Below are 288,358 nucleotides of genomic sequence, written 5' to 3' on the forward strand. Positions count from 1 at the left end.
CAATTCAAGTCCCATCCACACATCCAGGTTGGTGCTTTAACTCTCTCTCTCACACACACACACACACACACACAAATTGTATCTTGTAAAAGAAGTTCTCTAGTTTTTAGAACATTGAAGATATTTTCCAAACTCTCTGTCTCCTTCAAGGTTCTCCTCAGGCTAGTCCTAAGCTATCCTATTATTTCCATGTAAGATAACTTTTTATACTATTTCTGATTCACTTTGTTTCTCCAGTGGAAATCTTTTGATCTGCAGCCTGTGTCTCTGCTTTTATTTTTAACTTCCTCTAGCAAGCTAGGATTTATGATCAGCATAAACTTGCATAGCCTATCAAAGATGTAGGTGTGTTTGTGTATTTATCACTCTCTCTCCCAGTGCTTCTGCCCACCTTTTATTTCTCAGGCCTCAGTGGGGGGACTTCCACCACTGGTTAAGAACTTCAGGAAGGTCTCCATTGAAGGGGCTCCTGGAACACTTCAGCAAACACAAATCAGATTTTCAACAACAGCTAAATTATGCCTTTCCGATGTTCAGTCACTGACATATACCAGAGGCAAGTTTATAATGGCTTTTTGGTCCCATACCTCATAGAGGAAAGATTCATTTCAGTACACTATGTCTGTTTTTTTTTTTTTAATCCATAGTAAAAAACCTACTGTTTTTAAATCCTGTCTTAAGAAAACTGCCCATTTGTACTTCAGTTTATGAAAGAGATCATTAATAAATGTTGACTCATAATAAAATACATACTGGCAATAAATTTTATGCACAGGAGAAAAACAAAATAAATGAATTAGCTACCACAAAATAATTTTTGTGAATATTTTTCAAGACAGAAGAGAACAAACAGTAAGATATTTATAGCTTCACAGAAATATAAGTTTCAGACCTCGAAACTCTGCATTTCATCAAGACGCTTCATTTTACAAGTGAGCAAATGAGGTCCTGAGAAGGTAACAGATATGACCAAGGCCACCAAGCCACTGAGTGACACTTCTTATTCAAGTGGACAAGCCCACCCTGGGATGAAAAATAACCACTGCACTTTATTCTTTGGCTACTATTTTCAAAATGTTTGCTCTGGAAATATAGCCTTTGCTCATATTGTTGCAAATTCCCTTACACCTAACCAATGCTGGGTACTAAAGTGGTCATTTTAATGTTATTTACCCAAAGTTCATTGAGTCACTACTCATCTCATGGATGCAAATATTACACTATTATAGTTTGAGATCTCCAGGTGTGGCCTTTAAGTTCATCTGCCTGTACCATTTTCCTTTTGGTAACTACTGATCTGACCCTCAAAGTCGGTTCCAAGTGTCTTTGCCCTGCCATTGCTTGCTGTTGCCTCCATTAGAACACTGGTGTCTGCACCAAGGACGGTTCCACTTTAAGTATGTAAATGACTTTCTCCTCTCAGAGTTGCCCTTTGTCATTGAGAACCACTGGAGCACAACTTGTTACCTCCAGTTTCTGGTATATCTTCTTCACTCTTCAGTTTCTCTGCTTTCTTTTCACAAGGTAAACGATCCTGTGATTATAGTGGTTTTATATGATTGAGTCCTGTGGACAGACTTCCTGGTCATCCTGGAATTTCAATTCCAGATTCTCAAGAAAGGAAATCAGAATGAGCAATCTTGAGTAGAATGTCCACTCCAGGTCTAATCAGCCATGGCTGGGATTATACAATACAAGTACAGCTGCAGGGCACCAGTCTCTAGGGAATGGGAGTAAATCTGAAAGAAGGGGAAATGCAAGTGGAGTGAACAGATAGCCAATGGGTCCATTATGGGACCCCCCTATCCGAGTCATATACCATGATGCCCATCCCTATTGTTCTCCTCTTTTTCTACACAAATAATTTCCCCCATCTGAGTCAAAGAATGTGAGTGAGTATATGTGTGCTGCCTATTATTCCAAGTTAGCTGACATTCGTCAACATTTCTGAATCCCAGGAGTGAGACAAACCTGGGCTCAATATTACATAAATTAGCATCCTAATATTTAAAATAATAGCTGAATAATTCACCCAGGAATTCTCATCCAGTATAGTAACTTAGGTATAGGACTAACTTGAACTGTTTAACTTTCTTGCTTATCAGAAAATACCCAAAGCCACTACAGATTGTATGTCAGGTAATAAAAATTATCCTCTAGCTGTAGCTTCCACACTCTACAAAATCTACCCTTAGTCTTTGAACCATCCATCTGAGTCACAGCCTCTCCTCATATCCAAATACTTCAAAAATTCAAGCATAATTTTAAACACTGGAGTGTGATTATCTCCAAATTAATTATCCTGTTTATTGGGAGAACATAATAACTTGTTTTCATAGTGCCAGAGAAGAGGAAATCTTTTATCTCAAAATTGAGACATCCATAATTACTGCATATTTCACTTTTTTTTATTTGAGGCAGACCTTTTCCAGTCTACCCAACCCAGAGAATGTGTGGGGGGCTCTGTAACTCTGGAACAACAGTGTTTTTGCTAGGCGTACTGAATTCTGGCTTTCAGCGTGGACTATGCAGGCCAAGTCGCCTCTCCAAGAGAAGAACAATTTGGAGAGAAATTCATCTCATTTATTGTAAAACATGAAAATGCAATTATGTAATTTGCAATTAAAATGAGGCTTTCAGTCTTTAAATTTAAATTGCTGAATCACTTAGCTTGGTGCTTACATATTGCCTTATATATTTTGTATTTCCTGTGATTATGTCTTCTCTTCCCAGAGATGGCAGAAACCCCGCATTAAACTTTTCAAATCTTCCACAGCTATTTCTGTGGTACCTTATGCAGAGTAACGGCTATTGCCTATTGACTTAAACTGGGCACAGAGCACTTAGATTTTAATTGCATTTTTTAGATTAAATTGAATCTTCCAACCGAACACTGAAGACATAAACACAATGCTATTTACCATTTTTTATTTTGCAGGAGTCTATTTTGAATGATCTTTATAAAATGCTAAACTTCCAGCTTCCTACTACATTTAAAATATTTTAAGTAAAAAGGAAGACAAAATTATACCATGCCTCCAAGTAAAAGTTGCAGTCAGCAATCTCAGGTTCTGTTGCCAGCTTCATCTGAACTTATCCTCTCTTCTGAAACCATTTTTCCTAATCGGAACAATCTTCTAAGAGGATAAGTGGAATCTCCTGCTGAGAGATACTGATCAGAATTCTGGTAAATGTTATTAAGGCAAACACTTGGTAGAGACTATGTCACTGAAACTCTCATTATCTGCTCAGGGACATTCTCGTCTTGGGTCTTTAATCATCACAGAGCAAACTGGACCAGGCCACAGTCCAAGGTAAGAGGCAGCAGGAAGAATGAGTTTTCCCTCTACAGCATCGTTTACATTCTTGGAAAATATTCAGCATGCACCAATCTACTCAACTTCTTCCCATTTTTCCCTGAGCAGTAGAATGAGAATGAAAGAGCCCAGTGTTCTTCTGCTAAGCAGAGGTGGAAAAGATGAGAGGGCCGTGGCTACAGGGTTTAGTTTGCACTGAATGTACCTCTGATTCTTGAGTGAATGTCATCACAAGTAACTGCTCATTATTAGGTCATCCTCCAGTCTAGGTCACTTGACAGAGACCTCTGAAAGTTGCTGCCTCTCTTAAATCTATTACTAAATTTTTCCCCATGATAGCTATTTTTTTGTCCATTCCTTCCTTATGGAATACTTTTAAAAATATGCTCATAAAGATATCTCCCCTTCATGTACCAGTAAGCATCCATCTTTTCCACGGCATTTTTGTTAGCTACAGGATTTGAAAGAAATATGGAAATAAACTAAATGTCAATTGACAGATAGATGAATGGATTTTCTTAAATATGATGCTTGTGTACAATGGAGTATTATTTAGAAAAGAAAGAAAAGAAGGAAATCCTCCATTTGCAACCACCTGAATGAACCTGGAGGAAATTATGCCACACGAAATAAGCCAGACACAGAAAGACGAAGGCTACATGCTCTCACTTACACATAGAATCTAAAAAAGATGAACTCAAAGGAACAGAGAGTAGAATGGTGATTTCCAGAGGTTGGTGAGGGTGGGAGTGAGGGCAATGGGAAGATATTGGTCAAATGGTACAAACTTTCAGATGTTATGTGAATAAGTTTCAGGGATCTAGTGTACAGTAGGTGACTATAGTTAGTAATCCTTGCAATTTGCTAAGAGAGTAGATCCTAAGTGTTCTCATCTCACACACACACACACACACACTCACACACACATGTGAGGGGGTGAGTGTGTTAGCTTGATCGTGTTAATCACTTCACAATGTATATTCATATCAAAACATCATTTTGTACACCTTAAATATACACATTTTATTTGTCAATTAGGGTTTACTCTAGAACTTTCCTGGTAGTTCAAACAGCAAAGAATCCACCCATAGTGCAGGAAACCAGGGTTTGATTCCTGGGTCAGGAAGATCCTCTGGAGAAGGAAATGGCAACCCAATCCAGTATTCTTGCCTGGAGAATCCCATAGTCAGAGAAGCCTGGGGGGCTACAGTCCATGGGGTCGCAAAGAGTTGGATACAACTTAGCAACTAATGCTAGCTAATTAACTAAAGCATTCCCCCTATAATTAGGGAATAAATATTTACATACTCATAAAATTTTGAGCTAATAAACATACACACACATGGGCTTTATTAAGACTAAAAAATGAAATTAATAAAGCACATTAATACATAAAATGCAAATGCATGTTCTCTCAAAATCCCTTTTTTATGAAAACATTACACCTTTGCACATATTTCCATCATTTTTAGGAAACAAATACAATTTTTTTTCCCCTAGGATTTCAGAACATTTTAAGTAGAGTAGAAAGTCAGAGATAAGATTTATTTTCAGAAAGCAGAAATATTGCTTTGCAACAAGCAGACATCCCAAGAAATCTTTCTCCTGTGTTGTTCATATGAGCATCATTACTGTGCCTTCTATAAAAAGAAAAGCCAGTATAGAACTTTGAGCACAAAAAAATAGTTGCTCAAGAAATCTCTTACATATGGTAATTACTCAAATATTTTCAGAAGTATTAAAATAGCCATGTTCTTAGCAGGAAAAAGAGTGATTCAGAAAAAACAATCTGAAATCTTTATTTGTACTTGCTAAGTCAGGAAATTTAGACTCATTCATGTGAAAGGGGATGACTCTGCTTCCTTCTTTGTGTCTGTAGATTTGTCTTCAGCTTGCATACTGTTGAATCACTGTAAATTCCATCTACAGATGAGGCAAGGGCCAAGGGCAAGGAAACTAGCCTTGATGAAATGGCCAGCGTACTAGGACAGATCAAGCAGACCACTTTCATATCCCAACCCACACATCTGGTAGCGTGGAGGACAGACATCCTGCCATTCCTTCATGCAGTCACTCATTCTTTGATTCCCAATTATGACTGAAGACCCAACCAGAGACACTGCTAGGTACTAGGTTTACACTGTAACTACAAACACCACCTACTACCCTAGTAGAGCTTCTAGTTTAGGGAGGCCAGTCAGGCAAAAAAAAAATCAATGGACAGCTGCACATAATAACCATAATCAGTTCAGGCTATGTGAAGGATACTACTTACAAGAATATGGAGAGGGGTTTAACCTAGGATAGAGTGGTCAGAGAACATTTTGTTGAGAAAGTCACAGTTATTACTGAAAACAAAAGGAGTTAGTCATATTGATGGTGATGGTTGGGAGTGTTCCAAGCAGAGAGAGGCATGAAAGCCGTGGAGAAGAGGTTAGCGTCCAGGAAACTGAAATAAGTCAATGTTCTAGGGCCTGAGGTCTGAGGCCCGGATGCAGGGATGAGGGCAGAGAGGCAGAGGAGAGATAAATGATGCACGGTGTACTTAAGTCATATAAGGAGCTTTGAGAGATTTTTTTTCACAAAGTGAAATGAGAAGTTACTAAAGGTGTTAAGTAAAGGAGATTCATGATCCCATTTTTATTTTCAAAAGAATATTGAGGCTGTTTTGCTGAGAACTGAGAGAAGAGTGGATGCAGGAAGGCTTGTTGAGAGCTGTTGCCATAATCGAGGTCTATAGGAGGACGTGGGGAGGTCTAGCCAGAGGAGCGGCGGTGAGGCCAGAGAGAGATGGATGCACAGGAGCTGTATATCTAAGGTAGAAACAAGACTCACAGTGATTGAGCCACTGTGAAGGGTAATAGAGAGGAAAGAATAAAGGATGCTACTTAAGTTTCTGATTTGATGGTGACACCATTTTTGCCAAGGTGGGGACAACTAGGTGAGGAATGGGCTGGAGATTTTGAGGTGAGACTAAACATCACTATGCTTTTTAAAAACTTTATTTTATATTGAAGAATACTTGATTTACCTTGCTGTGTTAGTTTTAGGTGGACAGCAACATGATTCAGTTATACATGGACACATATTTATTCTTCGTCAGATTCTTTTCCCATGTAGGTTATTGGAGAATATTGAGCAGAGTGCCCAGTGCTATATAGTATGTCTTTGTTGATTATCTATTTTATACATAGTCTTTTTAAAAACAGAAAAGCCTAGTACAACCAAAATTCACGTAAAAGCCTCTCTCTCCCACGCACTTTCTTTCTTTCACACACAATCACCTGTGAAAAACTGTAGATTGAGAACATTTTGAAATCCATGCTTCAGTTGGTGGCAGTACCAAATGCAGCCATAATTCCCAGCACAAAGGCTTGTAAACTTTCTCAGTTTGTGGGGCCCTTGGTGTAATTTTTTTTCATGGCAGTTGCAAGACCAAAAGAATCCCCTAATAGTTTTTAAAGTAGCTTAGTCCAAACAAATTAATTGATAAGTATTTTTGTTCCAGCAACTTAGTAGCCATTTAAATATACATACACATATTTACATACAAACATATACACATAAACTGGAAGAAAGATTGTATTTCATCCTTAAATGATCACAGTTGTACACTAATGTGTTGGGTGTATGAACCCGTTGGGCACTATACTGATTCTCAAACCTTAGAATCAGATCGGACAGTGGCACCTTTATTTTCTCTTTTATATTGATTTCTGCACGCTATTTGCTTTTTATCACAGCACCTTCAGAAAACTCAGCTTCTAGGATATGACATCATTAAAAGGAATGTAGTATGATTTAATGTGGAAACTGTGAATGTCCTTAAGTTAATAATTTGCCTGTGTCTGACAGATATTAAGCATTGCTGTGTTTTCCTTGAAAATTTAAAATATCCTGCTGTGACCCTGTGAGTTCCCTGAGGTACCCCAGGGCTCTCTAGCAAATAGTGTGGAAAATGTGGCTTTCACAGGTTGCAAGAAATTTTATGTAAACCTTGACCCATGTTCTCAGATCAGGGCAGGCATTAGCACAGTCCAGATCTTTCCACAGATAAAAATCATATAAATAAATGCATTATTTATTTACTAATCAATTTGATTATTTACATAATCAATATTCTCAGATTATGTAAATGAAGTTCTTTCAAAACTGACTTACCATATGTACACTGAAATTTATTAAATAAAAGAAAGTAAACCAATCTATTTGGAAGCTTTCTAAAATATTCCTCTGAAGTGTTTCTGAAATACTTTCTAAATATTTCTCTAAAACACTCCTCTGCTCTCTTAAAGAGAGGCTACCAAATATGAATGAAATTAGTTTAACTCAGCATTAGCAACAGACACCCTTTCCACCTCTCTCTTGTCTGTCATGGTGTCTGCCTTGATCTCTCTCCCCTTAAGTCACAGGGATAATACTTATAAACTGCCTGTTATATGACTTCTCCTTGCAAGTAAGAGTCTATCTATAAACATTATATATGATGGCCTGAGAAGGCACATAGATGGCCTTAATGAAGAGCAGAATAATAAGTTAACACGAAGGAGGCCACATACAATGGCTGAAATAATAAAGCACTAGTTATAGGTCTGGGGATTTGATTTGGAATAGCTGTCTCAAGTTATCAGAGAGAATCTTAGCTTTTCTCATACTTTGGAGTGTAATCTGAAGATAGATTACCCACGTGTAAACTACGGAGAAACAGGCTTTTCCTTACATTTACAACAGAATGTTAAATTGGCATAGGTGGGAGCCAGTTGTGAAGAACCCACTTGTACCCACATACTGTTGTTGCTCCATTTCATTGTTTATTTGTTTATGCTTCCAAATTTCATCTGAAGCAAGGGGTTCAAGAAGCTCCCACCTCCAAAATGTGAATCACTTCCATAAAATGGCATTGGGATGGAATCTTGTCTTCAGTGATATATAATGGATTCAAAAAGCCAAACTAGTGTCAAGAGGCCATGTGGTATGGCTCTGTGCCTGCAAGAAGGTGACTATTCACAATACATAGCCCATCTCTGGGTGACCTTTTTTCATGTGTTATGTAGCTGGCACACATGGAAGAGGTCATTGTAACACTGACCATTCCCACATTAACAGGGCCATCTGGCAGGCTAGCTGACATCATACCTTCATTGGATGCCTAAGAGTGGTTAACTTATAGCAAGAGCATAAGCCATACTCTTGGAAATAGTGTCACAATGAGTTGGCAACATTGTGTTGTAAAATTCACCTGTGATGGTTAACTTTATAGGTCACCTTGGTTAGGTTATGGTACACAGTTATTTGGTCAAACACCAGCTTAGGTGTGGCTGCAAAGGTATTTTTGATGAGATTAACATTTAAATCAGTAGGCATTGAGTAAGGCAGATTACCCTCCATAACATGGATGGTGGTGGTGGTTTGGTCTCTAAGTCGTGACTGACTCTTGTGACCCATGGACTATAGCCTGCCAGGCTTCTCTGTCCATGGACTTTCCCAGGCAAGAATACTGGAGTGGGTTGTCATTTCCTTCTCCAGGGGATCTTCCCCACCCAGGATTCAAACCTGAGTCTCCTACTTTGCAGGCAGATTTTTTTTACCACTGAACCACCAGGGATTCCTGTAACATGGCCACTGTTGTTGTTCAATCTTGTCCAACTCTTTGAAGCCCCATGGACTGCAGCATGACGGGATTCCTTGTTCTTCACTGTCTCCCAGAGTTTGCTCAGACTCATGTCCACTGAATGAGCTACCCAACCATCTCATCCCCTGTCATCCCCTTCTCCTCCTGCCCTCAACCTTTCCCAACATCAAGGTCTTTTCCAAAGAGTCAGCTCTTTGCATCAAGTGACCAAAATATTGGAGCTTCAGCTTTAGCATCAGTCCTTCTGATGAATATTTAGGGTTGATTTTCTTTAGGACTTGATATCCTTGCTGTCCAAGGGACTCTCAAGGGTCTTCAGTACCACAATTCGAAAGCATTAATTCTTTGGCACTCAGCTTTCTTTATAGTCCAACATCCATATATGATTACTGGAAAAACTATAGCTTTGACTAGATGGACATTTATCAGCAAAGTGATGTCTCTGCTTTTTAATAAGCTATCTAGGTTTTCCACAGCTTTTCCTCCAAGGAGCAAGCATCTTTTAATTTCATGACTGCTGTCACCATCTGCAGTGATTTTGGAGCCCAAGAAAATAAAGTCTGTCACTGTTTCCATTGTTTCCCCATCCATTTGCCATGAAGTGATGGGACTGGATGCCATGATCTTCACTTTTGAATGTTGAGTTTTAAGCCAGCTTTTTCACTCTCCTCTTTCACCTTCAAGGGGCTCTTTAGTTCCCCTTTGCTTTCTGCCATTAGAGTGGTATCAATCTGAGGTTGTTAATATTTCTCCCAGAATCTTGATTCCAGCCTGTGATTCAGCCAGCCTGGTATTTTGCATGATATACTCACATAGAATTTAAATAAGCAGACCGACAAGCAAACCTTGGTGTACTACTTCCCCAATTTTGAATTGTCCATTATTTCATGTCTGGTTCTAACTGTAAAACGGATGGGCCTCATCCAATAAGTTGATGGTCTTAAGTACAAACACTGAAGTCCTTGGAAGAGAAAGTAATTCTGTCTCAGACTGCCTTGGAATGTAATATTGCAATACCACCTCTTTTCTGGGTCACCAGCTGCCAGTCTACCATGAAGACTTTGGACTTGCTAACCTTCCCACACCCTAATCACATATGCTAATTCTTTAAAATGGATAGACAATAGATAGATGGCAGGCAGATAGACAGATAGAGAGAGAAGTACAATTCCTCTTGGTTCTATCTCTCTGGAGGGCCCTAACTAATATACCACCCACCTATTGATAGCTATTTCTAATCTAGAGATCCTCTGGTTAAGTGTGGGTCTCACTTTTCAGATATAGAACAACCACTAGTTTTCTTATATAGATAGACAATAAGTCTTTAAAAAGTGACCTTTAAAAGTCCTCCCTCCTGGGTTAATGCCCTTCCAAAATAACATAGAATTTATTTAAACAAACAAAGAAAAAAAATCAGAAGAGTAACACTGCAACTGCAGTACCCAGAGGTGCTTATGGTAAAATATTCACCTGCCAAAGCAGAAGACATAGAGACGCAGGTTCGATCCCTGGGTAGGGAAATAGCAACCCACTCCAGTATTCTTGCCTGAAGAATCCCATGGACAGAGAAGCCTGGTGGGCTATAGTCCATGGGGTTGCAATAAGTTGGACATGCATGAAGCAATTTAGCATGCAAACAGGATACATAAAGATATTAAACCATCCTAAGACAAAAAGAAAAGTTTTTCCAATTTCCAATAATAATGCCTCTCATCACATCTCAGATACAATGAGAAGGCTAAAGGGCATTTTCATGTTTATACTAACAGAAAACCAGACTATGCTAGAACAGATCTATTCTGTTCTGTGTCTACCTGAGGAGGGTTCTATCAGAAAACAGGTGTTGGGGACAGAACTGTGTTCCCTGAAAATTTATGTATTGAAGTCATAATCCTCATTATTTATGAGTGTGACTGCATTTGGAGATAGGGCCTTTAAAGAAATGATTAACTTAAAAGAAGGCCATTAGAATGGTCGCTAATCCCAAATGACCGGTATCCTCATAAGAAGAGGAAATTCGGATACTCAGAGAAGCATTAGGGGTGCACAAACCCAGAGGTGAGCGTATGCATGAACACCATGATAAGGAGCCGTATGCAAACCAAGGAGACAGGCCTCAAAACAAAAAACCTGCCAACACCTTGAGCTCAGACTTCTAGTCTCTAGAGCAGTAAGAAAACAAATGTCTGTTTTTAGGCTACCTGGTCTGTGGTGTTTTGTTATACAGCCCAAGCAAACTAATACAACAGAAAACCAGAAGTCCCATTCAAAACTCTACTTCTATAGAGCAAGAACTTTTTCTCTTGCTTTTTCATTTTTCCACAGTTATGATGCTTTTCTGACAGAGTCCTGACAGTCTTTCCAGATGGTAGGCTATGGAGTCAGGTAAGCCTGGCCTTTTCATTCTTTGATTACCTTTCTTCAGAATAATGAGAAAGAAGAGCAACATTGAAAGAAGGCAATAATGCCCAGCTCCACAAACTTTTGAGGTCACCACAGAAATTTAGTACATGACATGTAGCAGCAGATTGACCAAAGGGAGATGAGGATTATGTGTGAGGAGGATTATGTGAGTGAAAAGAGAAAATAAAAGTAAGAAATTAAGATAAGCATGGAAAAACTCATCACTATTCTAAATCTAGATGTCTAAAAGCATTTGAAAACCTTGAAGTAATTTTGTTTAGCTTTGTGTCAGACCAGCAGTTGAGGCCATATTTTTTTCTTCCCAAAATATAACCATCAGTTTTGTTATGATCTTCAAACGATGAGAGTAAATGGTTGGGTGAATTTCACTTAATCATGTAAGAATTTGTGCTGAAATTGACTTCAGGCAGAAAAGTTAGAAGCACAAGGAATATGTCAAATTCTCCAGTGACTTATGATAAATTCTTAGAGTGTGAAACAACTCCTCTCTGTTGTTTGTAGATAAGGGCTGTTCAAAGGCATCTGTGCATTTGAGAAATAAAGTGAATGGAAAATTTCTCTAAGTAGGACATATTTCTGATGACTAAGATTAGTACATTATGTCTACTCCAAACTAATTCAATAATGGATTGCCCAGATAAGCACACAAAAATGGGTCATACGTAACTTAGAGCTGAAACAGCAGGCATAAATTTACTAATTTAGCTCCCTATAGAACTGGTCCAAAGGAACCAAAAAAACTCCCCAAAGACCCCCCAAATAACTGACTAGGATAGCAGGACTTTCATTACACGATCACATTAAGGTCATTAATAATTGCAGGAAATGACTAACCCATTCATACTTTTTGTGAAACAGCAAACACTGTAGTATATAAATTGCAGCATGTCAGTCAAACTTTTTTTTCACGATCCAAGTGAAAAGTTGAGTACTCTTTACATGAAAAGAAAATCAAGTTAGAGAATGCTGTAAATTTATAGAGAGCTTTATTGGAAAACTCATCTTGAAAGTGACATAGCTATGATTGATGAGAAAAATCTCTTATGTTTATAGCAGTTTTTCATTGAAGATTTTAAACCTTGTGATTTTGTTTAAACAAAAGTGCTACTGTTTTTTAAAAGGTGTTAGAGAAGTTTGAACAGCAATTTCCAAATTCCAGAGAAACTGAATTCAAGCATTAGTTTATCTGGAATTGAAATGAGCACATTTTGTCTCCTTCCAAGGAAGACCTAAGGCAGTAAGGACATACATTTCTGTATGTTTTGGTGGCTCAGACGGTAAAGCGTCTGCCGGAAATGCGAGAGACCTGGGATCGATCCCTGGGTTGGGAAGATCCCCTGGAGAAGGAAATGGCAACCCACTCCAATACTCTTGCCTAGAAAATTCCATGGATGGAGGAGCCTGGTAGGCTACAGTCCATGGGGTCGCAAAGAGTCAGACACGACTGAGCAACTTCACTTTCACTTTAAACTATAAATATTTGAAAATACTAGAGCTTTACAAAATATAGGGAAAACTGTAAGACAGAAGTTAAAAAATCACAGCCTCTCTCATGTGAAAATGATAATTATAGTTTACGTGAAACTCTTTCCCTCAGAATGTATAAGATCCTTATACAACAAAAGGGTGGGGTGAGCTAGATTCTTTGAGTGGAAAATAGACTAGAAAAGAGAAGTACTCTCTCCTTCCAAGACAATTGTTCCTTCGGGGAAGATTTTGTGCTGTAAATATTCCTAAGGCACTTCCTAGTATTGTTATAGTTAGTAATGAAAAAGAAGCCCATTTTCTGGAATGTGAAACCAAGAATTCAGGTGATGAATCAAAATCCTTGTCTTGAAGCTTAGTCTCTTTTATACTTTTTTGTTAGTAAACTCACACAGGTTGTTTCACACATCTATACTTCAATATTTCCCTTGTCAATGTAGAAAGTCTCTTGCCTAAATATTTATTAAGCTGAGGAAAAGAGAATAGGACATATAAGACAGATCTCTCTTTGTAAAACAAACAAACAAACTGCTACTTCGTTGAAATAGTTTGTTGCTCTGCTTCAGCTATAAAATGTCCTCCACTTATAACTTTGTTTGGATCTCTCAGTTCTTCTTCTTCCCCCCACCCCTCCAATCTTAATAACAAGGCAAATGTTCCATAAATTCCAATGGAGTAAGGAAACTTCTCTGACAGGTTCCTGGATTTTTCTACTCAATCATGTTATATCAGATCAAAGTAAAACAGCTTCTGTGAAGCTAGCGGTCTCATGAAAGACTGTATAACCAAGTGCTGGTTGAAGGGTTGTGTTCATAAGTCAAAGCCACAGGGACCACCAGGAGAACACAGAAAAATTCTCTCCACAACCTCTTCACTTGGGATCTGTGCAGAGTTTCCATCTCAAATTCATTTGAGATAATCTCCTCAACTCATAAAGTTTAGAATAAAAATCAAAATTACATTTTTTTAGTCGAAGTAGACATATTTTCTGATCTGGATCGCCTGCTCGTCTGTAAAGTTAGGGCTGGAAAGGGCTTCACAAATTATCTAGTCCAGTGGTTTCCAGACTTCTTCATGCAAAAGCTCTTTTATCAAATGAAGTCTTATCCCAAGCTCTGATCTCTAAGATGATTTGGAAGTGACTCTGTCTTGGTTGAGAGAGGGAACGAGGAAGTTTCCCCATCCTGTCTCTCATTCCCACCTGGAACCATCATCCCATCTTCAGAACTATAAAGTTGTGTAGAATGTATTTTGAAAACAACTGATCTCCTGTTTTGTTTTACAGACAAGGAACATTAATTTGCTGCCCTGGTGAGAAAGAACCCTCATCTATTGAACACATCTATTAAACACCTGTGCTGTTTTTATTACACGATCCCTTATAATTTTCTCCCCATTTTATTCTGGTTTCTTATTTCCAACAGTGTAATTGAGTTGGTTGCCTCTGTGGGTCTGGGGACCACAGAGGTCCCTACACCAGGGGAACCTAGGCAAGGGGAAGAGCTACAGTTTATGGACAAAGTAGTAGAGAGAAATGTAAAGTGTAGCTCATATATATGATTTAGCCACCCAAAGGTAAATTATAGACAGAGGAGACTATAGACAGAGGGTAAAAGAAACTCAGAACAGCAATTCTCAAACTTCTGGTTTCACTTCAATGTGTTTAAAGTCATTAAGGACTTCAAAAACCTTTAGTTCATGTGATTAAACATCAAAGAGATGTTTATAATAAATAAAACTGGGAAATGAGAGAAATATCATTTCAAGTAAATAAACACAAACTAGACAAAGAGATAGGACTTACTGCCACCACTCTACCTGCAAAATACAAAAGAAGGTCATTATTACATGAAAGAAAACCAGCAGAAAGATTTCACAGTCTTTGCACAGCTTATTTCCCTAGAACAAGTGAAGTCTCCATGATTCCAATGTATAACTGCCATGAATAAATACAACATAGTAAGAAATTTATTTTACTTAGGGAAAAACTAAGCTCTTTAAAGGCTTTTGCATTTTGTTGTAGACTGTTATTATTCGGAGGTTTGAGGTAGTTTCACCATAAATATCTGCCATAGATGTCTTTGCTGGGATTATTTTCGCTGCATAACTGCTTGCCATAAGGTAATTTTACTGTAAAAGATGAAATAACTCTTCCATAGTTTGGTTTCCTTTCGCCATTGACACAATACTCCCATTCTTTTATTTCATATATCTGAGTCCTCATAATGATCTCTACGTGTGTGCATACTCAATTGCTCAGTCACGTCTGACTCTGCGACCCTGTGGACTTCAGCCTACCAGGCTCCTTTGTCCATGGGATTCTCCAGGCAAGAATTCTAGAATGGGTTGACATTTCTTCCTCCAGGGGATCTTCCGGACCCAGGGATCAACCGGTGTCTCCTGCCTCTCCAGCATTGCAGTCAGATTCTTTATGTTTGAGCCATCAAGGAAGCCCTTAATGATCTCTTTGATGACAAGTAAACATCTCAGTCTTAAAATAGTAGATAACAGCCACATATATCAACTTGATAGGAAACAAGGTGATAAAACTTACTGGAAGTGTGAAATAAGAGAGTGTAAAGCTAATTTAGGGCTTCCCTGGTAGCTCAGCCTCCTGATGCAAATGTGGTACTTTGGTCACCTGTGGTGAAGAGCTGACTCATTGGAAAAGACCCTGATGCTGGGAAAGATTGAACGCAGGAGGAGAAGGGGACGACAGAAGAGGAGATGGTTGGATGGCATCACCGACTCAATGGACATGAATTTGAGCAAACTCTGGGAGATGGTGAAGGACAGGAAAGCCTGGTGTGCTGCAGTCCATGGGATTGCAAAGAGTTGGACATGACCAAGCTACTGAACAACAACAACAAAGCCAGATTGCATACCTTACAAGAAAATGATAACATATCAGTTTGCAAATACTCCAGTTGGATTAAAGATTCAGAGCTGAACTCACATTTCCTGTATGACTTTGGAACATCCATCAGTGGACACATGACAACATATCAAGAACAAACAGTAGTGTAGAGGAGAGGCTGTCAAAATACAACCTAAAACTCAGTTACAAATATGCATCCTGGTTTTTGGAAACTGATACCTCTCTTAATGAAGGAAGAACTTTTAGCAACAACAACAAAAAACTGTGATGCTGAACAAGGAGATGAATTAAAAAGCATAGAAAATGTATAAAATACTATGAATGAACAAAAAGACTTGGAAGACAAGTGCTCAGGAACCAAAAACAAAATAAAATCTATTATTTGCATAGTATTGTCATGAATCTACATACATTTTAAATGTATTCAAATATTTTGTATTTCACAGTAAAGTGTTTTTAACTTTGTAATTCATTTTTCATGTTGCAGTATGTCTTTTTTAATGATACTCTTTTATTTTTTTTTTGTTTTATCTTTTACAGCAAAAATGTCCACATTTTTGCTTATGTCAAAAATATCAGATTGAATCATTCTTACATGCTCCATGCTAGGCATGTTCAATTCCATAGTCATCTTCAGAGTGACTTAAAAATCTATCCAGTGTAGCCTCTCAATGCCAAAACTTCTACCATTCTCTTTCCTTTCAAAAATAAGTTGCATGCTGAGCTGATTCACTTGTCACCATTCTCCTAATGCTTTCTTTGTGTGGTCTCCACAGCCTTCTCTCAAAGCTGTACAAAGACGTGCCTATACAACAACTCAGGGTCTCTACTGGGGCACAGGGATGAACAACTCAGCCCAGGAATGCTGGACCCATTCTTACACACCTTCCTACCTCCACACCTCCCTCCCCACACACACACTCACACACATAATAGGCTTCACCTCAGGACGTTTTTGTTCATGAAAAAGATGCTTTGCAAAGTCTCTGTTCAGGAGAACAACTGTAATGCATTTTAAAATATGAAATGTAGCCATATTTTTTTCTGAACTAATGGCTAAGAAAATGATGAATATAACGAATGACACTGTATTAGAAATTCAACTCATGCAACCGTAGGTAAGAAAAAAATCAATCTCCTGAAACCATACACATTTTTCAACTTTTCCTTTTCAATGCACTGCAAATAATACATTTTCAATATACTACAGATAATACCTTGTTAGAGGAAATAAAAAAAAGAGAGAAGAAAGAAATAAAAGTAGAAGTGGGAGAAACTGCATAGATAAAAGCTAAAAAAAAATATACAATCATTTCTCTTGTGTCTACCCTCTCTGCAAAACTCAATCAGCCAATAAAAAAGTGAATGCTTTTAAGGTTGAAAGGTTATAAGAGAAATATCTCTATGATTATAATACTTTTGAAGTTTCCAACCACCAATACTTACTTCTGCGATTTGAATGTTACTGTGAAAGAGACAACATTAACATTTGCAGAATCTGACAGAGATACCAACAGGGAAATAACACAAGTACATGCGAATAGAATGTCCCCACCAAAGGAAAGCGTCAGGTGAATAGTGACATATACCAGAATACTGCTGGCATTTAGGCTTAGTGTAATATGGAAAAATAGTGAGGCAAAGAGGGAAAAAAAAATAAGTAAATGTGTCCTAGAGAAACGCTAGTCTGGAAAATTTACATTCTCCTTTTCATTTTTCTCAACTAAAAATACATGGTGGGGTTTGACTGGAAAAATGTGCGTATTTTTAATAGGAGGCTCTGTAAAAGACCCACCAGGGAATAGGGAAGAAAAGACAAGTGATGGCATTAAAAGAACCTCAGTGGAGGCTGACACAACAAAGAGGTGAGAATTTGCTGTGTTCAGGCATTGGTGCCCACTGAGCTCTCTCAGAGCCCACTCCCCTAGCCGGTTCATGCCTGCAGCAATGGCCCTGAATGGTCTTCCTGGGGAGGTATTTAAGCAACTGAGAAAACATAAGTATAAATACAATTAAACCTGACTGGAGGGCAAAGAATTTGTGTGCTAATTCCAGGCTGAGTGGTTTTAGCCCTGTGGCTTTGGGCAAGTCTGTAAACCTCCTTATTTTATCTGAGATTATAGTCATATATCCAGGAACTCTGAGATCAGGCACAGGAAGTAAGGTCTTTCTTTCTGAGATGCCAATCTCCTAATTTCCTTTTCTTCTCTAAGGGCTATCTGGTGTTCTCAAGGCATTAATTCAGTGAAGTGTTTGCTTGTACACAAGTATTCACACAGTTCTGTAGAATTTTATTAGGATCTTTATCCAAAACTTAAGGATACTTGGAAGAAAAACTGTGACAAACCTACACAGTGTATTAAAAAACAGAGACATCACTTTGCTGACCAAGGTCTGCATAGTCAAAGCTATGGTTTTTCAGCAGCCATGTACAGATGAGAAATTTGGACCTTAAAGAAGGCTGAGCACCAAAGAATTGATGCTTTAGAACTGTGCTGAAGAAGACTTGAGAGCCCCTTTGTCTGCAAGGAGATCAAACCAGTCAGTCCCAAAGGAAATCAGTCTTGTATATTCACTGGAAAGACTGATGTTGAAGCTGAAGCTCCAATCCTTTCCCCACCTGATGAAAAGAGCTGACTCATTGGAAAAGACCTTGATGTTAAGAAAGATTGGCAAGAGGAGAAGGGGGAGACAGATGATGAAATAGATAGATGGCATCACTGACTCAGTGGATGTGAGTTTGAGTAAATTCTGGGGGATAGTGGAGGATAAGGAAGGCTGACATGCTGCAGTTCACGGGGTCACAAAGAGTCAGACACAACTGAACAACAACAACAATCATGACATAACAAATAAAAAAGATCTGCTTGATAAATATAACACCAATATAGAGCCCTCATATTTAAGATTCTTGCCCACATTTTCAAGGGCTACTAGAAAAGTTTGAGTAGTCTAGTTGTTTTTCAGAGAAGACTGATCAATATTCTCTTTGCAGAGTCATAGTGGCATGACTGGGACCTACCATGGACCTAATTTCTTTTTACTTCCCATTAGGTTTTCTTTTTAGATAGCTTTCCCTTCTTTTGCTCCAGAGGACTTTTCTCTTCTTTACCAAATACTTTTAACAGCATTTAGCCTGTGGGGGCTGTGTTTGTGTGTGTTTGGCCCAGCTTCTCTATTTTTAAAAAAATTTTTTGCAGTACTGCTTGTGAAATTTCCATTTATTATCTTGTAACTATGTTCGTGAGTTTCTGTTCTCAGCTTGCAAATAATTCTTGGATTTGGTTTGCCTTTTCTAACGTGAGGCATGAAACTCACTTGCCCTGGAGTTGTACACACAGTCATAGATCTGCCTTAATCTGCACTAAAACCTGCCCTCTAGAGAATGGAATGCTTCTGGGGTTTTCTTCCCATGTAATTCTTGGCAGGGCTGAAGGTTCTAGTAGCTCCTAAAGAAATTTTGTTGTCTGGGTTTCCTGACAAAGGGCCTCCATGAAACCACAACCTTAAGGAAACAGACCTGCTCTGCTGGAACTTTCTGGTTTCATGGGTTTCAAACATCCCTCTCACAGCTCAGAGACAGGAGCAACAGGGCTACTTGGGAAGGAGCAGCTGCTCTTTATATCGCATACTCTCATCTATCTGGACATCATTTATAAAACAATGCTGACATTTATAAAATGATGTAACCTTTGAGTTCTTTTTAATCTACCATTGGGTTATGTAACAATAAAAATACAGGCAGTCATGAAGCAACATTCAATAAAACAGCATTTTATTGCTATAGAACTAGCTTGTGGGAGCCTTGCTCTAGGAAAGTCTGGTAACTCTAGGTAACCAACAACAAATTACAACAAGGAAGCTCCTGTTTTTACATAATTTCTCTTCCTTAATTAAGTAAAATTATATTTTTAAAGCTAGCTCATAAATATGCAAATTACCTAAGATTGAGGGGTGGGGAGAACTCTTGGAAGCTACTACTACCATAATCTGTGAAAAGTGCAGATCACTCAGTTGTGTTGAACCCTTTGTGACCCCATGGATTGTAGTGCACCAGGCTCCCCTGTCCATGGGATTCTCCAGGCAGGAATACTGGAGTGGGTAGCCATTCCCTTCTCCAGGGGGTCTTCCTGACCCAGGGATCGAACCTGGAGAAATAGTGTACTATTTCTCATCTTACTTTTCTTTTCGCTTAATTTACTCCCAAAATATAATCCATGTTTCCATGAAGTCTTTATAATTGCCATTTTTAATAGTAACACAACGGTTTTTTCTCATTTCTGCTTTGTGATTTTGAGTTACCCCAGTTAACATAGAATTATGAGTTCTCTCTGATGTATTAAGCAGAGAAGAATTATTCAATCTATGGCGTTGCTAATGACTTAGAAGCACAGACCAAAAACCAAACAAATAACTATGGAACAATGCAGAGAGCTCTAAAGGATTTATCTTGGTAGTATGCCAATCACCACAGAATCCCTTCCTGATATTCAAAGATGGCAACATCATCATTTGAGAGATGATTGCAGAGTCCCCTGGCCTCCAAAACAGTAGCAAAAAAATGACCTCAGTAGAGCCCTAGAGTGCCTAACAAAGACTAACACTTGTGAGGGAAACTAGGAGTCACAGTGTACACAGGTTTGTTTTTTAAAACTTAACCTAAATTTGAATCAAGTTGCTTGAAGTATTAACTTCAATAATATTTTGGTAAAGTTAATTTCTGTTGCTAAGCTTATACTGTTGTATTAAATGATAGCAAACCTGGTAAGATGGTTAAACCAATATCCTCTGACAGCCCAGTCAAGGAATTCTTCATGCCCCACACAGGCTTTTCAGCATGGCCATTTTCCTGGGCATGACAGTGCAGGTAAAATGTCACCTTCCCACCCCTCAAAATGAGCTAAAGTAAAGGCAGACAACTTGTGAGGAAGGCTTGGTACCACTAATCCGTGGGGTAAGTAAATGATACAGCCATTTTTTGAAGTAAGACTTTGTACTAGAATTGAGAATATCTGAAAGCATTTGCAAGTTTTCAACACCATCAAGAATTCCTTTTATAAAAACACAGTTCAAAGAATTTCTCCTCTAAATCTATAGAAAAAATATTAAATCTAAATATTAATATCTAAAATATGACACCAACAAACTAATCAATGAAATAGAAGCAGACTCAGAAACATAGAGAACAGACTTGTGGTTGCCACTGAAGAGGGGTGAGGATAAAGGATAGAGTGAATGGAGTTTGAGGTTAGCAGACACAAACTAGTACATATAGAATGAATAAACAAGGTCCTACTGTATAGCTTCCCTGGTAGCTCAGAGGGTAAAGAGTCTGCCTGCAATGTGGGAGGCCCAGGTTCGATCCCCGGGTTGGGAAGATCCCCTGGAGAAGGAAATGGCAACCCACTCCAGTATTCTTGGCTGGAAAATCCCATGGACAGAGGAGCCTGGTGGGCTACAGTCTATAGGGTCACAAAGAGTCCAACATGACTGAGTGACTTCACTTTCACTGTATAGCACAGGTAACTAGATTCAATGTCCTTGATAAAATAGTATGGAAAAGAATATCAAAAACAATATATGTACAACTGAATCAACTTTGCTGTACAGCAGGAATTAACACAACATTGTAAATCAACTATATGTCAGTTAAATATTAATTGGGGTGGATAAAAGAGTCAAAAATAAAATTATAGTCATTTTAAAAACCTAAAAGGAATTATGTACAAATGTTTACTTGATATTTTAATAGAGATTGTTGATGTTTTATGTGAGGGAAAAATCATATGGAAGATGATCAATGTGTTTAATTCTATAAATATTAAACTTTTCTACCTCAAGATTATCAGTTCAGTTCAGTTCAGTTCAGTCGCTCAGTCGTGTCCAACTTTTTGTGACCCCATGAATCTCAGCACTCCAGGCCTCCCTGTCCATCACCAACTCCCGGAGTTTACCCAAACTCATGTCCATCGAGTTGGTGATGACATCCAGCCATCTCATCCTCTGTCGTCCCCTTCTCCTCCTGCCCCCAATCCCTCCCAGCATCAGGGTCATTTCCGATGAGTCAACTCTTTGCATGAGGTGGCCAAAGTACTGGAGTTTCAGCTTCAGCATCAGTCCTTCCAATGAACACCCAGGACTGATCTCCTTTAGGATGAACTGGTTGGACAACATTAAAAGTCCATCCAAAAACTGGTAAAATATTTGCAACTAAATAACACTGTTAATAATCTTAAACTATAAGTAGGTAATTAAATAAAGATAGTAAGGATAATTCAATAATTGAATATGTAAAAACCATAAACAGAAAATTTATGAAAAAATAGAACCAAAAATCTTACCCAAAAATGAGGATCAAATCAACTTTTATTTCCTAGAAGATGGAGTCAATATATTTTCCCCGTTCCTCAACCAAGAACAACTGAAAACCCTAAACATTTTATATAAAGCAAATATAAGACATCTATGAAAGGTGAATAGAAGAAAGCAGACTCAACAAAGACCTGAGGGATAAAAGGGACAAGACAGTGGTGAGTTCTCTGTGGTTCTCTGGGGTGTTCTGGGTTTTCTTCCTTGTATATTCCAGACTTAGAGCTGAAAAAGCTAGCAACTCAGAAATGTCAACAGATACAGACAATTGGAGCCCCCCCCAAAAGCTTTCTCTCTCTAGCCAAAGGATCAAAAAAGGGGCAACCTAGCAAAAAAGAGAAGTATTAGACAGTAAAGCTATGACAAACCCAGACAGTATAATAAAAAGCAGAGACATCACTTCTCCAACAGAGGTCTGTATAGTCAAAGCTATGGTTTTTCCAGTTGTCATATGCAGTTGTGAGAGTTGGACCATAAATAAGGCTGAGTGCCAAAGAATTCATGCCTTTGAATTGTGGTGCTGAAGACTATTGAGAGTCCCTTGGACAGCAAGGATATCAAACCAGTCAATCCTAAAGGAAGTCAACCCTGAATATTCATTGGAAGGACTGACACTGAGGCTGAAGCTCTAATACTTTGGCCACCTGATGCAGAGCCAACTCTCTCCCTGATGCTGGGAAAGATTGAAGGCAGGAGGAGAAAGGGACAGCAGAGGATGAGATGGCTGGATGGCATCTTCGACTCTATGGACATGAGTCTATGCAAGCTTGACAGAGGATGAGATAGTTGGATGGCATCACCAACTCAATGGACCTGAGTTTGAGCAAGCTCTGGGAGATGGTGAAAGACAGGGAAGCCTGGTGTGCTGCATTCCATGGGATTGCAAAGAGTCAGACACAGCTTAGCAACTGAACAACAACAATAAGACAATAATCATTCTATTCTAAGCATCAGAGAAAACACACACACAAACACACACAAACAGCCAAAAAAACAAAATCTGGCTCACCCCTGCCCACACCAGCAAAGGCCTAATCTAGACTTCCATTCCCACCTGGCAGTCATGAAGTGTCCCTTCCATTCCCCAGGCATAGGGTGATGTCAGAGGACAGCTAGTCGTGAGGACTTTGATCATTGCCAGAGAAGTGAGGACAACCTCTCTATGTTGTTTTGGTAGCAGCCTTGTAAGGTACAGATACAAGGTACTCTTGCTTTTTTCAGGCAGGGAGGCATCCATGGAGGCCCAGTGTGGAGCCAGAATGCTCAGTCCATCCAACTGCAAGAAGAGGTCCACTTACTCAGGTGTCTATGAATCTGAGTAGGGAATCTGGGCTTCCTACCCCCACCTGGCTGTAATGAAATGACACTCTAACATTTTCATCCCATTCTCAAGAACCGAGGACCTGAGGATGTTTAAGCCATAACAACATCCTGAGTGATAAAATTGTTTATATTAACCCCTTTTGCTGGCTTAACCTCTTCATGAAGTTTCTTCCTTGTTGGAGTTAAGATGAGACTTGTTGGATAAGCTAAAATAAAGAAGTAATCATTTCAAAAGATGAATAATTTGTCATTTAAATTCCTTCTTGGGTATCCTGGTGAGGGAACTGATATCTGGTGGCCAGGTAGCTAGCTAAGAGCCCGTGAGAAAACCCAATGACAGGCTGGAAGGATGGAAGAACTTGCTAATGTTGACATGGGGATCATTTGCGTTGCAATGTAGTACCTGTCTCAAGGCAAGTGGGGAAAATGAGAAAGCGGCTGAGTTTCATGTCTGAGTATAAACATGTAGGACACACAAACAGCACATGTTGGGATCCAGGAGGTGAAGGCGACCTGTTTACGTGAACAATCCGCAGATTATCTTGAGTCTGGCTTTGGATTTCCACAGGTTGTTTACCTAGGCATTTAAGCCAATCATATCTAAAGTTCAAAGAACGAGGGTGGGACCACAGAATTTTGTGCTTCACAGATCCAGTTGTTAGGGGAAGCACACGGACTGAAACCACCCACCCTGGCCAGGCACCATAGTAACCATTTGCATGAGTTGTTTTACGACAGGAGATCCTGGTAAGGAACACAGGAACTAAAAAGCCACCACCAACCGAGGGTTCGGGAAAGGTCAAAAGGAGACACCACCTGTCCGACCATCTCCCAGAATCCTTCTTGTTGGGATCCATCTTGGCTGAACATGGTGTGCACCACCAGAAAGAACTCTGAGTCAGAATGACTGGCTAAAGACAACCCGGAAACTAATTCCATCACCATAAAACCCGAGACTGGGATCCACATGGCAGAGCTGTTCTCCTGGGTTCCCTTATCCTACAGCTCTCCACCCGGGTGCCCTTTCCCAATAAAACCTCTTGCTTTGTCAGCACATGTGTCTCCTTGGACAATTCATTTCTGAGTGTTAGACAAAAGTCCAGTTTTGGGCCCTGGAAGGGGTCCCCCTTCCTGCACCATAATCATCATAATTTGTTTTTATTTTTTGAGATGCACAAGTGAAAAGGCTCAGATGTTTATTCCAGCAATTGGGGCTACAAGGATCAATATAGTTAAGCAAAGGTTCCAGATTAACACAGTGGTAAAACCACTGCTTCCTGATAGTCTGCAGTTTCTTTTCCAATCTCTACATAATTCTAGTCTGTACATGACATTTTGTGTGGTGGAGTTTTAGGCAATTGGCACATTGCAGCCATCTGGCAGGCAGTGGAGAAGCACACCTCTGACATTATAAGATGATGCATCAGTGGTTAAAAACAAAACAAAAGGTGGTGATGTTTATTGTGATGGGGCCGCACAGACCCTGAGGGGCTCAACTGATCAGTGTTCACAAAGGCGTTTTTAGACTGGAGCATTTACTGTCACTGAAAATCACTTTTAAACTAGATAAAATATTTTAGTAACAGTTGCTTTTTGCAACAAAAACAAACAACAGACAAAGAAGGTAGAAACTAAGCAATCATTAAATGCTCCTTTTGGTTTTAGAAAGGGTATATCACAGGTAATAAATTTGTGTGTCTGTTTCTGTAATTTTCCTTTTTTCAATTTTTCAGTGATTCTGCATGATAAAGGCAAATTCCTTAGTTTGCATGTGAGACTCTTTGTAATTTAGACCTGATCATCTTTTAATTAAATTTCCACAATTCTCAGACAGCAATTTTATGTCCAACCCTTGAAAAACATACAAAGTAGGTCCCCAAATACTCATATCTTTCTTTCTTGTCTTCTTGTCTTTACTCATGTGGTTTCTGATTCTTGGAAAGTACATTCCTTACTATTGAACTGAAAGTTTCTCCTTCAAAATTCAATTTACCTTAACTCTCAAATACACCAAGAACTTTTTTCTTTTGTATTCCTGAAGTGCATATCCATTTTTATCATCTTTAATGTATAGAATATATAATATAAGGTATATTATATATAATACAATGTGTATTCCCTATGGACTGTAGCCCGCCAGTCTCCTCTGTCTATGGGATTCTCCAGTCAAGAATATTGGAGTGGGTTGCCATGCCCTCCTCCAGGGGATCTTCCCAACCAGAGATAGACCTTGTGTCTCTTAAAGTCTCCTGCATTGGCAGGCAGGTTCTTTACCACTAGCATCACCTGAGAAGCCCATACATAATATATATAATATAATGTAACATAATATATAATATAATGTATCTATAATATAAATAATATAATGTATATAATGTATAATATATACATTATTAATGTATATATTATAATCATCCATAAATTTGTTTCTCTTCCCTTGTTGATTCATTTATTCTTTTAACAAATATTGAGCAATAAATATGTGTGAGGTTCATTCTACTCACAGTGAATACAGCATTTGTATTAGTCAGGGTCTGGAATAGAAAACGCTTTGAGTATTTACAACAGAGAGTATTTAATGCCTGGTATTATTTACTCAGGTGATGAAGGAGATTAGAATCCAAACAGGGCCTAAGGAAACAGGACAGAGGTTAATAATATCAGTTAGCCTGCGCTACAGAAGCCAGTTGGAGCCCTGAAGGAGAAAATTCTTCTGCTGGAGAGCCACCAGAGAACAAATGAAGGGAGAAAGACCCTGTCTTCTCCCTACTTCTATTCCCCAATCTCTTGATTTTCTTTGTCCAAGTCCATCTGGAAGGTGGCTGATGCAGGAGCACGAGAAATGCAGTCGGTTCAGCTCTTCTTGCAACACAGAGCAGTGGAAGAGTGCAGAGTGGATCTCAAGGCCAAGATGCCCAGGACTGGCCCAGAGGTTAAAAGAAAAAAAAACAAAAAAAAACCCCCACGACATTTCACTATCCTCATGAATATATGAGACTTTCATTGTATTAAATTTTTCAAAAAATTTGTTTGGGTTTTTCCATAGATGTTATAGAAAAACCCAAATGAACTTTTTGGCCAACCCAATGTTTCATCACTGTATTTGTAACTCCTTATGTAGTAACTGCACATATAGGTGGTCAGTTTACATCTTGAATGCCTTAATTGATGAATGAAAAAATAATTCAGAATAAATCATCTTTATGATCACATGGTTTCCTCCATAACTGACCAACAACTTCATGAGAAAATACTTTGGGTGGCAGCTTTATCTCTTGATACCAGATTTATTTCCCACATGGGAATCTATGATTCCTATTATAGACTGTGTTTTCTCTGGTATTTGCTTTGGACCTCATAAATCTGATAACATTTGAAGGCTTTAGAGTCCTAAGGATTATCAAGATCACTCTACTCCAGGAGATATGAATTGTTGTGAGAATTTCTGGGTTTTGTTCCATTTTTAAAAAATCTTTCTTGGCGTAAAGTTGATTAACAATGTTGTATCAGTTTCCGGTGTATAACAAAGTGATTCAGTTATACATATACATGTATCTATTCTTTTTCAAATTCTTTCCCCATTTCGATGATTACAGAATATTGAGCAGAGTTCCCGGGGCTACACCTTGTTCTATTGTATCTGCAGGACACAGCCTGTCCCGACAGCTCTTCTGGCAGATGCCACACTCAACGTTCTGTAAGCAGAGCAGTTAAATTTACTGTTGGCAGCCTGGGCAGGAGAGAGGCCATTGGAACTGACCTCAAGTGCTTCTGGAGCTGACATTGCCAGGATTCTGCTGAACTTGTTGGCAAAACTCTCAAAATGTTGTGCAAAGCATTTATATCAGCACCTGTTCTTCTCACTTCTATAAGGATCCACTCAATGGTGAAGGTCTTTTCCTGAGCCATTATAAATGCCAACAACATTCGTTCAAAGTACATACATTTCATAAATGCTGTATAGGAGTGATTTAGTTTAGCAAACATTTTGGCATATTGATCCTGTGCTTAGAATTGTGCCGATCAGTGGGTAAGAGAGACAAAATCACAGAGCAATTAAGCATCTGAGCTAGAGTCGGAAGGCCTTGGTTCCGTCAATTCACTGAAATGTGACCTTGGCCAAATTCCTGTGTCTTTCTGCTTCAGTGTTCCAATCGTAAAATGGGCATAGTAATGGGATCAACCTCAAATGTTATTGTGAGTACTAAGTTAAGTAAGTGAGAAAGAACAATGCCTTGTATGTAGTATAAGTAAGCATCATCATCATCATTACTCAATACATTCCTGCAGGGCAAGGATTGAGGCATCTTCCCCTTTTTATCCACCAAGTGCCCAGTGAAGAATGTGCAGCACAGTAGCTACTTAGGTTTTTTTAGAGATATGAAAATACAGTGGAATGCCTCAAGTTGCTTATACTATCTTCTTAGTAAATGCTCTAATTTCAGCCCAGATTCATTCAATCAGGGAAAATTTGTACTGTATATGGCAACTCAGACTCTAGGATGTCTCCTGTCTCTCTTACCACCTGTCCATCCTCAGTTTGCATTTTAGGAAAACTGGGAGTTCAAAAGGGAGAGTGGAGAAGATAAGAGAATACAGAGATGAGAAAGAGAAATTTAAAGTGGATGGAGAGTGGCCAAAGCAAGACACAAATGAAGACCTCCAAAGAATAAAACTAGCAGGAAACTATCCTCTTCTCATGCTTGCACACTATGTCCACTCTCGTGGGAGACCTCATGTGAGTTCCCTTGGTCAGTAGAACTCTGTCTCCTTCCTCCAGGCACTCAAATCTAACTATTCTTGTTGGTCCAGGGATGTGTTCCTCCTAAGGCCCACAGGATAATTTTTAACACAAAACATAATTCCCTGAGAAGCTTGAGTAGGTACTGCTTAGAAGCCCTTGATGTTTTCACTCATTAATTCATTCTGCACCAAGTAACTTGCTCATTAACTAAGGTATATTGAGCATCTACTCTGTAGCAGACACTAGACTCAGGTACACAAGACAGATGAGTAATTCAGAGACATCAGTGTAAATTAATAACTACATTAATGAGATAACTTTAAACAAAAGTATATATGGATTCCTTCCTCAAACCCTAACCTTTTCATTCTCTTCTCTTCATGATCAGTTAACTCGTCAATTCAGTTTGCCTATTCAATAATTTTTTAATTTAGCACTTTCTGTATGCTAAATGTTTTAGAAATTTGAAGAATAATATTTTTTTCCTCCCTGGATCTTTACAAAGTATTAGGGAGACAAAAAATAACTTAAGAAGCACCTCTTAACACACTCTGGAAAGAGTTCATGGAGAAGGTGGAGCTTAGCTTGGGGATGCAGAGAGTGGGTTAAAGTTGGTTGGTGCCTAGGAGTCAGAGGAAGAGAAACTTCTAAGCAAAGGGAGAAATTTGTGGTCCTCAGGAGAGTGGACAGGCTTGTGGTGGGCTGGAGGGACATGAGAACAAAAATAATGGCTAAATTTGGGGTGTTGGGAAGTAGGAATAAGGGAGATAAGGCTGAATTGGTAGGAGAAGTCAAATTATGCAGGACCTAGAAATTCCAGGAAAGAAACAATTTAATTCACAAGAGTATCCAGTGCATACTTTGCTCAGGACCCCATTTTGCACTTTCTGAGAAAACAGAGAGCTAATAAATGAATTACAGGTTTTCTTTGGCAAATTGAACACATGAGATAGTTCTGTTGTGAAGAGAAGTTGATATCTTATAGATTGGACTTAATATTTAACTTCTTGCCTTGGCCATCTTTATCAAATGTCAGTGCCTGCCACTGTCTTTAAACCTTTTCACTTTGATCTCTCTGTTGTGAGGTCTGTTTGTGGTTACATAGAACATCATGGTTACCCGGATTCCTACACTATGCTCACGTTGCTCCCTTTTGTCTGCAGATCCTAAGAGGATGACAGCTTGTCAACCATATCACAATCCCGTGGGCCAACCTTTCACCTCTCACCTTCCAGACTCAGGTTTTTGAAAATATGTCAATAGGTATGATTTGAAGTGTGGTTGTGGAGATAAAATGTGGGTAAAAGTGCAGTTTCAGTCACACTGAGGAAAATGTTTATTTTCGTGGATAAATAATATGAAAAACAGCAGATGAATAGAAACATGTATTGTTTGACTTGAGTAGCTAGACGACCTGAAAGAGATAATAGCAGCAGAGCTACAGAAAAAAACCAAGCAAGTTACCAAACATTTAAACCAAAGTTGAATCTTGTTTATAAAACGTAGCATAAGAAATGTGTGGGACAGAGCCAGGATTGATATGAGTCCTTTAGCTAGAGTGCTGAGAAACAGTTTTCTCTTCTTATTCTTCCTGGTCCATGGGGTCTACTGGGTCGCAAAGAGTCAGACACGACTATGTGACTGAACTGAACTGATTCTTCTTGGTTTCAGAACCAAGATTATGTCCAAGACCTCCTTGCTTTCTTACTTTCTCTGTCTTTTTTGACCTGGGCTCCTTTCCCCTGTTGGCTGTGAAACGAATGAAAGGTGTTACGCTCACCTCCGCACCACATTTCAATTGAAAACAAAACAGAACACACTTGGCTAATCTTCCAAGGCTTTCTGAGATCTTTCCCAATTGTGTAAAAAGACTTTAGCTTATTAAGAACCCCTTCTCAGCCCTTTTTTTTTCTTCCCCTACAGAAAAAAAAGTAGTTCCGTGAATAGAGTGAAGTAACTTCATCTAATGTGTCAAAGGCGACATCTTGTGTGCTTGGGAGTATCCTGGGAATTTCACACCGAGGTTAAAACAGGAAGTTTATGGCTGAGGAGGAGGGGCACCGGCATGCAAACTGGCGTCTCCATAGCTCTAAGGGAAAGAGTCTTCATGGTTGACTCTGCTTCTCATTTTCATACTCTGCATTTCTGTAGCCAGCAGCCACACTCATCCCGCCAAGCCTGGCCAGGCTGTGATGTGAGCCCAGGAAATGCCTTTGGTGCTTTGGGGACCTTCCCCTGGTGGCTTTCCCCACCCTCACTCTTTCCCTGGCCACCCCACTGGCTGCCAGTCCCTCAAGCCCCCTCATACCCTCTAGATGGTGCTGCTGAAATTCTCACTCTACTATTGTGTGTGTGCTTGGTCACTCAGTTGTGTCCGACACTTTGTGACCTCATGGACTGTAGCCCTCCAGGCTCCTCTGTCCATGGGGATTCTCCAGGCAAGAATACTGGAGTGGGTTGCCATGCCCTCCTCCAGGGGATCTTCCTAACTCAGGAACTGAACCCAGGTCTCCTGCATTGCAGGCAGATTCTTTACCATCTGAGCCACCAGGGAAGCCCCCCTATTAGTTGTGAGAACCAGATTGTAAGAAAAACATATCATGGCAACTGCATTTTCAAAACAAATTAGGAAACAGCAAACAATCAGGATCCCAAGTTGAGGTTCAATTATTTTCCTTTTTCCCAGAAGGAATTTCCACTTGCTATTTGCCAACTGTCACCATCTTATTATAGTGAATTTGCAAAATGAGGTTTAGATATATTATTTTCCCTTAGTTTATAGTTTGGTACCCATGGAGTGGGTTCTGAGTTGTTCAGTTGTGTCCAACTCTTTATGACTCTGTGGGCTGCAGCCCACCAGGCTACTCTCAGCCCATGGGATTTTCCAAGCAGGATTACTGGAGTGGGTTGTCATTTCCTCCTATGGGGGATCTTCCTGACGCAGGGATCAGACCTGTGTCTCAGTGTCCTGTGTTGGCAGGTAGATTCTTTACCACTGAACTACCTGGGAAGCCCCATGGGTAGAATGGCAGAAATCACTGAAGGAAGTGTCTGTTTTGTCTGCAATATTTGTGCATCATATTTCTTGTTTATTCAAAAATATTTGCTGCTCTCTTGCTCAGGGTGGTGGAGGATACCAAAAATAAATATAAACAGTTTTTTATTTGGAGGCAGTTCCATTCTAGTGGAAGAAATGAGGCAAGTCTGGTGCTGTTACTTGTAGCAGGGTGTGATGGAACCCACAAGAAATGTTCAAGTTAATGGCTATGAAATTGTACACAAGAAAGAGATTGCATCTGAAGAGATAGGATTTCCTCTGAGAATTTTAAGAAAGGAGAATTAAGACCAATTGATCTGACAGTAGGAATGGGTAGAATGATTTGGAACAAAGAGAAACAGTGTAATCAAAGATGCAAATTTTGTGGTATATAAATAAAGATGGGAACTGTTTGGTTTCTTCATAGAGGGCTGATGCTGTGTGAGGATGTGTGGCCTGCAAAATATTGAGAAACCACAGGATCGTTGAGCAGGGAAGTACCCTGACGAAGATGTCTTCAAGGCCCAGTGAGAAGTTTCCTTCCATGTAACCACATCATGCAGCATCCCAGATTGTAACTACCTCTATATGCGCTCTCTTAAAGACTGCATATTGTAGACAGAAACCACTTCTTGAAGATGAAAGATGAGCATCTAGAGACCTGTCACAGAGTCTGGTACATATCATGGACTTAAAAAAAAAAAGTGTTTTGAAGAGATAAATGAAAGCATTAGGGTTGACAAGTACTGTAGCAGTTCAGAGGAGTATTTTGGAAGGAAATTTGACAGTTTTTGAAGACTGATTTAATGTAATGGGGAAGAAAGATGGTTTTCAACTGAGTGAGTTTGAAACTGAAGGTAGTCTTGAACAGAAGCAAGATGGTCAGTGAGCCCTCAGAGCTGCTATTCTGATGGGAAATATGCTGGTGCCTGCTTCCAAACCCTCATCTGTAGAATTATCCAAGCTGAAATAGCATTCCCAATCCCTGTAAACAGATGTCAACCAGATAACATCATGAAACAAAAACAGTATGTTTAAGAAAATTCATGTTTGATTACACATACTTTTTAGAACTTTTGTATACTAAAAAGTGAATCATGCACTTGTGTGATGCTTTTTGAATGTCTCTATGCAGCTTAATATATTGCCTTATGTTTAATGCATGAACAATCCTTTTCACTTTCAATAAATTAAGGAAACTCCCATAAAAAGGATGGAAAGAAAGTGGTGGATCCCTTATTCATTAAATTGTTATATTATATATGACAATAATTATTACACTATTTATGGTAGTAAATGATGACTCTGCCCTGTTACTTCCCTCAAAACATCCTGGTTGGGTAGCAGAAGTGGATAAGGTATGAAAGAATGGAGAGACTGTGGTCACCCCTTCAGTCAAAATGGGTTGAACTCACTCTTTTTCACTTTTTTTCAATAATATTAATGAAAATTTAAATAGTAATTACAAGGTCTTAAAAAAATTAAACACTGAAAGCTTAAAAGGTAAAGTTTATGAAATTAAGCACATTAGCAAAACATTAGCAAAGAAAGATTATTGATGATAGTAGGTAGAGTATGTTTAGGAATGCAATTTTTATACAAAAACACCCAGAAACAGTGGTCACTATAAGTCAGTTCTCCAAAACTACAAAGTACTGCAGGTCTTTGGAGTAGGGAGACATGCTTTATGGCTGGGTGATCCAGAAAGTATTAATGTATTTCAGGGTATATGAGCTTAGCGTTGAATTATGGGTAGATTTTCAATAGGCAGAAATGCAAGGAAAAAGATTCCAAATAATAAATAGCAGAAAACTATACTGTTCTACGGCTGCTGCACATTAGAACTAGAATATTGACTATGCTGTAAGCCTACAACTATTAAGAATATGTATCCCAGACGTTAACCAGGAAACATAAAAGAATAGAAATGTTCCCAATTACACAGCTGCAAAAATTAAGTTAGATGTCACAGAGTAGTAATAAAATTCAAGTTTGTTGCAATTTATACCATGTAGGAAAAATGCAATTCTTCTGAAAAGAACTTTACTTTCTCACTGACTTATAATTATAGATGTACTTAATTCTATCAATAATTTATTTTTATTGGTAACGAATATTAGTACTTTAGCCTAAAGCATCTCTATTCCTTGTATGCCAAGTAGTTAATGACCTGTAAATGAACTCTTAAATATGCTAAGGAAGCTCATTATTTAAGGTAATTATTTAGCAAAGCAATGATCCTTTGGTTATGCAAATCACTGACATTAAATTATAACTTTGTAGGTATCCAGTTTTATGTTTCATTCTGGCCCTCAAAATGACCTTTCAATCCAAGTATTGCTTGCCCCAAAGTTAAGATGAATAATGGGTGGATGAAAATTCATAACTCAAGAGTGACAGAGAAAATGTTACCCACATCTCAAAAGTGTTAATCACTCAGTTGTGTCCAAGTCTTTGCGACCCCATGGACTGTAGCTCATTAGGCTCCTCTGTCCATGGAATTCTCCAGGCAGGAATGCTAGAGTGGGTATCCATTCCCTTCTCCAGCGGATCTTCCCAACCCAGGAATCAAACTCGGGTCTTCTGCATTGCAGGCAGATTGTTAACCATCTGAGCCAGCAGGGAAGCCCACATCTAGGGATTCCTCCATTTTCTGCAGGTGATGGAGCTGGAGCCTAGGGTGATGATGATGTTAGCTTTGGTTTGTTATAGTCCCTCTGCTGGGTAGTTGTATACATTTATGAATATTATGTGCCAATTATAAGACATTTTTGGCTTTAGTGTCACTTTATTGGAAGCCCACCTTCATCAGATGTGTGTGTGTGTGTCTGTGTGTATGCCAAGTTGCTTCAGCTGTGTCTGACTCTTTGCAACCCTATGGACTGTAGCCCGGCAGGTTCCTCTGTCCATGGCAGGAATACTGGAGTGGGTTGCCATGCCCTTCTCCAGGGCATCTTCCTGACCTAGGGATCGAACCCGAATCTCATGTCTCCTGTGTTGGCAGGCAGGCTCTTTACTGCTAGTACCAGCTGGGAAGCCCCACCTTCATCAGATAGACATTTATAATTTACTTTTTTTGTGTGCTTATTAAGTGACAAACACTTAACCCGGTACTGGAAACAATTTGTGTACATATTTTTTTTACTTTAACATCACGTTGTTTGAAGGCCATTTTCATCAGACATTTATGATTTACTTTTTTGTGTGCCTACTAAGTGCCAAAGACTTACTAGGTACTGAAAATAATCTGTGCCTGGTGGCATAGAGGAGGGGTGACCAGGAGAAAGAAGCAAACAAATATATATACCCTTTCACTGTATGCTGAGTGAGACAACTGACTGATGGTCAGACACTGAGAATATTTAGAAGAAACATCTGGTCCAGACTGGGAGTACAAGAGGAGGTTTTGAAAGAAGTGAAAACAGACTGAGGGCCAAGGAGTGAAAATTGGAGACAGGGGGTCCGGTTGTCTTAGGCAGGCAGAAAAAGCCTGTGACAGGAGGTGAGTTGCTTTGGGCTATCCTCTGGACTGCAAATCACTCAGGGTGGCCAAGTGTAAGTATCCCAGGGACAGTGGTGGATAATGAGGCTGGAGAGGGAAGAGGGAAACAGGGGCCAGAAGTTTTCATTTCTTTAAATGACAAGGGTTTTTAAACTCAGATTTGCATTTGAGGAAGATCACATTCGCTTTAGCATAATGTAAGGGTGTCAAGGCAGTTGTGATATTAACAGATAAGGTTCTACTGAATAGCACAGGCAACTATGGTACAGAATGTAGTAAGCATGTGTGTCTGTGTGCTCAGTCATGTCTCTTTGCAGCCTCATGGACTGTAGCCCACCAGGCTCCTCTGTCCATAGAATTATCCAGGCAAGAAAATTGGCATGGGTAGCCATTCCCTTCTCCAGAGGATCTTCTCTAACCGGAGATCAAACCCGCATATCCTGTGTCTCCTGCATTGGCAGGTGGGTTCTTTACCACTCTGCCACCTGGGAAGCCTACTACACTCAATATCCTGTAGTAAACTGTAGTGGAAAAAATATGAAAAAGAATATATATATATATGTGTGTGTGTGTGTGTAATTGGATAACTTTGATGTATAGCAGAAATTAACACATTGTAAATCAACTATACTTCAATAAAATTTAAACATATGTATCTAGTAGTCTATTTAGTAGGGACCAAATGTAGGAGAGTCTGTTGTGAACTGAGTTAACCCTTAGTTAATTCCTGCATCTGGGCATGTGAGACTTGAGACAGTGTCTCTTTACTAACATACATTCAGAATATTAACAGTCATAGGCTGTGCTCATATTTGCTAGCTCAATGTCTGTTCCAGGGAGAGGGTTTCAGATTCAATCAATGAGAATCACAGGAAGATATTGACATAACTCACATAAAAGTTAACAGGAGAAGCCACAGAAGAGACCAAGAAAATTGAACGCACTCAAGACAATCACAAAGGGGAATTAAAATGATCTGGCTGTTGATTGGTGGGGACTGATTGACAGGAGGGGATAGTGGGCAACTTGCCTCCTGGTTTGAGTCAACAGGTGGATGGTGTTGATTGGTTTTTGGAGAGGAGTACAAGAGGAGAGAATGGTGTGGGGTGGGGATACTGGTTAGAGTTTATCTGAGGTATCCTAGGAGCACCGAGGAAGAGGTGTTTGTCTGGCAGTATTTGATCATATGAATTTGAACTTAGGGAAGAGGCAGGAACAAGAGCTGTTTAGAAGTCATCAGACAACAAGTGGGAATTGGAGCCATTCATGGGGACAGTGTCTCCCAAGCAGAGCGTGAAGAGTAAGAGGCCACCATCCTGAGTGATGAGTCTTCAGTGTTGCCCCTGCTACAATGCATTGAACACACACACACACACACACACACACACACACACACACAACTTGACAATTTGATGGACTCGTGCTTAGTAGCTGAGTTGTGTACAACTCTTTGCGACCCCATGTACTGTAGCCTACCAGGCTCCTCTGTCCGTGAGGCAAGAATACTGAAGTGGGTTGCCATTTCCTGGGAAATGATAAGTCACATCATAACAGACAAAACTTAACCAAACTCCTGCCACCATTCTCTTACAGATCTCAGTGTTTAGCAAGCCTGCTTTGACAGGAGGAGGTGAAGTGTGTTTGTAAACATGTCCCTTTATGGCCCAGAACATCCTTCCCCTACACTTCCCCTTCACTTAGCTAAATGTGTGTTTTTAGGCTTCTTTGTGTAGAGAACATTGAGAGGCCATTGTCTTCAGGTGGTCCTCTCTTTCCTGAATACTAAAAAGACTAGGAGAATTTTAATTGATCTCCAATACAAAGTTGACGGGAAAATTGTCCTCAATTTATATTGTGATATCTAACATATACATTTAGCTGCTTGTCTCCTGATTTATTGCTTTTTCCTAAATCCTCTTCATTTCTTCTACCCATTCTTTTTCTCAGTTCCTTATCTACAAGCTTTTGTACCTGTCAGGATTACTAAAACCGACTTTCAATGTTTCTTGCTTTCCGCCTCCTCTGAAATCCTTCTGAATACAGCTGCCAGCATGCTTCCAAATCTCCGCTTTCATGAGGTCACCCATCCAAGGGCTGACAGTGATTTTTCCATGGCGGTCAAGTGCAGGTTTCTTTCCTTCCAGATTCTCCAGAATAAAACCACACCACCCAGCCTGTGCTATTGTATTGAACAACTCCTTGACAGAAGTCTTCAAAGCAACCAGACTTAACTCTTTTATTAACTCTTCCTGGGAGTCTGCTGTTATTCTTACACTTGATATCCATTTTGCCAAGTGAGGATCTCAACAGTAATAAACATGATTTATTAGAAGGAGGACAAAGATGAGGTTAAGAAACACTTACCCTAGGTTTGGAGCTTAGGGATCCCTTTGGCAAGGTGTTTAAGTTCTCATCTACACAAGATAAACATATCTGCTAACACATTCTACAGTTATGTTGATGAGAAAATGAGATAAGTGCTTTCTAAACTATCAAGATCTACATAAAGCAAATCTTATCTAACTAAAAATTACTCTTATCTGAAACTCCAGAATACATGATTTTAAAACTATGTATATATATTTGGCATCTTTGAAAATTTCAGGCTTTTTAGATACAAGTTACAAATGACTACTATTTGAAATAATTTTAAAAAGGGACCCGGAAGTTGGGAACAGAGATAGAGGCCAACTATTCAGCGAATTCTTAACACTGGCTTTCAAAAAAAAGTGGCCTGTATAACTTTTACTTAGCTAACTTGGAATGCAGAACAACACTCTTGCCAGCTACATTCCTACGAGGAGAAATGTCATTCTCTGTCAGAGGGAATGACAACTTCAGCAGTCAGTAAGACTGAGCCATGAAGTCAAAAAGATAATCATTAAAAATTTGGTTGAGCAATCCAAAACTAAACACGCAAAAGCAGTTAAGTGCTTTTTAATATATGTATTATCTACAACAAAGCAAAAGCAGATATACAAGCAAATCATTATAACTTTGTTGTGGAAAGATTATGAAAAAGTGGTGAATAAGTAAATGGAAATTAGTAGTACACTACTCATCAACACTAATTTAAGGATTAAGTGTCCTATTAACAAAGGATTAAAGGATAAAAATGCCATTTGGATTGCAGTTTTTATTTCAACAAATATAAAAGTATTCAGGAGCTTGTGTAGCTTCACTCAAGTCTTTCATCTGTAAGCCTTCGTTCTGTCTTATACCAGCTTTCCTTCTATCTTTGTTTTAAAGACTTTGTCCTCAGATAGGGGACAGACTATTAATTGTCCTAATGCACACAGATCTCCCAAGCCATCTCCTCCGTTGTTGCCTGTACTGTTGGTCTTTCCCATTCAGCATCATTGACTTTGGGCTATACATGAATTATTTCCAAAAGTATATGTTTTCATTTTCCAAATAGATTGAAAGTTCTATGAGGTCAACACAAAATCTAATACTCTCTATTCCTTATACTGACCATCAGGATAAATACTAAAACTCTTAACAAATATTTCTAGAGTTATTGAAATCAAACCTAAAAAACAGAAATCGGTTATCTGTGGTTTCACAGCTATAAAGGTAACATAAGTAAAATATTTATTATGAAAATATAAACTTAGCTCTTCACAAATATTTACTACTAAAGTGTTTAGAGAACAGTATTTATTTATGGGCTAATATCTTATTCAGTTAATGAAATGCATTTTATAAAAAGTGGTGCTTTAACAATCAATTTCCAATTACTAATCAAGTCAGAATGCTTAGAGAAGTTGGGACAGTTCATTTGAGATGCTCCAGTTGATACCATGCCAGTGGGTTTATAAACAGAGCATATATATATATATATATATATATATATAAAATGTACAAAAATATTTTGTTTGAATTCTGTATTTCTTGATGGAACTTGAAATTAAAATGGTATTCACATGACCAAATAAATCTACCGCAACTATTAATAGTTGGGGGAATATTGGCAAGAAGAGTGTTTCTTTTATGCGCTCTTATTTTTAAAGTATTTTTAAGTAAAAAGGGCAGCATCATTTTTAGAGTTTGTTGAGAACTTCAAATATCTAGTCCCCAGAAGCAAGATTCATCATGAAGAATATCTAAGGCCTAACCGAGTTTTCAAAATAGTGCCCACATATACCATACTTGTTGAACAAATTCAGATTTATTGAAAGTAAACATTTACATTGGCTACAATGTTAGAACTATTACAAAGCTGGATAAAAGAGGCTTAAGTAGCAATAGAAAGCAAGTGCAGTAAAAAGTGAATAGAGAAAATATTTGGCCTTAGTGATCTTTTGGCAGTATTTACATTATGTACATATTGTTAAATATTTATAGTAACTCTAAGGCACCAAAGGCTAAATAGCAGGTTGCAATACTATTTTGTGCACAAAAGTCAATAAATTTATTGTAAAGAAGGCTGTAGAGTTAAAGAAACATAGGCATGTCTTAATGTTTACATAAAGGAGTGGCTGTATTTTTTTAAAATCTCAAATGATACATTAAATATTGGGCAATTGAAGAAATTATTTTCAGGACATTAAATTATGTTGACTATGTAAATAAGCACTATTTTTTACTGACTTGCTGGTAAATGCGTAATGTAATCTATTCTTCAACACAGCTTTTTCACACTCATGGATATGTTTTGTCTAAAAACTATTTGAAATTCCTTTGAACTACAAAAACTTATCCTAATATATCAGAGTGTATACAAAATTCCCAAGAAAAATTTACTGGGTAATAATATACATCAAATTTATAATCTGACAAAAATTTAGCAGGCATTCAATGCTAGAATACTTGAATATTCAATCTGCCATTCTGGTATAGCAGTTGGGTATTTTAATCCTTTAACTGTTAAGAGTGGGCAATTTTTTGCAGCTTCAGGTGAATGGACATAAAATTGACCATGTAGAAATCCAGCCTTAAAGGGAACTAATTATCTTTAAATTTTGCAGATTGAAACCCCTTCACATAACTCTTTGGGTGATAACTATGTTATTCATCACTGGTGACTGAAATATCCATATTACCCTACTGTCAAGAGGTAATTGACAACAAAGATCCAGCATGGTCTTGACTGCTTAATTATTTGATCACTTCTATTTGTAAAATTCTATTTGATCCTCATACTGGAAACCCAATTTATTTTAGCAGACATTCTATCATTCGTCTTGAGGTAGTATTATAATGAAGAATTCAGCAGGACAATAGAATATCATAATATTTTTAAAATGTGCTTCAAGTGCCACCATGAAATCCATATATTTAGATGGCAGACAGTCCAAGGTGGAATGTCCCTTCATGACATACTAAATCACTATCTGATGAAGTCATTCAAACTTTAACAAGGATGATGAAGTCTTCCTTAGAATTTTCTAAAACCCATGCCCTAAGGCAAATTAAGGTATTACAGTATAAAGTACTGCTAAAATTCTTTCAGTGATAATAAAGATTCATAGACTTACATATTAAAAGTTTCCTTTCTTTTAGCTAAGGGGAGAAAAATTGAGAGATTTCTTTTCTAAACTCTTAAATTTTTCAATGAGAAATATTATAGCATTAAAATAGCTTGCCTAAGTTTCTTGTATCACATAGTATTTGAGAATGAATTTAAGGAGGTGACACTCTTACATTTAAATTTTAAATTGAAAAACCACCTTCAAATCCAATATTTGACTGAAATTTGTTGAGCAACAAAATAAAAATAATTGTAACAGAATACAATTTAAGGCATCAAAATACCTCACCATAATGTATTTTATAGCACTAGGCTATAAGTATATTATTACTGCTTTTCTCTTCTCGAATGTTTGATCATTTTCTTCTCTTTTCTTAAATACAGTGGACAATGACAGAGGACAAATTATTCATAGTGAAATGTTTACAAAATCAGTAATGCAGGAAAAAAAGTAGAACTAATAAATTAAGGCTCTTCTTCCCCTACTTTAAGAATGAAAATAAATGATTGCTTTTGCTCAGTGAGTTAATACTAAGCAGTAATGGCTATATCAATAATGTAACTATTACAAAGCATCAGTGAACAGACTTCAAATGATTATAGAAGAACAACACAATATCACATGTTTGGAATCATCAAATAAGTCAAAAGATAATATCTTAAAAGAAGTGACTGAATCAAGGCATGATAATAATGTTGAAACTTCTAAATTTAAAGGACCTGCTTCGATTTTGAAAGCACGATATTCATCTACTAATGGGTATTGAAATTGGATTCTGTAGAAATAAAGATAAGCATTAGTATACTATAGTATTCCCAACATCAAAAGTCCGATTAAAAGACTGGATTTTAGAATACTGGCTTAAAAAGGCTCTGGCAATTTTTCAAAAAAAAATTAAAATCTGTCAGTCTGCCTTGCAAAAGCATTCAATTGATTATCATTAGAAGACATTATCACAAAAGATGTCTATTATCTGTAATAATTTAGTGGGCATTAAAGCTATCAATTACTTCCCTTGCTCTGTTAGCTGAATCTACTTTCATGCTTAAGTTGGTAGCAGAAGTTTGTATTATGAAGTTTTATCTTCTTTAAATAGTCTCCCTTGAGTCCTCCAAGCTCCCTTTCCAGTTCAGCTTCTAACACTACACTCCTTACTGATCCCTCAACTGTTAAATAAACCCTACTGGATTGGTGGTTTTTAAATTATGCTTGGAGGTACGACAGAGAGTTTTTGGAGGTGCCTCAGTGGTCCTAGTGGCCAAACATAGGCGGTTTCAGGATTTCAATTTCCAAATCCTGCTATTACAGCCTTATATTTATGTCATATATATGAATGTCCCACAAAATTATTTTGAAAAAGTAATTTTGTTACTTCTGTTACTTTTTAAAACTCCATAAAGGGACTTGGGAGACTATGGGAGTCATGGCAGAAAGAAGCAAGTAGTCCTCTTGACCCATGTAAAGTCTTCAAATATCCGATCACAGAAGACTGAATAAGATACTGTATCTTTGCCCTGCCATACCAATATTATCCTTCAGTCTGGCCTTGAGTTCAGAGGCACAAGTCAAAACAGATCAATATTTTAAGTGGATCCTATCACAATGATGAATATCCCAACCACTTCAAGTCTATTTTTGCAGAAATAAGTGGCATATCAATTATTTACAATATAAGAAAACAAATGATTAAGAAATGCTTCCTAGATGGCAACCCTTAACAATGTGGATGACCTTTGTTCTCACCTTTTATACCAAAGGAAATAAGCACAGAATTTGTAATATTACACTTACAAATGAGTGTACATTTAAAATTTTTTTCTTTTTAAATAGATATGAGCCTTGATTCAGGATTTGAATAGAGTGGCAGACTTGCTAATTAAACTGCTCTCATGAATGGCCTTATTCCAGAAACATCATGCAGGAAAATACACACTGTCAATTAAAACTTGTAATGAATAAGAACTTAGAATCCAAAGAAACAGAAATGATTTTGATGAGCACATGACTCAAAAAGAGAATGCTGAGAGCTGGTGTTATTGTTCTCTGTAAACGTATTCATATTCTTTTAATATAAAAGAAATTTCAAAGTTTGTCTTCTTTCTCAATATGAAAAACAAACTAAGCACAGGTCTTAAATGAAAAAATACAAAAAGGCTGGTGTGGTATAAATAAATGTAAAAAAATTCCGTTGTAGGAAATAAAAATATATATATACTGTTTGTTTAAATTCAAGGTCTTTCTTTTAAACATATGATCATTCGAATAGATTTAGTCCACCAGGGGTGTCTACATACCCCATATTACAACATTATAACATTATAAAGAGTTTAACTGAAGGGAAAATTCTTTAAACAAATAGAAAATTTGTTTGCAAATATTTTCAGTGAATGAATGGTGATGAATTTGGCTCATATCTTGGTTTATGTCCAGAGAGAACATCATTTTCTTACTGAATATTATTTTCTTTCCATCGAATGAGAACAGAACTGTGGAGCTATGCCATCTTTGTTGTTAAAATACATATATGTGTACATATACACATATATGTACAATCAGACATTTGATGCATGAATCTATAGATATGTATATTACATACTTTTAGGCAAAGCGCTGCATCTAAAGACCTAATTGCTTTTATATAAGGAAAAATAACAGATTAGGAAACATCCCTCCCCAAAACATTCGAACTTTCATACTGCTAATTATATAGCACATCAGAATGTACAAACATTATACTTATTGCAAAGTCTCTTATAGATTTAGATGCCATTATAAAATGCTTTCAATTCTCTTTTGGTACCCTAAGATGTCGGTATATAATATTAAATTTCCAATTAGAGAGTTTAATATAAACATATCAGCACAAAACTGTTTTTTCAATCTGTTTATTGTGTGAGGAACCCAAACTTCAGTTTAAGTGCTGTTGTAATTTTATTACTAGATTCCATAACCCTACAATTGGTAAATTATATACCATTTTAGGTATTTAATGATATACTTAGAAATACTAAGAAAAAAATCAGTATTCAAAGGGTTAATTTTGTTTATAATAACAATAAATTATTTTATCATCTTCTTCAGTTCAAAATCCAGCTTTGAACCCGAGGAAGGCTTTCAAATCATGTTAATTAAATGGTGGTCCTTTAACCAGTAGCAGTTTGATTACCAATTACTCGTAGGATCTCTTTGTGAATGCCTCCTTCTTGGGTGTTAATATTTGCGTCTCCCACTTGGCCATCTTCATAGCTAAAACACAAAAACATAGAACATTCAAAAAGATGAAACATTCAAAAACATTTTCAGAGCATTTAAGACAGCTTAGAAATGCTATCTGATACCTAAAGTACAGTCCAAAGGAATCAAGAGAAAGACAATTCTCAGTTATATTTAATAACACGATCACATTATTAAATGCAGAAAAGGTCACATGACTAAACACAGGATTATTTCTCATCATGCCCTGATTTGCCCCTTCATTTAAAATTTTAACCCCCCATAAAGCATTGCTTGAATGCAGGGAGCACCCCAGTGTCTTTGGCCCTGCAAACACTCCCCACAGCAGTTGTTATATGAAGCCTGCTGAGAAAGAACAGACTGACTTCAGTTTTATGTTCCTTGGTTTCTTGACTTCTTTGCTCCACTCCTACGTCAATTATTTCTTTATTTTCTGATCAGTAACACTCAGAAAAATCACCTCACCTTCCACCATTGCTCCTGCAGGATTCTTGCCTTTTAATTACTATTCTGTTGTAATCGGTACTGTATTTTTTTTTTTTTTCTTATCACTGGTTACTGTATTTAGTCCAACTAAAACCCTATTCTTATTTATGCTGGTACTACACATAAGAAAGCAAGCCTGCTAAGTTTAGCTAAGCAACAGAAGTGAAAATACAACATTAAAAGACAGCGATTACTAAGTCTTTTAGAAAGAAATAATTACATTTTAGATGATAATTCATTTCTTCAAATAAACTTACTTGGGCAATAAGAATTTCCCAAGAATGAATTTTTAAACTTCCATGATAATATTCAGAGTAGAAAAAGTAATGAATTAATTTTACTTCATAAAAATGACTTCAAGACAGAAGCTTTAGAGAAGTGGTAATTACTTCAAAATAGATAACCAGGGGTGTAAGCACAGTGTCTCAGATATTAATGTGTGCCACTGTCTTTTTCTCACCATACTTAAAATTCTCCTGAAATGGTACAATACAGAAAAGCGAAATAAATAACATATTACAATGAGAAGTTAGGTCTTTAATAACCAACTGCTTAAAAAACTAGTGATAACTGCATTTGTATCAAGCTTAAACTCCTAAGGGGTCTTCCTTGGTAGCTTAGATGGTAAAGAATCTGCCTTTAATGCAGGAGACCCAGGTTTGACCTCTGGGTTCGGAAGATCCCCTGAAGGAAACGGCTATGCACTCCAGTATTCTTGCCTGGAGAATCCCATGGACAGAGGAGCCTGATGAGCTACAGTCCATGGTGTTGCAAAGAGTCAGACACGACTGAGTGATTAACACTTTCTTTTTTAAACTCCTAAGAAATGGCCCAAGGTTGCCTACTTGGTTAACTCTTACTGTGCAAATACATACATACACATATGTGTACATAAGGCATTCAGTGGTGAAACATTATTGTGAAAAAAGAATAGGATATATGGTACAAAGCCCAGTTGTAAATGTTTTCTCATGAGATCAAACAATTTTCAGTCATGTCCGACTCTTTATGACACCATGGATCATAGCCCACTGGGCTCCCCTGTCCATGGGATTCTCCAGGCAAGAATACTGGAGTGGGTTGCCATGCCTTCCTCCAGGGGATTTTCCTGACCCAGCGCTTGAACCTGCAACTCTTTATGTCTCCTGCATTGGCAGGTGGGTTCTTTACCAGTAGTGTAACCTGAGAAGCCCCTGTTACAAACTAGAGAATGTGTAAAGCAAAACACTTTAGAATTATCCAGATCCAATCCGGTGTTTTGTAGCAAAATGTGTAGAAATTATATATATATATATATATATATATTTTATTGGACAAGTCAAATATGTTAGCCTTGCTTTTGTATAAATTCTGGCTACTCACTGGATCAAAAGTAGGTTGAGCCATCCATAATTCTGAGCGAGGCTGGGGAAGCAACCTGGCTTGCAGGCTTGGCCCAAAGGAGATAATGATGTTTTTCCAAACCAACTGAGCTAGCTCCTCTAGGATATGGATTATGGAAAACTTTTAAAAGAGATTGACAAAAAGAGTATACAGCAGACACAAAGAAAACCATAGTGCTTTGAGAGAAGTGGGAAGAATGGCAGGTCCTAGAATTGTTTTGTTCTTGATGACTTTCCAATTTCAGGTACCAGCCCACCATGTAACTCCAGCCTAAATTTCCTCATAGGAGATTATGCCTGTCCTCTCTCTCTCTGGCACTTCGGGTATAGTCAGCACACCTACTGTGTCCTCTGTGCTTTGGACATGACGTTGAGTGAAATACTCTCAATAGATATCTCAGCCTACATCTCTCTTCTTTTCAACTTAAAGTGGATCTTGATGAAAATTTGTCTGTATTACATCATAATTTCCATTTTCTCCTTAACCCACTGCAATTATTCTTCAGGTCCTACTACTATCCTGAAAAATGCTGACAACGGTTGCCCACAGCAACCAGAAAACTATATCCACTATGTCTGCAGCATGGGATACAGTTGATGGCTCTTTTCACGAAGCTGTATCATCTCTTCCCTCCTTAGTTGGCCCTTTGAATATTAACTCTCAGTTTCCTTCACTGCATTTTTTCCCTCTAACCTCCCATTTCAATGCTGGTTTTATTCACAATTCACTCCTCAGTGTTCTTTCTTTTCATGATATGCAAATTCAGTCTCCCCCACTGTTGTTACTATCAGCCACTTGCTGATTCCTAAAACTGTATCTCCAATCCTTACATCTTGCCCTGACTATACATTTCCTACAGAAATCACAGAGGTGGTGTATTTAAAACTGAATTTAATTTCTTAATTTAAAACTGACTGCTCTTTTCTATTCTGTCAATCTTTAAACTTGAAGGTACTATCATCTATCAGAAATAGCGGGAAAACCAGTTATTCTTGGTTATTCCATGTGCCCAAACCCAGTAAATCATCCAGCTATCTCACTTCCAGTTTCCTACTTATTCTCACTTGCAACTTCTCTCAATCTGATGCCATCAACTTCGTTTGGGCCTTCATTGGTAAACAAATCTAGTGGTAAAGAATTCGATTGCCAATGCAGGAGATCCAAGAGACTTGTGTTTGATCCCTGGGTTGGGAAGATCCCCCGGGGTAGGAAATGGCAACCCACTCCAGTATTCTGGGCCTGGTAAGTTCCATGGACAGAGGAGCCTGGCGGGCTACAGTCCATGGGGCCAAGGAGTAGGACATGACTAAGTGCGCACACACACACACACATTATTCATCTAAATGAGTGATTTTCAAGTTGCAGGTTGTATATAGTTAGCAGGCTCTGAAATTAACTTAGGTTGTGCAGGCTAGCATTTTTCAATGAAATTAGAATAGAGATGGGCAGTAAGTACCAATCAAAGTCTTTCCCTGGTCACAATGTCAAATACATTTCTTTTTGTAGTAAGAAACACTGATCTAGACTATTGTACTAAACATTATAACTAGTCTTTCTAGCTCTACACTTATCCCCACCACCCCTCCTGCAAGACTATTCTCTGCCCTGCTAGAGTGATGCAAATGGCCTTCGCTTCACTTGTAAGACAAAAAGCCAACGTCACTGGCATTCACACTAGGGTCCTTCATAATCCAAACATAAACTTCCTCTCCAGTCATGCCCCATCACTCTCCCCTCACTCTATTTTCCATTCAGATGGAAGGGTTTTCTATACCCAAATACACATTCACTGACACTCAAAAAGCCTTTGACGTTATGGAGAGGAGGTGAGACTCACATTCTTTAAATAAACTATAATAATTTAGAGAAAGAGCATAGGGGAGAAAAGAACAGAGAGCAAGAATGAGAGACTGAGCTGAAAGTATCAAGAAAAATGCTTATTTTTCCGTTGTTTGTGAAGCCCTCAAGGAAGTACAACAGTTGAGGGCTGAAGGATAAAACTGATCAAAGGCATTTGGGTGTGAAACTATGAAGCGTATATAAAAATAAAGGAAAACCCAACTACCATTTGAGTTAGTCAACCAGCAGGGCTTAGACACATGTATTACTAGTGGCATTAGAGCATTTACTATAATATAGCATATAGACTATTCTGCAGTTATTAGTATTGTAGACAAACACTAAGTTGTTAACATAACACTGATGTTTACTTACGTCTAGAAAGCAACAGAATTTTAAAGAGAAATAGAGCAAGAATGATATTAACACGGAAGTGATACACTTGAGTGGGGGTTTCTGAAGAAGGAAATACGAAATTATCTGCAAGAGGACAAAAATTACTTATGCTATTAGTAGTATAAAAAGTGTGAAAGTGTTGGTCGCTCAAGTGTGGGCAACTCTTGGCGACTCCGTGGACTATAGCCAGCCAGGCTCCTCTGTCCATGGGATTTTCCAGGCAAGAATACCGGAATGGGTTGCCATTTCCTTCTCCAGGTGATCTTCCTGACCCAGAGATCAAATCTGGGTCTCTCGCTGCATTGGCAGGATTCTTTACCACTAGCGCCACCTGGGAAGCCCATAGTACCTTTGGGACAGTTTTAAGATTGGTACACATACATCTGTTTCCTGATTTCCTAAATCTGGAAGCCAGAAATGGTAGTACTGCTTTTCATTAGCTGCAGAGAGGAGAAATTCATTGTGAACTGAATGACATTCAGCCCGTCTCCAAAGTTCCTGTGAGAAATCTGATGCTCTAGGTGCACTGTCTACTTCACAGACCATGGAGAAATCTCTTGATTAAGTTAGAACATTCAGTCTTTTGTCATTGCTTTCATTCCATATGTATTAAGTGTTTCTGCACAAACATGAGATTCCCAAACACAGACAGAATTTGCATTTTACTAGGGGAGATAATAGAGTTATACGATTAACTTGAGGACAAGGCAGCCTGGGTGAACAAAGAAAGGTCAAGCAGAACTCACAGTAAAGACAGATATCCTGTCTGACTGGGACGCTGGAAAAGGCCCCATGGAAAAGACCATATAGTTAAACCTGGAAAGATTGACTAAAGGCTGAACTGGTGAGAAGGCCAAGCACTGGTACTGATTGAGCAAAGGCACAATAAATAGGAAAAACAATTCCAAGTGTTTTCAAGGAATGGCTTGGAAAATAATTTTATTCAATGAGTGGTTTATATGGATAATTGAAGTCAAGTCAGATGGGTACCATGTTGCAGAATGCCATTTTTTTTTTTTTAAATAACTATTAGCCTTCATGAGCAAGGAATAATCAAACTCTCCTTTTGGAAAAATAATGTGGTATAAATAGTATGATCTTATTAACCGTTGTTACCTCTAAGAGGGGAATATGATGGGTGACTGTCTCTCTTTCAACTTGCTTTTGATTTCACTTTCTGTACACTGAATAGGTACCACTAGTGTAATAATGGCAATGTTTTTTTAACATCTGGCAGTATAAAAAACAGGTTAGGAGCAATGAAGAAAGCAGAAGCATGGAAAATAACCAGCAATCTTCTGGTGTACTGCAAGGAATTTACGATACACATGGAAACAAATGTGTTTACAGAAGAAAATTGTGAAAAGATGTACTTGGGAACTGATGACTAGCAAGCAAGGAAAAACAACTGAAAGCTACAGCTCAGGTTCCAAGTCTCCTTGATGTATGAAGTGATTGCAGAGATGGAGGAAGCTGTGAAAGCAGCTAAGGGATTTAGCAATAATAGGCTCCACTTTGTACGTAATGATTTTAAGGCATTAGTCGACTTTGGAGGGGGAGGGAAATATTCAGCAAGCAATTATAAAATTGGCATTTCATTCATTCCTACTTATCTGCCAAGCACTATGCTAGTGAGCTATGTAGTCCCCAATCTCAAGAGGCATACAGGGGAGTAATGGAGGAGACAATACATAAAAAAGAACAATCCAATCACAGAAACACATCCAGGGTATTATACAGTAACATCAAGGAGCAGCACAAGGGCATGAAGAGAAGTTTCTGGGAGGAGAGGAGATATACGCTAAGATTTAAAAGAGGAGTGGGAATTAGACAGGCAATATTGAAGAGATAGGCAATAGGGAAAAGAATGAAAGACAGGATCCAAGCGTAATGAAGAAAGGAAAGAAGAGCATGGAGTGTGGAAATCCCAGCATACAGGTCAGGTTGCACAGCGTGACATCCCAGGTGTGAAACAGCGGCCAGTGGAAAATGATGGGCCAGGCAGCCGGGCATCTCTCCCTCCTTCAACACAGTGGTGTTGAAAAAAAGAACAAAGCATCAAGGAGTCAGGTGGTTCCCTTTGTAAAGGAGACTGGACTTCATCTTATAAGCAGTAAGCAGCTATCAAAGACTTTTAAGTAGGGGAGTGATGTGGCAGTTTCAATCTTGGAAAGAGATCTGGGTTAGAGACAGAGAAATTGGATTTATTACAGACTGGGGATGAAGCAAAGCTCTCAGATCGTATCAGTTTGATGTCACACAGCTTATGTCACTGAGCCATGACTGAATGTCCTGTCGTCTAACTTCATAAATAAGCTGTCTCCTTGCTACGTTCCCATTCAAACACTGTGTATTTTTTTGCAAAATCATGGTGCAATGCATCTCTTATTTCTCAAAATAGCCATTCTACAGTTATTTCATAATCTTCTCTTATAGCTATCTTTTTAAGATATATTTCAAACTCTGACCTAAAATAAAACCTATACATACTCCAAAACATTTTCCTTTTTGTGCACCCCCCCTCCCTTTTTGTTCATTAAAAATTTACTGAAAAGCAGCTGTGTATCATATACCATGCAAGCTGATTCAGGGCATGCAGGGCAGTTAAAAACAACAACAACAACAACAATAGGCATTCTGCCCTTTAAGGATTAACACATGGCCTCATGAGTCAGACACAATGAATAAACTGAATTTAAATGGAAGCTCGGCACTGAGCTGTAGGCATACCAGGAAGAGAGGCTAATTTTTATTAGGAGCTTCATGGAAGAGGTGGTATTTGAGCTAGACCTTAAAAAGTAGATTTAGATAGGAATTTCTGAAGTTTGGCACAGGTAGTGGCTTCACTCCAGAACCTGAAAATACCCCACATCTCTTTTCTGCAGATGGTCTATTTTATTTGGTCCCTCCTGCTCTTAAATTTCTGCACATCTTGAAATGTTTTGAAAATATATACCTTATATCAATATGACAAAGAAAACACAGTAACAGTTCATTTGCAAATCTTCCTGCTCTAAATCAAAGAACCATGGAACCATTAAACATGTAGGTTGTAACATCAGATAGAAAGATACAAAAACCCAGCAGTTCTTAAAGTGTCCTTGGTCCCCAGTAGCTGAGGGAGAAGATACACTCCCATCTCTACAAGTTTTCACTATGGCAGTGATGGGGGTAGTGTAGCATGGGGTGCCCATGGCTCTAGATGCACCCAATCAATTACCTTCTCTTGGATTTTATTATTTATTCCCATTTACGGAAAATATCAATAGTAAATTTTCCTCTCCAGCTTTAAAGTCCCCATTTACTGTGAAATAAACACTTTTGTTGTATCTGACTAGAGCATGATGTGGTTTTCACATCCCCTGTTTAAGCCCAGCTTCTGAACAGCTGCCTGATTTCTACACATTGACATTAATGTCTTTGTGCACATGAGTCTCAAGATCAGTAACGAAATCAAGCTTTAGCTTGATCAATTCCTAGACACTCAAAACTGGCTGGAATCTGTTCTTAAAATCTGAATTACTACATTTTGCCTGAAGCATATATATTTGGTTAAGTTTATTCATTTTTGGAATTTTCCAACAAATTTTTTTCAAACTTCTTATTCTTCTGTTTTCCCTATCTAATACTGTCCTTTAAATTGTACTTTAAATTTTTTCTGATGCCCTAATCCCTAAAATTTCCCCTGTTTTCCCTTCATTCTCTGCTATTGTTTACCTCTTGGGAAGAATGTGATTAGGATATCACACAGCTGCTTCATTCTCTCCTTCATTCTGGAAATCAGATTAGCATGGAATTTATTATAATTCACTACTTCATATCCTAGTCATCAGGAAAAGCTCCTAACTAGAAATAGCACAATGTGTAAAATAAATAAATAAATAAATAAATAAAATAAGAACAGAAATTGAGTTTCTGTTTGATTATGGAATATTTGTGAAAACTCATTTTTTCTCCTCAATTTATTTTTTTCTTAGATGCTACCACTCACTAGGGAGGCAGATCACTAGTAGAAGTCTGTGATTATATCTTTTATAAAGAAAGAAACTGATGGTTGTACATTCATTAGTGAATGGATTTTCCTTTTGATGTGTTTTGAATCTTATCAATTTTCCTTAATTAGTTTCTTCTCTCTTGAGGGATAAAGGATGAAATCTCATCTGTGTTTATAAAGAAATGAAAATCATTACCTTAATAGAATTTTCCCCCTCTGTATTATTTGGAAAATATCTGAGGATACTAAACGTATTTTCTTCTCTTGTCTTCAGATGGTCTTTCCTCATTTTTTTCTTATGAAATACAGAAATCCTTCTCTCCAGTCAATATCCACACATGTGCCCTACTGATTTAGTTTAGGTATAATTTGTGTAAAACTGCAAAGAAATAATACTACTTCTGAGCACTTCCGTATCTAAAGTTGTTTATTTAGCTCAACAAATTTGAATTTTAGCATAACACTAAATGGGGCTTCCCAGGTGGCGCTAGTAGTAAAAACCCTGTCTGACAATACAGGAGACACAGTTCAGTCTCTGGGGGGAGAAGATCTCCTGGACAAGGGAATGGCAACCCACTCCAGTAGTCTTGCCTGGAGAATCATGGACAGAGGAGCCTGGTGGGCTACAGTCAATGGGATGGCAAAGAGTTGGACACAAGTGAAGCAACTTAGCACATATAACCCGAAAAGGAATAGATTAACTAATTAGTGACAGGCTAAGAAAAAGACTCTGGAGTTACCATACCATCAAAATTTCCAGCTCACACTAACTGAAAAAGTTTGGGATTGGAGCCATCTTTTAGAAAGTCAATCTTCTAACAATGAATAAGAAACAAAATGAGCAAGAAAGAAGAAAGGAAAAAAAAAATATTCAGTGACTGTCTTTCCCAAGAGACCTGTGCTGTGCTACAACTTCATCTGAATTATAACCTTAAAAAGCAGATGCTTTCCTGGGAGCCTCCAGAGCCATGGAACACTCTTCTCTACCTTGCCTTTTGCCCGAGGAGGCTGACCTGTATGGACTCGATCAATAATTTCTCTTGGCCTCTAGTTTCAGGTAGAGTTTGGCCAATGGGGTGTCCCAGCAGGGCGCTGGTAGGAGGGCAGCCAACAAGGTTTTGGTTGGCTCCACCCCACAAGGGCCTCCCGCACTGCCTACGTCCCTGAACTGATGGCCATGACTCCTTTCATGGAGTCATGATGAACCAGAAATGACTCTCTTACCAGGTCCTCCTAACTGCTTTCTCTTCTTGTCTTTAGAGACTGGAGGATGTATGATAGCTCTGGTGCTATTAGATCCAGATTATTGTCCTAGACCTATGATTTCCCAATAACCACACTTTTGTAAGTAACCTAACGTGCATATCTACCTAGATACATATAAGATCTGTATGTATGTATATGTACACTTACATACACATGTATACAAACATATGGGCCTTCCCTGGAGGCTTAATGCTAAAGAACCCGCCTGCCAATGCAGGAGATGTGGGTTTGATCCCTGGGTTGGGAAGATCCCCTGGAGTAGGAGATGGCAACCCACTCCAGTATTCTTGTCTGGAAAATTCCATGGACAGAGAAGCCTGGCAGACGACAGTCCGTGGGGTCCCAAAAGAGTCAGACATGACTTAGTGACTAAACAACAACACAATACATACATACACAGTGGTTAAAGAGACCATGTTTTTCTTCAAATCTTCTAAGTTAATGGCTTTTAAATATCCCTGTTTTTCACAGCTTATTAAGATAAAACAAAAACATTAACTTGATGAGAAAATGCCGTGCTGTGCTGAGTCGCTCAGTCGTGTCTGGCTCTTTGCAGCCCCATCTACTGTAAGCTCTCCTGGCTCCTCTGTCTATGGGGATTCTCCAGGCAAGAATACTAGGGTGGGTTGCCATGACGTCCTCCAGGGGGTCTTCGCAACTCAGAGATCGAATCTAGGTCTCCTGCATTGCAGGTGGATTCCTTACTGTCTGAGCCTCTAGGGAAGCCCTGATGAGAAAGTGAAAGAACGTGATGTCGCTCAGTCGTGTCTGACTCTTTGCGACCCCATGGACTGTAGCCCACCAGGCTCCTCGGTCCATGGGATTTTCCAGGCAAGAGTACTGGAGTGGGTTGCCATTTCCTTCTCCAGTGGATCTTCCCGCCCCAGGGATTGAACCTGGGTCTTCCGCATTGTAGGCAGACGTTTTACTGTCTGAGCTAACCAGGGAAGTCCGTGAGACAATATCTATTATATTTTGGCAGCTTAAGTGACCAAACAATAACGTAGTCACTATTACCTCATTTATGGAGGAGACAGTAACGTAGGATTTTAAGCCTTCACACTTACACAAAAAAGAATCTTGTGCAGACATGATCAGTATTCGGGACGACCCATATCTCCCCATGTTTGTGCAGGTCAGGTGAGGTGATCACTGTAAAGGGAAGATAAAATGAAAGAATATTTTATTCTAAATTACCATCTCCCTTTTCTTAGAAGTCCAAAAGCAAAAATGCAGGTACAAATTAACATATGAAAAACATTTCTTCTTATTAAACTATCAAAAAATGTAAATAAGAACAGTGAAATGCCAAGTGGCAATTTTATGTTTGGAACACACTTAGCATAATAGGAAGGAAATGACTTTGTACTCATGATGGCAAACAGGTCCTGACTTGGGAACTAGGTAGAAGGCCACCTTAAATCCTCTACAACTAACAAATGTTGAAAAACCTAAAAGACAGTTAACAGTGGTTACCAAAACTCCCAACAGAAGAAGAAAAAATGAACTTTTAGCCAAAGTCAGATTTTAAAGCAAGAACAAAGGAAAGTATATAATATTGTAAATCACCTATCAATTTTTTATCCCAAGTTCAGAAAAGAAGAATAAGTTCAGTGTAGGAACAAGAAAGACCTCCTGGGTTATCTACTCAGTGCTCAGTTCATCTTTCAGAGTTTTCATGGTAATAATACATTCAGAAACCAACACAAAGAGGAAGGGGTATAGATGAACAATAGAGATGAACAATACTTGATCAAAAAGAGATAATTACTCTTCTGAGATAGCTGCCAAGAATAAAATATAGCACTGTTTGAAACCTTGCCAGTTCTGCTCTTTGTTTTAACCTTTATGATCTCTGCTGTATTTTCCATCTATGCTCTTTGTCATAAGAAACAAAGCTTTCACTAGTCCATTATGAGCATTTTGTAAACACACTTAAATTCTTAAATACTGTTAAGATAGAGAATAAACGCTATGAGGATCATAAAACTTTCAACTTACCTTCACATAAGGCTATGCATTTTAAGTTACGGCTTTGCAGGAACTGGGATTGTTGTCCTTTCTTCTGTGACTAAATTCCAAAAGAATTTAAAAATTAGAGTAAAAATGGAACAGTCACTCAAGTGAAAAGAATCATCATTAAAATGTAATCATCACTAAGATAGCTCCAGAGTTTTAAAAAATGGCCTTCTCAACTAGCAGTAATATCCTTGAGTTCTCTGTTAATGTCAATCTATATTTGTTACATCACTTAATTTCTGTACATAATCATAATTACATCACTTTCAAAATAAGTGACCTGAAAATACTTAAAGTTCAGTAGCCCCACAACACAGAATCAGAACTCAAATTTAGTTTTACTGGAAGTCTAGCATCTCTATTTATAGGGAAACAAAGCTGCATTATCTTTTCAAACATTACAATCAATTTTTCTAGATCACCTAACTATTTAAAATCAACCCATTTTTATAACACATTAAGCCACAGAGGTTTCAGAAACATCTTATGTAGAAACTCTGGGGGTTTGTTTTTGTTTTCAGATATTAGATTAGCTACACTCTTTTTTTTAAAAAAAAAAAAATCTAAAGTCACATTATTCATCAGATGGATTTTAGTTTTTCCAGAATGCTTGTTTTCTCTGAAACAACAAGGGATTTGTGCTTGCTCTTCTCTATGCCTGGAATGTTCTTTCTCCCAGAGAGCCACATGGCTCATGCACTCATCACTTACAGGTCTTCACTCAACTAGAACCTTCTCAGAGCATTCTTTCCCCATCATCCCATTTAACATTCGTTCTAGTTCCATCTTCAATCCATGGCATTCAGCATCCCCTTTCCCTGATTTTTATCCAGAAGATTTACCACCATCTAACATTCTACTAAAATAAATATTTAATTAATTATTAAAGTTTTCCTGGATGTGGACCATTTTAAAAATATTTATTGAATTTGTTACTATATTACTTCTGCTTTATGCTTTGGTTTTTTGGTCTGTAGGTATGTGGGATCTTAGTTCCCTGACCAGGGACTGAATCCTCAACCCCTGCATTGGAAGGTAAAGTCCTAACCACTGGACCACCAAGAAGCCCCAAATTTAATTTACTTATATCCACTCAGTAGAATGCAGGTTTCAAGAGGATTTGTCTATTGTACACTATCACTATAGCTCAATGACTAGGAGCTGTCCAGCATTTTAGTAGAAGCTCAATAAATATTTGCTGCATACTGATTGAATAAAGGCATCTGAGTGATTATATTTTAGGGTGAGTTTTGTTTCTGTATAAGTATTGCCTAAAATAATTCTGCAGATTTAAAAAGCCTGAGTATTTATCAAAATCTTGCTGGCTAAGGGTGCTAGAGTTCACCCATCAGAGACAGCCACCCAAGTTTCTACAATACCTGGGATGCATTGCTGTTTTTACTGCTTGAAGCCGGCTCATCCTTGGCTGACACCTTCTGCTTCTTGTTCATCCCTAAAAACATTAGCAAAGTAATAATTTAGGGACAAAGCTGTATGATGCAGCTCAAAATACAATCCATATACACTGCCAAGTTCCATTTTAGGCCAAGGCTTGACAGCATCAAGGCACAGACGGTCACAAAGGGCTCCTGAAGGAGCAGCCACTGTGCCCTGAGCAAGGAGGGTGGAAAGTCAGTGGGTTTGGAAGTTCTGGTCAAGTTACAAAGTGGAAAATACAGTTTGTTTTTCTTTGTGTTGAAAAGAAGGATAGGATCACCTCTTGCATAAAGTTGATATAATCAGAAAATTTTTTAAACTTGATTTTAAAAGGCTTTTAGGACCAAACTTTCATTCTTATCATCTGGTGATGAGAAAATAGATAAGGGATGGGAAATAGGAACAATTTTTAAAAAATATTAATATTGCCACTTCATGAGTTGCTGATATATGCTCAATACCTATAGAATTTACTATTCCTCTTAATAAAGGAAAACTAAGTCCTTTTGTCTATGATACAAATCTTACCAGACTCTGTGTAACTCCATGGCTTTTTTACTGTGAAATATTTCAGACAAAACAGAAATAAAATTCCTATCTGTTTAGAATAGGTAGATTTGTAGCTATACTTAATTAAAAAAAAAAAATGCTCATCTACTATCCTGAAGTTGAGATGCCTATTTGTTGCTGTTTCAATAAAAGGCTTAATGAAAATGGGTAAAGTCTATGGGCCAAATTGCAAGTGGTATGACGTAAGCATTTTCCAAAGCAGACATTCCCCCAGAGATGCAGAAGTAGGTGGAGTCAAGTTGAGAAACAGGCTGAAGGTTTCAGAGGCAGTTCTGAGGGAAGTGAAAGTGTGTTAGTCGCTCAGTCATGTTTGACTCTTTGCAACCCCATGGCCTGTAGCCCTCCAGGCTCCTCTGTCCATGGGAATCTCCAGGCAAGAATACGGGAGTGGGTATTACCCATTCCCTTCTCCAGGGGATCTTCCCAACCTAGGGATTGAACCCAGGTCTCCTGCATTGCAGGCAGATTCTTTACCGCCTGAGTCACCAGGGAAGCCCTATCTGAGGGAAAGGCAGAGGCTATTATATGTGGACACTGGTCTGCTCTCTACCTCCTATACCTACAGCCTTCAAAACCAAGCATGAAGGTACTTGAACTTATGGTAGAGGTTCTTACTTTTTCTTTTCAGATCAAGGACACTTAAAGAATTGGATGAAAGCTATGGAACCTCTTTCCAGATAGATGCACATTCACACAGACAAATTTCACATTCATTTGTATCCCCCACAAACCTTTCCATGAACCCATCTAAAGAGTCTGTACACCAGGATATGAAGCCGAAAATCGCAACACTTGGTGATTTGTTGTGTTTTTCTTATCTATGCCGAGGTTGCATTTATTTATTAAAACTGGTTTTATATTACTTTTTTATTGTGTTCTGGTTTAGTTAGATTTAGAATCTGACTTAAGCTGATTTGAATCATCTTCTCCACTGAACTACGTTATTTTCTTTCCTATACTATCTTATTCTTCTGATATTTATTTTCCTAGTGTTATTTGGGCATACTGTATTTTCAAAGATCACTGCAACAATATTTCTCAACAATATGCTTTTCAACTATGTGACTTCGCTGCTCTTTCATCAGGAAATGGAGTTTAAATCCCCCAGCCCTTGAATCTGGAGGGCCTTGTGACTGCTCTGACCAGTATCTGTATACGGGAAGTGACACCATGTGGCTTCTGACACTGAGTCATAGCAGGCATACATGTCCTCTTAGGACGTGTACTCTGGAAAGGTGAGGATAGAACTCTGAGAAATCAGATGCTGTGGCTGAAAGAGTATAAACGTGGAGAAAGGAATCAGAGAGGTGAGTCTAGTTAATGCTCCCCTAGTTATCAGACCTCTCTAAGTCTCGTTTCCTATAACATGACGATCATAAGACTTACCATACAGACACCACATGAACATCTCCTGAAGCTGTTTAATAGAATCATGTAACCCCCCCCACCCCACACACACACACACAAGCACATAAGCAAAACCAATTATATATGTGCAGCCATACAGAATGCCAAACATAAAAGCATTTAAAAGTCTAAAGGGAAATGCAGTAAACACTGACACTGTAGGAAAGGAGGAAAATTTTTCATCTGTTATTTTATACCATTCTGTGTAGTTTCAATTTCTTAACAAAGAGCATAATTCAGTTCAGTTCAGTTGCTCAGTCGTGTCCGACTCTTTGCAACCCCATGAACCGCAGCATGCCAGGCCTCCCTGTCCATCACCAACTCCCGGAGTCCACCCAAACCCATGTCCATTGAGTCGGTGACGCCATTCAACCATCTCATCCTCTGTCGTCCCCTTCTCCTCCTGCCCTCAATCTTTCCCAGCATCAGGGTCTTTTCAAATGGGTCAGCTCTTCGCATGAGGTGGACAAAGTATTAGAGTTTCAGGTTCAACAGCAGACCTTCTAATGTACACCCAGGACTGATGTCCTTTAGGATGGACTGGTTGGATCTCCTTGCAGTCCAAGGGACTCTCAAGAGTCTTCTCTAACACCACAGTTCAAAAGCATCAATTCTTCAGCGCTCAGTCTTCTTTATAATCCAACTCTCATATCCATACATGACCACTGGAAAAACCATAGCCTTGACTAGATGGACCTTTGTTGGCAAAGTAATGTCTCTGCTTTTTAATATGCTATCTAGGTTGGTCATAACTTTCCTTCCAAGGAGTAAGTGTCTTTTAATTTCATGGCTGCAGTCACCATCTGCAGTGATTTTGGAGCCCAGAAAAATAAAGTCTGACACTGTTTCCACAGTTTCCCCATCTATTTGCCATGAAGTGATGGTACCAGATGCCATGATCTTAGTTTTCAGAATGTTGAGCTCTAAGCCAACTTTTTCACTCTCCTCTTTCACTTTCATCAAGAGGCTCTTTGGTTCTTCTTCACTTTCTGCCATAAGGGTGGTATCATCTGCGTATCTGAGGTTATTGATATTTATCCTGGCAATCTTGATTCCAGCTTGTGCTTCCTCCAGCCCTGCGTTTCTCATGATGTACTCTGCATATAAGTTAAATAAGCAGAGTGACAATATACAGCATTGACGTACTCCTTTTCCTATTTGGAACCAGTCTGTTGTTCCATGTCCAGTTAACTGTTGCTTCCTGACCTGCATACAGGTTTCTCAAGAGGCAGGTCAGGTGGTCTGGTATTCCCGTTTCTTTATATTTAAACAATATATTTTTGTTCTAAAAAAAAAAACACCTGATCAAAGTAAAACATTCCAAAGAAATATTGCAAAGAAAAAACACCCCACATTTTTACTACCTAAAGATTACAGATGCTAACAATTTGGTAATCATTCTTGCCATATTTTGAATTCACGAGGCTCCTCCTTAGCACATGCTTTCAATCTATTCCAAAATTAAAACAATCTCACCAAAATATTAACAACAAATTGTCAACAAGTAGTATGGTTTTGAGGGTGTCTTTTTAAACCTAAGTTTTCCATACTATTTAAAACTTTTTTTATGGGATATTTAATAACACAATCCAATTCAATGGACATGAATTTGAGGAAACTCCAGGAAACAGTGAAAGACAGGGAAGCCTGGCGTGCTGCAGTCCACAGGGTCGCAAAGAGTTGGACATGACTGAGCGACTGAACAACATAATGATCCACAGGTAAGAAGTTGGCATGGTACAGAACTACATTCAATGATAGTGGGTTAACTTGTATATAAACTTTACAGTGCTCTCCATAATACTTTGTACATACTGTGTTATCAATGTTTCATGTAGATGGAATAAAAATAGAAATGACTGAAAATTAAAAGTAACATTAAAATTTGTCAGTTTTTGAAATTAACAAAACATATATTCCATATTATACACTAGGGGAAATATTATAAATCTTGGCATGTGAGCTTTGTTTTTATTTCTGACATTTATCAAATGAATTTAATACAAATACATCAAATAAGCTTGTTCACTTGATAAAAAGGTGGTATAGCTCAGTTGGTAAAGAGTCTGCCTGCAATGCAAGAGACCTGGGTTTGATTCCTGGGTTAAAGAGAAGGAAATGGAGATAAGAATACCCACTCCAGTATTCTTGTTTGGAGAATCTCACGGACAGAGGACCCTGGCAGGCTACAGTCCTTGGGGTTGCAAGAGTCAGAGGTGACTTAGTGACTAAACCACCACCACCAGCTGGAATATACAACAACAACAGCAAAACCCTAATAAATTGAGGTTAGAAATGGAATACAAGCTTACCTGAGTAACCAAATGATATGCTTGACATTGGACTAAGATAAATTCCACTTCCATACATTGCACCGTGGAGCTAAAATGGAAAGAGGTAGGAGAGGAAGCGGTCAGTTCATGGTTTTAAATGTTAATATTTCACAAGAGAGGACCATCATCTCATGCTGGAACACTTAGCTCCTAGAAAATGTTAAAGCCCTTATTCCAAGGTCTATTTGGAATTTAAAATGAGCACTAATATCTTTGTCCTTAAAATTAAGAATGCATTGATATATGAAAAATGACAGCCAAGGAAAAAAATCCTTAGAAAAGATTTTCCGTTCTATCGATGACAGAGAGTCACTTAGTATAATGTACTAGAGTAGTATGTTAATGGCTCTAAAACACTGAAAATAAAACAGGATGAAACATATGTGACAGAAGGTTGATTAGGACTCACCTATTTGTGTATCAGTAAAATATCCTACTCAGATTTTCATTATACAAGTGTCACCCCATTCTTCTCCTCCGAATTTTTCAAGTTACAGAGTGCTTTATTAGCTGAAACTCTGACTAGTGTACTACTCAGAACAATAAAAATTCTCTAACATTACTTCCATGTTCTAGGGCCCTCATACCCTTTTTGTTGTGCACCAAATATTAATTCAATCAATTTGTATTTATGGACATTTATATTTAATTGCATCATCCCAACTGTCATCAGAGTTTGTAATTTTGCATTGGTAACTGAGTTGAGGATCTCATTTCCTCACCTCCTTACATCATCAGATAAAAATGAGTGGGGTTGAATGCTGGAGATAAAGGGCATAAAGATGAGGACCACACCCAGTACATCCTGCGCACGTGCTGCCCTGGGGCTTGAAAGGCAGATAGCCGATGGCTCTTTGGCGTCCAGTCTCCACTCTGCTTATTCTTAGCCCTACCTTTTCTTCTGTTAAAGTACTGACAGTGAGATAGTGCTCAAGAAATGTGTGTTGGATTAGCAGAGAGAATTCTTGTAAGGTTTTACCTTTTTTCGGATCATCTTTTTCTTGTCATTGTTGTTCAGTGGCTAAGTTGTGTCTGACTCTTTGAGACCCAACGGCCTGCAGCACGCTAGGCTTCCCTGTCCTTAATTATCTCCCAGAGTTTGCTCAAACTCACGTCCATTGAGTTGGTGATGCTATCCAACCATCTTATCCACTGTCTCTCCCTTTTCCTCCTACCCTCAATCTTTCCCAGCATCGTTTTTCTTTTCTTTTTTCCTAATTAAGTTTAAAGTGATTTTACTATTTCTCATAGGGAAACTCAATTTTCTTTTCATCCCTATGTTGTATATATATCCTGCTTGACTTTGTGAAAATTACGTATGTCCATTAGAAAGTCAATGTGATTTTTTAAAGCACACGTGCTTCACTCTTTTGCGAGTAAAAACACCACCAGGACTGCTTACTGAACTCCCATTCTGAAGAATCATGAGATCGCGTCAAAGCATTCTCAAAATGTACCTGTAGTCGTGTATTAGAAGCAACAACCAGACCATTCCTCAGGATGGAGTGCCAGTTTTCAATGTGCGAGCCACTAAAACACAGGCAAAGAAAAGGAAAAGCAAAATCAGGAGTCAACGACATTTTAATGGGGCCATATAATACAAGCCATGGTGCCTTCTCATTGCTCTGAGTTTCCTAGTCAAGTATCATGCAGTGACTGTCCTATGTTAACAACCAACCACTGAAAGAGGATGCTTTCCTCCCCACACATTTATGGACGACTGGGCGGGAAACACACAGCCCTCAACAATAAGCCATACTCACTGAAATGCAAAGGTGCTTCCGAAGAGTTTTTTAGCAGCTCTAAAATTGGATTCTTTGGCTGGTGGACTGCTGAGAAGAAGGAACTGATGGGGTGTGTGCATGAACTTCAGTTGCTGCCATTTAAAATAAGGGCACAGGAAAACATATCAAATTTAATGTATAACAGGCTGATGACAAATTCAAACGTTACTGGTTTAAAAATTATCTATTTTCAAACTATAATAATTTATATTAACAGGATCATTCATTTAAGAAATCCCCTGCATAAGTGATAAATCACATGGAATTGCTGATATGAAGGATAATTCTTTAGGCTAATGGAAAAGGAATAGCAGACAGACAATCCAAAGTCATTTATATTTAGCTTTGGAATATGCTATGTAATCACATTCAAGCAGATCTGCCTTCCTAATTACATTTCTTTTTGAGACATTTATTATTGAATTCCCTAAGTATCCACAAGCTATTTGACTGGGGAAATATCTGAGTTTGCTAAGCAGAAAAGTTAGTTCAAGATTTTAAAATCACAAAAATGATCATCATTATGCCTTATTTGCATATATTTGTAAAAGCAGAAATTGCCAACACTCAAATTATAGTTTTCCCCTTTGTTCATATAAAAAAAGTAAAACAGACTCTCTTGAATTAGCTGCTTGATACACTGCTTGACACAAATTTCTAACTGCTGCTCTTCCACCTAAGATTATATGTACTTATATAGGAATCTAACATACAGGAATTTCATAGTTTAGAGATTCAGAGATGACAGACCTGAGATTTTAGATACTGCTCCTGGGTAATGACCAGAACTGAAATCAGACGGCATTAGCTTTTTTTTTTTTTTTTTTAAATTTTGTAAGCACATTAGGCCCATAAGTAAGATATCTGGAGTCAGCATCTCCTCTGATATAGAAAAGTGAAGCTCTGCCAACATTAAACTGACACTGATAAAAAGTACGCAATCTCTAGATGATGTTCTATCACATGTGGAATAACTAAATGATTTCATATTGACTCAGTTACTTAAAAGCTCAGGACAGCAGCCTGAAATTGAATTTGGTTTCTTGGAAAAACTTGGAATTGGGGCATATATGGTCATTTCAAAGAATTAGGCTTAGCCTGAGTTTCCTTCAATTTTCTGGTGAGTCTGCCTAAAAAAATCACAACCAGTAAGTAGCCCTCCCATTTCTGCATGTATATGTGAAGAAACAACTTACCCTGTTAACTGGCAGTTTCACAATATGTGACCTATTACTTGAAATAACCCTGAAATTAATTAAAATAATCCATCAGTCACAAATATATACTACATATATTTAAAGTTTTTTTCCTCAGTTGGTAAGTGATTAAAACTTATTTTTGTTGTGACATAAATTGGGTAATAATTTTATCTAATTACATCATTCTGCTTCACTTCCTGAAACAATTTAAAGAGCTGATATAATAAAAAAAGATAATATTTTAATCTACGAAAACACAGAAGCAGCTCTTTAAAATCTACGAGATATAACTTTTAACAACCACAATCTAAGATTAGAACTTGAATCACAATCTGCTTTCTCTGCTCTTCTCTACAATGTCTAACTAAGCATGAGTTTTCATGGAGATTTTTTTCCTTTCTATAAATATTTGAGCATCTTTGCACTGGTTTACAGTGGCTTACAATACAAAATGTTATTAACTGTATGTAAGACAATGAAGTTGAAAAAAATCAAAAGTTTAGGTATTTGAAAGAACTAATTGCTTTATACTTGTCAGCATAGAAAATCATAACTAAACAAATTGTAAAACATGTTAGTAAATTTCCCTCTGCTTGAAAGAAGAGTGACTAAGAAATTCAAGGAAATGATCACAAATAATTAAAAGTGAAAAATCAAGCTGACTTTAGGGAAAAAAAGAAAGATTGGATGTTTGAGATGTTTGTCTTCATTCTGAGTATGACTTAGCCAAGTGAGAATTTGAAAGGCTAAAAAATAAAAAACTATGTGTTATTTTACTCATCAGAATTTTAATAATAGATTATGAAAGGTACAAAGAAGACAGACTTGTAAAACCTAATTTTTGTCATGATATTACTAGAATAAATTTAATATGCTTTGTACGCTTCTGTGTAAGTGAAAGTTAACTAATTATGATCATGAGTAGCCAGAGTCTTTCTCCTTTCCTGATCTTTACATATTTTTAAAAAAACTTCCTGGTTTTAGCATAGAATAAATACTCATTCAGATCAATCTCGTATAGTCTTCACATTTGTCTTATTGCAAGATAATCATGATGAATCCCACAGCCTTTAGTTGTCAGTGATTTCAAAGAGACGTACCTAAAACCCTCAAAGATATGGTGAGTAGATACTATTGTTATCTTTTTGCAGATGAGAAATCAGAGGGCAAATTACTTTTTGAAGTAAGTGTTGTAGAGCAAGATGAGTGCTGAACCCACTTCTCAACTATTCTTAGTCTAACTCTTCTTCTAGTATCCATGCTGAGCTAATGCTGTGGCCCTCACCAGACTTTCTCTGAAACAGAACATCCTCTTGTAGTCATCAAAAGAAGACTTTATCAAATTTATACTCTCTTTTTTATGGGAGCAAATTATACAAAACATACATTTAAGAAAGATTTTCAGTAAGTGTTTGAAACAGTTTGATCACTTAGTTAACTAGAAAATTAAATGAGCCAAAATGGCTTCACCACGTAATACAAATTTTTAAAATCTATAGAGTCAACCACACAGTATATTCGTGTATTGCATATGACAGCATTTTCTTCCCCTTGTGATATACAAGTTTTAATTAAAGTGAAAGTCATTAAGGACTCTTGGACTGTAAAATCACCAGTCCTCATAGGACTGAGGAACTGTATGTAGCATTGCAGGTCTCCACCCCCCTGCCTTAAAGTAGGCAACAGAAAATGATGCTGTTTTCATTAAGAGGAAAACTAAATTTTATACCATTGCAGTAAGGGATGAGCAAGGGGATCTTGTTTATCCATCTGTTTCTTGATTTCCAGATACGGTGCCTGTAAAAAAAAGTCATTATGCTCCTTGATTTTTCTTAAATTATTTTACTTTTTTTTTTGCAAAAGGAAAATCACCTTGAACAGGTATGTCTAATCCAGTTTAACATGAAGACTTGTGGTTGTAACATGATAACAACGACCATTACGCTAGTTGCTTCTCCCCAGTATGGCATGAACTCTCACTTTCCATGCTGCACAAAGGACTTGCCAGAACATTTGGATAAGAGGCTTAAATCAAATTTTAACCTGGCTCCCATGCACTGGGCCAAGTCCCTGGACTCCTGCTGAATCTTTGCTCAAGAAAATCCAATGCTGCCAAAACACAAAAGGTACCAACTCACACTGCTAACCATTCAGTAATTCTCTACTTATCTCCTGTGAAATTTCCCAGTTCCCCAAAGTCTCTTATTTTCACTTCTCTGTAGCCCCTTTTTGCTCCCCCTTTGTTTTCACCTTCGTCACCTTGTTTTACTCAGAGGTGACCTCAGCTCACACTGCCAATCTCTCTCTACTGCAGTACTTGATTAAATCTGTCTTGCCACCTTTAGAAGTGTATGGTCTCTCTTTGACACTTTTAACTTTTAACTGACATTAAAGCAAAACTTGTAACAGCTATAATCGTGCTCATATCTGAGGGTACTGACGCTGGGTAGATCATTCCATGAAAAATCTGGACAAGATTTATGTAAGAAGACAAGCCCTTCTTTTAAAAGTATTGATGGAATTCACCCAGACAATTAACCTTTTCATAGAACGAAAGGCAATCTGTTTGTGGTAATTTAGGTCTCCTCTATAGGGCAGTACATTCTAGAAAATAGGACAGTATAATGCTATATTTATTTGGAGAGGTTTAAAGCATCTGATGCAATAAAACCTAACAGCATCCTTATGAGGTGTATGCTGAAGGAGGATGAGGTGTTACTCTTTACTATCTCAGCAGAGAAGAAACTGAGGCATCAAGCAATCAAGCAAATTGCCCAAGGTCACAAGCCACGCCACTGATGAGGAAATTATACCACGTGGGCCTCCAACCTCCCAAGCTGACACTCAATCATCTCCACTGCCTCCTATTAAAATAGCTTACACATGACCCAGAATAAAGGAGGCAATTCTTGGCACAGAGCTGATCCTAGAGACAGAGTTTGCAGCTATTCTTAAAACCAAGAATGGTCTTTGGTGACTAAAAGTGTATAATCATGGGTAAGGTAGGTTCTTTTGTCCCTGTCAGTGGAAATGCTTTGATTGCTTTCTTTTCCTTATACAAATGATACATAATGTTTTGAAAAGGAATTCAGATAATGTAGAAAGGGCACAGAACAATTGCTAGAAAAAATGATGGATTTTAAGCAAATAATGTAACCTGTGAATTAAAAGATCTCTTATTTACCATTGTCTGACACCTACTATTTGTTGAATGAATGAATATTTGACTTCATAAATAAGTATCACAAGAATCAAGAATCAAATTTGGGAATAAAAAAATGTACTTTATCAGGACATCTGCAAATGAAGTAGATGTGATGGTGGGGGGAGGCGGCATGGCACAGAAGCTTTGTGGGCCCCAAGACTGGAGAAATCACCCTTCCCTCCCCAGAGAAAGGCAATGACTGAGAGGAACACTTATTATAAACCTGGAAGGGCCTCTAGGGCAATGCAAGCCTTGAAAGCACCATATGCAAACTGAACCCACAATGCGTGTTGTTGTCAATTACAGGTTATTAATTTCTACTTATAATGATGAGCCCTAAACCTTTCTCCAAGTCTTTGGCAGCAGAAAGGCCTCAATAATTCAATAAGATGTGCTTTTCCAAGTGTTGGACTATAGCCCAGTGACATATTAGACTTTCATAATAAACCCAGATCCTTGCTCACCAAACTCTTCCACCAAAGCCTCCCTAATGGCCAAAAATATAAGCACTCAAGGAGTCTGGTATCTTCCAAAGTTGTTTTGAGATTCTGTATGAATATTCTAAAATATTTATGTGTGATTTATATTTGACAGAATATTTGTTTTTATTTTAACATTAAAATGATGTTTCGAAATTACTACCATTAATTAAAACTGACAGTCTAGGAAGATAGTACCAGATTTAACTTTTGCCTTAAGATATTCCGACAAATTCTCATCTGAGTTTGAGAACAGAGAGTTAGGATTATAATTATGCAATTACCCTCCAAAGTCACAGTGGTAGCATGCCAAAACACTGATGTGATTTCATTAAAACATCCTAGTACAAAACAATTTTAAATTTTTTATGATTTTAATTACACTCACATAATAGAAAAGTCTTCATGTTACTGCATAGTCAGTACTCTCAGATATTTTAAAAAATATCATTTCACTCAAGCAAAACTGAACTGTATAAGACCACAGATGATACACTTACTTGTGTCATCTCTCTAATAGAAGTTATGCTATCCAAGGCTTTCATTACTCGGTCATAGTTCTTCTTCTGTTTGAAGGGGGAAAAATAGTATTCACTACAGGCCTTTGCAAGTCTGCACATCACTAGACAAACATATTATTTCTGTACCTGAATTTTCCATCAGGGTCAATTTGAAAGCAATGACTGTGTTGTGTACATAAAAGGGAAGACTTTAATAAGATGGCTCAAGGACATAACATTTATAACTGAGTCAGAGGGAAGAAAAAAGAAAACAATGCCAGTTTTAGTGTAAGTATCAGTACATAAAACCATGTTCAGCTTACAGGGGAAAAAACTCTAAGTACAAAAAAGATATTAGGCTCCTGCTTTTTGTTTTCACTACTAAAAAGTTAAGCCATGATGAATAAAGTAAGCACAGAATCCTTCTGAAACACGAAAATCCACTTTAAATCTTGTAATTTCATCTTGCTTTTATTTTCTTTTGATTAGAAGGTTGTTACCAAAAGAGTGTGACTAGTAAGTGTGTAAATGACACCATACGCTCAACTGATAATTCATTTTTAAGCATATTGTAAGTATGTGTGCCATTTATGAAAGAAGGAAAGTTTTTCCTAGGAAGTTTTATACAGTCATTGTTTCCATAAAATGATTTTAAGATGAGTAATAATAGAAACTGAAGCAATTATGTCTCTCATGCAACTTGAAAATTGTGTGATTTCAGAAGAATTCTGCCTAACCTCCATGAATATTTACGAAATTGGTGTCTCAAGAAATGATAGTTGATCAACAATAGTAATTAAACTTTTAGTAACCTTCAGATAACTGGGGAGTTGGGCGGGGCGGGGGGGGGGAGGCAAGAGAGGGTGAAATGAAAATATGAAAGAAAAGGGAAAATTTGTCCCCTTACCCATGATCCTTAAAATGAGACTATATATGTTATAATCTCAAAAAAATATGTAATGAAATTCAAAGTCATATCGACCATTATAAACCAATTGATTATAGCTATTTACCTACCTTCTATGCAGTTGGAATGAGTAAAGATCAGCATGTGAGGGAATTAAATGGGTCTAGTTTCATGACAGTGAAGTTAGGAAAATGATTTAAAGGAGAAAAGGAGAGAAGTAACAGGGTACATGAAAGACAAGGTGGAAGTAAATCAAATTTGTGGAAAAGAATCATATTTGCTAAACAGATACAGAGTTCATGACAGGTCATGGATTTGATGAGACGGTAACATAGCTAAGAACGAAGAAAGCTAGTGAGACTGAAGTCTCAATTATTATTATAGGAAACGGGTGCTGTGCAGGGGTGATTACTTACCCTGGGGTTGAAGGCCAGCATCTGAGGATCGTTAGGATCTACCACAGAAGGATATGGCTCGAAAATGACAACTTTTCTAGGAGATTCCAATGCAGACCTACACATGGATACTAGTAGATCTACCACCTTGAAATACATACATAAGATAGTTACTACCCTTCAGGTTTTATCAAGAGTTTTGCCATTGTTTCTCCCTCTCATGGTAATTAATTGGAAAGACTCAAGATAGCTATTAATCTCTGAAATCTCTAATTTGTGGCTTCAGACTAAGTTTGACCAAGCTTGACTATTAATTTAAAGTAATTAATACGCGCTGCTTCCAACTACTCACATTTTAATATCTCTGTCTCTAACATGTCTTTGTCACGAACACATACAATGTGCTAACAGTGTTGGAGGCTCTCTGGCAGGTCAGTGCATGAGACAGGCCCTTGCTGTTGTGGAATTCACATTTCAATGGAGAAAGTGTGTTGAAAAACAGTTAAACAAATATATGCTTAAAGACAGTTCCTGGCAGTGTTAGATGCTATAAAAAATAAAGCAGGCTTTCGAGACCAAGGCAGTAGAGGGGACTATTTCAGAGTGGCTAGGGAATGTGGTGATGTTTCTACAGAGACATGAACGAAGTGGGAGAGGAAGACGTGTGACTATCTAGGAAGAAACCACGCTGGGTGAAGGAAACTGCAGAGAACGAGTCCGACCTACCCCAAGAAAAAGAATATCCTGACATCATCTCACTTCTTCCTACTCTCCTCTGACATAGGCCATTAAAGAGCTTTGGCTTATTAAGTAAGATGATTTTATTCCTATGTTCTTCCATGACTCTTCTGCAAAATTTTTAAGAGGCAGTACTATGGAGCAGTTAAGAGCATGGCTCCCTTCCCTAGTTTCCAAAACAATATGCTCTAGCAACCAAATCAAGAAAACCAATGCTAAGTAGAGAGAGCTCGTCAGAACACATGTAGCTATAGTGTGATGACAAGAGACCTCATAGGGAAGCAGCTGACTTAATCTTTTTAAGGAAGGATATCGCCAGAAAGTTCTGAAACAGGCATTTAAACAATGCACAATAAGAGCAGGACAATTTTTGCTTCTTAAAATGTGGCTAATGAGGAGGCATTGTGGCCTAATGACAGGACGGCTCACTCTGTTGTGTGTGTACTCACAAAACACATCCACCCAATCACAGCATCCAGGACTCCCAGCGGCTGAAAACAGTTAGCAACACTCAAGCCATAGGGCATGGGATCTATAAACAACACACCCCAAAGTACACAGACATAGATACCCCTAGGACTTGCTCAGAAAACGGTAAAACCAAAGCAGCTAATATGTCTCTACCACATTATTCCATTTATGTGTGTGTGAGCACACAAACTGGATTATAAGCAACAGGAGTAATAATAAAGATATAATACACCAGTCCAAGTTTGATGCATGAAACAGGGCACTCAAAGCCGGTGCGCCAGGACAACCCTGAGGGATGGGATGGGGAGGCAGGCGAGGGGGGTTTCAGGATGGGGGACACGTGTACACCCATGGCTCATTCATGTCAATGTATGGCAAAAACCACTACAATACTCTAAAGTAATTAGCCTCCAATTAAAATAAATTAATCAATTTTAAAAAATAATAAAGATGTAATAAAACCCTCCTTTTTGTTTTCCTCTCCCATACCCACACCCCTTCTACCCCAGAAAGATGCACCTTAACCCAGATACAAACTATTTTCAGCATTATCTGACCTGTTAGTAAAGTAAAACCCAAGCAAGAATTTCCAAGAAAGACTCATCAGTAAGATAAAAGAGCCTTTTTTAAAACTTTTGGAATCAAGAATTGGTACAGTTTTATAAATATCTTTAAAAATTATATGGCATAGTATGCATTTGAAGCTTTGTAAAAATATATGCCCTTTATGTATGTGGTCAAATAATCTTTGACAAGGGTGCCAAGCAAGACCACTTAATGGGAAGAGGAAAGTCTTTTCTACAAATGATGATGAAAAAACTGCATATACACAAGCAGGAGAATGAAGCTGGGCCCTTATTTTACACTGCACACAAAAATTAACTAAAGCAGAATAAAAATCTAAACATAAAGCCTTAAACTATAAAATTTCTATAAGAAAACTTTATGACAGGGGAAAAGCTTCACGACATTGAATTTGACAATGATTTTGTAGATATAAAACCAAAGACATGGGCAACAAAAACAAAAATTGACAGTACAACTATATCAAACTTAACTTTTATCATCAAAGGACAAAATCAGGAGAGTGAAAAAAGCAACATAGGATGGGAGAAAATATTTGCAAATAATTTATCTGATAAGTGGTTATATCCAAAGTACATAAAGGACTCCTATAACTCACCAACAGAAGATTATATACTTTGATTTTAAAATGGGCAAAAGAACTAAATAGACATTTATTTTAAGAAGATATACATGTGGCCAAAAATCATATGAAAAATACTCAACATCACCAGTCATCAGAGAAATGTAAATCAAAACCACAATGAGATATGACCTCACAACCATCAGGGTGACTATTATCAAGAAACCAGAAAATACAAAGTGTTGGTGAGCATATGGAGAAATTGGTACCTTTGTGCAGGGTTGATGGGATTGTAAAATGGTGCAACCACTGCAGAAAACAGTCTGGAGGTTCCTCTAAAGAGGTAAAAATTGAAATTTCATAAGGCTCCTGCTAAAAGTGACCATCCCACTTCTGGGTACATATCCAAAAGAATTAAAATGAAAACATCTTTAAGAGATGCTTGTACACCCATGTTTACAGCAGCATCATACACAACAGACAAGAGATGAAAGCAACCAAAATATCCATTGATGGATGGATGGATAAACAAAATGCTATAGACACATATAATGGAATATTATTTAGCCTAAAGAAGGAAAAGTCAGTCACCTCTTACAAAATGGATGAACCTTGAGGACATTATGCTAAGTGAATAAGCCAGTCACAAAAAGTCAGATACTACTGACTACTATCATGAAACATCTAAAGTAATCAGATTCACAGAAACAGAAAGAATGGGAAGGGGGTAGGGGAAAATGGGAGTGTCTGAACAGGTGTAGAGTTTCAACTCTGCAAGATGAAAATGTTACAGAAATCTATATTTTACAACAATGTGAATATATTTAACACTACTGAACTGTGCATTTAAAAGTGATTAGTATAGTAAATTTTATGTTGTCTTTTTTACAACAATAAAAAAGGCAAAAGTGGATACAATAATAACCTGGTAGATGTTCCTCTTTCAATCAAATATTTTAATTAAACACCTTGAGCCAAAAGTTTCAAATCAAAACTATCCAAATAACCGCATTGCTTTGCCAATAATTTCAAAGTAAATTATAATGAAAATAATAGATGTCAGGGTAGAGAATTTAACTAATAGAATATTTTTGTTAATATACATACTAAACTAACTTCAAAGTAACAGTGCAACTACTCTGGCAAAATTCCGTGCTGTCCACCAAAGTTTCATATGTCTTTGCTTTCAAGGTATAATAGGGCTACTGCTTGGAAGCAACTGCTCTGCAAGCAATATGTCTACCCTTTTTGTCTACATCAGACCACATGACTGATCTTAACCCATGGACAGTGAGCAGAACGGGGCTGAGCTGATGGACAGACAGTGCTCCTTTCCTCTCTTCCCCGCTACTATAAACCACGTGTTGAAAACACAGCAGACCCACATGGTGGACTGAATCCGTTTCCTTCAATGATCAGAGCTACCCAACAAACATTCTAACCAGACAGTTGTGTGAGTCAGAAATAAAAGTATACCATATTAATAGTTTATCTATTATAGAAGTCAGATTGGGAACCTTGGCACAAAGAAAGGTTTATACTACAGTTTTTGAATTTGTATTCTGTTTGCATATGAGAACTTTTCCATGGAATAAAATGTTTTTTTGGAGAAGAGGTGAATTTAAAATTGTAGACCACTGGCTTTCAAGCATTTCAACAGTAATTCCTTTTTAAGAAAATTGTATGTAAGAGCCCCAGTACATAAAAGAAATAAAATAAAATGGAGCTGCCTTCTGGTTAAAGCAGTATCTGGAGGCCTGGAATCCCAGCTGTTGATACACTCTCATCCCAGACCACTCTCCTGCAGATCCCTCTAAGGAATGTTCATGTAACCTCCAGAGCTCCTCAGAGCCCCATGAAAAATTCAAGAGTCAGCTGATGAAACAAGACTACAGAGATACAGTGCTATTTAGAAAAAGAATCCATTTACATGTAATCTCTAAGATTTCAACCAGAATACTGGGGTATATCTTTAAAAAGGTTAAAAGAATATTCTGTATTGGCATTCCAGTAGAATCACTAAATTCTCTAATTTTTTGGGGGGGCGGGGTATTGATCTTTAGAGCGGAATCATTAAATTGATCTAAGTGAAAACTTGTGCTTTGTTACTATCGTTACATAATCCAAACGTAAATTCACTTTAAGATCCACTATTTTTAGACATGTATCCATAATAGGGGAAAAAAGAACCTATTATTCTATCAACTTAGCCTACTGTTAAGAGGTTAAGTTTCCTTCTAATCAATTATGTCTTATTTCTAGGCTTTACGTTCTTCCCTGCTTAAGCTGTATGAGACACAATTTACATCCAGTAAAATGCTTAAATGTTAACCATACTACTCAAATAATTATACATATATACATATATATACACACATACATATATATCCACGTGAAAATACATTTATTTGTATGTGTATATTTACATACACATGTGTAAAGTTTATTTTTACACAGCTATAAATAGCATATATTAAAGTATCTTTTCTTTTTTTGAGCAGTATTAGTTTCCAAGGGATGAGAAAACCTTTTACATTAAAAAAAAAAAAGACTCACCACAGTCAGATACATTTGAGAAACCCTCAAAGTATAGGCCAGTCATTTTCTTCAGTTTTAGAGATTCTTAGAGCTTTTAGTATGCAGATTTGCACACACTGGATGCAAAGGTAATATTAAGCTGGATTTTTAAAGTTTATTTTAACCATGGAATCATTTTTTCCATATCACAACTGGTCAATGTTCTACTGTTTGCATCATTTTCATTTGTAATTCATTACATCACAATTACTGCCCTTAAAATTTCATCCAGTATTTGCATCTCAGTTTAGCTCATCAGTGAAATAATTAGGTTGAGGGAGTGTAAGTCCACAGGCCTGGGCTGTCTGTGTTAACGGCTTTATCTTGGTGCCACCTGTTACACCGCAGGCATCTGATATTTACTGCAATGATGACCATATGTCGCTTGTATGATCATTCTTCCCACCCATCTTTGTGAATTTTTTAAACTTTTCTTACATTTAGCTTCCTTTGATTTTTAGTGAAGGTAAATATTTTCTCATGTTTCTTTACTAACTACAGGTTCATATTTGTGAATTGTGCATTCATTTGCTGTATTAATTTGTAATGATATTCATGTTTTTCCTCTCAATTTTTATGAGCTTCCATGTAATTAAGTTAGTAGCAAAATACACTTTTTCAAAATTAGCTCCTAGTGCTCACTATTTTTTCAAATAAAAGATAAAAAATATGTATGGACTCAGATCTGTTATTTTTTTCTTTATGATTTCTTATACGTGCATAAATGCATGAACCCGATGCCCTACATAAGCTGTACATGCTTAATTTGACTCTTCTCCAGTTGAGATATAATACTTTTAAACACTTACAAAGTAATACTTAAACTTTTAAAGTATAAGTCTTTCAGAATTTGATTTTGCACACAAGTGTAAAGACCTAAAAGTGTTTTTTCCCTCCATGTTGCAAGTCAGTTGTTTCCATCACACTAAACCATTTTTATTTATGGCATGATGTGATACCTCCTTTAATATATTAAAAAACTATTTAAAACACGAGCAATTATGGGGATTATCGGACTTTCTAGTCAGTACTTTCCTTGACAGTACTTATTTTGATAAAATACTACAGGATTACATAATACGGTTTTGTATTTGGTTGGTCTGCTGCTGCTAAGTCGCTTCAGTTGTGTCTGACTCTGTGCGACCCCATAGACGGCAGCCCACCAGGCCCCCCCCCCACCCCCGTCCCTGGGATTCTCCAGGCAAGAACACTGGAGGGGGTTGCCATTTCCTTCTCCAATGCAGGAAAGTGAAAAGTGAAAGTGAAGTCGGACTCTTCGCAACCCCATGACTGCAGCCTACCAGGCTCCTCCGTCCATGGGATTTTCCAGGCAAGAGTACTGGAGTGGGTTGCCATTGCCTTCTCCATTGGTTGGTCTAGCCTCTCTTAATTAACATTCATTATTTTTTTTTTATTTTTGGAATTTTTCTCCTCTATTAGTATTTCAGTCATGTTCAATGAATGAACAAAAACTAGTTGAAATTTTAATGAAATTGCATGATGTAATACATTTTGGCATCTTAACAACTGATTTTGTTTTTTCCTTTCCAGAAACATGGGACTCTGCTCTACTTCCAAGTTTTTTCTTTGTTTTTATATTTTTTCTTCCTGTTATAAACACTACTATTGTAAAACTGAATGCTCTCTTTTTATTACCTGTTCTGCCCATTATCTTTTCACCTAAGTTTTAAAAATAAATTGGCTTCCATTTTATGGCACTGTAACTTTACAAATAAATTTTACATAATGCAAGTGCAAGGGTTTCAGCATCTCCGTTTCACCATATAAAAAAGAAATGCAATTATTTTTCAAACAATTAAAGTTGGTTTAACTTCTCCTCTTGCCAACTGTAAAATGAAAAAACACATTAGATAAAGTTGGCAAAGTGCAGTGTCTATCTAAAAATATCAAATGCCGGTTTGCTCTTTCAATGTATCAAGAAACTGTCAAAAATTTGCCCCCAAAGAAGGGCAGAATAAATAATGTTTTCACATCCAAATACAAAATAATTAGTATCATGTGTTAGTACCTGAGCTCCAGTTGCTATTTCATCAGCAGCTTCATTCATTACTCCCAGGGTTTGAAAAGCAAATACACACAGCTCTCGTTCACACACCGTAGGCTACAAAAGAAAGGGGAATCAATTCAACATTTTTTTTTTACCATCTTCCAATTCCTAAATTAAATGTATGATAGTCTTTATAATGAATATAAAATGCAAAGTTTTAGAATATTATTAATAAAGAGGAAGAGGGGCTTCCTGGTAGCTCAGTGGTGAAGAATTGGTCGGCCAATGCAGGAGACACGGCTTCTATTTGTGACCCAGGAGGATCCCACATGATGCAGCACAACTAAGTCTGAGGCGCCACAACTACTGAACCTCTGCTCTAGAGCTGGGGAGCCGCATCTGCTGAAGCCCACCCGCCCAGAGCCCATACTCCACAACAGGAGAAGCCACCGCAACCAGAAGCCCATACACCACAACTAGAGCCTCCACTTGCCACAACTAGAGAAAAGCCTGGGCAGCAACGAAGACCCGGCACAACCAAAAGTAAAGAAAGAAATACAAATTGTTAAAAAGGAAGAAATACTATATAAATATTATTTACAATAGTCCCGGTATGGAAGCAACCTAAGTGCCCGTTTATAGATGGATGAATGGATAAAGGAGATGTGGTATATATATATATATATATATAACTGGAATACCACTCAGTCATAAAAAAGAATAAAATATTGCCATTTGCAAGAACATTACGCTCACCTAAATAAATCAGAGAAAGACAAATACTGTATGGACTTCACTTATATGCACCTAAAAACACAAAACAAATGAGGAAGCATAACAAAATATAAGCAGAGTCATAGACACAGAGAACAAACAGGTGGTTGCCAGAAGAGAGGGGGTTGGTTAGATGAGAGAAAACAGATGAGGGAGATTAAGAGGTACAAACTTCATTTACCAAATACATGAGTCACAGGGATGAAATGAACAGTGCGGGGAAGATAGTCAATAATAATGTAGCATCTTTGTATGGTGTCAGATAGTAAGTAGAGTTATTGTGGTGATCATTTTATAATGTACAGAAATATCAAATCACTATGTTGTGTACCAGGAACTATCAAAGTGTTCTATGTAGGTCAATTATACTTCAAAAGCAAACAAATTCATAGAAAAAGAGAACAGATTTGTGGTTGCCAGAAGTGGAAGGGTGGAGGGAGAGGAAATTGGATGGAGGTGGTCTAAAGGTGCAAACTTCCAATTACAAGATAAATAAGTACTAGGGACATAATGTACAACATGATTAATATAATTAACACTGGTGTGTGTTACATTATCAGTTCAGTTCAGTTCAGTTGCTTGCTTGTGTCCGACTCTTTGCAACCCCATGGACTGCAGCACACCAGGCTTCCCTGTGCATCACTAACTCCCAGAGCTTTCTCAAAATCATGTCCATCGAGTCGGTGATGCCATCCAACCATCTTATCATTTGTCATCCCCTTCTTCTCCCGCCAGGATCAGGGTCTTTTCAAATGAGTAAGTTCTTCGCATCAGATGGCCAAAGTATTGGCATTTCAGCTTCAGAATCAGTCCTTCCAATGAATATTCAGCACTGATTTCCTTTAGGATGGACTGGTTGGATCTCATTGCAGTCCAAAGGACTCTCAAGAGTCTTCCTCAACACCACAGTTCAAAAGCATCAATTCTTTGGCGCTCAGCCTTCTTTATAGTCCAACTCTCACATCCATACATGACTACTGGAAAAACCATAGCTATGAGTAGACGGACCTTTGTTGGCAAAGTAATGTCTCTGCTTTTTAATATGCTATCTAGGTTGGTCATAGCTTTTCTTCCAAGGACCAAGTGTCTTTTAATTTCATGGCTGCAGTCACCATATGAAGTGATTTTGGAGCCCCCCAAAATAAAGTCTTTGACTGTTTCCATTGTTTCTATCTATTTGCCATGAAGTGATGGGACCAGATGCCATGATCTTAGTTTTCAGAATGTTGAGTTTTAAGCTACTGTTTTCACTCTCCTCTTTCACTTTCATCAAGAGGCTCTTTAGTTCTTCACTTTCTGCCACAAGGGTGGTGTCATCTGCATATCTGAGGTTATTGATATTTCTCCTGGCAATCTTGATTCCAGCTTGTGCTTCATCCAGCCCGACATTTCTCATGATGTACTCTGCATATAAATTAAATAAGCAGGGTGACAATATACAGCCTTGACATACTCCTTTCCCAATTTGGAACCAGTCCATTGTTCCATGTTCAGTTCTAACTGTTGCTTCTCGACCTGCATACAGATTTCTCAGAAGGCAGGTAAGGGGGTCTGGTATTTCCATCTCTTTAAGAATTTTCCAATTTGTTGTGAACCACAGTTAAAGACTTTGACGTAATCAATAAAGCAGATGTAGATATTTTTCCTGGAACTCTGTTGCTTTTTCGATGATCCAACAGATGTTGGCAAATTGATCGCTCTCCGGTTCCTCTGCCTTTTCTAAATCCAGCTTTTATGTTACATATAAAACAGACTAAAATCCTAAAAGTTCTCATCACAAGGAAAAAATGCTTTTCTCTTTTTTTTCTTTTATTTTGTATTAATATGAGCTGATGGATATTCTAAACTTAGTGGGATAATCATTTCATGAGGCATGTAAGACAAATCATTAAACTGTATATCTTAAAGTTATACAGTGCTGTATGTCACTTATATCTCAATCAAACTGGAGAGGGGACGGGAAGAACTATCGCTTTATTTTAAAAAATTAAATTTCTAAATATAGGTAACAATTAGTAAATAGCCATTTTACTGATATAGTCAAAAATATGATTAAAATTTCATGTCAGTTAGTTTTAGGCACTTGCACTCGGAATGATTTAGCAATATGTGAAAATATCCTTTGGATATTTGGATCCTTTGGATCTATCCCAGGTGGCTCAGTGGTAAAGAATTCACTTGCCAAAACAGAAGATGCAGATTCAAGTCCTGGGTCAGGAAGACCCCCTGGAGAAGGAAATGGCAACCCACTCCAGTAGTCTTGCCTGGAGAATTCCATGGACAGAGGAGCCTGGGAGGCTCCAGTCCATGCAGTCACAGAGCTGGACATGACTGAGCATGCATGCACAAAATACATCCTTTAAGTGGAAAATCCATCTTACTTGCGTAATACACATTTGCACGGAAGATGCATTTAAATTAATACACATTTGCACAGAAGATGCATTTGAAAGCAGATAACTAAGCTTAGTTAAAATGAGGTTCAATCCCAAGCTGTGTAAAACAAATCTACAAAGGAGAATTCCATTTCTTCCTAGGTAATTTTCTCTGGAAGAAATAAGCATGACTCTGCTTACTTGCTACCTAACTCTTGAAAGACTGGTTTTGTTGCAAAGATTTCTTGACTTCAATAACCTCCTGAAGTCAACAGCACTGAAATATACACTCTGCAATTGCCTTGGAAGAGCTCTCATCTTTCAAATCTAATACAGTGTCATCTGTTTGATTTATCTCATCTCCTGAGTTACATCACATTAGGTAGCTGATGAAGCCTAACACGATGCAGCCCGTGGTGCCTGGCACAGCAGAGAGACATATTTGTTAGTGCTACTGCTCCCATGCTCACTGACTTCAGAGGATGACTTCGTCCACTGCTTAACTAGTGGGGAAGGACAGCCCCATACTGAGCACCCTTTATGCTCAGAATGGGCCCACGTGGTGGCTTTGTAGACAAAAAGCCAATCACACAAAGATTTCTGATTGACATTCCCTAAAGAAAAATTCCCCCCAAATAAATTGATGTATTTTCTTTGTCAGTCTTAAAAAGATTCTATTTCAGAAACATCAGGAAAAACTACCTATGGCAGGAAATTAATTGGACAAAGTTCTTCATCCAGACTCAAGCTATACACACTGCTGTATGCACTTGGATAAACTTAGAGCAGACTGTTCAATTTCTACTACGTTTACTTTAGCATTTAACTTAATCTTCTCCTATTTTTTTGTGTGTATCTACGTGCATGTGCGGCTGCCCCTCAATTTCTCCCACTGACACTGGGTTGTTTCTTTTGCTCACTTTCTGGGCGCATGGTATGGTCTGAAATAAGAACAAACATTTTATTGCACACTTACTATAGTGTCAAACACTATATTGGTGTTTGAGTATAATGAAACTGTAAACAAAAAAGAATTCAGGGGATGGTAAGCTTTCGAAAGCATTAAGGGGCCACAGGAATTACTTCATATTCCAGATACCCAAAGTTCACTGAAGAAGTAAACAGAGACACAGAAAGTACTTTGTTTTTAATAATCCTATTGCCAAATAACCATACAGCTTTTTTTATGAATAAAATCCATCAATCCTAAAGATGAATATCATGATAAGGCTCAATTAGTATATACAAGCAATGATCATTTATAAAATTTTGTATTTGAACTCTGGAAATTTTTTTTTAGTTTCTTTTAAATTAAAAAGAATTTATTGGAATATGCTGCTGCTGCTGCTAAGTCGCTTCAGCCGTGTCCGACTCTTGAGCGACTCCATAGACGGCAGCCCACCAGGCTCCCCCGTCCCTGGGATTCTCCAGGCAAGAACACAGTTGTGGGTTGCCGTTTCCTTCTCCAATGCATGAAAGTGAAAAGTGAAAGTGAAGTCGTTCAGTTGTGTCCGACTCTTAGCGACCCCATGGACTGCGGCCCACCAGGCTCCTCCATCTATGTGATTTTCCAGGCAAGAGTACTGGAGTGGGGTGCCATTGCGTTCTCTGTTATTGGAGTATAGCTGATTTATAATGTAAGTTTCAGGTATACAACAAAATGAATCAGTTACACATTTACATATGTTTTAGATTCTTTGCCCACATAGGCCGTTACAGAGTACTGAGTAGCGCTCCCTGTGCTAGCCAGCAGGTTCTTACTAGTAGCTTTGTCTTCTACATCCACAACTCTACTTTTGTTTTATAAATAAGTACATTTATATACTTTTAAAAAAGATTCATATATAAGCGATATCATATGATATTTGTCTTCCTATGTCTGACTTCTTGAACCTTGGATAGTTAATTATATTTATTTTGTGATCATCCTAATATATATGTATGTATGTATATTCACACACATATTCAGGGAATAAAGTAGAAACTAATTTTTGGCATAAAATTGTTGCCTTATTAAACAGTATAAAGGAAAGTGAAATAAAATACTCTGCTAAACTAGACTGGAAGGTAATCATTTGAAATTTGAGTATTCTATCAGCATACTCGGTCCCCAATCCTAGGAATTAATGGGCCACCCTGACTTTGTCTCAAATGATTTTTTACCAATTTTGCCCAGACCTCCTAGTCTTTATCTTGAGTAACAAATGAGCAACAGTTCAGTCTTTTTTGAATGGTTTCTCCTGCATTGCTGTTTCATCTTCCTCCCAAACTTCTTTCCATTCCAACCTCTAAATCTCCAAATCACATTGGAGCTTGATTGATCCATTATTTTGTCAACTGACCCATTATCAATTGACCCATTATTTTAAATTATAAATTTACAATCCTAATGATAAAGCTATGGCTTAATTTCTTTATAAACACTCCTTTTCTTTCTTGAATTTTTTTCATTGAAAAATGGCCTTTCTTCCCATACCCAAATCTGCAAGGCTGATTTCTAAGAATAACCTATTACTGCAACTGTTTGAAGAAGGAAATCAGGTACAATAGAAAACTTGCTTTGTGGAGGTGGGCAAGAAATGATATTACCATTCTGAAAAATCCGGAGTAGAACTACACATTACATTCTTATAAAAATAATTTTATCTTTATTTTTAAAATAGTAATAATAGAGGTAATAATGTTGCAATTAATTTATGTACCATAGTATTATGGGTTCCCAGGTGACTCAGCAGTAAAGAATCCACCTGCCAATGCAGGAGACACAGATTCAATGCCTGGATCAGGAAGATTCCCTAGATAAAGAAATGTCAACCCGCTCCAGTACTTTTGCCTGGGAAATCCCACGGATAGAGGAGCCTCGTGGGCTACAGCTCATGGGGTCACAAAAAGAGTTAAACACAACTTAGAGACTAACCACCACCACCACCACTAAATAAATGCCAGTGGATTTTAAAATAACAATGCTACATCCATCAATCATTTTATTAGAGCATTCAATAGAATATTAAAGATATAAATAAGCTTAATTTTCAGATAATTATTTGCCAACCTAGTTTTTGTAGATAACTGTTTACTCACATTTTATATGAGAGGAGTTCAAAATGTCAACACAAGATGGCGTACTAAAAGAAAGTTCTCAAATCACAAGTAATCAAGACAAGATGTCTCAGAGAAAGGACATCCTATTCCAGGAAAGCAAGTGATTCATTCCTCCTTAATAAAATACACAGTTATATTGCAATTAGCATTCTCCCACCTTGAGCAGACTGCCAGCCAGTGCCCTGCTCCCAAGAAAATCCACTATCACTATATTGTTTGCACAGAAAACTCCAGCCTCAATTCTAAATAAAACACACTTATGGAATAGCTACTGCTGGATAAGCAAAGCTGTATGTTTTATTAGGCATGACTTAATAAAGTATACATGCCTAGATATCACCCAAAATGTACATTATTTACTAATTCAAGGTTACAAGAAATCTATTACCTTCAATTTACAAAATATTACCTATTCTTACTGTTATACTATTATATTGCCTTCAAATAATTAGTCCCTATAACTTAAACTGTAAAACCATGGCAAGTCCCTCCTGCCATTACACATAATATACATAATGTATCTGCAATATAACATTCATTATGCACTATTTAAAAACATGGGGAACTTTATATGTCCCTAAATTAAGATTCATTTTAGAAATTTCTAAGCTAAAATGAATACATTTTTAATTTTACTTGAATCAAAACAATTTAAATGTTAGCAGTAAAAACATGACTCAAAAAATGATTTTAAGCCCTAAAGAATATTTTAGAACCTAACTGCATTTTAGAAATTTTGTGTTTTCAATGAATTTAAATTACTTCCTACTGAAAACAGAAATAACACAACTCGAGAATCCAGCTATGTATTTATATATAGCACAGTGTAGGTGAGTGGTTTTCAAACCCTTTTTTGCTGTGATCGTGTTTTTCAAACAAAATATTTCATGTAAGCCCAATATATAAAACAGATGAAAATGGATGCTGTTCCAGCTGGAGCTTATGTGCACAGTTCAGTTTTCCCAGCTACAAAACAAGGCATAAAATCAGATGTAGTTCACCAGGTTGACAAAAGGACCGAGAGAGAAGAATCAAGTGAGATAAAGATTATAAAACCTCCTTGAGGTATAGACAGCTGTTGAAATATTAACACTATTAGGTAAGCTGGATAGTGTGTGAAAGTTGCTCAGTCATGTCCAACTCTTTGTGACCTGATGGACTGTAGCCTGCCAGGCTCCTCTGTCCTTGGGCACTCTCCAAGCAAGAATACTGGAGGACTGGAGTGGGTTACCATGCCCTCCTCCAGGGATCTTCCTGACCCAGGGATTGAACTCATGTCCCTCACATCTCCTGCCTTGGCAGGCAGTTTCTTTGCCACTAGAGCCAGCTGGGAAGCCGCGTCTCTTCTACTTATGTTAATTCAATCTATATATAGAAATATGTGTTTAATAAGAATTTTCATTGAAGCATATCATGATGTGGTACTTTTATTTTCATACCGGTAGTTTATCAAAATTCTTAATTTGTTTCTAAAGCATTTTTTGCTAAAATAGAAATGAGCAATGTAAATACAACTTCATAATTTAAAAAAACTAGTGTTGAAAACACATGAGAATAATTAAGAGTACTGACTAGAAACACAAAACCTAAAAGCCTTTAATTTTCTGTATTTCCAGTTTTATAGACAGTACTTTGGGTTCTTTCAATGGTTTGGAAGAAAGACACATTTGGAGCAAGGCAAGATTTACTGTAGATTAGGAAAGACAGGAATCCCACAGAGATCAAGACAGATCCATAATGAAATAGGATCAGGCCTGGGTAGGCCTCAATATACATGCTGACATCCCTACTGTCTCATAAAACTAAAGCTGTTGTTTGATTATTAAAACCAATTCCTGCTCAATTTGGATGTAAAAATATTTATATTTTAACTAAAAGTTTTTTGGCATAATTATTTAGTTTGACCTGTTATTTCAAAACTTGCAACGTTAACTTCTGTGAAATGGATTTGGGGGGAGAAAATTGCTATGCTTCTTCATCCATTCTCTAAATAATAAGGTATGAAGGTCAGACCTAAATAGAAGAAGACCTACCTGTTTTCCTCTTAGGTAAAATGGGACATATCCAGGTTTACCCACATACTCAGTTTCTCAAGATGGGTCTTGGGAGTGCCTTAAGCTATGACCAAACTATAGCTGAGTATTGTTAACTTCACTCTGAAAACAAGAACCTTAGTTACAAACATTTGTCTAAGGTCCACAGCAAAACTGGGTACAAAAATTATTAGATTCATGGGTTTCTTTAACTTGACTTTAGTGGGATGGAGCATTATTCTCAAGAGGTGACAGGAGAATCTCAGGCCTGATATCACAAAGCAAGTAATGTGGGACATTTCCACAGGGCAGGAGAAGAAAACAAGATCATAATTCTTCTATCACATGCTGATGTGGGAAACAAGAAAGTCTGTTAACCAGGGACAGAGAGAACAAACACCCGCCGTCACTGACAAAGTTCCAACTTTGTAGGGATACTAAGCCACACAACCACGTGAGTGGTTTTCTCCAATAGGATTCAGCAGCTCACATACAGGGTTCAAAGAAGACAAACACCTGCATTGATCCAAGAATAGGGTTTAAGGTGAGTATAACAAAAAGACAAGGGCACTAGGAATTTACAGGCTGATAAAAACAGTGGTGATTCTGGCAGTAAATCTGCCTTTTCCTCTTTTGCAAACACACTTGATGAAGTCCAAAATCAACATTCTAAAGCATCACCAAAACAGTCTACTGCATTAACACTCTAGTTGATTCCAAAATGTAGAAACTAGTAATTTGGTTTTGGTTTGGTTTTCTGATGGGACTGCAGACCGTACTGCCAAACTGAAATTCTGGGACTCTGAACAACCCTCCTGATAATGTGAGTTTTATGCAGATCTAAAGTATCACATGTCAGAACCCACCTGAGGGTGATATTTATAACCTTTGTAAACAAAAGAGAAAATCAGAGCCTTGTGGTATTTCTAAATAAGTAGTTTAGTTCCTCATGTTGCAAAAGTGTGACAAGCTTGCCTAGACCTCTGAGGAAGGTGACAGAACAGGAAATTAGTGACTAAAATTTTAGGACGTTTGGGAAATAGGAGTAAATGGAGACTTATGTCATTTAAATAACAATCAGGCTTGAAGAAAAGAGAAAAAAGTGAGAAACAGTTTGAACTTTGACAGAGAAATCTAACAAATGTAACAAACATGAGGCAGAAAATCTATGGAAACAATTCTATCTAACCATTTAATCACCCATGGAGCTATCACGTCTCCTTTTTATAGCTTGGGGATTTACTGCAGTTTTTAATGTGTTACCTGGACTGAGAATTAGTGATCAATGAGTCCATTTATTGATTACTATCCACAGGAAATTACATTTGTAAAAATTGTTATACCTTATTGAAATGAATCACCATACATTATTGAAATTATAACAAAATACACTGCAATGGGAATATAAGAAAGAAGAAATGAATATGCCTGATTTAAGTAAATACCTGTTCAATACAACAAGGAGGTATTCTGTTTACTTTTCTTCCTTTAAATATGAGATGTTTCTCTATTTTCATTTCTTGATCTGATTTCATATGTCACTTATCTTACTACTTAAGGAAGTAAGGTTTCTGATTTCCTTAGATATCAGCCTGAATTACAGCAACATAAAACCACTTGATAAACTATATTTATTTAAAAATGTCATCTTCACTCTTATTTATAAAAGCATTTCCATTTCTAGAAATAGATAGCATGCTTAACTGGCGCAGAAAGACAGAGATAAAGTAAAAGAGAACCTGGAGCAAGGCACAGAGAATACTAATATCAACTATGATCTTTCCATCACCTATTATTGGGATGAACTGCCAGTAAGGAAACTGGGAAGAGCAAACTCCCAACACCAAGTGTAGTCAATTTCCAGGACGTAAAAGTAGTCAGTTCAAGTATGTAAGTCAAGAGCAGCATTATGATTGAGAACCATGGCCTTGGTGCCATTCTGCCAGGATTCAAATCCTGTCCCTATCAATTTCTAGCATTGTGACATTAAAAAAATTACTGTTTTCCTCATCTATAAAGCAGGGGTAGTAATACCCATCCTCATTGGGTTATTACAAGGATTAAATGAGATAATCCATGTAGAGAAAGTTGCTCAGTCATGTCCGACTCTTTGCGACTCCATGGACTGTACAGTATATGGAATTCTCCAGGCCAGAACACTGCAGCGGGTAGCCTTTCCCTTCTCCAGGGGATGTTCCCAACCCAGGGATGGAACCCAGGTCTCCCGCATTGCAAGCAGATTCTTTACCAGCTGAGCCACAAGGGAAACCCAGCCACCAGGAAGATCCATGTAAAGCACTTCAAAAACATGATTACAAAAAAAACACCCAAAAAGCTTATCCTATTAATAACATGACTATTATATTCTGCAATGAAAATATTATTGCCATGGATTAAGAAATAAATCAAGGTCCACAGATGCACAATGACAAACAAAATAAAGATGAGCCTCCTTAATGGGATAAATGAACATGATAAAATGATTCTTTCTCCTTTCATCATAGCTATACATTTCTGTGTATCGAATAAAAATAACAATCTTGTACAAATCGTTACTAAAATAAATGCTGACTCAGTTAATTTGGTTTCCGAATAGAAATGTGTCTCTTTGAGAGGAATAACTGTTAAAAATAGCATATGAGGGGCAAAAAAACTTTTTTATATGTTTTCCAAAAACAATAAAATGAAACAAATATATCATAAAACCTGACAGACGACTATGCTCATTAATGGCTGTTATATACGTTTTTATAACATAAATCTTGAAAGACAAAAGTGTTCTAATAAAATTAGCTGTTTTCAGGCTTTATAATTTATCTTTTCAAACACATAGGATAAATTTCTCTTAAAAAGTGCAACAGACTCTAACACGGTGCCTTATGCTCATAAAGCGTTTAATAAATGTTTGTGATGCAGTTTTGAAATCGGACAGAATCAGCTTCAAAGTTCAGCTTCCAGTCACATAGCTGGGGAGGATAGTAACGAAACTGCCTACCCTCTTTGAATTTTAATCTCCTTAGTTGCACCATGGGCATAAAAATACCTAAACCACAGAGTTCTGTGAAAATCAAATAAGGAAGCAATATGCAAAATACCTGGGGCTTCCCAGGTGGCTCGGTGGTAAACAGTCTGCCTGTCAATACAGGAGACGCAGGTTCAACCCCTGGGTCTAGAAGATCCCCTGGAAAAGGGAACGGCAACCCACTCCGGTATACTTGTCTGGAGAATCCCATGGATAAAGGAGTCTGGTGGGCTACAGTCCATGGGGTCGGAAAGAGTTGGACGTGACTGAGCATACACTCAAGCATGCAAAATATCTACCCAGAGTATCTGGCAACTGGTGCATAAATCATCTGCAAACAGATATCATTTTAGTATTTCCTGTCTAATCTGGATACCTTCTATTATTTCTTTCTTCTTAATTGCCTGGCTAGAACCTCTAGTAAAATCTTGATTAGAAGAGGCAGAAAATTCACACTTCAGATTAGAAAACTCACACTTCTTGATTTCAAACTTACTACAAAGCTACAGTAATTCAGATAGTATAGTACAAGTGTAAGAACTGACATACAACCAGTGGAATAAAATCAAGAGTCCATACTCACACATCTACGGTTAAGTCACTTTCCACAAGGGAGACAATATTATTTAATGAGGCCAGAATAGTCTTTTCAACAAATGGTGCACAGACAACTAGATATCCACATGCAAGAGAAGGAATCTGAACCTCAACTTCATACGATAAACAACAATTAACTCAATGTCTTACATGTAAGATACAAACTATAAAACTCTTAGAAGGAAATATAGGTATACATCTTTGTTACCATGGATTAGGCAACGCCTCAATGGATAAATCTGGATTCCACTAACATTAAAAATTTTGTGTGTCACAGGACACTGTCAAGAAAAAGAAAACCCACAAAACAGGAGAAAATACCTGCAAATCACATCTCTGATAAAGATCTAGTATTCAGAATATATAAAGAATTCTTGAAGTGAAGTGAAAGTTGTTCAGTCGTGTCTGACTCTGCGATTCATGGACTATACAGTCCATGGAATTCTCCAGGCCAGAATACTGGAGTGGGTAGCTGTTCCCTTCTCCAGGGGATCTTCCCAACCCAGGGATCTAACCCAGGTCTCCCGCATTGCAGGTGGATTCTTTACCAGCTGAGCCACAAGGGAAGCCACAAAGAATTCTTAGAACTCACTAAAGAAAACAAATAATCCAATTAAAAAATGGGCAATGGATTTAAAGAGATATTTCTCCAAAGAGGACATACAAATGGCCAATAAGCACATAAAGAGAAGCTCAAATCATTAGTCATTAGCAAAGGACAAAGCAAACCATTATGAGCTATAACTTCACAATTCCTAGGATGGCTATAGTTGGAGGAAAAAAGAGGTGAATAGCAAGTATTGGTGAGGATGTGGAGAAACTTGAACCCCATCATACACTGCTGTTAGAAATCTAAAGCGGCACAGCCACTGTCAAGAAATAGTTTGCCAGTTCCTGAAACAGTTAAACAGAGCTAACACAAGTCTCCAGCAATTCCATTCACTGATGAATGGATAAACAAAAGTCACATAGCTGTATAATGGAGTATTACTCCACCATAAAAAGGAATAAATTATGAGACACACTACATACATGAAACTCAAAAACATTTTACTACTAAGTGAAAAAGAAGGCCATATAATGTATAATTTAATGTGCATTCATATGAAATGTCTAAAATAGGCAAACTCATAGAGACAGAAAATATATCAGTGGTTGCCAGAGGATGAGGGGAAGGGAAGATTGGGAGTGATTACTAACATTTACGGGGGTTCTTTTTTGGGGTAATAGATTCTGGAATTATGGACAGTCGTCATAGATGCACAAAACTGAGAATATAATTTTTAAAAAGACCATTGAATTGTACACATTAAAAAAGTGAATTGCATATTTATTCAAATTTTATCTCAATAAAAAAACTGCAAAAAATTTTTAATTGGATAATTTTCCCCCAAAATACCATTTACACATTTGATTCTTATTTCCATACTTCCTTAAAAAATGCCACAAATGTGTGAGTAGGCATTTTTATGAAATCTTTACTATAATTCTCTGATTCTACTATATATATATACCTCTTCTAATTGGAATAAGGACTATCCATTTCTCTCTATATTAAATATCTTATTCTTTTTCTTCTGGTTTTTTTTTTTTTGCCACACTGCATGGCTTGTGGGGCCTTAGTTCCTCAACCAGGGATTGAAACCAGGCCCTTGGCAGTAAAAGCATGGAGTCCTAACCACTGGACCACCAGGAATTCCTCCAACATTAAGTATTGTAGATTGTGTGGTTTTGAAAAAAACAGTGTTTACAAGTTTACATATATATACATATCAATATGGATGAACACAGAGATATATAAAGACAGACAAACAGCAAGGTGATAGGCGCATGTAAGAAATACAGTTAAGAAATATTTTCCTAAAGTGAAACTGTTTGTTGATCTTTCACAGAGTCCTTCAGAAATAGTGACACATTTGTCAAAACTATACAACTTTGTGTATTAAATAATTGACTCAATAGAGAGCATTTACTTTAAATGCAATTATTTACTTGTCTATATCTTAACCCTCTTCATTTCTGTTCTAAACCAACATTCCAGTGAGAACTTACCCTAAGCATGGGGCCATTCTGGAACACATGTGGTTCATCACAGACCACACAGTACTCATTCAACACGGGGATCCGCTGTTCAGCAAACTCAATTGTCTGAATAAGACAGTAAAGAGAAAGAATTAAGTCAAGTTCAAGAAGGATTTGAAAACCCACTAAAGGCTAAACTATTTCAGAGGCTTGGCTCATACCTGCACTAGGAAGCCACGGTCTCGTATTGGAATGCATTTGGCACCATTTGACTATAAGAAGCAAAGTAAAAAGAAAATGTTTTTTAATTAGGAAAAATATATAAATTATAGTGTTTTACTCTTGCAACAGTGAATGCAGATGTGATTTTCTAAGATTACCAGTGAATCAAATCACTGATTATGACACTAAGATTTCAGAATTTATTATAATGCTCTTTCCTCCATTATTATTGCAATCTTTTGTTTAAACTAAATGAATTGCATTCTTAATTTCTGATCTTCTGGTAAAAATGACTGGCATCTCTAAATGATCACAAAAACTTGCAAAAAGAGCATCACTGAATGCTCCCACTTCCTCATTTAGACTATTCAATCTCATTTTACAACTAGATAGAACTATTCCTCCAAGGATGTATGAAAGAGGTACAATTCTTCCAAGCTGCTGAAAGGGGTAGAATACTAAACTACCGTATTATGCTCAACATAATATGGTAGGACGTATTATGGGAAGACACTAAGACTTTTTTTTTCACAGAATATCTAAAATTATCTTTCTTGAGTGAAACTAACTATGGGACTCTTTCTACTATGTAACTCTGACAAAGTTAATTTTCTGTATGTCTTTGATAGTTTTGAGAAGATACGGGCTTTGGGGATGTCTACCTAAAACTACCAACATAGCCAAATATATTTTCTTCACACAAAATTGCACATTATAGTTTACAATGTAATTTCAGAAACATATCTATACAAGAGCACCACAACACACACACACACACACACACATTTACTAAAAGCAAAGAAAACTTTTGGTCAATTATTTTATGTAATTATAAATAAGATAGGCCTGCTTCTTTATCTGAAGCTGGCTATAATGCTAATCACTCTCGAGGCAAACTTTGTGTAAATCTGACTCCCAGTAAATACCACCCAAAGTACTTAAGTTTTAATACAGTCTCCCGCCAGCCCCATCTTCACCACAAAACAGGTTCAGGATAAAGCAATTTCAGTTTTATAAAGCAGACACTGAGAGCCGCTTGAAGTGCTGCTCTGGGATACAGTGATTAACTATTACTCTACAAGTTCACAGGCAAAGCTTTCCGCTTATGTACAACAGGAAGGACACCACTCTTAATCTTTAGACAAACTCTGACTTCTACTACTTATGTGAGAAAACTAGAGATTAGATAAACCTGCTTAACTAAACATTAAAAATGCCATGCTTGCTTGGTGAATTCAATGGGCTTCCTTCTATTTTTAGGAGCATTCATTCCCATGACAGGAATCTGGACTAAACCTCACATCCACAGGAACGTTTATTTTTCCAGAATCAAAACGAACATTCCAGTATTAGCTGCAAATGTCTGGTATGCAAAGGAATATTCAAAAGAAATAAAGAAATAGTAAATCTTCAAAACCCAAAACAAAACTGTGCGTCTTTGACCAGACCTTTGCAAAACAAACACACTCACAAAACCCTCTCCTGCCCCTTGGCTAACATCTAAGAACTCAAGATGAAAATATGTACGCACAGCAGGCTGGGAAGATGAAGATGACGATGGTGTTAAGATACCAATGAGCCCTGAGGTAAGAGAGAGCCTCCGGCCCTCTGCGTTGGGTTCCTTGAAAAGCTCCGTTTTGGATGACTTGGGGGCACTGGTGTAAGACTTGCTGAGCAACTTGTGATTCTTGAGTCCGTATAATTCCTCCATTCTGAGGTTACTGGAGTAAGACCTGCTTAAGAGTTTGTGAGGCTTCAGGCTGGCGTTGTGCTCACAGCGCGGGTCTCCGGAACAAGAGCGGGTCAGGAGTTTGTGCGACTTGAGAGGGAGGCAGTCCTCCTGCTTGGCGGCGGCGGGGCAGGGGCGGGGCAAGAGTTTGTGCGACTTGATGGCGCTCACGGCCTGCTCAGCCCGCGGGTCGCTGGACAGCGAGCGGCCGAAGGTCCTGTGTGGCTTCGGCGCGCACACGTCCTCCGTCTTGACGGTGCTGGAACAAGTCCTCCGCAGTAGCTTGTGTGTCTTGGAGATGCCGTCCTGCTCCGATTTCAGTTTGGATTTGCTTTTTCCACAACCAGGGGGAGGATAACTTGGCGACCTTCGAAATCGAATAGTTAACACAGGGCAAATCGTGAGTGTAACAGACCGTGAACACCTGTCGGGCTCCATCAACTCAACTCTGCTACAAATACCATCTCTTTTAAACCCAGCCTATCCAGTGAAAACTGAAACCAGAAGTATGCACAGAAAGACCACAGGGACTGAATTCTATGTTTCCTGGAAAGCAAAAAAAAAAAAAAAAGGATTGATTGTCCAGTTTTTTTTTTCCCCTCCTACCTTTTCTAGAGCCCTATAAAGCTGTGGTCCCTAACCTTTTTCATATCAGGAACGGTTTCCTGGAAGAAAAATTTTTCATGGACCTGGGAGTGTGGTGGTTTCAGGATGGTTCAAGCGAGTTACATTTATTGTGCAGTTTATTTCTATTTTGTGGCAATCTCAGGATATTCCACCTTGACTTTAGGCCTAGGGTTTTCAATCCTCTGAGAATCTTAATGTCACCAATGATCTGACAGGAGGTGGAGCTCAAGTGGTAATGCTAGTGATGGGAAGTGACTGTAAATACATATGAAGCTTTGCTTTCTAGCCTGCAGCTCACCTCCTGCTGTGTGGCCTGGTTCCTAAGAGGTCATGGACCATTTGAGGACCCCTGCTATACAAAGGACTAATTTTGGTAGGGAAACTCTATGGAATTAGAAACCAAAAGAAATGTAATTTTAGTAAATTTAACCAATGTAAAAATACAAACTCAAAACACAGAAATGAGTAGCTATGTTTTTTGATGGAATGGATGTAACTTGGTGTTTGTTCTTTAAAGTCATAAAGAAAATAAACAGATGCCAAGACTGTAGTAGAAATGCTCTGAACTAAATAACCATGGAAGATCACAAGTGCAGCATTTAAGTAAGATGAGGGAAAGACGTCTATTACCTACCTGCGCAAGGTTGTAAATAAATGCAGGGGAGACTTGACTTTCTTCTCTGACAGCTTCTTATTGTGCAGGCAATTGGATTTTTCTTTGCTCTGCTTCCACTGCTGTGTAACAAATGTCTGCATGATTCTGTCAAACCAAAGGTAAGTGTGTTGTCACAGTTCCAAGGTAATTTACTATCAGATTTCTGTACAGATTATGGAGAGAATGCATTTATCAAAGGAAAATAAATGCATGGTGATTAGAGAGAATTTAATTTTGAACCATACAAGATGATTTCATGTGTGGTAAAGCATCCTATAGAAAATCTAATGATTTTACTGTGTTGCAATTAATAATTAATTACTGTGACATAATTAAAATATAATTGATTAATTGCTAAAAGGTAAAAGAATAAGGATATAAAGAGATTTATAAGGACACCCTATAGGATCAACACCTTTAGCTTTGGTGGCAAAAGAAAAGTCTGAAATATTTTGTTGGTGCCAACCACAGGTTTAAAAATGATTTTTGTTAGTAATTATGATTAAGATACAACTAAACTTTTTTATTTGATTTGTTTATGTAGTTTTCTTCCTGGAAAGGAAACCAAACTGAAACTAAAAAATCCTAAGCAAAAATAAGCTATGCAAAACTAACTCTATGGAGAATAAGCCAGATCAGCAAATTTTATGTTCAGCACAGCCCCATTCACTTAAAAATATGCTGTATTTTTTTTCTTCTAATGATGAGCCTCTAAGAATTTTCAGTTCCTATCAAAAGGCAGGAATTTGGTAACTTCTGACCTCAATATTTTCTAAATCAAGACCACAGCATCACTGTTTTCCGGTAAAAAAATTCTAGAATGTCAACTGCAGATTTAAGACATGGCCTTATTTTCTGAGATGGGTCCCAGGCTATGACAGTTTCTCTGGATCCCATCTCTCCAGTGGCACTGGAGGGTCCCTTAGCTGATATTGAAGTAGAGAAGAAATTTTACAATTAAACATTGTGTACAACAGATTAAACATTTTCATTTTCTTTTCAAAGTTAAATCAGCACTGCCTGCTTTCCCTGCTGTTTTCAGTTATTTCTAACACATTGCTTTTGGACCAGGAAAATGGTACCAGTATCTACCACTGACAATATGCCAGGGTGTAAATGAGGAACTTTATTTACAAATCTTTTTTCCTCCTTCTACACATTTCATAAGTAAGGTAAAAACATGAAAATTTGTCCAAGTTTACCTGGATAGTAAGTGGCAGGGCTGTAATACCTATGTAATCCAATACGGATGAATCTATGTTAACATGTTATTCAAAAGGGGCAGGTGTGTCTCTTAATACTAGGCTGATTATTCATTTACCAAATTAACTCAGATTGCCAGAAACTACATCACTCAGACTTACTACCCCAACATTGTCAGCTAGCTTAGATGAATTCAGAGGAAATCTGGAATTATTGGCGGGGTGTTTATAGCTGTAGAGGTAGTGAGGAAGAAGGGGGTAAAACTGCAGTCACAGTCAATGACGCATGATTTCAAATTTGCAGTAAATCCCTCCCAGAGATCAGAACAGGAAACCAAGGTTTTATTTCCTACTTAATTTTTGAAGATATTTTTCTCCCAATATTTCAGCAAAATTTAAATGTAACAGAACATCAGGGTCATCATTTTCCCCTGTACCTAACCTTGAATCCCCAGTGACACCATACCAGGCAGATTCGGATTCTTTCCTCCTATGAAAAATTGCCATTCCTATGTACCATTCCCTAAGAAACCTAGCAAGTGCTTCTCTGATTCTCGACAGACTAACCGAACAAACAAACTAACAAAACACAAGACAAAGAGCTAAAATTGTTCCCACTTTCATATAACATTTGCATTCTAAAGTGTGACTTCAATATCTAAAACTAGTAATTCTTCAACTTGGACACCCAAATCTCTACCTGTTCTTGGATTTGAAAGGGAGGAGTTAACTATCTCTGTAAGAAATTCAATATGGTGTTTCATTTCAATGGTAATCTGAAATACACATATGAGTACATTTGGTATAATGGACACTCCCTTAAAATAGAGATTTCGGTGCTCACACTGGTCTTTGAATGCTGGCACTAAGAAGAACTATTACAATTGCTATTAGCTGATGATAAAAGAAGGGAAAAAGACCTCAAGGTAAATTATACATTCACATCAAGTGAAGACCAGATGATGTCACAGTCAGCTATTTGAACAAAGTTTCCAGGGTAATTCAGATAGAGAAATGGGAGTATACATGGGCAATGTGATAATTTTCTACATGTTCATTTCAAAAGAAGTGTGCACCACCACTGTAACCAGTACTGTGTTCAAACTGTGGTGGTGAAACAGCTGCAGCGAAATGACATCATCCATCAAGTTAAATTCCTGTATTAATTTGAAAAAGTGAGTTTTTATTTCAACTTGCACATCAGTTATAAATTGAATATTGGTTTATAAATTTGAACTCAACATGTGAATAATTTATACCATACTTTATTTGCATGTACTTAAGGCACTGCTGGAGATTCACAATATACGTTTCCTTTTAAAAATAGCTTAAGTTTGATTAATGCCAATTGAACATAAAAGTCATACAGAGTTTAATATTATTTCCATAGTCTGTGATATGCTTAGCCTTTGACTAATAGATGGCCTATTCAAGACTGATCACTATATTACATGTTTGGAGTCAGTTATTTTTTCCTCCAGGCTCTTTTAATGACTTCACGTTTTCCCCAATATCTATTCAATGCTGAAAATATATTCCAAGACTTATTAAGGCAAGGGAGTATCTAGGATTGTATGAGAGATAGATTAGTGGGTAAATAAAAAATACTGATGTGGAATCAAATCCTGGCTCTACCACTCTCTCAGTGTGTGAGCTTAAAGCAAGTTGCGCCTGGGCTTCGTCATCTAGGAAACATGGATGGTATAGTACCTGCTTGATAGGGTTGTTATGAAGATTAAGGGTGGTGATGTACATCATTATTCAAAGTACTTGACAAAAAAGCAGCACTGCATGAGCAACTGCTGCAGCTACTGCTGTGGTTTAGAGTCTGTCTTACTGCCAGAAACACAAAAGATACAGAATCACAGAAAAAGTTTAATGAGCGTTTCTTATTTCCTGAGCAATAACAAAAGGCCTAGATTCTAAATCTGCCTTCCTAACTTGCTGTATGTTTCTGGGAAAATAACCTCTTTATATTTCAATTTCCTCTTATGACTTATTCTGAGAATGAGATCAGGTTTTGAATTTTATTATATATTATATTAGATGAGAGGATCACAGGCAAACCCAGTTATTTAAAATTAAGGAAAGAAACCAAATTAGACTAAATCTGATGAAAAAAAAGTTCCAGTTCATATACCAAACTGTCCACATTACTAAAATCTATACATAAAAGTAAATAACTTTTTTGAAAGGCTATTTCCTGGTGAATCAGTTGGTAAAGAATCTGCCTGCCAAGAAGGAGACCACCTGCAACACAGACGACCTGTGTTTGATCCCTGGGTCAGGAAGATCCCCTGGAGTGAGAAATGGCAACCCACTCCAGAAACCCCATGGACAGATGAGCCTGGCAGGCTCTAGTCCGTAGAGTCACAAGAGTTGGACACACCTCAGCAACTAAACATATTCTATAATGTGATTAAACAGTGAATATAGAATACAGATTTCCTTAATTTCTCAGGGTTGGGGATTACACACATCATTACTTTTCTGAGCCCAAATGATGTACTCAAATGCCAGTACCGGTAGGAAGCTATTTCTACACTTCTGTACTTGTATGTTTCTTGTCTTGTTTGGACCAATGTCATTTCACTCTCCCAAAATATTTCTTAAGTGGCTTACAAAATAACATAAAGTAGAATGCTGGACTTTGGGTGATAATCATAGTCAATATAGATTCACCAGTTGTAACAAATGTGCCACTTGGTAGGAGATGTTGATAATAGGGAAGCTATGTATGTGTGGGGGCAGGAGGCAATCTCAGTACCTTCCTCTCAATTTTGCTGTGAACCTAAAACCGATCTAAAAAGTAAAGTCATTAAATTAAAAATAAATTTTAAAACAAAGGAGAAAATTGGTGAAGGAAAAAAAAATCATAGGGGGGTTGGGAAGATGTGGCAAGGGGAGGTGGTACCTAACTTGAATGGCTTAACAGAGAAGGCAGGCTCCATGCTTCACTCCAAGACCTGTAAGATACTGGCTTGAAAAACAAAGTTTAATCGAAAAAACACAGCCAATTAAGCTGGAAAAACATACCTAATTCAATATAGGAAACTGAGGAAATTTCTCTTCAGAGTCCTTAAAAAGAAAACACTACATAATATAAAGTGCTAAACATAAGTTGTAAATTGAATTTTATTTCAAAGATGTGGAATTCTAAACATTAAGAGTTTATTTTCTGATTTTCACATGCCTACCTTCTTAGGTGGAAGGCAGGCTGTTGCAGGGATGAGAAAGAATCCTGGCTGGGGGGCGGGGGTGGGGGGTAGGGGGCGGGGCTGGTGGGATCTGGCCCAGTTCTAAAAGTGTGCTGCGCCAGCTAAATTATTGATGTGCCTCCAAGCATCAGGATGAATTCCTCTCCTGAGGCATTTACTTCAAAAAGCTGTGCTGAATAAAAATGGGGTGGGGGTGGCAAGCAAAATGAGAACTCAGTTCTCTTTAATAGAAATTTGCTTTTCACTCATTGGAAAACTTACTTTTTCAGCTGATGTCCCAGGCCAAATCTCTCTTTTGTGGAAATCTGAAAGACATCAACAGTGGGCACTGCAAAGGAAAAACAAAAAAACAGTCTAAATATTGAGTTGAAACTCAACTATCAGCCAGGAAAAAGACTGAAAAGTAATATATATATATTACTATGTGTACGTAATATGTATATACACATACATACACATTTTAAAGTAGTCTACACACAATGCTACACGTGGTTACTTATGCTTTATACAGAGATTCTGGAGATCATTCTAGGCTGCTATTGTTGTTGTTGAGTCACTAAGTTGTGTCCAACTCTTTGCGACCCAATGGAATGCAGCACTCCAGGCTTCCCTGTCTGTCACTAGCTCTCAGAGTTTGCCCAGATTCACGTCCATTGAGTCATTAATGCTATCTCATTAATGCTAACCATCTCATCCTCTGCCACTTTTTTGTCTTCTGTCTTCTTTTGCTTTCAGTCTTTCTCATCATCGGGGTCTTTTCCAATGACTCAGCTCTTTGCATCAAGTGGCCAAAGTTTTGGAGCTCCAGCTTTAGCATCAGTCCTTCTAATGAATATTCAGATTTGATTTCCTTTAGGATTGACTGGCTTGATCTCCTTGCTGTCCAAGGGACTCTCAAGAGTCTATTCCAGCACCACGATTCAAAAGCATCAATTCTTCAGTGCTCAACCTTCTTTATGAACCAACTCTCACATCTGCATATGACTACTGGAAAAACCATAGCTTTGACTACATGGACCTTTGTGGACAAAATGATGTCCTTGCTTCTTAATAACACTGTGAGATTTGTCACAGCTTTCCTTCCATGTTATATATTAATGTATAAATATATGTATATGTAAGTGTACAATATGTATAATAATGATGATTTTCAAAAATATATATTAAGTGTAAATAGCAATGTGTATTACAGTTTGCACTCTATTCTTTAGGTGTAAGAGAGACATGTTTGTATACACATAGATCCTTTTTTAAGAATAAAACAATGGAGAATGACAGTAAGGCATAGGGAAATTCACTTTTCACTGCACACCATCTTGTGTGCTTAATGTTTTTATCAGATATGTGCATTTCTGTAAGCTAGTAACAATGCTGCTTATGAAACTGACAACCACCAAAAGAGTCACTCACCATTCATTATTCACTGGTTTAAAGGGTATTTATTATGTTCCTTCTGTGCCAGCCACTATAGATAGAGCTGCAAAACATACAAACACCCCTGCCCTTATAAGCCTTAGTAAACAGGGGGAGATGGATAGAAAGCAGTTAAGAAAACAGGTAAAATGTCACAGAGTGATAAAGGCTCTGGATAAAAATAAAGAAGGAAAAAAAAATAAAAAAAAAAAATAAAGAAGGAAAAGGGGGGAGGGGGCTAAAGGTTAGGTGGGCATAAAAAGACTTCAACATTAGATAGTATGGCAGAAAGAAAACGGTCCTGGCCAGAGGAAACACTGCCCCTAAGGAAGAAATGTGCTTCACCACTCTAGGACCACCAAGGGGAGTCGGAGAAGAGTGAACAAGGTATCTCGTGAGGAGATGAGATGAGAGAAGGAGCACAGGCAGCTCCTTCTTTACAGGATCTTCTGTAAAGACCAAAGGCAGAGACAGGAAACTCAGTCCAGAGCTTACACTACTTAAGGGAAGAGCATGGCAGCTGGGATTAGTGAAGGTGGTGAACATTCTGGATTCACACTTTCTGGGAGATCTGACAGGTTTTGCTGATGGACTGAATTCAAAGTATCAGAAAAAGAATGGAGTCAAGGATGAATCAAAGGATTTTGGCTTGAGCAACCAGAAGTATAAAACTTACAAATTTCTGGGTGAAAGACTGTAGGAGCAGTGGGGAAGATTGGCAGTTTCACTCTGGATATTGTAAATTTGGGTGGGGAAGATCCCCTGGAGGAGGAAATGGCAACCCAACTCCAGTATTCTTCTTGCCTGGAGAATTCCATGGACAGAGGAGGTTGGCAGGCTATAGTCCACAGGGTCGCAAAGAGTCAGACACGACTAAGCACCCATGCTCACTGTAAATCTGAAATGCTTGTTTGTCACTTGAGTGGAAAAGTTTAAGTAGGCTACTAGAGAAATCCAGTATTTACACACTTGGATGAGAGAAACATGCTAAAGAAATACATTTGGACGAGTCAGAACTTATATGTATTTAAAGGCATGAGGCTGGATGAGAAGCTATGAGTGAGTGTAGATGGAAGACAGAAGTTAAGGATTCGGCCTGAGCCACCCAGTATCTAGAGGCTCCACAGAGAAGGTTGAAGAGGAATAGCTAGGAGGATGGAAGATTCCAGAATGCTGCTGATATGGACATATCTTCACAAAAGTTTTCCAAGGAGGAGATAAACAACTGTTATAATATGCTGCTAAGTTAATTAAGATGAAGACTCCAAATTGGTCATCGGGTCGTTAAGCAATATTCAAGTCACTGGTGACACTGACAAGAGCCCTGATTGTGAAATGATGCATCCAAAACACATCTACAGCATATTCAAGGAGAAAAAGGAGGGGGGAAAGGAAGCAAGTTAACAGAGACAAGTCTAAAGAAGAAACAACAGTCATGGGAAGCAGAGTGCTAGGGACTAAATGAAGAGTGATTTGAGGTCTAAAGGTGTTTGTTTTAAAAATGAGAGGACTTTTTTTTTTTTTTAACTAATGGGAATCTTTTAGAAGAAAGAGACATGCACAGCATAAGGAGAGAGAAGGGTGTGTTAATTAGATGAAAGAGGATGGAAGCTAGTATGCAAATAAAAAGATGACCTTGTACCAGAGCATGGGTAGTACCATTCTTACGAACTGTTGCAATAACAGATCATTAGAACTAAGACTGTCTAATTACTATACATTCTCAGATCACACATGCTCCACACAGCAAAGCAGGCTGGTATCCCCACCTGCCTCATTCCCTGTCTTGGCCATTAGTCTGAGATACAAATACTCCACTGATCAAAGAAAACTAGTGCTAATCACCCAGCAGTTTCTTTCCAGCAAACATTCTAATCCTTAATAGAGAATACTTAACTTCAATTCCATGCATCCCAAACCCAGGGCTATAGAAAAGTGAATTTAAAAAATCCTAACTTGAAAACTCAGGGGAATTATTCTTTAAAGAAAAAGATGAAAAAATTAGAACAGAGTGTGTTCTAAGAAGATTTAAGAAGACACAATCTCTTCTCTGGCAGATGGAAAAAGAAACTGGGAAGATGGAGGCAGAAAAATGAAAGGGGCCTGGCTTTTAAAAATGCAGAAAAAAATTCAAAATGCACTAGAAGAACTGAAATCTTCACCGAAGATAATTGTATAAGACAAAGGGAGAAAGACAGAAGAGATATAATACACACAGCTATTTATCCAAAATATATAAATTATTCCTACAAATTAATAATACAAAGACCAAAACTTATTCATACTATGAATTAGCAGAAACTAAATGTCACAAACATTGACTCAATTAGTAGTATAAAATCTGAATGACCCCAAATTTTGGAATAAACTGAAAGAGCTAACAAGATGTTACTTCCAAAAATATTCCAAAATTCAAGTGATAAAATTCGTATACTATTAAAATTAATGAATGCAATTAGCTACTGAAGTGTATTTAATGTATTCAAACAAGATGTTAGTAATCAGTTAAATTGGATATACATGTATGGGGACTCTATACTAACTCTGTTCTGTAAACCTGAAAATGCTTTATATTAATTTTTTAAATGTTTTTAAAAGTAATAATATTTACTAGCCAAAATAATCAGCTAGAAAATAAAATGGAATATCAAAGACCCATTAAGCAAATAAACAAATGTGTGTCTGTATGCTCAGCCGTGTCCGACTCTTTGCGACCCTATGGACTGTAGCCCATCAGGCTCCTCTGCTCATGGAATTTTCCAGGCAAGAATATTGGAGTGGGTGTCATTTCCTCCTCCAGGAGTAAACAAATATTCAGGTATAAATTTAGCTAAAAGTAGTCTTTTAAGTAGACTATTAAGAGTAGAATCTACAAATAAATAAATATAAAAGTAGAATCTACAAGTAAATGACCCTTTACAGGAAAAGTAATAAATATCATAGAAATACTTATTCTCCCTAAATTAAAAGTTTACCTCAACCAAATTCCTCACAAAGTACATTTTTGGGGACAAAAGAATGAGAAAGATAAACTACTAAAATATTTTTTGTTTTAAAAGGGAAGATTATTCAGTTTTTCCTTGTCTCTCATAATTTAGGTTGGGAAAGCAATAAGTGAGGGTCGCTCAAGATAGGTGGAAATTATTCCAACTCTGATCATATAAATATAGTGGTATCAATAATGAGATGATTTGCACAAGAAAACATTTTTAATAATGTTAGCTGTGTGTCACTTTAAACAAAAAGCAGCCATGACCTTGAGACCATAGACTAGACTTACATACCAGCAATTTTAAAAAAAATATATAGCACCATAAAAATCATAACAATCTTGTCTTTTTATTTAAAGTATATTTCCCCATGTACAATGAAAATAATCTTTAACTTCAAAGTGGATAAGGAGGTTATTTCTTCAATTCTTATCATTTCTGTTCACTCACAGATACACTGTCAGATTAGCTCTGGCCAAATGTTATAGTTCAGATAAGTATTACTCATACATTCTCCAAACCAAGGAACAAATGCTCTTCAAAAAGAACTGTTAACTAGGTCAGCCTAAATCTTGGATTTTTGCAAGTCATACATTTTTTGCAAGTTCATTTTACTATAAGTGTTGATATTGTCAAAGACATTGCAAAACAATCTTCAAGAAATACTTTCTCATCTACTTATTTGCTTGCAATGATCCAAATCGTAAACTAGGATAAACTCTCATTATTTTTTCTAGAATAATAAATTCTATGTTTCTTTTTAGTATCCTTGTCTCTATTTCATATTATTCCTAATTTTAAATCATATTCTTCCTTAAATTTCTCTGAGTAAAAAACATAGTCTTTGGGGAAATTTACTAGTTAAGCTGACAAAGTGAGTCAATCGTCCCTGAACAAGCCTTATCATAATCACTGCATTTTGGAAATAGGAGAAACCCAGCAAAAGGACCAGAAACTTGGAATAATGCCATCCTCATATGAGAGAAACTTTAAGCAAATTTTGCTACAAATGGAACAGATGGAACTAATCTTGTTGTTGTTCAGTCACTAAGTCATATTCAACTCTCTGTGACTCCACAGACTGCGGCAAACCAGGCTTTCCTGTTCTTCAGTATTTCCCAAAGTTTGCTCAAATTCACGTCCACTGAGTTGGTGATGACATTGAACAATCTTATCCTTTGCCACCCTCTTTTCCTCTGCCACCCTCTTTTCCTCAATCTTTCCCAGCATCAGGGTCTTTTTCAATAAGTGGGCTCTTCACATCAGGTGGCTAAAATATTGGAGCTTCAGTTTCAGCATCAGTACTTCCAATGAATATTCAGGGTTGATTTCCTTTAGGATTGACTGATTTGATCTTTTCGCAATCCAAGCGACTCTCAAGAGGCTTCTCCAGCAACACAACTCAAAAGCATCAATTCTTCAGCGCTCAACTTTCTTTATAGTCCAACTCTCACATCCATATACAACTACTGGAAAAAACATAGCTTTGACTAGATGGACCTTGTTGGTAAAGTAATGTCTCTGCTTTTTAATATGTTGTCTAGGTTGGCCATAGCTTTTCTTTGAAGGATCAAGCATCTTTTAATTTCATGGCTGCAGTCACCATTAGCAGTGTTTTTGGAGCCCCCCAAAATAAAGTCTCTAACTGTTTCCATTGTTTCCCCATCTATTTGCCATGATGTGATGGGACCAGATGCCATGATCTCAGTTTTCTGAATGTTGAGTTTTAAGAGGACTTTTACACTCTCCTCTTTTACTTTCATCAAGAGGCTCTTTAGTTCTTCTTCACTTTCTGCCATAAGGGTGGTGTCATCTGCATATCTGAGGTTCTTGTTCTTCTAACTATAGAACGGAATGAATGTGGAATCCTCTTTACTGTTTTTTTCCTCACACTTCTGTATTTTCTGTTTTCATTACAGAGAGTCTTTATTCTTCTTAATGGAAGAAATTATACACTAGCCACACTAATTTTTGAAAGAAGTGCATTTTAACACTGCCTGAATTCTACGGGAAACAAAATTCACATCTACAGGAACAAAATTATGTGTCTTGGGCGACTGCTGATTTTGTTCACAACAAAATTCCAAACGATGCATAAATAAAAGAAAAGCAATTGATATATAAATATGATATCAGTAGAGACTGCAATCAAATTGAAAACAGAAGGGGAACATTAAATCAAAGACTAAATGATGAAAAAGTTTGCTTAATGTAGTAGAAGATTAATGGAAAAGTAACCTATAAAATCAGAGATGATGGGCAAAAGACTAAGACAAATGATAAAAAGCATGAAGGACATAGGAATTAGGTCCAATCTGCATATACTGTGGAGGACAGATAAAGAAGGAACAACAACAAAAAAATGACTGCATAAAACTTCCTTGAGGTGGAATAAGATCTAAGCATAGCAATCAAAAATAAATATATAAATGGTAACGACAAGGAAGGGGCTTCCCAGGTGGCTCAGTGGTAAAGAATCTCCATGCCAGTGCGGGATTCGACCCCAGTATTGGGAAGATCTCCTGGAGAAGGAAATGGCAACCAGTATTTTTGCCTGGGAAATCCCATGGACAGAGGAGCCTGGCAGGCTACAGTTCATGGCTTAGCAAAAGAGTTGGACATGACTTGATGACTAAAGAACAACAACAACAATATCAAGGAAAATGAGGGGGAAAAGATCAATAAGTACATGCAACAAAACACAAACACAATCAAGACAGATTTCTCCCAAAGGAATAGAATTCATATACTTCACACACAAACTTTGGTGACTGCAGCCATGAAATTAAAAGGTCCTTGCTCCTTGGAAGAAAAGCTCTGACAAACCTAGACAGCACATTAAAGAGCAGAGACATTCCTTTGCCAGCAAAGGTCCATCTGGTCAAAGCTATGGTTTTTCCAGTGGTCATGTATGGATGTGAGAGATGGACTATAAAGAAAGCTGAGCACCAAAGAATTGATGCTTCTGAACCATGGTGTTGGAGAAGACCCTTGAAAGTCTCTTGGACTTCAAGGAGATCCAACCAGTCAATCTTAAAGGAAATCCTGAATATTCATTGGAAGGACTGATGGTGAAGCTGAAACTCCAATACTTTGGCTACCTGATGTGAAGAACTGACTCATTGGAAAAGACCCTGATGCTGGGAAAGATTGAAGGTGGGAGGAGCAGGGGACAACAGAGGGTGAGATGGTTGGATGGCATCACTGACTCAATGGACATGAGTTTGAATAGGCTCCAGGAGTTGGTGTTGGACAGGGAGGCCTGGCGTTCTGCAGCCCATGGAGTTGCAAAAAGTCAGACATGACTGAGCGACAGAACTGAACACACAAACTAGCAGAAGTTTCTAAAGCACTTGAGCCTTTTGGGGGGAACTATTATGAGCTCATAAATTTATACCTGGTTAAATTTGTCTTGTTCACAAAAAAAAGAATCATTTTCCAGTATGAAAAATGAAGCATAACCCTCACGTTTCTTTAGCTTACAAATTATTAAACATGTAAATCAATTAACAGAGATGAAAAATTAAGAATTAAATTATGAATGAGTTGTCAAACTGAATAAATGGTACTGAACAACAAATCATCTGAACATGAATTAAAATATAATTGTTGACATATTTATAAAACCATGCAAATATGATTAATCTTTAAAAGATATTGTGAAGGAAAACCTCTGCCCAAAATTCAAGATTATATAAACACATGAAACAGTGGTAAAGGTTACATAAAAGTATGCCACACTGTCATCTCACACAGATGGAACTGAGTGAGTAGAGATGAAATGACCCACATTTGTTCCTAACCCTGTTAATTAAAAAAAAAAATAGTTCAGACATGAGGGCTTCTTTTTCTTTTAATCACCATCAGAATAAAACAGAATAAGTATATTTCAAATCACTAAAGAAAGAAAAATGTCCCCACAATATGTGGGGGAAATAGCAAAAACACATATATCTACAGGCTAAATTATTATGCAGATATTACACATCATTCTGCTTTAGGATATTTAATGACTGGAGGAAAGGCTCATAACATTAAGGTACACAGCTATTAATACAACTCAATGTCAACCTTATGAAAATAAATCACATGTGTACAGAAAACAAACAACACCAACTGATTTATTCGTTCCTCAGTATAAAGGGATTATAAGGAATTATTTTCCTTCTTTATTGCATTTCTGTCTATATATTTTTTTGCATTTATAAATATATTTATTTCTGTACCTATAATCAAAATAAAAATATGTCACCTCTATTTGTCTTTGCCTAGTATTAGGTCACATCAGTTACTATATGTTACTGCATGTTGATTATTTAGGTAGAATACACTATACAATAATTAAAAAGTGATGACAACAGAAATATTTTCAAAATGGAGACTTTCCTATATATTTCATAAACGTGAAAGGGCAGATAGTTTTCTTATGTGAAAACTAACAACAGATGTAAGCTCCTTGATACACCTAAAGCAAAACATGCAGAGACCACAGTACTGTGTGTCCAGAAGATTAAAAATGTCTACAATTCCAAGACACACCATCTATGCCTGTGTCCCTTGATTCTGGGTGGGCTCTTTGACTATTTTGATGAATAGAATACAGTGGGAGACTCCGTGAGCCTTTTACCACAGCCCCTTTCTTGGAACACTTGCTTTTGGAGTCCAGTCACCATGCTATAAGAAGCTAAACTGCACAAAGGAGACACTTCAGTTGCTAGTCCCAGCTGAGCCCTGCGTAGTCCTGAGATAATACCTGCATCAATTGCTAGTCATCTAAAGTCCAACCATTTTGAGCCTCCAACCTAATGGAGCCTTTAAAAACATAAACTCCACCCACCATCTGATTACAGAGGCACAGGAGACTCCAGGCAGGAGCTGCCCAGTGGAGCCTCAAAGAATGGTGAGAGAGAAGTTGTTTTAAGTCAGTTCACTTTGGGGTGGTTTATTCTGCAGCAGTAGATAATTGCAACAATATAAGTAGATACTGGTGTGTGTGTGTGAGAGAGAGCAGTACATAAAGTGAAGTCTCTCAGTTGGGTTTGACTCTGAGACCCCATGGACTGTAGCTTGCCAGGCTCCTCCATCCATGGGATTTTCCAGGCAAGAATACTGGAGTTGGTTGCCATTTCCTTCTCCAGGGGATCCTCCCAATCCAGGGATCAAACCTGGGTCTCTCGTACTGCAGGCAGACTCTACCGACTGGGCCACCAGAGATGCCAAGCAACACTGGAGTGGGTAGCCATTCCCTTCTCCCAGCCCGGGGATTGAACCCAGGCCTCCCACATTGCAGGCGATTCTTTACCAGCTGAGCCGCCAGGGAAGCCCAAGGATACTGGAGTGGGTAGCCAATCCCTTCTCCAGCGGATCTTCCCAACCCAGGAATGGAACCGGGGTCTCCTGCATTGCAGGCAGATTCTTTAGAAGCTGAGCTACCAGGGAAGCCCCATAATACATATAGATTACATTTAAATCCAGTAAGTCTTGGCAAGAATGATAATAGGGTCCTTTGTTATAAACAATTCTTCCTTCAGATACATCAAAATCATCCCCTCAGGTATTGGAAAACAAAAATATTACTAATACTTCATTTTCAAAAAAGAAATATGTTACACAGGCTAAATTCATTAGTAATCAAAGATAAATTAAAATTAAATATCAGGTTCAGAAACACAAAAAATTAAACCGAAGGGCAACTCTAAGTATAGTTACTGAGTGTTTATTATATATACAATTCTCTTTTAGGTTTTACTGTTTTTCTTTCACAGCAACTCATCAGCTTCTGAAAACTATAAAACTAAATGTTGTATGTTTCTGTTTACGTAAGTTATGTTGGTGATATAGCACCTCTGCTAGGACGCAAGTGTATTTAAAAAGCATTATCAAGATAGTCTCAATTATGTTCAGAATTACCAAATGAACCATATTGTACTTCATGCACAGTGCACAACTGATGAATATGCAAAATAACAGGAAAATGAAACTAACCTGGGCCATTCAAATACTGTGTAAGAGAACAGTGTAATCGGACAATTATAGGTTCTGTTCGAATTACTTCCCATGCCACAGCAATCTCCTCCTGTGCAAATATTTGAAAGATGAATTAGTCATCTTTTAGAGTTCTTGATTTTTTTCCAAAATAAAAAATATATATGCTTTTAAAACTTATTTTGAAGAAGCGTTTATCATTAAGGTCTACAAATTATCTCAAATACAGGTCTACGAAATGAAAGTCAAAGTACTTTTAATTTTTGTCTTCATTTGAAAATTCAAATGAAAACTTAACAAATAAGGACATACTATACTACTGATACAAACCCATAATTTTAAGGAAATATTAAAAGAACTGGTGGAGAAAACATGCAAAATCTCTGCTTTTTCACCCAGTCATAGCATTTCTTCATAAATCACTTTAACAAAGTCATTATGTTTCTCATAGTATTATAAGAGAAACTAAAATTAAATCTCTTCCAAGAATAAAAGTGTTTTATAAATGCAGCAATCATTTAACATAAGTCGATACTTACATCAAGAAAGCTAACATCAATATGCAGATCAATATCTACATCATCAATGGCTCCGTATTCCCTGAAAGCAAAGATTAACATTATTGTTTCATTTTCTTTAAAAGACAGTGTGTTCTAGGTTATTTTAAATTAAAATTTAGTCATGAATTCTCATCCCTGATGTTCACAGATAGTTCAGAAATGACTGTGGACATAAATTAACTAACTCAATTTAGTTGGATTTTGGTCTCATGTGACCTCTTTATACCATATACATACCTTTCCATCTTATGTACAGGCAAATACATACATGAACTCAAGAGTTATTTGGTTCACAGTTTCAAATACCCCCAGTTCTATTTAACAAATTGAACGATCTTCTCATGTGATCACTTGGTGTTCACGGTGCTCTCTTAAGATTCAGAGCTGCCTCTAAGCGCAAGAAAGGAGTCTCTGACACGAGGAAGGGGTGGAGGGATCACTGATTGCCACAATAATATGCCTATAAATTTTCCTGCCACGTTAGAACATCAGTAGTTCTGAAACTTATCCAGGTGTTCTGTCACTTAAATGTCACTGATATTTTGATAGGCAGTTTTACATGTCTGATGTATCCAAATTAAAACAAGTAACAACAGTATATTCCACACCAACAGGAATATTTTTTTAAGATAACTAAAAGGCATGAAAGAGTAGCTTTTGTATTCCCCATATACACACATCTCTATTTTTGATATTTTTATAAAATTCTGAAGTTACCAATGCTAATTATAGTGAGGGAAAAAACTATGATAACAGAAATTGTAAAAATTAATGGCCAATATTTATTGAGCATTTACCTGCCAGAAAGCATTCTAAGGATTTTACATGCATGTGATCATAATGCACAGTAGGTACTACTTGCTGTTTAGTCACTAAATCGTGTCCGACTCTTTTGCGACCCCATGGACTGTAGCCCACTAGGCTTCTCTGTCTGTGGGATTTCCCAGGCAAGAATACTGGAGTGGGTTGCCATCTCGTCCTCCAGAGGATCTTCCCAACCCAGGGATCAAAACCGTGTCTCCTGCATTGGCAGGTGATTTCTTTACTACTGAGACACCAGGATGTCTATTACCATTTCCAATTTACACGTCCATTAACTGAGGCTCAGAGGAATAAAGTAACTCACCCATCATTGCTTTGTAGCAGAGCCAGGATCTGAATATATGCATCCTATTTAAATATTTATGCAGGTGCTTAGCTCTTTATTCAATAAACTATCACTCTGTGTTGGAAACCAGGTCAAACAATGATGGATGATCTCACTAAGTCCTCATCACAAACTTCTGACAGAGATAATATAATTATCCTCATTTGCAAATGAGGAAACTGAGGTTCAGGAAAGTGGAACAAGTTGCCAGAGGGCAGAAAAGTTGGTGGAAATTCAGACACAAGATTCACATTCAACCTCAAAACTGTCAAGTGCAGTATCTGGCACACAGTAAGTACTCAATGAACAGTTTCGTGTATGATGGTATTCAAATAATGCTAATGTAGTACAAAACTATGGCACTTTTATAGGGTTCAGAGAATGCACTTTTATAATGATTAAATAGCTTTGTGTAATTTGAAGAATAAAGAATGCAGAAGGTCCTTTTACTTTTTTATATCAATGATCAAAAAATGCAGCATGTTAGAAACTAATAACTCAGCCTCTATGTTTTCTCCATTCTCTCCTTAAAAATATATCAAAACACTGAGCACATTTTCATTACTTATGAATTTACACTTTCTATTTTTTAATGGTTATTTCTAAAGGTTACATAAAGAAGAAAATGGATAAAATTATTCACATAGGAATTAACTTTTAAATTGCATGCTTCAAAACATCAGTGTTATAGAAAATAGATAAAATAATTCACATAGGAATTAATTCTTTAATTACATGCTTCAAAACATCTGTGTTAATCATAGAGGATAAAAATTTTTATAATCTTGTCAAATTTAGACATTATATGCAAATTTAGATATAAACATATGCCAATTTGGTTATGAAATTATACAGAAACTAAGACAAGAATAAGGATCAAGAACAAGGAACCATTGCTTTTATGAGTCTAGCTCAGGGTTCAGAAAACTTTTCCTGTAAAGGTCAAAATAGTAAACCTGTTAGTTTTTACAGGCCACATAGTCTCTTTCACATATTTCTCTTTATTTTGGGGCCATTTTTTTTTACAACCCTTTAAGAAAAGCAAACACCATGAACTGTTCAAAACAGATCCCACGGCCCACTGGTCATAATTTGCTGACCCTGGACGTCAGCATACTATTCATAAATATAAGAAGTCAAATATCTAAAGTCAGACACGTCAAAAGGGAACCATTAAATACAATGATGAAGACAGATTACTAATGATGTTCAAATGACATTTTGGTGAGGGAAAGAGACCATTCCCATAAAGTTATAACAAATATGTACAAAGTAGAAATTAGGAAAAAATGAATATTGAATAATAAGGAAATACTTAAACTATGGCATGATGATATAATTTTTTTAAATTACCCATTACTAAAAATGTTGATATAAAAATATTTAGTATCATGAGGGAAATGTTCCAAATATAAACTGTTCACTGAGCAAGTAGAGTACCAAAACATTACGGAGAGCAAAATACTTTTTTAAAAATAAAATAGAAACAGGAAAACCAAAAAAGTAGGAAGAGGACTTGTATATCACATATAGGTTGTGGGTAACACTTATTTTATAAAAAAAGCTACAGTATTTTCTAAAAAAATCTACTTTTTCTTATTACAATGGCAATACAGACGCATATAAAATGTGAGAAAGAGAAAAACAGACAATAAATAACTTGTAATAAAATTTAGTACCACTCAGACACAATAGTTTTTCTTTACATTGATTCCAGTCTCCTTCATATATTAATATATCATTATAACACATATTATTAAGGATAATAGGTACGTAAAAATTTTTGTCCTGCTCTTCCACTTTTTCCGTAACTTTTTTTTTTACCTTGTGGAATATTCTTTAAAACCATAAATTTAAATCTATAAATTTATATGAATAAAATTATATAATACAACATTAGGGTGCTCTCAATTTTTTTACATTATTAATATTGATAAATGGCCCTGTGGATAGAAGTCTACGTGCAGCTGTCTTCTCAGACCTAAATTCTAGAATTAGTAATTGAAATAAATAGCATAACTATATTTGGTAATCCTAATATATACTGTTTAGTTACTATTTTTAAAAAGTTAAAACAACTTATAATCACACCAGCCAGGCTCTCACAGTGACCATTTCCCACATCCTCATCATCACCAGGCATTTTTTTCTCCCATCTTTGCCAATTTCAGAGGGGAGAATAACTCTGGATTTACTTATGATGGCAAGACTTTGGTATATTTAGAAGCAGAGAAAAAGGCAGCAGAGAGAACAAAAGTCAATACAAACCTTACCCCAGCTGTTTTCTTCATAAATAGATTTCTAGACCACTTCAACAGAATAAATCATAGAGTTATGATTAGAATGTGACATATGTTCTTTATAAAACCTTTAATATGTGAATTTTAAAGTATTCTTTATATAATTTTTCAACACTTTTGTTTTAGTTAAAGAGCTTCCTGGGTAGCTCAAATGGTAAAGAGTTTGCCTACAATGTGGGAGACTTGGGTTTGATCTGTGGGTCGGGAAGATCCCCTGGAGAAAGGCATGGCAACCCACTCCAGTATTCTTGACTGGAGAATCCCATGGACAGAGGAACCTGGCAGGCTACAGTCCAGGGGATCACAAAGAGTCAGACACAACTGAGCGACTCACTTTCACTTTCTTTCACTTTTTTTCAGTTAAAAGTATCTTTAATTTCTAATACTATGAATTTCTTTAAAAAAAAAAATCAGGAATGAAAGGGTTACAAGTGCAGTCTTTCACCACAGCAGAGCAGGAGTACAGAATTTTAAGGAGGCAGAGGCATTAAAGGTTTGCAATTAACTGGATTCTGCAGGTGTAGATCTGTAAATAGTTATACCTTTTCCTTTTATGCCACACTTCAAAGAATTCACAACAACATTGTGTGTATGCAAACCAATTTCTGTTGTGATGCCCTTTTTATATAATGACATTCATTTCACGTTTCCCACTGCGAGATTACAAAGCGTGATTACAGTCTGCCCAGATCCAACGACCCAGTCTCAGGATTGCTTCTGTATCTGAATATCTTTCAGTAGCCCCAATCTCATGAAAAGCAAATGCAGAATCAAGGCAAATGCTTGAAATATGAATGCAACTTGAAGTGTGAAGCCTGATATCTGATTGCATACTGAATGCTGTGTTGGGTTTATAATAATCCAGAATAATTCCGTGCCCTGCCTGCATTTATTCACTGTGAAAAGATCATATCAAATTGAACTTGAATACTTTTTTAAGAGAAGGGAAGCGACACAAATGATCTGATGCAGTTGTTTCACTGAGAGACTGAGGTCTTGAGAAGAACTGCTCCATAAATTTATTTCCAGTCATCTGAGTCAAATCTTTGAACAGATAATCTTGAAATCCAGCCATCTGATTTTGAATATTTACATGTGATCTAGTTCATATGTATAAAGAACATACGTATGAAATATATGCTTTCTATAAACAGGCATTTTTTAGGGCACTATGTGTTAGAATTCTTAGCAATTCATTCTCCCATTTTTTAATGGAGTTTATCAAGAAAATTAGAGATACCAAGGGAACATTTCATGCAAAAATGGGCTCAATAAAGGACAGAAATGGTATGGACCTAACAGAAGCAGAAGATATTAAGAAGAGGTGGCAAGAATACACAGAAGAACTGTACAAAAAAGATCTTCACGATCCAGATAATCACAATGGTGTGATCACTCACCTAGAGCCAGAGATCCTGGAATGTGAAGTCAAGTGGGCCTTAGGAAGCATCACTATGAACAATGCTAGTAGAAGTGATGGAATTCCTCCAGGCCAGAAGGGAATGGCAAGACATACTGAAAGTAATGAAAGAGTATTCTCTTCTCTGTAGGTTATTACCTACAACCTAGATTACTGTACCCAGCAAGGATCTCATTCAGATATGAAGGAGAATTCAAAAGCTTTACAGACAAGCAAAAGCTGCGAGAATTCAGCACCACCAAACCAGCTCTTCAACAAATGCTAAAGGATCTTCTCTAGATAGGAAATGCAGAGAGGTTGTATAAACGTGAACCCAAAACAACAAAGTAAATGGCAACGGGACCACACCTATCAATAATTACCTTAAATGTAAATGGGTTGAATGCCCCAACCAAAAGACAAAGATTGGCTGAATGGATACAAAAACAAGACCCCTATATATGCTGTCTACAAGAGACCCACCTCAAAGCAAGAGACACATACAGACTAAAAGTGAAGGGCTGGAAAAAAATATTTCACGCAAACGGAGACCAGTTGAGCTATTTCAAATCCAGAAAGATGATGCTGTGAAAGTGCTGCACTCAATATGTCAGCAAAATTGGAAAACTCAGCAGTGGCCACAGGACTGGAAAAGGTCAGTTTTCATTCCAATCCCTAAGAAAGGCAATCCCAAAGAATGCTCAAACTACCTCACAATTGCACTCATCTCACACGCTAGTAAAGTAATGCTCAAAATTTTCCAAGCCAGACTTCAGCAATACGTGAACCATGAACTTCCAGATGTTCAAGCTGATTTTAGAAAAGGCAGAGGAACCAGAGATCAAATTGCCAATATCTGCTGGATCATCGAAAAAGCAAGAGAGTTCCAGAAACACACTTATTTCTGCTTTATTAACTATGCCAAAGCCTTCGACTGTGTGGATCACAATAAACTGTGGAAAATTCTGAAGGAGATGGGAATACCAGACCACCTGACCTGCCTCTTGAGAAACCTGTATGCAGGTCAGGAAGCAACAGTTAGAACTGGACATGGAACAACAGACTGGTTCCAAATAGGAAAAGGAGTATGTCAAGGCTGTATATTGTCACTCTGCTTATTTAACTTATATGCAGAGTACATCATGAGAAACGCTGGGCTGGAAGAAGCACAAGCTGGAATCAAGATTGCCGGGAGAAATATCAATAACCTCAGATATGCAGGTGACACCACCCTTATGGCAGAAAGTGAAGAGGAACTAAAAAGCCTCTTGATGAAAGTGAAAGAGGAGAGTGAAAAAGCTGGCTTAAAGCTCAACATTCAGAAAACTAAGATCATGGCATCTGGTCCCATCACCTCATGGGAAGTAGATGGGGAGACAGTGGAAACAGTGTCAGACTTTATTTTTCTGGGCTCCAAAATCACTGCAGATGGTGACTGAAGCCATGAAATTAAAAGACGCTTACTCCTTGCAAGGAAAGTTATGACCAACCTAGATAGCATATTTAAAAGCAGAGACATTATTTTGCCAACAAAGGTCCACCTGGTCAAGGCTATGGTTTTTCCAGTGGTCATGTATGGATGTGAGAATTGGACTGTGAAGAAAGCTGAGTGCTGAAAAATTGATGCTTTTGAACTGTGGTGTTGGAGAAGACTCTTGAGAGTCCCTTGGAGTGCAAGGAGATCCAACCAGTCCATCCTGAAGGTGTTCATTGGAAGGACGGATGTTGAACCTGAAACTCCAATACTTTGGCCACCTCATGCGAAGAGTTGACTCATTGGAAAAGACCCTGATGCTGGGAGGGATTGGGGGCAGGAGGAGAAGGGGATGACAGAGGATGAGATGGCTGGATGGCATCACTGACTCGATGGGCATGAGTTTGAGTAAACTCTGGGAGTTTGTGATGGACAGGGAGGCCTGGCATGCTGTGATTCATGGGGTCACAAAGAGTCGGACACGACTGAGCGACTGAACTGAACTGATTAAGATAAGATCCTCATTAAGGACACCACATATGCACTTACAATATATTAAACACTTGACCGTCTATGTTGGTCCTCCTTTCTCTATAAAACCACAGCTTGTTTATTATACTGTTATGATGTTTTATAATACTATCTAATCAAAATTAGCAGGGACTGTTCTGGTTATTAAAAAAAAAGCTTTCTCTTATCAACTGTCGAGCAAATCACATGTATAATACACATACATGAAACTCTACCACAAGTTTTTGAGAAATAAACCTCTATTGCTATTTAGTTACTGCTTTCAATAATTGGACAGTTACATTTTGAGAAGAAATATATTCTGCAAAGAAATATACACCTCCTTCTGACATCTGAAACTCAACAGCTTGCGTGTCTATCTCTGCATGCCTACTCAGTGTGCGCTTCATGCTCCGTGTGGGAGAGATGCTTGTGAATGGGCCAAGATTATTCAAACTCAGTAGTCAGAAAGAAATCTTGGCATTTTTGCAAGACTGCATTCACGGTAGCTATATATTCCTCTAAAGGACAATAGGACTGAGACGAATTTAAAAATTAGATCCGGGTAAGAAAGGAAACCCATCTAAACTAAGAGTGTCGAAGAAATACAGTGTAAACAGTTGTTAAAACTCTGCCCCCCATTTAAAAATCCTTGGTTTTGCTTGAGGAAAGCATAGGTGCTGGAAGCAGAGGTGACTGTCGGGGATCTGACATTCTGAAGCTTGTATCTAGATTTTATGCCGGTGCTTTTGAAAGAGTCTCCCTTTTGTTTGTTTCTTCTGTGTGCCTCCTGCCATCACGTTCCCCTGGTGTTCAGAGTCAGACTGTTTTCACCTCAGCTCGGATTCAGAAACAGGAGAATCAATGTGCTGCAGAGGACATTACAAACATCCAACCCAAGATCTGTTGACGAATGACGTGCTTCAGTGTAGGGTAAGTTACACTGTAGTAACCAACATCCTCAAGCACTCACTGGCTTAACATACAGAGAGGATTTATATTTTACTCACACTACCTGCTTACTATGGAATCAGAAGGAGAGAGAGAACACTATTCACTGTAGTTGCCAAGGGGCCCAGAGAGTGGTGGAGTCCTGAAGATATGGGAACTCACACACTAGCACTCTGGCTCATATTTCACTGGCCAACACTAGGTTGCATGTCCACTGCTGATGTTATAAGAGCTAGGGAAATGCGATCCTGCCATCTCCCAGGAGAGCCAGATGTGTTAGGCTGTTTAAACTAACCCACTACTTATGGAAATCCAGAGACATTTAAAGTGGACCATTCTGATTTATGTGAATTTTATTTTCTTTCTCTCTCTTCCAGGAGATATATGTTTGGGTGGTGGGCCTGATAGTAGTACATCTTCCTCAAACCTTAAAAACATCTTCTGCATGCCCTGTCCTCCAAAACATCAACTCCAAAAGTATTCATTCATTTCAAACACACAATCACCCAAGCACAAAAAAATGATCAAAATGCAGAATAGTCACAATCTTGTAATCTTCCAACCTACTTTAAGCATTAGTCACAATCAAAAGGTTAGAATATTACTCAGAGGCCTTCAGTTTTTTAAATGGATGATGGATGGCCATGAAGGACAGGATATTTTATTTGGGGTAAAACTTTCAAACATCATAAGCAAATTATCAGCATCATTTCATTCCTGAGCAAATGAGAATTTTGTGACTTGTAATTCCCTACTTTCTAAAAATATTAATCTCACATTGTTTTCAATGACACTGATCAATTTTTTATGAATACTGATTATAGGAGTAAATTTATAATGAAAACATAAAAGAACCTCATTTTGTTGCATGATTCAAGACGAAACACATTCACACTGATTAGAGGGTTGATCGTGTTCCCCCAGAGACCTAACTCATTTTCTTTACAAGAGCCTATGAATTAAAATAGTCATCAATATTTACAAGCATGGCTCAACCCAACCAGAATGCTGTTTTAGAATGATTTGGCCAAGTAGAACTAAAATTACCTACTTAACTAATAAATTTATCATCAGTCATTTTTGCTAAAGCCTCCTTCACCTACTTTAAGAGGGTTTTGCCTCAACTGAGGTAATCTCTGTTATTTTCATCTCTTACAGAGAACTTAGATGTGGTTAGCTGCCTTTCTCATTAGATGTCACATTAAAAAAAAAATGATACCAAATAGCCTATTATGCATATTGAGGTACTTTTGCTCTTCAAACTCCATTAAGTTCTTATAAACCTCAATTAAGTAAAAGAACAGCTAATTAGAACAGTCTGTTTTCAATAGACTTAGAACTTTGCAAAGAAGATGACTCTAAGACCTTAGGCCTAACTACTCCTTCTCCCATGGCTCCAAGCCACAGTATTTTAGACGAGATGGTAAGTTCATTCTTATTTATTTTAAGTAAATCAAACTAGTCCTGCTGTGATTCACTTATATCATGGGGCCTCTGGGAGCTTATTTATTCTGGAAACATCCTCTGTAGTTGAAGAAAATCTACAGCAGACAAGAACATGACTTGCATTCATTAAGATTAAATTGAATCAAAACTTATAAGTGAAAGAGGCAAGAGGAAAACAATCAAAACCACTTATGACTTTAGATACTTCACTTGAATGAAATTCCATACAGTAATCTAATTTCAACAGTCCATAAATTATCACTATTTTATTAATAATGGAAAGTACTAATAGAAATAAGAACTTAGTAAATGCCTGCTGAAGAAACTAAAAAATATTCACACATAAATAATGGTATGATTGAGGCCTAGACAGCATGACGTGTGTGTGACCCTCAGTTGCTAAGTCCAACCCTTTGTGACCCCGTGGACTGTAGCCAGCCGTCTCTTCTGTCCATCCATGGGATTTCCCAGACAAGAATACTGGAGTGGGTTGCCCTTTCCTCCTCCAGGGAATCTTCCCAACCCAGAGATCAAACCTGCATCTCCTAAACTGCAGGCAGATTCTTTACCAAAGATAGCAGGAAATATGTGTTTAAAAAAAAACCAACTTTAATTTATTTTTTTTCCAACTTTAATTTTAAAAGCAATCAAAATGTGTGGTAAAGTGATTCTCTAAATAAAGATACATACTTTAGATGAAAAGTAGTTAAATTCTATGCTGTGTTGAGTGATCGACTTCCCAGGTGGTGCTAGTGGTAAAGAACCCGTCATTAACCATATACAGACCTTTTTGTATATGAGAGAGAGGGTAAAGTTTTTGTGACTAAAGTTTTAAGATTTCAAGCAAAGTTCAACTAAAGAGAAAAAAAAATCAGTTATTGTTTCAGACTATTTATTTATATTTTTAGGCGGCTTGTGGGATTTTAGTTCCCTGACCATGGTTTGAACGCGGGCCCTCAGCAGTGAAAGCGTGGAGTCGTAACCACCAGGGAATCCCTGAACAATTTATTGATAATCCCTATTGCTTTCTTCACAGTCAAAGGCTTTGGCATAGTCAATAAAGCAGAAATAGATGGTTTTCTGGAACTCTCTTGCTTTTTCGATGATCCAGAGGATGTTGGCAATTTGATCTCTGGTTCCTCTGCCTTTCCTAAAACCAGCTTGAACATCTGGAAGTTCATGGTTCACGTATTGCTGAAGTCTGGCTTGGAGAATTTTAAGCATTACTTTACTAGTATGTGAGATGAGTGCAATTGTGTGGTAGTTTGAGCATTCTTTGGCATTGCCTTTCTTTGGGATTGGAATGAAAACTGGCCTTTTCCAGTCCTGTGGCCACTGCTGAGTTTTCCAAATTTGCTGACATATTGAGTGCAGCACTTTCACAGCATCATCTTTTAGGATTTGAAATAGCTCAACTGGAATTCCATCACCTCCACTAGCTTTGTTCATAGTGATGCTTTCTAAGGCCCACTTGACTTCCCGTCTGGCTCTAAGGTGAGTGATCACACCATTGTGATTATTTGCGTCGTAAAGATCGTTTTTTGTATAGTTCTTCTGTGTATTCTTGCCACCTCTTCTTAATATCTTCTGCTTCTGTTAGGTTCATACCATTTCTGCCCTTTAGCGACTGAACTGAACTGATTGCTCTCTTTATTTATTCACTCTATAATACTTACTGAATCTCCATATTCCTTATCCTCTAGCCGTAGCACAGATCAACTGTGAAATAATCACAGCTAATTTGCTGAAACTTTGAAAATTGCTAAGATTTGCTTTTTTGCAAGTATAATCCCTATCTCTCTCACTCAGCTGAAGTCTCATATTCCTCCATGAGTAGGAGAGAGGGCCTGGGTATACGTACTACGCTGACAGGATATACAGCATGTGTCTGATTCTGTGTGATCCACGGACCATAGCCCGCCAGGCTCCTCTGTCCATGGGATTCTCCAGGCAAGTATACTGAAGTGGGTTGCCATGCCCTCCTTCAGGGGATCTTCCCAACCCAGGGATCAAACCCACGTCATTTAACATCTCCTGCACTGGCAGGCGGATTCTGTACCGCTAGCGCCACCTGGGAAGTCCCGTCTGGGGTATACAACCCCAGCTTATTTAGGCTGCACGGGGTTAAGAGTTTCTGTTTCTGCAGATAAAATGAAAGTTAGCAATAACTTACAGCTGTGCTATAGTTCCCAACCATTAAAAGTATTTGTTTGCTTTCTCAAAATCTGGATATGTCCACTGAAAAGAATATAACCAGATAATTTTTAATGCGTGTTCCACTGAAAACAATCAAGAAGCCTCCAGTTTGTATTTCATACATGCCCTGTGCTATAAAGCAGGATCGAAAACCAAACCAAAACAAAGTACACTAACAACAAAAAAGTGCACAGAATTAAGAGTCTAGAGTCTTGTCATGTCATGACAAGACATGAAGAGAAGAATAAATGAGGCAAGAGACAAATGTGATAGGAGGGCAGAGGGCAGAATAACCAGCCTGCACTGGAGCTTCCAGCAAGGCTCAAAGAAAAGCTGACCTTTGGACTGGGGCTTGAATAAAGACAGCAACAGGGTTTGAGAGGGAAGCACTGGCTGGGCAAATGGCCAAAGTCAAGTGGAAACAGCATATTTGGAGAACAGGAACAATCCTGGTTTGGGTGGATGAGGCTGGAACTGAGGTCAAGCTGTAAGAAGGACCTGGAGACTCAGAGACCATCCTTTAGGAAAACAAAAATCTAAATAATCAGATCTGACTGGTGGGAGGATACAAGCATGATGGCAAAAAAGGGTTTTTCTTAAATTAAAGAGAAAAAAGAAAGACTAAATAGGGATGGTTGGGTCTTCTGAATGATTAAAGTAATAAAAATTGGTCTGGAAATTTATCACCAAATAATGTATTAAGTAACTGCAACAAAAAATACATTATCATTCAAACATACATTGCACAAAGTTATGTCTTTTTTCCCTTTCCTTTTTCAGGGACCAGATTACTTACCACAAGGGTTTCCTTGATGACTCAGATGGCAAAGAATCTGCCTGCAACGCAGGAGACCCAGGTTCAATTCCTGAGTCGGGAAGATCCCCTGGAGAAGGGAATGGTTATCCGCTCCACTATTCTTGCCTGGAGAATTCTATGGGCAGAGGATCCTGGCAGGCTACAGTCCATGGGATCACAGAGTCGGACACAACTGAGCACTAACACCTTCACTTTCAACACTTAACCTCTCACAACGTGACTGGATACCAGCGGTTATGCATTATTTACTTTTATTGTTCACACAGATATGCCTTTGATTTACGCTAACAGCATGGGCCCAGCTGACCAAATCTATTACAGGAATTGATAATGATGCCACTTAAGACTGTTATTTTATCAAATTAACTCTACAAAATAACTAATTTCTTTAATGAAATGAATGTAATCTTAAACTACATGTACAATAAAAAAAAAATCATAGCCATAAGTATGCCATTTTGTTTAAGTAGAAACATAACAGACTCTCATACACTTTCAAATATAATTGAGCCCGAGAAAATTTCCACTTAAATAATTCCAACAGAAAATCCCAATGACTTTCCAAATAATTTTAAGTTGTAATCACCAAAGGTATTTATTTACCTGAGAGAAACTGCATGTGGCCCATATATCTCTCTCACTGCCGACAAGTCTGCTTCAAGCTGGGGGTGTTTGTGCAGCTCCCCGTCATAGTTCACCTGATGAAAAAGAATCATTTAGGAGTGATTTAGGGTGAAGAGAAACAAAAAAAGTAAAATACAAACAATCTCTTGAATAGGTCACCCTGTAGTTCTGCCATGGGCATTTTCTCTGTTGCCTTCATAAAAAAATATATAGATAATTCAGCAGTATATTCACTAAAGTACTTAGGTTCACATACATCTGGTATAATTCATTATGCTTAAAAAGTTATTATCTGACTACTTTGATATGAAGACAATACTACTGTTACAATGAGTAAAGTAAATGGCAGATACTCTGGAAAAACTTTTAGACTGAAAAAAAAGCCTTTACTTCCCCTCTGTAAGAATTAGTGGTGTAAACAAAAATCAAAACTAGAAGAATTATTTTAAATATGGTTAAAGTGTTATCTGGTTAAAGAATCTTAGGGAAAATATCCCATTTCTAGTAAGGCATTCCTGAAGAGGAGAATTCTAGTTTTGTTCATGTCCACCCATAACTCTACTGCTTTGTATATGCTTGACAAATTACTAATTTTTTATTCCAAATGAATAAATCGATTTGTGTTCTTTACATAATAATAACAACTTTGGCTTTAAAGCATCTCTTTAACAAATTACCTTTCCATTATTCTATCCAAATTACAAAGCAAATTTGATCAAGTTTACAAAAATAGAACAAGACATTATACAGCCATATCCTAAAATCAAATGCTCAGTTTAAAATTTCAACATTATCCTAGAAAAATATAATGAATTATTTTGTATAATGCATGCATATGCAGTGGTGCCATTTCCATGTATATCATTTATAATGTTTCTTTGTAACAATTGATCAACACTTTACATTCGTATAGAAGGAAAAGGAAGACAGTAAATACAAATAATGAAGATGCTTGATAATAAAGGCCCATCAATTTTTATAAAGGTTAGTCACATTCCATTGAAAACTAACAATCCATGCTTTTATTAGTGTCACCATTTCAAAATATTGACTGAGCACAATATGCTTGATAACTGTAAAAGTTAAAAGTAAAATAAGATGCTGTCTGCAAAACATCTGTAATGAAGGCAGATAACTTCAATGTAAATAAATGATTACAGTCAAAGAATTGCAAAAGCAGCTTTAATTTCTGAAACTATATAGAGAATGAGCGACAGATAAATTATATGAATTTCCTTGTTAGTTACAGAGCCCTGCAGAACACATAGGTCTTTCAGATGACAAGCACAGATTTCCACTAGAACATGTATGGCTATTTCTACCTTTGAGAGTGGATGTTTGGAGAACCTCATGTGCTTACCTGTCCTCCATAATAAAATTCTTCTGAATCATTATCTCCTTCAGAATCTTCTTCCACTGTGCTATTCTGTCTTGACTCCTTAAAATAATAGAGTGAGAAGATAATTTTAATGGTCAAACTAGTTTTCCTCCTTCTGAAAAAAAGTTAACAAATGGACATAAAAGGTAGGTCTTGTGTATACGTGAATTTTAAATAAAAGCATTCTTGGTGCAATACAAACGAAAAATGAAAGATAGTAACAGTTCTGCGGTGGGTGCATTAAGCTCTATGTACCTGGTCTTGAGTTTTATAATTTAATATTTGATGTATATAAAAAACTATCTTAATCAAGTACAACTTTGGTTTTGTTCTGATAAAACATCTGACAAGCTCATACTGATTCAATTTTTTATTAAAAAATTCCTCAGCATTATTTATCCCAGACTGTTCTCACTTTCACTGCCAACTCCACATAATGGTAAGAAAGGGCACTTTGAATCTAATAATATGAAAGTCAAATTATGCATATAAATACAAATACATTACAAAGATAACTTTCAGTGTGTAGAAATTATTTGCTTTAAATTTCAATTTTCAAAAGGATGTTTAATTAAATATACTTGAAGTATGAGTTTCTAATTAACTGAACCATATCTGTTATGCGTCTCAAGTACAAATGACAAAAATTCATCTAAAGTAACTATTCCTGTCCCAGAGCCCTGTTAAAATAATTAAGATAAAGGTGACTACATTCAGACACAGGAATCTATTAACTTGATGTTTTGTGATCATCCCTAAATTTCTAGACCAAATTTCAAATTATTAAAGAAAATAAAACAAAAAACTAGAAAAGGGAATTTGGGTTTTATAAATATAGGTTTTGGTTTTAGCAGCGATAATGCTAAATTAGTGGTGCTCAGTTTGGCTACTGAAGTGCAGAATGAATGGTAGAATGCTAAAAGGAAAGCAGGGTGGCATTCAGTGCATAGTTTTTGTTTTATTAGAAGATTACTTGATGCTTTCTTTTCTTTTTTGATGTGGATCATTTAAAAAATCCTTATTAAATTTATTACAATATTGCTTCCGCTGTTTTTATGATGTTGTTGTTGTTGTTTTTAATGGCCACAAGGCATGTCCCCAACATTGGGAGGCGAAGTCTTAATCAATGGACCGCCAGGCAAGTCCCAGTGTATAGTTTTAAAACCAAAGAATAGTTGGTCCCACCATCATTTTGTTTGTCTAATGTCCCAGTATTTATTTACAGATTGAAGTAAATTTCCTAAAGGTGCTGTTGTTCTTTTAACACTGGCCAAAAATAGTAAGATTATACCCAAGCTCTGGGCTCCTTTAACTAGAAAGACAATCTCTTACAGATAAAATTTTAAAGGTCTCATCAAAATTATGTACACCACTTAGAGTTATTCTAACTATGTTACATAAGTGTTCTTCAGTCAACCACATTATTAGATGAAAATACAGAAAACAAGTTAGGTTTTGCACACACTTTATTTAGATTTAAATCAGATGTTCTATTACTTTAAAGGTAGTTAATTTTAGGACACTATCGTTCCCATATATAAATCCCTAAGCTAGCAGCACGAACTTCATTCACTACATGCAATCTTAATCTAAATAATGATGGTATTAACCACAAGTACACAGTAAATTTCAAATACATCTATACTGTTTTGAAGAAATATAATAAAACATAAAATGTATAAAAAAACATAAAAATTTACATACCTCACCATTTTCCTTCTGTAATTTGGATTTTATGGATAAGCAACAGTTAATGTCATTTGTCTTTCTTAATTCTGAAATTTATAATTAAAGGATCATTTTAGCTTTCAGTATACTATTTACCAAACATTTATAAGTTTCAGTATAAAAAGATCCAAAGATGATTCTTTTTTGCAAGAGAATTAAGAAATATTTTGAAATTATCTTATTTTAGAGAATTATATACAAACTATTCTGATTTTTCATTGCCCATAAAAATGTGGTCAAACTAAAGTGGCCACAGTACAAATTCCTTCACCTCTCACTATATATTTCATGGAATCTACATTGTGTTATGTTTTTTAAACATTCAATTTGTCTAGCAGTATTGTTATATATGAAAATATTTTCACAAAAGCAAATAGCAACATAATGTGTTTAAACGGGACTTTTTTAAAGTAATAATTTATGCATTTAAAAAACTGTTGAGAAACAAACTAGTGATGTTAAATAGAAAATTTGCATGGAGAACCAGGCTTATAGATTCCAAAGATAAATATCTATTATATGGGTTAAAAGAAACCAAAAAACAAAGCCACCTACAATCAACAAAATATTAACCAGGAACTTAAGAAAATAGTGTATTCCCATTACCTGTTGCTAGTCGATGAAAAATTACTGGAATTGGCTCTGTAGTAACTAATACATCTTCATCATTTTCTGAACTTGACACATATGTATTATCTACAAAGAAATACAGACAACTAAACACATAGTAACCTGAAAATGTAAAACCTTTATTAAAAATAATTAACGAGTAGCCACATCACTCCCAACACTCATGAGATTCACACTACTATTCTGATTTAATCTGGAAACAAATGAAGGAAATTACAGGTTTATGTGCAACTTAATTACAAATGTTTTCTTTAAAGATGCTTGCATCTCCTAGAGAAGTACAGATTTTGGATGGAGACTATTCAAACACATCTCTAATATCTCAGGCAGTAATGGATCATTTGGAAGTAACTGGTTGCCTCAACTCATGGAAGAACATCCTTTGCAATATTGGTGTAAGTCTATGGTAATATCTGGGCTTCCCTGGTAGCTCAGCTGATAAAGAATCTGCCTGCAATGCAGGAGACCCCGGTTCAATTTCTGGGTGGGGAACATCCCCTGGAGAAGAGATAGGTTACCCACTCCAGTATTCTTGGAATTCCCTGGTGGCTCAGATGGTAAACAATCTGCCTGAAATGTGGGAGACCTGGGTTCTATCCTAGGGTTGGGAAGATTCCCTGGAGGAGGGCATGGCAACCCACTCCCATATTCTTGCCTGGAGGATCCCCATGGAGAGTGGGGCCTGGCAGGCTATAGTCTATGCGATCACAAAGAGTCAGACATGACCGAGCGCCTAAGCATAGCACAGCATGTGATAATATCTGGGCTTCCCGGGTGGCACAGTGGTAAAGAATCTGCCTGCTGGGTAGGAGACATAAGAGTCGCAGGTTCGATCCCTGGGTCGGGAAGATCCCCTAGAGGAAAAAATGGCAAACCACTCCAGTATTCTTGCCTGGAAAATTCCAGGAGGGATCTGGCAGGCTACAGTAAAAGGGGTCACAAAGAGTCAGACACGACTGAGCACAGTACACACATATTGTAACAAAATACACAGTTGCTATATAAAACTCACTGATTAAAAAAAAAAAAAAAACTCACTGATGATTACAGGGCATCTGTGACATAACTATTTAAGAAAGATTTCACCAATTCTTAAATAATGGTCCTAAAATATGCTCATCAATGATGTATGAAAATGTAAACATATATGTAAAATGAAAGTATAAAATACATCCAACAAGTAATAGAAGCCTGCATCAATTTCTCCTAGGAGAAATGAGTGTTCAGATGACTTATTGAATACATGACAAAAGATCTTGAGCCAAGTTTTCATAATATTGTGTCAGTGCAGTGAGAGCTATCAAGCTAAGTCATTATTTCCAAAGATAACATCTGTATTGTTTTTAGGCCTTGAGGAGTGAGTAAGTGAAAGTGATATGTATTCACAGCGTAGCCACAAAAGACTCTCAAAGTTATAAAGCTTTAAGTTATTTAGGAAGATGAGAGGTGATGGGGTGGGTTGGACTTGAAACCAAGCAGGTTTGCCTCATTACTTTGTTCTAATTACAAATTTTGCCTTATTTCTTTTTCAACTAGCATCTAGGAGGGTGTGAGATTTCTGTGTTTATCTAGTGAGACCCCAGATTAAGAAACCAATTTTATATAACTTTTAATTACTGTCTTGTCATATTACGTGAAACTTTGACTGCTTATCTGAAGTCTCTTCTGTCAGTAACCTCACACGTTCAAGAGAGGATCAAAAGCTGCTCTTAAACCCAGTTTTTAAATTTCTTATTTAAATTCAGAGCCTCGCTGATTCAAAGTTATTTATATGGAATCAATTTAGTTAGGCTTTCCCCATGCACAATGGATTCCTTGAAGCAAACTTGTGAAGAAAAAGAGCATTAAAACAACAGAAGCAACAGCTAACCACCAACTAGAAGGGAAGATACAGAAAAATCTGTAAAGTGGACACCGTATCATGGAATATCTTGGTGTCATGGAATGAGAAGGTTTCTGCTAAAGCATCAAGAGGCAAATAAATTAGAATTTTCTGTTTAAGAAAATAAGGAAGTGAATAATTCAATTTAGAGGATCAAATGGTTTACGTAAAGTATTGACACTGGAAGTGAGGAGTGAGTCAAGAGAATATAATTTGGTAAATAAATGTTGCATAATGCTAAAAGACAGGATTATGCATTCAACATAACATTTTTAAAGAGATTTTCCACTGGTTTGTATTTTGATTAGTGTTTAAGCATTAGAACACTTCCCATTTCTGCTTTTGGCTTAATTTACCCAAACCAAAATGTTTTCAGTTTTAATGGTTAACAGTATCCATTAAATCCCCATTAATACAACAGGCCAGATCACAGAGGAATATCCAGGTCAAGAAGAGAAATCTAAGAGCAGACAAAGCACTTCAAATCTAGACTCTGCTACCAATTAGCTGTTGATCCCTTTAAATCTAAGCCACATTCTGCTTAGTTATAAAATGAGGAGGTTTGCTGATGGGGGAGCTTTGAGGAGCATCCCAGCTGTCTGGATGGATTCTGTGTTTTCTTTTGTTGTTGTTGTTTAACTAACTATTTTTAAATCTTCCTCAAACTATTTTGACATCTGTAATAATACTCATCTTTGTTTAGACATAGGAAAATAGTACACAAAAAGGGTAAACAATGCATTTAAGGTAACAGAATGAGTCAGTGACAGACAGAATGCTTTCAAGCTCAAATTCCTTCTCTGCAAGTTTCCCACTTGAGTTTAGGGCTGACAATTTCTTTTCTTTCTAAAAGTTTCTGGCTCAGATGGTAAAGCGCCTGTCTGCAATGCAGGAGACCTGGGTTCGATCCCTGGGTTGGGAAGATCCCCTGGAGAAGGAAACGGCAGCCCACTCCAGTATTCTTGCCTGGAAAATCCCATGGATAGAGGAACCTGGTGGGCTACAGTCCATGGGGTCGAAGAGTCAGACATGACTGAGTGACTCTACTTTCTTTTCTAAAAGCTTCTGGGGACAGTTAGGTTCTGTAGTGTGTACATTTTGTAGAGAACCTATATAGATCCTTGTCAAAGGCTGTTACCAAGATGAATATTTTCTCCTCCCTTCCCTGCCAGACTATGCAAGCATTACTGGAAGTTCTGTGGACAGAGGACAGATGAGTAGAGAGCTATGAAAACACATGTTTTAAGCCACTGCTTTTATTCTATTTCTAATTTAAGCCATAATTCTATTATTCATTACTATGTAAATTCATAGAAATAATAACAGATAATAACTGTATTGGTTTTATAACATAATCTGTGTATTTCCCCCATATATGATATCCATATAAACCATCCAACCCAGTCAATTATCAATATCATCCTTATTTTAAAGATGAGGAAACCAAGACTCAGAGAAATTAATTCACCCAAGTTATTTAAATAATTAAAATTTACATATAGTGTAGTAAGTGGTGAAACTGTCTGAATCCAAACATCAATGCTTTGCTATTTTTTTAATATCAAAAAATAGAGAAATGAGAGAATTCATACCCTCCAGGAGGCAAGCGTCCTAATTAAAGGTGGTAACCTTTGAGAAAGAATTCTGCTGGTCTGTCACAACAGAGTCACAACCTGTGATTTGTAATATATATGCATGTGTGCTAAGTTGCTTCAGTTGTGTCTGACTCTTTGCGACCCGTGGACTATAGCCCGTCAAGCTCCTCTGTCCATGGAATTCTCTAGGCAAGAATACTGGGGTGGGTTGCCATGCCCTCTTCAAGGGATCTTTCCGGCCCAGGGATCGAACCCAGGTATCCTGCTTGACAGGTGGTTTATTTATCACTAGTGCCACCTGGGAAGCCTGATTTGTAATATAATTAACTTTAAAAAACAGAAAATTGTCTACAGTATAAACTCCATGAAGAAGTATAGATAACCAGAAGGCTGCTCTATTTCTTCACTATTTTGAAAAGCCAATATATATATTTCATTTATATACATGTCATTTTGTATACCTAAACCTTAAAGACCCTCTAAATTTTCATTTTCACAAAAATAAACTATGAAATGAATTTCAATAGAAGGCACAGGTAACTTAATAGGTTAAATTATAAAATAGCTCCTAAGGAAATAAATAAGATGGCATAATCTTGAATTGGGAAGATTATGCTGATACATGTTCATAGGATAAAAAAAAAATTCCATACTGTATTTTCAAACTTAAATTATAAGATAATCATTAAACCATAAATTCAGAAAAAGTGGGGGGGAAAGCCTGAGGAATGTTATTAGAAGGAATTAAGAAAAGTACTATCAAGATTACTGAATTTAGAAATTAGAAGCAACATAAAAGAGCTATTTGTTTGAAATAATTTTTAAAATAGACAAACATTTTGGAAGAAAAACAAAGTTGGGAAAGACAAAAACAAATATAAAATAACATAAATAAGGAAGGGGAAATAATCACAGAGATGCAGATTTTTAGATTTAAGATTGAATACTATTAAAAAAACTTTTTGCTAAAAGAAATTTGGACATTTCTCCAACATAGTGAACTTTCAGGAAGAACACATGTTAAAAAATGGCTAAAGAAAGAGAAAAAAAAAAAGAACAGATCACTAATCATGGCAGAAAAATATAACTGCCCTAGAACCATCTCTAAAAAGATACCAAGCTCAGACAGATTTGCTAGCAAGTTCTATCAAATGCCAAAGAACAGTTTAATCTCCTCAGAAATTTGAAGTCTTTAATAACAGGATATATGACAAAATACACATAACTCTTATAGAGCAACATTAAAATATCTGCCAATATAACTTGTCACCTTTTGTTCAAAGAAGAAACCATATATGATAGCTCATTTGGTGTCAAACAAGAATTGTATAAATTCTAAATATTCATTCTTTGAAAAGAAAAAGCTTGGTAAATGAGAAAAGGAATGATACTTGCTTTTCTGAAAGCGACTAGAAGCAAGCTCACTAATTTTGAGAAAAGGAAGGAAGCTGCCAACTTTATATCTATTATTAAAAATCATTCTGGAAGTTCTGGCTAGTGCAAGAGGAGAAAAAATACAGGTATGAATACTGGAAAGGAAAAGCAAGTATATAATTTTTATATAATATTATATATATATATATATATATATTTATATGAAGAACCAAGCAGATTAACTGAACTCCTTCCTAGTACAAATAACTAGAATTAAATTTCATAATGGGGGAAATATTATCATAGTAATATTCACTTTGAAGAAAGCTCCATAAACATACTTCTACTACTTCTTCTCCAGAAGTATCTTCAGAAGTGACAGGAATCAGAACTGAATTAGAGTCTTGGTTACCAGCAAAACTACACGGCCTTGGGGAATATTTAGCCTCTCTCAACACACTTTTTCACATATAAAATGGGCATGATAACACTTGTCCTGTCTATACATAGACTATATTCAGAATAAATTCAATCATGTATATGAAAATACTTGGTTCTATCCCCAAATTCACCGATCATCTCTCTCCATCTTCATGTTTTATATTCCTTTTTAATAAATTAAATTATATTGGAAATTCACTACTAATTTGCTTCATGAAGAAAATTCAATTTTAAAAAAGCACCAATGATAACCAATATTTTATTTTCAATTTCAATTTCTGTATACAGTAGTTCCAAGTGGGGCTCTTGTACGGTGAGAAAAACCAGAGTAATACCCCGTGGCCACAAGAGGGAGCTAAAATATTTGGTTCACTTAATTAAAGGCACCTTCTATCACACTTCTACCCTATAGAATAACTCACTTACTGTCTTCAATTGGGCTTTGATTTGTGGCATTATTTCTATCACCTTGACTTAAAAGTCCTGCATCACTCATGGCTGACATCTCTAGAAGCTACCTCAGATGAGACACACAATAATCATATTTACAATAAAAAGTTGAAGGCAGGAGGAGAAGGGGACAACAGAGGATGAGATGGTTGGATGGCATCACTAACTCGATGGACATGAGTTTGAGCATGCTCTGGGAGTTGGTGATGGACAGGGAGGCCTGGCGTGCTACAGTCCATGGGGTTGTAGACAGTCGGACATGACTGAGCAGCTTATCTGAACTGAACAATAAAAAAGTAGGGCTTTTATTTTCCTAACATAGTTAAGCAAACATTCAGCATCAAAAGCATACTATATCATAAGGGAGAGGGCTGACTGCAAAATCATCCAAAAACTTTGTTTCTTTATATATTTCATATCTTGGTTCTTCCAATAATATCTGCCTAGAATACTTTTGATACTACTATTAAAAATAGGTATATATTTAATAATGAATAACTCTCCTTATAAAATTGTACAATAGTTTTCTAGAATGTTACACTTAAAATATATGGAGATCATAGCAAAGTAACTGTAAGGGAGTTTGTGATTTATGAAAATTATTTTTAAATGTTAAATTTGATTTTACAAAAAGGTTAAATGCAGAATGCAAATTGCCACAGGAAATACTTAGGTTAAATGCTAAAGAATTAAGTTTTACAATATTCTGACACCACATTATTAACTAACTATTGTTTAAAATATTTAAAGTACATATAATCAAAATTACAGCAATCTACTCATTTTATACAGAAATTATGATCTCAATAATACATAGTAAATGAATAAAATAGCTAGATTTAAATAGGAATTAGAATTATGACTTCAACTTATAACACACAAAGGTCAGTTTGGTAACCATCAGATTTTATTAAGAATGAATCCTGGAGTAAAAAGTATATATATGAAATATAAGCAGATAAAATTTGCTGATCTTTTCCACAGTGCATGATAAACAATAGATTCCTGCATTATACTTTTTGGGGTGAACTGTGCGGTTAGTTGCTCAGTCGTGTCCGATTCTTTGCGACCCCATGGACAGTGGTCCGCCAGGCTCCTCTGTCCCTGGAATTCTCCAGGCAAGAATACTGGAGTGGGTTGCCATGCCCCCTCCAGGAGACCTTCCTAACCCTGGGGACTGAAGGATTCTTTACCATCTGAGCCACCAAGGAAGCCCAAGAATACTGGAGTGGGTAGCCTATCCCTTCTTCAGGGGATCTTCCTGACCCAGGAATCGAACCAGGGTCTCCTGAATTTCAGGAGGAGTCTCTACCAGCAGAGCTACCCGGGAAGCTCTAATTAAGGCATATTCAATCTTCACTAAGTCTATAGTGCTCATGCTCTAACTCAAGATAAAATATACATGTCATTTGTGAGAAAAGAACTAAAGATAAACAAATTTTGCTCATATCTTCAAACTATTATGTCAAATGTTGGCAAACACATCCTGGTGAGATTACAGTGAGTCTAGAAAGTAAGACTGAACATGGCCTTGAAGAAAGACACTGATCTGATGTATAAAAAAGTGAATCTACAGATGATTTTACATTCTGTTTTTTATGCACAAGTGTTTGTGGACATCGTAATCTATTTCAGGACACACAGGGAGGGCAGCTGTGCAGATGTAAGAAGCCTAGTACAGTCTAGCGGTGCGGTCCACAGGCTCTGGATTACTGGGTTCAAATTACAGCTCTTCCTCTTAATAGCACTATCATCATTTATCTGTAAAATGGGGACATTATGGTAACAATTTTATAGGGTGGTTGTAAGAATTGTTTAATTATATATACACTTAGAGAAGGGCTTCCCTAGTGGCTCAGATAGTAAAGGCTCTGCCTGCAACGTGGGAGACACAGGATCGATTCCTGGGTCAGGAAGAGCCCCTAGAAAAGGGAATGGCTACCCACTCCAGTATTCTTGCCTGAAGAATTCCAAGGATGGAGGAGCCTGGAGGGCCACAGTCCTTGGGGTTGCAAAGACTAGGACACAACTGAGCGTGTTATCACACACACACATATACTTAGAGAAATTGAGAACGGTCTGTTATTTTCAACTATTGCTATTACTTTTAGCTATTATCTTAGCTGTTGCTCCTACCTATTATTTTCAGGTTACGAAAAACCAAATGATTTCCCCAAACCAACAACTAAACCAGTTTAGAGAACCTTTATTTTAAGCATAATGAGGTAAGTATATAGGCTGACACTACCATATGGACTCAAAGAAAGAATAGGTTTCACAGGAACACTATTTTGATTCTGGACTGCCTCTCAGGGTAAGACATATAACCTAGCAGGCAATCAACAACCTATATCTTTAGGTCTTCCCCTGCCAGTGATTCATCCCTGGATATATTTATATACATTTCACATCTCCAGAAGAAGAGACATTCAAAGGAATCGTGGCGTAAATATTTGTAATAAAGAGAAGAAAAACATACCTGGGTAATCTTCAGACACGTGGACTGAATAGGATACGCTGTGAAAACAAGTTGGCGGAGGGGAGAGAAGACAGGCTCAAGTTACTACCGAGGCAGGCACGCTCCCGCACAGCAAGAGCCAACCCCAGGGGCTCACTCGCTTACACTGACACAAGTATAAGCAGAGGTCAAAACGGATTCGAAAACATCTTTGATATTTGACACAGGAATCTTACAGATGTTTTAAATACATGACATAGTAATATAAATCTTTTGTAATACTTTTTTTTTTAGTATAGCTAGGTCTTTTTATCTCAGCAGTGTCTAACATTCAGGTCTTTATAACCATGTGCATTGTTTACATAGGTTTTTTTCAAATCATCTTTTCTTACCAAAAATGACGTATTCTCCCATGTAGTATGGCACTTAAGAATCTGAACATTTATAAATTTAAACATTTACTTTTAATATTGCCTTTTCAGAATATGCTGTGCTTTTTGAAACAGGTCCTTTCCTTTAAAGAATTAACAAAATGGTGACAGTGTAACTAATAGGTATTCATAAGCCAGTCTCTCATCATCACTATATATAGTAAATAAACTACCTCCTGTACTCAGAAGGATTAGGTTGTTTCAAAAATCACTTTTAACAACTCCATTCTCAGGAACCCCACAGTTTCTCTTACTTATCTCATGACACATGGGGATCTGTCATATTTTGTTTATTCTCCTTTATCAACAAGATTGCAAGTCACTTGAAATTAAGGTCCATTGATATTTGTATTTTCAGCACAGTTACCTATGCTAGACACATATGCATGATATACAGCACATATTCAGTACTAGCTTTGTGGATGGATCAGTGGGGCTGCCACTTGTCACAGAAAAGTCAAAACTGAGTTCAAGTTCAGCCAAAATAACTACCTGTTCAGATGAAAAATTATCAATTGTCTTTGAAGAAACTTACAGAATATAGAGCCTATGTAAAGTATCATTCACAAAGTTAATACAGTCCAAATTACTTGACATATTAACAAATAAAAAAACCTGAACTTACTTTAAGAAAAAATTTGACTCGTATTGAGATGTGCCCTCAACGATGTTAAAACAGTAAACAAGTATGGTTAAGGATATGAAGGAAAATCTAATCTCAAGAAGAAAAAAACAAATACAAAGAGACAATCAAGGTCTTGTGGGACACTAGCAAAATAGCAAATAGTTTAAATATAATTGGAGCTTTAGAAGATGAAAAGAGAATAATGCATAAAAATAAAGCTGAAACTCTCCAAATTTGGGTGAAAGACATAGATGTGTAAATTGAAGAAGCTCAGATAACTCCAAACAGGATAAGGGCAAAGACATCTACTCCCAGGTACACATAGTTAAACTGCTGAGAAACAAATATAAAGAGAAACATTTCACAGAAGAGAAACAAAAGACACATTACATACAGGGAAATAAGAATCAATGTTAAGTTTTTGTAAGAAACTACAGAGGACGCAGGACAGTAGAAAAGCAGAGTGGGGGCGGTGGCGGGAGGAGGGGAACGGGGAAGTAACAACTATGGACCAAGAATTCTTTACCCAGGCCATAAATCTGTCAAAAGTGAAGGCCAATAAAGAATTTTTCAGATAAAGGAAAATTGTGAAAGTATGTCTCAGCAGACTTAAAGTACAAGAAATCCCAAACAAAGTTCTCCAGGCTGACTGATAATTAGAATTTCGAATACCCAGAAGGAATGAAGAGCACCAGAAACTGTCATGCTTTGTTTGACAAAATATAAAAGACTGTTTTTCTCATAATATTTTAAAAATACACATGGGTGTTTAACATAAAAATTCTGCATTGTGTGATTTATAACATGTAAATGTAGTACCCATGACAGTTACAGAAAAATGTGAGGGAAGGGTTAAATGATCATATATAGCTTAAGGTCCTTAATCCTATGGGAAATGGTATAATATTAACCCTAAATAATACCTCTAAGAAACTGTAAGAATATACATCATAATTCCCAGAGCAAGTCCAAAACAAGATTAAAGACAATAATAAATTACATGGAATTCTAAAATCATTCTGAAACCTTTAATGCCAAAGAAAGCAAGAACAGAAGAACAAAACATGAGGAACAAATAGAGAACAAATACTAAATAGTGTCTGAATCCTACCATAGCAAGAATTGCCTTAAATGCTGATGGAATAAACACGTTGAATAAAAGGCAAAGATGGGTAGATAGATTTTAAAAAGCCAGATCCAAATCCATGCTGTCTTTAAGAGATCCACATTATATAAAAACAGAGGTATATTGAAAATTTTTAAATGGAAAAGATATACCGTGCAAACGGGAAGCATAAGAAGACTGAAGCGTTTAATAACAAAGACCTCAAGACAGATATGAAGATATCATTCATAATGATATCATTCATTAATCCTCTTGGATTCATTCATTAATCCAAAGGAATAATCCATCAGGATGAAGGCAGAATAATCACAAATGTGTATGTACCTAATAACAGAGCTTCAAAACAAGTGAGGCAAAACCTGAAAAAAAACCTGAAAGAAAAAACAGACAATTTAACATAGTATGAGAAATAGAACCACTCCCCTCCAAAAAAAAGATCATTAAAGACACAGATGATTTGAAATACATTTTCATAGAAAATTACAACCACAAAAGATAGTCAAAAGACTATGTTTTTCTCTTTAGATACACATGGGTAAAATGCCCACCAAGATAAGTCATATACTGGGCTGTAAGACTAGTCCTAATAAATGTGAATGCATAGATGTTCAGGGTTCACTAGTTTATTTATTTTTATTTTTTTCATTTATTTTCACTAGTTGGAGGCTAGTCACTCCACAATATTGCAGTGGTTCTTGTCATACATTGACATGAATCAGCCATGGATCTACATGTATTCCCCATCCCGATCCCCCCTCCCACCTCCCTCTCTACTGGATATCCTGGTCTTCCTGGCTCATCTTGTCCTTAAAACACTAAATCTTGAGTCCTCAAAAAGCCACTGCCTTTTAGAATTTGACTGGACTCTGTTACCTTAGCCACAGGCAATGCAACTCTCCCAGTCAAGCCCAAGTCTCCCGGACTCCACCAGTCAAATCCCTGGCATGTTTGTCTAATCCTTGGAAAGTAATTAATCAGGGACAAGAAAGACTAAATAAAGAGGACAGTAGGAAAGAAAGATGGTTAATATGAGAACAAGCACTGATATTCTGGTTCTTTCATAAAGCATATTTAATTGTTCAACTAATTCAAGAAGCATTTCTTGGTAACTGCTAAAAGTCAAACACTGTGTTAATCCCAAATAAGATTTAGGTAGAAAAAAACTGAAACATGACTAAATTATTAATTCAGAGGGAAACAAAGAATATGAAATATAATGAATATGACAGACCAAGAAATCTGAATATTTTAAAGCACAGCAGGCTTTTTTTTTTTAATAATTATAGAGTCACGTGAAGTTACACAGATGGTGCAGAGAAGTCCCATGTTTCTCCACTGATTGCATCTTATGTACCCACAGCACAACATCAAAAGGAGGAAATCGACATCAGTGTGTATGTCACTTGTTCACATTTGCATCATGTACCCACTATCGCAAATCAAGACACAGAACGATTTGATCACTCAGCATCTCCCTCTTTAGAGTCATACCTATCTGCCTTTATCCCTACATCCCTAAACCCAGGCAGCCACTAATCAGTTCTCCATCTCTGTAATTTTGTCAATTCAAGATTATTATTATGCAAGTGAAATCAGAGTATGAAGCGTAGCAGTATTTTAGGTAAAATTAGTATTTTGAAAAAATTACTATGATTGGAAACATTTAGGATAGACTGAAGAGGAGAAGGATCGAATTAAGTAATAAAATGTGAGCAAACATCAGTGGGGAGGTATGTAATGGGAAGGAGAGGCAGGAACAAATGGCAGATGCTGGACCCCGGCCAAGAGCCCAGCTTTGGGCCCTGAATCAAATGCCAAACATTAGAAGATAAAATAACCATGCCTCAAACAAGCTGGAGGAAATATATACTATGACCCCATGTGAATTCATCTTCCCACAATTCATTCCCTTACAATGGAATAATACTTTGTAGAAAGGAAATTATGGATGATCAGGGCAAACCTTTATCTGGCAGTACGATGTGACAGAAGCCTGGGAACTTGCCAGAGTATGCTCAGTACTGAGCTGAACTGATTCCCAGCAGCTTACCATCTCAACCTACGGCACTTGGATTCATTTTTCATCCGAATCAATGTTTCAAACCAAAAGGAAGCCTTAGTACAGTCCCACGTCTATCTTCAATTAGGGAGACTGCTGTGGTTAGGCCAAGCAAACTGAATCAAATTCCAACTTTGAGCTGGGTGGCACAAGAAAAGTCATTTCTATACACTCAGCTCCCAACTCTTTTCAGTAAAATGGGGGAATCCAGATCTACCTTCCCAGCCCGCTGAGATGATTTAATGGCTTAACAGGTGTAAAGCCCCCAGGACAATGCCAGACACTAGCAGCAGGTGCAGAGTAATTTTAGCTTCCAGTACAAGCAGCGAAAATTTACAGAAGTGAAATCTGACATGAATGAATGTTCTCTGGGGAACTCAGTTTGTTCAAAATCACAATATAATGTGTTTTTTTTCAGAAACCAAAGCTAACATGGATGATTTTATTTTATGGTTGTATTATCCTCATGATATTAGGAGACATTCCCATGTTCCTGGTCATGCCTAATTTTTCAAATACAAAATAGAAAACAAAAGTCCTACAAAATGATTCATCAGCTCCTGTGAAGTACAGCATCTTCAGGGTTGTACACCAGAAGGAAAATCACTAGGGCTGTAAAATCTGAATCAGTTTCACTTACAGAGTCCTTAGGGAAACAATCTAATAGAAACAGACATGGATGATTAAAGCTAAAGGACCTAATAAGTAGGGCTAAAAAAAGAACAAAGAACCAAGCTTAAATAGAAATGAGAGTAAGTGTAGTACATGCAGTACATAATAAATGCTAAAGCAGGCAAAAAAAAAAAAAAAGTGAGAAGTGAAAGTGAAAGACGGTGAGCATAAGAAGGAAGAAAAACCTGGAGCAAGCTCTGAAATCTTATTTTAAAAAATGCCTTCAGATATTCGGAATTTGCTAAATTACAAATATACAGAGGTGCTTTGACAGAAAAATTCAAGTTCATCAATATGTATTTGGCATATACTGAATGCACTGTACTAGATTCTTAATATCACAAATTTAAAACTAGAATCTATAAGTAATTTGTATTATCTCAATAATTTTTTTGATAAAATGGTTGCTTCTGCCTCTTCCTGCTCTGAAAGCATCTATCCCAAAGATACCTTCTAATAGCCAAGAGCCTCTGGAGCAGTTCCTGGAAGAGCCCTCTTGGATACTCACAGATCTAAGAAAATTCTTTAAGAACAGGGAGGAGCTAAAGGGCTTTCCCAGTGGCTCAGTGGTAAAGAATCCACCAGCCAAATGCAGGAGACGTGGTTTCTATCACGGGGTCGGGAAGATCTCCTGGAGAAGGAAATGGCAAGCCACTCCAGTATTCCTGCCTGGGACATTCCATGGACAAGAGCAGCCTGCGGGCTATAGCCCACAGGGTCTGCAGAGTCAGACAGGACTTAGGGGAATAAACCACAAAGGAAGATAGCAGTTTCAACATTACAGAGAGGATGACTCAGACTTGAAGATGAAAGAATTTTAGACTGAGAAGACCTTTCAGAGGAAATGAATTAAGTATCTGTATTCTACAAAGCTATGATGTTTCCAGTATTCATGTATGGCTGTGAGAGCTGGACCATAAAGAAAACTGAGCGCTAAAGAATTGATACTTTTGAACTGTGATGTTGGAGAATACTCTTGAGAGTCCCTTGGACTGCAAGGAGATCAAACCAGCCAGTCCTAAAGGAAATCAGTCCTGAATATTCACTGAAAGGACTGATGCGGAAGCTGAAGTTCCAATACTTTGGCCACCTGATTCGAAGAACTGACTCACTGGGAAAGACCCTGATGTTGGGAAAGGTTGAAGGCAGGAGGAGAAGGGGACAACAGAGGATGAGATGGTTGGATGGCATCACCAACTCGATGGACATGAGTTTGAGTAAGCTCCAGGAGTTGGTGATAGACAGGGAAGCCTGGCATGCTGCAGTCCATGGGGAAGCAAAGAGTCAGACACGACTGAGAGACTGAACTGAACTGAACTGATTCTCCAAGTGGGCCCCAAATGCTATGACTTTCTGCCATCTCTAACTCAAAACTCCTGAATCCTGAACTCTTGCTTCTTCAGTTACACCCAGGGGTTTTGACAGAGCAAGCAAGAAACCAATGTGTTATCTTTTTGCCTTATTCTCCAAAACCTAAAGTTATTTCTCCAATAAACCAAATCTTTACATATCTTTTATTTCCCAGCAGATCACTTTCAGAATGTACACTAGAAAAGGCAAAATGAAAAAAACTATCACAAAATTACAGGTAACAGCAAGCAATCCTCCACCCCTACGCATGATGCTTATGAGTACAGGTTTCTATTCTCTGTGTTCACTTAAAAGCCAAGAGCTTATTCCTGAGGATACATGTAACCCCACCTACTCCCAGACCCACTGGAAGCTGCTGGAAGGAAATTCACTCCAGCACTTAGAATTCTGTCTTTCTTTCTTTCAGTGCTAGAGGGTGAAAAAGACACTATCAGGCCACCCATCTCCACACCAATCAAGCTAGAAGGTAATTTGGGGCATGCTAGAAGTTCACATTTGCTATTTTGATACCATTTACTTCTCAAAACATTCATCATCACTTTCATTATCACTTTCAACTTTCACCAAAACATCTTCTAAACATCCAGGTCAACTAGCTTATAGCATCCTCATTCTTTACTATCATTAGCTACCAAACATTCTGTCAATTATCCAAGATTAGAGATTTCAAGGGCACTCTTCCTCTTTACTAAAAATCCACACATCACTTACATCCATATTAACAAAGGTAAGCTATATATAGTTCCATGGGGTCATCTTCCCTTAACTTTGGCTCACCAAATTCATGGTTACGTCTTGGACCTCAAGTTGGAGTATAATGGTTCTCCTTCTAATATCTCAACTTCTGTGTCCAACTTTCTAGCCACAATTGTATCAGTTTACAGGCTTCACTCCTTTATTCCTACTGTTTGACATCCTCAAATGCCCAGCTTTCACTCATGTTATTGCCCCTTTGGGCTTCATTTCCTTCTTTACATGATTGTAGGCACCTAACTGATCAAACTGCCAACACATGCTGGATCATCGAAAAAGCAAGACAGTTCCAGAAAAACATCCATTTCTGCTTTATTGACTATGCCAAAGTTTTTGACTGTGTGGATCACAATAAACTGTGGAAAATTCTGAAAGAGAGGGGAGTACCAGACCACCTGACCTGCCTCCTGAGAAATCTGTATGCAGGTCAGGAAGCAACAGTTAAAACTGGACATGGAACAACAGACTGGTTCCAAATAGGAAAAGGAGTACGTCAACACTGTATATTGTACCCTGCTTATTTAACTTATATGCAGAGTACCTCATGAGAAATGCTGGGCTGGAAGAAGCACAAGCTGGAATCAAGATTGCCAGGAGAAATATCAATAACCTCAGATATGCAGATGACACCACCCTTATGGCAGAAAGCAAAGAAGAACTAAATGAAAGTTCTCTTCATGAAAGTGAAAGAGCAATGTGAAAATGTTGGCTTAAAGCTCAACATTGAGAAAACTAAGATCATGGCATCCGGTCCCATCACTTCATGGGAAATAGATACGGAAACAGTGGAAACAGTGGCTGACTTTATTTTGGGGGGCTCCAAAATCACTGCAGATGGTGACTGCAGCCATGAAATTAAAAGACGCTGACTCCTTGGAAGAAAAGTTATGACCAACCTAGACAGCATATTAAAAAGCAGAGACATCACTTTGCTAACAAAATTCCATCTAGTCAAGGCTATGGTTATTCCAATAGTCATGTATGGATGTGAGAGTTGGACTATAAAGAAAGCTGAGCACTGAAGAATTGATGCTTTTGAACTGTGGTGTTGGAGAAGACTCTTGAGAGTCCCTTGGACTGCAAGGAGATCCAACCACTCCATCCTAAAGGAGATCAGTCCTGAGTGTTCATTGGAAGGACTGATGTTGAAGCTGAAACTCCAATACTTTGGCCACCTGATGCGAAGAAATGACTTATTTGAAAAGACCCTGATGCTGGGAAAGATTGAAGGTGGGAGGAGAAGGGGACAACAGAGGATAGGATGGTTGGATGGCATCACCAACTCAATGGACATGAGTTTGGGTAAATTTCAGGATTTGGTGATGGACAGGGAGGCCTGGCGTGCTGCAATCCATGGGGTCGCAGAGTCAGACATGACTGAGCAACTGAACTGGACTGAACCGCTCTCTGCACACCCACCTTCACCACCTCTACCGCGGGCTCCCAGCTTCCCCTGCAGGTTACCTGCCTGCCTCCCGTCACCAGGTTAGTTCACGCTGGCCACTCTCAACTCCTAGCCCTGGGCTCTGAGTGCCGCTGGAAAGGACAGAGGACCTAAATCTGGTGGCATGCCATGCGGTGTGACCCCAGCTATGCACAGCTTAGCGCAGTGACCCCCAGAGCCCACCTCTCACAGGCTCCTTGGCTGCTTCTTCTCAGCAGTCTTTTCAAACCCCCACATCTTTCCAACACCTTATAACTATTAATACCTGCCCTTCCACAGTGCACATTAAGACACAGTAGATGATCATATGGTTACTCCCTCAAGGCATTCCCTCAACTGTTTCTCCACCAACCACCTAGAGGCTCATACTTCTCTTCTGGCATCCAGAAAGAAGGAAATCTCCATCCTTTTATCTAAGACTAACACATCTACATGATTTATAGATCCCATATGCTAACAGTCCATTTGGTACCTTTTTCGATTAATTTAACCTAAAAATGACATCATTTTAAATCAATCAAAATTTGTAATTATGCAAGTGAGAAGAGATCTGCCCACAAAGATATTAACGGTGGTACCATTTAAAAAGAAAAAGTGCCCCCCATATCATAAGTGCCAATAATAGGATTAATAGGATTAAACCAACTATTACATACACACAATGTGATGTCTGGCAACTATGAAAGAATAACAGTGTAAAATAATACGTAATGAATGAGATAAGTGTTTCTGATACATTACGGTACATACAAAAAATCAGACTGCTGTAAACATATTTTCGTTAAAAATGTATAAATACATATCTACCTAGGTAGAAACATGGCTTGAAAAATAATGACAAACTTGAATAGTTTGAGTCTCTTGAATCTCCCCAACCTTGAATCTCTTGGTAACTGGATGAAAGGAAACTACTATTTATATTGTTTCCATCCTTACAATAAATGCACACTGTGTATAAAGGAAAAACCTAGTAATGTTTAAGCTCTCCTTTACCTTGTAGCCTTTTTTCATCACTCTACTTTTCCTCTCAAAGTTAAGTTTTCATAAAGAAAATAGAACCAGTCTTCACTAGCTATCACCTTTACAGGCACCTTAAAATCTGGCTTCCACTCCTACTACTCCACCAAAATTCTACTTCTCCAGGTGACTTTCGGCCTTTTTTATTTCTACTTATTTTCTTACATGAATTCTCAGATGTAGTTAATAAAAACAAAGATACCATGAAACCCTCCTTCCTTGGGTTTTGAATTCCACTTCTCCCTGGGTCCCTGCTTGCTTTCGAGGTCTCCTTAATCTCTTTTGATATTTCACATTTCATATTGTTTTTGTATTTCAATACTTTCTGCTCTATTTTTTCAAATGAGTAATCTCAACTACATCCATGAGAATCTCCTACCAGCCAGAAGCAGAAGATTCAAATATTCCCAATCTCTAAATCAAGCAAGCAGCTTCTTTTTTTTTTTCTCTCACATTTTCAATAGGATATTCTGTTAGCATATTAAACCCAACACATACATAACAGAACTCATAGGCTTCGTCACATGAATTTTCAACTCAGCAGACTAAATAGCAAGAAATCCAGTGCAAATAAGAGCAGCAGCTGGGGAGCTAGGGACCAGTTGACCACTTGACCATATCAGGGCACAAGCTCCTTGGCCACTTTCTGGAGCAGGAACATTCTGATTCAGTAGATCTGAAGTGGAACCTGGGAGTGTGTATCTATACAAAGCACCCAGAGTGATTCCAATGAAGCTAAGCTCTGGATCTTGTTTTCAAAAACATATACATACAGGTCCTATAGAGCAAAATTCTAACTCCTTAGCATGTCTTCTAAGGCTCGTCATGATCTGACCCATAAGTTCCTAACAAGCCAAAACCCTCACAAATACCCACAGACCTTAACGTCCAGCCACGTCAGGTTGTACCATTTCCCAAACAGGTCATCTTTTTCACACAAATGAAACTGGTTCCAGATTGTTGGGCTCTACCATTATTAACTGTGTGGCAGACAGCTAGATAACTAACCATCCTCTGCCTCAGTTACCTCATCTGTAGTACCTATCTCTTAGGGCTGTTGTGAGGAGTAAACAAGTTAACACATATAAAGCACTGAGAAGGAAAAAAATGACACCAAAGTATTCTATAAACATTAGTTGCTTCATCAATAATATTACTACAATGATTATTACTTCTATACATAACACTTATTTTCTGAGAACACACCCTCTCTCCCCTCAATATTCAAATCTCAAAAGCAACTGCCTATGAAACTTCAAAAACTCGGGCAGACTTGGATGTTTTTTCCCCATGTCCCACTTCACCTTGACCTTAACTGTCCTTAGACTAAAGGTACAGACCAAACATTGTCATCTTCAAACCCCCACGGCTCTGCCACAGTCACTCAACAATTAAATAAAATCTGAATAAATGAACAGATCATATCTTTTTCCAAAATTACTTGAAAATAGACCATGCCATTCCTAGACAGAATACCTGCCATGTAGTAGGCAGTACTCAAATATCTGATAAAAATCAGATCAGCAAATGCGGTAACCAGTACTTCTCCTTGCGGGTATATACCACTGTACATGTATCAGTCCCTTTCATCACATTATTTTCACAGGCTTTTCATGATGTATAGAACTAGAACAGGTTCTGAATGCCCAGGTCATGTGTATTCTCTTTTCATTTTCGAATCTACACAATGAGGGTGTGATACTTAAAATTATTACCAGACCTGATAGCATGAGCTGAAATTCAGTGACATGATATAGGAGAAGATCTCTGAGATGCTCTGAGAAGTGGAAGCAACAGTTATGTTCATAAAAGAGTGGCCATGTTAGCTTTTCAAACTGATCAGTAGTTTAACTATTTTACTTGCCATGAGAATGCTACACATGAAAAGTCTTTATTTAACTTACTCCTATCCTGGAAGTATGGAAGAGGGATTGTCAGGTCGCCTAGGAAAAAGAGGCAGTGGTATAGAAAATGTTCCATGAAAGGAATAAGCATGCTTTATCCAAGGCCTTCAGTGAAAACCCTGTGAGTGTATACGACCTCCCTTCTTCCATTCCACTCAATATGAAGACACAAACAGAAAGCTCTCACTCCAGAACAGAAGACTCATCTTTCCCACCAAGGGAATACTTTGTTGATACAAGGCAATTTATACCACACTTTGTTTGTGTGAGTTTGTGCGAAGTCAATTCAGTAATGTCTGACTCTTTATGACGCTATATACTGTAGCCCACCAGGCTCCTCTGTCCATGGGATTCTCCAGAATACTGGAGTGGGTTGCCATTTTCTTCTCCAGAGGATCTTCTCAACCCAGGGATGTAACCCAATCTTTTAAGTCTTCTGCGTTGGCAGGTGGGTTCTTTACCACTAGTGCCACTTGGGAAGCCCCCTTTACAAAGGTTAAAGGGTGAAGATGCTTGCCCAATAAACACTGAGTTTCTCAATAATATGCATGTTCCCATTTTCAAAGCTTGTTTTGATAATCCTTAAAGTTATACTTTTAGCAAGATCAAAAGTGATGATGCTCTTTTGTTTGACTTTAGGGAAGTGGCTGAGTCAGCAATTTTCTATGCTTAAATATTACACTACAGGTTGAAGGCAGGAGGAGAAGGGGACAAAAGAGGATGAGATGGTTGGAAGGCATCACCGACTCAACAGACATGAGTTTGAGCAAGCTCCAGGAGCTGGTGATGGACAGGGAACCTGTTTGCTCCACGGGGTCGCAAAGAGTCAGACATGACCAAGAGACTAAACTGAACTGATAGGTTGAATGTTTAGACTTGTAAGCGAACCATCTTTTCAACAAGGGTGAACCTGAAAAACTTAAATCCAATTTTGATTAGTGACCTAGGTGCATCCTTTATGTATAGTATTAACAAACTATACAGTAAGAGCAAAATCATTCTTTTATACTGCCTTAGTTAAAAAAAAGCCAATAGCTTATTGAAATAAAGTTCTGCTTCTCTCTTTAATCATAATCAAAAATAAGAGGAGGTTACAAGTACAACTCCAACAAGACGTGAATATTGGACAGAGAATGCCAGGTCATCACCATTAAGTTTCTGTTGTTCGGTCTCTAGAGTCATATTCGACTCTGCAACTCCATGGACTGCAGCCAGGCTCCTCTTTCCTCCACTGTCTCCCAAAGTGCCCTCAGATTCACGTCCACTGAGTCAGTGATGCTAACGATCTCATCCTCTGCCACCCCCTTCTCCTTTTGCCTTCAATCTTTTTCAGGATTAGGATCTTCTCCAATGAGTTGGCTCTTCGCATCAGGTTAAGTTAATTATTTATAACTACTACCAGACACCTTCACTAGATTATATATATATAATTTCCATATTTCTTCCCTTAAAGTTTAATGTTTAAAGTTTTCTTTTCTGCACAGTTTCCAACTATAACTAATTCAATACTGTTTTGATAAATATTCACTAAAAAGGAGACGGGCTTCCAGGGTGGCACCAGTGGTAAAGAATCCATCTGCCAATGCAGGAGACACAAGACACAAGGATTCAATCTTTGGGTCAGGAAGATCCCCTGGAGCAGGAAATGGCAACCCACTCCAGTATTCTTGCCTGGGAAATCTCATGGACAGAGGAGCCTGGTGGGCTACAGTCCATAAGGTCGCAGAGTCAGACAGGACTGAGGACACATACAAAAACCTTTATCATCACCATTTTGGATCTGAGCTCAAGTTATAAATGGTTTTAAAGTTTAAAGGTGCTACAAATTATTTGCATAGCATGACAAGGCTGAAAAGTTGAGCATGATGAAATAATTCTGTAACTGAAGTAAGGCTTTGGAGAGATAAGAAAACATTATAAATACTCAGAAAAATACCTGTAGTAAATATTAAGATATTACCTCACCAACTTTCTCCAATAGTTAAGGCAAACAAAAATCAGTTCTCTCCAAGATACCTGACTGTGGAATACCAAGCACAATTCTTAATACCATCTGAAGACCCTTCAGGATCCAGCCTATCTCCTCCTCTCATCCTTTTGCTTCTTCACTCTCTTTCATCTCTGCTCTGACAAAAAAAGAAAAAAAGAAAAAAACAAAAACAACAACAAAAAAACCCTCTCAGTTCTTCCCCATGCCTTGTTCCCTCTATCTGGAATTCTCTCCCTTCTCCTGTTCCTTTTTGCCCTGTGAACTCATCCTCACCCTTCAGATCTTAACCCAAATGTCACCTCCTAGGAATAAGCTTTCTGATCAACCTGTCCAGACCTGGACCGATCATTCAGAACAGAGCAGTTGCCCAGTTTGTAATTATGACCTTATTTACGTGCCGTTAACATTTGCTTCCCCCATGAAATCTGTGAGACTAGAAGGCATCTGCCTTCCTCATCATAATTTCTCAGCCCCTACCATACACCTAGCACCTAGCAGGAACACTGTCATTATCTGTGGAATGAATGTTTACTTTAAATGTATACATCATTTTATCTTCCAACTCAGAATAAACTTCCTCACAACATTACTTAGCAAATATGATTCTGTTTACAACCTGAAGAGCGCAGGAGAAAGAGCATGGACTTTAGAATATGCCTTTACCAAGCCACATGAACCTGAGAAAATTAAATTGGCTAACTTTCTCCTGTTTCTTTGTTGGGTGAGGTAACATCTATTTCCTAGTCAGTTTGTCGATGATAGGATTACATGGAAGCTGTGATGTGGAAAAAAGAAGCTGGTGGCATGGGAGGAGATGATCAAAGAAAATGATTTTTCAACTTCCTACCCTCACCCAAAATTCAACCATGAGATGTTTAATAATTCTCTAATGGACATCCACAAGGCCTCCTAGCTCACTGCAAGCAGTCCTTGAGCTTGTAGAAGGAGAATCCCTTCTCTCTGGCTGATCAGAATTGCCGATCCCTCTTTCAAAGTAGAAAAGAGAAGTCACTACCCTATACCTTGGCATCAGTGGTTGGTTCAGAATGATTCATTCAGAGTAAAACCTGGAACTTTTAGTTAATGGTTTGGGAAGTGACACTTGCTCCTCCTATTTGTGGATAAGGAAGCATACAGCCATAGTTTCTGTTGGTAGACTCCTAAAACCCATGGTAAACAGAGAAAGGCAGAGCTTAGAAAATTTCAGAGACAGACAGAGGCAGGACTCTGATCAAAACAATCTTAAATCTCATTATCAATAAACTTCATGGCAGGAACAAGCTTTCACAGTTAAATTTAGCATAAAATAGTTTTGTTTCTTTTGACCAAAATCATCTTAATTTGAACATGGATCTATTAAACTGCTTGAGTTATTTTAATGTAAACATGTACAAGCTATTTAAATTAAAAACTAATAGACATTTGGGCTTTTCCAGGTAGCTCAGATGGTAAAGAATCAGCCTGCAATGCAGGAGACCTGGGCTCGATGCATGGGTAGGGAAGATTCCCTGGAGAAGGGCATGGCAACCCACTCCAGTATTCTTGCCTGGAGAACCCCATGGACAGAGGGGCCTGGTGGGCTACAGTCCATGGGGTCAAAGAGTCGGACACGACTGAGCGACTAACACACACACAGTGAATACACAAGTGATTTATTTAGGGTTTTAAGTCATATTCATAATTTTAATAGAACATATGACCTGAAAGCAACTGTAATACATTAGGTATTGTACACTGAAAGCTGCAAGCAATTTATTTTTTTCTGTTTGTCAAAGATTTCTTTCAAGTATAACATTTTTTTCTTTGTGGTAAAATGATTTTTTTTTTTTTTAAGTCTTTCATGGGCATTTGATTTATTCCTTTATTTGAATACTACATGTACATAAAATTAGATTTGGAAAGCTGTAGTCCTATCCATTGCTTTTCTCTTTTCTTCCTGGACTACAGCCTTTGGGAGGTCAGCAATGAAACAGGAGACTTTCAGACTGTAGAACAGTATTTCCTAGTGCTTGCTAAAATCAATTAGCCTTTCACTTTTCATTAAGCTTTTGAAAAATGATTTGTTCTCACAAGATTAATGTGGAAAGTATAATTATTTGAAAACAAGGGTAATGTACTTAAATCTGACATATTTTGACCACAAAGTTAATTGATTACTAGATATTCAATTAGCAAATGCAATTCATTGTTAAGCCAGTGAATATGTAACTAAAAGACAGCCTCAAGTAACAAATATTTAACACAAAGAGTGCCATGTGGATGGTTTAACCAAGGAAAAGCAGTGAGTTTAATAAACCAGTTACAATCAGAATATCTGTTTTGAATATATGTCTAAACACAACATATGGATTTTTCTTGTAAGCAGAAGGCCAAGACAGACTCTACTGACCACAGATTCATGAAACAAGAATGACATACAATTGAGTCAACTGATCAGGAATATTTAACCATAGCTATCTGTTGAGATACTGTTGTTCCTGTTTTAATATTCTATTTTCTATCAAATAGATAAGGAAGAGTTTCATCTTTTTTCTTTCTTTTTGAGCTGTCTTTAAATTTCAGTTTTGTAGACACTGTTTTTAGAAACTAAAACGAAACATTTAGAAAAAGCATCTAGCTCTCACTGATCCTTCCAGAATTCAGAAACTCCTAATGAGTCCCCTTATGTTTCATGACCATAGTTATTTTCACAGCTTCAATAAGAATCTGCCTCTCTTTTTTACCAGGATATTATTGGACAAAGCCACTGTGTAACCAAAGCTATCCTGAGAATATCATATTTCAAAATGATTTTCATTTAATCAGAAATGACAAGCAACTACTGAGGGACAAAAATTGACTTTTATGTGGAACTAATGCTTACAAATTTCTGCCAGGAAAATTGCTTGGCTGGTAGATTCCCAGAGTTGCAGCAGGTGAGAAAGGTCATTTTCTGGCAGGACTCAACTAAACAGCTATTCATCCAATTACATAGGTACTGAAAATGAAATCTGTTGTAACCTGTGTCTTGGTTTTGTTTTTCCAGCCTCAGAGAAGCAAATAATAGAGGCTTTACAACTCCAATCTACGATTTCTTATGAAAAATTCTGGAGGGAAGTTAAATTCTACCACCTTAATAAAACATGATTCTAGATCTACAAGCTCAAGGAGGCCTCTATGGCCAATTAACACTCTTGTTGATGCTTTTTGTGATGAAGAATTACCTTTGGAAATTATTTATGATCAGAGGAGGAATACTACAGGAAAAGGTGTCAAAAACATGAAAATGGGCCAAAGGAATTCTGAGTGTTTTCCACTGGAAGGATGGGCATTGTTCAGTGGGCCCTGCAAATGAGTATCTGATTCCCAAGGGATTTCTGATCACCTCAGCTATTTCTCTACTCTACAGGGATAAAAGTTAAGCTGTTAAAAAAAAAAAAAAAAAGCTGATCATAATGCAAGTAATTTGTTTGTGGCATTACAAATGGGTTTTTTCTGATAAAGAACATGTATATCAGTAAATCAAATATCTGTACCTCCAATTCTCATTTGAATCATGTGAACAAAAACAAAGAACCTTTGGCATTTATAAATGAAGGTCTCTATTTCATATTTAGGTTTTAAAATAATAAAGTCAACTTCATAAATACTGTACACTTTATCTAAAGTACTTTTGGGTCATTGAAAAGTTAGAAGGAACTAAAAAGTTCATGGACGGAGAATGGTTAAATAATGGTGTATCTCACTCACTGTTGTGTCCCATGTACGCATGCTAAGTTGATTCAGTCATGTATGACTCTTTGTGACCCCAAGGACCATAGCCCGCCAGGCTTCTCTGTCCATGGACTTTTCCAGGCAAGAATACTGGAGTGAGTTGCCATTTCCTCCACCAGGGCATCTTCCTGACCCAGGGATAAAATCCCTGTCTCTTAAGACTCCTTCATTGGCAGGAGGGTTCTTTACCACTGTTTCCACCTGGGAAGCCAAGGTCCCAAAGCTCAAATTATGCACACTGTATCTTAAGATGCGGGCGCCCCACATGGCTCTGGTGGTAAAGAACCCACCTGCCAATGCAGGAGACATAAGAGATGCAGGTTCGATCCCTGGGTCAGGAAGGTCGCCTGGAGAAGGAAATGGCAACCCACTCCAGTATTCTTGCCTGGTGAATCCCATGGACAGGGGAGCCTGGCAGGGTGTGGTCCATAGGGTCGCAAAGAGTCAGACACAACTGCAGCAACATAGAACGCATTCATGCATCCTAAGATGTGCTCAAAATACATGTACAGCTTCCCTGCCATGGAGACATACTGAATCACTCTTAAAATGATAGAACAAGTATTTTGTGTCTTATCAAAGATAAACCATCTAAATCCAATTAACTTAAGTCTGTTTATAAGTCTGATTTTAGGTGACATGAATAACATTGTCTTTCACTCATGGAACAGACTTTTTTTTTTTAATGTATGAAATAGATTAAGGGAAATAACTTGGCCTATAATGTGTCTGCATGAAACTAATCATTGTTGCGGAATTTTACTGCACTGTATAATGTCCTAAATGAGAGAACACAGGAGTCACATTGCCTGTGTTTGTCATATATACATGCAAAGGGTTCAAGTACCTTCATCTATAATTCAACATGCTCAAAATCATGAAAATATCACACTTGGTATTCGCAATGTTGATTATAATATCTGAACAAACAACAAAAGGCACTTGAAGATCTTGAAATTTCAATATTTACAAGCCATGCAAATATGTTTAAATAAATTACAGAAACTATTCTGTTCCGCTAGCTCCCTATGAGCCACACAAATGTACACTGGAATCCTATTATAGCACTATCAAGTGAGAGGAGCGACCATCAATCTGACTTACAAAAATATTCTTCCAATCACTACAAATCCTTCACAATGAATTTCCACTGTAGTAATACATTACAGTGATACTAATGATATTGAGATTCTAAAATGCAGTTTGTCTAACACGTGGGTCTGCATAAATAACCTTTTGAGGGTTTCAATTTAGGATGGGCAGAAAGATCTCATTCTCTTAGCTTCCCTTTCTAGGCAATGCCTGGCTAAAGAATGAAAATGTGTTTGGGCATCCTTGATTTGGGTGCTGTGAATTCACTGAAGAAAATGGGAAAACCCCAGCACCCATGGAAAGTTACTTCTCTATTTCTAAAAAGTGAGAAAACTCTTCATCCCAGGTAAGTCAATGAAAACATTTCTCAGGGCAAAGAATGCAGACAAAAGCAAAGCAGAGGGAGAGGCAGAAAATGAGAAAGAGCATTAGCTGTCTTTGTTCAGTCAACCTACGATATTATAGAAAATGTACACTAGCTGTCCTGGGAACATTGCAATTTGGCTGGGAATTACACAGTTCTAAGGACAGAAATAGGAAAGGAGAATCAATTTTATACAACAGTAAATATGTTAGTGACAAATTGACTTGTTTGAAATGACTGTGATTATTTCTGCAAATAATCCACTTACATGCCTCCCTCTGTTATCACGTAGAACTATGTATAATTATGATTATTATGATTAATTTACTCATCCAGGGATAGCCTAAAGCAAATGAAGAACTAGATTCTCTGCTTCTGTACCATCACGAAGGTCTTTTCTTCTCTTTCTTCCCTTTCCTTTTCTTAAGAAGGCCAGTGAAAAGGAAAATGAAATTTCCTTTATGAGATTTCCCAACCCCCAACTCTACTCAAGAGATCCTTCATACACTATTACCAAGTTCACATATACCAACTGAAAAGAAGGTAAATGTTCATAAGGGATCTGAAGTGAAACCTCCATAAAAAAGACAGATAAAGTTCAAAGGTAAAAATTTTTGTACAAGTCTTTCTATATTTTTGAATTTAATATCATTAGTTCATGAGCTGCCGCAAGATTTTCCAACATTATTTTCCATAACAAACTTTGCCATTTAAGTTCATTTTCATCAGTGAAGTTCTCAGTTACTGTACAGAGTGTGTGTGAAGTAAGGAAGAGCTCAGCATGGCACAAGGCAACTTAAGGAAGGCTTTTGGAGATAAAGGTCACACTTGAGAACACACCAGAAACTGATGAGTCCTACAGATTTAAGGAAAAGATGAACAAGTGCGAGAACCAGATATGGAGAGAATTGTAGAGAATCTGACTTACTAAGAAAATAAGTAATCATACTGAATATGAAAATGAAACCTCACAAGATAAGAGATTGAAACAGATAATAAAGCCATAGATTCTACCATATACACTGACAAAATCCCTTTTTTTTATGTATAACAAATTGTGGGGTGTATAATTGATATGCCATTTCCTAAATTATTTTTGGACTTCCCTGGTGGCTCAGACAGTAAAGCGTCCTGCTTACAATGAGGGAGACCTGGGTTCGATCCCTGGGTGGGGAAGATACTCTGGAGAAGGAAATGGCAACCCACTCCAGTACTCTTGCCTGGAGAAATCCACGGACACAGGAGCCTGGCAGGCTACAGTCCCTAGGGTCGCAAAGAGTCGGACACAACTGAAGCGTCTTAGCTTTCACGCACGCAAACATAAAGAACATTGGAGCAGGTTGCCATTCCCTTCCCCAGGGTATCCTTTCAGACCCAGGGATCGAATCCAGCTCTCCTGCATTGTAATCAGATTCTTTACCATCTGAGCCACCAGGGAAGCCCATACAGCTGTTTCAGCTTAATATAATTATTCAAAAAATGTCTTACCAGAATATTAAGTTAAAGTCAATAAGGAAAACATTTTAAAGTTTTTAGAAAAACTATTTCAGGAAGAATTTTAAACTATAAAGCTTTCTAAGCAATGTAAAATTTTCAAAAAGTATTGGTATCACAACAAACTAGTGAACATAACAGAAAAGAAGCAGACACAAATACGGAGAACTAACTAGTGGAGTGGTTACCAGTAGGGAGAGAGGGGCGGGGAGGGGCGACACAGAGGTGGGGGATGAAAAGGTATAAACTATCAGGTATAAAATAAATGATAAGGCTGTACTTTACAACATGGGGAATATAGCCAATATTTTATAATAACTATAAATGGAATATAACCTTTAAAACTGTGAATCACTGTACTGTATACCTGTTAAGTTATACAATATTGTACATCAACTATAATTTTACAAATAGTGACGGTACTAGCAACTGAATTTTCAGTTTATTTTAAAAGTCAAGTTGCCCACCAGACAGCCCAATATGCACCAACTGTTGTGTCAGGAGCAAGCTTTTCATCAATTTTGAATGTCATCTATGAGCACAGATCAGAAATATAAAAGCACTTTTATTTGAGAATTAGTCACAATTTCACTCCTATCAGTTCAGTTCGGTCAGTCAGTCGTGTCCAACTCTTTGCGAGCCTATGGATTTCAGCACGCCAGGCTTCCCTGTCCATCACCAGCTCCCAGAGCCTACTGAAACTCATGTTCATTCATATAGTTACTAAAAATATATATATAATCTGCTGAATCAAAACTATTGTATATCATTTGCATTTGTCATTAAAACACAATTTTTACCACTTTGTTTTCAAAGCCAAATTACTCACCAAAATATTGAATGTCTCCAGAGTAGTCCATTAATTAGCATTTATGCAAATACCCGTCTGCCTATCAACTATTTCTATTCCAAATTTCTTTTAAGCATGTTTAGCAAGTCTGTACAAATACTCTCAGAGACAGTCCCTTGGACAGCAAGATCAAACCAGTCAATCTTAGGGGAAATCAACCCTGAATACTCATTGGAAGGACTGATGCTAATGCTGAAGCTCCAGTATTTGGTCACCTGATGAGAACAGCCAACTCATTGGAAAAGTCCCTGATGCTGGAAGGGGTTGAGGGGGCAGGAGGAGGAGAGGGCATCAGAGGATGAGATGGCGGGACAGCATCACCTATGCAGTGGACATGAACTTGGGCAAACTTTGGGAAATGATGAGGGGCAGGGAGGCCTGGTGTGCTGCAGTCCATGAGGTCACAGAAAGTCAGACAGGACTGTGATTGAACAGCAACAAGAAAACACTATTTACATTAGGAGCAAACAACACTGGCTTTAAAAATCACAGGTACTATGCACTAATTCTGACAAGTAAGTACTGTCATATGCTTTGTGTTTGTTAAGATCCTCTCCCATACTGTGTGTATTTTATTTCTCCAGATTTGAATTCCAATGTTTCTTAGGGGCAAGCACTAAATGATTGTCTAAATTATTGCACTATATTTCCATTACCAGCAAAAATGAGAAAGAAACCAATACTCTTTTGTTCACATGTTAGTCCTTTGGGAAAATTAATAATAATAAAGATCTCTGTCTCTTATCTGAATCCCCAGTGGCCAGAAATATTTTGAAATTCAGAGTTTTTCACATTATAGAACAGTAACAGAGTGCATATTTTACACCCTACCATCAAAAACAGTAATACATACAGAGGAAGATGCATGAATGTTCCCACTATAAATAACTTCATGTCAGTTCAGATCAGTTTGTCACTAAACATGGGCCAAATTTACAAAATAATTCTGCTTCAATTTTCAGAGTATTTTAGATTTAGCAATTCTGAGTATTGAATTTGTATAACTGAAATATATCAACTTTTAATATTTTAAAAGCATGACTCATGAGGCCACATTCTGCAGTTAAGCAGTCACATAACTGATTATAATAAATCTACACACAAATACCTACGCATTGAGTCCTATACTTTATGCTTTGCCAATAACTATATCCAAAAAAAGAGAAAATATCTAAAGGAGATAATGGACATTTCCCACCATCATAAGATCGAGGGGAATATGTCTTCACAATGGAAAGGACAAAAAGCTGTCTGGTGGTCCGTTATTCAAGCTTCAACAAGCACATCTTTCTTCTTCCGATACAGATAAGTCTGAGATGTCTACCAGATTTACCAGATTTACATGGGCCAGACCTGTACAGACAAATGCACAATGCTATGAGTTTTCTATTTCACGTGTTCATTTGACTCAAATCCACGAGATGAAGGTGCTCATTCTTTTGGCCAAAGAGTGAAAGAAATTAAACAAAGAAATTCAAAATGGAGAGAGTCTGTTTTGATTTCACTCTCTGAAGGCCAACCAAAGGATTAAAAAAAAAAAAGCTTTGGAAATAGAAAAAAAAAAAAAGGTGTTCATAATATGATCTGTACTTCACAGAGCTCAAGTGGAACAGAAATCAGTAATCACCTCATGTACACCCTCATTTTACAGATGAAAAAAAAAAAAGTGAAGTCGCTCAGTCGTGTCTGACTCTTTGTGACCCATAGACTGTAGCCTGCTAGGCTCCTCTGTCTACGGGATTCTCCAGGCAAGAATACTGGAGTGGGTTGCCATTTCCTTCTAAAGATGAAGAAACACAAATATACAGGGTTTCATTCAATTCCAGGTGGAACCAGAAGCATAGCTAGGATTTCTGACATTCTCCTTTAAGTGTTTTGGCCTTTTATGATTTTGCACACTGAGCTTCATTATGGCAAGAAACCTCTAATTATTTTGCAACAAGATCTAATCTTCTTCCTTAAAGTATTTCTGAACATACAGACAAGAGAATAAAGTCACAGTCCCAAAGTCAGCCCACCCTCCCCAGGTACCCTTTCCCTCACAGGTTACATCCCGGCTTTTAAGTTTATGCAGTTGCTTCTTCATCTGTGTATTTCACCTTTAATCATCATAACAAAGAACGTTTTCATATTCTAAAACTATAAATCATTTTCAAAGGAAATTATTTAAAATATAACAAAAACATCTCAACAATTTTTGTCAATGAATAAATATTCCATCTGCTAAAGTACTGGTTAATAAACCAAACATAACTCAGTTCTGTCATATCAGTTTTTTTCAAGTCATAGAAGTAGGTTTGAGATTTACTGAATTACAGAAACTAACAAAGAAAAAAATGATTAAACTAAGACAAAATCCAGTTAAAAGCCATCTACAATCCATGCTGATGACTTGAAGTTTTGTTTTTTAAAAACCTATTTCAATCTTAAAAGAGGAAATATAGCCAGGTGCTTGCCTTAATCAATAAGAGACAAGTTAAAACACTCCATCATACCTCAGTTAATATATTTCCATATTTGTTCACTTAAGAAAGTATCTGAAATGTTTGTCTATAAATGGATTCTCAAATGAATCTAGCTCCTTTCTCCTCCCATTACATTCTGAAATAAATTCTGTTCAAGTAACAAATATTTTTTAAAAGCAAAGAAATATTTCAAGGCTAGGCTTCACAGTACTAATGCATACTTCTTTTCCCCTTTTAAAACCAATGAGGATTTTTATGTTCAAAGTCTGCAAGGTGACAAGAATGATACTGAAGTTGTCATCAGTGTCAAGACAGAGTCCAAATTTACCAGGAAGAAAAAGGAAGGGAAAACATTCAAGACACCTAATCTAGAAAGATGGATGGAAAATGCCTGCAGGAGATAGTCATACCTAACCAAAAAGAAATAATTTAAATAGAGTTAACTTTCTGAACTGCAAATAGAGATAAAATTTACTCTCATAACACTCAGAATTATAGGCATAAAAATGGACCATCATTCCGGGCCTCTCATTTAATAAATGAGGGAATTAAGATCCAGAGAGGTCTATCAATGAGTCCTTAGTTACACGGCACTTGGTCCAGAACTTTGGTCTTCTTTGGTTCTGATGTCTTTCATTACATTTTATCATTTTTCACAATTATTAAACTGAATCTGTACCGCATATTTATTAACATTTATATGTAGCACAACACCAGCTCTTGCTCCAAGTCAGACATCATTCAATTTAAACAAATTATAAAATGTATTTAACAGCCAAATGTGAAAAAAAAAAATTATTGTTCCTCTGTACATTGTTTCCTTAGCAAAGCAATCTCTGTGAATGGAGACAATGTGCAATTCTATTTGGCATCAATTTTGCAAATCTATATTAGTTATCAAGGCAAAGATCGTATCATGGGGAGGTGATGGCTGAAAACTTTTACTTAGTTCACACTTGTGAAAGCAGTGATAGCAAAAATTTGTCGACTTTTTTTTTAATTAATGAGACTTTCACTTTAGAAGAGGGGTAATTTTCAACAACTGCACATTTATATGTACACCACAAGATAGAAGCAAAAAATTATTAACATAACTAAGTACACTTATGAGAAAAAAGTTTAAATCCTCAGTCAGTTTGAATAGAAAATGAGCTATTGGTTACTTTTCTCTACATCAATGAAGAACTTTTTTTGTCTCATCCCAATAAATAGTTTTCAAAGTAACATTTGGTGTCCCTGATATGAAAGGATATGGAAAAACTCTAAAATACTTCATATAAAATTTCATCTTGAGTGCTATCAAAATCATGCCTTATAAATTTCCACAATGTTTTAAACTTTTCTGGAGAAGCTATCAATTTAAAAATATTGCATTTCTTGATATTAAATTATTAAAAATATTAAAATACTAGTTTTACTTCTCTTTTACCACTATTTCTATATCAGGCACTCTCAGGAAAGAAAAGGCAACTAATTAACGGAAGGGTGTAACCAAAAGCCCCATATGGGTGTCAAAAAGAAAAAGAAAAAACAAATCTGTGTAGTTCTTTAAGAACTGAGGAAACCATATTACCTTAACTCTGAAAGTGTGATTGCTAAGAAAACAAGGGCCTGACATAAAAATAAGACAGTGTGACAAACAGCAAAAAAGTGAAGCTGAGATAATCACCAAACTGCACTCAGAATGAGAGAGGGGAAAAAAAGTAGAATAACGGGGTCAATTTTAAAAGACTGTAAGAGAATATCAAAAGGACAAAAGTTGATCGGAACTCAAAAAGTTAAGATCAACAGAATCACTTTTACCATTTTAAATGACTTGGTTCCTAGACAGCTCAAAATTCACATCATTCTTGTGCCTCAGCCTAATTCAATAGTATCCATTCATCACTCACACCCACTCGGTTTTCTAAAATTGCAAACATCAATGAAGTGTCTTCACTGGACATTGTGATTTAACAAAGGAAACAAGATATTATCCCATAAACAAAGTGATTATCCCATGATAACTAAAAAATGCTACAAAATAAAAGAAAACTTTTAAAAGCATGGAAGAGAGGCTTTGTAAACAACAGCAAATATTAATAAGCCCTTGGGAGAAATGACATACATTCAGAGTGAAAAGAAAGAACAAGAAACTGAATTCAACAATTAGTTCTCACCACTCATTCATAGAATTCAGTATTCATTTAACAAAATGTGGGCTAAATGATTATTGAGCACCTACTCTGTGCCAACACAGCTGAATTAAAATAGATAGGAACCCTGAATTCAGGAACTTTCTAGTTCATTGAAAGAAAACACAAGGAAAATATCATCCAAATAAAAAAATTAGTTATAACAAATGCTCTGAAGGGAAGATTCACCATAAACTGGAGCATAAAACAAGGGCATGTGACTTGCCCCATGGTGTGGGGAAAGGCAAGTTTCCCAGACAAAGTGATAATTGGGCAGAAATTTGTAGGCGAACAAAGGTAAAGGGATTGGAGTTTCAATGCACTACTCTCTTCAAGATTTTCATTTTCTAGCCTTTAGCTTCCAAACTAAGTGTAGAACCCAAACCTCTTCCTGGGCAGAAACTGCATTTTCTTCATCGATGTATCTGCAGTACCTGTAGCCCACAGCACAGCAGAAGGTGCAAATCATAATATACCTTAAAACATTTTGTTGAAAAGAATTGAATGTAAGCTACAAGCAATGTAGATTACTTGTACATACTTGTACACACTTGTCAAGTGTTTTACTTTATAGAAATATTGTCCACATCTGCCATTGCAATAAGTTTGATCAAAGCACTTGACATAGTATCTGCACACACACACACACACACACAAACCGCATGAAAAGAGGGATACCGCTTGAGTGGATCACTGTCCATCGTTTCCAGAGGAAGTCAAGACCAAAGGGAAGGGGATTGAGCGCGTGCAGGGACTGGGCAAACACAAGGGAGTGTGCGGCATATACGACAGCCAGGGCCGGTCCACCTCGCTCCCAAATGGCTCTCCAGCTCTTTGTACAAGGAAGAAGCTCAATGCTCTTTACAAAAGGGGTAAGTGGTCACAGTGATCCCATAGCCCTGTTGACAGGGGGCTGAGGATAAAATGATTACCATGAACCATTAACAGGGCGATGCTCTTTCATTCACAAAATTACTCCTACATAGTAAGTACCTGTTTCTCCTACAAACTTCATAGTCCCCTTCAAAGTCCCTGAGATGGTTTTTATTTATGGTTAGTCACCATAGCATGGGATTACCTTGTACTTTTTTCTGGCTTCCCGGTAACTCAAATGGTCAAGAATCTGCCTGCAAAGCAGGAGACCTGGGTTCGATCCCAGGTCTCCCAGGAAGATATCCTGGAGGAAGGCATGACAACCCACTCCAGTAATTTTGACTGGAGAATCCCATGGACAGAGGAGCCTGGCAGGGCTACAGTCCATGGGGTCACAAAGAGTTGGACACGACTGAGTGACGAACACTTTTTTTTTTCCTTATACATACGTATGTCCATTCTTTTTTCAGATTCTTTTCAAATATAGGTTATTACAAAATATTGAATAGAGTACCCTGTGCTATAAAACGGTCCTTGTTGACTACCAACTTTACACACAGTAGTGTATATATGTTAATCCCAAACTCTTAATTGATCCTCCCCACACCCCCACTTTTCCCCTTTGGGTATTACCTCGTCCTTAACCTACCAAAGGGAAAGTAGTTTCCATGGCACACTCCTCTGGTTGTTTCCACAGAAATAAATAAAGGGAGCTATTCTGTAATTCACTATTACAGTAGTATTACAGTAATAGTAATTCACTATTACTGTACAGTTTAGATTTCAAAGTTTAAAAACACTCCCAAAGTCACATCCTAATAAGGGAAAAAGTGAACCTTCAAACCCAGATCTGTTTGACACACAGCTGAGCAAGAGAATTTTTTTTTTTTTTTTAAAGAGAATCTTTTTTAAGCTAAGAGGTAAACAACTGGAATCAAAATGGCACAGCTCTGGAACTGTTGCTGCTGCTTAGTAGCTAAGTCATATCCAACTCTTTTGGGCAAATTTAATTCAGATGACCATTATATATACTACTGTGGGAAAGAATCCCTTAGAAGAAATGGAGTAGCCCTCATAGTCAACAAAAGAGTCCAAAATGCAGTACTTGGGTGCAATCCCAAAAACAACAGAATGATCTCTGTTTGGTTCCAAGGCAAACCACTCAATATCACAGTAATCCAAGTCTATGCCCCAACCACGAATGCCAAAGAAGCTGAAATTGAATGATTCTATGAAGACCTATCTTCATCAAAAAAAGAACTAACATCAAAAAAAGATTTCCTTTTCATCACAGGGAACTGGAATGCAAAAGTAGGAAGTCAAGAGATACCTGGAGTAAGAGGTAAGTTTAACCTTGGAGTACAAAATGAATCAGGACAAAGGCTAACAGAGTTTTGCCAAGAGAACGCACTGGTCATAGTAAACACCCTCTTCCAACAACACAAGAGACACTTCTACACATGGATATCACCAGACGGTTAATACCAAAATCACACTGATTATATTCTTTGCAGCCGAAGATGGAGAAGCTCTATACAGTCAGCAAAAACAAACCAGGAGCTGACTGTGGCTCAGATCATGAACTCCTTTTTGCAAAATTCAGACTTAAATTGATGAAAGTAGGGAAAACCACTAGGCCATTCAGGTATGGCCTAAATCAAATCCCCTATGATTATACAGCAGAAGTGACAAATAGATTCAAGGGATTAGATCTGATAGAGTGCCTGAAGAATTACAGATCGAGGTTCATGACATTGTATAGGTGGCAGTGATCAAGACCATCCCTAAGAAAAAGAAATGCAAAAAGGCAAAATGGCTGTCTTACAAATAGCTGAGAAAAGAAGAGAAGTAAAAGGCAAAGGAGAAAAGGAAAGATATACCCACCTGAAAGCCGAATTCAAAAAAATAGCAAAGAGAGATAAGAAAGCCTGCTTCAGTGATCCATGCAAAGAAATACAGGAAACAATAGAATGGGAAGGACTAAGAGATATCTTCAAGAAAATTAGAGATACCAAGGAAACATTTCATGCAAAGATGGGCACAATAAAGGACAGAAACCGTATAGACCTAACAGAAGCAGAAGATATTAAGAAGAGATGGCAAGAATACACAGAAGAACTATACAAAAAGGATTTTAATGACTCAGATAACCACGATGGTGTGATCACTCACCTAGAGCCAGACATCCTAGAATGCAAAGTCAAGTGGGCCTTAGGAAGCATCACTACTAACAAAGCTAGTGGAAGTAACGGAATTTCAGATGAGCTATTTCAAATCCTAAATGATGATGCTATGAAAGTGCTGCACTCAATATGCCAGCAAATGTGAAAAACACAGCAGTGTCCACAGGACTGGAAAAGGTCAGTTTTCATTCCGATCCCAAAGAAAGGCAATGCCAAAGAGTGTTCAAACTACCGCACAATTGCACTCATTTCACATGCTAGCAAAGTAATGCTCAAAATGCTCCAAGCCAAGCTTCAACAGTATGTGAACTGAGAACTTCCAGATATGAGCTAGATTTAGAAAAGGCAGAGGAACCAGAGATAAAATTACCAATATCCACTGAATCAAAGAAAAACCAAGAGAATTCCAGAAAAACATCTACTTCTGCTTCACTGACTATGCTAATCTTTTGACTGTGTGGATCACAACACATTGTGGAAAATTTTTAAAGAGATGGGAACACCAGACCACCTTACCTGCCTCCTGTGAAACTTGTATGCAGGTTAAGAAACAACAGTTAGAACCAGACATGGAACAACGGATTGGTTCCAAATTGGGAAAGGAGTACGTCAAGGCTGTACACTGTCACCTTGCTTATTTAACTTATACGCAAAGTACATCATGTGAAATGTCAGGCTGGATGAAACACAAGCTGGAATCAAGATTGCCAGGAGAAATATGAATAACCTCAGATACGCAGATGACATCACCCTTATGGCAGAAAGCAAAGAGGAACTTTTGACGAAGAGCCTCTTGATGAAGGTGAGAGAGGAGAGTGAAAAAGCTGGCTTAAAACTCAGCATTCAAAAAACTGAGAAAATGGCATCTGGTCCCATCACTTTATGGCAAACAGATGGGGAAACAATGGAACCAGTGGCAGACTTTATTTTTCTGGGCTCCAAAATCACTGCAGATGGTGACTGCAGCCATGAAATTAAAAGATGCTTGCTCCTTTGAAGAAAAGCTATAACCAATCTAGACAGCATATTAAAAAGCAGACACTACTTTACCAACAAAGGTCCATCCAGTCAAAGCTGTGGTTTTTCCAGCAGTCCCATATGTATGTGAGAGTTGGACCATAAAGAAGACTGAACACCAAAGAACTGATGCTTCTGGACTGTGGTTTTGGAGAAGACTCTTGAGAGTCCCTTGGACGGCAAGGAGATCAAACCATTCCATCCTAAGGGAAATCAGCCCTGAATATTCGTTGGAAGGACTGATGCTGAAGCTGCAATACTCTGGCCACCTGATGTGAAGAGCCAACTCATTAGAAAAGACCCTGATGCTGGGAAAGATTGAAGGCAGGAGTTGGGGATCACGGAGGATGGATGGTTGGATGGTATCACTGGCTCAATGAATATGAGTTTGAGCAAGCTCCAGGAGATGATGAAGGACAGGGAAGCCTGGCATGCTGCAGTCCACAGGGTTGCAGAGTCAGGACACGACTGAACTTTCTGAACTGGATTGCATCTCACCAGGCTCCTCTGTCCTTGCGATTTCCCAGGCAAGAACACTGGAGTGGGCAGTCATTTCGCTCTCCCGGGAATCTTCCCAACTCAGGGACTGAACCAGCATCTTTTGCATTGGGAGGCAGATTCTTTATCACTGAGCCACGAGGGAAGCCCAATTGTGGAATAACCACATATAAAGCAACAAAATTGCCTCCTTTCTAAAAAAAGATGAATGGAAACAAATACCAGAGGAGTAGGTGGCATTGCTAGAAACAGTTCAGTCTCTAAGGGAGGCTTCTACAGTCTGATTTAAAGGGAATCTCACTTATATGCACAGAATTAGAAAAACTAAGCAGAACTGCTTACAAACTGATAAGGCCAACATTAGCACTGCCATATTGAAATACAAACACCAACAGAAAAGAACATACTGATTATATTTTAGAAAGACTGGCTGAGAACCTAACAGATCTTCTACTGCTATGGCAACGTAACTAAACTGTAAATACTTGTTTTAGCACCAGTGTGGCATAATGTATAAACAATTTAAAATGTGTGCCATGGAGAAAAACAATTAGTAAACTGATGCATTACCCTTTAATTTACATTGTTTAGCCCACTCATTTTGCTTTGGTTAAGAGCCATTATTAGCAGTAAACTCATGAAATTATGTCTGAATTTCTGAGACATGCTCTGATTGAACATGTACTTCTGTTAGGAAGCAACAGTTAGCCAATTCTTTCTCAGATTAACAGTGACGATAAGCAGTAAAATCAAATATAAGATTTTTATTTCAACCTAGATATAAGTATTTTATTAAAAGTATAATAGTTAAATAATTCACTAATTGCTTTTCTTACTTTAGACATTAGTCAACATTCACTTCGTTAATACACATACACACAGACATTATGCAAAACACTTTATGATAAACAACTAAATTCATTTAACTGGTATTAAACTATAACTAATCAAAAAAAATTTCAACATTTTAACTCATTATAAAAATAAAAAAAAGAGCATCACATACAGCCAAAATTACATTATGTATTGCTTTCACACAAAAAATTAAAACAAATAACATAATTACATTATTCTCCACTAATAAATTGTAGACAGATGGGGAGAAGAGGGCAGAATTATCTAATATTTCACCATATATTCAAGAGCAATCATCTCTTTTGGACGCAACTGTGATTCCTACTCATCTACACATCAATTCATAAATATCAATTCATGTAGCTGCAAATTCATTTTTTGAACCAATCAACTTCCGTCTTCAATAAAGGATAACCAAACTGATTTCTACTTTTGCTGTGCTGGCATACAACTGTGTCATTTAAAAGGAAACAAAGAGACACATTTGATTAGCTATAATTTATTTTAAATGCATCTACTGAAAAGTAAGCAATTTGCATGCTTTATAAGGTAGGTAAGAGGAAAGAATCAATTTCCACACATACAATAGAATTTCACTGAGCTATATATTTGTCTGTCCAATCCAAAAGCAGAAAGGAAAGGCATGTAATCTGAACAGACAACTCTATTTTTAAGAATTTCTACAGTTGGTCCTGAAGAATATTTGTAAGAATGTCACTGCACAGATGTATGTGGACCCAAAGAGAGTAATTTCTCCTGGAGGATTTCAAATACTCTACTGAAACTTTAAAATGAAACTAAATTTCTCATAAATAAATCTTAGAAAATTTCAATGTTTCTAGAACTTAATACTTCGAGAATTATTTTAAACTCTCCCAGTTTCCTGAAGGGGCTTCCCAGGTGGCTCAGTGGTAAAGAAACCACCTGCTAATGCAGGAGACACGGGTTCGATCCTTGGTCTGGGGAGATCCTCCATGCCACGGAGCAACTGAGCCAGAGTGCCACAACGATGGAGCCTGTGCTCCAGGGCCCAGGCAAGAGCCACAGCTACTGAAACCCACATGCCCCACAGCCTGTGCTCTGCAACGAGAAGCCGCTGCAATGAGAAGCCTGGGCAACGCAGCAGAAGAGGAGCCCCCATTCGCCGCAACTAGACAAAAGCCTGCGTGGCCACGAAGACCCATCAGAGCCAAAAATGAACAATTACAATAAAACTATATTTTACAACAGAACTTATTCTCACCCCTAGAATTACAGTCACCAAGGATAAAGGTACTGCCTCCCATGCAAAAATTATAAATTCAATGGATCACAGAGCTTTTGTAAAGGGCTTCCTAACTTTTCCTGTTATAGGTATGAATGAATGAGAAAGGAGGGCAGTTAAGAGATTTATTCTATATTACTTAGCAAGAAAGTGATAGAATTAGGCCCAGAATCTAGTATTCAAGCAAACCCAAATCACCTAAATGAAATTACATATAAACCACCTAAAGCCAACCAACCAGTTCTTTTAGAAAAGACAGGCCCCTGGCCTTTGATATCCAAACACTTAATCACATTAACATTATCACCAAAGTCTTGAGAAGGCAACTGTTTGATCTGGGAACTGAGAAAGAACAGTCTCTTCCTGGTAGAAAATGTACTAATTAAACACTTGGGCAAGAGTGTAAGAAGGAGAAATTTAATGTCCTTTCATTGCTTCCTAAAACAGCAAAGACAGAGCTTCACTTCAGGCAAAATGAGTTTTTAAAACAAATCTAACTCTAAAACAAGCCTCTGAGAACCAAATGATAACGTTTTTTAAAAGCATCATCCATTGAAGGCATTTGAAAGTTGATTCTTGAGGGAAAGGAATTTTTAGTTTATAACAACTATTTGCATGCCAAGGAAAAGCTATTACCATATTTAAGAGGCAAAAATCCACTTTAACATTCACTGAGTAGAAAAGTGAGCACAAATTAATAACTTATCTCTAATCAGAAAATTATTTCAAATAGCTTCTGATAGCTGTTGACAGTTGCCAACCTGCATTACAGATCATTCCAGTAAGCTGGCTATGAAACAGTGCAATTACCAACGTTAATGATCAGCTGCAGAAATATTCATGGTTCAGAGTGAACCTAAATGCCAGAACTGAAATGAATCTATGCCGAATTTTCCAAACGTTCCTAGTGAGTATACAACTCACATCACTTTGTGGGGTCAGGAGACATCTGGGATAATGTAAGATACACAGAATTTTCATTTTAAGCACACAAAACATCCATGCCTGAAAATGTAGGCAAGTTAACTCTGGCAGAGACAGTGTCTTGTCTTCACTAAATCCCATTTCCTCCAGAGCACACAGCTTGATTCTAAGGTCCCAAGAACTGAGAAGCATACACTTGTTGGTATCAATTCTTACATGAATATTCAGTAGTTTACCCCTGCACTGACTTCTCATCCACATCACAGTAATTCTGTTGCACAGAGTCACTGAGGGAGCCAGGCTTCCAGTCTGTTGTGTCCAGCAATCGGCAAAGGCTTCATTCTCCTCAGCATTCAATTGCATGCTCGGGAAACAACATGAGGCCATGGGGAAGAGTTTCCCAGGCAAAGTCTTGGAATGACATATGTCATTTCCATCCACACTCCATTCTCTGGAACTCAAAGGCATGATCATGCTGGACGGGCAGGGAGACTGGAAAATGCAGTCCAGCGGTGAGAGCTGGTAACACACGGAAGTTTCCCACAGCATCTTTTACCATTATTAATACATTTGGCTTACTGTCAAATTTCATAACTCTGAAATGCTTTAGTTAACCACAGAACTCCAGTTTTCCAGTGCCCTTAGTTAGAAATTAAGGGTGAGAGAAAAACAAACATAGGTAATTTTAAAGCAGATTTCAGTAATTCCCTAAACTTTCACAGAAAGCAACTATTTTGGTCCAGCTGTCCCTCATCCTTCAAATAATACACTGAAACATTCACAATGAAAACTGTAACATATCTTAATTGGACACATTGAAAAAAAGGAAACAGCTTGGGCATGAAAAGTAAAATCTGATTCATCTATTCAGTCACGTTCTTAACACTATTACAAAGCTACACTTTTACAGCATGATATAAATTCACAGAAAACACATAAAAAAGTCTATATCACAGAAACTATCTGAAAAAAATCAGAATACAGCTTTAGTAGTTTCTTTAAATCCTAACATGTTGCAAACAAAGGCATGATTTCTCACCAAATAATAAGAACTTTTGTTTTTCATTAAGAAGAAATATTTCTATGAATTCACTCACACTTTCACGCTAAATAAGCCTATTGTGTAAAACAGTTACAGGAGAAAAAGATAGTTTCAAACTCATTCCCAAATAAGGACTATTTCAGTTATACTCCACCCACGTGAGCTAATCAGCTACAGTCAATGGAGAGCACAGAACAATACAATTGGTTACTTTAGAAGGCCCAAGTACTTGGTTTGGAATTCAAAGAAAATGGGAGAAGAGAGTCAATGAACTGAATATTCTCTCTCAAGGTTAGCTTGATACCCTGAGATAAATTACTGAATTTGTGGACTACAACTCAAGCAAAATTAGCTTCAAGTTTCTTAAACATCTGGCCAATTCTCATCTTTCCAATAAATCATATATCAGGGTATGACTGCATTACAAAAGTTAATGCTACCCCTAGAAAACAAACAAGAAATTTAGTCTCCAGTACCCACTGGAGTGTAAGTGGTGTGCTTTAAGTGGTATGCTGAGACAGAGGAGGCATCCACAGCTGTAATCTCCAAACAAAACTACACTGAGACAGACTTCTCTTCGGAATAGGGTCAGACTGCTGTTGGAAAGTTTTGCATATAGAGATACTAAAGAACTGGAAGAGTTTTATTCCATCTCAAAAATATTTCATACATAACCCCTGTGGAAGGTAAAAAATATATATATTTTTTACATGTCACCTTAATTAGATAATTTGATTGCTCTCCTCCCCACAGGTAGCAGAGGACACAGAAGAGATCTCAGAGCAAGGAAACAGGGCTGCCATGTACAGCGGCACGAAGTGTGCACTGCACAAGGGCTCTAGGCCAAGAGCTCCCAAGAGAATGCTACCCAGCCTGCACTTTGCTTGGGAATACTTGAACCCTAGCACAGTTTGGCTGGAAGGAAGGGATGCCATTTTCTTACTCTCAAAGATCCATGTAAAACAGATGTGAAAGGCAAGAAGAAAGATGATCAAGAGCTTGTATGTTTCAAGGAAATGCAGACCTCTGTGATGTCAGGAGTTGGATGTAATGGCAGAACTCCTTAACCCAGTATTTATTTCATGCCTTTTTCTATGGAAACTGAATGCTGACCTTGGAACATGGATGCCCCAAATCAGGACTGTATTCCCTGGCCTCCCCTACACCCAGGAATTATGATATGGTCACCTTCTGGTAACATGGTTCACACAAAACTATCCTGCAGCAACTTCTGGGTTCCTCTTCTAAGAGGCAGCTTGTAAATGTCCCTTTACCTTCTTCCTCCTCCATTTTTCCTTCTTTTTAGGAATATGCATACCACTCTGGCCCACCAAGAGGGATGAGCTGGAAGAGCCTGGGTCTCTGAACATAGAGACCAGACCCTCCCTGAAAAACCAACGCAAAAAGGAAAAAACTCAGTTATTATGTTTTTTTTTTTTTTGTTAATTGCAGCCAAATTATTATGAGAAGACACTAGAGCTCAGAATACACAAGAGGGGAGAATAGGGGCCCGAAATACACACCTGTTCCCTTGTCTAGATCCCCAATGAATGCAAACTGCTGCCTGAGATAGACCTTGACAATGAAATAGTAGTAAACATCTCTTACAATATAAGCATTGGAAAGTACACTTTGGGAGCAATAATAGGAAGATTTCTAAAACATTGCTTTTGAAAGGTTCTCCATTAATGATTATATACAACTATTGATGGGATCCATAACAAGGACAGAAATAAGTCAGTTATTCTCAAATAATTTGCCTTAAAGATTATATATGGCTTATAACATGTATACCTAACAAGACACTGCAGATTCTGTTAAGTCTCTCAGAGTTCAATTACTGGCATGAAACTGAACTAGAGTCGACTTTGACTCTTCACGATGATCATTTCTGAAAATGTACTGCATGTTTTGTTTCCAAGGGATGCTCTTTCCCTGGGAACTCTGTGAAAATATTTCTTTTAATAATTCCCCTCTTTATCTTTTAAACTACTTAACTTCTGAGAAGGAAGAAGGTCACAAATTTTAATATGATTATTCTTAAAACCTACAACAAAGGACCAAAATACTGACAATATTCTCTGGCCAAATTCCTGTTGGCACACCCTCAGAGATAAGATATACATATGCTTTCTCCATGGTTTTAAAAGCATTTCCTATTTAATCAATAATATGTTTGCAACGTTTATCAGGAAGACACATGATTTCTTCAAGAGAGAAAACAGTTGTTAAGATCAATTTATCTATGTATCACTTTCAAAATTTGGTGTAAAAAGATTCATTATGTTTCATCAAACTTCTTACCTATGGTCAAATTCTCAGATTTTAATATGAATTTCAACTGGTCACAACTGTTTAATTCCTTGACGCTTAGACTCTCAACTTCTTAACAACTTCAAGTGTAAAATTAGCCTCATCAAATTCTCCTTATCTCTTTCCATCAGCATGCAAACATACAGGTATACTCTGGAATAATTTTTCTGGGCTCCCACCTTATTTTTCTGTTCTACTTCATATGAACATTTCTTGAAACAATTGCCCATACTCACTATTTCTTCTATTTTCTTAGCTAGTGTTTTTCCTTTAACCTTTTTAAACTGGGCTTTTTATTAATGTAATCAACAACTTCCTTGTTCCCAAATCTGATGATCAGTTCTTTCTCCCTATCATAGCTGAACTCTCATTAGCTCTGGACAATTAACCATGTTCTCTTTCTTGCAACACTTCCTTTTCTCAGCTTCCATGACACTATCCTCTCCCTCAGTTTCTTGTCTAAGTCCCTCCTTAGTTTCAACTGCTGAACCGATGTTCTTGTATGACCACTAAATTATGGAATGTTCCAGGGCTCAGTCTGACAATTCTTTCTCTCTCCTCTATCTGCATAGACATCATATCATCTATGCCTGCGCTTTAAATGTCACCTTTATTTCAGTGAGCCCCAAATCCATCCTTCCTGCCTTGATCCCTCACTTAAAACTCCAGGCTAGAAATCTGACTTCGTATTAACTATTTCCTACTTCACCCCCAAATCTGTTTCTCCCCAGACTTCTGTATCCTGACCATCTAAATACCTGCTCAGGCCCAAAACTATGGCATCATGATTAATTCCTTTCCTTTCCTCAACCACCCTTTCACATCTGTCTACTGTACCATAAGTCTTGCCAACACCACTTTCTGAAGCTGTTCACTTTTCTGCATCTCCTCTTCTCTAACCCCAAATCAAGCTGCCATCATTCTCCCCCTGAATAACTTTAATGCCTCCATCCAGTCTTCCAGCTTCCTCTTTGTTTCTCCAAATAATCCATGATGTGCATAGAAGCCACAGTGATGTACTTATAAATTATGTAACTTACATATTTACAAATTATGTAACTTTCCCACTTAAAATCCTTCAACAGTTAGTTAAAATAAAATTCAAGTTTTTTAAAATGCCCCACCTGGGGAGCGGGATTCAGAAGAGGGGTACACATGTATACCCGTGGCTGATTCATGTCAATGTACGGCAGAGGCTACTGCAATACTGTAATTAGCCTCCAATTAAAATAAATAAATTAATTTTAAAAAATGCATCACCTGATGTTCTCATGTTGACTCTGCTTTTGTTTACTGTTAACAAAACACCAAGAACAGTAGCTGGTACACAGTGTCAGCATCACTATTTATTGAACGAAATAATGCACAGAATCAATATTAAGAGCATGCAGGAGAGGCGAGCTCTCTCCTTGGGTCGGGAAGATCCCTTGGAGAAGGAAACAGCAAGTCACTCCAGTGTTGTTGTCTGGGAAATCCCATGGACAGAGGAGCCAGAGCCTGGCAGGATACAGTCCATGGAGTTGCAAAAGAGTCCAACACATCTCAGCGACTAAACAGCAACAAAACACATAGTACGCTTATTCAAACACAATTTACATTCACTAGTAGCAAGAAAATTTTTACATTTTTTACTCTGAGACCTTGTAATATTATCCAGGTACTAGGCTCATTTAACATCAAACCGTTTGATGAGCAAGTAAAAACAATGATATTCACTACATTGACATAACTATTAAATCAGAACTATCCTACATTATATAAATATTCTCACTTGTAAAGTTCTGTGCCACATCATCTAGTCATCTTCCTTTATAATTTAACAGAATTCTAGTGGAGTAACAGAACCTTCCTTTCTTCATAGAAGGCTCCAACTTAGCAATTCTCAGCCTCCACGTGAAAGCACAAGGTTTTAGATGATCATTTTGTAGCACAGAAAAATTTTGAAAAGAATTACTCATTTTGACAAAGCATAATAAGTATGAGATTCTAGCTACACTGTCAGTTTCATCCATTCACACGCGAGAATTCAAGAAGAACAGAATTACAGTTAGAAACCTGGGAACTCAACACTCAAAAAAAAAGACCTATTACAATGTTCATCTTTAAAGAACAAGTGAAAAACTCAATTATTCTTGCACACCTCTACAGAATGAGAAATCAGCTCTACATATCTGTTCCGTAAAGACCTAATAGTTACAATTTTCAATTATAAAGAGACACGAGACACTTATATTAGCAAATATAAGGGAAACATACCATGTTGCTGCTGTTCAGTCGCTGAGCTCTGTCCCACTCTTCGTGAACCCATGGACTGCAGCAAGCCAGGCTTCCCTGTCCTTCACTATCTCCCCGAGTTTGTTCAAACTTACATACACTGAGTTGGTGATGCCATCCAACCATCTCATCCTGTCACCCCCTTCTTCTCCTGCCCTCAATCTTTCCCAGTATCATATGTATTACAATGCAGACACAAGGGTTTTTACATTCTTTTAATGAATATTTACTTATTCCTCCCATTAACAGCACCCTAGATACGGTTGTTGCTGTTGTTATTCAGTCGTTAAGTCGAGTCCGACTCTTTGCGACCCCATAAATGCAGCATACCAGGCTTCTATGCCCCTGAGTTTGCTCAAACTCGTGTCCTTTGAGTCAGTGAAGCCACCAACCATCTCATCCTCTGTCACCCCCTTCTTCTCTTGCCCTCAATTTTTCCAGCATCAGGGTCTTTTCCAATGAGTCAGCTCTTTGCATCAGGTGGCCAAAGCTTTTTGGAATTCCCTTGCTTTTTCTGTGATCCAGCGAATGCTGGCAATTTGATCTCTGGTTCTTTTGCCTTTCCTAAATCCAGCTTGAACATCTGGAAGTTCTCCATCAACATACTGCTGAAGCCTAGCTTAAATGATTTTGAGCATTATCTTGTTGGCATGTGAAATGACTGCAATTGCACAGTAATTTGAACATTTTTTGGCATTGCCTTTCTTTGGGATTGGAATGAAAACTGACCTTTTCCACTCCATGGCCTCTGCTGACTTTTCCAAATTTGCTGGCATAATGACTGCAGGACTTTAACAGCATCATCCTTTAAGATTTGAAATAGTTCAGCTGGAATTCCATCACCTCTACTAGCTTTGTTCATAGTGATGCTTCCTAAGGCCCATTTGACTTCACACTCCAGGATGTCTGGCTCTAGGTGAGTGACCACATCATTGTGGTTAAATGGGTCATTAAGAGGTTTTTTGTACAGCTCTATATTCTTGCCACCTCTTCTTAATCTCTTCTGCTTCTGCTAGGACCTTGCAGTTTTTGTCCTTTATTGTGCCCATCATTGAATGAAACGTTCTCTTGGTATCTCTAATTTTGTTAAAGAGATCTCTAGTCTTTCCCATTCTATTGTTTTCCTTTATTTCTTTGCATTGGTCACTTAAAAAGGCTTTCTTATCTTTCCTTGTTATTCTCTGGAACTCTGCATTCAGCTGGGCATATCTTTCTCTTTCTCCTTTGCCTTTGATTTCTCTTCTTTTCTCAGCTATTTGTAAGGCCCACTCAAACAACCACTTTGCCTTCTTGCATTTCTTTCTCTTGGGGATGGTTCTGATCACCACCTCCTGTATAACGCAGGAACAGTAGCTGATACGTCCATAGTTCTTCCAGCACTCTGTCTACCAGATCTAGTCCCTTGAGTCTACTCGTCATCTCCACTGTATAATCCAGGTCTTTTTTTTTGCTGACTGTGTAGAGCTTCTCTGTCTGCAGCTACAAAGAACATAATCAATCTGATTTAGGTTCCCTGGTAGCTCAGCTGGGAAAGAATGCACCTGCAATGCAGGAGACCCTGGTTCAATTCCTAGGTTGGGAAGATCCGCTGAAGAAGGGATAGGCTACCCAATCAAGTATTCTTGGGCTTCCCTGGTGGCTTAGCTGCTAAAGAATCCGCATGCAATGCAAGAGACCTGGGTTCAATCCCTGGGTTGGGAAGATCCCCTGGAGAAGGGAAAGGCTACCACTCCAGTATTCTGGCCTGGAGAATTCCACTGACTACTCCATGGGGTCGCAAAGAGTTGGACATGACTGACTGATGTTCCCTTTCACTTTTCATTTGGTGATGTCCATATGTAGAGGTGTCTCTTGTGTCGTTGGAAGAGGGTGTTTGCTATGACCAGTGTATTCTCTTGGCAAAACTCTGTTAGCCTATGTCCTATTTCATTTTGTACTGCAAGGTCAAACTTGCCTATTATTCCAGGTATCTCTTGACTTCCTACTTTTGCATTCCAGTCCCCTATGATGAAAAGGACATCTTTTTTGTGTGTGTTAGTTCTAGACGGTCTTGTAGGTCTTCACAGAATCGTTCAACTTCAGCTTCTCTGGCATTAGAGGTTGGGGCATAGACTTGGATTACTGTGATAATGAATGGTTTGCCTTGGAAATGAAGAGAGAGAGATCATTATGCCGTTTGTGAGACCACAACCAAGTACTGCATTTCAGACTCTTGATGACTATGAGGGCTACTCTATTTCTTCTAAGGGATTCTTGCCCACAGTAGTAGATATAATGGTCATCTGAATTAAATTTGCCCATTCCCGTCCATTTCAGTTCACTGATTCCTAAAATGTGGATTTTCTCTCTTGCCATCTCCTGTTTGACCACATCCAATTGACTTTGATTCATGGACTTAACATTCCAAGTTCCTATGCAACACTGTTCTTTATAGCATCAGACTTGTCTTTCGCCACCAGATACAACCACAACTAGGCATCATTTCCACTTTGGCTCAGCCTCTTCATTCTTTCTGGAGCTATTTCTCTGCTTTACCCCAGTGGAATATTGGGCACCTACCAACCTGGGAGGTTCATCTCTCCGTGTCATATCTTTTTGACTTTTCATACTGTTCATGGGGTTCTCAAGACAAGAATACTGAAGTGGTCTGCCATTCCCTCCTGTAGTGGACCATGTTTTATCAGGCCCTAACTAGCAGGGACATGTCCATCAGCCACCCAACACAGCTGGATGACATGCCTGGTGCCCTGGTTGTACTACTGTTGGTCCTTAATATGGTGGTCTGAATAACTGTTTAAAAATGAACATTTAACATTTTGATTAATCCTGTCTTTTCCATATTAAATAACCAATTCTGGTCATCTCTTTGGCAGTATTTCACTTTTATAAAAGGTCTTTATGAATACCAGGATACTCTGACCCATACATACCCAAAAATGTATGCACTGTGATTCCCTTTCCTCCCCCAATATGGGGAAGGAACTCATGAAAGTATGAGTAAACTCCCAGAAAATGTGAAATGCATCCATTATGAAAATTTTGGCAGCCTGAGAAAAAGCACTGCCTCCTACCTACTGCCCCACCACTAAGATTGTATGGAAAGATTACTAAAGAGTACAAAACCCGTGGGTGCTTTCATGATGACCACGTGAGACATTTTCCCTCTAGCCATCTGGCTGAATTTATGCTATTGTTTGCAATCTTTCCAGGGTACTGAAGTGAGAGGAGGCACTGCCATGGGTCAAAAATGCTGCTTGTGGTGAGCATGGCGGGGTTGACCGCAGATTTCTGTTCCTTGATGAGCTCTTACTAAAATGAGCATAAAGACAGGGAAAAGATGGCATACATTCACCAGGACAGGAAGCAATGAGAGAGCCACCCGTGGAAAAGAGATGTCTAACACTTTTGGAAAAAGAGAAGGGGCTAGAAAAATGTTCAGTGATTTAACAGAGTAGAAAAGCCAGTGGTGGGGCTATCTGCAAGAATGTATCTCAGGGATCAGGATGGGGACACATGTAAATCCATGGCTAATTCATGTCAATGTACGGCAAAAACCACTACAATATTATAAAGTAATTAGTCTCCAACTAATAAAAATAAATGGAAAAAAAAGAAAAAAGAATGTATCTCAGGGAGAAGAGAGGTGATTGCCCACCTTAAGAGCCAGAGTTCAGGACTTCAGGAGGGCCTGATGGAAGGCCCCGAACAGGACTCTAGGCCCCGGGCCGCCCAGTTACTATTCACTCACAAGGCTGAGCTGCCTGCAAGCCCTGCTCACTCATGCCTCAGAGCTTCCGGTAACCATGCCAGTGATTTAACTTCCCAGAGTGCATTTCCTCATTTGAGAAAAGGAAATGTTTATTTGTTTTCTATTGCTGCTCTAACCAATTACCACAAACTCCATGGCTTAAATTGACACAAATTATCTTGCAGCTTGGAGGTCACAATTCCAAAATTGGTTTGACCAGGCCCAAATCAAGTTGCAGGGCCATGTCCCACACCCCAAGTTGTCATTGTTCAGTTGCTAAGTCATCTCCAGCTCTTTGCAACCTCATATCAGCACGACAGGCTACACAGTCCCTCACCATCTCCCGGAGATTGCTCAATTTCATGTCCATTGGGTCGATGGTGCCATCCAACCATCTCATCCTCTGTCACCCCCTTCTCTTCCTGTCCTCAGTCTTTCCCAGCATCAGGGTCTTTTCTAATGACTCGGCTCTTCCTATCAGGTGGCCAAAGCATTGGGAGCTTCAGCTTCTGCATCAGTCCTTCCAATGAATAATCAGGGTTGATTTCCTTTAGGATTGACTGGTTTGGTCTCCGTGCAGTCCAAGGGACTCTCGAGAGTCTTCTCCAACACCACAGTTCGAAAGCATCAGTTCTTTTGCACTCAGCCTTCTTTATGGTGCAACCCCCCAAGGAATGAGCAGAAAATCCATTTCAGGCATTTCCAGCTTCAAGCACCTGCCTGCGACACTCCTCAGCTCCTGTTGCTTTCTTTCCTCCATCTTCTCGGCCAACAGCACAGAGTCTTTAGTTTACGACTGCAATCCTCTGTGGTTCGCCTTATATTTCCCACTCTGACTCTCCTGCCTCTAAGGATCCCTGTAATTACACTGGGCTCGCTATGATAATCCAGGATGATCTCCTCATAGTGAGATCTTCACTTAATCCCAACTGCAAATTCCTCCGCGCCAGGCAACAGAACATGTTCACAGGTTCTGGGATTAGAATGTGATCACTGTGGCGCCATTATTCTGTCTCCCACATCAGCTTGTTATACTATTAAAAAGATGGCATGGCATTATGCAAATAATAATAATAGCTACAGTTTATTGATCACTCTGTACATGCCAAGCCCTCTTCTAAATCCCTTAGAGATTTAACTCACTGAAACCTCATAGCAGCCCTATAACAATCATCCCCACTTTACAGAAGGACAATACACCACAGTTCCTACGCCTAAACTCACCCAGCAAGTGTTTGACAAGGGGACTAAAAATCCCACCTCCACTCCTTAACCACCACCCAGTAAACACTAGTTTTAGTTATTATTTTAGTTATTATTATTCTATCTCTGCATCAAGTTTCTTATACAGATCTCATGCTGTGAATGTAAAAACATGATCAAGTTCAATATTAGCATTCAGAACTTTTTAAAATTAAAGACGCGTTAAGTGTCTCCCACTTTCCTACTTTAAATATTCCTTACACCAAAATACCTTTCTTCTCCTCCCTACAGATCTGTATTCGGTTCTCACCTTATATGTTCCCACAGCTCCCTGTACTCGTCTGCACTGTCACTTACAATATTAGAATGAATGGTAATGTCTGACTCTTTATCTGTCCCCCGACCTGTGGTGTCAGGAGGACAGGGATTTTTCTATCCTCAGGGTGGCCTGTAGAGCCTGGTCTTCAGGGTTTACTGGATGAATGAGTGCAGTAGGAATAAACTGCAGTAACTTAAAAACCTGAATCAGTTGTTTTGCCAGGAATTGTTACCAACTGCTACTATTTTGTACGTTTCTTAGAATAAAATATCTCTTATATTAACATAAAATCAATATGAAGTTGAACAGACTCTAAAATATTACTGTTTCTTTTGTTTCTGCAGTCAACAATACAGTAATTAAAGCATGAAAAACATGGTCATTCTGTGGCTTTATAGGTGCTTTACAAAAAAATAGCATATATTCACTATGGAGAAATAGGAAACCTTTTCCAAAAGCTCTTTTTTTCCTTAAATAAAATGCCATATATCTATTTAGAAATATACAGCTCTGGGAGTTCAGGACTGGCATGTACAGACTTCTATATTTAAAACAGATACCAACAAGGACCCACTTATAGCACAGGAACTCTTCTCAATATTCTATAATAACCTAAATGAGAAAAGAATTTGAAAAAGAATAGATGCATGCATCAATATATGTATAACTGAATCACTCTGCTCTACACCTGAAACTAGCAAAACATTGTTAACCAACTACACTTCAATATAAAATAAAATTTTAAAATTTAGAAAATTTTTAAAATAATAATAAGTAAATAAATACACAGCTCTGGGGTAAGTCTACAAAGCGGTAACCAGTGACCAGAAGTCTGTACACTGTGTTTGTTCTCATTATTTTGGACATAATAAGAGCCATTCCACTTTGTAATCTTTCTCAAACCATCTTGAATAAAGCAAAGATCAATAAAACTTTAATTTGATAAGAAAATCATATTGCGGAGGAGAGGGGGAGGTGGGCAAGAGGGGTAAGACACATGATTGGATTAAACTAACTCCCTTTTACACCTGACCTGGAGAGAAGGTCGCTCATTTTCACTAAGGGTGACTTCTAAAATTGGTTTTCTCTTTGCCTAGAAAAAGGTTGGAATTGATGTCTGATAGATAATAATGTTTGAAACTTGTGACATGTACGGTGTCATAGAGTTAACTCTACAATAGGCCAAATTACCATGCTCTGAGGAGGCAGGATGAAGAAGGAAGATTTTATTTACCAGAGAAGGAACCAAGATACCATTTTACAGATGACCAGTAACAAGAAATCAATTTCTAAAACCATTCACTTTCTAAAAAGTAGTTAAACATACTACTATATGCTGAGGCTAGGAAAGCATTCAAATATACTTGCGTGCATACACACACATATATATGTATATATACATACCTCTCATACTTTCTTAATCTATCAATTAAAATAAGGATCAAGTCAAGATAGTTTAGACATGCCCATCTCTGTGTGTGTGAATATACAACATACAGACAGAAACAAAGATAGAGACAGAGATAAATACACAGAGCTAGGTTAAGTCATTCAATCTCACTGATCCAGAATTTTCAGATGCAATCATTTTTAATCAGATATGGACCTTGCAGACATGGAAACAAAATCATGTTCTTTTTCAAAAGTCAACAGCAGAGTTACATTGCTAAACCTGTTACACTTAAATATTGATACTTTAAAATGGGCAAATGGAATTCAAGAAAATCCATTCCATGAAAGAGCAGACACACATACACACATATGCGCACACACGCACACGCACACACACACACATTTTTCTTCATCTTTCTCTAAAAGGTTGCTGTCAGAACGAAGATACAGAAATCAGAATTAGTAAGGCTCAGTGAGACAGGGTACTATTGGGTGTTAAATTCATTCTAATCTATGATTCTTCCAAACAGAAGCATTTCCTTCATAAAAGGATATAGATAAGAAGTATGTGAGTACTTCTCTATTACTATTGCTGATAAAGTTTTAAGGCAACACCAACCACTGCCTCATAAATGAGCCCAATATAAAGATAAAAATCAGTAGAAGACAAAATCTAAGCAAAGATCCACAAAATTACCAGAAAAACTCAATTTATATCTCAGGTTGAATGAGACAGGCAAATCAATCTGAAGTGTGCATATAAGTATAGTAAGTTGATGGAAGGTATTCACTTTATCACCTTTAGATAATCAAGAAAGTACTACTTCAGGAGTAATAGTGTAATAAAATTAAAACATAGTAGTTAACCCCAGGAAATTATTAACGTGAATTTTCTCTTGTCATTTTTTTTCTGGCCAAAGTTAACACAAAGCTTCTCTCTCCTGAAGGGCCATTAAATTTACTTCAAAAACACCTCTGAACATATATTCTTATTATCATTTATTCTCTCTTCTTTCTCCCTTTCCCCTTGCTCTTGCATTCATACTTACCAATCCATCGACCATCTTTGATTCTTAGACTCTGAATCTCTCTCTCTCTTTCTTCATGGCTCTAGGTCTTTCCCTCTGTCTTATTTTCCCTTCATTTTATGTTTTGCAACAGCAGCAGGTTTTAATGACACTGGGTATTTTTGGGGGGAGTGAGAAGTAAATTTCAGGATGAAACCTAAAATCAAACAGTCCTCTAAACAGTGTGGCTACTGCACTCCAGAGTTTCATTGATTTTGTCTCTTATGTTTACATATGTCATTACTATATTTTACCCAGTGCCTTTGCAGTGAACAATCACTAGACATTTGAGAAAAACCTCCAACAAGAATGTGGGAGACCAAAACAAACAGAAAAAGGAAACTTGGAGAAAACAGAAATGATGCAGGAAGTAGAACAAAATTAAGTTGCTACAGAGAGACACAGCCAGAAGATATTAAGTACGTAAAATAAAACAAAACGTTTTAAGAAAGTATTTTCAAAAGGAAAAAATTAGAAAAAACTAAGAGTTAAGAAAGAGCCTTGGAAATAAATATATATATAGTCAATTAAAAATTCAACAAAAAGGGTTGAAAGATAAAATTGAATAAATCTTGAAAAAGCAGAATAAAGAGATAAAGACATGGAAAATATGAAAATAAAGATAAGAAACACAGAGGATCATTTTAGGAAGTTCAAGAGTAGACTCAAAAAAAAAAAAAAGAGGTAAAGAAATATTATCAGATATATAGTGCAAGAAAATTTCATAGGACAGGAACTTTTATAGCAGAAGACCTTCCTGTGAATGCCAAGTCTAACAGACTTTCTTAGAAAGTCTACTCTAAGCCACATTATTGTGAAATTTCCAAACTTGAAAGTTCTAAAATCAGGCTTCCAATGAGATACAAAGACAGGTTAAGCATATAGGAATCAGCAAGGTACTGGATTACTTGATAACACTGGATACTAGAAGACAGTAGGGCAACGTCTTCAAAATTATGAGGGACAATGAGTTCTAACCCAGATTTTCATACTTTCTCAAGTTGTCAATTAAAATGATCAAATCAAAATATTTTAGACATTCTCAGAATTTTTTAAAAAAGGGCTTCCAACACAACTTATCTTTGGCAGCTAGAAGAGTATGTTTTCCAACAAAAAGGAAAAGCATGACATCCAGTAAACAAGGATACAACACAATGTTTGCATTAGACCTATAGACAAAATGGGTCAGAATCAAGAAAACAAAAACAAAAACAAAAAAACTCAGGAAGATTGCCAGGAGTGGAGAGAGATGAGTCATTGAGAACTTATTTGATGTGTTTGACCATTTGGGAAAATTATTGAGGGCCATGACAAATGTTCTGAAATAATTGAGAAAAAATAGATACATAGTCAAATAAAAGCTAATGAAAAAATTCACAGGCAATTTTTAATCCTAGGAAAAATAAAAAGTTGTATAAGAAAAAATAAAGTTATAAAACAGTGATATAGTCAATGTAAATGTAATGTTGATTTAGTGATGCAACCAAAAATGCATCAATGCAAGAGAGGATAAATACTAATATAACAGGCATTCAAAAGAAACTGTCTAAAATTGGCAAAGTAGTAAAGTGCAGTTAAAGCATTCTAAAGTACAGTGAATACAGTTGCTATATTTTGTACTTAGATAAGTGTTGGGAAGATCCCCTGGAGAAGGGAAAGGCTACCCACTCCAGTATTCTGGCCTGGAGAATTCCATGGACTGTAAAGTCCATGGGGTGGCAAAGACTTGGACACGACTGAGCGACTTTCACTTTCACATGTCAAAGAATATACACTTTTTTTTTTTTTTTTCCAGTGAGTTTTGTCATACATTGATATACACTTTTTTAAACCTTCCATTAATAACAAGAGATCACAGCAAGTAGAAACAGGACAAGACCAGCATGGATTCAAATTCAAAAGAAGCCATCAATATAATCAGCTTTACAATCTTGGCAGGCAGTATGGTCTCTACATTTGACTATTGTTCTCTGAAAAGTAGCAGAACATGTCCCCTAATGAGCGAATGAGTGAATGAATCTCTCTCCCTCTTTCTGGAGGGGGCTTTCCTGGTGGCTGGGACACTTAAGTATCCGCCCGCAATGCAAGAGACCACGGTTTGATTCCTGGGTTAGGAAGATCCCCTGGAGAAGGGGATGGCACCCACTCCAGTATTCTTGCCTGGAGAATCCCATGGACAGAGCAGCCTGGGGGGATATAGGATCCCATATCAGAGCATAGGACAGAGCAAATCCCATAGGACAGAGCAGTCTATAGGGTTGCAAAGAATGGGACACAACTGATCGACTAAGCATGCACCATCTGGAGTATCCCTTTTGTAGTATTTTCCAAAGATTAAGCCTTAAAATCAAACATTATATTCAAATATTAAGAGGTTAGTTTTAATGACTTATGGATTTTAATCAAATCTTTAGAATCTGCCATATTGTTTTTACAAAAAAGATTATTCATTCTATACCTGTCAACTCTACTTAATTTTTACTGTGAAATGAGTTTTTTAAAAAAGCTAAATTTAAAACATCTGCAAAACACAAAAACACCACAGAAAAATTATCAAATTAGAAACAATCGTAACTTCTATGTATCAAAGAGGAGGTAAATACTGACTGATCATATAGTTATATTAACTGAATGATGAATTATGTACTCTGTCTAAAGAACTATGCTCACACGATATATAAAGAACAATTTATACTGATACATGGTTGACAAGTGTCTGATTTATTAAATCAATAAATGTTGTTATGACTGTGTATAAAGAGATTTTATATCAGTTTACAAAGAACATATTGATTTAATGAACTACATAAATATATGCAAATCTAAGATTCAGACAAGACTACCCAATAAAAAAGTAGCTATACAGATTTTTGTGTAAATTATGAAACCCTTGAGTAGTGATTTCATAAACAAGATATATGCCTACAGTATATAAAAATTGCAGAATCAATCACTCTATGCTTCTAGCATCACAATGGACTATTAAAATAGGAATTAGGAAATGCTCAGATAACCAAGTATTACTTAAGTAAAGGCACCCTGAAAGCAAAAGCTATTTGATGAAATGAACATTGTTGGTGCTATTCTTTTTATTATTAGTAGTAATAATGATTTATTACTTCCATTTATTGTGGGTATGGTTTCGAGCTCTGAGTTAAGTATTTGTGTTTATGTGTGTTTATTATAGTAAGTTGCTATTTCTATGTACAAATTAGAGAGATGAAGTAACTACCCATGATCATGAAGAGCCTGGATTCAAACTGAAACTCTTGGATTCAAAACCCTAATCTTAACTAGTAAAATCACTGTTAAGTAGGCTTGTTTCTTACATTAACCATCACAGGAAGTTTATAATCAAAAGGTTCCAGATATAGTCAAATGGGACAGGAAGAGTATTATATGATTTTTCAGATAAGAGAAAATTGGTACCAGATATTAAAAGTTATGCATCCCATCAGCCAACTCTTCAGAATAAAGAGTTTATAAAAGTAACTAAGAAAAGTATTTAAGACCCAATAAAATAGATGCAAAAGAATATGAAACTTCACAGAAACAAAGTTCCAAATTTTCAATACTCAAAATACCCCAACTCACTAATAATCAGTAGATGCAAATTAAAATAAAGATGGGACATGATTTAACACCCTAATATTGATAGAAAATTTTAAATGCAACATCAATTACTGGCAAGAATAGGGAGAAATGATGACTTTCAAGCATTTCTGCCTGACTGTATAAATTGATACAGTGAATTTAGAAAGCAATTTTTGACCATGAGCCTATCTTAATCTAACTATTGCACTTTTAAAATATACTCAAGAGAGAATCCAGCTCAAGTAAATCAAGAGACATACAGTGATGTTCAACAAAATTAGTACCTACACTACCTTGAAACAACCACAAAATAGTGGAACATGATAATTCCATTACAATGAAACTGAGATAAGGTAATATCCTAGCTCTTCTTGTTGAATATAAACACAGAAGCAAGAAAAGTGTGGATTGCTAATGGCAGCCATCTTGGGAACAGGAGGAAAGCCAGCCTTGGGATGAAGCCTATAGAGCCAGTCCCTTAGTGACATCACTCGGTCCCTGACGCCCTGACTGTTAATTCCCCATGTACTGCCCACAGTGCTGCAAGTGCGAACTACCAACAAAAGACTTGCTTACCCCCAAGAACTGGGAAATAAGACCACTCACATCTTACCAGTGATACAGAAATTGTTAGTCCTCACCCACCACTATCAGCAAGCACTTTGAAAATCTCAATACTAACCTTTCAGGACTAGCTAGAATGGCATATTATACCAATACCAATGAATTGACAGTGCACATTCTAGTTATTGCTGAGAAAATTCACATGTCATGAAAATTTGCACCAACACACTCTAACATCTTAAAGAGTTCTCACACTTAAATATACTGAAGATTCCACTGAGGGTATATATACATACATGGACTACTACTTAGCCATAAAGAAAAAAATACTGCTATTTGCATCAATCTGGATTGAACTGGAGAATACTATACTTAGTGAAATTACATAGGAAAAGACAAATACTGTATGATATCACTTCTTTGTGGAAACTAAAAAATAATACAAATGAATATATATGTATATGCAAAATGAAAACAGACCCACAAATATGGAAAACAAATTTATCTTTACCAAATAGGAGTTTCAAAATTACAGCATAGTACTTCTGTACTATAGGTGGGTGGGACAAATTAAGGGTATGGGATTAATAGATACAAACTACTATATACAAAAAAACAAGCAACAAGGATATATACATTCCAGCACAGGAAATACTCATCATCTTGTAATAACCTATAATGGAGTATAATCTGCAAATATAGTGGATCACAATGCTGTACTTCTGAAACTAACATAATTCTGTAAACCAAACATACTTTAATTTTAAAAAATTTAAAATATTCCACTGAGATTCAAGTTAACATACAGATTTCCAGGCATTACACCTAGAAAAACAATTTTTCTGAGACTTAGGAATCTAAATTTTACATGCACTCCAATAATTCTAGTGCAGAATTCTGAACCACATTTTAAGAAACACCTCTTAAGACTAAATTAAAAGTATATGTTAAGGAAACGTATACAAGTGGCAACAAATTAAATGGTACATGCAGCTAGCTTATCATGCAAATCAATCCTAGTCCTAACCCACCAAACCCTTTTTAATGTATGAATTTTAAACTACTTGATATAAGGTTATCTCCATATTATTTGTATCTTATGTTACCTCCTTTACAATATTCACATTGTAGCTATAAGGACTCTGTTATTATATTTAGTTTTTCAATTGGACCTTGGTGATGTGAAATAATACACCTAAGTCATCATTTCTTATTTCATCAATTTTTCTCAGCAACCTGACTCTCCTCTACCCTTCATAGTTAAGCAGATACTACAGAAAATAGTCCCTAGATATCTGATCAAAAGGCATCATCAATGTTCTTTTCATCTTTTACTTCTAAAATCATACATTCTCCTGAGCCATGCTGTCTGAGATAATGCAACTGCCAGAATCAGTGAACTATTTTTGAAAGCAATGAAAGTATGTGCTTTAAAAACTTCATTTTCAATAATTTATTTCATACAAGTAATTATATTTCCAATTTGTATATCCTATACTGCAGACTTCTGATTTTAAATAGAAAATGAGCCCAGTTAACTAAAAACAAGTCAGATATCTTTATCAAATTAGTATTTTTCTTTCCTCACTTGTGTGACACCTTAGGAAGTGGCAATTAAAAAAGAAGCAAGTTAATGAGCTACTGTGGTTGTTCTCCTATAATCGAGTGAGGCACATAATACTCACATGAAGAAAACCCCTTGATTTACTTTAGTGTCTGGAAACATTAAAGCATAACACAAACCCAAAGTAAATCTCTGACTAGTACTGACTATAGTACTAGTCAGGTCAATAACTACAATTTTAAAATAAAACATTTAAAAAATTTAAAACAAAAAATTTCCACCAAAACATTTTTCCTTGTGTATATTAGTCTCAATTTATATTGACAAGATAATCAAGATGGAAATAAAGACACTGCTCTGGCAGCTTGCAGTCTGTCCATCTGTAAATGTCATGCCCATACCACACGCAGCATTAAAACCCTCACTTGCCTTATTATTGATCACGAAGTAGTTCTAAATTTAAAACTTACACTGCTCTGAAGTGATCTTGCATCTCTGCAAATAGATTAACAAATCCAGCCTTCCAAAACCATTTTGAAACATTCTTTATGCATTCCTATTTTATAGCAGCACTGTCTAAAAGAAATACACTGAAACCCATGTGTGCAGTTTTAAATCGTCACACTGAAAAGGTAAAAAAGAAACAGATAATGAGACAGACAAGGGCTTAATCTCCAAAATATACAAACAGCTCATACAACTTGAACAACAACAAAACCAAACAACCCACTGAAAAGTGGACAGAAGACCTTAACAGACATTTATCCAAAGAAGACATATAGATGACCAGCAGGCACATGAAAAGATGCTCAACATCACCAGTTATTAGAAAAATTCAAATCAAAACTACAATGAGGTACCACTGTACCTCATCACTGTCCATCTCAATTCAGCTACATTTCAAGTACTCACCATACACTTTTGGCTAGGTGCTACCATCCTGGGGAAGGACAGATTTGAAGGAATAATTTTCAGAAATGTTGATGCTACTACTGCAAGTCTTTAGAGGTGAGCATTTAGGGAGTAAAGACTCAAATAAAATAAATCACCATGTGCTTACCCAGGTAATTACACATTGGTTGGGGTAGTTTTTCAAAGATGGTAGAAAAGTAAGCAATATTTTCTGATGATGACTTGAAAGAAGACAGTTACATGGCCTTTCTGAGGGGTAGGTGGTGATCAGGATCTAAATACATCAAAGAGAATTATCAGGCTATCCAAAATGATAAGGACTTTGTGGCACCTCGAGTCTCAGAGGTTAGAAGTGAGCCAGACTCTCCAGCCTGAGGTTGAATGGCACCAGATTCTCTACTGAATGCACACAAGATGACTTCTAACACAGGAAAAGATTTAATCAAGGGCAAGACAAACACACACTAAATTCAGCTCAAAAACAACAGCAAAATCAGTCATTTCAGTATATTACCAATTAAATCTTAAATTTTGCTTTATGCAGCAGGTACTTTCCCCTATAATTCACACCTAAATATGGGAAAATTGATGTTCGAAGAACGACTGTTCAGACATACAAACTGACAGGCCCGGAGGACCCAAAGAAAAGTTGTTGCAAAGTGAAGTCGCTCAGTCGTGTCCAACGGTTTGAGACCCCATGGACTGTAGTATAGTGGGTTACCATTTCCTGCTCCAGGAGATCTTCCCGACCCAGGGATCGAACCTGGGTCTCCCTCATCACAGGTAGATTCTTTACCCTCTGAACCACCAAGGAAGTGCCTAGGAAGACCCTTAAGTATCTAATGGGAATGACAACCCATTCCAGTATTCTTGCCTGGAGAGTTCCATGGACAGAGGAGCCTGGCAGGCTGGAGTCCGTGGGTTGCAACAGGTCGGACACGATTGAGCAACTAACACTCACAGAACCTTTTACGTAAGAAAAAAGCACTTAAGTTGTGAGATATTGAGGCGTTAACCCATGGACATCAACAAACATACAGCAAAGCTGTTATTTATTGCTAATACACTCTTACTGTGACTGGACTCTTGTTTCTCACAGAGCTACATCCCTTTCATTGAGTCAGGGGCTAGAAAACTTAAGTGTGTTCACCATGCCCACATCCAGATATACATCATCATAGCAAGCACTGTAAATGTACCTGGAAATATCCATCCAGCCAACCGGCCAAACACCTAAAAGTTAACATACCCACTGCTGGAGAACATTGCACTTGTGACCCTTTTAATCTGAGTACCATTGGATATTTTAACTTCCTTTCTTTACTTCAGTACTTGCACTTTACTCAAAACTAAACTAATTCATATGGTAGACCTAGATTTTTCTTAAAGTTAGTATTTTAATAGGTCTGAGTAAGACATGGAGAGAAAAATAAGAACTGTAGTAAAACTATTAAAAAAAAATAACTGGGGAGTATGTATGCAGGCAGAATTAAGACAATGCCATGGACAAGGTCAGATTCTCTAAATAGACAACTGATGCTGAAAAACACAGAATTCCAAAGATTATGCCAAAAGGTAACAGCAAGTGTGACTGAGAGCGCCATGGAAAAGAAGTTATAAATATAAGCTTGGGCAGTTCACAGGCTCTGAACTTCCAGATAAGATCTGAGGAAGCTATAACTAAGCACAATATTAACTGGGAAGAAAATTTCTGAGCTGAAATGCAAGACAAATACAAGCTTTTCCTTATGTTACTTGGTAAGTGATCCATTGCCACTGGCAATTAAGCAAAGTCTAAGCCCTCTGCTGGGGCTTCCCAGGTGGTTCAGTGGTAAAGAAACTGCCTGCCAATACAGGAAGTGCAGGAGACCTGGGTTCCATCCCTGGGTTTGGGAAGATCCCCTGGGGGAGGAAATGGCAGGCCATTCCAGTATTCTTGCCTGGAGAATCCCATGGAGAGAGGAACCTGGTGGGCTACAGTTCCTGGGGTTGCAAACAGTTGGACCTGACTGAGCACACTCACACACATATATAAGCCCTCTGTGTTATCTTGTCACAATTATAGTTTTGTCTTAAGTCCACCAATATGTCTATGCTTTTAGTTGACTCCCATCTTTTAATGGTTTCCAAAATGAGAGATTATGAGACCTAAGTCTGTGTATTTAGAGCTGCTTTTTACAATAAGCAAACTGCTTGGTTTCTAAAACTTGAAAGAAGGAAGGGGGTAATTAATTTCTTAAGTTTGTTTCCTCCACCAAGAAAAGTCCTATGTTGTGGAAGAAGTTCTGAAGCGAGTAAGGAAGTGTGGCTGTCAGGCCTCTCTAGGTCCACAGGGGCTATGAGGGTCCTCACCATCTGATACAGAAGATTGTACCAGTTAAATGCTGAATCTTTGAGATTTCTGCTTTCTCCTTAAGAACAAACACTGAAATGTAAATTCAACAAATGCCTCACTTCCTTAGCACTGCAAACTTTCAAGGAGAAACAAAAAAGTCACACAATTTGGGGCTAATTGTGAAAAGTCAATGATCTTAAAATAACTGCCAAAAGTTGTTTTTTTTAAAATTCATTCTTTTGAAGTCATTTTCTCTTTACTGCTATTAAATTAGAATGCCCTTATATTACATTAACTACATAAGTATTACCTACAACAAGGCTTTGTTATATTTATGTCATGTATTTTCCTACGATCTCATTTTCATTACATTTCTGATATAACTGAGATGATAAAGGAGAAAATATCCCCGACAAAGTTTTTAGTACTTAAATAATAACAATTTATTTAAAGAAGTTAAAGCTCAAAAACAAAATGTCACCTCCAAGTAAATGACAGATGTGTGTGTGTCTGTAAAACTGTCTGGAGCATGTAAGTGCCCAATAAGTGTTAACCAATTTTAATGTCACTGTTATCTTCCTGGGGCTTCGCATGTGGTTCAGCTGGTAAAGAATCCACCTGCAATGCAGGAGACCTGGGTTTGATCCCTGGGTTGGGAAGATCTCCTGGAGGAGGGCATGGCAATCCATTCCAGTATTCTTGCCTGGAGAATTCCCACGGACAGAGGAGCCTGATGGGCTACAGTCCACGGGGTCACAAAGTTTCAGACAAAGAATCTTCCTAGATACTTTTCTGAATTACACTTATATTTACGAACCCAGTGCCTCACCCAAGGCAATGCAGTTTTTTCTCTCTTTGAATTATAACCATATATGTAGTCAGTATCGTGTGACATTCATCTTACTTTAATAAAATTTCTTCACTAAATTAAATTTTATGAACTCTGCCCCATTACAGTTTTCTTGAAAATAGGGATCTTGCTGAACAATTATCACATCACATTTTCTACAAGAATACTGGAAATATTTCATTAAGTACTTTTTGCCTGATTGCATAATGAAATCAAGCACATTTCACCATGCTTGTCATCATATTCCCAGCCGCCAGCAAAGTGCCTGTCACATAGTCGATACTAATAAAAACTTATAGAATCAATAATACATGCAGTACATTCTTCTTTTCTAGCAAGCTCCCCCAAATGACAGTTTTCTCACCTAAAAAGTAAATTTAAAGTGAACCTCAGTCTCTACATTTTAAGAATATTTTGAAAGTTCAAGTTCTTAAGATTAAACATAAGTAACAGCACATTTTAAAACAATGTAAAAGTCTCAAGGCAAATATAAATTATTAAGCAAATGTAAAAACAAGCAATGTATTACTGGCCTCCCACATTTGATATAAAATCTTCAAAACAACACTTCACAAGGTCTCCAGATGAGTCTCTCCTTAATGAGACAGTATTCCACTAGCTGAAGAAGGCTCTATTGTTCAAACCCCAGTTTCTGACACACAGATAAAGGCCCTCAAAAGTCAGTAATACATATGCTGCTAGATCAGTGGTCTGAACACACAGGTTGTCAGTCATTAATATTAAGCAGCATCTCACCTGTGAAGAGCAGTGTGCAAGGTTCTAGGGAAACAAATATCAGTAAAAGGAAAGAGGTAAGACAAGCATGACTAACTGCAAAATCTAACCCCCTGATTTTATCTCTGCTTCACTTTCCCAAGCCCAATGGAGGGGATGAACAAAAAAGCAAGTTCCCTGGTACGTCTTCCCCTTGAAGCTTTCTTCTGAGAAGAAACAGACCTCCAGACAGTTGTTCTCAAGGTGGGCTTTATCAAAGTAGCAGAGAACAAATGGCAAGCTCACTGAGATCAACGGATTTCAGTTTTGTTCTCCACAAACAGAAGAGGGCCGAAAATATCTTTATTTTTATGTGTCTATTTGTTAGTCACTCAGTCTTGTCTAACTCTTTGCGACCCCATGGACTGTAGCCCTCCAGGTCCCTCTGTGCATGATTTTCCAGGCAAGAATACTGGAGTAGATTGCCACTGGGCTGGCCAAAAAGTTCACTCAGGTTTCTCTATATGAAAAACCAGAACAAACACTTTTTGACCAATTCAGTACAACAGGCACTCAATCAGTACTGCTGGCCTGATGAATAAACAGTGGCAGTAATGATATCACGACTCCTTCAAAGGCCAAATCAAAACCCCAAGCAAACCTCCTAAGAAATGAACTGACCTGGTTGGACAGTTCGAGTATCATACCTTGTCTCTATATAGTGTGCTGTTAGTAGTTCAGTCATGTCCAACTCTTTGCTATCCCATGGACTGCAGCCTGCCAGGCGCCTCTGTCCATGGGATTCTCCAGGCAAGAATACTGGAGTGGACTGCCATTCCCTTCTCCAGAGGATCTTCTTGACCCAGGGATTGAACCTGGGTCTCCTGCATTACAGGTGGATTCTTTAGTGTTTGAGCTACAGGGTAGACTCTCTACTCTCTACTCTATAACCCGGCACTCTATATAAAGTAAATAATGAAAAAAAGAAACCATTTCCTTAATCAGAAATAGCATTTCCCTCATTATCTCAGCATCCCCTCAATTTGCTTTCAAAAAACTTCCTACCATCTGTAATTATCAGGTTTATTTATATGTCCATTTGTTTGTCTGCCCTACAGGTCAGGGTCCCAGTCAAGTCCTGTTACTACTATATCCACTGTGCCTAGCACAGAAAAAGGGAGCACACGTGAACACTGACATGGACAAAAGGCATATATTTTCCTTATTGTTTCCTCTTCTGTGTAGTGGACGGATTCACCTAATCCTTGTTTTTGCACTTAGCATTACTGGATCCTCAATTACTTCGACAGGAGGATTAAAGACATACATTAATAAAACAACCAACTTCCACTACTTTTACTGAATAGAGTGGAGAGAGGAGTTGGGTGGAGGAAAAGGGCTGTAGCAGTGGAATTTTAAATTTTATACATTTTAAAAATAGAGATAAGAGCGAGAAGTCAAAAGCAACGGTGTCCTCTACTAGACTCTTAGTTCAGAATGAACTGGGGCTTTTTTTTTTAGCTTAGAATGAATTTAAAATACTTTGCAGAAAATAAAAAATGTGTTAGAAAATCATATAATATTGACAAGCCTTGAAAATTATCATTTCAGAATACTTTCACTATGACAGGAAGGTATGAATTTTTAAGCTGGTATTGTTCTAGAGGCCAACAATAAAGTATAAATTGGTTTATCTACTTAAAAGATAAAATTTTACTTTCATGCTTTATTAGTGATTATAGGTCAAGTTATTTATGATCACAAAGACTAGGTCTAATTATGGCAATTGTATGATTAAGGGTAGTATACTATCTACCTTTAAAAAAACAATATTCTTGCTTAGGGAAATTAAGTAAGATTTAATTAGAAGTTTAAGGAAGATGCTCCTTTTATTTCTAAAAGGACCAGATTTAAGAACACTTATGTAAATTGTACAATTGAAAATGAATACCTTTTATCGGGTTTCAAATGATATATTCTGCAAATTAGTCTGCAAAAGCAGGAAAACCGGATGCTGTTTTATTTAAAAGGTCAGTTGTCAAAACAAGAAAAAAGTATTCATTTATATTTACAAGATACAACAGTCACAACATCACAATTACACCCATTATTTTCATGAGTCAGAGCTGGAGGAACAAGGTCAAATTCTTGAATTTTTTAAAAATAAAATTATGACATAAAAGATTCCAAGTCTCTAAATAATAAAGGAAAGTTCTAAATGCTGTGTATCACTGTGTTGCTGAACAAAAACCAAAACAAATTTCTCAATGTGTATCGTCTCTGTAGCCCCTTGAGCAAGACAAGCTCTTCCTTGGATGTGGTTAGTATCAAAGCAGAAAAGTAAACAATTTATTTTGGAATCATGAATCGATACCTACTTTAAATGGTCTTCTCAAGCAAACTTTAACTCTTTAACAACTTAAACATTTTCCAGATCTCAAAAGAGCTGATCTTGTTAACCAAAATTACTTCAAACATGATTACTCAAACTGGAAATGTAATTACTTAATTTGAATGTCATGTGTATTATAAAATTATGGGAAAGAGAGCAAATTGATATTTACAAAAAGGACTCAGGTAAAAAGCATATTCTTTTCATTAGAAGAATTAAATAAAGGCTTCATACTCAGTAAACCAGATTCACTATGCTGCAGTCCATGGGGTCGCAAAGAGTCAGACACGACTGAGTGACTGAACTGAACTGAAACTTCGTTTTAATGAAGTCCCCAAATTCCCATCCCATATATGCAATCCACACAGCTTACCCTACACATCCAATCAACACCAAATCCTGCCATTTAACATAAATTCATCCACTTATGCCCAGCCTTATGGCCACTACTACAACAGTCTCCTCCTTTTTAAAGATAATTATATAAAACTCTTTTCTTTTATCACTCTACTAAGAAAACAATGAGTGAGAAGGGGAACAATGACTTAGGCTGTGGCCTTTTAATCTGTGTTAGGTTAACTGAACCCCCAAAATTAAAATCTATATTGATTTAATTCATTGACTTAATTGATTGAATTCATGTCAGTCATTAAATATAAACACATCTAAAATTAGAATTCAAATAATGTAAGATTTAAACATAAATTTTAATAACAAAAAATTCTCCATAGTATAACCTGGGGAATTTCCATTGTCTCAGAGATACAGAAATTCAGAAACTCCAATACCATCAGAAAGTGTTACAAGAATGCAGATGGGTCTGGAGTACTACTTGGAGGATTATCTAGTAATTATTTCAAGTATGAGAGTTAACACTACTAAGTACAATGATCGTCTTGAGAGAAAGCTTTTGCCAGATTTAAAAAAAAAGACATGGAAGTTTATGGAATAGTAGCTGAATTAGCATGACCACATTACCGCATTAATATAATACTGCATTTGTGGGAGGAAAATATAATTTTGAAAAATGATGCCTGACACAATTTTCACTTATTAAGTATAAGCAATAGTCAAGAGACTAAAATAACTCTAAAGAGACCAAAAGAAAGCAGTTAAAATCAAACATATATTCCAATTCTTACTAATTTAAACACTTGCCTTAAAGCATTGTTTAGTAAATTTGGATCACATTATGTTTAGTTCTTTGTAGTTGATCAAATTAAGTCTCAATTTCACTACATTACAGGAAAGTAAAACAAAAATTTATGCTTGCAAACCACAGTCTACTTAAGGAAAGAAGTTTTTATGTGCAAACTTATTATCTTGTCTCCCAACTGTGAATGAAGATATCTACAGAATAATCAATAGTGAGCTGCGATTTGGTTTTCTCTGCAGAGTTATATGCTCTCAGAGAATTTTAAAGAGAAAAATCATAAAAAGATATGTTATTTTTTCAGCATAGTGACAACAGATTAAAAACACCAGCTCTTTTCACCCCTAAAATAGTGCAATTCTTTTTTTTAGAAGTTAATTCTGGTACATCTGGCCCTTGGGACAGTAGGAAGAAGACAAATGTTGATTACTGAAGATTTAAGTCTAATATTTTCTTGATCTTAAACCAGTATTACCATCTGAAAGCCTCCTCTTTTTCTCATCAGAATGCCTACAGTTGGACTTTTAGAAATGGATATGTATTTAGTAATTCACTAATTTTCAGTGAAGACAGGTTCCATGAGTCATGCTGTCTGTCCTTCCAGTGTTTTAATGGGACAATGGGTGATACTACCCTATCAAAAATGGATCAGCCAGAGAAAAACAATGGGAGACCTCCGCTGCACTCAAAGACTTTCTAATGTCCTACCAACTTGCTACTACGTGCAATATGGCTCACAGTCCAGCGGCATCAACTCACCTAGGAGCTTATTAGAAATACCGCAACTTGGCCCATCTCAGACCTGCTGAATCTGAGTCTGTGTTTCAACTGGTGTTCGAGTGATCCCCATGACATTCAATGCTGATATTCAGCACACTTGCTTTATCATCATATTGAATAACAGAGATGGCACTATAAATAAGTTGGCTGATTCACAACAGTCTCTCCAGGAACATTCTGGGAGGAATCCTAAGCAGGCGATGATGGCTTATTGAACCTAGCTCATCTGACTACGTCTACACAGTGCTATGCTCTCAAGATGACTGAGAAACTGAAGCAGTTCTGATAATGAGATTACATAGAAATGCATGCACACTCTGTAAATGGCGAGGTCTTAAATAACTGTCAGTACTGTGATTTTTTCCTAAAGATCCCAATTCTGCGAAAGATCCATGTTCTTTGGGTTGTGAACTTAGTAAAGGAGGAATTTAAAGAATCAAGAAGCCCAGCAATTCTTCCCATGTTCCAGTATGGAAGGCTCTCCGTAATCTTTCATTCACTTCGTCAGTCATTTATCACACACTTACTCAACACTACCTGTGTCCTGCCACGTGAAGGATAAGAATTACAGTCACTGGAAGAGTAACACAGACACGACTCTGTCCCATGTTATCATGGGTATAGGACAGGTTATCATACTCTTCCAACCAGACATACAAGATCCAACGACATCGCAGTGGTCTCATTTCCTGAGCAGAGGGATGTGGAAAAGTCTTGTTCCACTATAGTTCCAAGGAGGCAAAGTTGGAAATTTTTCCAAAGAATTATTTTTCCTGTGAAACTAAGTAAAATCCTGTTCTAAGTCTTCCCAGCGGGGGATGACATGTCTTGAATAGATTCACTTGGTACATTTTTAACTTACCAGTTAGAAGCTACAGATCATCTTGGCCAGCACATCTTACATAACACCCCATCTTCTAATCCTTTTCCTTCCCTGAACCCTTCCCAAGGAACCCCTGGCCCCAGAGCTTCTTTTCAGACTTTTGTTTGTTTGTTTTCCATTTATTTCTTCCAATGGTTTCTCCTTCCATTCAGAGAGACGGTAAAGCAAAAATCTCATCAGGATAAGAGACTGATTATTCTTTGATTGACTAATGGTCTCTGGCCTTTCTTCTGCTCTTCAGGGTGCTGTGGAAGGGGAGGGGCAGGGGGAATCTCATTTCCATTGAGATTCTGCTGCACATTAAACTCTTAGGTATAATTTCCAGCTTCATATAAGGAAAAGGCTCATCTGACAGAGTGATAAGTGAAAAGATGCTAAGGAATAAGAGAGGCATAAGAAGAACATGCTAGAAGGTAATTCATTCGAGAGTATTTCAATTACAACACTCAGTGATTTTCTAGGATTCTCAGGAAACTCTGGAAATAAGGGAAGCTTTAGATTAACATGAACACTTACAGGGCAAGGGGTCACACTAAATTCATCTTTGTCTCCCTAGTGCCTATGGCTGCTGGAATGATGGGTGAGTAAACTAATTAGTAAATATCTCACAAATTCTGTTCTCAGAGATTTTCTTATCTTTATCTTTATACTCATTCATTTATTAGGCACTCAACTGAGAAATAGTCATTGAGCACCTATTGTGTACCAGGCATTGTGCTGGGCCCGAGACAACAGAACACCAAAAGCCCTTGCAGAGTTCACAGTCCAGAGAAAGAAATTAAACTCTGATCGAGTAATCATTTACAAATGTGTAAAAGTTCAGTTGCAATGCTAAGAGAAATTTCCAGTGAATTTGACAATTTTTTTTTTTTTTGCTTCCCTTTTTTTTTTCTTAATTTATTTTAACCCAGTGAAAGACAGGAGGCTTTCCTATGACACTTCATCAGTGAAAGCTGCAAAGGAGGTAAAAAAGGAAAGAGTGTTACTGACCCAACACAGTGATTATTTTCATTACTAGCTATAGTAAACAATAGTTTATAAGCCACATGTTAAAATTTATTATGGGAGACAAATGAGAATATGATTTACTTAAAAGATACAGCTTTGCCAACATCTATCACCACCAATACATTTATCAAAAAAGTGATGCAAATAATTGCTTTTTATTTTTTCTAGAATTGATGTCTTTTTAATTTATGTCTTGATTTAAGTACCGATTTTCTTCTTTCAAACACTGTTGGCCAGGATTTCAAACAAAAGAGACAGGATTTCCAGAAAAGATTCTGGCAGGCTGTTCAATAACTTTCCAAAACCCTAGAGTTTTGGACTCAGCAGGATATGAGAATGTTTTCAAACCCATTCTTTTTAATGTCCTGAGTGACAGATGTGGCAGCAAGCCTGATCTCACTATCCTAAGTGAGAAGAACACCCAAGGCAAGAGCAGTTAAGTCCAAGAGTGCAGCGAGAGATAAGAAGTTTGAGTCCCCAGGGCCCAGCCACAGCTAAATTTGCAAAAGCATAAGAAATTCCAAAAGCTACAGCATCAATTAAGAAAGGAGCGAGGAGATTAAGGGGGCAAGCAAGCAGACAAAGCAGAAATGTGGAAATGTCAAAGCCTGAGAAGCGATCAGAGAAAGGGAAAAAAACAAACAAAACTAGGTGAGATGTTAGTCAAGTCAAAGGGAAAAAGACTTTACAGAAAGAAGACACCAAGTAGAAGGCGACCAATTAGAATGGCAAGGGCAGAGGGCAGACAGCGGGTAATGAGTAAATGGGAAATAAAGAGCATAGGATACTACTGAAGCAGAAAAGAGAAAGGTAAAGAGCTGATGGGTAAAACAGGACAGATACTTTGTTTTTAGGTAATAAATCCTATCTGCTTTACAGTTTTTATCCTTTCATATTGAAGATTATAGGTTAATCATTCAAGAAATTTAATGGAGGGACCAGAAATTTCATGGCAGTCCAGTGGTTAAAATTGCACACTTCCACTGAAGGGGATGCAGGTTTGATATCCTAGTGGGGGAGTTAAGATTCCACGTGTCGTGTGGCGTGGCCAAAGGAAAAAAATTTAATGAACATTTTCTACATACAAATATGGTACTTCGGATGTCCAAATTTAACTTAAAATTTGGGACAATTTTAAAACTTTAAGCGTTCATGCAGGTAAAGTTTTTAAAAATTCTAATTTAAAAAAATTATTTCTGTAACTAACTAGTGGAAAAAGTGACTACAGATTAAACCACAGAAGGAGTCAAGGTATAGTCTGATTCTCCTGAATCCTTTGCTATAATGTCTATTCAAAATTACGGGCTTCCCTGGTGGCTCACTGGTAAAAAATCCGCATGCAATGCAGGAGATGAGGGTTCAATCCCGGGGTCAGGAAGATCCCCTGGAGAAACAAATGGCAACCCACAATAGCATTTTTGCCTGGGAAATTCCATGGACAGAGCAGCCTGCTGAGCTACAGTCCACAGGGTCACAAAAGAGCTGGACACAACTTGGCAATTAAACAACCAAGCAACCAACCTATTTGAAATTAATCTGAAGTAATTATTTTTCTTTTCCTCATTTAAAACAAAATCTTTTCTCTCTCCTGTAGAAGCATTAAATTATGCCCTCTAGGAACTTCCCTGATGATCCAGAGGTTAAGACTTCATGCTTTCAATGCAGGGGGCTTGGGTTCCATCCCTGGTCAGGGAAGTAAGATGCCCCATGTGTGGCCAAAACATATAAAGAAAAAAAATGATGTCCTCTAAAGTACTCATGTACAGATTTAATTTATAAGATTTACTAATCCATAACAAAAAAGGACAAGTGTTTCTTTCATCCAAATCATGCTTTTGTCCAAAAATAAACAGTAATTTAAACTGAAACATATCAAGATGCCATAGTGAGGGATAACTTTTAATTCACCCAGGCGAAAATTTTTGAAACATAAATCCCAGAGCAACTCTAAATCACAAAAACATTGTTCAAGTACAATAAAGCTTAAATTCTGCACATTCAAAAGTATATCAACTTGTAGTGCTTCTGGAAGTAATAATTCCTTATCTACTGAGCTATTTTTAAATCAAAATAATATATTGTTGGGGGGAAGTTTAGAAATTATCCACTACTGTACTATATACTGAAGCAAAGATTGAAATTAAAAAGAAGCAAACTGAACAATAACCCAAAAAAGTGATTCACATTTATTTTTTTAAAAGCCATTAAAGACAGATTTATAAAATATTTTGCTCTTTTATTGACAATGATCATTAATTAGTACACATTATTAATACAGATTACAGAACCTAGCCATTGACTTTTATGAAGTATGTCTAATAAATATTCAGTGGGCAAAACTGGTCAAACTCCAACAATCATTAGCAACCTAGTTCACTGCTTTAAGAAGTCTGGGTGACTAAGCAGGAACCTGGATTAGCTTGTTACTTTTTTCATTTTCTAAGCAACCTGGGTGTTGCATGAAGTCAGGATCCCACCTCGAGCTGAGTGCTACCTGAGCACCAACAATTCAGAGTGATTGCTAAGGCACCTGTCACACATATTATTCTCACTCCACTTCTGTACTTGAGAACAGATTATTCCATAGAGAACATATAGCCAGGTACACACGGCCCCATGGAGAAGCTGTACCGACAGGCTCATAGTTAACCCCAAGGTTCTTGAAGCCACCCTAAAAAATGCCTTGAGGACACTACATTTATGTAAGCAGAGATGAAACCTGCTCTGCAGGTATCAAGATCCTCTAAGGGGATTTTGACCAAATCTAGTAGAATAAACTAAAGATGAAAGCATATTCAAACTGACTGCTGCTGCTGCTGCTGCTAAGTCACTTCAGTCGTGTCCGACTCTGTGCGACCCCAGAGACGGCAGCCCACCAGGCTCCCCCGTCCCTGGGATTCCCCAGGCAAGAACACTGCAGTGGCTATTCAAACTGACTACCAATTAAATAAATGCAAATTAAAACCATAATGAGATCCTACTTTGCGTGCATGGACTTGGCAAAAATTTTAAAGAATTTTAACACCCTGCTCAAGCTAAGTCATAAGAGTGTTGGCAGGGGTGTAAATTGGTGTCACTTTCCTAAGGGCAATTTCGCAACATGTGTCAAAAGACTCCTAATTTTCATTCTAGGAATATATTATGAGTTAATAGACAAGTACAAGAAAACATAAGTACAAGGATCCTTGTTCACTGCAAGACACTAAAAGCAACAAAAATATTCACAAATAGTTGCTTCAAGCATAAAGCATCGTACAGAAAGGGGTTGTAGACATCTATCGTTATTGTTATGTGGAAAGAAAAGGCTATTTACAAAACACCATTTAGAAATTTATCATATTCTTTCTTTATACATAACAAATAAAAATATGAGGGAGAGAGAAAACATGCAAATATATGTGTGTATTTGGACAGAAGAATACACTGAAGATATCAGACTGTTAATCTATTAATTTGGTAAAATTATAAGCAATTTTCTTTCTTCTGACTGTCAGGAATATTAAGAACAAGTATGCACAACTCTAAAGTTATGGGCAATGTAAATGTGAATATAACCAAAAATGCTTGGAATTGTTACTCTAGACTCTGAATATGTTCTTCTATAAATGCAGTGAAGTTCTATCCTGAAGTAGGTTCTGACCTCCTAAGAAAATCAACACAATCAGCAACACCTGGACAGGCTTAATTTTCTAATGGCTTCAAGCATGGCTCAGATTCAAAATGCTGGCTAAATGTAATTCATCCTACCCCAAGGATGCTTTCAACCCTAGTCTCAAATGAATGAATAAAGGGTAAGAAAACACCAGGCCATAATAGCTACTTCCCATGCTTATTCAAGTTTTATTTGAGACAGACCATTTAAAAATCAGTGGGGGGAAGCTATGGTCAGTTGTAACAATTATTGAACAGTAAGGGAAAACAGTATTTAAAATATTCCTGTCATTTACCATCAACGGATACTTTTGCTTAAAATCTACCAATGGCATTTGAGTTTGATAATCATGTGGAGAACGCCTATGTTTTACTTATATGAAGAATTGCTAGGGGTAGTCCCCAACATTCTTATATTTAAAATTTTAAGAGCTCTTCATTTCCTGGGTCAATCATCTAGAGAGACAGTTAAGAACAGCATATATTTTTGCTTTGAATAATTTAAAGTCAAGAAGTAAATATAGGCAGGAAAGCCAATGATTATAAATCATTTTAAGCACTATAACAAATAAGCATGAGGTGCCATAGAGGTGCAGATTAAGTGTCTCTAAGACAAGGTAATGACTGACCAAGTGTGACTACTTAAATTGAATCTTAGATATTGATAGTAAGATTTAGTCAAAGGGATTAGAGAAGTAAACGGTTTTAATTCTTACCATCTTATGGAAGTAAGAAAAAGCAACCATGGGAGCAGAGAATTTCTCATTAACAGGCCTGCCTAATTAGGTCCCAACAGCATTCACTCCTTCATTCAAAAGTTCTGATTCTCTGCTTTAACTTGGGCACTGTGCTAATCGAAAAAGAAATGGATTTTTGCTTTGAGGGAGTATAAAACAGAGTCATAAACAGGGAGATTTAATCATGAAATCACTATGCATACAGCTAAGTATTAGGGGTCACAGTTTCATGGAAAACTTAGAAGAAATGACATCTAAACTGAAAGCATAACACACAGGAGTAAAGTGAAATGCAAAATAAAACTAAAATATCAAAAGAAGACAAAACAGCAAAGATCAATGATTAGGTAGGAAGATCAAGAGATGCCTGATCACAGGGTAACTTTTGAATGACACGATGAAGATTTTTAGATTCAGTCTGTGGTCAGTGGATAAACTAGAAGGGGTTTTAAGAGGAGGAAGTAATCTGATCAGATTTAAGATTATTTTGCTAGGGTGGAATGGAATGGAATGAAGCAAGACAGGAAGGAGAGAGCCTAATCTGGAAAATTAGAACAATCAAAGAAAGAAATGGTGGTGGTGGTGGTCAGAACAAAGACAGAGGAAGCTGGGATGGAAAGTAACCACCACCATTCAGTATCAGTCATTTGACTGCTATCAAGGAGTTAAAATATAAACGGCAACATGATGATGATTCTAAGTAGGAAGCATGGGAAACAAAGTCATCCTGGATATCAGCCAAGTCTGTCACATGTATATAAATGTGTGTGAGCAGTGGAATCATTCCATGGTACAGGAACCTGGAAGGGGGCAGAAGGTGAGTTTCATTTTTGACATATTTAGTTTGAAGATTCTTAAAATGTCCAAGTTGTCATGCCTAGTAGACCAGGAGATATAAAGAACATTAATATAGGCTGAAAACACAAAGCATCGGGAATTGGGAAGACCTAAGGACTGATGCTGAAGCTGAAACTCCATTACTTTGGCCACCTCATGCGAAGAGCTGACTTGTTGGGAAAGACCCTGATGCTGGGAGGGATTGGGGTCAGGAGAAGAAGGGGACGACAGAGGATGAGATGGCTGGATGGCATCACTGACTCGATGGGCATGAGTCTGAGCAAACTCCGGGAGTTTGTGATGGACAGGGAGGCCTGGCGTGCTGCGATTCATAGGGTCGCAAAGAGTCGGACACGACTGAGCAACTGAACTGAACTGAAGGCATGACAACAATGAAATTAACTCAACACATGGGAGTTGATGGAGATTTCCCCAGATATTTGGAGAATTCAATGGACAAAGGAGTCTGGCAGGCTACAGTCTATGGGGTTGCAAAGACTCAAACATGACTCAGCGATTAACACTTTCACTCTCACTTTGATGTAGGTAAAGATGAGGGAAGAGAAGAATGTTAAGTTACCCTGACATTGCTAAACTGGAGCAGGGAATGGAGGCCGTAAAAGGATGTGGCAGTCAAAGACCTGAGGCAGAACCAGGAGTCCATCAAGGAGGCCAAGGGAGAAGAGCATTTCCAAAGGGAGAACTGATTAACCCTGTCAAAGGCTACATTCAAGCAAGTCAAGCAAAATAAGAGCTGTTTCAATGGAGCGCGAGAGGCAACTATTAGCGTTGCCGTTCAGCTGAAAGAAAGGCTGAGGATGTAAAGAAAACAACACAAACACTTCCATCACAGAATCTGGCTTTGGAGGGAAGGAAAGCAGGAACAAGAAAAGAATGAGGAAACAAGGGAGTTTTTATTTGAACTAGCAAGAAGGTGTATGAAAGGGGAATAAACTGGGGAATGGATGTGTCCACATTAGCCATGGGCTCCCTTCCAATGAGACTGGATGATGGAAGCAAAGATGATGGAAGAAAACAAGGTTGTAGGTACCTGGCAAAAAGGGAAAAGAGTTGCCACCTTTTGGTTACTGATTTTAACAACAATTTTGATGGAATGTCATTCAGAAGAAGGTGGAGGAATATGAGGTCTTAGGAGGCAGAGAGAGAGAAACTACTATGGAAAATAGAGAGGGAGCTGAACAGGGAAGCAGACAGCATCGGTGTGTGTCTCACTATTCAGGATCCTTTCAACAACTGATGTAGTAACTGATATGTGAGGGACCAGCTGAGGTTAGAGATCACACATTTAGGAACATTAATTGTCACTCCCGAGTTTCTGCCTGCAGAAATGTGAATCCGTCTAGGTGTGGAGTCACTAGGTAGACAAATCTTAGATGCAGTTTAGCTAGATGGGTGCAACAGAAAGCTAAAAACACAAAGAAGTTGAGAGGATATTTCCAAATGAGTCTTTCAAATGGTGGAACATTCGAAAGCTAAAAGGGGAAGCTAAAAGGCTAAAAGGGGAAGGAGTAAAATTAGGAGAAGTTAATAAAGAAAGGAAATGGGTGAGGAGATCAAAGGTCTCAATGAAAGGTAGCAATAACGTTGAGAGCTGGAAAGATGGCAAGCTGACAATGTCAGAGTAAGGTGTGTGGGCTAAATGCACCAGAGGTTAAGCAGTTCCAGGAGATGGTAAGTTCCAGAGGGAGACTATGATGGTAAGTTCCAGAGGGTGGGTGGCTAAAATGGCTAGAATGGGAAAATATTCGTGTTGCGATATCCAAAGAATGAAAGGCCTTTGTATATTAAGCAGAGCATCAGTGTGGATCCTGAAGTCACTGGTGTGTTGCCTGGATTTAGGGTTGATTGGAAAATTGATTGGAAAACTGCAAATCAGGTGTCAAAGTCCTCAATCGTGAGGGAGAATGGTGCAGACAAAAGATTTAAAGTAATAAAAGAATAAAAATAAATGTTCAAATTAATGATAATCTATCCTAATATGAAATTTATAGACACTAAAAATCATGTTTTAAAGATATGTATTGATATAAGAAAATATTCATGATACACTGACATACACAACAAAATACCAATTTTATTTGAAAAACAGTAGCTGTATTTGCGTGTCTATATATTTGTATGTGGGCTTCCCTGGCGGCTCAATAGTAAGGAATCCACGTGCCAATGCAGGAGATGCGGGTTTAATCACCGAGTTAGAAAGATCCCCTGGAGAAGGAAATCACAACCCACTCCAGTATTCTTGCTTGGGAAATCCCATGGATAGAGGAGCCTGGAGGGCTACAGTCCATGGGGTTGAAAAAGATTGCCACGTGACTGAGCAACAAAACAATGACAACAGCAGCAGCAAGAGGGACGGGAAGGAGGAAGATTAAAAATATCCTGGGCTTTACAGCAGCAGAGGGTTTTGCATAGAATGGAAAAGAAAGCACTGAGGAGCTCTCCTCCCCACTCCACATCTCTTCACAGTGACCGTTCCGACTTCCTTAATCTCTCTATTCCTCTACCTTCCTTAAAAAAGAAACGGAAATCATCAAGTGGAAATCTTTGTATCTTATTGCCATCTCTCATAATTCACAGGTCCTATCTCCTAATTGTAAAGCAAAATGGTCTAAGCCTAACAGCAGCTTTCTTGAGAGGGTTGCAGGGAGATGACCTCAGGGAGGGAAGGCTCAACCTCCAGCTAAGAACAGAAACTGACAAGCCTCACTGCGTTAGCAGCCAGAGGGGTAGACAGTGTTTCCAAAACGAGTTTCCAATAGAAAACACCTGCAATAATCCAGGTACATGGTGAGACATAAGCCTCATTTAGGAATTATCAAGATCTATGAATTTCAAGAGACCACTGTACCAAGTAAGGTAGGTAACGGACTGACTTAATCTCCAGGAACCTCACCAAATGTTCAAAAATTATAAACTTTTCCAGGACAGAGAAATACAGCAGGCGTAATATTGCTCACTGACATTCTTCTTGACCCTTCTCACTGTAACCCTTATAGCTGGGCAGGTCTACATGACTGGTGTGAGCCTGTGATACAGCAGAGGAAGTGCCGTGTGTCATGCCTTGGTAATGAAAGGTCCATGTAGAATTCTTCTTTCTTTCCTTGAAATAGAGACTGAGCAAGGTGTGTTTCCAGATAATACACAGGCAAGATAGAGGCTCTTCAATCCTATTCCTTGAGTGATTATATGGAGCTCCTACCAGCCAAAGATGGATGTAGATAGTAAGACCAGAATAAACCTTAGCAGAATGAAGCGGTTCAAATTTCGGTTATTTGGTTACTGCAGCATAACTAGCCTAAACTTACTGACCATAGAAAATGCTCATCTTGGCCAAGAAAATCAAGAGCTGTGATAGATGACAAGAATGGATGGCGTGGAAAAAAGGATAAAGTAGCCAATTTAAAGGTTCAGGCCCCCCAGCTCCCTAGAAAAATCACAACTCAGCTAACTGGTGGACTAGTCTCTTCCTCAGAAGGCCAGAGGACCAAACAACAGCTTAATAATCCCCAGGGAAAATGGAGCACCCCCTGAAAAACTCAGCAGGAAACAGTCTTCATATTTAAATATCTTGCCACACCCCACCCCATTCCTTCAGCACAAACAAGGAAGTCATTCTGAATGATGAAATTTGTCCAAGATCACCAAAGCAATCATTTTCTTGTTTGAGTGCCTTGAGCCACAGCTCAACCAATAATATATCAAAACATTCTTAATTTTCTGAACTGACAAAGCTATATAATAAAAGGAATAAAATAACATAACAACTCATCATACATAAGTGGTTTTCTTTCAATAAAGAATTTAAATGCTACTTGAAGAGTCAAGCTAGAGTTAACTTCTAGGCATTATATAAATATTAATTTAGAACTTTCATAATTACAATGTAATTATGATGAGATGAGAATTATTTGAGTTTTAATTTCCATCATTATTAGTTTTAAAGTATTAATAAATATTTTAAGCCATACATGTGAGTTTGAAATCACATCAATAATATAAAATCAAGTAAACTGTAGAATATTAACTAAAAGAATAAAATATTTACCAATCATTATTGCCACCCTCTGCACTGGAAAGACCTGGTTCATTATGATATATTCTGACCTGTTTCCTGTGAAGTCTCTTCTTCTGCAATGCCTGCTCACCAGGGATCTTTGAGGTTTGTTGCAAAACTACTGTTAGTGACTACAGAAGCCTGCCCCAAGCACACTCAAACCAAGCAGAGTCTTCTGTTTGTAAAGAGTTGTGTGTGAGAATGAACTAGTCTCACACAGCATAGAACATTTATTTGTTGAAGATAAATCCAATTGTTCTGTGGCTTTTCCAAGGCCAAACAGGAAGACACATCACAAAATGAAAAAACTCTCTCTGGTGAACTTTGTGGTAGTCACACCAACAACATCTATTCGTTTTTTTCCCAGAAATATTCCCACTGTCCATGACCGTATTGTATCTTTCTCAGGGTAGCTAATTTGACACCCAACTCTAGCAATGAGACATGGAATGCAGGCCCAAAATAATCAGCTTCTGAAAGCATCTCCCCTGTTTAGATACAGGAAAGGAAAAACCACTGGAGTGGTCTGCAGCTGTCTTGCAATCCCTGGAGGAAGTGACACGTACTAGCTGACACAGAAGACAACAGTCAACTTTGGAAAAAAACCAAGTAGTTGAAGACATTGATAAACTCCGATTAATCAACCCATAAACTCAATTTTTCACTGATTCTGGAGTGAAATAATCAAGAAAAATCTTTTATTTCAGCCAACTGAGTTGAATATTCCATTATTAGCAAATGAAGGCATCTTGACATACACAAATGTCAAGACACGCAGCTTGTGTGTGTTCCATGCTCCAAGAATGATCATCACATTCCAGAAATCCTGGTGTGCTTATCCCTATTCTCTAATCAACTACAAATAACACTTTATGTGCAAAAAAAAAAAAAAAGAAGAAGAAGAAATGTCATAAAATCTGCATTTTCTGTAAAAGGGGCCTATAGTCTAGGCTTATCTTATAGGTTATAAGTGGGACAGCAGAAGCCACAGAGATGTTGAATGATTTGATCTGCATGAGAATGGAGCTGCAGCAGAACCACAGGACCCCTGAGTGCCCTGTAAGCACACCACCTACAGAGAGACTTCACCCACCTCCTGCTTCTGGGAAAAGAACAGGAGGCAGAAATAGAAAAATATGTCATTTGTTACACTTACTAAACTCCTTGCTTTCAAAGTAGCCAAAGTGAAAAAACCATTTTTAAAAACCCAGGCTATAAATATGGAAGTCAAGTGAGTCCTGGAAATCACTCCTGACACTGGCTCCAAATAACATTAGGTTAGCCCCAAAATATCCTCATAAGGTTTCTGATAGGCTCATGTAATTGAAGCAGAAGTTGGACGCTGGTGCTCTGTCAAGACTACATTTAGGCATTTTATCATTTTTATAACATTACGTAAGATGAAGAGAAATAGAATATATGAATATATATAAAACTTTAGTTGTCACTTATCGTTATTCTTCATCCAGTATTTTTTCATCCCTGCCCAGGACATCATCACAGCTCTGTTATTTGGCAGTGACAAAGGTTACTGATTCCAGCACTATTTTCCTTCTCCAAAAACACAAACCTAAATTGAGAAATAATCAAGGAGAGAAATTCCCTTCTCTTCTCTACTCTTTCAGGAAGGAGAGTCTTTATGTCTTTTCAAACCCAAAGGAGAGAACCAGGCACATATTACAGATTTATCTACTTTCACTTGCTCAGACTGAAATGAACGACTAACACTTTCAGGCTGGTAGTCAAAATTGTTCACTCATTATTCAGTGAACTTCAAGAACCAATTAGCTATAAAAGTCATCTAAGCTAGGACACCTTCATCAGCCGTTTTGCAAAATAGTGTGCATTTTTCTACTAAAATAAATTACAAATGCTTATTGGAAATGTCTAAATTTTTGTCTTTGGTAATTAACATATGTTTTAATTCAAGCTGTAGATTAATTTATGCTTCTTTAATGCTAATTAAAGAACATGAATAGTAGAGACTTTCTTTTTTTAAATTCTACTTAGCAATATTTTCACAAATACGAATATGTGGTTAAAATTATTCTCAGCGTGCCATCTAAAATATGACCTATATTTTTTAGTGGAAGAAGTATTATATGAGGGGTCTATTTTGATTTACTATTATAATTTGTGCTTTTCTGTAAGAAAAAGGCATCCACACAGCAATGATTATAATATAGAAAAATGTATATGTTGTGCTTCTCTTACAGTAGAAGGTAGAGCAGTTCTAAATTTAGAAGAAAAAAGTGAATTTACAAAGTAAAAATATGTATCAGTGAAGTTAGTCTTCACTAATTATTAAGATTAATTATTGCTGAGACTGGCAATGTTATGTCCCTGCACCATTAATCATATTAGAATGGAAATGTTTAAAATAAACTATGAACACAATACATAATGAGGGCAGAAGCCACACTCATCATTCATCTTTATATTCCCAGTTAGAACACCTTGCTCTAGTGTCTTCATTGTAACTGATATTCAACAAATATTTGCAAAATGAATGAATAAGGAATGAATGATGAGAAAATAACACATAGCCCCTCTGCCTCCTGGGGGTTCAATACACTACTTTCTTTTAAATTTAATTAATCCTCAATGTCCTTGTAAAATAGCCAAAGGGGAAGTGTACTTGCATTACATGTGAAATTGATGGAATCTATGAGAAGGGTTAAACCTCTTCCTCAAAGTAAATAAAGCATTCACACTCTGTATAGCACCAGGGTATTTAAATCATTTCCTAGGTGGAAGGCTTTCAATTTGATCCCCTGCGGCATAAACCACAGGAATTCTCCTCAATCTCTTCAAAATAAATCCCTGGGATCCCTGAGCTCAGCTGCTAATCCATCCTCTCTACTATTCATTCTCTTGCTTTTAAAGTTCCTTAAGTTCCTTTTCATTCCCTCCCCCTCCAAATCCACAAAATTTCCAGGTCAGCCCTAATTTGAAGCATTTCATCTTGCCTTCCCCAAATGTACTCACACTTGGACCATACGTTTCGATGTTCAGAAAAAAAAAAGGTCATCATACCCATATGAGATCAAGAAAAATAGTTTACCAACATTTGAAAGTAACTGCTCTCTGTTCACCTCTGCTGATCCACAGCTAAGCAAGTAGTAGGATATAAATATAACTTATCTTCACTATTCATGAGGATACTACTCATGAATTAAAAGTCTGACACAACATTTACATGACCTCATTTTGAAAATTTAAAATAGCATAAGGCCTCTAGGCTTAATTTTATCACAGAAAGATTAAAGAGACACAAGCAAGCAGAGATTGTCTCTGCTGTGGGACAGTGGCAAGTTCTCTTAACTTAAAACATCTGATATTAAAAATGCCAAACTTCTATGTGTCTGCAGTAATAAGGTGATTATCACACTGAACACCATTTATGTACTTTCTCTCTAGCAAGTAGAACTAATATTAACACATGGACTGAAAATGTTAAGCGACTATAAATAAGCCCAAATGATTTTATTAAAATTTACCTTCGCAAAATGTTACTCTCAAATTCTTGGTAGAAAAACTTCTTATTCATATTAAAATACAATGAAGAAATTATAAGGAAAGGAAGTAGCATCAAATGTTATTCCCTATACTACCTCCCCTTGCTGTGTATTCAATTATGCTTAGTTCAGACCTGGATTTCTCCACTCAGGAGAAGTACAGAACATAGCTACTTGGGAAAACAAATTTCTAAGGCACAGCCTCACTCAAACAACAAAATTCCAACCATCTATCCATACACTGCCATCTGTCAACAGGACAATGATAACAGGCGCAACATTTACACTGCTTCGAGTTGTTGTTCAGTCACTAAGTTGTGTTCAACTCTTTGAGACCCCAAGGACTGCAGCACGCCAGCCTCCTCTGTCCTCCTCTGTCACCCGAAGTTTGCTCAAATTCATGTCAGTGATGCTATCTAACCAACTCACCCTCTGCTTTGTAGCAAAAGCTGCAGGTGTGAGCATATGAAACAGTGATAACCATGAAACTAAACACAGAAGAAAACAAAACATACAGAATCGTTTTAAACTATCAAAAAGTATGTCATAAAATATGTCCTTATGTTCCCTCTGGTCCCTGAACAAAGTCTGTGCCATTTTAGACAGGATTCTAACAAGCATGGTTATTTGGATTCCAATCACATCATATTCAAAAAGAAGAAACTGAAGAAGAACTGGGTGTGGGGAGACAGAGTACAGAAAGTGGGAGATTCAGGATCGGAATGTTCCTCCACCAGGTCACAGTAACTACAGGAATAGCTCTCCCTTAATAATCACACTATATCATTTGCTTTTTTACTTATTAGTCCTTGAACTCACAGACTTTCAACTTTAGGTTGAAAGAAACTCTCTTGTGATTCTTGAGTCTCCTCCATAACTTCAAAATGAGGACTTTAATCCTGTTTTCAATAAACTACTTCACAAGTAGCTGAAACTGAAATTAAATTTCATAATATGAGGCTCTTAGACAATTTGAGCTGTAAGAATAATGAACCTGTAAATTTGCTGCTCTAGATATCAAAGAGGAATATTCACCCTCCTTTTCAGCCACCCAATGCTAATAATCCCTCTGATTTTAAGTAAACAGGATCTAGAAGAGGCTTATAAGTGACTACACACATCCACGATGGTAACCTGACTTTTGCCTCATAAATCAGCAACCCAACAGCTCTTCAAGAATGAATAACTGGATTCAAAGCTAAACTCACTTAATTTTTAGCCACAAAAAAAAAAGAAAGAAAGAAAGAAAAGAAAAACTTAGATATTGAAAGAAAAAATCTCAATGCTTAATTGTATTTTACTGAAGCTATTTTTTTAAATGAAACAAAAGAACACTTAGGTATGTCGTTAAATTCTTGTCATTTAAAATGTCAAGGAAAAGTAGCATTTTCAAACAGGATAGGATGCATTTGATTCTTATTATCTCTGGTAATATACATTCTTTAAAGCTGGAATGAAAACTCACTCATACCTTATTATTAGGGAAACTATCTATGTAAATTAACTTTTAAGAAAAACTAGGGTTGGGCTTCCCTGGTGTCTCAGTGGTAAAGAATACGCCTACCAGTGTAAGAGACACAGGTTCGATCCCTGGTCCAGGACGACCCTACGTACTACACAGCAACTAAGCCCATGTACCACACGTGTGGAGTCTGCGCTGTGAAGCTCAGGAGCCTCAACTGCTGAGCCCATGAGCCACAACTACTGAAGTCCGTGCCCCTGAGAGCCTGTGCTCGAAAACAAAAGAACCCACTGCGATGAGAAGCACGCGCACCACAACTAGAGAAAGGCCTGTGCAGCAACAAAGACCAAACACAGCCAAAAATAAACCAATAATTTAAAAAAGAAAACTAGGGTCTATCTTTTGAATTCACAAAAGAGATAAAACTCAGCATTTCATAAAATTTCAACCATCTGCAAAATTTCTAATACACTTAAGTAATCCATGTGCTTTTCAGTAGGGTATCAAAAATAACTTTTGCTTGCTTCTTTGAATGGCGACGCATGGCTTTTATGAAAATCAAGCATGCCCTTAGGTCCTAACAAAGGACACGGGACAGATGGATTTGTACCAAATATATCAAGATTTCATTTTTATTTATATCTGATTTTGCAGTTCTGCCCTCTTACCACATACATGGCTTCCAACATCACTTAGGAGCTAACCCTTAGAAAGAGGAAGCTTGAGTTAGTGGAATATGGAAGGCATGTGAAAGTGAAACATATTTTATGAGGCAGTGATGTTTTTCTTCAGAGTGCAGTTAATCAATACACTTAAGCAAGTTTCAGGGGGGAAAAATCATCTAATTTTATCTGCCAATTGGTATCTCCTTTAAGAAAATAAATTTCCCCATGTTTTAACTGTGATAATAGTTGCTCTTAAAAAACTGCAGATTTCTGCATGCAAAATGTATACTGAAATAGACATGCACACAGAGAGAAGCGGACAGAGTGAATGGAGGAGCAGCAAGAATACAGATGGTTTACAAAGGATCTCTGTGTTCATTCACCCTTCCCGTTCACCACTTTGCCTGGCATATCAGCTCCAAGAGTCTTGAGTGCACGCATGCATACTCAGTCATTCAGTTGTGTTCCACGTTTTGCAACATTTTGGACTGGAGCCCGCCAAGCTCCTCTGTCCATGGGATTTTCCAGGCAGGAATACTGGGCTGGGTTGCCATTTCCTCCTCCAGGGGATCTCCCCGACCCAGGGATCATACCTGCGTCTCCTGCACTGCCAGTGGATTCTTTATGGCTGAGCCATCCAGGAAGCCCTAACAGCCTTGAGAGTCATTGCCCAAAAATAAAATAATAAAACAGCGCATAGTGTGTGGGAAGCAGGCGGGAGGGTGCTGTGAAAAATAAGAACAAGGGGCACTGATGCAGGGTAATGTAGGAGATGGAGGTAGTCAGCCTAGTGATGAATATTTGGTCCCTAAATTAGCCTCTCTACAAAATCTGAAAAATCCCTTCATTACATTGCTTCAAATTAATTTAAATTATCAAACAGCTACTTTAATTAAGCATGTTAATGTCTAGGCTATCAGAATGCATAAAGTTATTCCAGTCGCCTGTATCTTCCAACAGCTTCTCCAGCATGTAAAGGACATGGGATGAATGAGAAATCTGCTTGGGACCAAAACGTAACAGGCAATTCAGAAGCAGAAATTAGGAATTATTTGCCTATCTCAGATTACTGGCTCAGTAAGTCTTTGTTTTTTTATTGAATTTCCCTGATTATAAGACTCATGTTTCTAACTGAAAATATATATCAAAGAATAAACTTCTTAACTGCTATGTAGGAAGTAGTTGTGACATTTACCTGCCAGTGTTAGCAAGAGAGAACTGAGACCTCAACCGAACATTTCGCCTCATTTGATTGTCAGCCCTGGGTCACTTGTGTTGGAATCACCATGCGCCTATAGCATAAAGCTATGACACAGCCTTAAAATAAAAAAAATTTTTCCCCTATGGAGACAGTCACACTACAGGTCAGACACTGCCAGAAAAGTCAGGGGATACTGCCAAATGTATCAGAATATATGAAGACATTCTAAGGATGGGGGAGGCTGAGACAATAGGGGGGATCTGCCAAGAGAAGGGCTCTGGTAGTGACCCTAAAACACTTTACCTGATTTTCCAGACAAACTACTTAATTTTCACAATTACACAACTCGATGAGAGAAAGGGAAAAAATACAAGGTAAAGCAAATAAGAAACATAGACAAAAGCCTGTCATTTTTCAAATTAAAAGAAAAGGAGGCCTAACTATTCTAAAGTTATAGGTGAAGATGAGGAACCCAGAACTTGGGGAAGGCAAGTCAGTATCACTGGAATACTGCAGTGACATGACAACGGCCAGTGATTCCAGAGAATCTTCAGACTCTAAAAATGACAAAGGTTGACACTTGGACTTTGAGACACCGAAGAAAAAAAGAATAGCATGCAGTTATATATGTGAGAATATGCTATGGCTATCTTTTTAACTTTGGTGTATACTTAATACAATTTTTACTAGAAGTTGCTATTCAATGATAGTACACCTTGCAAATTAATGCCTTCCTAAATTGAGAGAATTTTGTATTTCCAAATCAATCAGGGCAACTGTCCCTCCCAAAATAGGGCATTTCTCCCCTTATTCTGCCAGATCCTGGGGTCCAGACTCCAGGAATTAGCATCGGGTTTATTGCTGTTGTCGTTCAGTCACTAAGTCATGTCTGACTCTTTACAACCCTACAGGCTAAATAGCCTGCCAGGTTCCTCAGTCCATGGAATTCTTCAGGCAAGAATACTGGAGTGGGAGTGGGTTGCCATTTCTTTCTCCAGGGGACCTTTCTGACCCAGGGATCGAACAATCGTCCCCTGCACTGTCAGGGAAAGAATTCTGTACCACTGAGCCACTAGGGAAGCAGAATCAAGGCTAGTCCTATGAATAATTACATCAAGTATTGTCTTCTCTTTCAAGTCTTGAGCTGGACACAGCAGGAAATGGTTAACTCGGGCCTTGGACGTTCAAACCCTGCACACTCCCAGGAAAAGTCTGTCTTTAAGACTGGCCATTGGCCAGTTCCTAGGAAATGAGCTTGGGGCCCTTGGAATGAATCTTCTGCGTGACAAAGGTGTTCCTGTAGGCCTGCGGTCTTGGATTTGCTCAGACAGTTATGCCAACAAATGTGTTTTTGCTTTGTGGCTGGAATCTAAGTAGCTGAGGTCAGTCACAAATGGGCATCATGCCTGTGTTGTGCTGTGTGCTTAGTCGCTTAGTTGTGTCCGATTCTTTGAGACCCCAGGCTCCTCTGTCCATGGGTACTTTTCCAGGCAAGAATACTGGAGTGGGTTGCCATGACTTCCTCATCATGCCTGCGACTGACCCCTAATAAAAGCTCTGGACATCAAGACTCAGGGGAATTTCACTGGTTGGCAATACCCTGCATGTGTTATCACACATCATGGCAGGGGAAATCAAATGTGTCCATGTGACACTACTGACCAGACACTTGGGAACTTCTGCTGGTTTCTCCTGGACTTTGCCCAGTGAGCCTGGGACTTTGGTTGATTTTAATCTGTATCCTTTTGTTAGAATAAAATATAACAGTGAGTTTAACAGCTTTTGAGTCCTGTGATTCCTTCCAGGAAACCACAAAACCGAAAAACAGTCTTCAGGTCTCCCTTCCAAACTTACTGGGCTTCCCTGCTAGTTCAGATGGTAAAGAATCTGCCTGCCAATGCAGCAGACCCAAGTTTGACCCCCGGGTCAGGAAGACCCCCTGGAAAAGGAAATGGTAACCCACTCCAGTATTCTTGCCTGCGATATCCCATGGACAGAGGAGCCTGGCAAGCTACAGTACACAGGGTCGCAAAAAATCAGACACGACTGAACAACTAACAACACACTTTTCCAAACTATTATCTAGTTCAGTCCTCCAAACCCTGCAGGATAACTACTGCCATTTCATAGATGATAAAATCTAGACTTTGAGAGGCTAATTCATTTGACTGGTTGATTAAAATAATCCAAATTAATTGTGCTATACCATGCTGTAATGTTACAGGTTATAAAGAATTGTGAAATAACTATCAGTTAAACTACATTTGCAGTATTTTCTTTGAAAAATATAAAATACAATTTCATAATCTCTGAATATTTAGACTAAAATTAATTTGTAAACACAGTAAAACTTGTAATCATTAGTTTGTGGTGGTTCTAAAAGCTATAATGTGGTACCAAAACTTTTAAAGATTATATGATGCTCCTTGTTTACCTATCCCTCCCCACTAAAAAAAAAATTTCAAAGTAATTCAATTCTCTGTGCCTTCAATCTTTGAGAACCATATGGGGATGTGTGTATGTGAGAGAATGAAATAGGCAGATTATTTTCTTAATGTCTGCAAATGTACTTCAGAATGTTATCTTTGTATGTTGAGAGGGAAAGCTTAAAATGCACTGTCATTTCAGGGTTTTGCAGGTTTGTGCAAATGTGCATGTGTGTGCAAAAGAGAAATGTTTCAAAAATATGTTATGTTTAAGTTCAGTATTCAGCCACAGAAATATCCGATAGCACCAAGTTCTACTTGGTTTTGAGAAATGCACTGGCATTATCAATACTGGATTTCATGGTGACTACAGGCTTTTCTGGAGGCTCTGACGGTAAAGAATCCGCCTCCAATGCAGGAGACCTAGGTTTGATCCCTGGGTTGGGAAGATCCCTTGAAGGAGGGCATGGCAACCCACTACAATATTCTTGTCTGGAGAATCCCCATGTACAGAGGAGCCTGGCGGGCTAAAGTCCATAGTGTCGCAAAGAGTCGGACACGACTGAGCAACTAAACACAATACAGAACATGGTGACTAAAATTCTGGAGGCATAGAAAATTTGTAATAGTTACTGATATCACCTGGAATACAAAATACTTATTATTCAGTACAGTTTTATAATTTCTATTTAAATAAAATTGATTTCTAATTTAAAGCTGATTTTCTTTTACCAAATTAGCTAAATGCTAAAACCATAATACAGGCTACCCATTTCACTTTTGGGCCAAGACACTTTTATTTAGTAAAACTAAATAGCTAATTTTATACTTTCCTGATTTAAATTTATATACCTGTATAATACAAACAGAAATCCTTAAACTTTCTATAGATCTGAATCATAAGTAAGAAAAGTTTTGGCAAGTACCTGCCTTTTTTTCCCTGGCAATTTTTTTAAACGGACTTTTTGTTTTAGAGCAGTTTTAGATTCACAGCAAAACTGAGCAGAATATAGAGATTCCTCATGAAACATGTGTGAAAGTGTTAGTCACTCAGTCACTGCCTGACTTTTTGCAATCCCATGGACTGTAGCCCACCAGGCTCCTCTGTCTATGGGATTCTCCAGGCAAGAATACTGGAGTGGGTAGCCATTCCCTTCTCCAGAGGATTTTTCTGATCCAGGAAACAAATCTGAGTCTCCTGCATCTCAGGTGGATTCTTTACCATATAAGCCACCAGGGAAGTCCAAACATACCCTTGGCACTCAACATAAGCACTGCCCCTCCCATCATCAACATGCCCCACCAGAGCAGCACTTTTATTACTAGTAAGTACCATATACCACACATCATTATTATCCAGAATCTACAGTTTATTTTTAGGGTTCACTCTTCATGTTGTACATTTTATGGATTTACACAAATGCACAATGACATTTATCCACCCATATAGTATCACATGGAACAGTTTCAATATTCTAAAAATTCTCTGTTCTACCTATTTAGCCATTCCTTCTCCATTAACTCCCAGCAACCACTGATCCTTTTACTATCTCCATAGTTTTGTCTCTTCCAGAATGTCATGTAGTTGGAACCACACAGCATGCAGCCCTTCAGACTGGCTTTTTTTACTTAGCAGAATGCACTTACGTTTCCTCCATGTCTTTTTTTTTTGGACTTCGCTGGTAGCTCAGATGGTAAAGCGTCTGCCTACAATGCTGGAGACCCAGGTTCTAGTCCCTGGGTTGGGAAGATCTCCTGGAGAAGGAAATGGTAACCCACTCCAGTATTCTTGACTGGAAAATCCCATGGACAAGCTTGGTAGGCTACAGTCCATGGGGTCACAAAGAGGCAGACACGACTGAGCGACTTCACTTCACTTCATGTCTTTTTATGGCCTGACAGCTCATTTTTTTTAGCACTGAAAAACATTCTACTTTTGTCTGGATATACCACGGTTTATTTATCCATCCACCATGTAAGGACATGTTGGTTATGTCCAGGATTTAGCCATTTTGAGTAAAGTTGCTGCAAACATGTGCAGATTTTCATGTGGACATTCATTATTCAAATCTTTTGGGTAACTACCAAGGAGTGTGACTGCTGAATCACAGGTCAGAGTAGGTTTAGTTTTACAAGAAACTATCTATCTAAACTGTCTTCCAAAGTGCTTGGACCTATGCTTGGCATTCCCAAAGCAATTCCTATTGCTCCACACCTCCAACAGCATTTGGTGCTTTCAGTGATCTGGAGTATTAAGCACCTGAATTCTAAAAGTACGTTTGAAATGTAACATTTCCCAGAAAAATCCAAAGGCTGAAAATGTCAACATTTGTTTTTAAAAAACTCTTGTATGAAACTATTACCCTAAGTAGATTTTTCCCTACCAATTACTTACAGCTAGAAAGAATTTTGTATATATTGGACATCAAGAATTGAGGATACTGGAAATTTTAAATTAATGACATGGGAAGTCAACACAGAAAGCTCAAATGAAATCAAACTAGTATGATTTCAAAATATTAAGTTTAAAATCTTTCTTGGCCAAAGTTTCGTCAGTGGGGGGACAAACTCAGTGAAGAATAAGCAACTCTGATTGAAATCACTTAATCGAAACTCACTGAATTCACTGTTCTAGGCTGGTTTTCCCAGAAGGATCGGCTGATCCAAGAAGAATCAAGAAAGAATGCGGCTTGCAGTGAACTATTCAAACATCTTTCTTCGTTAGCTAAAAATGAAATGGCAACCCACTCCAGTATTCCTGCCTAGGAAATCCCGTGGACAGAGGTGCATGGGGGGCTATCGCCCATGGGGTCGCAAGAGTCAGATAGGACAAAGCAACTAAACACCACCACCAATCACTATAGAAATCACATCCAATTCTGTAGTAATAATAAAGCAATGACTGCTTTTCAGCTGGAGGGCCTGTTTTTTTCCTGCTGCATATCTAGCTGTGGTGCATTTTAATGAGAAAGGATGACTGCACCAGCTTTTATCCAGGAAGCAGATTTTAGCCTTCTGCTTAGGTCTCCCACATGCTAATATGGATGACTTTGTTCTGAAGAAGATCACTGATACGAATACATGTAGATGAATAAATGTATTATCACAATTACAAATTCAATGTTAACATTTTGCACACTAACTTCCAAATGAGAAACCTAGAACTAACTAGATTCTCAGTATGTGTGAGGTTCCACTGAATCACAACAGTAGTTAGTACAGAAAAAAAAAAACACCAAAAGTTAACATGAATCACTTTGAACACAGACCTGACCCTCTGTCCCCAGGAGAGCACTTGAAAGCAGACAATTCATTCTCCACACATATGTTACCACAAGTAACGTGTGTGCATGCTAAGTAATTTCAATCGTGTTCAACTCTTTGCAACCCTATGGACTATAGCTTGCCAGGCTCCTCTGTCCATGGATTCTACAGGCAAGAATACTGGAGTGGGTTGCCATGCCCTCCTCCAGGAGAGTGTCCTGACCCAGAGATTGAATCCTTGTCTCAGGCATATCCTAAATTGACAGGTGGATTCTTTACCACAAGCGCCACCTGGGAAGCCCAAAGTAATGTGTGGCTGCCTAAAGTTTAATGACTGATGCCGTTTAAAGAAGAGAGAGTTTATTTCCAGAGTAGTGTTGAAAAAATTCTCAGAAATGTTTGAAAACTCTTTTAAGTAATTTTCTCATGTGGTCACTGGGAGGCAAATGATTTTACAAAATAGATACCTTCATTGATTTTTTAAATGTAATTTGTCAAAGAAAGAAAACATTTAGATAAATTCTAGTCTTCTCTCACCACCAACTTCTCCCAAAGTATATACTCCATCAAAGATGGTTCACAAAGCTCTACTGCAGTCAGAGCAGCAGAATTTAAGAGGACATAACGAGTCCTTCTGCTACACAGAATCATTATCTATCTCTAACATGTCCTTAAAAGGCTGACTTCTAATCATGTGCCAAAGAGGGCCCTGCTAACTTCAGTGCTTTCATAAAGAAGAATAGATGAGAGCTCTCATCATAAATGACTTCAATACAACTGAGGAGAGAGTGGGCAGCCCAGAGAAATAAGTCCTCATGTAGAAATGTTGGTGGCATGAAACGCCAAGTGCCTTTAACTAAGACTTTCCCTGTCATAAAGCAAGTTCTGTAAAAATGACTGAAAATAAATTCTTCGGGGCTCAATGTGAATCGGCAATTTCCATTTATATTATACTGTTGTTTACTCAAAAACTTTTTAACAAATAGGACTCAGAGTTTGCCACAGTGTTTTCCACAAAACAGCTCTCTTGAGATGTTCCAGATCTGTAATCAAATAAGTCTGAAAAACCCTGAATAGTTAATTCACCTCTTGGGTATGCATAATGCACACTAATATATAAAAGCCTCTAAGAAGACAACCATTAAAATTGTTTAATATTGTTTAACTAAGCATTTCCCAGACATATTTGGCTACATATCTTAACAGCTAATTAAACAGTTTGGGAAATGCTATCACATAGGAAAAATATTATTATCATTTAAGAAATATTAGGAAATACTATACTCTGGGCAGTCTGCTAAAAAGAGTTCTACTTCTTAAAGTACTGATTTTATGTGTGTGACTTATTTTATTCGACTTATCATTGTTTCTTTTATACAGCTCTATCCTTAATAGTAATTTTGGTCTGTTGTTTTCCAATTTTGCCTGATCTTTTTTTTCTGCATAGATATGAAAAAGTCTAGCAAATGTAAACTAGTTATATTAGTCTCTGGCTCAGTTCTCTACTTCAAACACAGTAAATATTTTACAATTAAATCTTGGCAAATAACAACCTGTATTTGTTTTTTAAACAAAACAGTGATGAAAATGCAAATAACTACAGCACTTCAAAGTTGGTTAACAAATCCTAAGAACACTTTCAGGCCACTGGGAAGGTCTTTCCAACCTACATTTCAAAATGTTCAGAAAGAAGCTATCTTGGTTGCTAATTTCAGTATAAGGAAAAATGATCTGACTGCTCAAAGGCTTGCGTGAATGTCTTCCTTTTAAATTTAACACTGAATCATTTGCATCCTCCATTTAATACCAAGAAGGTGTCAGCCACAAACCGGATGTCACCAAGATGCAAATAAACTACAATCGAGACCAGCTGTTGTTGTTATTCAGTAACGGATTGGGACTGATCTATTTTCTCATCCCACACACCCTCCTCAGGTTTCATTTTTGTCTTCTCAATCTCAACTTGTTCCACTCGGGGTCTCCCTCTATCCTCTTCTGTGTGAACACATTACATATTTTCACAGAGGTGCCATTTGTGGTCAAAGGAAAGATGAAATCAATCAGTCTTTGTGATAATAAAAACCATGATCTTGATAGCCAAACCAAGAATATTATGCAACACAGATGTTATCTATCAATAAACCTTGAAGAGCCATATATGCTTAATGCACTGAGTTAATACAAACTGCTGCTAATTAGAGAGATGAGGTCAATAAATAAACAGCAGTGAGTTAGCGTTTGGAAGGCTGAGAAATATATATGAATGGATGGGAAAGGTGGCTCTTTAAAGTCAAGAATGGGAATTAAATTTAATCTAGAGAAAAATCTTGGTTGCATTTGAAAGCTTCTGAGCAGGTAAGTGCTTTGATTAAATAAATGCTGAAAGAGTTCAGGTATAAATGAACTGGATGGGTGAGTAGCTGTTAAATCAAAAGTGACTGACCTAAGTCAAGGTGATCAGGGCCCAGACCAAGTGTAGCCATGGGGAGCGATGAAGGTGCCAACGATGATTTCAAAGTAAGAGCTGGTGGAGCTTAGAAGGTAAAGAAGAAGGTGGGATACCTGAAACCTGAGACTGCAGTTCCCATACAAGGCTCAAATTATGTGAAACTGACCAAGGAAAAGCTGGGAAGAGAAGCTTCTTCAAAGGAGGAAATGTTTGCATGAGTTGGGTTGAACTGCCCAGCACTGAAGTGAGATAATTGAACAGAAAACCTGAAGTATGATCACAATAAAACAAGAATGACAAGTCTTATTAATAAAAACATATTTTGATTAGTCCTTCCTGCGAGCACATGGGAGACAGGATTGCAGAAATTTAGAGAACGAAAAAAAGAAAGGTTACATATCAACAACTTGATTAAAATTCCATACTAAGTCAGTGACAGCTGTCTTAGAGCAATACTTATCTACTATAGCACAATCCACCCAAAAGCAAATGTGTGCAGAGAATTACAAAATATTTTTCAGACTGATGAAATTTCACTTTTATGCCTTTTTTTTTATCTTTTTTCCCTAATGCTGCTGAAAGAAATGATGGGGAATTTAAATGGATGGGCCCAATATTTGCACAAGAATTCCACAGTCTATGTAGATAAGTTTCCTACCATAACTGCTTAGCACTGGGCTCGGGCACTTACCCTGTCAAGCAATAGATTTTCAGTACTGCCCCTGGCAGACATTCCACCAGCAAAAGCATTCCCTGTCCAAGCTCAAACATTTCCAACTATTCTAGTCACACCAGTCTAACCCATGCCCCTTAAAACCTCACAAAAACATTGACTTACACTGCAGTATATCCCTACTCAGCTTCTTACTAACCATAAACTTATTTAAACTACCCAACAGTTTCTTTAGCTATAAAATGCACAACAGCTGACAAAATACCTATTGGTCTTCTTTGTTGCAAACACAGGATGTAAGGGAGGCAAAAAAGCTTACAGAGAACATGCCCAATAAATATCATTAGCAGTATTATTTTAATCCATGAAATAAATGGAGTTTAATTTTTTAAAAATATATAAGCTTCAATAAAGTTAAACTTGTGTTAAATTGGTGATTACTTTAGGTCAATGGTTTTAAAACTCATTTACCAATGAAACATTTTTCAAAAAAAATGTTATACCGAAACAGAAAGAGCTAAATAGAGCAGCTGTAATTTACAAAGGGATGTGAAAGCCTGGCTCTCACTCATTCAGCTTCCTTCACACTCCCTTCCACCAGTCACCCCAAACCTCCAAGGCAGGTTCCCAGGGCTCCAGCAAACACATTTTTTTAAAAAAACATCATTTGGGGTAATAATTGATATAACCAAAAATTATGGAAAACAAGTCCCCATTGGTAAGAGAAGCATTCTCATTTTTTTATTTTCTTAAAAAAAATGATCATTCTTTTCATTCTGACACCTTCAGGAGCTCTTGAAGGTTTCAAAATAATTACATATTTCAAAATTTTAGAATGAACATGTACTTCTTGCATAGTGAAAACTGATTAATCTTTTTTGAGATGCTGGAATTACTTCTCCACCCTCCCAGTTCCCCAACTCCTGGACACACACGAACATACCTCCTTTCGAAGAAACTCAAAAGAAAACAAATGTACTTTAGCAGTCAACTGGATTGCCTCTTTCCATAACATCCCATGAGTAAAGGACTATGCAATGGGAGCCCCGGTAGATTAGGATCCCCAGAAGATGTGGTCGACCACCAGAGTGGTGTTGATTTTGATTTGAATTAAATACTTTGAAAAAACCAAACTATCCAGTGTACCACAGTCCCCACAACTCTCTATTATCCTAAGCAACTGCATTATCTGTCTCCTGGAAACATTTGAACAGATCAGAGAATAGGATTTATAACTTGGGTAAGCAACTTCTGGATTCACAAGAAATTCCATTCCTGAGTGACATCACCAGATTGGGGGCTTTTTGAACTATCTGAGTATCCCTCTACCTGGTCATTTGGGTTAGGAAATTGTTTCCCACCAGCCAGAAGACCTGTCAATCTGGGACTTACTTCCCTGATGGGGCAGTGCATAAGAATCCACCTGCCAATGAAGGGGACCCCCGTGTGATCCCTGGCCCGGGAGGACCTCACATGCTGCAGAGCAACTAAGCCCAACGTGCCACAACTACTGAGCCTGCACTCCAGAGCCCAGGAGTCACAACCCCTGAGGCCGCATGCGGCAACTACTGAAGTCTGTGCACCTCGGGCCTGTGCTTCACGACAAGAGAAGCCACGGCAACGAGAAACCGGGCACCTCAAGGATGCACGGCGCCACGCTCACCGCAACTAGAGAATGTCTCCGCAAAGCAATGAACACCAGCACAGCCAAAACTGAAATTACTTAATTCAAAAAAGTAACGCTGTCCGTCTACCCATGGACACACAATACAGGGTGTACACCTACAGGCAACTCTGAACATTCCACCAAACATTAAAATTTCTAATTTATTAATAATTTGTAAAATCAATATTAGATTTCTTATCATGCACACCCTTGATTGGAAAATTCCTCATTCAATACATATTTCTTTACCCTCATATCCTTTCTAAAGGAAAGATATTAATGTTATATTCTTGGGTGAAAAACAGCGAGGTCTCGAGAGGATAATAACAGTCTTTAGATGTGTACATTTTATATGCAGACACATAAAAACTCTGAGAGAATAAATTCTAATGTTAATAGAAGATGGAGAAATCATGTGTTTTTTAATTTAATTTTTGACATTTTTTTTTTCTTTCTTTTTTTTTTTTTTAACAATCAACATTTAAAACCTCAGGTATATCGTCACAATACCTTCGCTGCTAAAAGCTCAGTCAGGGAATCCTACCGGGGTCCGTGAGCAGGCTCGTTCAGGGCTCCCCCTACTCTCTATCTTTAACCTCTGGCCCCAAGAACTCAGCCTGCTTCCCCAGCCTCTCGGCAGCTGTCACCACTTGCTGGCCCCTTCTGCTTCTTCTACCACTGACTATACAAGTGACTGCAAGCGAGGAGAAGGTCAAGAGCCCCACATCCCTGTGGTCTTAAGTTTATTACCAACCAATAAGGGAGAAAGAAGACAGTAAACAAACAGCATGACAAAGTACAGGGAAGGAATGAATTTGCATCAGCTTACAAACTGTACACAGTGGAGGCTCCTGGTTTGTAGTTTTTAGCACACACATGAAATTGCGAGGCAGCATTCAGGAGGAGCCTACAGCAGGCCCAGGACTGCTGACGGCTGGAGTTCTTCCCAGGAGGCCAGGAATCAGAAGCATTGTAAGGATCAGTGCTACAATGCATTAACCTTGCCCAATATATATATACCCCAAGTTTTCAAGCATATGTAGATTGCATTAATAATCAATTCTTAACATTTAACACTTCATTTCTCATTATTTCTAAATCAAAGGATGCTAAAACTACAACTCTCAGGTAAACGTCTGCATCATTTTTTTGATGTTCAAGAGTCTCGAGATTGCTCAGAGAGGCTGGGAACACTAGTGTACAGAAAGGAGGACAGGTCTCAGAACTGTGACAGAGCAGGCTTTACATGGCAGCTCCATCATTAACTGAGCAAATCTGAGCCGGGTCTCTAAACTCTCTGAGCCTCAAGTTTCCAAATACAAAGGTGAGGATATTAATAATTCCATGAACTTTCCCATGAGGGAAAACCGAGTGAACCCAGTCCTGTAGCTGACCATCTGCTCCCCTTCAAACCTCACCTGAAGTCCACACAGATAGAAGGGCAAATGTAAAAGGCACTCTGCCCCTCTCACAACCTCCAAATGAAAGGCCAACCTACTAGGCCGATGGCCAGCCCTGACACCGGCCTCTTGGCATGTCCTCTTATCCACAGAAACACACACACAAAATTTTCAGTATTATTTTTTTTTTCTGAAGAATAACATATAAGATCAACTTCTGCCTCAGAACAAAGAGTAACTATTCTTGGAGAGTGTCAGAGAGGAAACAGCAGATTAAGTTTTATCTACAACTTGAATTGAAAATTATTCTTGAAATCATGTCTCGAACATAAACGTTTTCAATGGCTTAGATGAAATGATAGCACAATATAATTCAAGATAAACACAGACTATCTCTCCAGAAGATCTCCACCTCCAAGAAAATAAGTCTAGTTTACACGAAATGACTGAGGACCGAGGAACTGATGCTTTCGAATTGTGGTGCTGGAGAAGACTCTTGAGAGTCTCTTGGACAGCAAGGAGATCAAACCAGTCAATCTGAAAGGAATCAACCCTGAATATTCATTGGAAGGACTGATGCTGAAGTTGAAGCTCTAAGACTCTGGCCACCTGATGTGAAGAGTCGACTCACTAGAAAAGACCTTGATGCTGGGAAATACTGAAGGCAGGAGGAGATGTGGGTGACAGATGCTGGGAAAGATTGAGGGCAGGAGAAGAGGGTGACAGAGGATGAGATGGCTGGATGGCATCACCAACTGAATGGACATGAGTTTGATAGTGAAGGACAGGGGAGCCTGCCACGGGGTCGCAAAGAATTGAACAGGACTTAGGGACTGAATAACAACAATCCGAAATGACACTATCAACTGAATATAATAAGTTGATGAGCATTTTAAATCAAAACAAAGGATTCTTTCATTTTTAAATGTCCGATTGACACATAGCAATGAGAAATACATAACAAGTATCAAACTCTAATACAGACAATGTAGTTCATGAAAACAATTTTTTTCTTTCAGAAAATTTATTTTCTTCCATTAGCTACAAACCCACAAAGGGGTAATATTAAATATATTATCATTACAGTACTAAAACAATCTTTTATACATTTGTTTATAGAGCAAGCTTTTAGAAAGACAAAGCAATCACATCAACAATTCATAACAATCTTTAAAAAGCAAGCTGTTCCACATTACATATGCAAGTGAACCATTATTTAAATCAGGAAGCAAGGAAAAAACTGTCCTTTAGGAGGATAACATAGAGAAGGAAACATCTCTTACTTTAAGAGCAGCCATGGTGTTTGTTCCTACACTGAAAACTGATGTTATCTCAGTTAATTATCCCTCCCAATCTCCAGGCCTTGCTCCTGGAGGCAGTTACAACTTCTCCACCTCTTGCTGTGTTAACACTAGTTCAGTAATTTCCTGATAAAGAATCTTAGCGCAAACAGATCTTAATGATTAACTGTAAGGTTCATCCCCTTTTGTACAGATAAGTAAACTGAGGCCAAAACAAGTATCTTACTGTTAATAATAAAGCTAATTAGCTGAAAACCCTACCCAGGGCTTTCCCAGTCCACACCTCTCATGAGAACAACTGTGAAACGGACAATTCAAGCAGGTATCAACCCAGAAGCACGGGGAATGTTTTCAGCGGGCCACATAGCATATTTTTAACTATTAAAACAATTCAAGAGGTTATTAGTCATACACCAGCATCCTTCAGATAGTAAGTGTAGGAACAGCGTAAATTTACCTGAATCTCTTCTAATGTATTCTTTTTATTCAAAAATGACAGTACTATAGAAAATTTAGAAATACTGTAATTTCAATAAAGTCCATACTACATATGTTATATTTTCAACTAGTATATCAAATCAATATACCAATCCTGACACTTAGGTACACTGTGCCTATGGGAAATGTGATAACTATTTCAATGCAAGCTTTTTTGAAATGTACACTGCAATACATATCCTAAGCATTTTTAAGATTCACATTAATTCCAAGCTTTTAAAAAATGTATTTACAGAAGAAAGCTTCTTTTGCAATTTATATGTTCCTAAATGTTTCCATTAGCTAAAAGATATTTTGGAATATGATCAAACCGTATTGAATGTCAGGTTCTAACAGCAAAGCTAAATCTCTGACAGTTCTCAGATGTGGCCACTGCTTTTAAACCACTGTGTCCCCAAAGGTCTAACAGGGTGAAAATTCTACCTTAACAAGTGAAGACAGCAAGGCCTATTTTAATGGTTTAATTTCATCTCTAAGTAGTAAACACAAAATTGGATTTGGGCTTACTTCACACTGCTAACAACTTAGTATTAACAGATGCATCTCCCATTCTTCCTCCTCAAGAAAGAAGTTTACACATTCCAGCTACATATAACTTCCAAATTCTTTCTAACTATGAAAACCAAAATAGGACTCCTTTAAAAAAAAAAAAAAGATGGAGAATTGGCAGACTACATGTTTATGTCAACCTACAAAAAACATAGAAACGTGCAGCCCCAGCTCACCAGAAAAATCACATGTGACCAAACTATTCTGTGATATCTTATGTCTTTTATGCTCAATATCCTGGTTTTGCATTCGCCTGTGGCAATCCCTAAAGGCTCAAGAGCTAGGTACTTCTGTAGAACACCTTTAGCACGAAGAGTGTGAGAGCTCTGTTGTTGGCCCGTGGCGTGATCTTAGAAACACCTGGATCAAACCTATTTATTTCCCCTCTGCTATTTAAAATCGAGAGACCTCAGGCTTGGGACGTGGCTAAACGACAACAACATGAGAAGAAGAAGAAAAAAACACCCGAACACGGAACACGCTAAGAACAAAGGAAACACCAGCCTGTGAACAGGAAATGAAGCAACTCTATACACATAAATACCTTTTGGGGCCGCCAACGTAGGTGAAAGTAAAGGTGGAGTCTGAGTATCTGAAATCTGAAACGAAAAGTCTTGTTAAAAGCTACCCCCCGGAGTGGATTTTTAACCCTGGTCCTGACTCGGCTCCCTTATTTCTTTGATGGAGCCAAGGGGAGGCCTGGCTAGGCGGGAGGCGAGAGCTGGAGAGCCCCGAGTTCCCCTCTCCGAGCGGTGCGGGAGGGGATGCTGCGCACCCCGAGCCGGGTGCCGCGCGTGGCCGCCCCCCGCAACAAGTGCCGGGTGCCATGGCAACGGCGGGAATTTCCCGGTCCGGGCGGCCGGAAGCGGCCCCCGCCGAGCTCGCGGCTGGGGGAGCAAAATCCTGTCCCCCTCCAGGGGGAGCAAAATGGACGAAAGACGACCCCCAAGCAGAGGCTTGGGGCGCCTTAGGGACCTAGGGCATCTCTTCTCTTTCCGGGGCATGACACTGCCAGTCGGAGGTACTAGAGCGAGCCGAAGCGGCCGGAGATCTGCCCAGCGCTGCCCACCGGGGGGCCTCGGCGCCGGGCGCAGCCAGCCAACACCGCGCAGCGCAGCGGGCTCCATTCCCGGCCGCCGCCGCTCAGCCCATTGCGCAAACCCGGCGGGTCCTACCAGCCGCCTGGGTCGCTGCTGCTGAAACCTCGGAGGCGGGATCGGACGCTCCGGGCGTCCACAGGGGACTAAAAATACCATGCTCGGCTCCTTGCCTAGACCCCTGCTGGGACTACCAGGGTTCTGTCCCCAAAGCGGTTGACCGCCCCAGACGGGGGGAGGGGAGAAGGGGAGAGGCTGTTGCCCCCTCCCCCTTTTGGCTCCCGCTCCTGCTGCAGCAGCTGTTGCCAAATGAACCCCAGAATGGGGACGTGCAACCCACCCCCCCATCCCCAGCCACACACCTCGCGGCCAGAAAACTGGGCAAGGGGGTGACGGGCGGGCAGAGGAAGCTGGCGCTGGGTCCGAGGCTCTGGAAAGGCGAGAACTCACCTGCAAACAGGCAGTCCTTCTCAGCTCTGGACTTCTGGATCACGACGTCGATATCCTTCTGAATTCGCTCTTGCCTTGAACACATCCCCATTAAATAAATCCCTGGAAAAGAAGCAGCCGCTATTTTCCACCCCACCCCACCCCCTCGCACGCTTCCAGCTTTCGTAAATATTCAGTTAAAAATGAAACCTCTGGCCGAGGCAGGGGCTGAAGGCGAAGTGGTTTCGGAAGTGATCCCGGGTGAGAGAGGAGGCGGTGGTGGTGGAGGAGGGGGGGGGGGAGGTCGGCTTTGCATTCCCAGATGTGACCGCCCAGCTGCTGCTCGCCGCTGCTGGATTCCAATTTCTTCCCCTCCTGACAATGGATGGTGATGACACCGACTCTCACTTTCTCCCTCCCCCCGCCAGGACCAACGGCCGTGGGGGGGCCGAGGGTGCTGGAGACGGCCGGAGAGCGATCACCGGCCGGGCGGCGGGCGCCGGCGAGGGGCGAGCCCCGCTCCGCCTCACGCGCGCACACCCCTCGCGGCCCGCACGCCGGCCTTCCACACCCGCGCACACTCGCGCCCGCGGGCGGCGGCGGCGGCGGCGGCGGCCGTGCCGAGGCTGCTGCAGCGCCGCCGCCCGCCGACCCTCCCGCGCCCGCCGCCCAGTCACCCGGTCCGGGCCGCCCGGGCTTCGCTAGTATCCCCGCCGGCCGAGCGCAGGCTGGATTCCCCAGGCCGGCCGCCGCTCGCGCCGGGGGCTGAGTGGGAATGTCGGTTAGTGAAGACTCCCTGGGGCTCCCAGCCCGCCCCCCCGCGCTCCCCCCTCCCTTCGCGCTTCCACCACTTTTATGAATTCGACTCCACTTTCGGAAGGAATTATGAGTCATATGGAAAACCCAAACCCAAGTGGCTGGAAGCGGGGAAGAGGGGCAAAGCGAAATCGTTCAAAATGGGAAATAAATAAATAAAACGAACAACTCCTTCCTTGTTGTCACATCAGGCAAGATGGAAAAAGCCTTGAAATGACTCCAGACGTACACCCTCCCTTGCCTACACTGCCAGAGTCTTTTTTCTCCCGGATAGAAGTAGTTCAGCCCTTCTGGGGCGCCCTTTAGGAAACACAGCCCCTTTTAAGAGACTTCTTCCACTTGCAGAGACTCACCCGTTCTGCTCTGCTCCGTCTTTCCGTCCATGAAAAATTGGCAGAATCAACTGGCACGTGCCAGGGTCTCCGTCAAGGATCGATATCTGTTTGGCTTGTTTTAAAATGCCACCCCTTTGCCAGTCAGTCAAGAGAAAGCTGCTACAATCCTGTTGTCTTGCTTGGAACTGAGAGAGTGCTCTGAGCCTCACTTTCTGTTCTGCCTGAGGACAACTTGGGCCGAGATAGCTGCCTGCCTCCGTACTCCCGTGTGCCCTAGGGTAGGCTTGTTCATCTTTTCTCCACGGGGACGGTTCCCCTGAGCAGTGCATGTCTCGCCTGGGTCTGCATCCCCAGGGCCTGGTGCAGTGCCTGGAATATAGCGGGGAGGCGGCAATGCTTGCTGTCTGAATGCATGAATGGGTGGTACCTTCAGCCTCTTTACGGATCCTCCAGCTTCAGTGCGCTTCCTTATCACTGTGAGTACCCACGAGTTGTCAAACTGGCTCAGACTCTTCATCAGTCCAGTTCTGATGCTGACAGTGACTATGTGTTCTTTAGGAGAATTAGGAATGGCTGTGGTCTCTTATGGAGTCTTTAGATTCTAGAGAGAGAAAAGCATCCAGAGATCATATGCCCCAACTCCTCTGTCTTGCAGAAAAAAAAACACAAAATGATTTGTTGTACCGCCTGGAATACATCACATTCGTTGTAAATTATAAGAGGAAACATTTGTCTGCATTACTTGGACCACTGCAGTCACTGCTCACCCCTCCCGAGATGCTTCTTGACTAGGGCAGGACAGGTTCAAGTCTTTCTGGGCATGTTGCTTTGTGAAGGCCCCTTGGCCACCAAATGCACTTTCTTCTCTTTCTCATAACACTGGGTATCACGCACACTTCCTCCTGCCATCCTGTGCTCTGAATTCCCGAAAAACTTAACATCTATGAGCTCACAAGAATTAATTTTATAGTCGTCTATCCACCAAGCTTGCATTCCCAAAGTAGTGCCCTTTCCACAAATAAATTTGAAATCGTTTAAAGGCACGGAATGTTTTGGCCTGGATCACCTCCTGGTTTACTACTCACTCTGTAAAATAAGCCTTCTTGTGATTTGCCCTACATTTGTTTTTTTTTTTTTTTTTGGTTGTTTTTTTCTTCAGGCTTTACAGGCTGCCCTGTTTTGGTTAAACAAAGCTAACTTCACTCTGTTCATGCCCTGAAGGTGCACTATATTTAAATATTTTTAAATTTTAAGGGATAAGAAAAAAAATTAGAAACTTTTCTATCTGGTATGCATTTCTACAAGAGAAGTTTCTCTAATAAAAACTACCAAGCCATCAACGTTGCTAAGCTAGATCTTTATGACACGGTGCTTTCAAACTCAGCTCACAAGCCAGTGTCCCGTTTACCCCACCTCATCTCGGACTCTTATTTAAACATTTAGATTATTTGTGGTCTTATTAAAAACTATATTCACCTTTGAGATGAGGAGGTTGTATCCCTACCTTAAACACTTGTGTGCACACAAACACACACACACATGCCTTTAGGAGCATAGTAAATAGTAGGCCCTCAATCACTATGCTTTAAAAAGAAATCATTTTTCACAACGAGAGACAATTTCTGTGATATGCTACAGTAATTGGACATAATAATCTGTGTGTTAGATGATGGGGTCTAGCCAAAAACGTTCCACTGGTTTAGAAAAAATATCCCAAGCCAACTGATAGAATTTATTAGAAAAAAAAAATGTAAATTCCTCACCTATGCTAAAATATTCAACTGCAGAAGTGTAAGGTAATGGAAATGTGGCAGCAAGTTCAGCGGTGTGATGTGGATATTAATAACTCACGCTTGTTCAGAACTTGGTTGCCCAGCCTGATACTACTCTAAAAGTTTTACCTATGTTAACATTTAACTCACAATAACCCTATAGGGACGCTATACTGTTATTCTTCATATTTTACAAAAGAGGAGACTGAGGCACAAAAGTGTTCATTAGCTTCTCTGAGGTGGCACCTAATGGGCAGTGAACCTTTTCCTCTTTCCAAATCTTTTAGCAGTTGAACTGAACTTTAAGGAAAATAAACGTTCAGAAGTCTCACCGCTGAGTAAACTGGCCCCACTAATGGCAGCAGGCCAAGAGTTAGGCCAACAAGAAGTCCTATAATGGATTCTGAGGGAAGCCTGGAGCCTATGGCTTCTCAAAATAGCCTCTTCTAGTGGCAGTTATATTTCTCTTTCCTGCAATGAACTTCCTTTCCCAAATGAATCCCAGCCCTCAGTAAAGTCTAAAGTAAAAGCGTGACCTCTGCTATTCCATGGGGATTAAGAAAAGAGGATGGGGGCAGGGTTGGCAAAGACAACAGTCCCCTTTCCCAAATGGTGTTATCAGTAGCAAATGCCCATGGGATTGCCCAGCAGACTTGGTCAACCATGGAAACAGCACTGTGATAACTTGTCTTTGTAGTAGAAACAGAGTGAAAAAGGGAGAGGTTGAATTGGAGGGGTTGCTATGGGAAGGGGTCAACAAGGGCCTTAAGCTAGAGTGAGGAAGTGAGATTTTATTTGAGAGAAATGGGAAGCTACTGGAAGGAAGGCAATCTCAAAGCTCTTGCCAATTTTTAGATTTATATAGCTTCTTCTTGCAATTGTTCTATAATGGAAACAAATCCATACAATTCAAAATCCTGCTAGCTAGCCCCAACTGGCCTCTTCTAAAACAAGTGGATTTGGACACTTCTTTATAAAGCAGCTGGTAGTTTTGCTTTGAGAGAAACGAATCATGCTCTCTTGACTTCATCTTATTGCTCTAACAACCAAAGTAGGGGCAAACCAAAGTCACCTTGAAAATGGAAAATTTTAGGTGGTATGATATGAAATTCGCCTGAATTTGATCCTTACCACACTCCCTAACCTAAGGTCAAATAGAGCAGCACAGTGGTCATGTGGAGGTTTTATGGTCTTTCCTCACAATCCTAGTGAATTTAACAAATACTGAAGCTATAGCATGAAACCTGAACTGCTCTTTCTAGTTCCAAGGGTCTCTTTATCTTAGTCCAATTGTCTTTCATTAAACTTTAATTGCCGTTTCTATTATAGATGCATCCACAGCCCTAGTTATATTAGATTCATCACCATCCCATGCAAAACTCATCCTTCTCAGCTTGCACTCAATCTTTATCTTAATTCTTTGATGTTGTTGTTTGGTAGCTAAGTTACGTCCTACTCTTTTGTGACCCCACAGACTATATTCCACCAGCTCCTCTGTCCATGGGATTTCTCGGGCAAGAATACTGCAGTGGGTTGCCATTTCCTTCTTCAGGGGTATCTTCCTGGCCCAGGGATCAAACCTGCATCTCCTGCATTGGCAGGCAGATTCTTTACAGCTGAGCCACCAGGCAAGCCCCGTCTTAATTCTACTTTCTTTAAATGCCTCTTTGTTTATTTTTTAAAGGGCATAAAAACTGCATGAATGTATTCTCAGTGCAAACCATTTAAGACATATTAGTACACAGAGTACAATGTGAAAATTCCTATCCATCATAACCTGTAACTCCACTCCTTATTCCAAAAGTAACTGGCATTAATAATTGTAAAAGAATCCTCCCATTCTTGCATTCATCTAGCCACACACAAATGTACATCTATTCATAGATTTATACGTATATATTTTAATTTAAAAGGAACCACACAACACACATTGTTTTGCAACTTGATTTTTCTGTTGTCTTGGAGAACTTAGTGCAAAGAGATCTAGTGCATTTTTCTAACTACTGCAGAGAATCTTATTGAATGGATGCACTATCATATTTTAACCATGCCTTTGCAGTTATGATGGGCTTTTCAAAATGTTCTGTGATTAAAATAATTTGCAATAAATGCATATTTTTATGCAAATTTTCCACGGTCTCTTTGGGATAGATTGTTAGAAGTGGATTGATTGAATCACAGGGAACTGGCGTTTTATTTGATAGGTACAAGCAAATTGCTCTTAAACTATCTTGTTTTGTACCCTGCCAACTCTTTTTGCAAATACCTAATTCTCTGCAACATTTTCAACAATAGGCACTATCAATCTTTAAATCTTTTACTAATTGGTTGGATGAAAAATATTCACCTTGTTTTTATTTGTATTTCCCTGATTATTAGTGAGGTTGGGCATTTTTTCAAATGCTTATTGGCAATTTATAGTCTTTTGAGTATATAAGTATAATTGAGGGTGACTGCCTGTTGTAGTCTTTCTCTATTTTCCTATTGGTTTTTCTGGATTTTTATTATTTTTTCCTAGGAGCTTTTATGTCTTGTGGATAGCAATACCTTTTCTTTTCTTTTTTTTTTTTCTTGACTCACATTAACATGTTTTTTTTTTTTTTTCATTTATTTTTATTAGTTGGAGGCTAATTACTTCACAACATTGCAGTGGGTTTTGTCATACATTGACATGAATCAGCCATGGAGTTACATGTATTCCCCATCCCGATCCCCCCTCCCACCTCCCTCTCCACCTGATTCCTCTGGGTCTTCCCGGTGCACCAGGCCCGAGCACTTGTCTCATGCATCCCACCTGGGCTGGTGATCTGTTTCACTCTAGATAATATACATGCTGTTCTCTCAAAACATCCCACCCTCGCCTTCTCCCACAGAGTCCAAAAGTCTGTTCTGTACATCTGTGTCTCTTTTTCTGTTTTGCATATAGGGTTATCATTACCATCTTTCTAAATTCCATATATATGTGTTAGTATGCTGTAATGTTCTTTATCTTTCTGGCTTACTTCACTCTGTATAATGGGCTCCAGTTTCATCCATTTCATTAGAACTGGTTCAAATGAATTCTTTTTAATGGCTGAGTAATATTCCGTGGTGTATATGTACCACAGCTTCCTCCTTTTCTTTTATAAACACTGTTTAGTTAGTAATTTTAGGTCTTTATTTATTAAAGATAATATAAATTTAAGCTAACTCCTTCAGACCACATACTCTTTTCTTCAAAAAAATCTGTTCTGATTTCTCCAACTCACTAATATTTCCTCTTCTCTAACTCCCCATTTCTAGACTGTAAGTTCTTTGAAGGCAGGAACTAGTTTTACTCAATTCAGTAACCACTGTAGAATTTACAAAAGAGACTGTTTAAATTTAATGCACAGTAATTTAATGGATAATTGTTGGATTGACTTGAAGCTTTAATTATTGTGTTTTATTGCTTTGCTTTAAATTCTTTGAAATTTAGATTGCCTGTTACTTATGCTGTTTCTGTTGCCTATGAATGGCTCTTGGCACAGTGCTGAGTGTATTGAAGCTACTCAGTACAGATGTATTGATTAATTGATTTCACTTTGTTATGACCTTCGACATTTCATGCTTCCTTCTGAAAAAGAGAAGCATTTCCTCAAAAGTATCCAATGGGATATTAACTTTATATTATATAAAGAGATTTCGCCCCAAGATGGCTCCAGATTCCAGTAAATTTGAGGGAAAGTGGATTACGTAAAGTTAATTAGGTTTTTCCCTAATTAATGTCGAGTCTGTAATACACCAAATTAAGAGGAATACATGGCATTTCCAAATAATTTTAGATGACTGAACATTTGGGGTTTGTGTTTGTTTGTTGGCAGTAAATTGGGTTCTGTGTAATTACAATATTTTCTTAATTCATCTAAAAACTTCCTATATATGTTCTTTCTCTTTGTAATATCAACTGTGGAACAACTTTAACACTCATCCCATTGGGCTTTAGAGTAAAACAGGATCCTGGCTCTCTAACTTACTAGAATTGGAAACTTGGGCAATTTATGCAATCTCAATTAGTTTTCTTATCTGAAAGATGGGGAGAACAATGGCCCATAGCCATTAACAGTTGAAGGGTTTTAAATGAGATAAGCCCACGTAAAGAGAAATATTGTGCTATGCTCAGTTGTGTCCTACTTTCTGCGACCCCATGGACTGTAGCCTGCCAGGCTCCTCTGTCCATGGAATTCTCCAGGCAATAATACTGGAGTGGGTTGCCATTCCCTTCTCCAGGGGATCTTCCTGGCCCTGGGATCAAATCCGTGTCTCTTGTGCAACTTGCATTGGCGGGTGGATTCTTTACCATTGCACCACCTGGGAAATCCGAAGAGAAATATAGCAGTAGCTTAGTAAGAATTAACTATTATTAAAGAGCTGCTTTTAAAAACTTCTATTCCTCACCCCTATCTACAGTTGACTACTTTCTTCTTGGCTTCCCCAGTTTACCTGGTAGTGTTCTGTCATATTGTCTGGATGCATTTGTTATAAGTGAAAAGTCCCTTCACAGGGACTTCCTCTTCTTTATGTTTGTAGGGCTTGTCCGTGTGCTCCATGCCATCTGGAAGCCCACGCAGATTCTAGGTAGAGGAAGGAGCTGGAACATGAGACAAGTGTCTCACTGAAGGTGCAGCTTTTATAAGCCAGTCTTAACCTCCTCCAGCTCACATCCAGGGTCACTATATTTGTTGGGAAATGTTTGGTTGTATCACAGAACTCTCATTCAAACCAGCAAAAGCAAGACTTGATGTGCTGGCTCAGACAACTGAGGAGTACATTTGGGTGGTGTAGTGGACCAAAGCAAGAGCTGGCAGACCTAGCAGCTCAGGGAATTGAACTGGAGCTTCAACTCAACCCGTTTTCTCTCTCTTCTCATTTCCATTTCTGCTTGGCATTTTCATGTTTCCAAGTATCAGGGAAAATGGCCCTCTGGTAACCTCAGTCCTATAACATTCCAGCTTATTAAGCCTGGGTAGAGATGAAAGATGGCTTTTTTCCCCAAAAATCTACATGAATCCCAGGATCAAGATAATATAATTAGCCACTTTGGGTCAAAGGTCTGTCTTTTAGATAATCGCTGCTGTCAAGTAGATGAAGTATTCTGATTTGTTAATCCCAGGTCAGTTACTCATTCCACCTTTAGGGGCAGATGTGGGAAAGAATGAAGGCAATAATCTCTTACTGGTCTCATTTACTACACCTTTACTGCATTTCTCTAGACTAGGTCTTGGATGTTCACAAATATTTTGGGAGGTGAAATATCTCAAAAATGTAATATTTTATTCCTCCCAGTTTGGATTTCTTCTCATCTTATTCTTACAGTGAAATACTGAAAATGCTTGCAGACTATGCCCTACACTGGTGCCACTCCATTGCACTTACCACACATACTGTTTGTCTTCCTTTCTTACAAGGCTAAGCAAATGTGCCCTGATTCTGAGTAATTTGCTCTGTTCAACAGAATTTCTCTTATACTTAAGCTAATGTGTGAAATAAAACACTCAATAAATACTCATTAAAAGAAGAAAGGAGAGTACCCTTCCACAGTGTGAAATAGAAACACAGACAACAGGCATATAACTCAGATGAACTGGGGGGTGGGGGACAGGTATCAGTGATGCTGAGTGTTGGAGGCAGAGTAGGAGTAAAGAAAGTGAAGAACATTCTAGGCTGTGGGAAGGTCTGGAGTCAGTGGTGTGCCTGAGCTGGCTCCTGTAAGCTTGCACGATCAATTGTATATACCTCCTCCTCACTCCACGTTCAGTGATTTCACACTGGCAGCTTCAAATCAGCTGAAATAGGGATATTCACCACAGAACTCAGAATCACTGCAAAGCAGGCACTCAACTTTCTTCTCCAGAGAGCTGACAGTGAAACATTTGCTATGCCACTGCATGAAGCATGAGGAGGACAGAATATTACTACAGATGAAGCTAGAAAGCTACCCAAAAGTCAAATTATGAAGGAACTTATGTGTGAAGCACAGGCATCTGAATTTCTTAGCCACTGAAAGATTTGGAAAGGGAAAACACATGACATGACTTGCTCAATATCTGCTGGCTAGAGCTCCTCAACAATAGCTTTGTATGGCAAACTTGGCAGGAGGTGACGTAAATAGTCACACTATATTAAATGCTTGCAGTTCTAGGGAAGTTATTGCCTGTCCCAGCAAATCAGTCTTAACCAACAGCTTAGCCTAGAGCTATGCCAGGCTCAACCTAAGCTTGATTTCATCAAGACCAAGCATGGCCACAATAGCAGCATTGCTTCAAGTCAGTGCCAGGGGCTCATACATCCCATATAATACGAGTCTATTTCTTCCTGCCACCTGGCACACCAGCCTCCCAAAATGTTGACATTAGCAAACTTCCAACTGAAAGTTTGCCAACAATTGCCATATTTTTTTTCTTTTCTGTCTAGGTTATTTTAGGTGTGGTCTAGTCTAATAGCAGAGGTGTAAACTTAAATGGGCTTTCACATTGCTTCGAATTTATGAATATATATAGAAAAAAAAGCTATTTAAGAGAGGAAGAGATAGAGAGAGGAAGGGAAGGAAGGAGGGGAGGGAGGGAGGAAGGAAAGATGGCAGAAGAAAGGAAGAGAGGCAATAGATTCTTTCCAGGACTGTTGAGATGAAACAGCAAAAGCTGCAGCAGCACGTGTGATTTGAAACAAGCAGCTACCTTGGAGCACTCTTTTCAGAGTCACTTGGTTGGTTTTTATTTAGGATTTTGCTTTTATGAAAGCAAGAGGAAAAGGTTCTTGAAAACTCAGTGGACCGGTTCTTGAAAATTTCTTACTTGACTTCACAGCAGTCTAAGAGCCGTCTTCCCTTTCCCTTAGTTTCTGATCCCTAAAAGCAGTTTCAGGGTCTTAGTTCCTGAATCTGACTTTCTCTTTTCCTGGGGTCTCTGGCCTTTCTACTGCCCTGTTTAGGGAATATTTTGTGTGTAAAATGATTGTTCTACTTGTGTAAACTTCTTACAGTTTACAAGGGAAATTTACATTAGAATCAGGTATTAGAATTAATATTGCTGTCACTAGTTACTGTCATAGAAAAGTGGTTACAGAACGCCCTAGTGAGGACAAACTCAGTAAAAATGAGTGCTGCTTCTCCTATCTTGTGAAAGTGAGTCATCCATGAAAAGTTGTCATACGGCAAATTTTTATAAATCAAAAATGTAAGTACCGTTGACCTTAACAGTATAGAATCACTTCAAGAATTGACAAAGCAAACTTACGATATCCAATGTTTGTACTGAAATTTAATGGAATAGATTCTACTGTTACTCAGTAATTCTCCTGCCCTCCAATCTGCATAGGCAAAGTCTACTTCTAACTGTTGCTGGAGATGTGACTGTCTGGTCTCCTCTCAGGTATAGCGCACTTTGCTGCCTTTGGCTTTGAACTGGTCCATCAACTTGTCATGGCCAATAGGTTGTTCACAGGTGTGAAGCAAGCAGAAGCTTGAAATGTGCGAGTGTGGTTGGACTTGCTCTCTTGCACCTGTGCCATCACCAGGGGGAGAACATAACTTAAATAATCTGTTAGTTCCCAGACAGACATGTAGGGCAGATCTGGACTCAACTTGCAACTTGGAGCCAAGTCCTATCTACTCCAACCTAAATGATGCACAGACACATAAATAAGAGTGAACGATTGCTATTTTAAGTCACGAAGTTTGGAGTGGATTTGTTACTCAGCATTGTTGTGGTAATTGTTGACTGACATAAAGAGTCAAAACAAAATAAATCAATAAAAACAATGTAAACAGTCTACCAGACCATTGCTGGTATGTACTAGAAAACTATGAGTTTCTTGAAAAGAAAATTTAATATAGAAGTAACCAACTTTTTACCTACAAAGACACCTTCATGCCCTCATGGTGGGTCCCATTTTTTTCCACTTAAAAAAAATTTTTTTTAATGGAAGGGTAATTGGTTAATAAAGCTGTGTTGGTTTCTGTTGTACAACAGGTGGCTCCATTTTGTCATGTTCAACACTTGCCTTGTAGGATGAAAAGACAGTATGAAATCAAACTTTTACAAAGTAAACATCTTTATATCTGTGGCTGCAGGTCTTTGTTGGTTGTTGCAACTTTCCTCCTTCCCGTTAGGGTGACCCTAAGGGTGCCCTCTCTCCAGCTCTTACTTCTTCCCAAGTTCATTATCTTCCCTTATCTCTCTTCTAATTTGAACCCGAAGTATTTTTTATTTTGTTTCATTTTGGTTTAAGGAGAAGGTGGGAGAAAATTCCTTTCTGCCTCTAAATACGTTGGTAAGTCTAGAATCCTCTGTATTTCTAAGCCTTAAGACTTAGAACCTTAGAAACCAGAGCCTGAAAACATTTTCCTCTGCTTTGCCTTTTCACATCCCTCTCAAGAGACAGTGGGCACACAGAGGTCTGAAAAGTAAGTGAAATAGAAAGAAAAAAGTAAAATAAATAGTGCAAGAGAGAGGTAGATAGAGCTATCTCTGTATTTAATAAATTAATGGGCCTGTTATCCTCTCATAATTATTATTTTTCTGTACTAGTTTTTAAAAGACAGCATATTGCTTTCTTCTTCTTGAAAAGTCTAAATTGATTTTTTTTTCCTTTTTAAACATTTTAACTGGAGGATAATTATAATATTGGGATGGTTTTTGCCATACATCAGTATTAATCAGCCATAGGTATACTTATGTCTCCTCCATCCTAAATCCCTTCTTCCACCTCCCTCCCCACCTTATCCCTCCAGGTTTTCCCAGAGCACCAGCTTTGGGTGCCCTGCTTCATACATCAAACTCACACATAATAAATTATTGCAATTGTGTCAGATACTCTGCAATAAAGAATATGATATATTTTTATGATGTCCTAGCCATTATTCAATCAGAAATTCTTAGCAGATAGATTTTAATATAAGATGCATCTATGTTCAAGCTTTTCTTACATACTTCCTCACACTTCACACATTTTTCTTTCTCAGTACCAATTTTTAAGAAATAATCATTTTTCCTTGAATATTATTTGCCTTTTGTGGGCTACTTCATATACCATTTGAAAGCAAGATCAAAACAGTTATATTTTGAATACTTTTATTTGGGCTTATTTGTTCAGTGAAGAGTAATTAACAGTACATCTCTAAGTGTCCAATAACCACAAAGGAAAATATTCTCCTAGTTGAATTTATATGGAGTTCTCCATCTAAGCATAAATATTTTATAAAGAAATGTGCTAACCAAATAAAAGCCATGCAATCAATACAGTTAACCAGGCTCACTTAGTACAACTCTACTGTTTATGGTTGAGGTGAATAGAATGAATTTTGAAAGAGACAGTCTCTAGAATTAAACAACTAAAAGAGAAGTACTTGTGTCAGACAAACATGCATACACATGAACAGGGACTAGAGACCAAGAATCAAACTGAAAGAGAGATTCTTACACTTGAGGTGGTGAGGTTGCCGCAATTTCTTTGTAGTGGAAGCAGGAGAACCTTCCATAGCAAGTGCAAAACTCCGTGTGTTCAGTGAGGACACATGATGGAAGCTGTGAAAAGCTCTTCATTAATTCCCAGTAAGCTTATCAGATATCCATTTACTGCTACCTTAGCAAGCAAACCTACAGTGACATCTGTGAGTTAAATCTCTCTTTATACATCTGGTAACCTCTTTAACCCTACTCCATGGAATGATGGTTTATTTGGTTATAGAATTCTAGTTTGATGGTTCAAATTGGAAGATATTATTTCTCTTTTGCCGATTCTCATTGCAGATGAAGAAAAGTCTGCAATAAACTAGTTGTCTCTCGTTGCAGGTTATCTGCTTTTCCTCCCTGGTACATTCCAGAGAATCTTTAGTATCTTGCAATTTCACTGTGGTGTATGTTCAGTTCAGTCACTCAGTCGTGTCCGACTCTTTGTGACCCCATGGACTGCAGCACACCAGGCTTCCCTGTCCATCACCAACTCCCAGGGCGTACTCAAACTCACGTCCATCACGTCGGTGATGCCATCCAATCATCTCATCGTCTGTCTTCCCCTTCTCCTCCCGCCTTTACTCTTTCCCAGCATCAGAGTCTTTTCCAGTGAGTTGGTTCTCTGCATCAGGTGGCCATTGGAGTTTCAGCTTCAGCATCAGTCTTTCCAATGAATACTCAGTATTGATTTCCTTTAGGATGGACTGGTTGGATCTCCTTGCGGTGGTATACGTAGATATGCATGTATTTTCATGACGTTTGCTCAGTGTATCTGTATACAGTTGCTTACCTGTATCTGAAAAGCCGAGGTGTGAAAATGTTACCCTAAAGTATCTTTCTGAGTTCAACTTAAAGATCTTTTGTTTGAAAAGAATTTCAAACTTAAGTTTGAAATTAAGCAAATGAAAAAACCAGTAGCGCCCATAATACCCACATGTACTTTACACTCATTGTTAATATTTTTAGCAAATTTGCATTATCATCTTTTCTCTTTTTCTCTCAAAATATATTCCAACTTTCAGTCCTTAGGCTTGGGTCTTACAGAAACCTGCAATGTGATGCTTGACTCTGTGCCTGGTGGAGACAGCGATTTTTTTTCTATCATTCTGGTTCAGCTATGTATTTTAAAAGAATCCTCTATCATATTTTATCTATTATTTCTGTATGTTTGGAATAGGAGTGAGTTCTTCCATGTTAATACAACCTTGAACATAAACGTCTCAATGCAAATGAAGAGCTACATTGCAGTAATTCTAGAAAAGATTGCACAGGGGTCAAAAGTAGTATTATTTTCGTTTCTGCTTACTTTGTTAATATTTTACTTTATTTCTGAGAGGAGAGTCTACAATCTAAAAATAGCAGAAAAGAAGACAGATTTGAGACTTTTTTCTTCTTTTGCTATCCACTTACCAGGAAAGAATGTTTATATATATACATGTACATATACATATATACATATGTACACATGTACATATATAAAGGGCATCTAACATATATATATGTTTTTATGTATACATAAACATCTATATTCTGTATTAGCTTTTTTAAGTTTGCTAAAACAAACACCACAGACTGGGAGGCTTAAACAACAAAACTCACTTTCTCATAGTTCTAGAGGCTAGAAGTTGGAGATCAAGGTGTCAGCAGGCTTGATCTCACTCTGACCGCTCTCCTTGACTTGTAGATGGCCTCGTCTCCCTTTGTCCTCACAGGCTCTTCTTCTCCCTGTGTGCATGCACACCTGTGTTCAATTTTCTTCTTCAAATAGGAACATCAGCCCTACTGGCTTAGGTACCACCCATATGACCTCATTTTCCTTAATTGCATCTTTAAAATCCCTCTGTCCAAATACAGTCACATTCTGAAGTCCTGGGGGTGAGGACTTCAACACATGACTGGGATGGGGGCATAACTCAGCCTGTGACATATCCCATATATCAGTGGTCCCAACCTTTTTGGAACCAGGGACTGGTTTCATGGAAGGAAGACAATTTTTCCATGGATCCAGGGGATAGGTGGTGGTGGTGGTGGTTTGGGGATGATTCTCATTAAGATCGCACAACCTAGATCTCTCACATGTACATTTCACAGTAGGGTTTTCACTCCTGTGAGAATCTAATGCCACCACTGATCTGACAGGAGGCTGGGCTTAGGCTATAATGCAAGTGATGGGGAACGGCTGTAAAAACAACGAAGCTTGGTTTGTCCACCTGCCGCTCACCTCCTGCTGGGCAGCCCAGTCCCTAATAGGCCACCTATCAGTCCCGGTCCATGGCCTGTGGGTTAGGAACCCCTGCTATATACCTACAACATATTTATATAATAACTATGATTATATAGGTGTAGTATAATCTCTGGATTAGCTTTGTCACTTTAGTGATAATGGAAGGAAAAGCTTCAGTTGACTATCCCTTTTATAGGAGTAAGAATTCTGTCTGCATTTAACATAAGAATGGAATAGAGAGAAATCCATTTAGGGAGAAATACGAAAAAATTCTAAGATTTCAGTGTGATACCATCATTTTTTCCAGGGGTCAAATGTTAGCATATGTGGCATGCCATAATGAGACAGAGTTTTTCAGAGCCATATTTCAAAGCCAGTTGTACTGGCTCACCATCTCAGACTGCCAGCATTCATCTAGCACTCAGCTGGAGAACTGAGCTAAAAATCAGCCTTTTCTATATCAGCAGAGTAGCACAGAATCTGACCTTAATCCTGAATTTCTACTCTATAATACCTTGCTTCCAAACTGAGCCACACACTCAATTATTTCTTGTTAGAAGGTCAGATTGATACATTTTTTAAAAAAATAATAAGATAAGAGTAGCAGTCTTGGAAAAATAATAACTGGCAGGGCAAAGAAAAACTATTCATTCATTCATTCATTCATCCAGCCATTTATGAACAAACTTGTTTGCTTCATTATTAACACAGCCTCTTGGAGGTTAAGCAGTCATTCATAAATATGTGTAGTTTACCTTTTTTAGTAAACTATAAATTCTAAAAGGAAAGACCTGTAATTTCTTTCTTTTGACTTCTTTTTAGCAACTGGCAATCATGGACAACTAATTGACTGTTTATAACAACTATCACAGATTAATAAGTCTTTTAGTGAATATTTTCCATCATTTCCTAATTTCCAAGCCCTGTGCTATGGTCTGGGGAATGCAGAGATTAATGTGTCCCCTACCATACAGCGGATTTCTTGGGGAGAGACATGAAAAATAAGTGTTGTAAATGCTGAAGACGTTGTACTAGAAATCTCAAAAGGAAATAGTTGCTGTAGAGGCAAAGTACACCCACTCAGACTCATGTTGCCTAGATTTAAACTTTGGTCTCACCACTTCTTTTATGAGTTTAAGCAAATTTCATAAGTACTTCAGACAAGTTTCATCATCCTTAAATTAGGGGTAAATACTCTTATCTCATAAAAGTATGATAAGGATTAAAAGCAATTATGCATTGATTAAATTTCCTCAGTGCCTCACACTGGTAATGTTATTCTTTGCTCAACAATCAAATGGGAAAAGGTGATGTATCTCCAAGGAAAATTTCCTGTAAGTGGTCTGCATAGAGGTCTGGAAGATTCCAAACCTAGCACTACTAATGGTAACGAACAAAATTAGTTTACATAAAATATTTTTTTTACTCTTTCTAAATATCAAGAAATTCCATAATCATTTTTAACAACTTGAGAAAGATTGTTAGAATTATACGCAGCTGATAAGGGGGTCATTTTTAAACCTACAAATTATTAAGAAAACGGTGAAGAACCCAACATACAGATGAAAGGTGGACGACATGGGTAAGTACATCTATCCCTCACTTTTCTGAAGTTTGCTTTCTGTCACTTCACTTTTACAAAAGATTTATATTAGCACCTGCTTTCTCACTGACTGAAAGAAGTCTAAAGAAAATTTTTGCTTTTGTAAAATAAGGGTGAAAAAAATAACATTCAACATTTGTTTTGCCAGGAACTGTCTTAGAGGCATCACCCACCCCCAGCGTCATCAAGCACCTTCCTGGGAACCGCACTCAGCAACTCAGGATCAAGGAGCCAATAGCTTCAAACTGTGTCTATGAGCATCTGTGCTTTATTTTGATTTATGTTGTGTGTCCATTAGCAAGACATGTCCTAAGGTAATGGATTTTCCGTAGGTCATTTTGGCTTAGGAAATGTTTCACAGGAACATTTTACTTTCTGAAAGCAGGAGAAACCTATATACATAGAAAAAGAAAAGCAACAGAGAAAGAGAGGCAAATCACCGATTGTGAAAAGATGTCCAATCACATTGATAATTCAAGGCATTCAAATCCAAATAGCATTGACTGTCATTTTTCAACCAATAAATTGGCAAAACATATTTTGTAATATCTTTCATTGCCGACTACCTGGTTGGGAACCAAGGCTGTGCTCACCCACACTCTTGGAGAGTGTGTATAATGATCAAACTTCAGGTGTACAATTTAGTGGCATCTACCACATTTAGTGGGGCTTCCCTGGTGATTCAGTGGTAAAGAATCCACCTGCTAATACAAGACACACAGATGTGGGTTCGATCCCTGGGGCGGGAATATTCTCTGGAGGAGGAAATGGCAACCCACTCCAGGATTCTTGCCTGGGAAACCCCATGGACAGAGGAGCCTGGCAGGCTACAGTCCATGGGGTCACAGAGTCAGATAGTACAGATTGACTGAGCATGTACACACACAAACACCAAAATTAGTAGTGTATATTCTCTTTGATAGAGCAAACCCTACAATATATGTACAATAATATATGTGTAAGGATTATTCATTTCAGAGTTGTCTGCAAGGGTAAACTGGGAACAACATAAATAGTCACTGGTAAAGGAATGAGTAGATAAATAATTGTACATCTGAATGATGCAGTATGCAGTAACTAAAAGCATGGGAAGAGATATATACTATTATTAAAAAGGCCCTAAAACATATTATTAAATAATACAGTCAAGGTTCATGAATGGTGGTGATTGGTGGTTTAGTTGCTAAATTGTGTCCGACTCCTGCGACCCCATGGACTGTAGCCCACCAGGCTCCTTTGGAAGCAGGCAAAGAATTCTTCCAGGCAAGAATACTGGAGTGGATTGCCATTTCCTCCTCCAGGGGATCTTCCCGACACAGGAATCGAACCCGGGTCTCCTGCATTGCAGGCAGAGATAGCATGTATACTAGTATAGTACACTACTTTTTTTAAAAAGTAAATGAAATATACAAGGTTGACAAAGAATTTATTTTTTTCTTGACCAAGAAATTATTAACAGCACCTACCTTTGGGTAATATTGTAGATAGGGGAGAGGGAGGGAGACATTTATTTTTCATTTTAAACCCAATGAGTTATTTAAATATAATGCCATTACATTTCTGATGTTTGTGATTAAATAAACAATGAAATACATTTTTAGATATAAACATATAATACTACTCTAAAAAGCTAGAAATCATTGAGTGGGGATGAGACTATAGGAAACTCATGTTTTAACTAAACTCTGTCCTTTAGCATCCCAATTCTTTTTGAGAACATTTAAAGCTTCATCTTCCAGACTTCAAATAATTCTTGGAATTTTATTTGGCTCTTTTCCTGTCCAAACTGCTAACTCTTCTCTCTGACAGGTTAAACTGTTTTTCTTAAAAAATTAATTTTTTTTCTTGGTGCGTTTTATAGGGTTTTTGTACTATACCTGGTTCTTTATCTGTCTGATTAGTCTTTATCCTTTTGGGAAGACTAGTCCTGGTAGACCACTTTCTTCAAAATTTTCCCAGTTCTTATGGCTTTTTTGCTTTTTGGCTTATAGTCAAAAATCAATTTCTGACTTATTTTGTCCTAGAGAAGCTTAAAGGAAGTTGTAGCAAGCTAAATTGGTTATTAATTAAAAGTATAAAGCTTGGAAAACCCTAATATGGAGGCTCTAACCCAAAGACATTTCCAATAGTTGATATAGCCATTCACTCTCTAAAACCAGCTATTTTTCTTTTGAATTGTATTACCTTTAATTCTGTAAATTGAATGTTATAGAGCACCAGGCAAACTGCTGTGAGTAATTATAATACTCATTGCTGAATGATGTGACTTCTTCCTCAAAGCTAAGCTTTTTAGGGAAATTGCATGATTAGGTCCCTAGGTGTCTTGGCTTGTTCAGGGAATCATGTTGGCCCTCCAGGGAGCTAATGTGTCTTTAATTATTTGCAGGTTCACACGAGACCCTTTATAAATATAAGCATGTTAGCTCAGTAGCTAAATAATAGTAACATGAAACATGGCAGAGACAGTAGAAAGGACTGCTGGAAGCTAATGCAAACCCAGGAGCTGCCACCTCTATGGCACATCCTATAGCTTTCCATCAGTAATTGGCTGACAACTGTAGACCTTGGTGTCCGTATGCAATTATATATGTTAGGCCCTTCTGAATTATAGGGGCCTTCTAAATTTCTATAGAGGAGACTGAGGAGTAAAGTACATCTACTATACACTTTAAAAAATTATTTATTTATTTATGGCTGCACTGGATCTTCCTTGCTGCCTGTAGCCTTTCTCTAGTTGCACAAATAGGGGCTACTCTCTAGTTACTGTGTGCAGGCTTCTCATTGTGGTGGCTTCTCTTGTTGCAGAGCATGAGCTTTGTTGCCCCAAGGCATGTGGGATCTTCCCGGACCAGGGATTGAACCCATGTTCCCTGCAATGACAGGCAGATTCTTAACCACACAGATGATCAGGGAAGTCCCTACCATATACTTTGACATCTTTTAGGTGAGAGCCAAATTTTTTTAAGGGATCTCATCTTCTGGTCTTAAAGTAGTGTTTAAATTTATGGGAGATCACCATGTGAAGACACAAACAAAGGGAAAAGAAGTCTGTGTGATGATGGAGCCAGAGATTGGAATGATGCATCTATAAAACAAGAAACCTAAAGGATCGGTAGCAAACACCTTGTAGAAGCTCCAAGGAGGTGTAGAGGGAGCCTGGCTCTGCTGACAGCTTGATTTCCGGCTCCTATCCTTTGGAACTGTGAGAAAATACCTTTCTGTCATTTTAAGCCATAACAAATATAATTGGGAAAATAGCAATATATTCACAAAGTAAAATATTTAGATGCATATTCTTCAAATGTCAATAAAGTAAAAGTTTTCTTTTCAACTTCTGCACCCATCATTTTTCTTCATTCTTTCGTGAAAACAGTTTAATATCTGTAGGGGTGTTTATGTGCAAATATTTTACATAGTTATACATTATAATAACATATATATAATATACGTACACATTAAAAAAAATAGAAGAACTTAAAAATATGGATCTGAGAAGTTTTGAAAATAAATTTGGGCTAGAACATATGGGCATGTTTAAGACTCAAAACTCTTCAATTGAAAACAACCTTATTTTGTCAATTCAATAGAATTGGGAATGCCAGGCTCTGTTTTTTGCTTGTTGTTCCAGCGGTATCTTAATGACAAAGTTTACTGAAATGGAAATACATATAGTGACCTATTGTTGGAAGTGCATATCGTGGCCTCCTAAGCATTCAGTGTTCCCCACCCACACATACTCCTTAACAAGACAGTGAATTTCCCAGCCATGACAACATCTGAGTGAGATAACCCCATGCCAAGAACTCTTGGTCATGATCATCGGTGCAGGAAGGAGCATATGCTTTCAGCTAATCAAATCAGAGCAGAGCACAGCTTTGTTATTCAGTGACTGAAGGGAAAATAGCTTCTCTCTGATGGTGGCGGAGGAAGCATAAGGTAGTTATCTTGTGATGACATGGAATTTCAAGCCACAGAGTAAAACGGAGACCTAATAATGTCAAAGGGAGACACTCATGGACTGTAGCCCCCCAGGCTCCTCTGTCCATGGAATTCTCCAGGCAAGAAAACTGGAGTGGGTAGCCATTACCCTTCTCGGGGGGATCTTCCTAACCCTGGGATTGAACCCCAGTCTCCTGCATTGCAGGCAGATTATTTACTCTCTGAGCCACCAGGGAAGCCCCACAGAGAGCACAAGAAGTATTTATTTTGTGTCATCGCTAAAGCTCTGTATCAAACTGTCTTGAATTCTTTACTATTATCCAAATTCTCTTTATTATAAAAGCCAGTCTAAATTATGCTTTTTGTTACTCACAACCAAAGTTACTCAAATATACTAGCACCAAAATGTTATCTCACAATTGATTGATACTAGATTTGCCAGAGTTAGGGGGATATTTGTTTGCTAACTTAATTAGTAAAATAGCCCATGTTCAAATACATTTGGAAAATATCCAGCTGTATTTGCCACACTTTTAGAGATCCACAAAGCACAAGACATGTTAAACATTTCAAGAAGTGAAAAATAAAAAAAATCTAATTATGATTACACCTATACTTTTCATTATAATTAACCAAATATTTCCTTTTCCATGTACTATTTATTGAAAATCTATATAAAAAAGGTTTTTACCTAGAACTGAAAAATACTGATTCAGATTATCAGCATATTTTCACATTCCACTTTTCCCACAAGATTAGAGTCAACATTTTTAGCCAGGACATTTGGACCCAAACACTCCAGGCCTTTTAAAACAGGTTACAAATATATATAACTTGTTTCCTACTTAGTCAAAAAACCTCAGGTCTGTCCAGTTACATTTTTAAGTCCAGCCAGGCTTAAGATATGGTTGGTCTTCACCTCAGTTCAGCTTGTTGAATTTTGTTCATTTTACTTGATGTGACATAGATTATAGCTTAAAAAGACAAATGTTTGCTGTGCATCTCTTATATTTATCTTGAATTTTTAAAAATGTAAGTTACAGATGCCTAATAGGCCTGATTTGAACAGTAAATAAATTTATAACAAGCATTGGGGCGCTTGTGGAACTGTTGAAAAGGCTGGAAAGCCCGACTTAAAAGTGAAGCAGCCAGAAAATATGCCCCAAACCATGCTGTAGAACTGGTTCAGAGAGGAAACCACTGACAGCTCTGCTAAGAACTAACACTGTAGCTCATCCCTGTTTCGCAATCCGAGGCGGACTGTTAAACCACTGCTATCACGCCCACTGCACGCCACAACAGACACTTTAGCAGTTACTGCATTGCCTCCACTAGAAACTGAAAGGTTAACTGAATCTGTTTCTTTCCTATGAACTCTTAAGTAAAAATTGAGCACAGGCGAACAAATTGGCAGAATCTAAATCATATGGTGGTACTCCAGCTGCAAGGAGGCACAGAAAGCATGCATTTGGCAATTCAGCTTCTAAAGTGTGTGTGCCTGCTCAATTACTTCTTTGCAACCCCATGGACTGTAAGTAGCCTTTCAGACTCCCCTGTCTATGGGGTTCTCCAGGCTAGAATACTGGAGTGGGTTGCCATGCCTTTCTCCAGGGGTTCTTCTGGACTCAAGGATTGAACCCATGTCTCCTGTGGCTCCTGCACTGCAGGTGGATTCATTATCCACAGAGCCAACTGGGAAGCCCAACTTCTAAAGCAATAGTTTTTTGCTTCCATCAAGACTGATAGGCCAGAGAATTCCTCAAACATAGGAACAAACTTCAAATAATAATAAATACTCATGCTTTGATTTGCTCAATATTAACATAAACTTTCATTTTTTCAATAATGCAAAAGACCCATACTTTCTCCTAACATAATACAATGATTTCTCCAAGTGCACACTTTCCTACATCCCTCCAGCAAGGGGATAATCTGAAAATCTCATCAGTCACAACACTGACTTTAAGTCCAAGAGTTCTGGATGATGTCTGTTCCTCTTCTCAGTCTATCACTAATACTGTCTTGATATTCTTGTTATGCATTGTTTCAAAATTAACCTCCAATATACCTTACATTAAAAAAAAAAGAGGGAGTAATGGAAAGGAAAGAATAGGAGAAAAACTGTGAAGATATATAAATATATACAAGACAATACAAGAAAAAAGACATGAGTGGAAGTTAAGGCCTTTGTTTCTGTGGATGGTCACCAGGTCATTACTGGTGTCTACGACCATGTGTCTTCAGCTAACATCTCTGACAGTCAGATTTTACATTTTAAGGTGACCAAATCTTCATTCTCAACAGAAATGTCCTTCATAATCTATTTGTGTGTGCTTGCTGTGGTCACTCTTCATTTATTTAAAAAAAATTAATAGACTTCATTTTTTAGAGTGGTTATAAGTTTACTGAAAAAATGAGTGAGAAAGTGCAGAGAGTTCCAAAAAAGCTTAGCATCTTGTTATTTGTGGGGTACTTTTGTTAAAACTGAGGAATCAATATTGATACTCTATTATTAACTAAAGCCCATAGTTTACATTAGGGTTCTGTCTTTGTGTTGCACAGGTCTGTGGATTTTTCCAAGTGTGTACTGTTATGTATCGACAATTACAGCATCTCTCTGAATAGTTTCAGTGCCTTACAAACCCCATGATCCATGTATTTACCCCTCTCCCGCCAACTCCTGGCAACCATTTATATTTTTACTGTCTCCATACAGTTTTGAGAATGTCATATAGTTAAAATACTACAGTAGTGTGCCCTTTCAGACTACCCTCTTTCACTTAGAAAATGCATCTGTTCCCTCCATATCTTTTCATAGCTTGATAGCTCATTCTAGAAAAAGAAAAGTCACTGAATAATATTCAGTTGTGCAGATGTACCACTGCTTATTTACCCATCCACTTATTGAAGGATATCTTGGTTTCTTCTAAATTTTGGCAATTAGTCTTCATTAAGTTTTACCATAGGACTTGCAAAATTTTGGATGGGATCCCCTGGATCCTTTCCACTTTTCTCAGAAATTGAGATTTTAATTCCCCTCTAAAGTCAAGGTTTATTATCCCAGCCAACAATGGATCCAACTCTTAAATTTTTAACTGTTTGTCCACAGGCATGAGAAGCACTGAAGGTCTACATAGCAGTCTCATCCTCAAACTCAATGGAATATTTGCTGTCGATCTTCCCCTTTTGGATACTAATTCACCTAGAATCTCAGAGATAGGAGACAAAAGTTTGAAAAGAATCAGTAGTTGTAACAGTGAAATGACATCTGTAACCCAGATCAAAGGTTCTTGTATTCAATATTTACTCTGTGGGAGAAACCAAACAAGCCCATACTTGTTTACTAGTTTCAGAACACACACCACGTCTTCTAGCATCAGCTCAACCTTACAGGTCATTGTCTCTCAACAGTAGAGCAGAGTCTTTAATAGAATACTCACCATTCTGTAATAATAGTTATTTTAGGGTGAGAGGATAAATGGTGAGACAGGCAAACTCAATGAATATTTACTCTCTTGTTATGAAGCAAGTTCCTTACATACAAGCAATGTAGAATTAAATACCATGGCATCATATGAAGCATTTGATATGCTCATGGAGAGTAGTATCAGATTGAGACAACATATCTTAGAATAAACATCTATTCTAGTTACAAAATTCCCATTACCACTCTGATAGAGGATTGTCAGAATTATCAGTGAGTCTGCCAAAAGGTGAGTGGTTTGTACACCAAAGACATTTTATTTGGTGCTTAGCTTTGATCCCTGTAGCTTGCATGTTGGGCACCTAATGGTGCTGCAGGTAAACTTGCTTTGGTGAGGAACAGAACATGTTGCTGAGTGTATGCATATTCCCTATTGCCATCCCCAAGGTTTCTTTGGTCACTACCCTTCAGAACAAGCAATGTAGTGCCTGCTAAAAGAGATTGTGTCACACCTGAATATCTGATTGATAATCTTCTTGACAGTAGTTTGGTGAGCATTCACATTAAGCACAGATGTTATCATACTCTGGTTCATTCCCCAATCTCTTCCTCCAAACTCATTGTTATCAATTCTCCAATCTTGCTCCTTCCAAGTCCCTAATCATTTAGCACAATCATTACCCGCTACGTGTAAATCAGTACTATCCCCCCTTACAGGAATAGTGAAAAACCAAATATATGTCCTAAAGTTCTCTTAAAATTACACTCAAGTGGACCATATGCCTAAGCAATCTACTTTTGTCTGGTGTTGATATATTGGGCATTTACTTCTGTAAATCAGGTTTAGTTTGTCTGTCATCGATCAACTGGCCATAGGGAAGTTGCCCAGATGAAGTTGTCTTCATCTGCCCATGAAGACACAGATGAGAAGGGGCAGCAGTGCAGAGAGTAAACTCACGCAGCTTACTGTATCTTCAGAATCTGTGTTGGCTCAAGTCCACATACATGGATCCCGTTGGCTGATGAAGAAGGCTTGTTAATTGGGGAGCACTCATTTCATGATAAGCAATTCATGTTGGCATGCTTGTTCCATTGAGAGGACTTCAGTCTCTACAATGGCCTGGAGTCAGTCAAGCTGTTTCTTAAAGAATAAAAATGTTATTTTGCGAAAAACAAAAAAAAGCATCTTGCTTAATTCTGTGAACTTCAGAGGGGTACTTTAGACCATTAGGGTAAAAAAAATACTTTATTTCTAATAACGTATGTTTGAAGATTACATTATGCAAGTAAAGGCACCCACCGGCTATCAAATTAATGAAATGTCAATAGAATATGTAACAGAAATTAACATAATGTAATTATGTATAATGCAAGAAAAGGTAGGCTACTCAGTATGAAGCTAAAGTAACCAGAAAAAGTCATTGAAAAATAAAGACAAATTCACACATTCAATACATAATTAATCATGTTAAATTATCCCAGCTACATTGTGTCTACTGAAAGCAATAGAAAGCCTAATTAACACTGTAACATTTGATTTTTACTTAACGAGAAGCCTTAAGGTATCTGATCCTAGAGTTGGTTTGGCAGTTCAGTGGTATCTTAAAAACCAATTTTTTTTCCCCCTATCCTTTCCCTCTACACTCCTCAGGATATTGAATGTCACCATCAGGCTCATCACCACATAGTTATTAATAGCTTTGTGGCTCTACTTATTTGAAAGTTTCCAAAGTGGGGAAATAGAGAATAGGGCAAAAAAGGCCTTCTTTTTTTATTAGAGGTGAAATCTTTCCCAGAAGTCCTCAACATACTTCTTCTCATATCTCAGAGGTCAGAAATAGATCACAGACTTCCCTCTGAAACAATCACAGGCAAAGAGAAAATGATACCACCCTGTTGACTCAGACTCCATGATTCATCAATTGAGACCAAGAACCTAAATGATAATAGGGATCTGTTATCAAGGAGGAATGGGAAATAGCTGTTGAATATGCAGCTGGAGATTCTGCTTCCATAATATTTTTTGTAGATACAGTATTCCTTATAACCATCTGAGAATGGAGTGGGTCAACTCTGTTCTCTAGGTCTAGAAGCCACTTAATGATTTTGAAATTATTTAAAGTGAAAATGTTAGTCACTCAGTTGTGTCCAACTCTTTGTGACCCCATGGACTGTAGTCCGCCAGGCTCTTCTGTCCATGGGATTTCCCAGGCAAGAATACTGGAGCAGGTCGCCAATTCCTTTTCCAGGAGATCTTCCTGACTCAGGGATAGAACCCGGGTCTCCCACATGGCAGGCAGATTCTTTACCATCTGAGCCACCAGGGTATAACCCATTTAATGAATTTGAAAATATAATCTGAAGTAATTTCACTAGACTGTTTTCTAAAAAGCAGGCTGATTGAAGATAAATTTATCCTTAATACAGCCACCCTGAGCTAATCTATTTCTTGTCCCCAAATCTTTCTGAGATGGGCAAAAGGAAAGCATGAATTGGTCAAGAAATTGAGTGTATAAGAAAAAGTTAACAGGTCATGACAAATACCTCCACTAGCCTCTGATCTTGTAATAATAACTATGCACACAAATAAGAACACCATATACACAAGATAGTGAAGGACAGAGGAGTAGTCCACTGGGTTACAAAGAGTCAGACATGACTGAGCAACAACAAACATACAAGAAATAGCAGGAGATTAAAGAACGCCATAAGAAATACATTTTCATTATTATGTCCATCAAAATTCTGAAATTATATGAGGGGCCTTGTTTTAGAGTTCTCTGAAGAAATAGAACTAGAAGGATATTATTCATTATATAATATATGTATATATTATAAGGAAATGACTCTCATGATTATGCAGGCTGGCAAGTCCCAAGATTTTCAGGATAAGACCCAAGCTGGACACCCAGGAGAACCAAGTGTATAGTTTCAGTTCAAAGACAGACAGGCTCAAGAACAAGAAAGAGCTGATGTTTCAGTTCAATTGTGAAAGCAGAAGAAAGCTGATGGCCCAGTGCAAAAGAAGTCTGGCAGGAAGTGCTTTATTCAAGAGCATGTCAGCTTTTTTTATTCCATTCAGACCTTCACCTGATTAGGTAAAACCCACTCACATTAGGGAGGGCAATCTGCTTCCTTCAGTCTACTTGTGTAAATATCAATCCCATCAAAAAACACCTTCACAGAAAGGCCCAAATCAATGTTCAACCAAATATTTGGTCACCCTGTGGTCCAGTCAAATTGACCCACAAAATTAAAAATCATAGACCTGTGAATCTTCAACAAATTTTGATTCCTGCAAACTTTGCAATAACCAGTGTAAGCACTGAAGGCTCTTGAACACGCAGAAATTCTTAAATTTTTTTCTGCGTTGGGGTGCATAGTTTGTGAAAAGAACAATATTAAACAGAATTGTCTGGCAATTTTTCCATCCTCCCCCTACTTATTGGCATACGTCTTTGTATGTTTACTGTAAAATAGAAACAAGAGTTACAGGTGAAGAAATCAAAATAAGCCAGGTTAGGAAAAAACAGGGAATAGGCATTCATTGCACCATGTAGACCAGAAATGTAGAGCCTGTCAAGTCCCATGATTATAGGCTGACTAAATTCTACTGAATAACACTATTCTATTCATATACTGTTGGCAACCCCACCCCCACCCCCCAACCCCAAATAGTTCAAGAGTCCCAAGAGCAGTCACTTTTTAACTCTAAATTATGTGACATTGGCACTGTGTTGAGATAACCCTGATTCATCAAGAAAAACACTCATGATATTCAGTATGCTCTGCTTATTTATCACTGAAGTTTAATACAAAAATTGCTGGAGTTAAAATGCATATTGCTTAAAGTACTTAGCTGACTATTCAGGCAATTTGGTTTCTAGATCTCTCCATTCTTTTGTTATTATATACACACACAATTTGTCTACTTATAAATTATTTTATTTCTAAGTAAATGAGAAGCTTGAGGAGACATATATATGTATATATATTCTAATATGTAAGAATACATATTCTAACAACAAGATGGTTGGAGGGCATCACTGACTTAAAGGACAGGAGTTTGAGCAAGCTCAGGGAGATGTTAAAGGACAGGGAAGCCTGGCATGCTACAGTCCATGGGGTTAGAAGGGGTTGGATACAACTGAGTGACTGAACAAGTATATTAGAATATGCACACATCTGATTTGTGCAATATTGAAACAGAGACACTGTATCGAACTGTCATCTTTTTTTCCCATTTCATTCAATTTGGCATGGAAAAACACATGGTTTGTATCATAATTGGCTTCAGTCACTAAGTATATTTCATCCAACAATATTTAAATATAATCTAAACCATTTTAAGTACTTTTTCGTGATACAAGAGGATTGTAACTTCAATATGAAAATATAAAATCTCAGGATCACAAAGTTTAAGTATACTTCCCAGAATCTCAATTTCTACAGTTAACAGAAAAAATATATGTGCTTTTCAGAAGAGAAGTTATTGATTGCTAATAAATTAGTTTTTACATATTGCTGATCAGATTTCAATAAGCAGAAAGAAAAGAATTATAAGTAGTATTCCATAAATGTTTGAAATGAATCTACAGTGTGTCTTTTAATTTTTTTTAGAATTAAATGTGTGTATGCTCAGTTGTGTCTGACTCTTTGCAACCCCATGGACTGTATCCAACCAGGTTCCTCTGTCCCTAAATTCTCCAGGCAAGAAGTGGCTGGTTTTTTGAATGCTAACTGACTCTTTACAATGTTTTCAAGAAAGCAATATGATGAGATGGAGTAGGTTGCACAGCATGTTTTTGCCAGCTGGATTCTAGTTCCTAGCATTCTGCAAGCATATTGTTTCTTCCTTCTTCCTCAAAGAGAAGAAAGAAGAAACTTGCGTCAAATTGTCTAGGCAGTTTCATTCAGCAAATGCAACTGCATCACAGGCATGTCTTAGATTAAAAATCTTGATCTGGGTCTCTAACATCTTTGTCTTTAATGAGGACTGAATAAACCATTTTGCCACTCAAAATACAGCCAGTGACTGTTCCTTCTCATTAAGAAATGTGAACGTTTTGCTTGATTAACTAATTATGTCACCTGCAACTTATGAGGCAGGTAGAAGAGTCTTCCAGTCTGCCAGAGCAGTGCTTCCGAACTGATTTGCACATACAAATTACCTGGGATCCTGATAAATTGAAGATTTTGATTTGATAGCTCGGGGAGGGTTCTGAAATGTTACCTTCTTAACAAGTCCCCAAGTTAAGCTGATCCCAGGGCCCCTTTGTGGGTAGCAAGGTCTAAGAATTAGATATCGGACAAGTATTCAGTTCAGTTCAGTCGCTCAGTCGTGTCTGACTCTTTGTGACCCCACGAACCACAGCACACCAGGCCTCCCTGTCAATCACCAACTCCCGGAGTCCACCCAAACCCATGTTCATTGAGTCAGTGATGTTATCCAACCAGCTCATCCTCTGTCGTCCTCTTCTCCTCCTGCCCTCAGTCTTTCCCAGCATCAGGGTCTTTTCAAATGAGTCAGCTCTTCCCATCGGGTGGCCAGAGTATTGGAGTTTCAGCTATAGCATAAGTCCTTCCAATGAACACTCAGGACTGATCTCCTTTAGGATGGACTGGTTGGATCTCCTTGCAGTCCAAAGGACTCTCAAGAGTCTTCTCCAACACCACAGTTCAAAAGCATCAATTCTTCGGTGCTAAGCTTTCTTTATAGTCCAACTCTCACATCCATAGATGACCACTGGAAAAACCCAAAGCCTTGGCTAGATGAATCTTTGTTGGCAAAATAATGTCTCTGCTTTTTAATATGCTGTCTAGGTTGGTCATAACTTTCCTTCCAAGGAGTAAGCATCTTTTAATTTCATGGCTGCAGTCACCATCTGCAGTGATTTTGGAGCTCCCGAAAATAAAGTCAGCCACTGTTTCCACTGTTTCCACTGTTTCCCCATCTATTTCCCATGAAGTGATGGGACCAGATGCCATGATCTTAGTTTTCTGAATGTTGAGCTTTAAGCCAACTTTTTCACTCTCCTCTTTCACTTTCATCAAGAAGCTCTTTAGTTCTTCTTCACTTTCTACCATAAGTGCGATGTCATCTGCATATCTGAGGTTATTGATATTTATCCCAGCAATCCTGGACAAGTGTAAACATGGACAAATGTAAACAAGTATCAGAGAACTGTAGAAAAACTTAAATTTAAAAAATGATACGTTTAACCTGTTCAGAATAAAACCCAGGAGAGTCCCGGGGAGTCCCAATTCTGCTCCACTTGTGAGGAACATGACCTTAAGCTTCTCATTTGTTTATCAGTACATCAATTTTCTTGTCTTCAAGTTGGTAAAATAATTAGCTTCCAAGAATCTTAGCATATTTTATTTTTTTGTTCAATGAGGGCAAATGAGGGTTATAACTGCTATCCTGGAAAATATTCTTTTATTAGAATAATAAAAATTCTCTTTTATTAGAGAATAAAAAGCTTGAAGAACTTATATTAGTAAAAAAATAGAATTGAATGAGAATAAGGAAGATAAAATTGAAATAAAGAATGAGTCAGTAGGGTATGAACTGTTAAACCCTTGATGAGATTTCCCAGGTATTGACACACCAGTAACTTGAAATAAGAAGAATAGAAGAAAAGGTCGATTTGAATCCTTAAAATGTGGGGGGTACTGGGAGTAAGAAATAATATGTCATAGAGTCTGGTACAAAAATGTTTATTTATCTCATGGAAGAAAAAAGAGACAGCAACGGCCAGAGGCAATAGGAAATGGAAGAAAGAGGTTTACCTGCAATGATTAAAACCAGAGGAAATTCTATAAAGCTATTTAAAGGAAGATTTATGATGTTTAGATTTACAGAAAAAATATGCTAATAAATACAATATGCTCATAATTAATATATAATGCTGATAAATTTCACAGAATATAAATCTAAAAAAATAATCTAATCTAAGAGGTATGAATACAGTCCCATATAATTTTGTTTAGGAGGCAATTTTGGATAAATAAAATAGTGATTCAGAATTTATATTAATATAAAAAGCAATATAAAAATTGTTTATGTTGTATTTGAAAATAGATGATAAAGTGCAGAGTAATTTAGTATTCTAGTAATCAAACAAATATAAAGTGAAATAATAAGAAGCCTTTTAAAGCTTTGTGAGATTTATAGACATAAAAACAGTGAAGACTTGGGTTTGTAGGACTGCAATGAAGTGCATACTTTGACTTGTAGTTGTTCAGAGTATAAAATGGTACCATTACTTCTGGCATGAAATTTGAAAACATATACACCTCAATCCTCAAAAGTCTTTATGTACCATAATTCACTAATCACTCTTTAGGAAATAATCATTCATGTATAGATGTATATTTATTGGAACATACTTCAGATAGAATTGAATATAGTCCTCACTTCCAACAAACAAAGAGGAGGGACAGATTAGTTAAATATAGGATAACAAAAAGATATTAAAGATGTTGAGAACTTATTTTAAAGTACATTTATAAAATAATGGAAATAGAAGTGACTGACAAAATATTTTTAAAAAGCAGGAGATATTTTTCTATCAGAAATATGGTAGTCTAGATTTTCTGAACCTCCATTCATGTACATCATCCACCTATATAATACGTACACATTCCATAAAAAATGTACATGTCATTTTTAAATGTGTATTGCTGACCTGCAAAGGAATTAAAGTAAACCCCATAGGCTAAACATGAGGAGAATACAGGAATTCAGAAGTCTCACCACAACCAGAGACTTCCATAGGACAGTCCTGTCCCTGAAACCCTGGGATTCAATTTTTATGATCATCTGGGAAATGAGAGAGAGACAAAACTTAGTGACTGCTCAGTATCAGTCTTATCAAGAAATCTGCTTAAAGTCAGAACTCCAAAGGAGAATAATTTCAGTGAAAAAGAAAACTAGGAAAAAAAAAACCCAAAAAACAAAACAACGTTCCTCTCAGAAGGGGCCAACTAGGAAACTTTTCTGCCTCAAACTTAGTGCTAGGTTGAGGAGGGAAAAATCACAAGTCCATCTTCACATGAATTTGTAGTTTAAGACCTCATTACTTGTTTAATTAAGAAAAATAATTGAAAATTTAGTTTACATTTGCCCCAATTGGTATTATCTCCAAGAACTTAGATAAACAAAAGCAAAACATCTTTGGAGAAATCCATATGTATCCTGGGTCTCAAAGAATTACCACTGACTACATTCCATTAAACATGAGATTGAAAATAAGACTATTACAATATCTATGAGCTAATAGTCATCACGAGCAAAAACAGACTAGAATGATTATTTCAGATATTAGAACTACTACATAACCATACAATCTGTGTTCAATATGTTTAAAGAAATCAAAGAAGTGTGCCAGGAATATAAATTAGAAAAAAAAAATATATTAAGCAGGTTGGGAACTGAAGTTAAGAAAACTTTTATAAATAAAAAAATCTAAGAATTAAAATCTTAATGGATAGGTTAAATACTAGATTAGATACAACCAAAGATAAAATAAATAAATTAGAAGTTAGATATGAAAAAATTGTACTGGAGGAAAATAAAATGGGTATGTGAATAGATATTGAAAAATAAGGTCAATATCTAATGTGATCAACATAAGAAAAATGTTATATTCTTATATGTTATATAAGGAAAAGGTTATATTTGTGGAGATCATATCTGAGAACTTTTCATAATTCCAATTTATCAATGTCAAGATGAAATAAAACACTTAAAAATTTTCCTAAGCACTAAAGATATTTAATTAATTTAATTAGAAGTTAAAAATCCTTTTCTCAAAAAGAGAACCAATATGCCTAGACATTTTTATTGGTGAATTCTAACAAATGTTTTCAAGAAGTGTATTATTTCTGTCACACAAAAAGCAAAAATTATTTTAGAATGAAAAAAGAAGGAAGAGTTATTCATTCATATTTTGAGGTAATTACCATCTTGATACCAACATTATATAAGAAATGTACACTAAAGAAAAATTATAATCAATTTCTCTCTTGAAACTAAAGGCAAAATTCTACATTAAAAATTAGCAAATGAAATCTAGCAATCTATGACAAAGATAATATAATATGAAAACTGGGCTTATTCTATGAATGCAAGGACTTTTAACAACAGAAAAAGGAATCTATAAATGTAATTCATCACATTAAGTTAAAAAAGGGAAAGCAAATCATTGTTTCAGGAGGTGCAGAATGTAAATTCAATAAAATTAAATAATTAAGCTTGATGAATCTTTTAGCAAACTAGAAATAGAAGAGCTTTTAGTGTCCACTTATAAATCAGAAACTATTCTGGGTCTTTCAAGTAGAGACTTAATGGAGATAATTGATTACCAGATGATGGAAGCCAAACCTGGCCTGGTGGGTTAGCTATTGAAGAACAGGAAGCCAGGAATTCCCCGAGGGATAGAAGGATAGTGGTGTGAGGTATCGTTATTAGAGAGAGGAGACCGGGATCTCAGGCAGGTGCTAGAGCTAAGGTCAGCATTGTCTACTGTGGTTGTCTTACTGAAAGGAGGGGCGATTTGTCAGGACGTGGGCCCCCTTAAAAGAGACAAACTTTGCAGGAGATACCATATGAGACAGAGAGGTGTTAATCTGGCTTCTCTCAATGCCTCACAGATGCCTAGAAATGTATTTTCCTGAAATACAAAATAGTAGAGGAGATAGGAAGCAATCTGAGAACAAACTGGTTTGGGACCCAGTAAATGATCGAGTAGAACAGGGAAGGGAGGGCCTAGTCTAAGCAGGTGGGCTTCAACGGTAATTCAATGTCCTGGTTTCTTAAAAAATATTAAAAACAATAATTTTATTTATTAAATTATTTATGGTTGTGCTTGGGTCTTCGTTGCTGTACACAGGTTTTCTCTAGCTGTGGAGAGTGGGGGATACGCTACCATTTTGGCACATGGGCTTCTCATTGAGGTGGCTTCTCGTGTTGCGGAGCTCTGGCTCCAGAGCTTCGGTAGTTGTGGCTCCTGGGCTCGAGAGTGCAGGCTCGGTAGTTGCGGCACATGGGCTTAGTTGCTCCATGGCACGTGGAATCTTCCCAGACCAGGTTCAACCTGAGTCTCCTGCATTGGCAGGTTGGTTCTTTACCATTGAGCTACCAGGGAAGTCCTCAATGTCTTAGTTTTGAAACTTGGAGGTTATTGTTTTACAATGCATGTGTATATCTTATACATATTTTATAAATATTTCACATGTATTCAGTATTTAACTGTTGTGGTTTAGTCACTAAGTCATGTCCAACTTGTGGCAACCTCATGGACTGCAGCACACCAGGCTTCCTTGTCCTCCACTATCTCCTGGTGTTTGCTCAGACTCATGTCCATTGGGTCAGTGATGCTACCTAACCACCTCATCCTCTTCTGCTCCCTTCTCTGCCTGTCTTCTATTTTTCCCCAGCAACAGGGTCTTTTCTAAGAGTTAGCTCTTCTTATCAGGTGGCCAAAGTATTGGTACTTCAGCTTCAGCATCAGTCCTTCCGATGAATATTCAGGGTTGATTTCCTTTAAGATTGACTGGTTTGATCTCCTTGCAGTCCGAGGGACTCTCAAGAATCTTCTCCAGCACCACAATTCAAAAGCATCAATTCTTTGGTGCTCAACCTTCTTTATGGTCCAACTCTCCCATCTGTACATGACTACTGGAAGAACTATAGCTTTGACTGTATGGACCTTTGTCGGCAAAGTGGTATCTCTGCTTTTGAATACACTGTCTAGGTTTATTACATGTTTCCTTCCAAGGAGCAAATATCTTTTAATCTCATGGCTGCAGTCATCATTCACAGTGATTTGATTTTGGAGTCTAAGAAAATAAAATCTGTCACTGCTTCCAATTCCTCCCCTTCTATTTGCCATGAAGAGATGGGACCAGATGCCATAATCTTAATTTTTAATGTTGATTTTAAGCCAGCTTCTTCACTCTCCTCTTTCACTCTTTCACCCTCATCAAGAGGCTTTTTAGTTCATCTTCATTTTCTGCTGAGATTGCTATCATCTACATATTTCAGGTTGTTGATATTTCTCCCAGATATCTTTATTCCAGCTTGTAATTCATCCATCCCAGCATTTCATATGATGTACTCTGCATAGAAGTTAAATAAGCAGGGTGAAAATATTCTTTAAAAAAAATTATTTCTTTGGCTGTGTGTGTCTTCGTTGCAGCATGAGGGATCTTTGATCTTCCCTGAAGCATGTGAATTCTTAATTGCAGTATGTGGGATCTAGTTCCCTGACCAGGGACCAAACCTGGGCCCCTGCACTGGGAGTACAGTCTTAGCCACTGGGCCACCAGGGAAGTCCACTTAATTATTTTTCGAAACAGCAGTATATAAATCTATACGTACACTATAATATCATTATTGTTCTATGTATCACTGACTCAGTGGACATGAGTTTGAGCAAACTCTGGAAGATGGAGAAGGACAGGGAAGCTTGGTGCGCTGCAGTCCATGTTGTCACAAAGACTGGGACATGACTGAGTGACTGGACAACAAACACATAAATATAGAAATATACCTGAAATTTGAAATAGAGAAAGAATATGAACATGAGACAAAAAGTGCCCCAAATTGTAGTTATACTACAAGAATTGAGTTTAAAAAAAATGAGCAGTTTGCTATTCTGTGGTCATTCAAAATCCAATTGTTACAAACTTAGGAAAGCTAACTGAATTGTAGTTTAACTCAGAAAGCTTATATGTATAGTAACCATATTTATTCTGTCTCAGGAAATGATGTCTTAACAGAATAGACATGGAGTCTGTAAAAGGGAAGCTTGGATAGAATTAAGCTATATATTTGTCTAAAATTGTCTAGAGGCAAAGGACAGTTGTTTGACAAGAGTGAATCTCTGATTTTTTTCTTTTGACATTAATAAGTATAACTTGAATTGAGAGAAAAAATACTGAATGATTTTAATAGTGAATGTCAATGATTTTTGTTTTATTCTTTACTATTTTCTATATATTTCCAATGTTTCTTAAGGAGTTTGAAGCATTTTAAAAACACAAAGACAGCAATGAGTAATGCACTGAAATAAAAAATTTTTTAAAAATTGTGATCTTTGCCATTGTTTTAGTCTGCTTGGGCTGCTGTAACAAATTACGACAGACTGGGTGGTTTATAAACAACAGAAATTTATTTCTCATAGTTCTCACAGTTCTAGAAATCCAAGATCAAGGCACCGGTAAATTTGGTATCTGGTAATAGTCCACTTTCTGGTTCATAGCCAGCTGTCTTTTCACATGCTCTTACATGGCAGTATTCTTGCCTGGAGAATCCTGTGGTCAGAGGAGTCTGGTGGGCTGCAGTCCAAGGGGTCGCAAAGACCTGACTGAGCAACTGATACTTTCACTTTGCATGGCAGAAAGGGTGAGGGATCTCCATGGGGTCTGTTTCATAAGGGCGCTGATCCCGTTCCTGAGGGCTCTGTTCTCACGCTCTAATCATCTCCCAAAGTCCCACCTCCTTATAGCATCACTTTGGGGTTTACGATTTAAACATACAGATTTTGTAAGATAGAAACACTCAGGCCACAGCAACCATGTTTGTGAGCCAGTTATAAAAGGGAGAGACACAGACAGAAAAGGGGGAGAGTGGTGATCAATCTCCCAGTTTGCTCAGGAATGAAGGATCGTCTAGATGTGAAACTTTTGTTGCTAAAATCAAGACAGTACTGAACACATCAGGAATTCACTTTTTATCTGTGAATTTCCATCTTAATCTAGAGACTTGACTGTTCTGATGAATAGAGTGAGAGGATATAATATCCCTGGAAAGAGAATTGAAATCTTCTCATAGCCTTCCTTATTAAATATTGATACTCTACATCCTTGTGAGAAAATATACCTTTGAAAGCTAATGTCTTAGCTAATTAACTGAGAGCGCAGACTTTTGAAATTGCCACATAAGAAAGGTTCCTGGGTAGAGAAAAAAGAGAAGTGGATAAAAGAAATTGAGAGGAGGCCATGGCAAAAAATTTTCTAATCTCAGTATTTTTCCTAGGCCTGGACCTGTATTGCAGAGTGAAAATATGTTTTCTAGAGACAGAGTTCTAATAATGAACTCTAACACAGAAATTTACAAACCAAGTGTCAAAAAACCAGAATCTGTGCCCGCATAGTGGTTTTACTGTTTCCCTTTGTCTGTCATTATCCTGTACTTAGGTGCATTACTCGGGGTTTCTTTGGGAAAGAGGGGCACTCTATTTGACAGGATAGGACTTAAATTTCCTTAAATATCTTGGTCCTACAAGGTGTTTCTCAGCATAGGCTGCACATCAGTATCATCTGGAAAAAATTCTAAATATCTCAATGCCCAGTCACACTTTAGACTTTGGGGATAAGCTCTCAGACCTAAGAATCATTAATCTTAGAACACTGTAGTTTCTATGAAGAATACAGATACTGTAAGTAGATTTGATACAACTGTGTTACCACTAGGCCAGATCAGTCCATAGCAATCTGTCAGTGGTAAGGACTTGAATTAAATTTAAGAGAAGTATCATTAATGTAGAGTGGTAGACTTCCGTGGTGGTCCGGTGGGTAAGAACCTGCCTGCCAAAGCAGGGGACACAGGTTTGATCCCTGGTCTGGGAAGATTCCACATGCCTCAGGGCAACTAAACCTGTGCACCGCAACTGCTGAAGTCCGTGCACCGTGAGCCACTGCTCTGCAACAAGACAAGCCACCACAGTGAGAAGCATGCGCACCCCAACTAGAGAGTAGCCCCCACTTGCTGCAACTAGAGAAAGCATCTAGGAAGACCCAGAGTAGAATGGCGTTTGGTCTTGTTTGAGACCCAAGATGTATGTATGGGCATCACAGAATCATGTTTAGAGCTTTAAAAAAGTTCCCTGGCCCCACTTTGTCCCAATTAAATCCAAATCTCTACCTGATTGTGTCCAGAATAGTAGCAGTAAAGAAATGGTGATTCTGATGCATAGCTAGGATTAAGAACCAGCATTCAGAAGAATCCTTATGTGAAACTGTTTATGTGAAGTTGTTTCAGAAGAGACAGTCTTCAGACTTAGAATTCAAAAGAGGCAAGACAAAGAAATAATACAATCAAGCCAAAGTTCTCGAAAAGCTGGTAGATAACAAGGCATTGTTTTAAATTAATTCAGTTTTTTGGTTAAGATTGGCTAGAGTAAAATTTCACTTAAATTCCAGTTAGCCAAATAGAATGAGAGTATTGAGCATCCTTTTATAGAAACAATACTGTGTATTTTGAGTGCTTTGAAAGAGGCTGGAAGTGTTAGATATGAAGTACATCCATTTGTTAAATGGGCAAAGGTTTTGTTTTATTTACGTAATGTGAAATGTTTGGCCACCTGGAGTAGTGCCTGAAAGTGGATGTAAAATGGAAAATGTAGTCAGTGAGACTGATTAATAACCATGGGCAGAAAAATAGGCCAAGTGGAAAAACTTATTCATGTAATTGCTTCATTTTGCTGACTGCAAAAGAATTTGTTTTGGAAGTGATTTCAGCCATTTAACTTTGTAGATTGATAGATCAGAGAAAGGTCTTTAAAAATGACATTACAAAATTCTGTTCATAACCTGAAAATAGTTTGACCCAAAAGAGACATGTTGCTTTTTGTGTCTACCTTATAAGATCATTGTCTTAAAAAAAAATTGTACAACATAAACAGTCTCTGTGAAAGGAAATAGGAAGATAGAAGAGTACTTTCCTAAACATTGTGGATTTAAAATTATCAAATTTAAAAAAGACGAGACTTTTGTTTGTTTTTTTGATGTGTAATTGATTTATAATGTTGTGCTATCTGTCCGGTAGACCAATCTCTGCTATACAACAAAGTGACTCAGTTACACACATGTATACATTTAAAAAATATTATTTTCCATTATGGTTTATCACAGGAGATTGAATATAATTCCCTGTGCTATGAATTAGGACATGCTGTTTATCCATTTTAAATGTAATAGTTTGCATCTACCAACTTCAAACTCCCAGTCTATCCCTCTCCTTCCCCGTTCCCTTCTGGCAACTACAAGTCTAATCTCTATGTTGGTGAGTCTGTTTCTGTTTTATAGATAGGTTCATAAGACTTTTCTTTATACACAAAAATAAATGGGAGAAAACAGTTATAATTTCATTTACCTGAGAATTCATGCGCCTGATAAGAAAATTCAAGAATTAAGATAAAAATAAAATATAAAATTCTCCTCCTCTAGTCTTCCACCAACAGACATCTAGAACTTTTCCTGAACATAAAGACTGTTGACAATTTCTTGCCTTTCTAAAAATGATTTTTAACATATATCCCCCAGTATAGAATATATATCTTAAGCAAGTTATAGAAAATATAACTATCTTTTAGAATTACACAAAAGGATTGTGCAACTCAGGCTTTGTGCTTTTCCCTAGCTTTACTGAGATAGAACTGACAACATTATGTAAGTTTAAAGGTGCATAGTATAACCGTTTGATACATGTATACATTGGAAAATGATTACCTAGGCTTTGCATTTTTAATAATTTATCTTCAAGATAGTCTTATTTTAACAATGGCATTGTATGACTACTTCATTTAAACAATCCACTACCAATTACATTAATAGCAAATCTTGGTTCATGTACTTTCACAAAATTATCTGTGTGATAAGTTCCTGACAGTGAAATTGCTGTAGAATATATGAATTTAACATTTTTTTGTTGTTGTTGCTGAATCTTTGTGCTCAAGAAGTAACACACCAGATTTAAAAAAAAAATTCTGGCTCCTTGGACTGTAATCTCTACTTTTTATCATACTATTTATCAGCACCATGATGTTATAACTATTTCTCAGACAGTAAGAGAAAGATCAAGGAAAGTGAGAAATAGTGAAACTAGATTCAGTTAATCTCCGGCTTGTCAGAGGCTTTCATGAAAGATTTGCTTATTGAAAAAGTTGGACCCATTAGCTTAAACAGGGATTAGCTCTGTTAGCTTTCACAGAGCATGGACAATTAAAAGTTTATTGGAAATTAATTGAAAATAATGCAATGTTATGAGATGGGAGGAAGATCATTTAAAGGAAATTATACCAAGTACTTTGAATTAGTCAAAGATAAACAAATGCAAACTACCATTTGGTAAATGTTACAAACTGATAAAATAATTCAAAATATAAGAATAGAAAACTGGAAAGAATGAGTGAATTTACAGAGACACATAGAAGATTTGTAAAGATATTTGTAAGAGGAACAGTGAGTGGGTGCATGAGATGATGATATGGTTTCACAGGGGACGCCTATCCAAGTATGAAGAGAGTTCAGTCTTCAAAACACTACCATTTCACCAGTCAGAATTCCATGAACTTGCTACTAAGATTTGTGTTTATGTGGGGTGTGTGCGTATGTGTGTGTGTGTTTTGCTTCCTTTTGTTTTGCTTAATTTTTTTGGTGGAGGGGAAGGGTAGGTGCTGAGGTTCTGACTTATTGTTTGCCTCTAGAGGTTAAATACATGGTCAGCGCCCAATTAAGACAGTATGTGTCTTCTGTTTTGCCAGCAAAATATTTCAAGATATTTAAAACGTGACTACATTGAGATCACCAGCTGACATTATTCTGCTCTTGTTCTGCATCCACATGTTTCCCTCGGGATCTTAGAGAACATACTAGAAGATGGTGTAAGTGTTCTTGTAATACCAGTCATTGTTTATTGTTGCTTTCTTTCTATGCGGCAGGGCTTGAATTGACCACTTTAACAGGTGTTAACTCCTGCATGTGATCGCAATACCCCAAGAAGTAGATATGATAATTTAGTCAAATTTAAATACTGTAGGAACTGAAACTGAGGAAAGCAACTGGCCCACATTTACAAAACCAGTAGGTGGAAGAACTAGGATTTACATAGGAACTTTCCATCTCCACAGCCAGTGCCTTGTTCCATAGGAATTCAATTTCCAGGACTCTTGGCTTACAGACTTGACATTTATTATAGTTATACATATTTTCAGAATTTGCATTTTAAAGGCATAATGTTGATGTTTAATCTCATTAGTGAACAGGGAATTCCAAATTAAAGAAAAAACTAGTTTGTTTTTTGTTCATCAGGTTATATTAAAAAATGCAGTGCTGATGAGGATTTCGGAATACCAACATTTTATGTTGTTGATGGAAATGTGAACTGGAAACTCTTTGTAAAGTAATCTGTGAATAATAAGTATTTTTCTTAAAGACAAAATACCTTTTGACTTGAAGTTCTACTTTTGGGATTCAAGCCGACAGAAATTAATGCACCGGTGTTACACATTCCAGAAAGTTAGATGTTTATTGCTGCTGTGTTTGCAGTAGCAAAATATATGGGACCATGGTAAATCTCCATCAACAGGAAAAAGATTAAATAACTTTTGGAATTAAGTTATATGTATACATGTATATTCACACACACACACATATACACATACACATATACATACACACACATATACACACACATACGTATACACATGTACACACACATACACATATATACACATACACACATACATACACACATGTATACACACATACACACACATACATATACATATACACATGTATACCCACATACACATATATATACATACACATATCTATATATAGATATTATGCAGTTATGTAAGGTAACAGTTTTGATTTTTTATTGACCTAGATAAGTATACTGTATGACAAGAAAACCAGTATGTTTACATGAGTGGAAGCGGCAAAGTCAAATTACATTTATAAAGGGTGCGTGCCTGTGTGTTTCAGTCGCTTCAATAGTGTCTGACTCTTTGCGACCCTATGGACTGTAGCCCGCCAAGCTCCTCTGTCCATGGGATTCACCAGGCAAGAACACTGGAGTGGGTTGCCATACCCTCCTTCAGGGGATCTGCCCAACCCTGGGACTGAACCAGCATCTCTTAAGTCTCCTACACTGGCAGGCAGGTTCTTTACCACAAGCACCACCTGGGAAGCTCTTATAAAGTTTACCATAGATTTTATAAAGGATAAAATTTTAACTATGAATTCCATACCTATGACTGATTCATGTTGATGTGTGGCCGAAGCCATCACAATATTGTAGTTATGCTCCAATTAAAAATAAAATTAAATGAAAAAAAAAAGACAACTCTTAAAACACCGTGGTGAATCACTTTGTGCAGTGTATTTTCGACAGCTTTGAGGACATTGGTTCCAACTTATCCTCCATTGTATCGCTAAATGGGGTCAGCCTTCATTGAGGCAATGAATAATTCAATTATTCCTCCTTGTTTTTGTACAACTAAGAAAAAAATTGGAAAGTGATGGATACTTTTATTCTGGAATTCTTAATAAAATTTCAAGGAAGTTGGAATAAGAATTTTGTATCAATGTATTTATGTCCTCCTAAAAGAAAAGGAAGAAATTTCAAAAATTTAGAATTCTTGAATAGCAGAAACAGTGAAAACAAAGCAGAATGCCAGTGAGATTCGCATGGTCTGGAGCTGGGCTGGATATAAACCACACGTGATATTGCTTAAGCCTGAATAACCCAAATGTTCTGATTTTGGGTCTCTGTGTCCAAGACTCTTGGAAACTTGTCAGACCACAGCTCCTTGATTTTGTGTAATGCCAGGGAGTCATTTTTTATTAGGTGAAAGTGTTAGGGAATATGGCAGATAGGCTTTCTTTTTTTTTCTGGTCTATTTGTATCAAAGATTTTGATACCTTTTAGCATCCTCTGTGTTGGTGATGGTGTTGTTTTGGCATAACAACAGGAGCTCAAGATTTTTGCACTGTTGGAAAGGAGAGCCACACATTGACATGTGGGGGGTCAGTGAACTTTAAAGTGTTCTATGCTTTCTTCCGACCTGTCAGTGAAATTGTAAAGCTTTTTGTGACTGTGAAATGAAATGCACATTTTTTCCTATTTTTATGATAAAAGGTTAATTAGCTTTTAGAGTGGTTTGTTTTTAGAGTGTTACCAGTCTTTCATTTTTTTCTCTCTGGAATCTTTCGGAGATTAATTGGACAAAAAAATTGGTCATTTTGTGAACATTCTAGGACAGTGGTTCTCAAAGTAGTCCTCAGTCCAGCGTTATCAGCCTTACCTGGGCGGGAACTTGTGAGAAACGCCAATTCTTGGGCTTTACCCACTTAAGCACTTATTGCCGATTGAGTGGCAAGGAATCTGTATTTTAATAAGCCTTCCTTGCAGGTGATTCTCCTGTACACTCAGGTCGAATCATTGTTGTATAGCAAGTGAAGAAATTTTGCATGGCTTGTAACATGAAGAGTTCTGACGTTTGAGAGGGTTTTGCTTGCTTTGCCTGAACCAAGCTTTTCATGAGTCTGAATACGTTTTGTTGTGGGATCTGTGGCTTTTGTCTTGTCTGGAGTTGTATCCCCTGCTGAAAACTTTAAAGAGTTTCAAGTTTTTATCTTTCTCCTTTCTCTCAAAAGGAAAATCTCACAGAAATATAAAAACGTATCAAAGTAAGATGCGAGGAATATTCGGTATGCCAAAAACAAGGTGTTACTAAATCTCAACAATTATGTCCCTAACCTGGCCCACAATCTGACCAGATGAGGACTATAAATAAACAGCACAAAAAGGTACATAATAAAATAGGGAGAAGATAATCACTGGCCCAGAATTTGATAATGACCTTCTGTTGTGTGATATAAATATCTTTTGGATAAATTCTTATATATTTTACTATCTCTGGAGAAAATTAATAAATTAAGGTAAGCAATCTCTTAAAGTGAATGAAGCTCCTATTTTCACTGACTTATCCATATAAATGCACATAACTTGATGATCTGTATGTAGCTTGGAGGAAAAAGTACAGAGGGTTAGCTCTTAGTTGAATTAATGGATTTTATTGCTATGTGAGCTGAGAAGAAGCAAAGGAAGGCAGGTGGGTAAAAGGAACTGAATAATGCTGAGGACTTTGGTCCTTTGGGGGTTGCATCCCACAGGATTACCAGGCCTGTGCCTGCCCAGCTTCAAAATGGAAGAAAGACCCCAGAGTCAGTAACAGAGAGAGCAACTTTTTAACAGAGTGGTGGAGCCTACGTGTTTGAAGCTAGGCCCTGGGGTGACGCTCCACCATGTGTGGTTGACAGCAGACAGGACTTGGTGGCAGTCTTCCCTCCTCGAGTCAGGGGTGGGCGAGATGGGGGGATTGATAACCAGTTATAGGGAACTGATACCAGTGTCAGGTGACCACATTAGTTACTAGTGAAACTTGAGGAAACATACCCCTCACAGCCTCTTTGATAAGAACAATCTGTATATGCTATAGAAAAACCATCCTGTGTGCTTGCCCCAGGCCCCTCTCTGATAAACTGGGGCCTGGGGCAAGAATATAGGAAGGTCAGTCGTGTGGTAAGACATGAGTGAAGCAGGCACTTGTCAGGCAGGAGACGGACAGACAGCAAGACAACAGCCATCTTGAGTGGCCTGACCATATATATAGTATTTTAAAACCAAATTTGAAGGGGTTTTCTATTTGATTAAAATTAAGCTTACTAATATTTCTTTCTTTTTTTTTTTTTATTAGTTGGAGGCCAATCACTTCACAACATTTCTAATCATAGGAAATTCTTAAATAAATTAATATGGTTTGATAGTTTTGGTTTAAATAAATTATATGTTTTCTTCTTGATTTTATCACAATGTTAGAATCGATGTTAGTATTTTTTTTTCTAATTTATAACATACCCTAATTAATCAGAGGTCTCTAAATGGCCCATGTTGGTTTTATGGTTCAACTAAGTTGAATTATAATAATTACTATCTTTTAAAAAGTTTTATTCTTCTGGAACTTAAGGTGGGGTTACAAATCACTATATTGTCTAGGTAAAATCGCATACTCTGGGAAAAACTTTTCAAATTTCATATCCAACAAAACTTTAATATGTATTTTTATTTCTCTGCAATGTGTCATCTCAAATTGAATTTTAATATACTACTTACTTTGAGAACTTGGACTAATACTGCATTAAGATAAATCTGGATACTCAAAATTTTTATATGTCCATGTCCCTTACTTTTATATGTTATAGAGTGGCTATCAGATAAGAGAAAGAACAGTGTCTACAAAAATACCTTTAATTCCAATTGGTGCACTGTGTATTTTTACTACTTTAAGAAGTTGTCAGTGTGATTGTAGGCAAAGTACATGCAAGATAATAGGTTTTATTTATCAGAGCAAAAAGGGAGTAACTTTTTTGGAAAAGTAAAATTGTGATGGTTGTGCTTTGATGCCAAATTAGACTTTAAAATACATATTTGAGGGTGTGAAACAGTGGTGGAATATCTGAGGGAAGTAAACTTTATTCACTGTACAATTCACAATACTTGTGAATAATCAGTTTAAATGAGCAATACAATGCTTACAATTTTTGGACCAAGCTATTTTAAATTTTAACGAGTTGATGTATAAAATATAAAAGAGCCTTTGAATCTCTTATTGCAAAATCTTATATAGATGATCCAAAAAGTAATAGTGTTTGGGTTTTCTTTTGTATACTAGTCTGCTCTTCGCAAAGATATTACAATTATTTTTTGCCTTCCAGATAGCAAAGGTTAATGCTTTCACTTTTGTTATATATTTGAATAACTCCTTAACAAAACCTCTTTTTTAATAATCAATTTGTCCTTTTGTTTCTAATGATCAGTTTCTTATCACTGTGTTTATTTTGTGCGTTTTATTATTCCTATCCTTAGGTGTTTACAGTTTACATTCATGTTTATATCTTCTGACAATTCTTTTAAATTTTATTTTTTCACAAGGCATGGAGTCTTAGAGAGGAAACCTGAGTCAAGACAGTTATGATTACTTGTCTAACTAAAAGTTTAGTTACTTTTTTCAGAACCCTAGAACAATTAGAGAGTCTGATGTCACAAAAGAGTGACTAGAGAGCTTGAGGTCACCAGTAACTTGACATTTAGCACCTCCTTTGCTTTCTTGTCTGTTTTTAGTGTCCTACCAGGTTAGGAATAGCCCTTCAGACACAAATCTTACATGCCAACAACAATATTGTTGTTTGTAGCAACACAGGAGATAGAAATTTGTAGCAACACAGCTCTGTGCTCTTAGAAAGTCTCTTGAGACATGGAACAATGGATTGGTTCAAAATTGGGAAAGGAGTAGTCAAGGCTATATATTGTTACCCTGGTTATTTAACTTCTATGCAGAGTACATCAAGTGAAATGCTGGGCTGGTTGAATCACAAGCTGGAATCAAGATTGCCAGGAGAGATAACAATGACCTCAGACGTGCAGATAACACCACTTTAATGGCAGAAAGCAAAGAGGAACTAAAGAGCCTCTTTTTTTTTTTTTTTTCAGTGGGTTTTGTCATACATTGATATGAATCAGCCATGAATTTACACGTCTTCCCCATCCCAATCCCCGCTCCCACCTCCCTCTCCACCCGATTCCTCTCAAAACATCCCACCCTTGCCTTCTCCCAGAGAGTTCAAAAGTCTGTTCTGTATTTCTGTGTCTCTTTTTCTGTTTTGCATATAGGGTTATCGTTACCATCTTTCTAAATTCCATATATATGTGTTAGTATGCTGTAATGTTCTTTATCTTTCTGGCTTACTTCACTCTGTATAAGGGGCTCCAGCTTCATCCATCTCATTAGGACTGGTTCAAATGAATTCTTTTTCATGGCTGAGTAATATTCCATGGTGTATATGTACCACAGCTTCCTTATCCATTCATCTGCTGATGGGCATCTAGGTTGCTTCCATGTCCTGGCTATTATAAACAGTGCTGCGATGAACATTGGGGTGCACGTGTCTCTTTCAGATCTGGTTTCCTCAGTGTGTATGCCCAGAAGTGGGATTGCTGGGTCATATGGCAGTTCTATTTCCAGTTTTTTAAGAAATCTTCACAATGTTCTCCATAGCGGCTGTACTAGTTTGCATTCCCACCAACAGTGTAAGAGGGTTCCCTTTTCTCCACACCCTCTCCAGCATTTATTGCTTGTAGACTTTTGGATAGCAGCCATCCTGACTGTAAAGAGCCTCTTGATGAAGGTGAAAGAGGAGTGTGAAAAAGCTGACTTAAAACTCAACATTCAAAAAACTAAGATGATGGCATCTGATGCCATTACATCCTGAAAAATAGATGAGAAAAAAAAAATGGAAACTATGACAGACCATTTTCTTGGGCTCCAGAATCACTACAGATAGTGACTGCAGACATGAAATTAAAAGACGGTTGCTCCTCGGAAGAAATGAAAGTCTGAAAGTTGCTCAGTCATGTCCGACTCTTTGCAACCCCATGGACTACACACTCCATGGAATTCTCCAGGCCAGAATGCTGAAGTGGGTAGCCTTTCCCTTCTCCAAGGGATCTTCCCAACCCAGGGATTGAACCCAGGTCTCCTGCACTGCAGGTGTATTCTTTACCTCTGAGCCAACAAGCCTTATTTACTTTGCTCTAATCGCAGAGAAAGCTGATGAATGATGTGAGACAGTTAACATAGATACAGAAACATTTTCTGCATCCATTATATAACTAACTACTAATGTTCAGATTGCTTTGGCATAATACAGATTTTTTTTTCTGCCATTAACTAGAAAGTAAAACATTTACAAGTCAGAAAAATAAGTCCTAAATTCTGAAAGACCCTGGCAAAGAATATCTTTAAGTTGACTATTTATGATTGTTGATTTGAAAATTCTTAAAGCCTTTGAGATTTAATATATCAAGGCTATGAAAATTTGGATACTTATGCAGTGAACTTGTTACATATTGGAAATTCATTCTTCATAAGAAATCGTATTCAGAACCATCTTGTCTTCCAAATAGCTTCATTTTTTGGGTCACATTCTTGAGTTGAGGTTTAATGGAATTCTTACTTGCAGAATAAAGAATACTTAGAATATCACAGCTTTGATGACTAATGCTTGGGTAACCACTATCATGTGAATAAAGTGAAGGAAGATTTTCTGACCTCTTCTTTCTGTACTTGAACTTGTAAAAGTCATTGGATACTATAGTCACAAAGCTGATAACTCTCTGGGGACAAAGTAGAAGCTCTGAATTTCCTGATAAGTTGGAATAACTGCCTTTCCTCTTCATTTGCACACCAACTGTTCTCTGAAGAGTTTTTTTCTCTTTGAAATATCTCTTTGAAATGACAGTACATGCTGTCTGTCTTCTGATGTTCCTTTGGGCAGGAGATCCATACATCAGTGCAGTCTAAGGCAGGGACGCGTTTACATGAACTCTCTGGGTAACTGATAAAGGGAAAACCCAGACTTAATTTCCACAACCTCTGCTAGAAATACTATGGTAGTGGCATCTAGGCAATGAAAAAATGTAATTAAGGCTTCAGAAGAAGACATATTTACTTCATTCTGCCTTTCACATGAGAGCTCCAACTTAAGCCCCAGTATCTGATCCCTGGACAGGGATTTAAGGGTAAAGTGGGTACAGGGTTATAGTCGGCTGGTGTAGAGGTGCAGGAGCCTTGTTGAGATTCCTGCCCTTATAAAAGTTGCATCACCATCGCAGCTGGGATGCTGAATTGAGTTGGAAGCCCGCCTGGGGCTATCTGATTGCAAAGTCCTTCACCCTGAAACTTTTGTTGTTGACACTCTTTTTGATACTACTTTTCCAAATCTAACCTTCCAACTCAAAGTAGTAAAACTATTAAGACATCTTTTATGAATACAATGTCTCTAGCTTTCCTAGATGAGCACTGTGTTCACTCATGTCTGACTTTTTGTGATCCCCGTGGACTGTAGCCCACCGAGCTCTTCTATCCATGGAGTTTTCCAGGCAAGAATGTTGGAGTAGGTTGCCATTTCCTGCTCCAGGGGATCTTCCCAGCCCAGGAATTGAACCTGTGTATCTTGTGTCTCCTGCATTGGCAGGAGGCAACCACTGTGCCACCTGGGAGCCCAGATGACCATTTGGCAACCCCACAGATCTGCAAGAAATAAGAAATAAAGATGATGTTTTCCATTCTCCAGATCCTTAATTAGTTCAACACTACAGTGAGAGCCATTCTGTTTTTTAGCCCACAATATAAGAAAACCTAACAAGTTAAAATAGTCCTAGATTAATTAAATACAATAATTATTTATAATTACTATGGCTGCATTGTAACAACTATATGCACATTTCAGGTTGGATTGAAGTATATTTATAGTCATGTGCAAAGACTGGTATAACTCTCTACCAATTAATTAAAAATAAGCTTATCAACTGGTGACAAAAATAATATATACTTATGTAGTAAATTAAAGGCCCTAGAGATATATCAGAATTCTCTTATTGTCCTTAATATGCTTGTTCTTTTATGGCATTCTCTGTTAAAAGTTTTATTAAATGCATCTATATGATATGTCAAAAGAGAATTTCATTTTCTTCCATTGTTATGTTGATGACACAAAATAGAGCAGACTTTTCAGTCTTGCTATCAACGTTTTCTTTAAAAAACAACAACAACCACCACCAAACCTAAAGGCTTCTAGAAGCGATACCAAAAGAGCTTCAGTAAGAACTGCACCAGACATGGCAGACAGTCTAGGTACCACAGGAAACTGACTCTTGGATGTCAGCCTCCCAAATGAGCTAACCTTGTTCTCACAAACAATATTCTAACTATACCAAGTGAATGAGTCAGGATTTCCAAGGCTTGTAATGTAGAAGCAGTTGAATTCATGAAGGTACACTGCACCGCTCAAGACCAGTAAAAGAAGAAGTGATTGCTTAGGACTGAAGGGACTTAATAAAATGATTTGACTGGGGTTAATCTAATTTTCTGTTTTAATGAACATGAGAGCAACCCCTTTTCTTTCTTTTAAATCTACCTCTAACCCTCAATTTAAGAGATTAAATGTGTAAAAACTAAATGGAGCACTCCAAACCTGAATCCTCATTGCTGAGAAAAAAATAGCTTATGAAAATTCTTAATATAGAATGGAAACTAATAAGTTTCCAAGAAAAAATACAAATAATGATTTTGTAAAAAAAAAATTATGACATGCTACATTTGACTTTGTCTGTTAAACACTCATAAAATTAGTTGTAGTGGTTAAATAGTATATAAATTTACTTCCCTCTCCCCAAAGTTACTTTTACTAAAGACCTTTACTTTTCATGACAATGTAGTTATTTGTGTTGGTTCAATAAGAACTGGTTTTTTTTTTTTACCTGCATATAATTGGAAAAAGCAAATTTTTACCATTCCCATGCTACAAATTCCATTTAATTAGATAAGACAGATCCAAGAAATAAAAACCAATTCTATGTTTTGCATGCAGAAATGATGCCTACAACATCCATCAGGAGCCTGAGCTGGTTCCTGATGTGGACTACAAAATCTCAGCCCTGGAGATGGAAAAGATTGTCACTTTTTGGCAGGACAAGGACAGTGAGAAATTTGTGTATCTTTTATAAAAAGGACACCCTTGAAATTAAAAGTACTGTAGGTGAAATCAGGTAGAATGAATTGGATGGGTTAGTTTGCTCTCAACGGAACAAATAAACACATACAAATAAAGCATAGGGCTTTATACACCTATAGACAGAAGTAAACTCTTGAATCTTAGTATCATATTGTCCCATTTAAAAAAAACATCAAAGAAGTAATTCTATATTAATCAACATTTCTTGTTACATCTATGCAAATAAAATGAGTCAAAGTAAAATATAAAATCAATAATACTGATTGAGAAAATGTTAAGCAAATGTAGGTAGACAAATGTGTCCTGCAGGGAAGGAAGCATGACCACAGGAAGGATTGTAAAAAGCAGAAGTGACACCTGGTACTGTCACCATCATAAGCACATTCACCACATCCCACCACTGAAGAAAGGAAGAAAGAAAAAAAAAACCCCTCACACTTCACCCTGATATAAACAAAAAACAAATAAAAGACTCTGTCTAGTTCTAGTCTTCCAAATAAATAAAATTTGCAGTATTTCCTTTTAGCCGCTATCCCCTTAATGAATGTGACTTTATTGTCGACAATGCTATTGTCTGAAGATAGACCGTAAATTTTATGAATATGGTAAACATGATAAAATTGCTGTCTTCCACCATGAACAGGCAAATGTAAAATTGACAGTCTTCATAATATTGTGTGTTTGCTTTAAAAAATTTGACCTGCTTTTTAATTTGCTGGGCTAGTTCTTCTGAAATCTGACTTCCTCGTATTTCTTTGTAAGTAAACGCTGCCTTGTATGTTTTTCCATATGCTTTTGTTTCTGAGCCTTCCTTTCATGCTCCATACACACAAACCAGTAGGTGATAGAACCTGCAGCTATATTTGGGATTTTATGCTTCACTGTTCACTTGCAGTGGAAGAGAATATTTTTGTTCTAGCCTTCTTAACAGAAGACCTGAAATTCACTCAGAGCCAATAAATGTTCTTTATATTTACCTTTGGCAAGGAGGACTTAAATATTTCTAGCTCATTATTTCAGAACTCAATATTATTTCACCCTTGCTGCTAACCCTGACCTAATCTGTGTTCTTATCATGTCTTATGCCCTATAATTGATTCAGTGACTCAGTGATAGGCTTAATTTCTTAAGAATTTAGGCCATGCTTTAGTCTTGCTATCTCTTAGCCATTTTCCTCACCATACCCCTGCCTGTCCACCTTCTATTTACTTACCAATTCCTCAAGTTGATTTATCCATTCTTTGAAATACTTAATTGTAGGCCCCTATACTGACAGCTTGCCTGGGTTGGCACTGGTATTTGGTCGTTACTATCTTTAGATTCTGAAAACATCATCTAGATATACATTATCTCCAGCCAAGCCTATTCTCCAAGAGCCTGCCTTAAAAGAACAGATTTTAAGTTCCATCTTTACCTCATCTACTCCACTTCATGACAGTTAAAGAAGACTTGCACTAATGTATGACAAGTGGTAATTTAGCAGAGAAAAATGTTGTTTCAGGGTGAGTTCAGGCAGAACAGTTTGATGGAGCGTCAGATAAGATCAGTTCTGGTAATAGATAATTTACATAGAATGTGGATGATAGAGTGATGAAATGGAAAATGAAGCAGATACAAATGGACATTCCAGGTAGAAACAATGTAAGCAGAAATGAAATGGCTTTGACAAAGACAGGGAAATAATTTAGATTCTTTGGATCATCAGTGTTGGGGGGAGCTGGACTTATGGAAAGCAATGTCTGATGCATCAGAGCATGAGTATTGTTGGGAAAAGTGACACTAACTGGGTGGCTCATGTACAAGCTACGCATTCAACAGGGGGAGTGGCTTCTCAGTTATAAACCTAGCTGAGTGTCACCAAATGAGAAGGCCAATTTTCAGTTAAAACCTTACTGAAATGATACTAACCTCTGATGACCTTCACAGAGCACCAGTGGGATGGATTGATGGTAAGAGAAATCTGAGATGGCGATAGAGCAAATCTGTGCAGGAATCTCTACTATGTCATTAATCTATGGCTTCCATTCGATCCAGTGATTTGTTTGTTCTGACTGTGGTCAAAACTCTAGGTACAACCCTACTGGAACAATAAATCCAGTCATAATAAATGACAAAAGGCATTCAAGCAGAGGCAAGAAGCAAAATACTTTGCAAGTGTAAAGGGTAAAGGTGTGAGGTCTTGCCCTTCCAACAAGCTTCTCCAATATTTTCATGCTGCAGCTTTAACTGTGTTCCAACTGCGTAGACTGTTTCTCTTTTCTAATTTTCCTGATGGTGATTACCTGATTCTCTACTCCCCAAATTGATTCATCGTGTTTGAGAAATGTCAGTTTTAGACTGCTAATATTACTTGAATATAAAGGAAGCTGAGTTTTTATCAAATAAATGATTAAAATAATAGAATAATACATAATAGAGAAGTTAGAGTTTCCTTACTTGGGGATTAGTTAAGTAGAACATTATATAGGCCCAAAGAAATAATGACTATATTACAAAAGAATATGAGAACAGTTGGAAATCAGAAATCATGTCTTTTAACTAATTCAGTAATTGGCTAATTTGGCTAATTTGGTTGTTTTTTCTCACCTGAATGGTAATATCTTTTTTCAAATAGCTTTTAATTTACATCACAGGGGGTTTAGGGGGAAAGAGCTGAGTACACATTAGAGAAAGCTGTTGGCAATCATCTCAAATTTCAGTTTCTATTTTCTGTAAATTGACTGTTGTTTTTGTAAACAACTTTTTAATGTTTTCATAAAAGTGCTTTTACTCCTACTGGTTTAGCTATTGTATCAAACAAATAGCCAGTTCTACTGGGGAAGGATTAGAGACTTCTAAGTGAGAATCAGTATTTTATTTGGATAGTGTCTAAAAAATATCCCAACTGTCAAAATAAAGGTGAGATTAAAACCATGATAATAACTTAGAAGACTGAGTGAGGTGGAAGTGTGAACTAAGGGAAATGACTCAACATATTCAGCCACATGAAACTGTGGCCTCAATTCATTCTGACAGTTGTTGTGCTACGTGCCTGCTACCCAACTAAAGTATATAAACAAAACACATCACGGGGACCAGGGTGATGTGTGGTCAAATGCTTTCTGTGTGATGGATCTCTTTCATACATCTATTACCTTATTAGTTGGATTGCACTATGGGAATTTTTATTATTTCTGAGAATCAGTGTAGTTTCTAAAGAACACTGAATTCTCAGCCAGAAACTTGAGTTCTGTCTAGTTCATGACTAGTCACAAACTTGCTGTGTGCTTTTAAACAAAGGGCTTAATTTCTCTCTTTCTTAACCACTTTTTTTGAAAAGTTCCCTGCTTTCCTTCCAGGGCTGTATTAAGAATCAATACTCGGTGAGATAACGGCCACATGGTCTAAACGATAAATGTGTCTCAAACCAATGGGTAAATTACTAAACGAGTAAAATAACACATTCTACGGAAGGTGGGTTGCATGAGAACCTGTGGAGGGTGGGCATGCCATGGAAATCCCACTGAGGTCTTTCATTTCTTCATTGATCTATACCCTGAGCACCTGCAGGTGGCAGGAGCCACGCAAGATGCTAAAAATATCCAGGTGAAAAACACCACTTGTGCTTCTATTGATTCTGCAGGCTTAAGGAACAGATCTGAAGTTTTAATTTTCTCCCGTTCCTTTTGACTCAGGCGGAGAAAAAACAACAACAACAACAACAACAACAACAACAAAGCAAAAAGTGCTACATTTTTGGAAGAAAAGGACATAACTATAGAAAAAAAAATTATGTATAGATCTTCTCTGGGATGGGACACCCCAGAGAAGAAAAAGAGACGATGTGTGAAAAGGTTTAGAAAACACTGAAGTTCCACAGAAAAGTGATAGGAGGTTCTATCTAGGAGTATCTGAGCTCTGACATTTTTGTTGTTGAAGTGAACCTCCTTTATCCAGATTGTGGTCATAGCTCTTTTTAAGAGGTTCTTGGTTGGTTTGTTTGGGAGGAAATATACCCTTTCTTTTCTCATCTACTTCCTCTCCACCCTAAGTGATGTTTATTAAGATAATATTTTAAAAGGATATATATTATGCACATTTTAATGCTTCCATATAGAACTGAAGGCAAATATCACCATGATAACAGAGCATATAACAAAATGTGTTCTCCAGAGGGTGAAAAGCATTTCAGACAACACAATGTGGGAGTCTGTGCTGTTATCTGAGGGCCTAGAGTAAGGAGGTGCAGTCACAGGGCAGAAATATCCCAAGGCCAAGGCTAATATGATAAGTTAGTGGTCAGGAGTGGCTATTAAACTATATTCAAGTGAGAAGATAGATGTGAAAGCCACTACAAAGGCAATAGTATGGGCTGCTCAAAAGTTCATTTGGGTTTTTCTGTAAGATATGAAAAATCTGAAAGAACTTTTTGGACAGCCCAATATTATGCAAATATAAACTATGACCATTAATATGTACGATGAATTGAGGTGTCATGAAAAGAGTTCCAGTATTGAATCAGGAAACATGGGCTTCTAGTTTCTCATCATTAGAATGAAAGAGCTGGCTACACCACCCTGAAGGATCCCTTTTAGGCCCTGTGGATTCTGAGTAACTGGTCATAACAAAAAAAGATGGAAACAAACAGGCCAGTTTCAAACCAAAAAATAAAACTGAAAATTAAAGAAATAAATTGTCTATTCTGTCCAAATGACTGCTTTTATTTTGGGAAAGAAGTTTTATCTAAGTTCAGCGGTGGAAAGGTAGAAAGGGGAAAGGAATATATGGACAAATCAATAAAGGAAAAGGCTCAAAGAAATAAGGTTAACAGACCCAATGAAATGGACCATAATGCCTGAAAGAACTAGGAGGACAAGGGCAGGGCAATAACAATAGGCCTGGAGACAAATGGAAGAAGCAGAAAGATAAATTGAAGGATATGGAGGGGAAAGCAAATTGTTGTTGCTGTTATTATTATTATTCAGTGTTTTCCATGCACCTAGATATTTTACAATTCCCTCTTGAGAATGTGGCACTTTCTTTTGAGAGGAGAACATGAGAATTTTTAATAGGGATACTCTTCAGGGAAATATGAAAAGTTATCTGAGGATAATTTTCCTGCATCTAGAAGTTATTCAAAGGAGATTTTAGCTGCATCTCAGGGACAAGAGAATAGAATAAAGAAAAACAATTTCTGAAGCCAAATAATAACAATCAATACAATAGAAGATAAGATGAAAGTAAGTCTATGTACAATATTTATGTATATGTGCTAGCAGTTTGGATTGTAATATGAAAAGAGAAAAAGAAAAGAAAAGCAAGAAACAAGTCAATAACAGATAACAATGCATCTGAATAATACTGTTACGGCTACACTGTATTTGCAGAAATGTGATCCCAATTGACCTTCAAAACCTTCTTGTGATGGAAGATGGTGCCTTTCCTGATAATGTCAAAATTTATTTCTCAAAACTTGAAAAGCTGGCAGTAGCACATAGAAGATGAACAAATTCCATTAGAAATAGGAATACATTTAAAATATAGGACATACCTTTAAAATATTTAAAAATTTTATTCTTGTAAAACTAATACTTATATATCATAGTAAAAACCTAGAAAACACATAAAGGAAGTCACCCATCAACTCATCACCTATACTATGGAAATTTCAAAAATTTATAAAAGTAGAGAGTGAGCATGATGAAAACCCTTGTCTAATAATTATCAACATCCTGTCAACCTTGCTATCTATTTCCCCATCCCACACCAACACATAGTTCAACAAGTGGTACTGGAATATTTTAAATCAAATTTCACCTAACACTTCACCAGAAACTACTTCAGTGTGCTTCTCTAACAGACAGACTAAAAAAATATAGCCACAATGCCATTATCACACATAACAGACTTTAATTACGCCTTAATATAGTTTTCCTGATTTTCTCAAAAACATTTTAACATTGTTTTTTTTATTGTTATTCTTTTGTTTGTTTGCAAATGAGGATACTGACAAGGATTTTGTGACAAACCAAAGTTTTAAGTTTATAATCGCTTCTCTTCCCAGTGATTTTTATGACTTTTATTGTTGAAGAAATTAGGTCCATTGTTGTGAAGAATTTCCCACATGTTGGATTTGGTTGGTTGCTGATTTCCCATGTGGTATCATTTGACTTATTCTTTTCCACTTTCCTTTATTTTATTTATTTATTTACAATTTGGTAAGTTAGATTTAGACAGTGTATAAATTTGTTATATACACATTATTTCTATAAAAATAAGATGTTCTCACTCTAGCTTTTGTGATTTGCTTTCATACTTCAGGTATCATATATGTAAAAGAAAGATAACATTGGAAAGGAAACCATTGATCATTTCTAACTTCAAAAAATTTTGGAGAATAATGAAATGTTAAATATGATAAAAGTTTTAATAGAAAAATTAATCAAAAGATATTAAAAATAATCAATTTTCAAAATGACAAAATGCAATTGAATGACCTAAGAAACAGAGAAAAACAAGAGGCAGAGAGACTGAAAAGCAGAGTAACAGAGGTTAGATGGGAAAAGAAAAAATACCACGAAGCCCTGCACAGAAATTAGAAAATGTTACAGCTATGAGAGTCCTGTGTTAGGATATGTCATTCTGGCTGCCAATAAATTACTGTTGATTCTTGGTCCTAATGCATTTTCACATTCATTTCTCACATAGGGAGATCACAGAACTCCCTAACTTTGAAAAAGAAGTTAAATTCCTGGTAGAACTACAGAAGGGAAATACATGAATTCTTGGGGTTACCTTGTGGCTCAGTGATAAAGAATCTGCCTGCCAATGCAAGAGACATGGGTTTGATTTCTGGGTTGGGAGGATCCCCTGGAGAAGGAAATGGCAACCCACTCTAGTACTCTTGGCTGGGAAATCCCATAGAGAGAGGAGCCTGGTGGGCTACAGTCCATGGGGATGCAGAAGAATCAGCCATGACTTAGCGACTAAACAACAAAACAGGAACTTCTCAGTTTCTCTGAGATATTCTTGTGGTTAAGTATTCCAACTTTTCTTTAGATTCTCAGAGACGCCTGAGTAACTTTTCAAAAAATTCTTTAATTCTCCCTTCAGGGTAAATGAAATTTTATATGCATTGATGTCTGGGCTCTGAAAATTTTCTCCCATAGATTAATTCCAGTAAAAGGGATAGGGGCAACTCAGTTTTATAAATGTTCATTTGGGAAGGGGGGGAAAGATAGTGGATGCCCTAAGCGTTTAGAGAAAGTTTCTTCTAGCCAAAAGAAATCAAACTAACAGATCCACTATTAAGTTTTATTTTATAGTGTCTATTACTTAACATATTTGATGCCAATATGCCATTCTGCTTTTCCCTCAAGAATTGTCTTCATTATCACTCATTTCCTTGTCATTGGAATGTCTTGCCCTTGTTGTCATGTAGACCATTAAGCCACATTATATGGAAGCTTTCCTCATTTATATGTCGCCATTCAGGCTTTCCTGGTGGCTCAGATGGTAAAGAATCTGACTACAATGTGGGAAACCCGGGTTTGCTCCCTTGCTTGGGAAGTTTCCCTAGAGAAGGGAATGATGACCCGCTCTAGTATTCTTGCCTGCGGAATTTCATGGACAGAGGAGCCTGACGGGCTACAGTCCGTGGGGTTGCAAAGACTCGGACATGACCAAGTGACTAACACATACACACGTGTATTCAGCAGTTGAGGGCTGGAGTGAGTCTGTTACAAAGTCCAACCTGACTCTGCTCACCTCATGACAGTCCAGTAACTTCGAGAGACAATGTGTTAAGGCAAATAATATGACTTTTTTCAGAGTTGGCTGACCAAGAGGATGGTAGATGAATGCCTCAAAGTAACCATCTTGTCATGGTCTGGATGCCAGGTTCTTTTATAGAACCAGAGGGAGAGCAGCAATGAGGAACTAAAGTCAAAAGGCAGAATAGAGAGGGAGCAGCAGTGAGGAGGTAAAGTAAAAAGGATCTTGCAAAATAGCTCCTGGAAGGGCCAGCCTTTGGAAAGGAGTGTGTTAATCTCTTTTTTTTGGTAGCCATTCACAGGTGGGCAGATGGTGACTGCCGCCATGAAATTAAAAGATGCTGCTCCTTGAAAGAAAAGTTATGGCAAACCTAGACAGCATATTGAAAAACAGAGACATCACTGTGCAAACAAAGGTCTGTCTAGTCAAAGCTCTGATTTTTCCAGTAGTCATGTATGGATGTGAGAGTTGGACCATAAAGAAGGCTGAGTGCTGAAGAACTGATGCTTTTCAACTGTGGTGTTGGAGAAGACTCTTGAGAGTCCCTTGGACTGCAAGGAGATCCAACCAGTCCATCCTAAAGGATATCTAGGATGAATATTAGTCTTGACTATTCATTGGACAGACTGATGCTGAAGCTGAAGCTCCAATACTTTGGCCACCTGGTGCGAAGAACTAACTCATTGGAAAAGACCCTGATGCTGGGAAAGATTGAAGGTGGGAGGAGAAGGGGACGACAGAGGATGAGATAGTTGGATGGCATCACGGACTCAATGAGCAAGAGTTTGAACAAGCTGGGAGATGGTGAAGAACAGGGAAGCCTGGCGTGCTGCAGTCCTGGGATCACAGAGTCAGACAGGACTGAGTGACTGAACGAGAACAGAAACACAGGTGGGCAGTGTCAGATTATCTCTATGAGGTGAACAAAGCCCTTAAGTTTAACAGTCAGGCAGAGGGGCGGGATCCTTTGAGGCAGGCTATTATGTTTGATTCTAATAACAACAGCAACAAAAGCAAGTCAAAAAACCAGTCTCCAACATGGAATCAGGATTGGTCCTTCTCTGCAAGAAGCTGACATAGACCCATGGCTGCTAGAAATTTTTACTTAATTTGAGATTACATAGTATTTATTTGGGAAAAAGCTTTGCTGACATCCTTACTGTAAAATAGGAAGCAAAAGTGTACCACTCTATTAATCTCACTCCAACATCTGTTGTGCAGGCTCTCACTTCGGGAAAACAAGAGTTACTTGGAAGGCACATTTGGTAACAATGGAGTCACTGGGGAGATCCCACTAGAATGTGTTCTTATTCTTATATTTCATACTTAACATATTTTCTTTCTTCTTGTTATCGTCAATCTGACAGTAGAACTAAAAGATTCTTGACTAAGATAGTACACAAAGAAGCACTTTTGTACTAATCCACAGAAAGGTGAGAATATTATATATCATTTTGATCACTATCTTCTGTGCATCAGTCTGAGGCTAGTTAGGAAATGACTCTGGCTAAATTAAGTCAGTAAATGTATGTAAATGGAAGATTTTGCATAGATTACACAGTAGAGGGAAACCAGGACACCCAGCCCTCAGGAAAAAAGAAAAATAGAACTGTGGCAGCTTTGAGCATCTCAGTCAGAAATTCAGAGACAGTTTCTTTTGAGAGCCCACAAGTCAAGTTCAAAAACACCATCTAATACAACATTGTAAAGCAACTATACGCCAATAAAAATTAATTTAAAAAATAAAAAATAATTTAAAAAATTTGAAAAAGAATACCACAGCATTCTATTCAAGATTTAAATTCCCAGGAGAAAAAGAATCTTGGTTTATGTACTACCCGTTATTAATAGTTAGGAAGGGGTGGGCCATCATGATTTAGTCTGAGAGCACTGTGCTATTAAAAAGGAAGAGAAAGGGCTACTGAGAAGATAATGACTGATATTCACCTTACTCATGACCATTGGATCTGTGGAGAGAAATGGAGGAGAATGGGCAATGTTGGTAGCTGTGTATATTGAGTCTATCTTTAGAAATGGAACTTAAATGTGGTAAAAGTCAAAAGATGAATAAGAATACAGACATAAGACCTGAGTCTTATCATATC

General features: G+C 37.7%; 1 protein-coding gene across 3 annotated transcripts; it reads right to left on the reverse strand.

The window, feature by feature from the left end:
* Positions 1-38,863: 38,863 nt before the first annotated feature.
* On the reverse strand, positions 38,864-229,822 carry PARP8 (poly(ADP-ribose) polymerase family member 8). Of its 3 annotated transcripts, none has more exons than XM_061129822.1 (27): positions 229,658-229,822; positions 228,510-228,611; positions 227,507-227,561; positions 133,307-133,344; positions 125,062-125,151; positions 124,432-124,502; positions 122,710-122,787; positions 121,329-121,423; positions 108,465-108,525; positions 107,926-108,016; positions 97,799-97,865; positions 93,097-93,222; positions 91,638-92,202; positions 90,106-90,156; positions 89,915-90,010; positions 75,981-76,073; positions 69,040-69,165; positions 67,717-67,782; positions 65,262-65,329; positions 63,530-63,578; positions 62,313-62,425; positions 62,007-62,079; positions 60,529-60,598; positions 56,182-56,255; positions 54,785-54,854; positions 53,851-53,935; positions 38,864-43,431 (listed from the first exon to the last, which is right to left on the reverse strand). In XM_061129822.1, exons 1-27 carry the CDS (start codon positions 229,686-229,688, stop codon positions 43,329-43,331), a joined length of 2,607 nt encoding a protein of 868 aa, XP_060985805.1. In that variant the 5' UTR covers positions 229,689-229,822; the 3' UTR covers positions 38,864-43,328. The 3 variants fall into 3 exon arrangements, with proteins under 3 accessions (XP_060985805.1, XP_060985803.1, XP_060985804.1); XM_061129820.1 differs by lacking the exon at positions 229,658-229,822 and adding an exon at positions 228,699-228,989; XM_061129821.1 differs by lacking the exons at positions 67,717-67,782; positions 229,658-229,822 and adding an exon at positions 228,699-228,990.
* Between the last annotated feature and the right edge of the window lie 58,536 nt (positions 229,823-288,358).

The sequence above is a fragment of the Dama dama genome, chromosome 25 (assembly GCF_033118175.1).
Source record: "Dama dama isolate Ldn47 chromosome 25, ASM3311817v1, whole genome shotgun sequence".
NCBI lineage: Eukaryota > Metazoa > Chordata > Mammalia > Artiodactyla > Cervidae > Dama > Dama dama.

What these genes read in the sequence shown, in the direction of transcription:
- PARP8 (XM_061129820.1), bottom strand. Translation starts at nt 228,804, where the DNA reads ATGCAAAGCCGACCTCCCCCCCCCCCTCCTCCACCACCACCGCCTCCT. An exon ending in TACGTTGGCGGCCCCAAAAG is followed by an intron (nt 133,345 to 227,506) that starts GTATTTATGTGT and finishes TTGTTTTCACAG; the next exon opens with CGTATCCTATTCAGTCCACG. An exon ending in ACCGTGGCTTCCTAGTGCAG is followed by an intron (nt 90,011 to 90,105) that starts GTATGAGCCAAG and finishes TGTCTTATTCAG; the next exon opens with ACAATTGAGTTTGCTGAACA.